At 45.0% G+C, this 288,358-nt stretch overlaps 3 protein-coding genes across 3 annotated transcripts; 2 read left to right on the plus strand and 1 right to left on the minus strand.

Moving 5' to 3' along the window:
• The first annotated feature begins 2,398 nt into the window (after positions 1 to 2,398).
• Positions 2,399 to 14,807, plus strand: UNC119B (unc-119 lipid binding chaperone B). Its single transcript, XM_044275441.1, has 5 exons — positions 2,399 to 2,653; positions 2,731 to 2,841; positions 4,792 to 4,900; positions 10,111 to 10,283; positions 11,293 to 14,807. The coding sequence occupies exons 1-5, from the start codon at positions 2,446 to 2,448 to the stop codon at positions 11,403 to 11,405; spliced, it is 714 nt and encodes a 237-aa protein (XP_044131376.1). The 5' UTR covers positions 2,399 to 2,445; the 3' UTR covers positions 11,406 to 14,807.
• Positions 14,808 to 47,222: 32,415 nt separating this feature from the next.
• On the plus strand, positions 47,223 to 74,995 carry ACADS (acyl-CoA dehydrogenase short chain). The gene is made up of 10 exons (XM_044275442.1): positions 47,223 to 47,365; positions 47,437 to 47,585; positions 50,389 to 50,538; positions 52,695 to 52,806; positions 54,940 to 55,091; positions 64,189 to 64,359; positions 64,435 to 64,572; positions 64,661 to 64,756; positions 64,833 to 64,889; positions 74,590 to 74,995. The coding sequence occupies exons 1-10, from the start codon at positions 47,314 to 47,316 to the stop codon at positions 74,740 to 74,742; spliced, it is 1,230 nt and encodes a 409-aa protein (XP_044131377.1). The 5' UTR covers positions 47,223 to 47,313; the 3' UTR covers positions 74,743 to 74,995.
• Positions 74,996 to 77,698: 2,703 nt separating this feature from the next.
• SPPL3 (signal peptide peptidase like 3) lies at positions 77,699 to 187,951 on the minus strand. Its single transcript, XM_044275443.1, has 11 exons — positions 187,688 to 187,951; positions 94,312 to 94,389; positions 94,044 to 94,132; positions 90,569 to 90,688; positions 90,372 to 90,447; positions 88,100 to 88,212; positions 87,788 to 87,894; positions 82,746 to 82,909; positions 82,445 to 82,644; positions 80,473 to 80,582; positions 77,699 to 78,855 (listed from the first exon to the last, which is right to left on the minus strand). Exons 1-11 carry the CDS (start codon positions 187,708 to 187,710, stop codon positions 78,784 to 78,786), a joined length of 1,152 nt encoding a protein of 383 aa, XP_044131378.1. The 5' UTR covers positions 187,711 to 187,951; the 3' UTR covers positions 77,699 to 78,783.
• Between the last annotated feature and the right edge of the window lie 100,407 nt (positions 187,952 to 288,358).

Below are 288,358 nucleotides of genomic sequence, written 5' to 3' on the forward strand. Positions count from 1 at the left end.
CCAGGCCGTGTTACCACGGACCGCTCACGGCCGTGTGCATTCGGCCTTATGTTGAACCATTCACGTCAACGGGGCTGAAAAAAAAATGGAAATGACTCCGTGTGCATTCCATATTCGCATGGCCGTTCCTCAAAAAGATGGATAAGGATAGGACTGTTCTATCAGGGGCCGGACCTTCCGTTCCGCAAAATGCGGAATGCACACGGCCGGTATCCATGTTTTGTAGATCAGCAATTTGATCCCTTAGAAGGGGGAATAAGCCCTTACAGGGGCTTATTGCCTGGGGGAAAAAAAGATTGGGCATGTTACCTGCACACATGTAGCTAGTAATAGAAACTAGCCAACCCCTTTAAGGCTACATGCACACGACCACATGTGTTTTGCATCACTGATATATAGTATATAAAAATGGCACATTCACTTACCTCAGGGTGACAATCAACCGTTGTTCAGAAGATATGCAGCGCCTCATACTGGTGTCCAGGAAATTAAGGTCAGGATGTAGAGAGACCAGCAGATGATCGAATGCTTCCATGGACAGCCGGCAATAGCTTTTGAACTTTATAGGGTCACGTCGCAGATCGTTGTATAACTTGTGAAATTGTCCTTTTTGAAGGCGCTGAGCAACAATGGGATGGACCCACTGCCGTCTCCTCTTCCTCCCCGGTTCTTCATCCAGCATAGATGACTGCCGTCTGAATCGCCGAAAGAGAATCCAGTAAAATAGTACGTTATCCATGTCTTCTGCCATGATGATCGCTGAGAAATCGGTAGAAAACTATGCCAGCCAAGCAGAGGTTTCTTACACATCTCTGAACAACACCAAAAGCACAATAAAATGGTGCCTGTACTAGCACATGTCCTCTGTTCTTATACACCTATTTTATTTATTTTTTTGGTACCCTAGCAACATCTTTTCCGCCTTCTTTTTCTGATTTTTGCGGAAACACGCAAAAGATGCGGATGCACTTTTGAAAAAAAAAAAAAAAAACGGAACACGGATCTGCAAAAAAAGGGAATGTAAATCTGGAAAGAAAATATACTGACGTGTGAATGGAACCTTAGATGCCGTGATCAAGTGAGATCACGGCATCAAAAGGGTCAAAAACTCTGTGGCCAATGAGGATGCCAGTAATTGATTTCAATGCTCTCACTCTTATTTTGGCCACCAGGTGGTGGTAAAACTGTAAAAAATATTAAAGTTTTAAATCACCCCCCTTTCCGTATAATAAAAAAATAAATACCAAAAAATATAAACCTCATGGGTATCACCGCGACTGAAAACGCCCGTACTATTAAAATATAAAAATATTTTTCCAATATGGCGAATGGTGTAACGGAAAAAAGGATCAAAATGGGCAATTTGCCATATTTTCATTGCTTCTCTTACCCCCGTAAAACGGTGGAGGAATTGCGTTTTTTTTCCAATTCCACCCCATTTGGTATTTTTTTTACTGCTTCCCCCTGCATTGTATGCCATAATTAATGGTTGCATTAGAAAATACAACTTGTCCTGCAAAGAAATAAGCCTTCACTTCCTCAGCACTCCCTCAGTGCGCCTGCGCCGATGATGTCACCTCTAAACCCGAAAGAGAAGACGTCATCGGCGCAGGCGCACTGAGGGAGTGCTGAGGAAGCGAGTGCCCTTCTCTCAGAGAGCCTGCGCCGAATGAGGTGCAGGCGCAGAATTTGAATTGCAGACAGGGTCAGCCGGAGGAGGAGAGCGCTCGCTGGCCCTGTCAATCAGCAGGAGGAGGGGGCGTTTTTTTTAAAGGAGGATGCAGAGGCTACCAGCAAGTAACCGCCGTACTTGCTGGTAGAGAAGTCATTTTCATATTTTAAAAGATCGATTTTTAGTGAAACGAAGCCACAGAACAAGGTAAGAGCCTTATATAGGGAATAGTTGTCCAATAAGGATTTTAATATGCCCGAAAATGAAAAATGAGTTTTGGGGGGTGACGGAAGCCCTTTATTTGTGCCCAAGAGGCAATAAATAAGACGTAATATGCGCCAATTTTATAACCCCGCCCACTTTAACATATATAACTCATTTCTGGCGTGACGCATTCTTTATGGTGAAATTCTGGAGAAAACAGTCGATTACCATTCTTATTGGTTCATTTTATGCCATAATTCTGGCACAACATACTTAGTAAATGTCCTCCCAAAGTTTTTCAATTTTATTTTTTTTCATATAGAGAATTTTGGAAATTCAAGGGACAGCCCAGATGCTCCAGAGCAGGACTGGTGGGGTGAGAGAAGCCCACGCTCTGCCCGCCTTTGTGTACGTGCAGACTCTGCTTCCCATTGGTGTGGGCATATTTTGGACGTACGCCCCTTCATTTGTGCCGCCTTACGCTCTCTTCTGTTGCCTAGTAACGGTGGTACCCGCCTCCTCTCCATAGTTACGGCGCTAGCGGAGGTGGCAGCCGCCATCTTGTAGAAATGAGCGGGTCGAACCGTGAGGCGGCTAAGGAAGAACGCAAGAAAGCGGGGGGTGGGGTGATTAACCGTCTGAAAGCTCGGAGGGTGCAGGGCAGGGAGGGAGGCGGCTCCGATCACAGAGCAGTGATTCCGGTCACCGAGCACGAGCTGCTGGGCCTGAAGGAGCTGAGACCGGAGCACGTCCTAGGCCTGAGCAGAGTCACGGAGAGTAAGTCTCGCGGTGGGGCCCTGCGGGCGCGCTGCTCGGGGGACCCTCCACTCACTTGTCTTTTGTCTTCTCACCAGATTACCTGTGTAAACCTGAGGAGAATATCTACGGTATTGACTTCACTCGCTTTAAGATCCGGGATCTAGAGACTGGCACCGTGCTCTTTGAGATCTCCAAGCCTTGCTCAGGTAACCACCAGCAAGGTGGCATATCATAGAGGACTGTTCACACAATGCATTCATGATAACTGAGGTGCCAACCTATAACGCAGCACAAAGATTATAATGCTGCCATTTAGTGCATGGATTATACTGTCCTGATGCCTCCGTGCAGTACTGCCATGACTTGCATACCTATCCAAGTACCAGCGCAAAATAATACAGCTTAAAGAGGATCTTTCATGGTTTTGTATTAATTATGGTAAATACCACCCTGCCTGATTTTTTTTTTTTTTTTTTTTTAATATCGCTCCTACACCCCACTGTGCCCCCGTGCAGTTTTCCCGCTGGGTATGTTAATACTGAGCATCGGTACAGGGAGGAGGAGACGCCAGGGTTTCTCAATGGGCGTCTCCGTCTCCCTGGCTGTGCCGCGATCCAATCACAGCGGAGAGCGTCACCGCCTCAGGGAAGGAACTGCGCATGCATAAGCTTGCGCACCGCGAGATTACGGCGATCTGACTTTGTGAGCATGGCGGAGATTCCTGGATACAGGCGGTGCTGGGCTCCTTCACAGGGGGCATGGCTGGGGTGCAGAACGGTTAGTGCAGCCCCTTGGGCTCCTTACCAGGCTGATTTACATATATATAAACCACTCAGAGATATGGGACAGGTATATTGCGGACATGCTAGCGGCGAGCTAGCCGTGCATGTCCGCAGCTCTATAGAGTAAAAAGAGGTGACCGGATTCCCTTTAAGGCAATCACATAAAAAAGCAATAGTGGTGGGAGTTGGGCAACGGTTTTTATCAGCATGAAACCCGGCATTTATGCGAGAAAGCGGCCTGATCACCGCCGTACCTCATTGCTGTCAGTGGGGATCCGGTGGTTAAATGGAGGATCCAGCAGGCTGCTCTGTGCTGGAACAGTCTCTCGGATCTCTTAGCGGAGATGTAAACGATGCCTTGTGGCTCATGCAGACGACTGATTCCTGTTTTGCAGTCTGCAGATTGCGGATCCTCAAAACATGGATACTGGCCTATCCTTATCCGCCAAACGGAGCCACGGAACCGACAAACAGATGCAATCAGCACACGGTTGTTCTGTCTGCATCTTTTGAGGCCCCATTGAAGTGAATGGGTCCACATCTGACCCGCAAAAAATGCGAATCGGATGCGGACCAAAACCACGGTTGTGTGCATGAGGCCTTACAGGTATACACCTAGTAAAAATTAAACAAGCAAATGGGGGAGGGAAGAGCTGAATAGATTGCACTTGGTTCTGTGGAGTCACATTGTGTATTACTCAATTCTCAACCCAGTTTGCTGCTCTGAAAAGGATCATGTCAATATTTGCGACTCAACAAAGCCCCATTTCATACTAGTGCGGCCTAGCGTCAGAATTACTTTCTGAATAAGGTTATTTCATACTAGTGCGGCCTAGCGTCAGAATTACTTTCTGAATAAGGTTATTTCATACTAGTGCGGCCTAGCGTCAGAATTACTTTCTGAATAAGGTTATTTCATACTAGTGCGGCCTGGCGTCAGAATTACTTTCTGAATAAGGTTATTTTATACTAGTGCGGCCTGGCGTCAGAATTACTTTCTGAATAAGGTTATTTTATACTAGTGCGGCCTGGCGTCAGAATTACTTTCTGAATAAGGTTATTTTATACTAGTGCGGCCTGGCGTCAGAATTACTTTCTGAATAAGGTTATTTTATACTAGTGCGGCCTGGCGTCAGAATTACTTTCTGAATAAGGTTATTTCATACTAGTGCGGCCTGGCGTCAGAATTACTTTCTGAATAAGGTTATTTTATACTAGTGCGGCCTGGCGTCAGAATTACTTTCTGAATAAGGTTATTTTATACTAGTGCGGCCTGACGTCAGAATTACTTTCTGAATAAGGTTATTTTATACTAGTGCGGCCTGGCGTCAGAATTACTTTTCTAAAAAAAAAAAAATTGCATTTTTTATATAGAACAAGAAGATGAAGATGAAGAATCGGGACAGGTGGATAGTAGTGCCGGACGTTTTGTACGATATCAATTCACACCAGCATTCCTTAGACTTCGAAAAGTTGGTGCTACGTGAGTATTAGAGAAATTCGGATTAAAGCTCTATGCAAGCGGATTTATCTAACGTTTCTCCATTTTTCCTAAGTGGATCATGCATGTTATATAGATATCAGTGTATATAATATGTATGGGGTTATCTTGACATCTGCTTTCTGGGAAATGAGGATGGCATGTGAGGTGGCCATACACCTTAAAAGCCTTTTACACAGTCCGACAGTTGAACATTCGTTAGCGGTGATTTTGTGGTGTAAATGCACTGCCGAAACGCTCGTTCATCGGGTAATTATATATTTTCTGCAGCACAAAAGATCATCGTTTCCCGGGGCAGATTGTGCCGTGTAAACGGTCTGCCGCCCGAAAACGAGTCTTTATGGGGAAGAGCAATGGCATGAGCGATCTCTCCTCTGGTCTCCTCCGCTAGCAATTAGCAAATTGTCGGGAAGACACGCTTTCTTCCCAATAATCTGCTAGATCCTCAACAGAATGAGCTGCTGTCAGACACCCTTATCTACCTTGAGAAGAAAAGGGATCAGGCATGCTTGAATCTTTTGCTAGATATCTGCCTTCAGCAAAGAGTCAAGAAAGCCTTACACGTGTTAGATGTCTGGCTGGATTTGGCAGACCATTATCTAAGGCCACCCCTAGGCCTCTTTTACACGAGCGAGTTTGCCATCCGGGTACCATGCGTGTAGTGAACACATAGCATCCGGACTGAATCCTGACCCATTTACAGTACAGACCAAAAGTTTGGACACACCTTCTCATTCAAAGAGTTTTCTTCATTTTCATGACTATGAAAATTGTAGATTCACACGGAAAGCATCAAAACTATGAATTAACACATGTGGCATTATATACATAACAAAAAAGTGTAAAACAACTGAAAATATGTCATATTCTAGGTTCTTCAAAGTAGCCACCTTTTGCTTTGATTACTGCTTTGCACACTCTTGGCATTCTCTTGATGAGCTTGAAGAGGTAGTCACCTGAAATGGTTTTCACTTCACAGGTGTGCCCTGTCAGGTTTAATAAGTGGGATTTCTTGCCTTATAAATGGGGTTGGGACCATCAGTTGCGTTGTGGAGAAGTCAGGTGGATACACAGCTGATAGTCCTACTGAATAGACTCTTAGAATTTGTATTATGGCAAGAAAAAAGCAGCTAAGTAAAGAAAAACGAGTGGCCATCATTACTTTAAGAAATGAAGGTCAGTCAGTCCGAAAAATTGGGAAAACTTTCAAAGTGTCCCCAAGTGCAGTCACAAAAACCATCAAGCGCTACAAAGAAACTGGCTCACGTGCAGGACCGCCCCAGGAAAGGAAGACCAAGAGTCACCTCTGCTGCGGAGGATAAGTTCATCCGAGTCACCAGCCTCAGAAATTGCAGGTTAACAGCAGCTCAGATTAGAGACCAGGTCAATGCCACACAGAGTTCTAGCAGCAGACACATCTCTAGAACAACTGTTAAGAGGAGACTGTGTGAATCAGGCCTTCATGGTAGAATATCTGCTAGGAAACCACTGCTAAGGACAGGCAACAAGCAGAAGAGACTTGTTTGGGCTAAAGAACACAAGGTATGGACATTAGACCAGTGGAAATCTGTGCTTTGGTCTGATGAGTCCAAATTTGAGATCTTTGGTTCCAACCACCGTGTCTTTGTGCGACGCAGAAAAGGTGAACGGATGGACTCTACATGCCTGGTTCCCACCGTGAAGCATGGAGGAGGTGTGATGGTGTGGGGGTGCTTTGCTGGTGACACTGTTGGGGGTTTATTCAAAATTGAAGGCATACTGAACCAGCATGGCTACCACAGCATCTTTCAGCGGCATGCTATTCCATCCGGTTTGTGTTTAGTTGGACCATCATTTATTTTTCAACAGGACGATGACCCCAAACACACCTCCAGGCTGTGTAAGGGCTATTTGACCATGAAGGAGAGTGATGGGGTGCTGCGCCAGATGACCTGGCCTCCACAGTTACCAGACCTGAACCCAATCAAGATGGTTTGGGGTGAGCTGGACCGCAGAGTGAAGGCAAAAGGGCCAACAAGTGCTAAGCATCTCTGGGAACTCCTTCAAGACTGTTGGAAGACCATTTCAGGTGACTACCTCTTGAAGATCATCAAGAGAATGCCAAGAGTGTGCAAAGCAGTAATCAAAGCAAAAGGTGGCTACTTTGAAGAACCTAGAATATGACATATTTTCAGTTGTTTCACACTTTTTTGTTATGTATATAATTCCACATGTGTTAATTCATAGTTTTGATGCCTTCAGTGTGAATCTACAATTTTCATAGTCATGAAAATAAAGAAAACTCTTTGAATGAGAAGGTGTGTCCAAACTTTTGGTCTGTACTGTATTTCAATGGGTCTGTGCACATGAGTTTTTCACGTATCCTCTCTGCGTTCAGGAAAATCTCAGCATGTTCTATATTGTGCGTTTTTCACGCAGCCCTGGCTCCATAGAAGTGAATGGGACTTGTGTGAAAAACGGATAGCATTCAGATGCAATGTGGTTTTCACTGATGGTGGCCGGGAGATGTAGATTGTTATTCTTCAGGTTTTTCTAAACGCACATGAAAAACACAATCCGGACAGAAAAAATGCACGCACTGAACGCAATCGCTGAAAAAAAACTGATTGAACTTGCATGTAAAGCCATCAGTTTTTCCTGAACAGATTTCCATATTGCTTGTGTGAAAGAAGCCTTAGACTGCAATATGCCCGTTGTTGGTTCTGCCAGGACTTGCATACGACACTGCGCTGTGTCTGGCAGTGAACATGCATGGGTGGCATAAGTGTAAGTAGGGGCTACAAGCGTTGTTTGACGCGTGTCTGTGCGTGTAGAATTCACTGTGCCAGGCATGCCGTGGTTAAAAAGGGTATCCCTGTAATATAAAAATAACCCCGATTCACTGTCCAATAGTACTGAATCCCGCAGGCCCCCATGAAGGAGCGGAGTGGCAGGTTGAGCATGTGCACTTTTGCACCATTCATCTCTGAGACTTCTGCAGAGTACAGCACTCGGTTATTTCCGGAAGGTCCCATAGTGACGAAGGGAGAAGCAGAACGCATGCTCAAACTGCCGGCATGTTTATTTTCCCCATTCTGTGGGTAGGGGATAACTTCAAGTTACTGGAATACCCCTTTAATTGCTAATACAATTACAGTATCCAGCCACTAAGACCTTACAGAAAGGGCATTGCTCTAGATCTGTGATCTCCATGTCTGCATTATCTGCGTTATGATTGAGTATTCACTGATCCTAACTCGACATGTAATGAATGTAATCATCTCCTAATCAGTGACCTATTTTATCTCATTTGTGATTTCGGAGACTCTGGCTGTTGCTCCCTCACGTTTGTAATGCAGTCCACTTACATTTATTACAGTATTATGTCATGTTTAGCAGGGCTGTGGAGTCGGTAGCTAAATGGTCCGACTCCTTTGTATTTAATACGCGAATGTCATTACCACAGAACTACTGGCCAGGAAGCTGCTGTCTTCTCCTTTGTGTGCGGATCTTCTGCTGACGATAGGGCAGTGGGGGGATCCGGGAAGGGGCATTTATTGTAAAACCTGATTTCCCTAGTAGAATCCCATAGTCATGTTTAAAGTTTAAGATAACCATCTTTAGCTGAATGACGGCAGTTTTTCAAATGGTTTCCAGCTTCAGTCTTGAGCTATTGACTATCCATTCCCTTCACTTATACAAGTGTCTAGTCCTGCAGAACAGAACACATATTTACTTAATCAGTTATCAGTGAGAGGCTAGGTTAACCATGGGCGTTGTGTTCCCTGTAACAGCGGAAAGTATAAGTATTTCCGCTCCTTAACTGTGCGTTTCGTGCCATATAGTGAAGCATATGAAAAGCATGCTTCTTCACGGTCACTTAACGTGTTAGTTTTGCGGTAACAGTGCGTCTTATGGGGGCGAATGCTACGACCGTCCGGTGAATAGGCTAAGAGGGAGGAGGGGCCGGGGGCCGGCATCTGTTTCTGTAATGGCAGTGGGGCCCGGTGCAGTCACTGTATTCTACTACACCGGGCCCCGCTCACTGTAGTATACAGTAATTATATCTAACTTGTGGGTATTGTTAAAGTATTCCAATCATCTTAAAAAGTTCTTGGCAGTCAGGAGGCCGGGCTGGCGCTCGTAGCGTAGCTCACTACGTCACGCGCCTGCTCCACCTACTTTATGAATGAAGCAGGCATCGGGGCCCCGCTGCCATTACAGAAACAGATGCCGGCCCCCATTCACTACACAGGGACACTGTTATGGGGGGGATCTGTGGATGACACATTAGATAAGATGCTATATATGGGTCATCCACAGATGCCCCCGCAATGATCCCCCATAACAGTGCCACCCACAGACCACCATTAGTTCAAAACCCACCAAAAGCACACCTTTTGGGTCAATTTTTTTTAATTTTCCTCCTCAAAAACCTAGGTGCGTCTTATAGGGCGAAAAATACGGTAATAATTATATCTTTTTGTGAATTGGGACATTTAAACTTGCTTTTTTTTTTACATAATGATCTGATGCTCAACAGCCGCTGTTGCACTTCTGAACTGTATTACCATCCTGAGGACCATGCTGCCGCTTCATACTGTGGAGAGGGCGGCAGTGTTTTGTGCTGCACTGTGGTATTTGATTCTGCTGGCTACACTGTCCCTGTCTACTCATGTTGCCCCGTCTTCAATCAGTTTAGTCCCACCTACAACATGGGGCCACTTTTATTTTTTAGTTTTTTTTCCAGGTCCACTTTAAGTTCCCAATCCGCCCCTGGGTATAGAGCTGGGATGAGCAACCTCTGGCACTCACCTCTATGGGAGTTACAAGAATAGCTAAGCAAGTGTGCATGCTGGGAGCTGTAGTCTCACAGCAGCTGGAGTGCGAAAGGTTACTGATCCCTGCTATAGTGACTGGCACTAGGTCAGAATTTACTCCTAAATAGTGTCCTGACTTTCCAGTGGCAGATTTTGGGCAATTAGTAAAGAGGTTTCTGGGGTTAGAATCAAGTGTCTGGTTTTTGCCTGAAACAGCGCCTCTCTTAGGCTGCGTCTGGTATTAATGCTCATCCACATTGAAGTAAATGAGCAGAGCTGTATTACCAGACCCTCGCCATGGACGAGATTGGTAATAAATCCCTTGCAGTGGTGGTTCCTGTGCTGTACTTGTACCGTCCACTACTGTTACTCAGTGTCTCATTTTCTTTTTAGTGTGGAGTTCACCGTAGGGGACAAACCCGTGAAGAGTTTCCGAATGATTGAGAGGCATTATTTCCGCAATCGCATACTGAAAAGCTTTGATTTTGACTTTGGCTTTTGCATTCCAAACAGCAGTAACACATGTGAGCACATGTATGAATTTCCACAAATTTCAGAAGACCTTAGTAAGTATATATATTTTTTTTAATTTTTTTTGTTAAATACTTTTTAATATAGAAATCGGAGATCCCGTTGTAAGAGCTGTATACCACATGGCTTGCCCCCCTTGCCTCTATGGAAGCGTCGGCCCTGCCTGTTGACTTGATTGGGCAAGTCCATTATGAAATCGCAACAATACAGATGGCCTGCGTTTGGTTGTGTTTTTCACACAGACCCATAAAAAAAAAAAAAGATAATTTCTATGGGATCTTTCTTTGTGGAAAACACAAAAGAGAAAACATGCTGCATGTTTCTTTTGCGCATATCAATCGTGCATGAGAAAAAAACTGCCTGTGTGCATAAACACATTGATTTTATGGAGTACGTTTTTGCTGTAGGTGGTCTGCTTTAAATACTGAATGCACCCATGCATGAAGCTTGCTTGTGTGCACGAGCCCTAAGGCCTCCTACCTTTTGATTTCAGGGTTTTTAAAATGCTTGTGGGTTTTGAATATTTTCAGTGCCATTTATTTTGTAACATTTAAAGGGAACCTGTCACATCGTATGCTGCCCTCGCAGTCTAGCACAGGGATCAGCAACTTCTGGCACAAGCTACAATTCCCAGAATCCTTTCACTTCAGTGGGAGTCACAAGAACAGCCAAGTACGTGTGCATGCTGGGAGTTGTAGTTTCACAGCAGCTGGAGTGCCGAAGGCTGCTGATCCCTGGTCTAGCGACAGACCAGCTGATTTCAGTGGTCTGTCACTGCTGTGATGGTAGTCGCCACTTAGAGCACTGACCTGCTCCATCCTGCGGCCCAAGCCAGCGCTGCTGGAGACGAGTCCAGCGCTGATCTGCCCGCAGACGATGAGTGACAAGTTTCTTTCCTTTGCACGACAGGAAAGAAAGCTGTCGGTTTATTTATTACAGAAGAAAAATTGTTCATACAGCAAAGTTGTGAGAAAAGTATGGTCTGGTATAACCATATAGCTGTAGAAAGTCAGTGACGCCATTTTGTTTTCTTTCCCCCCACAGTTCGCTTGATGATTGATAACCCATATGAGACGAGATCCGATAGCTTCTACTTTGTGGATAACAAGCTGATCATGCACAATAAAGCAGATTACGCCTACAATGGTGGCCAGTAAGGATCTGCTTCCGTTGACTGACCTATCTCGGGATCTAACATTCCTTTACAAGCGCAGAGGATCTGGGGATGTGTGCGGTCAATCCTGTGCGTGATGCATCACGGAGCATCGTCTGTTTGTTTCTCTTTTTTCCCCCTTTTTATAAAGTGCTGTAATACAAAACTGAAGACTCTGTACAAAAGATATTTATTTATTTTTGTAATATCCTCCTTTTATTGGCAGTTAAGCAGCTTTCTGAGCTGTGAGGAAAACCATGAGAGAACAATCGCTGTTACGTGTTATAAGAAATGATCAGATAAAATGTCTAACTTGATTCTTGGTTTGTGCAATATCACATGCCCCTTACCCCTCTCTTCAGAAGTAATACCTGTTCATGAAATGCACAGAGAAGTTTAGTTTGGGGAGCTTTTGCAAGTGACGTAAGTGTATAAAAACAGCCCTATGATCTAAATGTGGATCATTAAAGGGATTGTCCAGCTTTTACGAAGTGATGCCCATCCTCAGGATAAGCCATCACTTACTGCCAACACTCCGCTGATCAGCTGTTTGGTTGTAGCTTCAGTGCCAGAACTACTGTGTAAAGGGCAAAGCCTGTGCTCCCATTGACTGACTGGAGTTACTAGCTCCCTCACAGTTCAGACGCCTGAGCTACACCCAAACAGCGGATCTATGGGGTGTCGGACCTGCCGATCAGCTACTGCTGGCCTATCCTGAGGACATGCCATCACTTACTAAAAGCTGGACAACCCCTTTAAAGTGCTATTTCCATAATGAATCTCACTTTCTCATATCAGTAGAAGTTTGACTGCCTTTTTTATGTTTGTATTTTTCAATGACGCCAGAAGCAATAATTCTCCAAATACCAGGTATTGTGCCTGCCATCAGGTCAGAGAGTAGAGGCCAAAACAGAGAAATGTCTTCCATATGCACAGAACAAGAAGGACAGGCTTATAGCGGGCAGGTGGTGATTCTGGGTCCATATTAGTCCGTGTCAATGCGGTTAGGAACATTAGTAAGCGCCTTTTAAAGAGTCACTTTAATTCTGATAAAGTGATGTAAACGGGTAACATATTGTCAGTGTTTTTTTTTTGTTTTTTTTTTAAACAAATGGCAGGTTCCCTCATTGGGATGTGTTGAAATGGCAGGGGGTAAGGGTCCCACTATACAGCTTTTGGAACTAGTGCTTTGAGGACTACATGATTGCCTGGAATTCAACTGAAAAGAACATAATGTAGAGCAATAGCTCAGTCTATCAGTTGCTCTTATCCAATCAACATTGCTTGAAAAACCTCTGACAACGGCACTGACAGCAGAACATATTATTATTTTTTATTTTTAGCTGAGCTGTCCTTTTCAGCTCAATGCTTGTTCTGGGAGCTGTATAAGAAGCTCTTAGCAATCAATTGTTTAACTCATTATGAAAATGTATTGATTTGTCATAAATTATTACTAGACTCCTTTAAAGGGGTTATCCAGGAAAATATATTGATGACCTTTCCACAGGATAGGTCATCAATATCACCCAACCAATGTGATGTTAATGACCTGTAAGCTGTTTTGGGAAGCTGCAGCGGCTTCCCAGGCGCTTAAACAAGCACAGCGCTGTACATTGTATAGTGGCAGTGCTTGGTATTACAGCTCATCCCTGTTGACTTGAATGGGGCTGAGCTGCAACTAGGTCATAGTAACCGATGTTCTGTGAAATCACATGGCCTAAGAAGATGCCTTGTTGGTCACAGAGCTGATCGGCGGGGGCCTGGTTGTAGGATTAGATCTGATATTTGAGGATCGGTCATCAATATGAACTTCCAGACAACCCCTTTAACCTATTTTGTAGCAGCAGGCGGATTATCTGAGCTTGCTCTTTTGCACATGCAGATCCATAGGATGTTTTGCAGGGTGATATGACTGTAGTTGTCACAAACCAAATGGTTGTGGAAAAGGCTTTTGCTCTGTGCCACGGCTTTTAGAAATTCAAATTACAATTGTGTTAGGCTGCTTTCAGACAAGTGTGTTCATTCTTGGAAAACGCGCTCCGTGTGTGAACGGCCTGAATGCTGCTCCTGTGAAGTGAACGTGCAACATTATAATGATTAAAGATGACCTTTTACCAGTTTTTACTTTATAAAAGCGATACCTTACACTGTAGCCCATGTTCCCTAGATGTCAGATTGCTAAATTATTTCAGGATGTGCTCTCCCGTTGTGCCGCTGTGCCCCTCGTTCTGTTTAGGCGCCCTGCATGCTAATTAATAGCATCGGTACAGCCAGCGGAGCTCGTCACAGCCAGGGAGAAGGTGAGCTGTTTTTTCTCCTTGGCTGTGACGCGCTCCGCTGTGTTTGGACAACTCCACAGACAGATAGAAGAGATGCCCACTGAGAAAAGCTGATGTCTTCTCCTCCCTTTTGCAATGCTAATAATTAGCATACAGGGCGCCTAAACAGAACGAGGGGCAGAGCAGTGCAACGGAGGGGCATATCATGAAAAAAAATGAGTGATATGACATCTACTGAACATGGGCTACAGTGTGGGGTTATTGGTAAGGATATAGAAAGTATAGTGGCTCTACCAATTGGCCTGACAATGGTTCGGTGCACTCCCCCCACGACACACCCACCGTCGTTAAAATTGTAAAAAAAATAGAAAGATGGGGGGGGGGGCACTCTTCTATCTGGCATTATACGGACACACTAAATGGTTTAAAATTGTTGAGATTTATTGATCAAATTTATGTACAATAGAAGCATACCAATGTGGTCATCCGAACCCCACAGAGGCCTTCTCAACAAGCGATATAGTCACTTGACACATGCTAAAAATGCATACTTATTGCACTTACATAAACATTAAAAGATAAAAAAGAAAAGTGGAAATGGAATAAAACAATGCAGTGTGTGTGTATGTGTATATATAAGTTCCTGGGATTCAAGTTATTGCGACTCGTTACGTTTTGTATATGTAGCAATTATTTAGCAATGTTTTCCTCTGCAATGGTTATACAAGCAAAACAGCGCCGACTTGATGAAATGGCTACTCGTAGAGGCGGTAAGACTGGAATTAACATCATAAATCATTATAAAGTTGTGAGTTCACTTCACAGGAGCAGCTTGCACACAGCGTGCTTCCTGGAATGAACACACTTGTCTGAAAGTAGCCTTAAAGGCTCATCTAAGTGATGATAGTCGATGCGGGGGGGGGGGGGGGGGGGGATGCTGCTGCTGATCCTGGAATCTCCTGGATTATATTCACATGCTAGTTTAATCAAAAACTTGCTTTTATTTATGACTTTGGAATAGATTCATTTCTTAAAGACATTGTAACCTGATAATTCTGTATTTTTCATTGTCATTTGTTTTATGTAATGAAATACAAATAGGATACATAAAGTATGTACTTTTATTACATGGCCTTTCCAGTCACCCTTTTTCCACATTCTGACTACACCCTGTCATACTCCAGTATGGCTCAGCAACCATTGTCACTCCAGCTGTTGTGAAACTACAACTCCCAGCGTGCACACTTGTTCGGCTGTTCTTATAACTCCCATAAAAGTGAATATAGCATTTTGGGAGATGTAGTTTCGGAACAGCCGGAGAGCCAGAGGATTCCTGTACTACGGCTTTGTGGATGTGATAATCCTCTCACTATATGGTCGCTCTATGCCCTGGCCCCTAGCCTGTGGGTGGATTGAGATTGTACTAGTGTGAATACAGGCATTCTCCTTTCTACTGAGCACCATCAGAGGGTTGTATCTGAAGTATGTACTACCACAGGGAATAATCCTTTATAGTCTCTACAAATCTATTGACACTCAGCAGAAACAACCACAGAATACCAGGTTGTTTATATTGTTTGTAGCTGTGGAAGTGGCCAAAATTATCTACTGGAAGCAAATAATCATTGGAGGTTACTGTGCCTTTAAGGTGAAGCAGTAGTAAGTATATTTAACCATTTCAAGGAGAGTTATGGTAACCTCTACTCTGTACTGTTACTACCAGGGGTAATCGTTCCCACTGTGTGACCAGATTTACAAGAACCTGTATTTTTCTGTAAGAAGTAATAAAGTACTTTTGAGAAGAAAAAAGTGTCTTGTGTTTTATTAGGGTAGAAGTTAGAATGGAGTGGGTAAAATGAGGTGTGACGTCACAGGTTCCATGGTGAGAGGTATAATAGATGCAGTGTGTGTATGTGTATGTGTATATGTATATGTGTATATATATATATATATATATATATATATATATATATATATATATATATATATATATATATAAAGAAAAAATGGCGGCACTGGCTATAATCGGGAAAAATGGGTGCACGTTCCTGGGGAATCTACTTCCTACCCCACCAATGTATCCAGAAAATGGACGGCACTCCAGTAGACTGAAATAGTGGTTCCTTTATGCAACGTTTCGGCTCTGGAAGGAGCCTTGAAAAAAGGAACGAATAAAGGAATCACTATTTCAGTCTACTGGAGTGAAGTCCATTTTCTGGAGATAGATAGATAGATATATATATATATATCTATATATCTAATTTTTATATTTTTCATTCTCTGTGTGTGTGTATAAAAGGCCATATTCTTATAGTCACCATTTTGTATGTATTTTGACCCCTTAAAGGGGTTGTCCAGGTTCAGAGCTGAACCCGGACATACCGTTATTTTCACCCCGGCAGCCCCCCTGAGCCTAGCATCGGAGCATCTCATGCTCCGATGCGCTCCAGTGCCCTGCGCTAGATCGCGCAGGGCACGGGCTCTTTTGTTTTTAATAACACACTGCCGGGCGGTAACTTCCGCCCAGCAGTGTGTTCGGTGACGTCACCGGCTCTGAGGGGCGGGCTTTAGCTCTGCCCTAGCCGTTTTACTGGCTAGGGCAGCGCTAAATCCCACCCATCAGTGCCGGTGACGTCACCGGGGTTCCTGTCAGCCCCATGGAGAGCCCGGTACGTCACCGGAACTCTGAAAAATGCCTTTGCCCTGCGCGATTTAGCGCAGGGCAAAGGAGAGCATCGGAGCATGAACTGCTCCGATGCTCATGTCAGGGGGGCTGCTGGGGTGAAAATGGAGGGCTGTCCAGGTTCAGCTCTGAACCTGGACAACCCCTTTTAAGGACCAGTTTCACCTTAAGGACCAGGCCATTTTTTGCAAATCTGACCAGTGTCACTTTAAGTGCTAATGACTTTAAAACGCTTTTACTTATCCAGGCCATTCTGAGACTGTTTGTTCGTCACATGTTGTACTTCATGACACTGGTAAAATGAAGTAAAACAAATATAATCATTTTTATTTATAAAAAAAAAACCAAATTTACCCCAAAAAGTTTAAATTTCTCTACTTCTATAATACATAGTAATACCTGCAAAAATAGTTATTACTTTACATTAGCCAAATGTCTACTTCATGTTTGGATCATTTTGGGAATGATATTTTATTTTTGGGGGATGTTACAAGGCTTAGAAGTATAGAAGCAAATCTTGAAACTTTTCAGAAATTTTCAAAAACCCAGAAACCACCCAAAAATGACCCCATTCTATAAACTACAACCCCTTAAGGTATTCAAAACTGATTTTACAAACTTTATTAACCCTTTAGGTGTTCCACAAGAATTAATGGAAAATAGAGATACAATTTCAAAATTTCACTTTTTTGGCAGATTTTCCATTTTAATATTTTTTTTTTACTTTCACAAAGCAAGGGTTAACAGCCAAACAAAACTCAATATTTATGGCCCTGATTCTGTCGTTTACAGAAACGCCCCATATGTGGTCGTAAACTGCTGTACGGGCACACGGTCGGGCGCAGAAGGAAAGAAATGTCATACGGTTTTTGGAAGGCAGATTTTGCTGGATTTTTTTTTTTTTTGACACCATGTCCCATTTGAAGCCCCCCCCCCCCCCCCCGATGCACCCCTAGAGTAGAAACTCCAAGAAAATGGCCCCATTTTAGAAACTACAGGATAGGGTGGCAGTATTGTTGGTACTAGTTTATGGTACATATGATTTTTGGTTGCTCTATATTACACTTTTTGTGAGGCAAGATAACAAGAAATGACCGTTTTTATTTTTTGTTATTTACAACATTCATCAGACAGGTTAGATCGTGTGATATTTTTATAGACCAGGTTGTCACGGATGCGGCGATACCTAATATGTATACTTATTTTTTTTTATTTATGTAAGTTTTATACAATGATTTCTTTTTTGAAGAAAAAAAAAATAATGTTTTAGTGTTTCCATAGTCTGAGAGCCCAAATTTTTTCTGTTTTTGGGTGATTTACCTTGGGTAGGGCATGATTTTTGCGGAATGAGATGACTGTTTTATTGGCACTATTTTGGGGTGCGTGTGACTTTTTGATCACTTGCTATTACACTTTTTGTGATGTAAGGTGACAAAAAATAGTTTATTTAGCACAGTTTTTATTTAATTTTTTTTACGGTGTTCATCTGCGGGGTTAGGTCATGTGATATTTTTATAGAGCCGGTCGATACGGATGCGGCGATACCTAATATGTATACCCCCCCCCCCCCCCTTATTTTTTTTTCACTTTATTTGGGGAAAACTACGTTTTTGTTTATTTTCACTTGAAACTTTAAATTTTTTGGGGGGAAAACTTAATTTTTTCAACTTTTTTTTTTTCACTTTATTTTTGTCCCACTTTTGGGGGTCTAATCCTTTACAATGCATTCCAATACTTCTGTATTGGAATGCATTGGCTGTATGAGTAATACTGTGTGTATTACTCATACAGCTTCCGGGGCCTGTGAGATCCAGGGGGCCCGATGGCACGCCGCCCGCACAATAAAAAGCCACAAACAGCAGGTCTGAATTGACCTGCGGTTTGCGGAGATCGCCGACACGATCATGGCATTTAGCCGTGGTGCCTGCTAAATGATTTGAGCAGGCACCGTGTTCCGATCACTGGGCGGCGTACCGTAGAGCTGACTTCCCTTAGTCTCTGCACATCACCTGTATTCTCGATAATGTATAACTTTGTTTCGTGTAGTATTGATATAAATTAATCAGCGTGATATTTAGCACAATCCCCGCTGTTGGCGGATGTATAGTTGTTAAAAGTGCTACATCAATATTGTTAATAATTAGCAAAGATGCATATTGCTGAATAAAAGACCTAAATATTGATTTCAGAGGTAACTCTCTGATTGGAATAATTTCATCCCATAGTCAATACCAGGCTTGATCATTTATATTGCTACTCCATTATCCAAGATTTGTCATAGTTGGGTGCAGAGCAAGGGTTCGTATCGTTTATGAACGTTATTGAGTTTTTATATCTAAAATTGTGATCAAAACGGATTGTATTATATTCTTATATCTGAGAGGTACTGCGTATACGCTGATATTTGTGTTGGTGCCATCTTGTGGTGGATTTGGGGTACTACATTTTACTAACCATCATTGGTTTTATATTCATTGTTATTGATTGTATATAAATTGTATAATAAATCATTTATATTTTTGCATAAGATGCTTGTACCTTGTTTTACTGATTGCACAATATAATTAAATAACCGATAGAACTCTTTTTGAGGTGTCATATACACTACGTGCCGAATTATTAGGCAAATGAGTATTTTGACCACATCATCCTCTTTATGCATGTTGATTTACTCCAAGCTGTATAGGCTCGAAAGCCTACTACCAATTAAGCATATTAGGTGATGTGCATCTCTGTAATGAGAAGGGGTGTGGTCTAATGACATCAACACCCTATATCAGGTGTGCATAATTATTAGGCAACTTCCTTTCCTTTGGAAAAATGGGTCAAAAGAAGGACTTGACAGGCTCAGAAAAGTCAAAAATAGTGAGATATCTTGCAGAGGGATGCAGCACTCTTAAAATTGCAAAGCTTCTGAAGCGTGATCATCGAACAATCAAGCGTTTCATTCAAAATAGTCAACAGGGTCGCAAGAAGCGTGTGGAAAAACCAAGGCGCAAAATAACTGCCCATGAACTGAGAAAAGTCAAGCGTGCAGCTGCCAAGATGCCACTTGCCACCAGTTTGGCCATATTTCAGAGCTGCAACATCACTGGAGTGCCCAAAAGCATAAGGTGTGCAATACTCAGAGACATGGCCAAGGTAAGAAAGGCTGAAAGACGACCACCACTGAACAAGACACACAAGCTGAAACGTCAAGACTGGGCCAAGAAATATCTCAAGACTGATTTTTCTAAGGTTTTATGGACTGATGAAATGAGAGTGAGTCTTGATGGGCCAGATGGCTGGATTGGTAAAGGGCAGAGAGCTCCAGTCCGACTCAGACGCCAGCAAGGTGGAGGTGGAGTACTGGTTTGGGCTGGTATCATCAAAGATGAGCTTGTGGGGCCTTTTTGGGTTGAGGATGGAGTCAAGCTCAACTCCCAGTCCTACTGCCAGTTTCTGGAAGACACCTTCTTCAAGCAGTGGTACAGGAAGAAGTCTGCAAGGTAAGAAAAACATGATTTTCATGCAGGACAATGCTGCATCACACGCGTCCAAGTACTCCACAACGTGGCTGGCAAGAAAGGGTATAAAAGAAGAAAATCTAATGACATGGCCTCCTTGTTCACCTGATCTGAACCCCATTGAGAACCTGTGGTCCATCATCAAATGTGAGATTTACAAGGAGGGAAAACAGTCCACCTCTCTGAACAGTGTCTGGGAGGCTGTGGTTGCTGCTGCACGCAATGTTGATGGTGAACAGATCAAAACACTGACAGAATCCATGGATGGCAGGCTTTTGAGTGTCCTTGCAAAGAAAGGTGGCTATATTGGTCACTGATTTGTTTTTGTTTTGTTTTTGAATGTCAGAAATGTATATTTGTGAATGTTGAGATGTTATATTGGTTTCACTGGTAAAAATAAATAATTGAAATGGGTATATATTTGTTTTTTGTTAAGTTGCCTAATAATTATGCACAGTAATAGTCACCTGCACACACAGATATCCCCCTAAAATAGCTAAAACTACAAACAAACTAAAAACTACTTCCAAAAATATTCAACTTTGATATTAATGAGTTTTTTGGGTTCATTGAGAACATGGTTGTTGTTCAATAATAAAATTAATCCTCAAAAATACAACTTGCCTAATAATTCTGCACTCCCTGTATGTCCACCTCGAGGATCAAAATCATTTGAAATTTTTCTTTGAACCTTTCTGTTATATCAGTGATAGGCAAACTGCGGCTCTCCAGCTGTTGCAAAACTACAACTCCCACCATGCCCTGCTGTAGGCTGAAAGCTGTAGGCAGTCTTTGCATGCTGGGAGTTGTAGTTCTGCAACAGCTGGAGAGCCGCAGTTTGCCTATCACTGTGTTATATAAAGCCTTTTGCTTTATATCCCCGACATACCTCACATATTACTGCACTGCTGTATATACTATATATCTGTACACACTGCATCTATTCTACCATGTACCTTACATATGGGTCCACTGCTGAATATACTATATAGCTTAGAACACTGCATCTACAATTAGGGGTGGGCGATATGGCCTAAAATCTATATTGCAATATAATTTGAAGCATGTGTGATATGCAATATATATTGTGATAATTATTTTCTTTTGTATGTATACAAAAAATACAAATTACAGAACTTTTCTAGACATTTTTTTTATGTCTATTGTGTAACAAATCTTTTTCCAAACAATGTAAAGATGAACACTAAGTGTTAGTAAAACACAAATTTCATACTTGTCCCCCAGAGCCAGTGCCATCAGCCCCATGGCATTTGCCATCATCATACATCTCACTCAGAGCCAGTGCCATCAGCCCCATGGCATTTTCCATCATCAGACATGTCTCCCAGAGCCAGTGCCATCAGATCAGCCCCATGGCCATCCTTTGCAAATATGGCCATGGGGCCATATCCTCCAGCCCCGCCCAGAAGAATCGCTGTTATTATACTTACCTTTCCTGCAGGGTGCTCGTCAGCAGCTGGCTGATGGAGTCCGCAGGTGTCGCGTCTTCTTCCCAGCATGAATTGGGCGGGACCTGACGTCACACACGCACGCCAGGCCCTGGTCAGTACAGAGCATTGCAGAGTCGGGAGGCCACAGAGCGGTGAGTGACCGTGGTCATATCGTGGTCTGGCGAAATAGAGAAAATCTGTATCGTTGCACAAATTCATATCGTGCATATCACCCACCTACCGTAAGTACAATGCTGTATAATATAAATATATATATATATATATATACACACCGTATTTTTTGCCCAATAAGACGCACTCCCCCCCCCCCCCCCCAAATAGGGAAAAATATGTCCGGCGCTTTGCTTGTTACGATACCTTGCTGCAGTGCTGGAATGGAAGGGCCGGCTGCACTGCGGGTGCTGGGAGGAAACGTTGGGCGCGCTGCAATTGTGTCTAGGCAGGGACCAGCCGCCGCTGGAGATGGCGTGATGCAGGGGCTGGTCGGCTCTGCGGGTTGTCTGTGCTGGGGTTGTTGCGATACCAAAATTTTGATTCAATTTCGATACCATAAAAAAATATTGCGATACCACGCAAAAAAAATAAAACCCCCAAAAAGCCGTGTGCATTCTGCATTTTAAAAAGGCGAATCGTGCAGTTTTATTTTTTCTGTTTTTATATTTTAATAGTTTGGACGTGGCGATATGTTTATTTGTTTATATATTTTATATGTAAAATTGGGAAAGGGGGTGATTTATACTTAATATTTTGGTGTTTTTTTTTACTTTTTATTTAATAACTATTAGCTTCCTTAGGGGCTAGAACCTGGGGTCTTTTAATCCCTTGTCCTATTCACCCTAATAGAGCTCTATTAGGGTGAATAGGACTTCCCACTCTCCCTGCTGCCCTGTGCATAGTACACACAGCAGCAGGGAGATTACCATGGCAGCCAGGGCTTTAGTAGCGTCCTGGCTGCCATGCTAACCGATCGCAGCCCCGGGATTACACTGCTGGGGCTCCGATCAGAAGCTGCCACTGCCACCAATTATTTTAATACTGGGGAAGGGGGGGATGCACTGCGCCACCAATGAGTTTAATACTGGGAGGGGGGGGGGGGCACTGCGCTACCAGGCGGGTGTCAGCAGCAGATCAGCGGCAGTTAACCTCTCAGGTGCCGGCTATGTAATTCTGCTGCCTGCACCTGCCTCCTCTATTAAAGGTTAAAGAGGACCTTTCATGGGTCCAAACATTGTAAACTATCAAGATATGTAGCGCAGCGCCCAGGGATCTCACTGAACTTACTATTATTCCTGGGCGCCGCTCTGTTCGCCCGCTGTGGCCCCCGGTATATTCTCCAGCTATATTCTCCTGCCCTTTTTCCTCAATGGGTGTTCCTTTGGGAGAAGGTGATTTTTTTTCTCCTTGGCTGTGACGCTCTGCGCTTTGATTGGACAGCGCTACAGCCAGGGAGAAGGAACGCCCATTGAGAAAAAGGGCAGTCTCCTCCCCATTGCTTCGATGCTAGCAATTAGCATACAGAGCTGGAGAATATACCGGGGGCCACAGAGGGCGAACAAAGCGGCGCCCAGGAATAATAGTAAGTGCAGTGAGATCCCTGGGCGCTGCGCTACATATCCTGATAGTTAGTTTACAATGTTTGGACCCATGAAAGATCCTCTACTATCATTGGTAGTGCAGTGCCCCCGCCCTCCTCCTCTCGTCTCTCTTCTTATTGGCAGGAGCAGCGGCTCAGGGGGGAGGGATGGAGTGACTCCTTCTCATCTGTGCTGCTGAGAGAACATAAGCACGCTGACAGCAGCGCGCTCATCTTCTGTGATGCTAGGCTGCGCAGTAGGGCAGCCTAGTATCGATAAATGTCAAATCCTGGTATTGTATCGATACCGGGACAAAAGTATCGATTGGGTATCAATATTTCAATACCCGCAACAACCCTAGTCTATGGTAAGGGCCGGCCGGCCGGCTGCAGCAAGTGCTGGGTGGTAGGGACAGGCCGGCCTGAATGCGATGCGCTGTTATGGAGGAGGACAATTGAATGGGAACGCAGGAGCAGGCAGACTTCCCTGTCACACATGCCTGCTCTGCCTTTCTGTCTTCACACGTGACTGCTCCTGGCTACGTGCACTGTGAAAGCTGTGCCCTGCCCTCCCTAAGGTACCCCTAATGACCCTAATTCTAATAAAATGACCCCACTCTTAATAAAGTGAATAGAGAAGAGCGAATTTCATATTTTGAAATTCGTTCACACTTCGTTTGGTGGTAAAAGCAGAACTGCATTATGGATTCCGTTTCCACGGACAATAACACAATTCTATGATAGAAATGCATAAAAGAATGCCTTTAGAGTCATTATGTTATTCATTCTGTCATAATGGAAACGGGACGGATCCGTTATGCAGCCCATAGACTTCTAAATTATTATTTTTTACTATTTTCACCCTCTAAAACCTAGGTGAGTCATGGGCAGGTGCGTCTTATAGGGTGAAAAATACGGCATATGCACACTGCATCTATTATACCTTGTACCTCACATATCAGTACACTGCTGTATATACTACATACCTGTGTCCACCATATCTATTATACCTCGTACCTAACATAGCTGTACACTGCTGTATATACTACATACCTGTGTCCACCATATCTATTATACCTTGTACCTCACATATCAGTACACTGCTGTATATACTACATACCTGTGTCCACCATATCTATTATACCTCGTACCTAACATAGCTGTACACACTGCATCTATTATACCTCGTACCTCACATATCAGTACACTGCTGTATATACTACATACCTGTGTCCACCATATCTATTATACCTTGTACCTCACATATCAGTACACTGCTGTATATACTACATACCTGTGTCCACCATATCTATTATACCTCGTACCTAACATAGCTGTACACACTGCATCTATTATACCTCGTACCTCACATATCAGTACACTGCTGTATATACTACATACCTGTGTCCACCGTATATATTATACCTCGTACCTCATATCTGTACACTGCTGTATATGTATTATATACCTGTGTCCACCTTATCTATTATACCTCGCACTTCACATATCAGTACACTGCTGTATATACTATATATCTGTACACACTGCATCTATTATACCTCAGACCTTACATATCAGTACACTGCTGTATATACTACATACCTGTGTCCACCATATCTATTATACCTTGTACCTCACATATCAGTACACTGCTGTATATACTACATACCTGTGTCCACCATATCTATTATACCTCGTACCTAACATAGCTGTACACACTGCATCTATTATACCTCATACCTCACATATCAGTACACTGCTGTATATACTACATACCTGTGTCCACCGTATCTATTATACCTCGTACCTCATATCTGTACACTGCTGTATATGTATTATATACCTGTGTCCACCTTATCTATTATACCTCGCACTTCACATATCAGTACACTGCTGTATATACTATATATCTGTACACACTGCATCTATTATACCTCAGACCTTACATATCAGTACACTGCTGTATATACTACATACCTGTGTCCACCATATCTATTATACCTTGTACCTCACATATCAGTACACTGCTGTATATACTACATACCTGTGTCCACCGTATCTATTATACCTCGTACCTAACATAGCTGTACACACTGCATCTATTATACCTCGTACCTCACATATCAGTACACTGCTGTATATACTACATACCTGTGTCCACCGTATCTATTATACCTCGTACCTCATATCTGTACACTGCTGTATATGTATTATATACCTGTGTCCACCTTATCTATTATACCTCGTACCTCACATATCAGTACACTGCTGTATATGTATTATATACCTGTGTCCACCTTATCTATTATACCTCGTACCTCACATATCAGTACACTGATGTATATGTATTATATACCTGTGTCCACCATATCTATTATACCTTGTACCTCACATATCAGTACACTGCTGTATATACTATATATCTGTACACACTGCATCTATTATACCTCAGACCTTACATATCAGTACACTGCTGTATATACTACATACCTGTGTCCACCATATCTTTTATACCTCGTACCTAACATAGCTGTACACACTACATCTATTATACCTCGTACCTCACATATCAGTACACTGCTGTATATACTACATACCTGTGTCCATCGTATCTATTATACCTCGTACCTCATATCTGTACACTGCTGTATATACTATATATACTGCATCTATTATACCTTGTACCTCACATATCAGTACACTGCTGTATATACTACATACCTATGTCCACCGTATCTATTATACCTCGTACCTCATATCTGTACACTGCTGTATATACTATATATCTATATATGCACCTCATATATTCTACCTCGTACCTCACATATCAGTACACTGCTGTATATACTACATACCTGTGTCCACCATATCTATTATACCTCGTACCTAACATAGCTGTACACACTGCATCTATTATACCTCGTACCTCACATATCAGTACACTGCTGTATATACTACATACCTGTGTCCACCGTATCTATTATACCTCGTACCTCATATCTGTACACTGCTGTATATGTATTATATACCTGTGTCCACCTTATCTATTATACCTCGTACCTCACATATCAGTACACTGATGTATATGTATTATATACCTGTGTCCACCATATCTATTATACCTTGTACCTCACATATCAGTACACTGCTGTATATACTACATACCTGTGTCCATCGTATCCATTATACCTCGTACCTCATATCTGTACACTGCTGTATATACTATATATACTGCATCTATTATACCTCGTACCTCACATATCAGTACACTGCTGTATATACTACATACCTATGTCCACCGTATCTATACCTCGTACCTCATATCTGTACACTGCTGTATATACTATATATCTATATATGCACACTGCATCTATTCTACCTCATACTTCACATATCAGTACACTGCTGTATATACTACATACCTTTGTCCACCGTATCTATTATACTTCGTACCTCACATATCAGTACACTGCTGTATATACTACATACCTGTGTCCACCTTATCTATTATACCTCGTACTTCACATATCAGTACACTGCTGTATATACTATATAGCTGTACACACTGCATCTATTATACCTCGTACCTTACATATCAGTACACTGCTGTATATACTACATACCTGTGTCTACCATATCTATTATACCTTGTACCTCACATAGCTGTACACACTGCATCTATTATACCTCGTACCTCACATATCAGTATACTGCTGTATATACTACATACCTGTGTCCACCTTATCTATTATACCTCGTACCTCACATATCTGTACACTGCTGTATATACTACATATCTATATATGCACACTGCATCTATTATACCTCATACCTCACATATCAGTACACTGCTGTATATACTATATAGCTGTACACACTGCATCTATTATACCTTGTACCTTACATATCAGTACACTGCTGTATACTCCTGTATATACTACATACCTGTGTCCATCTTATCTATTATACCTCGTACCTCACATATCTGTACACTGCTGTATATACTACATATCTATATATGCACACTGCATCTATTATACCTCATACCTCACATATCAGTACACTGCTGTATATACTATATAGCTGTACACACTGCATCTATTATACCTTGTACCTTACATATCAGTACACTTCTGTATATACTACATACCTTCTATTATACTTCGTACCTCACATATCAGTACACTGCTGTATATACACTACATATCTGTATCCACCATATCTATTATACCTTGTACTTCACATATCAGTATACTGCTGTATATACTACATATCTGTGTCCACCATATCTATTATACCTTGTACTTCACATATCAGTACACTGCGGTTTATACTACATACCTGTGTCCACCATATCTATTATACCTTGTACTTCACATTTTCCTTACGTCCTAACCAGCAGCACATGTGGGGTTTATCCGCCCCAGTGAAACTGGTAGGACAGACGGAATATTTAATGAAGTAAAGTAATCAAATAAATCCACGCCCCCATTACCTCACTATAAGAGGCCAAACCCTCATACATCAGTGTGTTTTTTTCTGTCCTTGGGACTGCAGGACAGACGGGGCAGCCATTTGGCTGCCATGCTCTTAGATTTCATGCTAACCTTGTGTTTCTCTTTCAGGGTTGCAGCTTATCTGATGGAAGCTGGTACTGCCGGCATTGTGGAGGCACGGAGCTCCTGTATTCAGCTTCCTGTTTGGCTTACACACATTGTGTTCCAGCGCCCTCTGGTGGTTTGTTGCTGAACAACAATGATTAAAGTTTGTTCAAACCTGGCGTCTAACGTCATTTTGGGCGCCAAATTTGAATATATAAAGCCTCCAGTCCTTCCAGGCTGTGCTGTTGCAGCCTTGGGTTGGTTACTGAGGCAGACTACTTTAGTCACCAGCTTTCCTGTGTGTGGTAGGTTTGCTGCTTCCTTGGTTAGCTAATGAATAGACATTGTTCATTCATTTTTAACTCTTTCTCTGCAGATAATGTCCTCTGCCGGTGATGGGGATCGGACTGGGCGCAAGTCATCATCCAAGCGCAAGCATTTGGCGTGTAGGGATTGTGACACCCCTCTAGCGGACTCCTATGAATTTAATAGGTGTCCCTCTTGCCGTCCTCCTCCTCTGCCTCCTGATACGGAGCCTACCATATGGGACGTAGTAGTCTGGGTAAAGGACTTTGTGGAGTCCTCAATGAACACCCTAAGGGATTCCGTTTCATCCAGAAGACCCAGTGTCCGATCTCCTCTGAGACCCACTCCTATGCAGGAGGAAGCCTACCATACCGTGGACGAAGTCCATTCCTCTGAGTCTAGCGGGGAGGAAGAAGAGGCTGGAAGGTACGCCTTTCCTGTAGAGAAGACCCAGAGGTTACTTAGATCCATCCGGTCGGGGGACCAGGATGTTGATCCCGGGGAAGCTTCAGAGTCCACCTCTAGGGGGCCAAGGGCCTTCAAAGTGGACGAGACTCTGTCTCGATTAATGAAGCTAGAATGGAAACATCCTGAGAAGGCATCGGTCATCTCAAAGCGCTTCAAGTCCATGTTCCCGATTGTGACTTCCCAATTTGACCAGTGGGGCACTGTGCCCAAAGTTGATTTGGCAATTGCAAAATTGTCTAAGAGGACTCTTGTCCCGGCTGATGACGGCTCCAACTTACAGGACCCGATGGACAGGCGGGTAGAATGCACCTTGAGAAGGTCTTACTCCACTGCTGCTGCTGCTGCATCTGTGGCCATATCCTCTACGGAGGTAGCTGTCTTCCTCCAAAGACGCCTCCGACAGGTGCAGTCGGATATCGACTCTGGCATATCCCGTGATGACATCCTGGCGCAGTTTAAGTCCATTCTACTTGCCGTGGAATTTCTGTGTGACTCTGGCCCACAACAGTTAAAATTAGCCTCTAAAGCTATGGCCCTCTCTTCAGCGGGTAGGAGGCCACTATGGCTAAAACCTTGGGTGGCAGATAATGCCTCCAAGTATAATTTATGCAGCCTCCCTTACGAGCCAGGAAGGATTTTTGGGACTGAACTGGACCGCATTATGGAGGGTCTTGCCGATAAAAAGGGCAAATGCCTTCCTCAAACCCCTAAGGGTAGGGGTAGGCAGGGTAGAGGGTCCAGATCCTTTCAGGGCCAATCCAGGCCTCAGCGAGGCCGTGGGTCCAGGAGGGGAGGATCATATCGTTCCGGTGGGAACAAAAACAATAAAGCCGACCAGTGACGGCCCTCCCCTTCCGTCAGATCCAGTCATAAATTTGACTCCTATTCTTTCAGACCTCCCAGTCGGAGGCCGTTTAACTTTTTTTCTAAATACCTGGACAGAGTTTGTTCCAGATCCCTGGGTCCTGAATATAATAAGGACAGGGTACAGGATAGAATTTTTATTTGTTCCCCCAGAAAAATTTTTTTGACAAGATTACTTCCACGCGAGAAGCAAACGGTGTTGGAGGAGTCTATACTGGAATACAGGCGGAAAGGGGCCTTGGAGGAGGTTCCTCCAGAAGAGATTGGATCCGGCGTCTATTCGCCAGTTTTCCTTGTTCCCAAAGCCACAGGAGGTTGGCGCATGATCATAGATCTCCGCTACTTCAACCGATTCATAAAGAAAAGGCGGTTCCGGATGGAAACCATCAAATCGGTAATCAGCATCCTGAGCCCAGGGGACCTGATGGTCACATTGGATCTAAGGGATGCCTATCTCCACATCCCTGTGTGCCAGGCCCACAGGAAGTATCTACGAGTGGCAGTGAGTCTCAGAGGGACGGTGAAACATTTTCAGTTTGCCGCGCTTCCCTTCGGCATCACAACCGCGCCCTACATCTTCACCAAAGTGGTGATAGCTGTAGTAGCTCCCCTCAGATTGAGAGGCCTGGAGATCATTCCATATCTGGACGATTGGCTTCTAAAAGCCCACTCGGTAGAGACGCTTCATCTTCATCTTCTGCAGGCTCAGTCCTTCCTCCAGCGCTTGGGCTGGATTATCAATTGGCAGAAGTCAGAGATTTCTCCCTCCACTACCAGGAGGTTTCTGGGGTTCATAATAGATTCTGCCAACATGACGCTCTACCTTTCTCCGGAAAGGAAGTTACGCATTTCCAAGACTGCAGATCAACTCATGGTTCCCCGCCGGGTAACTATCAGAGTATTGATGAGGATGTTAGGCCTAATGTCAGCAGCCGTGGATGCGGTTCCTTGGGCCTTGTGGCATATTCGCCCTCTTCAAGCGGAAGTTCTGAGTCTATGGGATCGAACTCCCAGAGGGCTAGAGACAAAGTGCTCCCTGTCATCTCAAGCTCGCCGCTCACTGAAGTGGTGGAAACAGGTCAAAGATGAGAGGTCCTTGATCCAACCTTGTTGGATCCTGTTGACGACAGATGCATCCCTTCTAGGCTGGGGTGCCCATCTAGAGGAACTTCAAGTTCAAAAATCCTGGAGCCCTCAAGAGCGTTTGATGTCATCCAATCTGAGAGAACTCAGAGCAATCCGGATGGCTCTCTTTCATTTTTTCCCCCTTATCAGAAACAAGGCTGTAAGGGTTCGCTCAGACAATTCTACTGCGGTATCTTACATCAACAAACAGGGAGGCACCAGGTCTCAGAGTCTACTCTCAGAAGTAGGTCTAATTCTGTCTTGGGCAGAGCAGAATCTTTCCCACCTTTCAGCAGTCCACATTCGGGGGTCCCTGAATGTGGTTGCGGACCAGCTCAGCAGAGGAGTCCCAGCTCTGGGAGAAATGTCTCTGAATCAGGAGATCTTTCATCAGATCACTCTCAGGTGGGGTCGCCCGGACATAGATCTCATGGCGACAAGATTCAATGCCAAAGTGGAAACGTTCTGTTCCCTGTATCGGGAGGACAATCCCTTGGCAGTAGATGCTCTGTCAATTCCATGGGAGTTCAGGCTGGCCTACATCTTTCCTCCCATCGCCATGATACCCAGGGTATTGATGAAGATTCGGCAGGACCAAGCCTCAGTAATAGCCGTGATTCCATTCTGGCCCAGGAGGTCTTGGTTTACCCTGCTCATGCAGATGAGCCGAGGGCAATATTGGAAGCTTCCCCCAATGCAGAACCTGGTGTCCCGGGGCACTCAGCTCTGCCTGGATCCATCCAGACTCAATCTGACAGCCTGAGATTGATGAGTCCCTTCTAGAGCCTGAAGGGCTATCAGCAGCGGTCTTAAGAACGATGTCTCATTCCAGAGCTCCTGCGACTGTCAAGGCCTACGCCAGGGTAAAGCGCATTTTTCTTCTATGGTGTGCATCTCATCAAGTACCATCTCAGGATCCTCCAGTATCAGCTATTCTACAGTTCATGCAGGATGGACTAGATAAGGGCCTCAGCCCTTCTACACTCAAGGTACAGATCTCTGCTCTGTCAGCCGCCTTTGGCAGATCTTTACATCAAGACCCTCTGATTAAGAGGTTCCTTAAAGGAGCCGTACGTCTTAAGCCTAGCATTTCAAGACCTATACCGCAGTGGGATCTCTCAGTGGTGCTTAAAGGGTTGAGTGGTCCTCCCTTTGAACCCTTGGAAGAAGTGGACTTTAAGTTTTTATCCTGGAAGGTAACCTTTTTGTTGGCCTTAACTTCGGCCAAACGCATTTCAGAGCTTCAGGCTTTTTCGGCGTATGAGCCATACACTTTATTTTTACCGGACAGAGTCCTTTTACGTTTTTTACCCACCTTTTTGCCTAAGGTGCCCTCTGTGCACAACATTAATCAAGTTGTGTCTTTGCCTGTGTTATGTTCCGCTTCTTCCTCTGCAGAAGAAACTTCCCTCCATACTCTGGATGTGGCCAGATGTTTGAGAATCTACATTGAGAGATCCCGGGAGTTCAGAAGGTCAGAGAATCTTCTTATCCTGTTCTTTGGCAGGAATAAAGGGAAGAAGGCCTCTAAGCCTACTCTAAGTAGATGGATCAGAGAGGCCATCAGAGAATCTTTCGCTTCCCAGAATAGACCTCCTCCTGCCTTTGTTACTGCTCACTCCACCCGAGCAGTCTCTACTAGTTGGGCCGAAAGGTCTCTTATTCCACTGGAACAGATCTGTTCCGCGGCCTCCTGGAGCTCACATTCTACCTTTGTGAGCCATTATAGACTCAACCTCAGGGGATCAGAAGACACTGCCTTTGGGCGGTCTGTTTTGAATTCCATTCAGCATTGAAGTCCCTACCCTTTAGGCTAACTTCTTGCTAAGTCCCCACATGTGCTGCTGGTTAGGACGTAAGGGAAGCGTTAATTTCTTAACGCTAATTTGTTTTCCCTTAGTCCTAACAGCAGCACACAAATATCCCTCCCTTTGTTTTTTGAGAGTTTCTTGTTATGACACACTGATGTATGGGGGGTTTGGCCTCTTATAGTGAGGTAATGGGGGCGTGGATTTATTTGATTACTTTACTTCATTAAATATTCCGTCTGTCCTACCAGTTTCACTGGGGCGGATAAACCCCACATGTGCTGCTGTTAGGACTAAGGGAAAACAAATTATTGTTAAGAAATTAACGCATCAGTACACTGCTGTATATACTACATACCTGTGTCCACCTTATCTATTATACCTTGTACCTCACATATCAGTACACTGCTGTATATACTACATACCTGTGTCCACCATATTTATTATACCTTGTACCTCACATATCAGTACACTGCTGTATATACTACATACCTATTATACCTCGTACCTCATATATCAGTACACTGCTGTATATACTACATACCTGTGTCCACCATATCTATTATACCTCGTACCTCATATATCAGTATACTGCTGTATACACTACATACCTGTGTCCACCACATCTATTATACCTTGTACCTTACATATCAGTACACTGCTGTATATACTACATGCCTGTGTCCACCATATCTATTATACCTCGTACCTAACATAGCTGTACACTGCTGTATATACTACATACCTGTGTCCACCTTATCTATTATACCTTGTACCTCACATATCAGTACACTGCTGTATATACTACATACCTGTGTCCACCATATCTATTATACCTCGTACCTCATATATCAGTACACTGCTGTATATACTACATACCTGTGTCCACCATATCTATTATACCTCGTACCTCATATATCAGTATACTGCTGTATACACTACATACCTGTGTCCACCATATCTATTATACCTTGTACCTTACATATCAGTACACTGCTGTATATACTACATACCTGTGTCCACCATATCTATATATGATATATCTGTACACAGTGCATTATAACTCATACCTTACATATATAGTATATAGCGCAGTGTACTGATATCTGTACACACTGCATCTATTCTACCTTGTACCTCACATTTCAGAACTCTCTATTAAACTGCATATCTCGCATATGGGTCCACTGCATCTATTATACCGTAGGGCACATGGAGAGAAAAGAATAGGATTTCCTTGCCCCCACTCCATTCTAGCCTGTTTTACCAACTCCGCCTTTTACCCATTCTCTAGTCTGAACAGTATCATTAGGGTAAAGGCTAAATCCCATGAACGGGAAGGACCTTCTGACGTCACTGTGGCACGTGACACAGTGAAATCACGTGCCCGCCGAGCGGACGCATCCTCATTCAGAGAGATGGCGTCTTAAGTGAGCGGAGAGCAGCGCTCCTCATTGGAGGTATTTAACATGTATAATATTGGGTTTTTGTAATGTAACAACTGAAGGGGTGAACATGGAAGGAAAAGTGTGGAGGGTTAGTAGACATTGCGGCATAATTTGTGTGTGGGGGGGTGGGTGGCTAGACATGGCGGCAAAATGTGGTGGTGTGGTGGGGGGGTGAGCGATGAGTTTGGGGGTGAAGCGTGGGTTGTGGGGGGGGGGGTGAAGCGTGGGTTGTGGGGGGGGGGGGGTGAAGCGTGGGTTGTGGGGGGGGGGGGGGTGAAGCGTGGGTTGTGGGGGGGGGGGGTGAAGCGTGGGTTGTGGGGGGGGGGTGAAGCGTGGGTTGGGTGGGGGGGGTGAAGAGTGGGTTGGGGGGGGGTGAAGCGTGGGTTGTGGGGGGGGTGAAGCGTGGGTTGTGGGGGGGGGTGAAGCGTGGGTTGTGGGGGGGGGGTGAAGCGTGGGTTGTGGGGGGGGGGTGAAGCGTGGGTTGTGGGGGGGGGTGAAGCGTGGGTTGTGGGGGGGGGTGAAGCGTGGGTTGTGGGGGGGGGGTGAAGCGTGGGTTGTGGGGGGTGGGGGGTGAAGCGTGGGTTGTGGGGGGGGGGTGAAGCGTGGGTTGTGGGGGGGGGTGAAGCGTGGGTTGGGGGGGGGGGTGAAGCGTGGGTTGTGGGGGGGGGGGTGAAGCGTGGGTTGTGGGTTGGGGGGGTGAAGCGTGGGTTGTGGGGGGGGTGAAGCGTGGGTTGTGGGGGGGGGGGGGGTGAAGCGTGGGTTGTGGGGGGGGGGGGGGGTGAAGCGTGGGTTGTGGGGGGGTGAAGCGTGGGTTGTGGGGGGGGGGGGTGAAGCGTGGGTTGTGGGGGGGGGGTGAAGCGTGGGTTGTGGGGGGGGGGTGAAGCGTGGGTTGTGGGGGGGGGGTGAAGCGTGGGTTGTGGGGGGGGGGGGTGAAGCGTGGGTTGTGGGGGGGGGGGTGAAGCGTGGGTTGTGGGGGGGGGGTGAAGCGTGGGTTGTGGGGGGGGGTGAAGCGTGGGTTGTGGGGGGGGGTGAAGCGTGGGTTGTGGGGGGGGGGTGAAGCGTGGGTTGTGGGGGGGGGTGAAGCGTGGGTTGTGGGTTGGGGGGGTGAAGCGTGGGTTGTGGGGGGGGGTGAAGCGTGGGTTGTGGGGGGGTGAAGCGTGGGTTGTGGGGGGGGGGGTGAAGCGTGGGTTGTGGGGGGGGGTGAAGCGTGGGTTGTGGGGGGTGAAGCGTGGGTTGTGTGGGGGGGGGTGAAGCGTGGGTTGTGTGGGGGGGGGTGAAGCGTGGGTTGTGTGGGGGGGGGTGAAGCGTGGGTTGTGGGGGGGGTGTGAACCATGGGGTGGGTGTTGGGGGGGGGGGGGTGAACCGTGGGGTGGGGGGGTGAACTGTGGGGGGGTGGTGAACCGTGGGGGGGTGGTGAACCGTGGGGTGTGTGTGTGGGGGGGTGGTGAACCGTGGGGTGTGTGTGTGTGGAGGGGGGGTGAACCGTGGGGGGGTGAACCGTGGGGGGGTGAACCGTGGGGTGTGGGGGGGGAACTGTGGGGGGGTGGTGAACTGTGGGGGGGGTGGTGAACCGTGGGGTGTGTGTGGGGGGTTGGTGAACCGTGGGGGGGGTGAACCGTGGGGTGTGTGTGTGGGGGGGGGGTGAACCGTGGGGTGTGGGGGGGGGGTGAACCGTGGGGTGTGGGGGGGGGGGGGGTGAACCGTGGGGTGTGTGTGTGTGTGGGGGGGGGGGACCATGGGGTGTGTGTGTGGGGGGGGGGGACCATGGGGTGTGTGTGTGGGGGGGGGGGACCATGGGGTGTGTGTGTGTGTGGGGGGGGGGACCATGGGGTGTGTGTGTGTGGGGGGGACCATGGGGTGTGTGTGTGTGGGGGGGACCATGGGGTGTGTGTGTGTGGGGGGGGGACCATGGGGTGTGTGTGTGTGTGTGTGTGGGGGGGGGGACCATGGGGTGTGTGTGTGTGTGTGTGTGTGTGTGTGTGGGGGGACCATGGGGTGTGTGTGTGTGGGGACCATGGGGTGTGTGTGTGTGGGGACCATGGGGTGTGTGTGTGTGTGTGTGTGTGTGGACCATGGTGTGTGTGTGTGTGTGTGTGGTGGGTGGACCATGGGGTGTGTGTGTGGGGACCATGGGGTGGGTGTGTGTGTGTGTGTGTGTGGGGACCATGGGGTGGGTGTGTGTGTGTGTGGGGACCATGGGTGTGTGTGTGTGTGTGGGGACCGTGGGGTGTGTGTGTGTGTGTGTGTGTGTGTGTGGGGACCATGGGGTGTGTGTGTGTGTGTGTGGGGGACCATGGGGTGGGTGTGTGTGTGTGTGGGGACCATGGGGTGGGTGTGTGTGTGTGTGTGTGGGGACCATGGGGTGGGTGGTGTGTGTGTGTGTGTGTGTGTGTGTGTGTGTGTGGGGACCATGGGGTGGGTGTGTGTGTGTGTGTGTGGGGACCATGGGGTGGGTGTGTGTGTGTGTGTGTGTGGACCATGGGGTGGGTGTGTGTGTGTGTGTGTGTGTGGGGACCATGGGGTGGGTGTGTGTGTGTGTGTGTGTGGGGACCATGGGGTGTGTGTGTGTGTGTGGGTGTGTGTGGGGACCATGGGGGTGTGTGTGTGTGTGTGGGGACCATGGGGTGTGTGTGTGTGTGGGGACCATGGGGTGTGTGTGGGGACCATGGGGTGTGTGTGGGTGTGTGGGGACCAATGGGGTGTGTGTGGGGACCATGGGGTGTGTGTGTGTGTGTGTGGGGACCATGGGGTGTGTGTGTGTGTGTGTGGGGACCATGGGGGGTGTGTGTGTGTGTGTGGGGACCATGGGGGGTGTGTGTGTGTGTGTGGGGACCATGGGGTGTGTGTGTGTGTGTGGGGACCATGGGGGTGTGTGTGTGTGTGTGTGTGTGTGTGTGGGGACCATGGGGTGTGTGTGTGTGTGTGGGGACCATGGGGTGTGTGTGTGTGTGTGTGTGTGTGTGTGTGGGGACCATGGGGTGTGTGTGTGTGTGTGGGGTCCATGGGGTGTGTGTGGGGACCATGGGGTGTGTGTGTGTGGGGACCATGGGGTGTGTGTGTGTGTGTGTGTGGGGACCATGGGGTGTGTGTGTGTGTGTGGGGACCATGGGGTGTGTGTGTGTGGGGACCATGGGGTGTGTGTGTGGGGACCATGGGGTGTGTGTGTGGGGACCATTGGGTGTGTGTGTGGGGACCATGGGGTGTGTGTGTGTGTGTGTGTGTGTGTGTGGACCATGGGGTGTGTGTGTGTGTGTGTGTGTGGACCATGGGGTGTGTGTGTGTGTGTGTGTGTGTGGACCATGGGGTGTGTGTGTGTGTGTGTGTGTGTGGGGACCATGGGGTGTGTGTGTGTGTGGGGACCATGGGGTGTGTGTGTGGGGGGGGGGGGGGACCATGGGGTGTGTGTGTGTGGGGGGGGGGACCATGGGGTGTGTGTGGGGGGGGACCATGGTGTGTGTGGGGGGGGGACCATGGTGTGTGTGGGGGGGGGGGGACCATGGTGTGTGTGTGTGGGGGGGGGGGGACCATGGTGTGTGTGTGTGGGGGGGGGGGACCATGGTGTGTGTGTGGGGGGGGACCATGGGGTGTGTGTGGGGGGGGGGGACCATGGGGTGTGTGTGGGGTGTGTGTGTGGGGGGGGGACCATGGGGTGTGGGGGGGGGACCGTGGGGGGGGGGACCATGGGGTGTGTGTGTGTGGGGGGGACCATGGGGTGTGGGTTGTGGGTGGGGGACCATGGGGTGTGTGTGTGGGTTGTGGGTGGGGGACCATGGGGTGTGTGTGTGGGTTGTGGGTGGGGGGACCATGGGTTGTGGGTGGGGGACCATGGGTTGTGTGTGTGTGGGTAGGGGGTGGGGGACCATGGGTCGTGTGTGTGGGTGGGGGACCATGGGTCGTGTGTGTGGGTGGGGGACCATGGGTTGTTGTGGTGGGGGGAGGGGTGAACCATGGGTTGTTGTGGGGGAGGAGAGGGGTGAACCATGGGTTGTTGTGGTGGGGGAGGAGAGGGGTGAACCATGGGTTGTTGTGGTGGGGGGGAGGGGTGAACCATGGGTCGTGTGGGGGAGGAGAGGGGTGAACCATGGGTTGTGTGGAATGGGGGGTGAACCATGGGTTTTGTGTGTGTGGGTAGGGGGTGTGGGACCATGGGTCGTGTGTGTGGGTGGGGGACCATGGGTTGTTGTGGTGGGGGGAGGGGTGAACCATGGGTTGTTGTGGGGGAGGAGAGGGGTGAACCATGGATTGTTGTGGTGGGGGAGGAGAGGGGTGAACCATGGGTTGTTGTGGTGGGGGGGAGGGGTGAACCATGGGTCGTGTGGGGGAGGAGAGGGGTGAACCATGGGTCGTGTGGGGGAGGAGAGGGGTGAACCATGGGTCGTGTGGGGGAGGAGAGGGGTGAACCATGGGTTGTGTGGGGTGGGGGGTGAACCATGGGTTTGTGTGGGGGGGGGAGGGGTGAACCGTGGGTTGTGGTGGGGGGGGGGTGAACCGTGGGTTGTGGTGGGGGGGGGGGGTGAACCATGGGTTGTGGTGGGGGGGGTGAACCATGGGGGTTGTGGTGGGGGGGGGTGAACCATGGGGGTTGTTGTGGGGGGGGGTGAACCATGGGGGTTGTTGTGGGGGGGGGTGAACCATGGGGTTGTTGTGGGGGGGTGAACCATGGGGGTTGTTGGTTTGGGGGGGGGTGAACCATGGGGGTTGTTGTGGGGGGGGGGTGAACCATGGGGGTTGTTGTGGGGGGGGGTGAACCATGGGGGTTGTTGTGGGGGGGGGGGGTGAACCATGGGGGTTGTTGTGGGGGGGGGGGTGTGAACCATGGGGGTTGTTGTGGGGGGGGGGGTGAACCATGGGGGTTGTTGTGGGGGGGGTGAACCATGGGGGTTGTTGTGGGGGGGGGTGAACCATGGGGGTTGTTGTGGGGGGGGTGAACCATGGGGGTTGTTGTGGGGGGGGGTGAACCATGGGGGTTGTTGTGGGGGGGGTGAACCATGGGGGTTGTTGTGGGGGGGGGTGAACCATGGGGGTTGTTGTGGGGGGGGTGAACCATGGGGGTTGTTGTGGGGGGGGGGGAGGGGTGAACCATGGGTTGTTGTGTGGGGGGGGGGCGAACATGCTCTGTGTGGGGGGGGCAAAAAATGAAATGGTGCCACCCCTTCCCACTCGCTGAAAGGGGGGGTGGGGGCGGGAGTCTTGTGGCTGCCCCGGTGTCCCATACAGTAGAACGGCTCCTTGCGGCTGCCCCCATACAGTAGAACGGCTCCCTCCTTGTGGCCCCAAATGTAATTTTTCTAAATGGGTATTTATTGCAATGAACTTCTTTAAGGGGTTTTCCCATCTCAGATAATGGGGGCATATCGCTAGGCTATGCCCACATTATCTAATAGGTGCGGGTTCCACCGCTGGGACCTGCACCTATATCGAGAACGGCGCCTTCCGTTCATTGAGAATAGCTGAGAGCTGGCTTGGCTATTTTCATCGGCCCCATACAAATGAAATGGAGCATTGGCCGTTCATGCGTTCCATTCACATCTGCGCTGAGCAGCGCTTGGTGGTGGACGGACCCCTGGAAATCCACAGCGCTCCCCTCTTTGTTCTCCAGAGTTGGGACCCGCACCTATCAGACAATGGGGGCATATCCTAGCGATATGCTCCCATTGTCTGTGATGGGAAAACCCCTTTAATGTCGTTATCGTGTGATTTTTGATATTGCCCAAACCTAGACCACCATGGTGACTTCTCTCTGCAGAGTTTGTCAAACAGACATCTTAGTTTCCTACTTTTCCATCATCCTCCCACCTTCTCAACACCCCGTCCTGCCACCTCTAATATTTTCTGCTGTGCCCCCCAATACTATACTGCAGAAACAGTTCCCCTGAAAATACTGGTACCACACAGAGTGCGCAAGTACAAAAAATACCCCCTTAACTTTAAGATCAGACCCCCCCCATATATCAGACCTCAGATGAGACCCCCTTTAGGCCTGCATGTCAGAAAACCCTCCATGTATTAGACCTCAGACCAGACCTCTCAGCCCCAATCTCAAGACCCCCTTATATCAGACAACCCCCATTAGACTTCCATATCAACCTCATTACACCTCTGGGCCCCCATTAGACCTACAGACCCCCATATCAGATTTTAGACTAGACTGCCAGACCTCAGACCACACTCTGGTTATCTCCCCCCCCCCCCCCAAACCAGACCTCAAGAGACCCATATCAGACCACTGTAAGACTTCTAGGACCCCCCCATATTGGACCTCCAGAGGATAGATCATCAGTTTAAACAAAGTACAGAACCCCTTTAAATACTGACCAACGATTCTGCCCTTTGATCAGTGCTCGTTTGCATTGGCCTTTTACACAGGTGGATGCAAACGATCACTGTCTACTGAGCGATCCTGCCCCCTGCATACTTCTCTATACTGTTGGCAGCGTGCTGTCCTGGTTACACGGTACAACCTACTGCCGACACTATAGAGAAGTCTGCAGGGTCCGGATGTTACAGCGCACGCTCAGTGCCTACAGCACATGCACAGCCAGCAACTGTTCGTCAATTGATTGAAGGGCCTCTGACACGGCCCGATTAGCGGTGACCAGCATTCATATAAACACTTGTTGCCCAATAATCCCTCCTTTTAATTCAGCCCTGAGGGTACATTGACACCAACAGATTATCTGACTGATTTTATAACCAATTATTGTTCAAATGGCCGTTATCACTCATCTTATGTTACACAGGAATTATTGGTCTAATTGGACAGAAATTGGTGACATAATCTGATGGTGTCAGTGCACTTTTCTGACCACTCCTTATATACTGGTCCACAATGATGGTCTTCAGTCTGAGACAGGGCAGAATGCAGTTTCTGGTAATGGACTCTGGTGACTTGATGGCCTTGGATCTTTTACTCAAAACCACTTGTTTTATTTTTAACAGGCAACAGGCGGAGCTCTGAAGCAGATGTCACCATGACGCGAGGGACGGATGAGGAGCCTGTCTGCGCAGAGGGTTACCAAATGTTATTACATGTTAGATATATTTTATGTAATTAAATTATTTATAAAAAAAAAAATGGTGTATTTTTATTGATTAAAAAAGTAAATGTATTTTTAAAAAAAATAGCACATAGGGACTTTTAGATTTAGTTTACAATAACCAGAGGTCGCAATAACACCTGTACAAGCGTCGCTTGTTCAGGCCATTTTACTACCTGGAAAAAGTCTAAGACGTACCAATACACCTTAGACTTTTCCCTGCTTTTCATCAGCATGGGGCGCTATGAACGGCACAGACAGCGCAGCGATACTGCCTGCAGTAACCAATAGCAAAGCTCAAGACAGCAAAAAGCTTTGCTATTGGTTAGTATGGGCAGGCGCAGGAGCGATACAGGTCCTGCATCAGGGGAAGCCGGCGGACGCTGGAAGGAGGAGGGGCCGGCTCCCGGGGGATGTTTGAATATGAAGTGCCGGGCGCGCTGCACAAGGACCCTGGCGGCTGTGGAGCTAAAGACTGGGCCCGGACATGAAGGACACAGAACAAGGTGACAGCAGTGTGTAATGTAACGATGTGTGTGATGTATGTAGTGCAGTGTGTGATCATCACATACACATCACATCACACGCTGTACTACATGCATCGCACGCTGGTATGTAGTAAATGCAGACGGGCTATTATAGCTGAGTGGTAAAGTACAGGGAAGATCCGCCATATTGGACTGGACTTTATAACTTTGCTATAATAGCTTGATGTTATTTAGACCAGGGATGAGCGAATTTCATGTTATGAAATTAATTTGCGCTTCGTTTGGTGGTAAAAGCAGAATTGCCTTATGGATTCTGTTACCACGGACCATAACGCAATTCTATGACTGAATGTCTCTAGAGGCCTTCCGTTATTCATTCTGTCAGAATAGAAGTCTAAGGGCTGCATAACGGATCCGTTCCGTTATGCAGGGGAGTCCGCTCCTGCATAACTGAGACAGGACGGATCCGTTATGCAGCCCATAGACTTCTATTCTTACAGAATGAATAACGGAATGCCTCTAAAACAATTGCGTCATGGTCCGTGGTAACAGAATCCATAAGGTAATTCTGCTTTTACCACCAAACAAATTTCAAAATATGAAATTCGCTCAGCTCTAGTCCCCTGCATAAATCCCCAGCTCTTAGGCCCCGTTCACATCACCACTATTTATTTCTATTGTTCTGCTCATCTAATGGAGCAGAACAACGAAAATAATGGAAGCGCTGGATCGGGCATGTAAGGGGTTTTGTCGTATGATTAGGACTTTGCAGGATGGGAAAGTGGAGTATAGTTTTTTCCATCCTGCAAAGTCCAACAAAAAACATGTAGGCTAAATTTTTTTACAAAAAGAAATGGTGACAGATGCCACAGTATGGAGTCTGTGCGGCGTCTGGTAATGTATATACAGCTTTTGTGTGTACGTTAAATATATGGTGAAAATTTTATGTGAACCAGGGCTAACTGACAGGGAAGAAGCTGAACAGACCGCACTTACTATGATGGATCCGTCTTTTTACCAGACCAAAAAAGTGCTGCATACAAGGCTTTTTTGTCTAGTCTTTAGTAGGAATCGACCGATTATTGGTTTTACCGATATTATCGGCCAATATTCAGGATTTTGACTGTTATATCGGCATCTATTTTGCCGATATTCCGATAACGTATGGGGAACACAGATCGCGCTGCTCTCCGTGTTCCCTCAGCAGCACAGGGGAGAAGGAAGCAGTGTCTCCTCCCCCTGTGCTGCTGCTGCCAATGGGAGGACGGGACAAGAGAAGGGGAGGAGCTATGGCCACTGCGCCACCAATGAAGATAAATCTCTCATTTATTCATATACAGGAGGCGGGAGCTTCAGGATCACATAGCCGGCTCCCGACCTCTATGAGCGGTAGCTGCGATCTGCGGTAGTTAACCCCTCAGGTGCCGCGGATTGCAGCTACAGCTCATAGAGGTCGGGAGCCGGCTATGTGATACTGCAGCTCCCGCCTCCTGTATATGAATAAATGAGAGATTTATCTTCATTGGCGGCGCAGTGCGCCCCCCCCCCCCCACCCGAGCCCCCCAGTATTATTCATAGGTGGTCATGGCCACAGGGTCCCCTCCGATCCTCCGATCGGTTACCATGGCAGCCAGGACGCTACTGAAGCCATGGCTGCCATGGTAAGCTCCATGCTGCTGTGCACAGGGACAGTGTGAGCTCCTATTCACCCTGATAGAGATCCATCAGGGTGAATAGGACAAGGGTTCTAGTCCCTAAGGGGCTAATAGTTAGTAAAAAAACGAAACAAAAAAAAAAATTATAATATTAAGTATGAATGAAAAAAATTAAATACACGTTAACAATAAACATTCATTTTCAGCAGATTTGTGTAGGAATTTTTTTTCTCAAAAATGAAAATTCACAGAATATCGGTATAAATTATTGGCTATTGGCCTGAAAGTTCACAAATTGTCGGTATCGGCCCTAAAAAATCAATATCGGTCGATCCCTAGTCTTTAGACAGAATCTGCAACAGAGGCTCCAAACGCAGATGTGAGTGAGTGTAGGCCATATCAATGGTATTCAATGGAAATTTAGTATGACAACTAGGTAAATTGTAATGAACTGCCTAAACTAACATACTGCGGGTTGTAGCACCTAACCTGGAGTAGGTGACGGCTGAGCAGGCAGAATAGAGTCTATAAAACACGTCTCAAAGGGTCGGGCAGGAGCTGGGACTGACTACAGGCCAAGGTAGCATAGGTGCAGACGGGTCAGGAGCAGTGACTGACTACAGGCTAAGGTAGCATAGGTGCAGCGGGTCAGGAGCAGTGACTGACTACAGGCCAAGGTAGCATAGGTGCAGCGGGTCAGGAGCAGTGACTGACTACAGGCCAAGGTAGCATAGGTGCAGGCGGGTCAGGAGCAGTGACTGACTACAGGCCAAGGTAGCATAGGTGCAGCGGGTCAGGAGCAGTGACTGACTACAGGCCAAGGTAGCATAGGTGCAGGCGGGTCAGGAGCAGTGACTGACTACAGGCCAAGGTAGCATAGGTGCAGGCGGGTCAGGAGCAGTGTCTGACTACAGGCCAAGGTAGCAAAGGTGCAGCGGGTCAGGAGCAGTGACTGACTACAGGCCAAGGTAGCATAGGAGCAGCAGGTCAGGAGCAGTGACTGACTACAGGCCAAGGTAGCATAGGTGCAGGCGGGTCAGGAGCTGGGACTGACTACAGGCCAAGGTAGTCAGTCAGCTAGTCAGGGCCGGTAGCAAAGGTGCAGGCGGCTCAGGAGCGGGATATCAGAACAGGGATTATAGGTCACAGAACAGAAACACAAGCCGGGGTCAGATACACAGATAAATAGAATTTCTCCCTCTTATTAGAACTTTCCTTATAAACATCAGGAAGGGAGCACACGCCACCCCACGGGCAGACACTGTGCATGTGTGTCCCAGCATGGAGGAGCAGTGAACAGACAGCATGTATGGAAGTTAACAGGGATACTATGTCTGCTGGGAGCAGTAGTACGCTGGCATTACATAAATATATCTGTCTTAGGGTACTTTCACACTTGCGGCAGGACGGATCCAACAGGCTGTTCACCATGTCGGATCCGTCCTGCGGCTATTTCGCCGTGCCCGCGGACCGCCGCTCCGTCCCCATTGACTACAATGGGGATGGGGGCGGAGCTCCGGCGCAGCACGGCGCTGCACGGAGAAAGGCCGCCGGACTAAAATTACTGCATGTCAGGCTTTTTAGTCCGGCGGCTTTCTCCGTGCACCGCCGTGCTGCGCCGGAGCTCCGCCCCCGTCTTCATTGTAGTCAATGGGGACGGAGCGGCGGTCCGCGGGCACGGCGAAATAGCCGCAGGACGGATCCGACATGGTGAACAGCCTGTCGGATCCGTCCTGCCGCAAGTGTGAAACTAGCCTAAGATAAATCCATTTTTAGGATACACATTCTGCCTAATTTGTTTGCATTGGACGCCTAGAAATAGTAAATTTAAAAGGTGTTTTCCCGTTTATACAAGTGTGCGGCGTACTATGGAGTCACTCTACCATAGGCTTCTTTGGGAGAGCAATCTATCCCATAGAAGTCTATTGGAGAGCGGCTGCAGTACACAGCATCGTAGATGGCGTCTAGTCTAAGGATACTACAAGGTTGACCACATTTCAACGGTATGTCCTGCAGAAGCTCGGTTTGGTTTTTAAATATTTGTTAGAAGAAACAAACGCCGAGTTCATAAAGTGTATCATAGATGGATGGATGTGCTGCTAAGGCTACTTTCACACTAGCGTTTTTCTTTTCCGGCGCTGAGTTCCGTCCTAGGGGCTCAAATCCGGAAAAGAACTGATCAGTTTTAACCCCATACATTCTGAATAGAGAGCAATCCGTTCAGGACGTCTTCAGTTCAGTCTGTTTGACTGATCAGGCTTTTCAGAAAACCGTAGCGTGTTGTATTTTTTCCTCCGGCCAAAAATCCTGAACACTTTAACTGAACGCCGGATCCGGTCTTTTTCCCATTGAATTGCATTAACACCGGATCCGTGTGTTCAGTCAAACCGGATCCGGCTTTTGCATGTTAAACCGAAAAAAAAAAGAGGTAAGTCCATAAATGGCGGATCTGTTTAAAATCCTGATCAGGATTCAAATGTAATCCGTTTTCACACGTTTTTCCGGATCCGGCAGGCAGTTCCGGTGTCGGAATTGAACGCCGGATTTAAACAGCGCTAGTGTGAAAATAGCCTAATGTGTCAGAGGAATCCCGGCCTAACCTCCCATAAAACAATGAAACGGGAAAAGGTCCTTCTGGAGTCCAGGATATAGTCACTTCTATGTAATCTGGCTGTATCCCATCACTCAGAGGGACCTCTCCTACACGTCACCTTCTCAGTATGTAATAGATAGAAAAGGTCCTTCTGGAGTCCAGGAAATAGTCATTTCTATAGGAGCCGGCTAAATCCCATCACTCAGAGGGACCTCTCCTACATGACACTTCTCAGTATATAATAGATGGAGATGGTCCTTCTGGAGTCTGGGAAATAGTCATTTCTATAGGAGCTGGCTAAATCCCATGACTCAGAGGGACCTCTCCTACATGACATCTTCTCAAGATGTAATAGATAGAGAAGGTCCTCCTGGAGTCTGGGAAATAGTCATTTCTATATGAGCCAGCTAAATCCCATGACTCAGAGGGACCTCTCCTACATGACATCTTCTCAAGATGTAATAGATAGAGAAGGTCCTCCTGGAGTCTGGGAAATAGTCATTTCTATATGAGCTAGCTAAATCCCATCACTCAGAGGGACCTCTCCTACATGACACTTCTCAGTATATAATAGATGGAGATGGTCCTTCTGGAGTCTGGGAAATAGTCATTTCTATAGGAGCTGGCTAAATCCCATGACTCAGAGGGACCTCTCCTACATGACACCTTCTCAGTATGTAATAGATAAAAAAAAGGTCCTTCTGGAGTCTGGGAAATAGTCATTTCTATATGAGCCGGCTAAATCCCATGACTCAGAGGGACCTCTCCTACATGACATCTTCTCAAGATGTAATAGATAGAGAAGGTCCTCCTGGAGTCTGGGAAATAGTCATTTCTATATGAGCCAGCTCAATCCCATCACTCAGAGGGACCTCTCCTACATGTCACCTTCTCAGTATGTAATAGATAGAGAAGGTCCTTCTGGAGTCTGGGAAATAGTCATTTCTATATGAGCTGGCTAAATCCCATGACTCAGAGGGACCTCTCCTACATGACACTTCTCAGTATATAATAGATGGAGATGGTCCTTCTGGAGTCTGGGAAATAGTCATTTCTATAGGAGCTGGCTAAATCCCATGACTCAGAGGGACCTCTCCTACATGTCACCTTCTCAGTATGTAATAGATAGAAAAGGTCCTTCTGGAGTCTGGGAAATAGTCATTTCTACAGGAGCTGGCTAAATCCCATGACTCAGAGGGACCTCTCCTACATGACACCTTCTCAGTATGTAATAGATAGAAAAGGTCCTCCTGGAGTCTGGGAAATAGGAAATAACTATAAAGACTTTATTATCCACCGTTCACCTGTGTTACTTTAGTCAATGCTACAAAGTGAAAAAAAATAAAAAATAATAATAATGTCACCGAAGCTTTACTAGAATGGTTCTTGTGGAGAGAATGGGATTTAGCTAATTCACTGTGAAGCTAAATACTATGATAGATCAGGTCCAGGACAATAGGAGAATAAATGGTCCCTGAAGAATATAGGAAATAGACGGCTGCTATAGAGCTGGCCATTAGTGAGGACCAGGTCCTTCTGAGTCATGGGAAATAGCCAATTCACTGTGACATGGCTAAATACTGTATCTATGCAGGACCTCACCACCAGGGGGCAAAAAGGTCCTTACCAGTTATGGGAAATAGACAGCTGCTGCAGAGCCGGCTAAATCCCATGACTGGGGAGGACCTCACCACTAGGGGGCCAAAAGGTCCTTACCAGTCATGGGAAATAGACAGCTGCTGCAGAGCCGGCTAAATCCCATGACTGGGGAGGACCAGGTCCCTCCCAGTCATGGGATTGTAAATGGAGGACGTGTGAGGCAAAACCTGACCAATCACTAGCCTCGAAGTCCAGTCACCTGACCGTGTGTTTACATCTGTTACGTGACTCCTTTTACGCTACGTCAAGTGATAGGTGGTGCCTCACGAGGACGTCAGGGAGGGGCGGGGCCTGGTTACGGCTGCAGTGGCCCTACTCCAGGGTGGTGAGGGGACAGCAGAGCAGACATGTTACGGGGTATTACGGCCCTGAGCAGGGCATGGCGACCGCTGCGCTCAGGTGAGCTGGTTGGTGACCTTGAGGTGACGTTTGCCCGACAGCTGACTGAGTTCTCTGTGTTGTCTCCACAGCTCCCCGGTGCTTGCACACGGTGTATCAGAGCGTGGACTTACCGGACGTTCATCGCATGCTGCGGGACACATGCAGGGAGTTTGCCGAAAAAGAGCTCCAGCCCATAGCAGGCCAGCTGGACCGAGAGCACCGCTACCCGAGCGAGCAGGTGTGACAGCCGAGCCCGCTCCTGCACTTTCACCTACTGCCTGCTGTGCCCTCTGCTCATACTGAGCACACCAGTGTCTCTGCCCCCTGCCCAGTTCTGTACAATGGGTGCAGTTATTTACAGATCCACGATGACAAGGCTGAAGTTGGTTTCTTATTCACATCATTTGTGTGTATATATTATATATCATTTTTATTTATTTATTTTTAAAGAATTTTGAGAACACCTTATCAACAGTAACAGAAGAAGTTGCAGTGAGCGGTCCTTAAAGGGAACCTGTCACCAAAAAAACGGATACTAAACTGTTAATAGTACCTTACAGTGCTGCAGAGTAGTTTCCTAATGCACTCTTGGATTGTTTTAGCCGCATCTAGCCTCCTGGAGAAATCGTTGTTTTATTCAGCCGCTGCCCCCTGCTTCAAGTCAGGTTTGAAGTCAAGGGGGCAGCCGCCTAGGCGTCTTGAATGCTGCTCACCCCGCCTCCCGCCGCCTTTATTAACATGCCGGATCTCATTGCCGGGACCGTGCTCCCAGCCCGCATGCGCAGTAAAGGACTGCTGTAGCGCGATCCCGGCTCGTACACTCAGTCGGCTTCAGTTTCTACTGCGCATGCGCCCGCCAGCCTTACATACTAGCGCAGTTACAGAAGATGCCGGGCGCATGCGCAGTAGCGAAACTGAAGCCGGCTGAGTGTACGAGCCGGAGCCGGGATCGCGCTACAGCAGCCCTTTATTGCGCATGCGGGCTGGGAGCACGGTCCCGGCACTGAGATCCGGCATGTCAATAAAGGCGGCGGGAGGCGGGGAGAGCAGCTTTCGAGACGCCTAGGCGGCTGCCCCCTTGACTTCAAACCTGACTTGAAGCAGGGGGCAGCGGCTGAATAAAACAACGATTTCTCCAGGAGGCTAGATGCGGCTAAACGATCAAAGAGTGCATTAGGAAACTACTCTGCAGCACTATAAGGTACTATTAACAGTTTAGTATCCGTTTTTTGGGTGACAGGTTCCCTTTAACATAAATCAGTTGAAATCGGCATTAAAATACAAAGATGGGCACACAAAAAAAGAGTAATTTTAAAGGGTTCTGCACTTTGTTTAAACTGATCTATCCTCACTGCAACTTCTTCTGTTACTGTTGATAAGGTGTCCTCAAAATTCTTTAAAAAATAAATAAAAATACAAGTGATGTGATCATGTGAATAAGAAACTGACAAATAAGAAATCAACTTCAGCCTCGTTCCATGATGGCAGAATAACAATATAGGCTGTTGCAACAAAGTGTCAGTACTTAAAGTAGTTTTCTGGGGGGTAACATAATTATAACCCTAACCTCAGGATAGGTCATCAATATCTGATCGGTGAATCATCAGTTTGAAGAGGCCTAGGCCCTCCAGTGAGCACTGTGGCCTGGTCCTAGGCTTGTGATGTCACATTCATTGGTCACATAGCCTAGGAGCAGCTCAGTCCCATTCAAGTGAATGGGTCTGAGTTGCAATACCAGGCACAGCCTCTACGCAGTAGATGGTGCTGTGCTTAGTAAGCTGTGTGAAGCCTCTTCAAACAGATGATCGGTGGTGATGCTGAGGGTACTGGCCTTTACCGACCAGATATTTATGATGCAAATGAAAGTATCGACCGGCACTCAAATATAGGAAAAAGCAGGATTTATTAATACTAAAAATAGTTGATAAAAAGACCTAGTGAGGGTCAGTCGAAAATGTCCAATAAGAACTATAAATCTCACAGAATGATAGAGGTGAAGGGATAATATAATAGAAAATGTATTATATAGTAATAAAAATAGTATTATATAATAAAAATAATAAAAAATATAATAAAAATAAGATGAGGGTAAGGTGACGCTATGTGGGTGTTCTCGGCTCTGTAGCAACCGTGAGGATATGCTATGGGACCCCCCTTGCCATTCACGAGACGCCCCCCCCCCCCCCCAAAAAAAAAACGCAACTAAGAAAATGCAACACCAAGGCTCTCTGAATTAAAGTGATATCATAGGCTCACCTCAACACCCACACCATATCATGTAACTCATCCCAACATTCTCCCAAAACAAAAAAAAATAGACGCACTTTGAACAAAATCCACCCCGGACCTTGGAAACTGTCGGGTGCCACTATAAAACATCCTGGGAGACCTGGACAGATTACCACTGATGAAGTCAGCTCTAGACTTTGAAACGCGTTTGGGAAATCTGCATACAATTAACCAACATTGCCTTGGAAGCGCTTCCAACCAAGAAGGATCTCCCAGGAGCACCCACTTGACTGCGAACGCTAGAAGCCCGCGCAATACAGGCGCACATCCAGCGCCATATATGTGGGACGCCGTCCAAAGAAAGGCCCGCCCAACTCAGGAGAACACACGGGAACATCCACTCGATGGCATTGTGTTCATAAGTGATCCCTGTCGGTCACTGATAACTCCTCCCTCCTGTACCGATAGCTGTTCACAGGAGGTGGAAAAAGCAGAGATATAAATTACAGGTTTTACTGAATCTTTTCTCACAAAACTATACATCAATCTTATCATCTTCTCCTGCTCTGTAACATGGTGCCTGCAGATTGCACTGCATTTTGTGGTGACAGATCATCTTTAATGTGTGTGGACAGATTTAGTCATGACAATTAGGCCATCATGGATTTTACTGCTCAGCTTTTCCAGACACTGATGCATGTATTTCTGCATAATTAGGTAATTGTGGTTTGTCATCTAAAACTAGAAACAGCAAGGACTTGCACTTACTGATGATTTGTTTCATTTTTGGTTCATACAACTCCTCTCTCTAGGTCCGGAAGATGGGACAAATGGGATTACTGTCAGTGGAAGTCCCAGAAGACCTAGGTGGAGCAGGACTTGACTGCTTGGCTTACGCTATTGCATTAGAAGAAATCAGCCGTGGTTGTGCATCCACTGGAGTCATCATGAGTGTGAACAATGTGAGAAAAGAGAGCTTTTAAATTTTTTTGAATAAGCGTCGATTCTCATCCAAAATATTAAAATGTGGAAGCGGATTTATATATTTTTATATGGGGTATTCCAGTGTGGATATTTATGAGCGTTCTTACTTCTCATAGGAGTGAATGGAGAGTCGCACAGGCACAGCCACCTCTCCATTCTGTGACCTGCACCAATCTGACATTTATGGCATACCTTGTAAATGTTAGTTGGGAATACCCTTTTAGCCCCTTCCCGAACAGGGCCGAATGTGCACAGTGCTGGTCGGGTCTTTACAGATGGTCCCTAGTGCGGAATGGGCGCGCAATAGCTGCTAGTTTTTTTCTGTTTCACACAGCAGAGACCCGGGGCTAATGTCTGTGATCTGCAGCAACGTATTTGTAATTTTACTATAGAAATTATCCCTCTTTGACAGCAGTAATGAAGACACACAAAATAAAAGTAAGAGCTTTGCTAATACATTTTCAGAATGGTCTTGTATTTCAAAGTTCTTGAATTTGGAGTAAATGTTAGTTAACCACTTGCCTACCGCCGCACGACTTTCTACGTTGCGGCGTTAGGCTTTTATCTGTAACCCGACGTATAAAAGTGCCTTGTTACATCGCGATCTGCCGGCGGCCCGTGCCACCACAGATCGCTGTGACCGCGCTGTCATTAGACAGCTGTGGTCGCAGGGAGAAGTCCGGAAGCCAGCTGGAGCGGTCTGGTTGGAATACACGCTTGTAGCACTCTGCTACAAGCATGTATTACATTGAAGAAGCTGAATGAAATGGCTGGGAATTAACCTCTTTCTGCCTTGACTGTGGCAGAAAGGGGTTAATTCATTTTTTTTTTTTTTTTGAGATATAGCAATAGTAATTAAACTACGCACACACCCATACAAACATCCCGCTCATTTTTTGTTCATAAAAAATAATTAATATTTATATATACTATTAGTTTTAGCATTAGTATGGCTGGAATCTGTATGTGTTAAATTTACAAACTTACCTATATTTTTAAGTTAAACAAATGTGTATATTTGTTTTAGCTATATTTTGTATAGTAGTTTTTTTTTTCTGTGTAAAATATACAAACGCATTCAAAAATGCCCCCCCCAACAAAAATAATATAAAATAACATAAAATAAAGTCACTTTGAATGGGTTTGTAACGTTTTGGCGCTGTATAACAGTTTTTTGGCAATACGGTGCCATAGAACCAGGCCGCCAAAATGCGCTCCAGTCTTTTGAAGTCTTGGGGTGGGCCCAACTAGTAGATACATTACATAAATAGTGTCCATTTTCAGGGTACAAGCGTACGGGGATGGTTTTAGAAATGTTTTGTCTTTAAAGGGTATGTCCGGGTTCATAGCTGAACCCGGACATACCCTTATTTTCACCCAGACAGCCTCCCTGAGGCTAGCATCGCGCTAAATCGTGCAGGGCACGGGCTCTTTTGTTTTCAATAACACACTGCCGGGCAGAAACTTCCGCCCAGCAGTGTGTTCGTGACGTCACCGGCTCTGAGGGGCGGGCTTTAGCTCTGCCCTAGCCGTTACTGGCTAGGGCAGAGCTAAATCCCGCCCATCAGTGCCGGTGACGTCACCGGGGTTCCTAGCAGCCCCATGGAAAGCCCTGATACGTCACCGGATCTCCAGAAAATGCCATTGCCCTGCGCAATTTAGCGCAGGGCAAAGGAGAGCATCGGAGCATGAACTGCTCCGATGCTCATGTCGGGGGCTGCCGGGGTGAAAATGGAGGGATGAACCCGGACAACCCCTTTAAACCTTTTGTAATAGAAAACAATTTGAAAGAATATTTTTATTTTCATAATTTTCAGTTTTTCCTTAAATATTATTATTTTTTTAATATTATATCCATCATCTAATGGCACAAAAGAAAGGTCTAAGGCGTCCCGTGAAAAATAATATCAAATACATGTAGGCTGTCTCAGAAATTAATCAGTTATTTGCAGTTAGATAGGCCCATTGCTTCAACTTAAAAACTGGCCTGGTAAGGAAGGGGGATAAACACTCTGGTAATTAAGTGGTTAATGGGCATAATTTATCTGGCCTCTGGAAAAATGGCTGCTGCATGGTGATCTAATCAGACTACTTATTCTTAATCTTGTCATTTACATACCTGCGTTTTTTGTAGTCCCTTTATTTAGGGCCGGTCCTCAAAAATGCCTCTGAAGAACAGAAAAAGAAGTGGATTACTCCATTTTGTAGTGGGGACAAGATCGGCTGCTTTGCACTTAGTGAACCAGGTTTGTGAGTTGCATATGTAATAAGACCTGTGAAGGGGAGCATACTTACCTGCTTCCTGCCACTTGGTTCCAGCTGTCTTCTCTGCACTTCCAGTTCCTGTATGTAAACTTTTTGCAGGGTGGGGTCACATGTATTATTGTAGAAAATGACTAGCCACAGCAGTGACATGTCCCAAAGCTGTACGACATTGTTGGACCATGTTCCACTTGGGGATATGTCACTGATGAGGCCAGTCAGTCTGTATTTCCCAGCCTGAACATTGCCCCTGTGAAGTAAAGTGATGATGTTTATGATGTTGTGAATTCCAGTCTCACTACCGATCTACTGAATTGTAGTCACCTCATTATGTGATAACAGTTCAGAAGATTGGTGGTGAGACTGGTATTTCACTTATGTTTCACACTAGCGTTAAAATCATCCAGCATGCTGTTACGGCAGAGGTACAGTGGTCCAGAGTTCATTGTATTCTGCATAGCCAGATACTGCCTTTCCCTTGACTATAAAGGGTTTTAGCCGGACAAAAAGAAATGGTGCTTTGACTAATGCCGGATCCCCCCCCCAGGTCCCATTATAGTCATTGGGCTCAGCGGGGAAAGACATCTGGCATCCTATGGATGTGAAGGATACCAGCTTTTTCTGTGTACACCCAGGCTACCGTGAAAGCTAGGGACCTTCACTGTTACAGCTGGAGTACAGTACAAAGTCATTTAAGCCTGCATTAAGGAAACATTACAGTTCATGGCGTTTTTAGAAATTTTGGTATAAATTAAAGCCTTTAGATGCTGTGATCAAGTGTGAATGCACCATCTAAAGGTTAAGAAAAGCTTCTTACTGGCATTCTCTGTGGCCCTTTCCATAGAATAAGAAAATAAATACATAAATAACAAAAAATATAAACATCATCGGCATCACCTCATCCTCAAACGCCTGTGCTTTTTCAAAATATTAAAATATGTTTCTAATAAGGCAAATGGCGTAATGGGAAAAAGGGGTCAAAATGGTTGATTCGCCATTTTTTTCATTGCTTCTCTTACCCAACAAAATGTAATAAAATGTGATCAAAAGGTCACACACACTCTACTCCAATGGTAGCAATAAAAACTACAGATCGTCCTGCCAAAAATGAGCCCCCACACAGCTCAGTAGTTATAATGAAAGTGATGTAAAAAAAAAAGTTTTTTTTACACTATTTAGACATAAAAAAATCTATACATATGTGGTATCGTTGTAATCGTACTGACCCAGATAATGAAGGGCACAGGTCAGTTTTGCCATAAGGGGAATGCCGTAGAAGCAAAACCTCGTAAAACGGTGGAGGAATTGTGTTTTTTCTTTACAATTCCACCCAATTTGGAATATTTTTCCCGCTTACAACTATATTTTATGCCATATTAAATGGTGGCATTATAAAGTACAACTTGTCCTGCAAAAAATAAGCCCTCATATGGATATGTAAACGGAAAGATAAAATGGTTATGGCTCAAGAAAGATAGGGAAGGAAAATGAAAACGCAAAAGCAAAAAAACCCTCCGGTACCCTAAGGCTTGAAGTGACCCTCATGTTGCAGGCGGGTCCAAATTGAAAGAAGGCGGGGCAATACCATAGCGCAAAATACCCTCCTAGCAGAAACATACACCACAGTGCAGCACAATATATTGATTTAAAAGTTGTCCCTCTGTGGTGGCCATCAATAGATGTCATTTTCTGTCCTCCTCCTCCCTTTGTTGCTAATTAAGATATGGAGTAGGGGGCTTAAGATGTGAGATGTAGGCCAAAGCAGTTGATATTAGGAGGGGATGTGTGATTGCTGGCCGGGTATATGAGTACCTCATTCTCAGCATTAAACACTGCTGAGAGCTCAATACGGTATGTACCAGGCCAGCGGCATAGATGAGGGCTTGGTTGGCGATGGCGATGGCCCACCAGGAAATTTCGCTGTAAGATCTATGACCAGTCCAACCTGATTTACATGCATAATGACGCCATACTGCTACCAAGGACACCATATACAAGCATAAACAATTTAAGCACTAGATATAGAAATGAATGCATGCTCCCACATTTCTCAGTGACTGCTAAACTGACAGTCTTTGTGCTTTGGAGCTAGAATGCTAATCTCTGTTCATTGGTAGGTAATGGCAGTGATGCCGGGGCAGCAAGTACCGTAGCCAGGCTGGATGGGGACGAGTGGGTTCTGAATGGAACGAAATCCTGGATTACAAACGCATGGGATGCCTCTGCAGTTGTCGTCTTTGCTACAACAGATAAGTCCATGAAACACAAGGTGAGTGACCCAATCATGTAAAAACTGCTTTCGCCCGCTCCTGTTGCTGGCAATATTATTCCTTTTGATTTATTAATTACAAGGCTTTCTTGAGATTTCTGACCAAATTTGCGGAAATATACTGCATACAGTTATTATAGTGTAATATAAAACATTAGAAGACTCACATCCTGCCCTCAGTAGGTTTATTAGTATATCACAATATACAGAAATAAAGATTGTCACAATGCATTTCTGAAACTGGATATTTAGTTAATAAAACTCATATGAACGTGGGAATGCAAAAAATCTCTTGATACTAAAAGTTGTAGGAGTTAGGGTACTTTCACACTTGCGGCAGGATGGATCCGACAGGCTGTTCACCATGTCTGATCCGTCCTGCGGCTATTTCGCCGGACCGCCGCTCCGTCCCCATTGACTATAATGGGGACGGGGGCGGAGCTCTGGCGCAGCGCGGCGAAAGCCGCCGGACTAAAAAGTCGGACATGCAGTACTTTTTAGTCCGGTGGCTTTCGCTGTGCTGCGCCGGAGCTCCGTCCCATCCCCATTATAGTAAATGGGGATGAAGTGGCGGCACGGCGAAATAGCCGCAGGACGGATCCGACATGGTGACCAGCCTGTCGGATCCGTCCTGCCGCAAGTGTGAAAGTACCCTTAATTAGCTTTCGTGAATTAGGCTTGTGACAGTGCTTCCTGGATGTGGACATATAATTTTAAAGGAGATGGGATAGGAACATGTGACTTGTAATATAATTCCTCAGGCAAGAAATATATGCACTTTTTGACCTGTGGTCAATTAAAGAGGACCTTTCACTAGAATAAAACTTCTAAACTAACTATACAGACATGTAGAGCGACGCCCAGAGACCCCCTGCACTTACTGTTATACCTGGGTGCTGCTCCGTTCTCCCGTTATAGCCTCCGGTATCTTCATAGTTAAGCTCCACCCAGGGGAACCTGCCGGCGTCTCATTCTCCCATGCTGTAGCGCTGGCCAATCGCAGCGCTCAGCTCATAGCCTGAGAGGCTTTTTTAAAGCTATGAGCTGAGCGCTGCGAAGGAGACACCGGCAGGTTCCCCTGGGTGGAGCCTAACTATGAAGATACCGGGAGAACGGAGCGGCGCCCAGGTATAACAGTAAGTGCAGGGGGATCCCTGGGCACCGCTCTACATGTCTGTATAGTTAGCTTAGAAGTTTTATTCTAGTGAAAGGTCCCCTTTAACCACTTCAACCCCCCTAGCTGAAACACCCTTAATGACCAGGCCACTTTTTACACTTCTGCACTACACTATTTCACCGTTTATCGCTCGGTCATACAACTTACCACCCAAATGAATTTTACCTCCTTTTCTTCTCACTAATAGAGCTTTCATTTGGTGGTATTTCATTGCTGCTGACATTTTTACTTTTTTTGTTATTCGAAATTTAACAATTTTTTTGCAAAAAAATTTCATTTTTCACTTTCAGTTGTAAAATTTTGCAAAAAAAAAAAAACGACATCCATATATAAATTTTTCGCTAAATTTATTGTTCTACATGTCTTTGATAAAAAAAAAATGTTTGGGTAAAAAAAAATGGTTTGGGTAAAAGTTATAGTGTTTACAAACTATGGTACAAAAATGTGAATTTCCGCTTTTTGAAGCAGCTCTGACTTTCTGAGCACCTGTCATGTTTCCTGAGGTTCTACAATGCCCAGAAAGTAGGCACCCTAAGGTATTCACTGATTGGCATAGTGAGTTCATAGAACTTTTTATTTTTTGTCACAAGTTAGCGGAAAATGATGATTTTTTTTCTTTTTTTCTTTTTTCTTACAAAGTCTCATATTCCACTAACTTGTGACAAAAAAATAAAAACTTCCATGAACTCACTATGCCCATCACGAAATACCTTGGGGTGTCGTCTTTCCAAAATGGGGTCACTTGTGGGGTAGTTATACTGCCCTGGCGTTTTAGGGGCCCAAATGCGTGCAAAGTAGTTTGAAATCAAAATCTGTAAAAAATGACCGGTGAAATCCGAAAGGTGCTCTTTGGAATGTGTGCCCCTTTGCCCACCTAGGCTGCAAAAAAGTGTCACATGTGGTATCGCCGTACTCGGGAGAAGTTGGGCAATGTGTTTTGGGGTGTCATTTTACATATACCCATGCTGGGTGAGAGAAATATCTTGGCAAAAGACAACTTTTCCCCTTTTTTTTTTATACAAAGTTGGCATTTGACCCAGATATTTATCTCACCCAGCATGGGTATATGTAAAATGACACCCCAAAGCACATTCCCCAACTTCTCCTGAGTACGGCGATACCACACGTGTGACACTTTTTTGCAGCCTAGATGCGCAAAGGGGCCCAAATTCCTTTTAGGAGGGCATTTTTAGACATTTGGATCCCAGACTTCTTCTCACGCTTTTGGGCCCCTAAAATGCCAGGGCAGTATAAATACCCCACATGTGACCCCATTTTGGAAAGAAGACACCCCAAGGTATTCAATGAGGGGCATGGCGAGTTCCTCGAATTTTTTTTTTTTTTGCATAAGTTAGCGGATATTGATTTTTTTTTTTTTGTTTTGTTTTTTTCTCACAAAGTCTCACTTTCCGCTAACTTAGGACAAAAATTTCAATCTTTCATGGACTCAATATGCCCCTCACGGAATACCTTGGGGTGTCTTCTTTCCGAAATGGGGTCACATGTGGGGTATTTATACTGCCCTGGCTTTTTAGGGGCCCTAAAGCGTGAGAAGAAGTCTGGAATATAAATGTCTAAAAATGTTTACGCATTTGGATTCCGTGAGGGGTATGGTGCGTCCATGTGAGATTTTATTTTTTGACACAAGTTAGTGGAATATGAGACTTAGTAAGAAAAAACAAAAACAAACAAAAAATTTCCGCTAACTTGTGCCCAAAAAAATGTCTGAATGGAGCCTTACCAGGGGAGGGGGGGGGGGGGGGGTGATCAATGACAGGGGGGTGATCAATGACAGGGGGGTGATCACCCATATAGACTCCCTGATCACCCCCCTGTCATTGATCACCCCCCCTGTAAGGCTCCATTCAGACATCCGCATGATTTTTACGGATCCATGTATACATGGATCGGATCCACAAAACACATGCGGACGTCTGAATGGAGCCTTACAGGGGGGTTATCAATGACAGGGGGTGATCAGGGTGATCACCCCCCTGTCAATGATCACCCCCCCTGTAAGGCCCCATTCAGACATCCGCATGATTTTTTACGGATCCATGGATACATGGATCGGATCCACAAAACACATGCAGACGTCTGAATGGAGCCTTACAGGGGGGGTTATCAATGACAGGGGGTGATCAGGGATTGTATATGGGTGATCACCCGCCTGTCATTGATCACCCCCTGTAAGGCTCCATTCAGATGTCCGCATGTGTTTTGCGGATCCGATCCATGTATCCGTAAAAATCATGCGGACGTCTGAATGGAGCCTTACAGGGGGGTGATCAATGACAGGGGGGTGATCAATGACAGGGGGGTGATCAATGACAGGGGGGTGATCAATGACAGGGGGTGATCAGGGAGTGTATATGGGTGATCACCCGCCTGTCATTGATCACCCCCCTGTAAGGCTCTATTCAGACGTCCGCATGATTTTTACGGATCCATGGATCGGATCCACAAAACACATGCGGACATCTGAATGGAGCCTTACAGGGGGGTTATCAATGACAGGGGGGTGATCAGGGAGTTTATATGGGTGATCACCCCCTGTAAGGCTCCATTCAGACGTCCGCATGTGTTTTGCGGATCCGATCCATGTATCCATGGATCCGTAAAAATCATGCGGACGTCTGAATGGAGCCTTACAGGGGGTGATCAATGACAGGGGGTGATCAGGGAGTGTATATGGGTGATCACCCGCCTGTCATTGATCACCCCCCTGTAAGGCTACATTCAGATTCAGACGTCCGTATGCTTTTTGCGGATCCGATCCATGTATCCGTGGATCCGTAAAAATCATACGGACGTCTGAACGGAGCCTGACAGGGCGGTGATCAATGACAGGGGGGTGATCAGGGAGTTTATATGGGGTGATCATGAGTGATCAGGGGGTTTATAAGGGGTTAATAAGTGACGGGGGGGGGGGGGGGTGTAGTGTAGTGTAGTGTGGTGTTTGGTGCGACTGTACTGACCTACCTGAGTCCTCTGGTGGTCGATCCTAACAAAAGGGACCACCAGAGGACCAGGTAGGAGGTATATTAGACGCTGTTATGAAAACAGCGTCTAATATACCTGTTAGGGGTTAAAAAATTCGGATCTCCAGCCTGCCAGCGAGCGATCGCCGCTGGCAGGCTGGAGATCCACTCGCTTACCTTCCGTTCCTGTGAGCGCGCGCGCCTGTGTGCGCGCGTTGACAGGAAATCCCGGCCCTCGCGAGATGACGCGTATATGCGTCGTCGTGCGCAGGGCTGCCTCCTCCGGACCGCACATCTGCGTTAGGCGGTCCGGAGGTGGTTAAACATGGTGCCTACTCAGAAGTTGAGTGGGTTGCCATAGCCGCCGGTTGCCTGCTGTTTTACAGGCAATATCCATGATCGGTGATAATGCCAATCATGGACATTTAACCCCTCATATGATGTGGTTACTTGTGACCACAACATCTGGTCGGTTAAACCCTGGAAGTGCTGCACTCCTGGGGCCCAAATGTTTGCTTGCTATGGCAGCCCGGGGCCCTCTGAAAGATCTAAGGCCTGCCACAGTGATGTTCCTTTGCAGGGTTCTATAGAAAGATAGTTAATCTCCTATAGATTGCAATGTTAAATCATTGCAGTCTATGGGAGAAGCAATCAGATAATCGCATTTTCAAGTTACCTCAGGGAACATAATATAATTGTAATAAGAAGTAAAAAAAAGTTTATAAAATTTTATAAAAAATCTGATCATCCCTCTTTCCCCATATTAAAAATAAAACTGAATAACTATAAACAATATCAAAACAATAATCAAAAATCATTGTATTTATCCTGTACAGTGAACGCTCCCAGAAAAAATTAGCCCTAACACAGCTCCATAGACATAACTATAAAACAGTTATGTGGGTAGCCCCCTGTGAGAGATCAGGGGCTGCCAGGCAGCAGGGGGCAGACCCCCCCCTCCTCCCTCCCCAGTTTTAATTTCATTGGTGGCCAGTGTGCGCCCCCCCCCCCTATTGTATTAATTTCATTGGTGGCCAGTGTGCAGCCCCCCCTCCCTTCCTCTATTGTATTAATTTCATTGGTGGCCAGTGTGCGGCACCCCCTCCCTCCCTCTATTGTATTAATTTCATTGGTGGCCAGTGTGCGGCACCCCCTCCCTCCCTCTATTGTATTAATTTCATTGGTGGCCAGTGTGCGGCCCCCCCCCTCCCTCTATTGTATTAATTTCATTGGTGGCCAGTGTGCGGCCCCCCCCCCCCCCCCCATCATGGGTGGCAGCGGAGAGTTCCGATCGGAGTCCCAGTTTATTCACTGGGGCTCTGATCGGTAACCATGGCAACCGGGACGCTACTGCAATCCTGGTTGCCATGGTTACTTAGCATTATTAGGAGCATCATACTTACCTGCTGTGCTGTCTGTGACCGGCCGGGCGCTCCTCCTACTGGTAAGTGACAGATCATTAAGCAATGCGCCGCACAGACCTGTCACTTACCAGTAGGAGGAGCGCCCGGCCGGTGACAGACAGCGCAGCAGGTAAGTATGATGCTTCGAATATTGCTACGTAACCATGGCAACCAGGACTGCAGTAGCGTCCTGGTTGCCATGGTTACCGATCGGAGCCCCAGCGATTAAACTGGGACTCCGATCGGAACTGCCACCAATGATCGGGGGGGAGGGGAGGCCGCACACTGGCCACCAATGAAATTAATACAATAGAGGGAGGAAGGGGGGGCGCACACTGGCCAACAATGAAATTAATATAATAAAGGGAGGGGGGGGGGCCGCACACTGGCCACCAATGAAATTAATACAATAAAGGGAGGGAGGGGGGCCGCACACTGGCCACCAATGAAATTAATACAATAAAGGGAGGGAGGGGGGCCGCACACTGGCCACCAATGAAATTAATACAATAGAGGGAGGGAGGGGGGGCCGCACACTGGCCACCAATGAAATTAATACAATAGAGGGAGGGGAGGGGCCGCACACTGGCCACCAATGAAATTAATACAATAGAGGGAGGGGGGGGGCCGCACACTGGCCACCAATGAAATTAATACAATAGAGGGAGGGGGGGGCCCGCACACTGGCCACCAATGAAATTAATACAATAGAGGGAGGGGGGGGGGCCGCACACTGGCCACCAATAAAATTAATACAGTAGAGGGAGGGAGGGGGGGGCCCGCACTGGCCACCAATGAAATTAAAACTGGGGAGGGAAGGGGGTCTGCCCCCTGCTGCCTGGCAGCCCCTGATCTTCTACAGGGGGCTATGATACGCACAATTAACCCCTCAGGTGCGGCACGTCATGTACACAGTTCGTAGTATATTCTAACTTGAAGCGTCCCCATAACTATGGAAGCGCCTCTGTGTTAGAATATACTGTCGGATCTGAGTTTCACGATCTAACTCAAATCCGATGGTATATTCTAACATAAGGGAGTTCCCATGGTGATGGGGATGCTTCAAGTTAAAATATACCATCGGACTGGAGAAAACTCCAATCCGATGGTATAATAGGGACTCCTGACTTTACATTGAAAGTCAATGGGGGACGGATCCATTTGCAATTGCACCATATTATCAAACGGATCCGTCCCCATTGACTTGCATTGTAAGTCAGGACGGATCTGTTTGGCTACGCACGGCCAGGCGGACACCAAAACGACTTTTTCCTTCATGTCCGTGGATCCTCCAAAAATCAAGGAAGACCCACGGAAGAAAAAACTGACACGGATCACGGAACTACGGAACCTGTTTTTGCAGACCGCAAAAAAAAAAACGGCCGTGTTAATGAGGCCTTAACCTTATAATGTGTTACTCAGCATTCCCAGGGCCCTGAATGACAAGCCTGTCTAGCTATGCTACAGAATGGAGGATTTGTCAACTTGGCTGATTTGTCAGTTGCAACTTTGCATGGATACTTGGTCATGCTTTCCAGGATCCTGTAAGGTAAATCCATCCAGGTATTCTATAATATGAGAGTTGGGGGATTGCCAGTGAATGAGTAGTTTGATCTGGCATTCTGTAGCCTGAGAAAGCTGGGTAACGATGTCTGTGAGGTGGTTCTAAGGATGCTATATTGGTTATTGAAAATATACACCGTGTGGCCCTGATACATTGTGCGAATCTGTCATATGGTACCGTATCTGTTGTCACTAATACAGCTCTACAGTCTTGTCGCCAGCAGTCAGTCTATAAGTGGAGATCTACCACTACATGCCTAGGCGATTTCATGTATTAGAGGTCACACTTAGTACATATATTCTGTATACACTATATCCATAAAATATAATATCAGGACAACTGTGAGTATATACTGTATGTATTTTAGTCTCCAGCATACCGTCGCATACCTACCAAGCTTCCAAAGTTACTAAAGGCAAATCTGCACAATTATGCAGTGAAAGACAGAATTATCAGTGCATAACTAGGCAGCTATTCAGCTGTCTATAAAAGTTGGGTGACTATCCCTATAGAGCTGCGATGGAGGCCTCAATCGGCTGTGTAGATACTGCTGTCCTATGTGCTTATCTATAGTATTAGGACACTGGTATGTGTGCTGCCTCTGTCCCTGTATAACCAGTCAGTAAGTGAAGTGCAGTCGCCTGTAGCCACTGTGGGACAGATTTATCATTAGCTCAAGTCAAAATAATGAAGTTAAAAAGTTGCAAAATTGTGCGACTTTTATTGGCTCTGCGCTATGCTTGCCAGTTTTCTGAAAGTGGGCGTGTTTTCTTATGTAAATGAATCTCTAGACAGATTTACTATTGCAACAATTTAAAAAATGCGCAAAAAATTGCGCAATTTCACTCCAGTGAGGACCATTCTTATCTTATGCGACTTCTTAATAGAACATGCGACTTTTGTAAATCCGCTTACTAAAGGATAAACTGCTACCGTCAAACCACATTTATCACAGTATTAAAGGACCATTAATAAATCTGACTTAGCCAAAAGTGACTTTGGACATATGTAAAAGTGGAGTAAGATGTAAGTGTAATGATAAATCTGGCCCTGTGTATGTACTGCTGCTGGTACGATGGGGAAAATTCATTATGAGGAAATGTTTTTAATCAGTTTTGCAAGTGCCTGCATTGCTGCAATTTAGGCTAGATTTGGCAAATGTTGCACAATATATGATAAATCTAGTGCTTTTTCAAGTCTAACACTTCTGTCTTGAGATGTTTCTTCACTTTCAATGCCATCCTTTACTGTAAGAGTAATACCATTTTTAAATAAAAGAAATCCTCAGCTGATAAATCTGGCTTAAATCAACTGGACAGGCTACCCACTCCCACTTCTGCACCCACTTTTCAAAACTGGAGTGAATTAGGTGTTTTCCATCTTTTATTCCAAAGAGTACATAAAGCACATAAAACTCAAATGTCTTCCAGGCTCAAGTGCACTACCATGGGGGGGGAGGAGGCATGACGAGGCATGACTGCCTCCTATGGGAAGTATACAGTGCTGTACTATTTTATTTTAATTGTTTTGCAGTTGTGATATCAGGACAGTACAAGAACAAGAAAAATGAGGAGATAATGTTGGGTTTTGTTAGTTCATATTTTTTTTTTTTTTTTGGGGGGGGGGGGGGGATTCTGTATTTAGTGGTCCTTTTAAAAAGGGTGGATTTGTGGCATACCCACAGGAAATGCCATAAATATGATAAATAAGTTACCCCATCCAACCTGGTGAGGCAGCCATTACATCTAGGCAGAGGGTGGTGAAGGGGGCTGCACATGTGCATGACTCTCTTCAGCCACTTCCATGAGTTACTGAAGCATCTGAGCACCCTCTCTTCATGTAGGTGTTCTTTAGATGCAGGTCTCAGAAGTGGGATCCACATAGATCAGACATTTGTCATATCCTTGGCCATGCCATACACTTGTGATGCTATTCATTATTTGTACTTTTATTTTTTATTTTATTTTTACAGGGCATTAGTGCTTTTTTGGTTGAGATGCCGACCCCAGGCCTTTCACTTGGAAAGAAAGAAGATAAGTTAGGAATCCGTGCCTCTTCCACTGCCAACCTGATTTTTGAAGACTGCCGCATACCAAGTGAGAACCTTCTAGGACAGTCTGGAATGGGCTTCAAAATTGCTATGGTAAATAGTTTTCTGCATTCTTTAGGTATCAGCTTCTATGTATTATAATTGTTTTAACTTATTCACTTCTTTTAGCAAACTTTAGATTCCGGGAGGATTGGCATTGCATCTCAGGCTCTTGGCATTGCTCAGGCCGCTCTGGACTGTGCTGTAGACTATGCAGAGAAGAGGATCGCATTTGGAGCACCAATCACCAAATTGCAAGCCATCCAGGTACAGAACCTAAATAGCTACTTATCACCTTTATTAGCTGCTGTCCATTTGTTCTTTGTTTTCATCCGTTTCCATCTCGGCCTCACAGTTTAAGCTGGCAGACATGGCCCTAGCATTGGAGAGTGCAAGGCTCCTCACCTGGAGAGCAGCAATGCTGAAGGATAACAAGAAGCCTTTTACCAAGGTTAGAGGTCATCCATCTTGATTTATAACACATTGCTTTTTCATGCCTTGTAACAATATTTATTTTCTTTTATTAGGAAGCTGCAATGGCAAAACTAGCGGCATCTGAAGCCGCTACAATGATATCACACCAGGTATGATTAGAAACTTGCTACAAATAACATACATGGGGCTTATGCCTTTTTTATTATTCAAATGTTTTATTGGGGTTTTGGTATAATTTTTTTGTCAACAAATAATACAATCTCGGTAAAGACATAATAAAGGAGAAAACCTATATCTTCCTATGTCCATAAATGCCAAACCATGCAACAAACATTGATCAGGGCGAGTAGTCATACATATTTCATAACAACTGTTTGAGTAACAAGAAGGAAAAAAGAAAGGAAAGGGAAAGGGTGGTAGAAGGCAGAATGTGTTTAACTCCCAGCTGTAGGTTACGGAGCGTCTTCGAGGAACGAAACGTGTCCCATGGACTCCAGGTTCTCAGAAATCGCGAAGAGCCTGAGGGGGGTAGAATAATTAGATCCTCCATCCGCTGATATGGGGCGACATCCTCGAACAATTTGTCTAGTGAGGCTGGGGAGGGGGATTTCCAGTGTCATGGGATGACTGCTTTTGCTGCCTGAACTATATACTTAAAGGGAACCTGTCACTGGGATTTTGTGTATAGAGCTGAGGACATGGGTTGCTAGATGGCCGCTAGCACATCCGCAATACCCTGGGTATTGCAGATGTGCTAGCGGCCATCTAGCAACCCATGTCCTCAGCTCTATACACAAAATCCTGGTGACAGGTTCCCTTTAAGAAGTGAGTTCTTACAGGCAGGGATGTTAAGTTCAAGAACAAACAATAGTAGAGAGTCAGGGGCGTTAAGAATAGGAATGCCCGTCACTTCTCGGATTGTCTTGCGTGCAAAGTCCAAAAAGGGGAGTAGGACAGCACAGTGCCACCAGATGTTAATCGACTTGTTCGCGCAGCCGGCATCTCTTCTGTCTTCTTCTTTGAGGAATAGGACCATTTGATGACGTCACTGCGCTCATCACATGGTCCATCACCATGGTAAAAGATCATGTGATGAGCGCAGTGATGTCATCAAATGGTCCTATTCCTCAAAGAAGAAGACAGAAGAGATGGCGGATGCGCGAACAAGTGGATTAAAGTGAGTTAAATTAAATTTAATTTTTTTAACCCCTCCAGCCCTATTGTACTATATATTCTGTATTCAGAATGCTATTATTTTCCCTTAAAAATATGTTATAAGGGAAAATAATGCAATCTACACAACACCGAACCCAAACCTGAACTTCTGAGAAGAAGTTCAGGTCTGGGTACCACATTCAGTTTTTTATCCCGCGCAATAAAAACTGAACAACGGAACGCAATCGCAGTTAAAACTGACTGCAATTGGGTACCTACTCGCAACGTAGGTTTGCCGCAACGCATCCGGACCTTATCTGGACACGATCGTGTGAAAGAGGCCTAAAAGCACAGAGAGCTATGGGGACTGGGTATTGCGGATGTGCTAGCGGCCATCTAGCAACTCATGTCCTCTATACACAAAATCCCGGTGACAGGTTCCCTTTAAGACGTGTGTTCTTACAGGCAGGGATGTTAAGGTCAAGAACAAACAATGGTAGAGATTCAGGGGAGTTCAGAATAGGAATGCCCGTTACTTCTCGGATTGTCTTGCGTACAGAGTTCCAAAAGGGGAGTAGGACAGCACAGTGCCGCCAGATGTTAATCATCGTACCTTCTTCTGTGTGACATCTCCAACAGCGGTTCAGCACTGTGGGGTAGTGTATACCATCGGGACACAATCTTATAACTCGTTTCCTGGGCTTTAGTGGAGATCAGCTCTTTATGAGAAGGGGTGAGGTGAATACCCAGGTCACATTCCCCGGCCTGACAGAAGGGGGGGGGGGGGGGGGGGGGGGTGAAGAGCATTGATGTAAGAGTAACTTGTATATGACTGATATATTTCTAAGTATCGCTGATGGAGTCATGCATAACTGTTCGAATGCCGACAGGTTTCAGGTCAGTGTGTGGGTCGTGCGTATAGAAGAGTAAAAATGCTGGAGTTGTAGGTATTCGAAAGAGTGTTGTGCCGATGGGTTGGGAGTCTCTAACAGTAGAGACCAAGGTTTCAGGGAAGGTCATGAAAGGACATGACAGAACCTGAGTGGGTGTATTTTTGTGCCCTGGGGGAAAACGTGGATGATCAGTAACCGGGACGAGGGGGCCTTTAGGATCAGTGAGGGAGGTGTGACGGCTAATGGACACTAGTATCGCAAAAGTGTGGTAGGTCGTGAAGGACAACTTGGGAGAGGTAGAGTATGGAGCACCCACCAACCAGGGGAGTACTGTCAGAGAACAAGAGGAAGAATTCCATGCTATGTGTACCCAGGATTTGGAGGTATCAGTGAGCATCATGTCTAAAAGCCTAGCGTAGGCGGTAGAATGATAGTATAGGCGACCAAACCCTCCCATCTCCTTAGGATAGTCATTATTTCCCACATGAGTCGTGGTTTACCGGGAGACCATACAAATTTTGTGAAGCAGCGGCATATCTGGGACCAGAATGATGATGGTATGCGGAGTGGGATGATCTGCAGAAGGTTGAGTAATTTCAGTAGCAGATTCATCTTCAAAATGCTGATTCTGCCAAACCAAGAGAAGTCTCGTTGATGCCAGGACTCTATGTCTTTCTGGAATTGTTGAAGGAGAGGGGTGAAGTTGAGACTAAAGAGTTGTGACAGGTCAGCGGTAATTTTGATGCCTAAGTATGTTATCCCATCTGGTGGCCAGGCAAAGAGAAAAGAGGCTTTAAGAGAGGAGACCAGGGATCCAGGTAAGGAAACATTTAAGGCTTGAGACTTGGTCATGTTGGTCCATTCACCAAAATGGAAGATCTCACAGAGCAAAGATGGGAGAGAAATGCATGGGTTAGTTATATAAAGCAAGAGATCATCCGTGAAAGACGCAGATTTGTATTCATGGTCTCCAATTTTTACTCCTAAAATGTCCGGGTGTACGGCGGATAGAGGACATAAGATGTTCCATAACCAGAAAATAAAGCAGAGGAGACAATGTGCAGCCCTGTTGTGTACCATTATGAATAGGGAAGGAGGGGGAGAGAGTGCCGCTGACTTTGACCCGTCCTGAGGGTTGCTGATATAAACTAAGAATCTTTGATAGAAATCCTGAACCTACGCCTATTTGGGAGAGAGCGGTGTGGAGAGATGACCAGGAAATACAGTCAAAGGCCTTTTCAGCGTCTATGAGGGGGACCATGAGGGGGATATTGTTTGTTTTTGCAGGGTGGATAATATCTAATGTCTTCAGTGTTTTGTCACGAGCCTCCTGTCCCGGCACAAACCCCACCTGATCAGGGTGGATGATCGAGGGAAGAAAGGCGTTCAGTCTGTTAGCCAGTAATTTGGCATATATTTTAAGGTGTACATTTAGGAGGGAGCTAGGACGATAGGTGGCATATGTGGGTCCTTACCAGGCTTAGAAATAACTGCCATATGAGCCTCTGTGGCCTGTACCGGGAAGGGAAGCTCAGGAGATCCAGACCAAGAAGGGGGAAAGAGACATTGAGAAAGTTTTATAGAACCTAGCTGTGAAACCGTCAGGACCCGGGCTTTTGCCCACGGGTAGAGACTTAAGAACCAACTGGAGTTTAGCCTCCGTAAATGGATATTCTAAACTAGCAGACTCCAGATAATCTAAAGGACTGAGGGAAGAGTTCAGGTCTATGTTCTGGCAGAGCGGGGTAGGTTGTAGAGTTCAGAATGGAAGGAGTGAAAGGAGGAGGCAGTATCTGCAGAAGTATGGACCATACGACCCGCAGGGTTCTTGATGGCAGGAATGTGAGCGGTAGCTAATTTCCCCCTTGCCAGAAAACGCCAACTCTTGTTTCCGTATTTGTAGAATTTACTGTGGCAGGGTTGTTTTGTGTCTAAGCGAGCATTCTGGAGCTCGCAGAGTCGACAAAGAGAGTGTGCACTTGTGGGCAAGCTCGAGGGAGGCAACTTTCTGTAGTGCAAGGTTGAGAGTATGTGCTTTCTCCTTCTTGAAACTGGAGCCATGTTTAATGAGAACCCCACGTAGGACACACTTTAGGGCTTCCCATTGTGTTGGTAGAGAGGTGGGGTCCGTGTGGTGGTCAGTGAGGATATTTTCTACAGTGCTGGTAAGGTCAGCAGCGCATACAGAGTCAAGAAGGAGAGACTCATTCAAATGCCATGTCCACTCCCGTTTGGTAAGGAAAGGGAGGTTTAGAGAGCAGTAAACCGGGGCATGGGCTGACCACAAGATATTGCCCATGTGTGTGGAGTCAAGCCACGAGAGAGACACTATTCGGCTATAAGAAGAGTGTGGGGCGCGCTTCCCTTTCCTACTGGCTGAGTAGGAAAGGGAAGCACGCCCAGTAGAGATGTCAAGCGTAGGGTCTAGGATGAGCTTCAGATCACCACAGAGGACAACTGTACCACGGACTAGAGCAGGGCCGTATTGATAAGGCCTAAGAGAAAGGGAACCTGGTTTTGGTTGGGGGCATAAGCATTTAGAAAGGTGAATTCTTGTCCGCCTATCAATAGCGAGAAAATCAAATACCTGGCTTCAGCATCGACAGTGCAGCCCAGCACTTGATGGGGCAAAGATTTGTGGATTGCTATGACAACCCCCTTTGTCTTATTTGCTCGGTTGGTTGCAAAGTGCCAGGTTGTGTAGTGTCGATGCCAAATACAAGGGGCAATACCCTCTTTGAAATGTTTCCTTAAAGGGAACCTGTCACCAGTTTTATGGTGTCCTAACTAAGGGCAACATAAATAAGTGACTGATTCGCTTATCAAAATGCTGGGTCACTTTCTTTAATTGACCCAGTCAATCTGCCAACATCTTGTATTGAAAAGCTCCAGCTGATAATGATGAGTCATGAATATTCATGAGCTCCTGACTCTCCCCGCCCACCAGCTGCTGAGTGACAGTTTGTTGCCATAGGAATCAGCAGCAGGTGGGCAGGGGAGTGGCTATAGCTCCGAATTAAATATACGCTGGACTCGATGACCTCACACCGGACTCGAAACAGCATGTGGCATCTTTGTGTGTATATTATGAGGTAACCATCTGTCACACCAGTAAGTGAATACATCTAAGGCACTTTTTAGTAGTTAATGATTGTATATAGTTAGTTAGATTATAATCAAATATCCACATGACAGGTTTCCTTTAAAACAGACAACATTTACCTTCTGGCGATGAAAGTGGTGAAGTACTTGTGCCTATTCGCGTTGAAGGATGCTATCTTGAGCGACGTCATGACTGTGGGGGAGGGAAGAACAAGAGGAGCAAGGGGAGGGGGCAGGAAGGTAAGGGTGACAAATAAGGTTACCAAGTAGAAAAGGAAAAGAGAAAAAGAAAGAAAGAGATAACTAGTGCAGGGATCAGCAACCGTCGGCACTCCAGCTGCTTGGGAAACTACAACTCCCAGCATGCAACATGCTTGGCTGTTCTTATAAGTCACATAGAAGTGAATGGAGCATTCTGGAAGTTGTAGTTTCAGAACAGCTGGAGTGCCGGAGGTTGCTGATCCCTAATCTAGTGTGACCAAAAGGTCTAGGGAGACAATCGCCGGAAACCAAGCAGTCCCAGAGGAGTGTCTCAGACTATTGGGGGAAAGTAACAATGAGAAAGGAGCAGACATGCCATATTCCCTTTCCAAGTAAACTGTCAAAAAGATACCACCTACTCCTGAAGGGGAGCAAATGAAACAGAAAAATGAAAAAGGTAAAGACGAGATGAGCCGTTATGGCAGCAGGTCAATAGTCACATCAGGAACAGCAAAGAGTCCTTCAGGTGACGGAGCTAGGGGGAGATCCACGTCGGGGACCAGCAGATCATCAGTGTCGCTGTCCGCGAGGAGCAAACGTGGTCCAGAAGTCTCGGTACTGGCTGCCTGAGAGGGAGATGGTTGTCCTAGCGATGCAGGAGCAGATGGATGGATGGATGGATGGATGGATGGAGGGCCGAGGGCCAAGAACCCAGGTCGACCAGCAGCAGATCTAGTTGTTGAAGGAAGTGCGGAAGGTCCATGGGGTTACGGAGAGCAACAACACGTCCCTTGGGGCGCACAAACAAGGCAAATGGGTAGCCCCAGCGATAAGGGATTCCACAGTCCCTGAGTAGGTCTAGTAGAGGACATAGGATGGCCCGCTGTGACAAGAAGGGTATTGCAGCAGCAGTGATGTGGGTCCCTTCTTGAGACAAAGTGGATGATTGTTGAGCTTTGTTCAGGATCTTCTCTTTGATTGCGTAGAACTGGATTCTGCAAATGACATCTCTAGGTCTAGACTCTAGCGCCATCTGGATTAGGAGGCCTGAGGGCACGATGGGCTCTGTCAATATCTATGGGAGTGCCTGGAGGGTGACCCAAGTTGTTCCCACAATTGTGGGTAGTAAGTCAGACATGGCTACTGACTCTGGGAGATCTCTGATCCGTATATTGTTGCGGCGACGGAGGTTCTCTATATCATCCAAGTGCTGTTGTAGGACATAGAGTTGGGCGTCATGTGTTTGGCTCTTATCTTGTAGAGCTTTGATAGCCGATGACATTGCAGTATGGTCTTGTGTGACAGAGTTCACTCTTGTGTTAATTGCTGCCAGCTCAGAACGGATCTGGGAAAATTCCTGTTTGCATTCTTATAAGATGTTAGTAGCAAAAATGGACAGGTCCACCGCAGATAAAGGTATGTAAATCTGCCATGGTCGACTTGTCAAATAAATCTGTGGAGGATGAAAGTCTCAGAGAGGAGTGCAATGGAGACCCCTGGGGAGGTATGGCTGCGAGATCTGTTATGTTCCTGGGTCCAGGGGGTGCAATTTCAGGTGCCTGTGGATGGGGGCCATCCCATGAAGATCCAGTGGACCAGTGCAGGGATGCTGCTGGGGAGTGGGAAAAGGGGGTCTTGTGCAGCAGGGATAGAGGGTATCTGGTGAGCAGACTAATTGGGGGACAGTTGCTGGTGGTCCAGAGGTTGTTTCTGAAAAGGGGGGGGCGCGCGCGCCAGAGCCTAGCAGTGGCTGGTCACAGGAGGGTCCAGGGTTGGCATCTGGGACATTTAGCATGGTAGGTGGGGGCCCTCAGGGCCAGAAAGGGTGGGCTGAGGGACTCAGGGTAAAGTCCAAATGACTGACTGGGACAGTAGCTACTGCTGGTGGCTCTGGCGGGTGTAAGGAGGTGAGGCCAGAGTGTGCACACGGGGATTGCAATGGCGGTGGAGAGTCAGAGCATTGGAGCTGCTCATGGTGCTCGGCCAGGGAGTGCAAGGAGGGCACTGAGACCGAGCGGCGCCCTTGGAGCTATAGGAAAGGGCTCCTAGGTGTAAATTCAACAGGCCGCGAGGTATAAACGCTGACACCATCTTGGGAGTGCATGGTGCAGTCATGCAGGGCTGGACCTGGGGAGACTGATTGCTGTGCAAAGAAGTGAGGGAGATCTCCTTGATAGGATGCCAGGGGAGACTATGGTCGGGCTCTACCCATTTTTGATTGTTTTGCCCATCAGGAGTGGTTGGTAAGAGGTATAATTTGCAAGGGATGCAGCAGAGCTCATCCTATCTCCTTCATAGTTGGCCATACCCCCTTATGCCTTTTTATACCACATTCATTAGCTAGGTTAGAAGGATACGTTTAAGTATTATTTATTTAAAAAATAAAAATTACCGTATTTATCGGCGTATAACACGCACCTTCATTTTAAGAGGGAAATTTCAGGAAAAAAAGGGTAGCTCTGAACTTTTTTTTATTAATATTAATACCACTTATAAGGTAAATAATGTAAAAGGATGACACTTATGGGGCTCTGTGGATGACACTTATGTCATCCACAGATCCCCATAAGTGTCATCTACAGATCCCCCATCAGATGGATGAGTGTGGAGAGAGGAGGCGGGAACACTCATGGCGGGGCCCGGTGCAGTGACTCTACTCTAATACACCGGGCCCCGCAACTGTTAAACATTCAATCTGACTCTATATCTAATTGTACGGTACTTACTGTAGTACCGGAGGTATAACATTAAGACGGCGCAGACCGGCATCTCCCTCGGTCATACGCCGCCTGTCTCAGCTCCCTCCTGATGCGCCGCCTGCCCCAGCTCCCTCCTCATGCGCCGCCTGCCCCAGCTCCCTCCTCATGCGCCGCCTGCCCCAGCTCCCTCCTCATGCGCCGCCTGCCCCAGCTCCCTCCTCATGCGCCGCCTGCCTGCTTATCTCACTTTATGAATGAACAGGCAAGCGGCGCATGACAGAGTGAGCTGGGGCGGGCGCCGCATGACAGAGGGAGCTGGGGCAGGCGCTGCGCCGTCTTAATGTTATACATTCGGTATGTAAAAACATGGCTTCTTAACATTATATCGGCGTATAACACGCATACATCATTTGCCCCCTATTTTCAGGGGGAAAAAGTGCGTGTTATACGCCGATAAATACGGTACCTTATTTGGGTAAGTTCACACATAGCAGAAATGCTGCAGATTCTCGGTCTGTATTTGCAGGTGAAAAGTGCACATATTACAGTATCATCCACTCTGGAAGCAGAAAATGACATGCAGTGCAGGATCCATTCTATTACTTTGTTTCATCCTTTGAAATGCATACAGTGAAATCTGTAATGTGTATTTTTTTTCGGTCACATGTGGACATACATAAACTAACATAGGCTACTCTTCTGTTTAAACATTTTATTTTTTTTCTCTCTACTGCAACCAGCATCAGGGGAGCAGCCATTGACAATTACTCCATTTTCCCCGCTCTGCACCTGTATAGGATGCTGGAACTAGGAGTTCCACATCTAACCATACGTGATGATAAATATACAGTGAGTGAGCATTGGAGACACGCTTCATTCTGCTGGAGCTGACTGCTAATTACTTGGGTCTATAGTGTTCTAATGATAAGTGATATAAAATAGCTTCAAGGGATTGCCTAGCTGTCATGTGTTCTCAGAAGTCACCACTGACAATATGCCAATCCTGACTCCCCATGAATTACTGTATACACTTTAGGGCTAATTCTCACGACCACAATCGATCCAGGAAACATGGCCCTTGTGTCGGCTGCATCATAGTGTTTTATCTGATCACGGGTCTACATCATCATGCGAGTACAGTACAATAGACCTGTGATCACATAGGAACTAACTGCATCATTAAACATTATTATGCAGCTGACACACAGTCATAGGAATCAGCACTTACTATACCAAGCATATGAATGCCCTAAAGATGAAAAGCAAAGTAATTAAAATCAGAATTTATTTTTTTGCCATTTATCTTATAAATGATATTGTTACCGGTATGTATCTGCTTTGGTTTTTTATGCATTCCACTGAACCTGGACATAAGCTCCCCCTTCATACATTTAGCCTATCTGAGTGGAGTATTGGAGAACTTCTAGCTGTTTGTTTACTGCCGGTGACGTATCCAGCTTTTTTCAGTATGCTAGGCAGAGGCTTCCACCTAGCAGTGATCACTGTAATGGCACTATTGGGCATTCTTTAGTACTGCCCTAGCCTGTAAAACAGCCTAGGGGCAGCTCTAAAGACTGCCTATTTGTGCCAGTGCCATCACTAGGCTCACTGCTAGGCAGAAGCCTCCACTTAGCATACCCACGTGAAGCCCAGTACGTCACTGTCAAGGAAAAAGCCCTTGCTCTACTCCATTCTGACATGGGAAATGAGTGAAGGGGAGCTCTGAACCCGGACAACCCCTTAAATTGGTGGAGTTACCACTGTCAACTGATCTTGTATATGGTGATTTCTTTTCCCAGGCGATTCAGATTCTTGGTGGCATGGGGTATGTGACGGAGATGCCAGCTGAACGTCATTACAGAGATGCACGCATCACTGAAATCTATGAAGGCACCAGTGAGATCCAAAGACTAGTAATAGCCAACCAGCTGCTCAAAGAGTATCAGCATTAAATCAGTGAAGGACAAATATAAACTAATCCAAAAGCCTTAAATCGGGGATGACAGCCACTACTTTTCATGAAGTTACACCGAAGCCATCCAGGCACTGTAATTTTTATTATTTTTTTTCCTTCAATGAATTAAAAATTGTACACCACAATGCACCAGGGCTAGTACTGAGACTAGAATTTCATGTCATTCTAATCACTGTTCATTGGAAAATCTGTTCATTTAGCTATTTATAATAAAAGTTCCATTGACTTTTGACAGTTGTTACTTTCCTGTGTTTGCATTCTGCAGAAAAATACCTTCGATATGCAAATAAGGCCTAGTGCCCAAGCCTGTGGCTCCTCCACTCTGCTGCTGCTATCACAGAGTACCCTCAGCCTGCACATTACAATGCATACTGTCCTCTTCCAGTGGGGCACTAGATGCCGTTATGCTGATGTCTACAGTACATATTGTATGGTGGGTTTCTGAGTGGTGGCTCCTCCACTAAGATGATTGAAGTTATTCTCAAGAGCACTATAAAAGTGCATTACTGGAAAAAGATCACAATGATTTAGAGAGGTCAGGCTATTTTCTATAGCCATGACAGATCAAAAAGTAAATGGGGGGATGGATCCGTTTTCTATTGTGTCAGAGAAAACTGATCCGTCCCCATTGACTTACATTGTGTGTCAGGACGGATCCCCATCTTGCTCCATGCCACATCAAGGACAGAAGGAGGAGCCCTGTTCTAATAATGAGCTGTAGCCTGTACTAGGCTCATTAGTACTATATTCCAGTTCAGGCCAGCGGGTGGCAACACTGAACTGGGATAATTTAGCAAATTCCATTCTGTACAAGTTGCAATCTGATGATGTATACAAATAATTTTATTGTTCATGAAGAGAAGCTGTTCTTTTCATACAGAAAGCATAATTATTACTAAAAAGGTCTTATTCACACAGTCTGTGTTAGGTCAGTGATTATGAACCAAAACCAGGAGTGGAAACGACACGGGTATAATGAGAAGGTATAATAGAAAGATTTGCACCTGTTCTGTGTTTTAAGACCCTGGTTTTGCTCACAATTAGAGATGAGCGAATAGACTAAGGATGAAGTCGATTCTCATAAAACTTTTGTAAGAATACTGTATTGAGCAAGTGCTCCATGCAGTATTAGAATGTATTTGTACTTTGTAAAGTCTGACGAGGCTTCTGGTAATAACTTAAAGGGACACCGACAGGCCCAATTAGCATATTGAGTTATATATATCACAGTACAGGTCATATAAAAAGTGTATTAGAATAATGTAAGTATCCCCCCTGCCCACCCTATAAATACGGAAATATAAAGTTTTATAACCTGCTTGTCCGGTCTCCAATCTGCCCAAGGGGCGGCGTTTCATCTGAAAATGCGCCCAGCCAGCCGCTCCCAACTGCCGTTCTGAAGCCCCGCCCAGCTCATCAACATTCACTTCGCTGGGCGGTGGCTACAACTCTCCAGGTCACGATCTTTTACCAAACGCTGGTTTGGTGCCCAGGTACCAAAGTTTGGTAAAAGGTTTTTTACAGTAGAAAATTATTTTTGACGTTATTACCTGAAGTCTTATGAGACTTTACAAAGTAATAACTTTAGCTCATCAGAGCCAATACATTCTAATACTGTATGGAGCTCCGGCTCCGTACAGTATTCTAACGAAGTTTTATGTGAATCGACTTTGGATGTTTCATCCGAAGTCGATTCGCTCATCCCTACTCACAATCATTGATACAAAACACTGACAAGTCAATAAGGTCTTGAATTTAAAGGGGTTGGTCACTTTCTGCCTACTGCTAACCAATGTGTTTATGAGGATTTTATAGCACTTAGTAATATAGTTTTTGTTAATATACTGCACCAATTTCTATATTTCATGCCCCCTTGTTATGCCAAGTCTGTTGTGCTGTCCACACAAATTCCATGTGATGCCTGCTCCATTCAAAAACACTGCACTTCACTGTTAAGAGAATGCAAGTGTGGTGTATTAGAATGGAGTAGGTGATCTGTCTGTCACAGGACCCTTCATCAGCAGCCATCTTATGGACAGGACCTGTATGCGGACAGCACAGAAGATCTGCCCAAATAGGGGGCATGGCTCAAAAATGGCAAACAGCACAGAAGAACAGCTAAGGCTATATTAGTAAGTGCCATGTGGTCATATTACATACACATTGGTCACAAGTAGCCAGAAAGTGGCCAACCTTTTTAAGAAGTCATATCTTTATTACTTAGCATATAGCGTGGTCTAGGGTTTCACCACTGTTCCCTAGCAGATCACATTTATTTTTTGCCAGTCACATAAAGAGAACTTGGCAAAAGGTCTGTAAGCTGTCAAGGTGCTCTGTACACTAGGACCAGTAAGAACAAGTCCCTTCTCTACCATCACACAGACTTTCTGGTCTACCCTGCTCATCTGGTCTCACCCTAACAACTTATCCACATGATAGGAAGTAAGTGATCATAATAATCAGGTGCTGGAATCCCCGGAGTGAAAGGAGCTGTGGTCATACATGCATGTTACTACTCCATTTAACTTGATGGGACTGCGGAAGAGAAGCAGAGTACAGTGCTCACCTATAACTAGCAGTCCTATAGAGAGTCAAGTGGAGGAGCAGCAGCCTGCATGTGTGACCTCAGCTCCATTCACTCCAAGGCAGGGATGCTCAACCTGCGGCCCTCCAGCTGTTGTAAAACTACAACTCCCATCATGCTCTGATGTAGGATGGGAGTTGTAGTTTTACAACAGCTCGAGGGCCACAGGTTGGGCATCCCTGCTTTAAGGGATTCCAGGACCTTATTCTTGTGATCGCTGGGGGACTGCAAAATTCATACGTCATGTGCATAAGGCCTTACCAACAATAACAATTTAAATGGAGTTTAAAATCACCAGCATACTGCATAGTTGTTAGTGTTAAGAAACAGTAGTAGACATAGACCACCATATTTGAAGGAGTTTTTTTTCTTTAGTTTTTTTTCATGAGTGAGGGTAGTCACATGGAAAGATCAGAAATACAGCAGACAAATGAAAATACTAAAATACAAAAACAATAGAAAAAAAGAAAATAGGTATTTACAGGAAGGTAACATTATTATGGAGGGAGCGATGAGCGCAGCAAGTTTGACATGCAAGAGTCCAAGGGAACCGTTAAAAAGGCTGCGCACAAATGAAGACAAAAGTTTGGGAACATTTCATCTGTCCTAGGTCACTACATTGATCAGAACCAAATACAGTCACTAAACAGCCCATGAGCACATCAGAACGAGCACACAATACACTGGTTTGAACCGAGGCTTCACTTTGCTGGGATGGATTAGTCATATAAAGCCAAAGATGAAAGTGCAGGACATGCGACAGAACACAGCAGGTCTGACGTGACCTGGCATTATTCTGTGAATATTTAAACTATCCATAGAAAATATATCTCAGACTTGCCCTCTGCAACATGAATTGGGAGAAGGGTGAAATGGAATTAAATACGACAGACTATGTATATACTTTGAGTAACTCACACACTGGCTGAGATCTAAAAAGTCACTTCACACCACAGAGAAAAAAAGAAAAAAAAAAGAAAAGAAAAAAATACAGGAAGGAGAGCTGGTAAGAGGGCTGCACTGCTCCTCATGGGGTCTGGTCCCACAGGTTTCAAAGAGCCCAAATAGTCTGTAGCTCAGAGGCCTTTAAAGTCACATGCTACATAGAGCCACAATTAGGCCAGACCTTGAAGGAATCCGAGATTTACAATCCATATCAGGCTCACTGGATCCCAGTTCTTTATATACACATTTTGTCTAAACTCTGATGTTGATGTTCCAACAGGAATATGGTTCGCTGCTGAGGGCATGTTTCAAAGAGAACGACCCTGCATAGAAGTCTCTAGAAAGTTTTTTTTCCCCATCGTTATACACAAAAATTCCCTTGAGGTCCATCAGTTGTAGCTGTGTCCATTTATACCGAGTTCATCCAGAGGACAGAGAAGCCAAATCAAAAAATATTTCTGCCGCTTTTGGCTTAGTTTCCTGTTCCCATCATACCTCAAGGAAGCGGGAGCTAGTGGCCTTAGCATGGAACGGTTCTGACCACATTCTGCGCAGGTCACCCTGAAAGAAAGACAAAACAATTCAGAAGTTGCTTTAAGTATGTGCAGATTGTTCACATTCTGTGTAAAGCTTAACTATTCTCCGGTCATAAAACAGTAATGCTGGGTTCACATCACGTTTTTCCAGTCCATTTAATGTATACAAAAAAACATGTTAGGCCTCATGCACACGACCTTTGTTTGTTTTGCAGTCCGCAAAACACGTATGGCATTCCATTTTTTTTAATTTTTTTGCAGAACGTATACAGGACTATTCATTTCAATGGGTTCCCCCGAAAAAAAATAAAGTTACTCTGTGTGCGGAGTGCGCATGTCCGGATTTCCGTTCCGAAAAAAAAAAAAAAAAATAGAACATGTCCTATTATTGTCCGCATTACGGATAAGGATAGTGCTGTTCTATTAGGGGCCAGCTGTTCCGTTCACCAAAATACATGCGATCACACTGCAACATGTGGTTTTGGCTCACAATCACTGAAGGAAATCACTAATGTGTGTGTGAGGCTTAAAGAGGACCTCTCACCACTCCTGACATGTCCGTTTTAATAGCTTCGTGCATTCCCCATGTAATAACAATTCTGAAGCCTTTATTCTTATGTCTGTATGTTGTGCCATTCCGTTATTATGTCTACTAGAAGTTATGAATTCATTGCTAGCAGTCTGCAGTAAGGGTACAGAGGGGTGGTAACCAGTTGGGAAGGGGGGGGGGGGGGGGGGGGGGGGGAGTGATCTGCACAGACTCACTCTATCCCAGTGATGGCTAACCTTGGCACTCCAGCTGTGGTAAAACGACAACTCCCAAGATGGCCCCCCCCCTTGCTTGGCTGCTCCCAGAACTCTATAGAAATAAATGGAGCATGCTGGGAGTTGTAGTTTCACCACAGCTGGAGTGCCAAGGTTAGCCATCACTGCTCTATCCAATCAGTGCTGCCATTTTTACACTGTGCAGGTACACCCCCCTGATTGGATAGAGCAGTGATGGCTAACCTTGGCACTCCAGCTGTGGTGAAACTACAACTCCCAGCATGCTCCATTTATTTCTATAGAGTTCTGGGAGCAGCCAAGCAAGGGGGGCCATCTTGGGAGTTGTAGTTTTACCACAGCTGGAGTGCCAAGGTTAGCCATCACTGGGATAGAGTGAGTCTGTGCAGATCTCTTCCTCCCCCCCCCCCCCCCCAACTGGTTATCACCCCTCTGTACCCTTACTGCAGACTGCTAGCAATTTATACATAACTTCTACTAGAAATAATAAAGGAATAGCACAACATAGAGCCATAAGGATAGATGCTCCAGAATTGTTAGTATGTAGGGAATTCATGAAGCTATTAAAACAGGCATGTCAGGAGCGGTGAGAGGTCCCCTTTAAGATGTGTCTTGCTACCATCACCCCTCTCTATCATATGGGCACCAGCTGAGTGCCATATTGGCCAATGTGGAGCTTGCTCATTTGTCTTGACGACTTTTGGTCTTTTATCATAATTTAGTAAACTCTTTACATACCTAAGTCGTGCAAGTTTATTTTTCCTGAATCTCAGTCCTCACAATAATAGAAAAACTATAAAAGGATGCGTTTGTGGTAGAGTGAGGTAATATGGGTGCTAAAATACAGTATAAAACCTACCTTTAAATAGGCCATAGTTAGGAGCGGTAATAAAGTAAAGGGCACCAAATACAGCAAAGCAGGTTGTGCAGCCCTATGAATGCGTGAAGCCACTGTCGCAGTTAACAACCCTGTAATGTAATATTACAAATATTAATATAGACATTTTTGTTTTTTCAGGCTAGGCTTTACAGGAAGAGATTTAAATGATTACTACTACAAAAAAATACTAGAACAGCTGTGACTACTACATAGAAAAATAATCTCTCCCATCACAAGTTATCTATGCAGTTCATGTCATGAACAGGACAATCTCTGTGGGAAAAGTTCAGATACAGCACAAAGAATGAGAAAAATCTATATTGAGTGTATCCCTATAGTATGTTGGCAACCGCCATAGCATCTAGCATACACACTAATTGCGGGCAGAAAAAACCTTTGCCGTTGAATGGATATACCGTATTTATCGGCGTATAACACGCACGGGCGTATAACACGCACCTTCATTTTAGAGGGAAATTTCAGGAAAAAAAATTAAATTTCAAATAAAGCCTCTGATCTGCCCCCTCTGGTAACGCAAACCCCCCCCCCCCCCCCCTCCCTCCCCAGTATTAATCATTGGTGGCAGTGGCCACAGGGTCCCCCTCCTCCCCCCCATCATTGGTGGCAGTGTCAGTTCCTATCGGAGCCCCAGCAGTGTAATGCTGGGGCTCCGATCGCTTACCATGGCAGCCAGGAGTCACGCTACTGAAGCCCTGGCTGCCATGGTATGTTAGTGAGCAGAGAGCAGCGCATTATACTCACGTGCGCTGTGGCCGGCGGTCGCTCCTTCTCATAGGTCTGTGCGGCGCATTGCTAATGCTGTAAGCATTAGCAATCCGCCGCACAGACAGAAGAAGGAGCGACCGGCGGCCACAGCGCACGTGAGTATAATGCGCTGCTCTCTGCTCACTAACATACCATGGCAGCCAGGACTTCAGTAGCGTGACTCCTGGCTGCCATGGTAAGCGATCGGAGCCCCAGCATTACACTGCTGGGACTCCGATCGGAACTGTGGGATATGGCCGGCACATTCATTGGTGGCGCAGTGGCCACAGTCCCTCCCCTCCTCCTCCTACTCTGTCCTCGTTGGTCTTCAGCGGCAGCCGCTCACAGTGGGGAGGGAGGGACTCCCTCCTCCCTCCGCTGTGCCGGCCGGCTCAGTCCTGCCTCTCTGGCCTCCGGAGGACACGTTTCAGCCCTAATCGGCGTATAACACGCATACATCATTTGCCCCCTATTTTCAGGGGGAAAAAGTGCGTGTTATACGCCGATAAATACGGTAAGTAAAGCGCTTAAGGGCCCTTCACACAGGCCCAGAATCACACAGTATCGCTAACAAGTGTTTATACTGACACTTGTTAGCGATGATCTAGCAGTCTAAATGTACCACCAATTCTGTTAATCCAATAGTTTGTGCGCACGCAAAAATAATCATTTACCGGAAGCAGATTGTGCCGTGTAAACACGATCTCCTGCCGGAAAACAATGAGTCCTTATGGGGAAGAGCGATCGCTCCTCACCAAATTCTAGAGGAGAGCCTCCGCCAGCGATCGGCAGATTGCCGGGAAGGAACACTTCCTTCCCAACAATCTGCTGTAATATCGTCCCGTGTGAAGGGACCTTTAGTAACATACTGTCTGTAGTAATTGCGCTTTGTGCTTTTATCTCTCCCTTCTCCAGGCAGGAAGTACTGTAGCTTCTGACACTTCTAACGTGACTCAGAGGGGAGAACTTGGACGACAGCTAGTGGGAAATCAGAAGCTTCAGTACTTTTGCAGACAATATATTAGTAAGAGCTTTACTTATATCTGTTCAACAGTGAAGAGAAGTTTAAGAAAATGAATGAAAACAATCTTAATAAAATTAAAGCAGCATTAATTTGGGGGGCAAGAAGAGGTATCTTGAAAGACCACCTGACATATGCATAACAGATCAGATGCCGATTACTTACCCACAAAGTACCCAATGAGTGTGCAATGAAAGTAGGAGACCTTCTGCATACGTCCAGAAATGTTGGCAGCTCCCTGTGCACCACAAGAATCAGCAGTCGCCTGTTTCTTGTAGTTGTCATAACGTAGAACGAAGCACAGAAGCAGTCCTGGCATTACAATGTCCCCTATCCCAAGCATGGAAAAGTGACTTCCTGTAGAACTGTGTACAAATACAGAAACACTCAGACAGGAACATTTTCATTCAGTATAGCGCAGCTAGATCTAGAAAGAGTAAAGCATTTCTCAGGAAGACAACTTTACCTGGGAAATACTAGTTTTCCTGGCAGAGATAACCGAGGTACATCCCTCCCAACATTAGGGCCAAGATGAAGCTTCCTTGATAAGACATCCAGAGGATTGTCAGCAGGTTGTGTTGCCACCTTGACCATCACGTTGCTGTTAAATATGTATGCAGAAAAGAAGACCTGCAGAGAGATCAGAGAAGTAGGATGAGCTCATTTGTACCAGTCATTGATTTATTCTTCATTCCTCCAATTTTTTCACTCATAAAACTCCTTTAACCTCCTAACAGTCATGTTAAAATTAGAAAAACCCTCCCAAAAATTTCACTTTTTTACTGTACATTTTTAATGTGTGTCTGCAGTAAATCTTGTTGGCGCACAACTCAGGAGACACTATTGCATTTTTAACCCCTTAGTGACCATTCATTTTAGCCTTAAGGACAAACTTGCATAACTTAAAAAATTTTCATTTTTAATCTTTTTTTATTTTGCGGGATTATTTGTAGCTTTTTTAGGAACCATTTTAATACATACCCATATAGTGTATTAAATGACCTATTTTATTTTTAGGGGGGGAAGAAAAAAATCTGCAATTTTTACATTATGTTGTCGAATTTATTTACAGTGTTCACTATATGGTAAAAAGAATGTAAATTTTATTATGTAGGTCCGTACAATGATTATAATACCACATTTCTATATATTTCTCTCTCTTCCTGCTCTGTCAGCTATGCAACTGCTCCCTTATTTTCCTTCACACTGACAGGGAGGGGGCAGTTGCTTTAACTGCTCACATCTCTGGTTTGGTACCAGAGTTGCTTTAACTGTTTGGTATCTCTGGTTTGGCTTTGTATTGTTTGAAAGCTGGCATTCCAAATTTTCAGACAATTCCAGAATAACTGCAATATGTTCGGTACAAGGGAAGATTTCACTGTTAGAAATCAGGATGCAGTGAATACAGCTGAAAGTGAAAGTAAAAGTAAAAGCAGGTTTTACCCACGATTATTCCAGACTCGATTTCTAACAGTGATTTCTCTTCTGTTACTTGGAATTTACACAATCCCTGTGTAACCTACCCTCATTCACACGTCAGTGTTTTGGTCAGCGATTCCCAACAGTGATTTTAAACCAAAACCAGGTGCGGCACTAAACACAGAACAGGTGCAGATCTTTCCCTTATCTCTGTGGAGGCTACAATCCTGGTTTTGGCTCCTAATCACTGATGGAAAACACTGACGTGCGAGTGATGCTAAACTTAAAGAGGACCTTTCACCAGGATACATGTATAGAAACAGTTATATTACCTTACAGTGCGGGCCCCCCTCCCCCCCAGTGATGTCTTCCCGGTTTTTGTTTGTTTTTTCAAAGGACACCCCCCCCCCCCTTTCTTCCGCTGTGGTCCCCGTTTGTTTTGGCGCCTCATATGCTAATTTAGGCAATTCGGTTCAACTAGGCAGGGACTTGAATTTGTCCTGGGCGCGGTTATCTTCTCCCTGGCTATGAGCGCATCCAATCACAGCGCCCCGCTCTTAGCCAGGGAGAAGGAGCTCAAGTTATTGCAAGATTCGCGAGAACTTGAGCTGTTACACATCCCGAGCCGTGTGCCATCTTGGAGTCCCTTAGGGGGTGGTGGGAGGTAAATTTCCTTACAGTGTGGCCCCAGTGATGTCTTTCCACTTGAAAAAAAAAAAATATAAAAAAAAACCCAAACAAAACGGAAAGACATCACTGGGGGCCGCACTGTAAGGTAATATAACTATTTCAATACATGTATCCTGGTGGAAGGTCCTCTTTAAGGAGTTGTCCCACTTTAGCAAATGGCATTTATCATGTAGACATTGCCTACTTTGCTGGTTTCTTTTCCCACCACATTATACACTGCTCGCTTACAGGGATTATGACCACCCTGCAATCCAGCAGTGTCCGTGCATGCATACTATAGGAAAAGGTGCCACATATAGGCTGGCGCTTTTTTCAATAGTGTACAAGCACGGCCACCGCTGCTTGATGCCAGGGTGGTTGTGACCCTTGGAGCAAGAAGTAGCTGACATAGACCATCTGCAAAGTTGCATCATTGTTTTCTAAGCACTGGAGACATGCAATGGTTGCCAAGTTGGACAACAGTGTCAACTCTGGAACTTTGCACTATTAACCCTTAGGATACCAGAGTTTTTTTAGTTTTCATTTTTCTACCCTATCTTCCTTGAGCCACAACTTTATTTTTCCATTCACATAGGGCTTATTTTTTGCGTGTACTTTCTAATGCCACCATTATGGCATACAATGTAGAGGGAAGCGGTAAAAAAAATCCAAATAGGGTGGAATAGGGGAACGACGCAATTGCTCCAGCGTTTAACAGGTTTTGTTCCCACAGCGTTCGGTATACGCCAAAACTGACCCATGCCCTTCATTCTCTGGGTCAGTACGATTATAACGATACCCCATATGTACAGTACAGACCAAAAGTTGGGACACACCTTCTCATTCAAAGAGTTTTCTTTATTTTCATGACTATGAAAATTGTAGATTCACACTGAAGGCATCAAAACTATGAATTAACACATGTGGAATTATATACATAACAAAAAAGTGTGAGACAACTGAAAATGTCATATTCTAGGTTCTTCAAAGTAGCCACCTTTTGCTTTGATTACTGCTTTGCACACTCTTGATGAGCTTGAAGAGGTAGTCACCTGAAATGGTTTTCACTTCACAGGTGTGCCCCGTCAGGTTTGATAAGTGGGATTTCTTGCCTTATAAATGGGGTTGGGACCATCAGTTGCGTTGTGGAGAAGTCAGGTGGATACACAGCTGATAGTCCTACTGAATAGACTGTTAGAATTTGTATTGTGGCAAGAAAAAAGCAGCTAAGTAAAGAAAAACGAGTGGCCATCATTACTTTAGGAATTAAGGTCAGTCAGTCCGAAAAATTGGGAAAACTTTGAAAGTGTCCCCAAGTGCAGTCACAAAAACCATCAAGCGCTACAAAGAAACTGGCTCACATGCGGACCGCCCCAGGAAAGGAAGACCAAGAGTCCCCTCTGCTGCGGAGGATAAGTTCATCCGAGTCACCAGCCTCAGAAATAGCAGGTTAACAGCAGCTCAGATTAGAGACCAGGTCAATTCCACACAGAGTTCTAGCAGCAGACATCTCTAGAACAACTGTTAAGAGGAGACTGTGTGAATCAGGCCTTCATGGTAGAATATCTGCTAGGAAACCACTGCTAAGGACAGGCAACAAGCAGAAGAGACTTGTTTGGGCTAAAGAACACAAGGAATGGAGATTAAACCAGTGGAAATCTGTGCTTTGGTCTGACGAGTCAAGATCTTTGGTTACAACCACTGTGTCTTTGTGCGACGCAGAAAAGGTGAACGGATGGACTCTACATGCCTGGTTCCCACCGTGAAGCATGGAGGAGGAGGTGTGATGGTCTGGGGGTTCTTTGCTGGTGACACTGTTGGGGATTTATTCAAAAATGAAGGCATACTGAACCAGCATGGCTACCACAGCATCTTGCAGCGGCATGCTATTCCATCCAGTTTGCATTTAGTTGGACCATCATTTATTTTTCAACAGGACAATGACCCCAAATACACCTCCAGGCTGTGTAAGGGCCATTTGACCATGAAGGAGAGTGATGGGGTGCTGCGCCAGATGACCTGGCCTCCACAGTCACCGGACCTGAACCCAATCGAGATGGTTTGGCGTGAGCTGGACCGCAGAGTGAAGGCAAAAGGGCCAACAAGTGCTAAGCATCTCTGGGAACTCCTTCAAGACTGTTGGAAGACCATTTCAGGTGACTACCTCTTGAAGCTCATCAAGAGAATGCCAAGAGTGTGCAAAGCAGTAATCAAAGCAAAAGGTGGCTACTTTGAAGAACCTAGAATATGACATTTTCAGTGGTTTCACACTTTTTTTTATTATGTATATAATTCCACATGTGTTAATTCATAGTTTCGATGCCTTTAGTGTGAATCTACAATTTTCATAGTCATGAAAATAAAGAAAACTCTTTGAATGAGAAAGTGTGTCCAAACTTTTGGTCTGTACTGTATATGACCCTCAACTTTTTTATAGTTATATCTAGGGATGAGTGAATAGACTTCGGATGAAATATCCGAAGTCGATTTACATAAAACTTTGTTTCAATACTGTACAGAGCAAGCTATTCATACAGTATTAGAGTGCATTGGATCCGATGAGCTGAAGTGATCACTTCTCGAAGTCTCGCGAGACTTCGCATAATAACTTCAGAAATATATTTATACTGTAAAAAACCATTTTGCGAACTCTGGTTCGGTTCCAAGTGATACCAATCGGCATTATTGGCAGTCACGGTAATTAGCCGCGGGTCTCTGCTATTTGAAACAGCGGAGACCCACCAGCCATGATGCCCGTTGCACGCGTGAGCGGGCGCCATGTTTGTCCATTGCTCTAGCACCGTACATGTACGGCGCAGGTAGCGAAAGCGTTCAAGGGGTTTTCCGGGGATTTTAGCATTGATGACCTATCCTCCGGAAAGGTCAACAATACTAACATCTAGTAATACCCCTTTAAATCTGCCATCCAAAGATTCAACATGGACAAAGAAAACTATCATTTAATAATAAAGCACCGGATCAACTTTGATGGAACCTATTAAAAAATATGCTTGCATATTGCATAAATCACAATTCCTTAAAATAGCGCAATCAGCGATATCATGTATAAAAAGAGCCTGGGTTTCAGAGAATTTCACACGTTTATAGTTCACTGTGACTATGAATTAGACAGCATCTTCACTGCAAACCAGAATTCAGTCTCGCTCACTATGCATTCCTATGAGATGCACATTGTGAAAGCCTATGAGATTCTCAGACACTGATATCCAGTATACACTGTAGACAACTGTATGATTCAGAGGGTCAAAGTGTGGCCACGTGGTATAACCAAAAGGAACGGAGGAGCTGAAAAAAAGCCACCAGTAAGAAAAGTAATTGCCAATCTATTCATCAGACAAAACAATTTTCCTGGAACGATTCTTAATAAATTAGACTCATGATCTAGTAAAACCTGCTTACCCAAAACACATCATATATGAGCAGCCCTGAAAGGAGGAGACAGGAAACCTTCAGGCTGGGCAGGCGGACAAAGGCAATCATTGCTACACATAGTCCCATTGCAAGGGCTGGAAAGAGAAACAAAGTAGTGGATTGTTCAAAACCATTTCTTCATAAAAAGGGAATTCATGTAATGTGTTACGACAGATTTAATGTGCCCAGACCACATAATACTGTACAGTAGTAAAAAAGTAATGAGCCAAAGTGTATATGGTTCTTCTAGGTTTTGTGCCTCCCTCTGGTCTGTGATACCCTTTAAGAAGATAAACTCACCATCCATGAGCAGCCAGTGGCCTGTCAGGACCCAAATAAGAACTAGCATTACAGAGAGCGAGAATGATAGCAGCTCTGCCAATGTGAAACGACCGCAGCATCCAAAGGAAATCCTGAGAGACAAATGGAAACGTTGGTAAATCAATGCCAGGCACTTTCTCACTTCTAAATGATGATCCTGGGTATGCAGAATGAATGTGCATTCACTTGTTCACAGGACAGGCCGTGAACAAGGCCTGAATATTTTTATGTGAAGAGAATCTCCTTCAGTTCTAGAGTCAGTCTACTAAATCTCATTCTGTAAGACGTTTGCATTCCATGGTTTCTTCTACATATCATATTAAAGACTGCTATTACGAGAGCCACCATTTTACCAGGGTGCCACAATTTCTTTTTTTCAAGCATTTTAGTACTTTAAGGCCTCTTTCACATGAGCGATACGGATTAGGTCCGGATGCGTTCAGTTAAAAATGCGTGATTTCGCAAGCAAGTTCATTCAGTTTGGACTGCGATTGCGTTCAGTTTTGTGTGTAAAATAAATAAATAAATGTACACAGACCCATTGAAATGAACGAGTCCGGATTCAGTGCGGGCACAATGCATTCGCATCACGCATTGCACCCACATGGAATACTCGCTCGTGTGAAAGGGGCCTAAAGGGGTATTCCCATCACAGAAAATGGGGGCATATCGCTAGGATATGCCCCCATTGTCTGATGGGTGCAGGTTCTAGCGGTGGGACCCCGCACCTACAAGAAGAACGTAACAGGGAGAGCTTTGGCTTGAGGACCCACGGATTTCCCAGGGTTCGTCCACCACCAAGCGCTGCTCCCATAGAAGTGAATAGGAGAGCACCGCGCACGTGCGGCCCCTGCTCCCATTATTTTCTTTGGGGCAGACGGAAATAGTCAAGCCAGCACTCTGCTATTTCCGGCGGCCCCATAGAAATGAATGGAGGGCGGCTGCGCATGCGCAGTGCGCACTCCGTTCATTTTCCCGCTTTGTTCTCATTGGTGGGACCCGCACCCATCAGACAATGGGGGCATAACCTAGCAATATGCCCCCTTTGTCTGAGATGGCATCTTAGTACTTTTGCACAATAATGTTTTTTTTTTGTGTGGAACAAAATCATTTTTATCACACTACTTTCATAACTTTTGTTTTTCCCAGACTGGTTTTAGTTTTTACTGGTACTATTTTGGGGTGCCTATAAATGTATTCATTGTCAATTTGGGGGGAGGAATGCAAGATTTTAAAAACATGTTAAAAGGGGTTTGCCGGGTTCAGAGCTGAACCCGGACATATCGCCATTTTCACCCAGGTAGCCCCTTCCCTGATATGAGCTTCGGAGTATTTCATGCTCTCCCTTTCTCTGCACTGGATCGCACAGGGAAAGTGATGTTTGTTTATATGTTTTACACTGTTAGGCGGAGGCATCCGCCTAGCAGTGTTGCCGGCAATGTCAACGACACTGATGTGTGAGCTTTAGTGCTGGCTTAGCCATTTTACAGGCTAGGGCAGCGCTAAAGTCTGCCCATTCGTGCTGGTGATGTCACAGGGCTCACTGCTAGGCGGAACCCTCCGCCTAGCAGGTCTTTGCCCCTTGCAATTCAACACAGGTGAAAGGAGAGCATCAAAGCATAAAATGCTCCAATGCTTATATCATGGAGGCTGCCTGGGAGAAAAATGGGATATGTCCGGGTTCAGAGCTGACCCCCTTTAACTTTATCCTATAGGTCATTACGATTGTTGGTACAAGTGATTTGTTCAAAAATCAGCCTCCTTGAGCAGTGAGGGGCTGGTCCGTCTTGATTCACAGGGCCAGCTATCAAAGACAGGGGTTAAACACCTGAGATCAGGTTTTTCTGATCCCAGCTGTCATAGTGGAAGGCTGGCTGGCTACCAATCTCGAGCTCCTGCAGGGATCACATGTGCTATGAAGTGCATGTATGGCATGGTACCTAAACACAAGGCATTCCATGACAAACAATGGTGTTCTTTTTTAACCCTTGGTACATAAGACGCTCCTCACTGACATGATCAGTAAGTCAATTTGACTAATGTGTCTACTAGAAGACTGGTAAATAACTCTTTCCTTTACTTGGAATTATTTTATATTCACCTTCCCTGATACACAGCAGTACGTGTTGTGCACAGGAGGTGTGTGTGGTTTTGTTGTTTACGCTTTATAAATGGCAATTTTAAAAATTTGTCTGCATTTGGGAACAAATGAGTTTATTTAATTCTACCGAATTCATGAAAGCATACTCACTTATTCTGAGAGCAGGGCCGGGTTAAATACTGGCACATAGGCAGCAAGAGAAATGCAAATGCTATTGTTGCAAGAACTGCAAGAGAAATTGAACATTTGTTTGCTTTGTCACCTTTGGAAAATTCTTAAATCAGCACACGAAAAGTGATATATAAAACTATAGTGGCTACCCCCTCTAAAACACAAAAAATACTTACCTGCAGTGCAAATGGTGAACACCACCTGGACAGAGTCAAAGAAGAAGAACATGACCAGAAGAGACACTGAGGCTCCAATTGGAAGGAACAAAGCCTGAGTAGAGTCAATAGTCTGGATACCTGTGGAAGACCAAGCTTGTTACACACCTAAAACGATTCAGTGAATCACGACTGCTGGGACCAACACTGATCAGGAGCACGGGGAATCACAAGCCCCTAGTCTAAACGCTGCAGTGCTCATACAGGCACACTACTGCTCCATTCAACTTCTATGGGACTCACAGAGATAACAGATAGTTGTTCCCCGCTATCCCCGTCAGTCCTATTGACTTTGAATGGAGCACAAGTGTTCCTGCATGACCAGAACATTTAAACAGGGATCATTGGTAGGGTTCAGTGAATACACTTTGGATGAAACATCCGAAGTCGATTCGCATAAAGCTTTGTTCTAATACTGTACAGAGCAGGAGCTCGATACAATATTAGAATGTATTGGCTCTGATGAGCCAAATTTATTGCTTAGAGAAGTCTCGTGAGACTTCGCGCAATAACTTCATAAATGAATGTGTACTGTAAAAAAAAAAAAAAACATTTCCCGAACTCTGGTTCCATTCCAATTGGTAACTTGGAACTGAACCAGAGTTTGGGCAAAAATTTTTTTTACAGTTGTAAATTTATGAAGTTATTACCCGAAGTTCCGCGAGACTTCGCAAAGTAATAACTTCGGCTCATCTGAACCAATACATTCTAATACTGTACGGAGCTCCTGCTCCATACAGTATTAGAACAAAGTTTTATGCAAATCGACTTGGGATGTCTCATCCGAAGTCTAGTCACTCATCCCTAACCACGGGACACCAGTTCTTGTGAATTTGAGGTCTCAGCAGTTGGGATCCCCAGTGATCATACCCATCTGGTGATTAGAAGATAACATTTTGTCATGGACCAACCCCTCTAAGGTCACACAGTAGCAATAGGGCAGTGATGGCTAACTTCCAGCACTCTAGCGGTGGTTAAACTAGGACTCCCAGCATGCTCCATTCATTTCTGTGGAGTTCTGAGAACAGCCGAGCAAGTGTACATCTTGGGAGTTATAGTTTTACCACAACTGGAGTGCCGGAGGTTAGCAATAGGGCACGAATGTGCCTAGAACCTGGGGTAAAATGCAGGTGATTCAACAGGATTTTTGATGGCGAGTTCATACATCTTTCAAAGTGGTTTTGTCAAATTAAATCTTTGGCATTGCGTTACAACAGAAATGATCAAATAAGGTATGACATTATTTTACATGGAGCACAAAAAGTGTTACCGCCTCACTCTCTCACACTTTTACTCAGTGTGAAAACTGACACATTTCATCCTGAGGCCTCATCCACATGCCAGTGTCCATATTTTACTCCGCAAAAAAATTATAATCCACAATATATGGATATGTGCATTCATATTTTTCTCATTCCTTTTAACAGAGGGGACTTTTTCACAATATAGGCCAGAATAGGACATGTTCTATATATTATATCTATATAATTTGCGGAATAGCTATACGGAGCCACAAAAAAATATCAAATGTGTGCATGGCCCTATAAAAAAATGAATGTGTCAGTGTGCTAAATATTTTTATCACTCCTTTCAACAGAGGGCTTTTCTCGCAATACAGACCAGAACTGGACATTTAGGACTATATATTATATCAAAAAAAAATAAAAAAAATACTGATGGCACATGGATGACAATTAACGGTCATGTGCATGAGGCCTAAGGCTGGACTACCACATTCATTTTTTCTAATGCAGTTTTTGTAGTCAAAACCAGGACTGGATTAATAAAGGAGGCTATGTAGGATCTGTCCTTTAGGCCTTATGTACACGGCCATTCCGTGCATTGGGGACCGCAACTTGCAGTCCCCAATGCACGGGCAACATCCGTGCGGCAGCCGGGACTGATCGAGACCCATTCAACTTGAATGGGTCCGTGATCCTTCCACGCCGCAAAAAAAAAATAGAAATAGAATGCACCGCACCACATCTCCCGGATTTCTCTTGAATGGGTCCGCATCCATGATGCGGGGTGCACATGGCCGGTGCCAGTGTATTGCGGACCGCTGTATGCGAGCCGCAGTACAGCCACGGCCGGGAAAGGCCATGTGTATGAAGCCTTATACTTACTCTTTCTTTATGATCCACACCTGGTTTTGGCTTTGAAAACCATCAAAAAACCTGAATTTGTAATTTCTTTTTCACAGAAAGCATGACCTTTTCTTCCTAGGATTTCCTGATACTTCACATCCATATTGCCCTCCATATGCTGCTGGTTTCTAGTACCAGAGCATCACATAGCCAACTCTATGCTTCACTATAGGCAGGGTGTTGAAAAGTTCCAGTTTTATTTCCTCACACAAAAACAGTGGCTTATTTATATGATTTGAGCATACTGGAGCAGACTTGTATGCCTGTGGGTAAGCAGAGGTGTACGTCTTGGAGTTCAGGCATTGAGATCTTCAGCATTTAATGCACACTTTACTGTGCAAACGGAAGCCTCAATGCCTGCTGCCACCAAACCTTAATATAGGGCGTTTGAAGTCAACTAAGTGTTTTTGACCGCCTGCGTAGCAGCCATTGATAGCGTCCTCTTTCTGCCAAATCTAGGCAGTGTAGCCAACTTTGTACTTGTGAACTATGCTATCAATGTATCTCTTGGAACAATCAGCGTGCTTGCCATCTTTTTGTATCCTTTTCCTATTTATGCAAGGCACCGATTTCTTCTTTCTGGACACATTTCTAACATGCAGACAAAAGTCTTACTCAACAAACCACTAGGCAGTCTAGGTATATGAGGTGTTTTATCTCAAGCATACCTGATGCTACTAATTTGATTACTTGTATCGGGGTGCTTGAGACCACGCCTGATTTGCAAGTGCGTGCTCTTTTGAGAGATTCTATTCAGAGGGTTGAATTCTTCCGAGACTGTATTAGTGTGACATTTTATGTTGAATTTGGAGAAACCACTTGCTATAGTAGTTGTGTTGAACTTTTTCAATTGTTCTTATTTGCAGTAAAACATAACAGCTGAACGTTTGTAAATTTGGCTAATAAACCTAATTTGCAATGGGGGGGGCAATTGAACCATTTTTATTGCAACTGTAAACCAGAGCTGCAGCCCATTTATTCTCAGTATCAGAGGGTACTAAGTGGTGGCACATCCTAAAGATAGAAATAACCCTTTTGCCATGCTCACAGTCAGTATTTGCTCAAGATTTTGCAACAGTATTTTCAGCCAAAACCAGCAGTGGAGTCTACAGAGGAAAACTGACCAAACACTGACCACGTGAAAGGGGCCTTTCACAGAAAAGTTATATCCTTAGAGTTAGAGAACTTGTGAACGATAGTTCTCCTCCAGCCTCGTAGGACACTGGCAAATAAAAGCGGTAGAACCATATAGCATCACACAGGGAACACAAGCCGAAGTCATGTCTTACTATTATTGCTGCTGTTCCCACTAAACGCTCCTGGAGAGCTACTGCCATCCTTCTCTTTATCTTGATTTTCAAAGTCCATGTTAAGAGACCTAAAAAGGAAGAAAAGCATTTGTGAAGAGAAGTTTTCACATTTTCAATCTACCCTACAAGGTCTTTTCATACAAGTCTTACATTTTATGGTCCCCTCGCACAAAAGGAACAGTTTCATACTATCGGTGACAGAGCTAAAAATGTCAGATTTATCTTGTAAAAACCCGTAAAAACAAACCTGAAGCTGCCATAGACTATGAGAAGGATTGAAATAAGGAACGTGGAGACTTGACTGGAATCCACCAAGGAGTAAGCCCTGTAGAAAGAAGAAAAAGCGTGGTTCAGTGCCAAATAATGACTAACAATTAGTAGATTAAATGAAAGTGAATACTGATCTTAAGGGGACAGAAAAGGACATGAATGCTCCATGGGTAAAACACTAGCTGGTATTGGCTATATACTATGTCTGGACACATCAAATTGCCATGTTTATCTTTATGTGCTATATGAAAAAATTATAAATAAAGAATTTACAAAAAAATAAATATATAATACAAGTACGATAATCTGGTTGCTGCCAGCAACACTTCCAATCTTGGTCTACACTTCTTCATGCAGGAGTCTTAAAATTTCTGATGAGTTATAAATGTTTGTCCCCTCCATTAACCACCTCCCGACCGCTGTACGCAGATATGCGTCCGGGAGGTGGTTGCTTTACTCCTCCTGGACGCATATACGCGTCATCTCGCGAGACGCGAGATTTCCTGTGAACGCGCGCACACAGGCGCGCGCGCTCACAGGAACGGAAGGTAAGCGAGTGGATCTCCAGCCTGCCAGCGGCGATCGCTCGCTGGCAGGCTGGAGATCCGAATTTTTTAACCCCTAACAGGTATATTAGACGCTGTTTTCATAACAGCGTCTAATATACCTCCTACCTGGTCCTCTGGTGGTCCCTTTTGTTAGGATCGACCACCAGAGGACTCAGGTAGGACAGTACAGTCCCACCAAACACCACACTACACTACACTACACTACACCCCCCCCCACCCCCCCCGTCACTTATTAACCCCTTATAAACCCCTGATCACCCATGATCACCCCATATAAACTCCCTGATCACCCCCCTGTCATTGATCACCCCCCTGTCAGGCTCCGTTCAGACGTCCGTATGATTTTTACGGATCCACGGATACATGGATCGGATCCGCAAAAAGCATACGGACGTCTGAATGGAGCCTTACAGGGGGGTGATCAATGACAGGCGGGTGATCACCCATATACACTCCCTGATCACCCCCTGTCATTGATCACCCCCCTGTAAGGCTCCATTCAGACGTCCGCATGATTTTTACGGATCCGATCCATGTATCCATGGATCCGTAAAAATCATGCGGACGTCTGAATGGAGCCTTACAGGGGGGGTGATCAGTGACAGGGGGGTGATCACCCTGATTACCCTGATCACCCCCCGTCATTGATAACCCCCCTGTAAGGCTCCATTCAGACGTCCGCATGATTTTTACGGATCCGATCCATGTATCCATGGATCCGTAAAAATCATGCGGACGTCTGAATGGAGCCTTACAGGGGGGGTGATCAGTGACAGGGGGGTGATCACCCTGATTACCCTGATCACCCCCTGTCATTGATAACCCCCCTGTAAGGCTCCATTCAGACGTCCGCATGATTTTTACGGATCCGATCCATGTATCCATGGATCCGTAAAAATCATGCGGACGTCTGAATGGAGCCTTACAGGGGGGGTGATCAGTGACAGGGGGGTGATCACCCTGATTACCCTGATCACCCCCTGTCATTGATAACCCCCCTGTAAGGCTCCATTCAGACGTCCGCATGATTTTTACGGATCCGATCCATGTATCCATGGATCCGTAAAAATCATGCGGACGTCTGAATGGAGCCTTACAGGGGGGGTGATCAGTGACAGGGGGGTGATCACCCTGATTACCCTGATCACCCCCTGTCATTGATAACCCCCCTGTAAGGCTCCATTCAGACGTCCGCATGATTTTTACGGATCCGATCCATGTATCCATGGATCCGTAAAAATCATGCGGACGTCTGAATGGAGCCTTACAGGGGGGGTGATCAGTGACAGGGGGGTGATCACCCTGATTACCCTGATCACCCCCTGTCATTGATAACCCCCCTGTAAGGCTCCATTCAGACGTCCGCATGCGTTCTGTGGATCCGATCCATGTATCCATGGATCCGTAAAAAATCATGCGGATGTCTGAATGGAGCCTTACAGGGGGGGTGATCAATGACAGGGGGGTAATCAGGGAGTCTATATGGGTGATCACCCCCCTGTCATTGATCACCCCCCTGTCATTGATCACCCCCCTGTCATTGATCACCCCCCCCCCCCCCCCCCCTGGTAAGGCTCCATTCAGACATTTTTTTTGGCACAAGTTAGTGGAAATTTTTTGTTTGTTTTTGTTTTTTCTTACAAAGTCTCATATTCCACTAACTTGTGTCAAAAAATAAAATCTCACATGAACTCACCATACCCCTCACGGAATCCAAATGCGTAAACATTTTTAGACATTTATATTCCAGACTTCTTCTCACGCTTTAGGGCCCCTAAAAAGCCAGGGCAGTATAACTACGCCACAAGTGACCCCATTTCGGAAAGAAGACACCCCAAGGTATTCCGTGAGGGGCATATTGAGTCCATGAAAGATTTAAATTTTTGTCCTAAGTTAGCGGAAAGTGAGACTTTGTGAGAAAAAAACAAAAAAAAAAATCAATATCCGCTAACTTATGCAAAAAAAAAAAAAGATTCTATGAACTCGCCATGCCCCTCATTGAATACCTTGGGGTGTCTTCTTTCCAAAGTGGGGTCACATGTGGGGTATTTATACTGCCCTGGCTTTTTAGGGGCCCGAAAGTGTGAGAAGAAGTCTAGGATCCAAATGTCTAAAAATGCCCTCCTAAAAGGAATTTGGGCACCTTTTGCGCATCTAGGCTGCAAAAAAGTGTCACACATCTGGTATCGCCGTACTCAGGAGAAGTTGGGCAATGTGTTTTGGGGTGTCATTTTACATATACCCATGCTGGGTGAGAAAAATATCTTGGTCAAATGCCAACTTTGTATAAAAAAATGGGAAAAGTTGTCTTTTGCCAAGATATTTCTCTCACCCAGCATGGGTATATGTAAAATGACACCCCAAATCACATTCCCCAACTTCTCCTGAGTACGGCGATACCAGATGTGTCACACTTTTTTGATGCCAAGGTGGGCAAAGGGGCACATATTCCAAAGTGCACCTTTCGGATTTTGCAAGGCATTTTTTACACATTTTGATTGCAAAGTTCTTCTCACACATATGGGCCCCTAAATTGCCAGGGCAGTATAACTACGCCACAAGTGACCCCATTTTGGAAAGAAGACACCCCAAGGTATTCCGTGAGGGGCATGGCGAGTTCCTAGAATTTTTTATTTTTTGTCGCAAGTTAGTGGAATATGAGACTTTGTAAGGAAAAAAGAGAAAAAAAAAAAATCATAATTTTCCGCTAACTTGTGACAAAAAATAAAAATTTCTAGGAACTCGCCATGCCCCTCACGGAATACATTGGGGTGTCTTCTTTCCAAAATGGGGTCACTTGTGGCGTAGTTATACTGCCCTGGCAATTTAGGGGCCCAAATGTGTGAGAAGTACCTTGCAATCAAAATGTGTAAAAAATGGCCTGCAAAATCCCAAAGGTGCACTTTGGAATATGTGCCCCTTTGCCCACCTTGGCAGCAAAAAAGTGTGACACATCTGGTATCGCCGTACTCAGGAGAAGTTGGGGAATGTGTTTTGGGGTGTCATTTTACATATACCCATGCTGGATGAGAGAAATATCTTGGCAAAAGACAACTTTTCCCATTTTTTTATACAAAGTTGTCTTTTGCCAAGATATTTCTCTCACCCAGCATGGGTATATGTAAAATGACACCCCAAAACACATTCCCCAACTTCTCCTGAGTACGGCGATACCACATGTGTCACACTTTTTTGCTGCCAAGGTGGGCAAAGGGGCACATATTCCAAAGTGCACCTTTTGGATTTCACCGGTCATTTTTTACACATTTTGATTGCAAAGTTCTTCTCACACATTTGGGCCCCTAAATTGCCAGGGCAGTATAACTACCCCACAAGTGACCCCATTTTGGAAAGAAGACACCCCAAGGTATTCTGTGAGGGGCACTGCGAGTTCCTAGAATTTTTTATTTTTTGTCGCAAGTTAGTGGAATATGAGACTTTGTAAGAAAAAATAAAAAAAATAAAATCATCATCATTTTCCGCTAACTTGTGACAAAAAATAAAAAGTTCTATGAACTCACTATGCCCATCAGCGAATACCTTAGGGTGTCTACTTTCCGAAATGGGGTCATTTGTGGGGTTTTTCTACTGTTTGGGCATTGTAGAACCTCAGGAAACATGACAGGTGCTCAGAAAGTCAGAGCTGTTTCAAAAAGCGGAAATTCACATTTTTGTACCATAGTTTGTAAATGCTATAACTTTTACCCAAACCATTTTTTTTTTTGCCCAAACATTTTTTTTTTTTTTAAAGACATGTAGAACAATAAATTTGGCGAAAAATTTATATATGGATGTCGTTTTTTTTGCAAAATTTTACAGCTGAAAGTGAAAAATGTCATTTTTTTGCAAAAAAATCGTTACATTTTGATTAATAACAAAAAAAGTTAAAATGCCAGCAGCAATGAAATACCACCAAATGAAAGCTCTATTAGTGAGAAGAAAAGGAGGTAAAATTCATTTGGGTGGTAAGTTGCATGACCGAGCGATAAACGGTGAAAGTAGTGTAGTGCCGAAGTGTAAAAAGTGCTCTGGTCATGAAGGGGGTTTCACCTAGCGGGGCTGAAGTGGTTAAACCATGTCATTTTGTAAGAAATCCTTTCCAATTGTCCTGCACGTGTATTCTGACCAGCTGTCACCTGGGTTGGATTCTCCAGAGGCACACGGATGGCCACTGATCTAAAAAAGCAATGAATGTACGGCCAAGGCTGTTATCAGGAAGACTGCCCACCTTCATGTTCCCCCAACTAGGAGGAAAGACATCCACTATGCACAAATGTATGTATAATAATCTAATAGTATACACAATGCATAATGAGGCGTTCTAGAACTACCGCAGTGTGCAATGTTGCTGCAATGCTGTGCGTCAATGGATGGGGATAGCGATTTCAATTGTGAGCAGGGCAGGGTTTAGTAAGGGGCACTTGCCATACTCTGCCCACACACTGGGCACTTGCCATTACATTTGATGTGCAAATGACAGTTTTATCTGCAACTAAACCGCAAAAAAAAAAAAAAAAAAAAAGTATGCTTGCACAACTAGTTAAAGAGGTATTCTGGTTGTAGCAAGGTATCCCCTATTCACAGGACATAGGGGATAACTACAGTTTCCCAAATATTAGGAACATGATTAAGTCCTTTTACATAATTGTGTGGAGCTGAACACACAAATGACATTGAACATTTAAGATTGGTTCTTGTTTGGTAGTTATAGAGGGGGGGGGGGGGGGGAATATATAAGTATTTGAAATTTTCAGAGCCTGTTGAAAGAGCAAAAGACGCATGAAAAGCCTTCAAAATTGTCGTTAACTGGTTTGTTAGGAAATGTTAGAGTTGAGACTTTCCGTCACTGTAGAGGAACCTCTAATGGCATACAATAAAACGTCCCTGAACCTGCACTCTATTCCCATTCACATGTTTTCCCCATTAATTGCGGTGCACTCAGTGACGAACATGGGGGGCGCTTTCATTATGATAGCGCAGCCATTCAGCAGCACTACAATCGGAAATGTTGGCGCATTACTGCTGGATGATCATAATGGTTTTGAATAACATAATTGAAGATGGAACTTTGACCTTTCTTTCTGAATACAAAATATGTTCTTCATATAGCATACAACTAGATTCGCTGTTGATATTGTATTATAAATGATAGTAATCGTAACAATGAAGGTGTTGAAGGTCATCTAGTGATAATTGGTGTTTAACACTGGTCTTTATATATCACTTTTTTATTAACTTTTTATTTATTCACTGCATGTCACTTGGTCACAGAGCACTAGTCACTTCAGCACTGTTTTCTCACTTTCTTCTTTTTTTCATCCTTTATTTATTGCACTGTTTGCACTTTACCAATTTTATTTTTATTAATATAATCATGCTAATGGATTAAAATTTGATTATGAATATTTATGTACCCTAGGGTGATACTATATGTATATTTTATCATAATTGTTCATTGGATGAAGATTTGGTTATGAATTATTTTTCATGTATTATAGGGTCATACCATAGGGTTGGTTCATCATAATCACCTATCACAATTATGGATCTCAATATCTATGCATTTTTGCATAGTACCGTATTGTTTTAGGTTGTGTGTTTTTATTTATTTTTATTCATTTATATATTTAGTATAAATCTGATGCACTGTGATTTAATATTGAATATTTATTATTTATATCTATCATGTTGTAGACATAAAACTGCTTTTAAATGGATGAATTGATTGTTGCTTTATGTATCCAGATGCAATAATATTGCTACTGTGCCCCCTTTTCCTGTATCTAGATTAGTGATTATTTTATTTTAACATCGATACTTGACTGCATCCGTGTATTACGCAGAGCGAGATAAACATTTCCATATACTGGGTGCGCTATGTTGTGCTAAGAACGAAGCGAGGGTGTGGTCACATGACTACCATCATGTGACCCTTTACGTGCGTATTTTCGCGAGACCTGCGCGTCATTCGTGATGTCACATTTGGCATACTCTCGCGGGACTACGCCCAGGACAAGTTGAATACAGTGGCGTATATCCATTGGTTCCTGCACAGGTGTCTCCCCTCGTTTTAATTAATGCTTGAGGTATATATTATGGTGGGGTGAGATGGTCAGACAGGACCCTTGAGAAAGCGGTAGCGAAACGTGCGTCGGGGTGTGCTCCCTGCTGTCCAGAGATCGGATCCCTTTATAGGCTGCTTACCAAGGTATTCTTTCATTTTAATATCATATCCTTTGATTATTCATTCATGCAATCTTCCACAGTTTGGGCCCATGGATTAACCCTATAGTGGTATTTAACATTAGGATATTTGGGTGATTAGTTTGAATTTACCTTGTAATATTACAGCAATTCGTGCCCCGTCACTGACCATTGGAGTGTCACAGCGCCTACTTGCATTGCTGCTCTTATTTCAGCTAATGTATTAATTGTTTGTAATTTATTATTGTCTAATAAAGCCATTATATGTACTGTGTGTCCCCTTTGTGCGTTTTTGGTATTCTGATCATAATACAGGTGAAACTGGAAAAATTTGAATATCGTGCAAAAGTCCATTTATTTCAGTAATGCAAATTAAAAGGAATTGCATTAATGCAGCTTAAAATTTAAATCGCATAAGATTGGTCAATCAGGTCTCCTTTACAAAACATGTGTAGAACAATGCTATTAGATCATTCGAGGTACTACCGCTGGGATACCCACCAATGAAAAGAAAAAAGACCCCTGAATGGAACAGAGCGGCAGGTTGAGCCCATACTCCACTCATCTTACATAGTTACATAGTTAGTATGGTTGAAAAACAAAAGTCCATCAACTGTAACCAATTGGCGGGTTCTCTATGGGCTTTCCAGAGATGGTCTAGTACAATGCTCTGCCATTTCCAGAAATCCCATAGATATGTACAGAGTGCTAGTGCAAATTCCTACACAAATCTGCTGAAAATTAATGTTTATTGTTAATGTGTATTATTTTATTTTTTTGTAAATCTTTTTTTCATTTATACTTAAAGGGGTTGTCCGGGATCAAATATATATTTTTTTTTAAACTGCTTACTCACTGTTAGTAGCCAAATCTATCTTCCTAAGATGTTTTTAGGTAGCTTTTGCACTGCTGCATGGCTCCTACAGTCCCCAGCAGACTGTGTACATATCTGTTTATGTATGCCATCACTTCCTGCTGCAGTGCATTGTGGCTCCCAGTGCAGATCAGCAGCTCCTGGTTTCTACAGTGTAAGATCACCTTCCTGCACCCGCCCCCCTCATACATATTCAGCCTCCTCCATAGATCCGCCCACCTTTTACATAAACTCCTCCTTGCTCTGTCTCTTGCACATGTCATGTGCTCAGTGTTTGCAGACAGTGAACTAACACACAGGGAGCAGCTCCATCTTTCCACAATGGTAGATCATTTTTATGCTTGTGCTAGTTACTCATGGTATACAACCTTAGGCCTCATGCACACGACCGTTGTGTGCATCCGTGGCCGTTGTGCCGTTTTCTGTTTTTTTTCGCGGACCCATTGACTTTCAATGGGTCCGTGGAAAAATCGGAAAATGCACCGTTTTGCAGCCGAGGCCGTGATCCGTGTATCCTGTCAGTCAAAAAAATATGACCTGTCCTATTTTTTTGATGGACAACGGTTCACGGACCCATTCAAGTCAATGGGTCCGTGAAAGAACACGGATGCACACAAGATTGGCATCCGTGTCCGTGATCCGTGGCCGTAGGTTGCTTTCATACAGACGGATCCGAAGATCCGTCTGCATAAAAGCTTTTTCTGATCTAAAGTTTTCACTTCGTGAAAACTCATTTCCGACAGTATATTCTAACACAGAAGCGTTCCCATGGTGATGGGGACGCTTCTAGTTAGAATACACTGCAAACTTTGTACAAGACTGCCCCCTGCTGCCTGGCAGCACCCGATCTCTTACAGGGGGATATGATAGCACAATTAACCCCTTCAGGTGCGGCACCTAAAGGGGTTAATTGTACTATCATATTCCCCTGTAAGAGATCAGGGCTGCCAGGCAGCAGGGGGCAGACCCCCCCCCCCCTCCCCAGTTTGAATATCGTTGGTGGCACAGTGTGCCCCCACCATCGCCCCCCCCCCTCCCTCCCTCTATTGTATTAAATCGTTGGTGGCACAGTGTGCCAACCACCATCGGCCCCCCTCCCTCCCTCTATTGTATTAAATCGTTGGTGGCACAGTGTGCCAACCACCATCAGCCTCCCTCTATTGTATTAAATCGTTGGTGGCACAGTGTGCCAACCACCATCGGCCCCCCTCCCTCCCTCTATTGTATTAAATCGTTGGTGGCACAGTGTGCCAACCACCATCGGCCCCCCCCCTCCCTCTATAGCAGTAACATTGGTGGCAGTGTGCGGTCTCAACAGTAGAAGATTCATACTTACCTGCTTGCTGCTGCAATGTCTGTGAACGGCCGGGAGCTCCTCCTACTGGTAAGTGACAGTTCTTTAGCAATGCGCCGCACAGACCTTTCACTTACCAGTAGGAGGAGCTCCCGGCCGGACACAGACATCGCAGCAGCAAGCAGGTAAGTATGAATCTTCTACTGTTGAGACCGCACACTGCCACCAATGTTACTGCTATAGAGGGAGGGGGCGATGGTGGTTGGCACACTGTGCCACCAACGATTTAATACAATAGAGGGAGGGAGGGGGGCCGATGGTGGTTGGCACACTGTGCCACCAACGATTTAATACAATAGAGGGAGGGAGGGGGGCCGATGGTGGTTGGCACACTGTGCCACCAACGATTTAATACAATAGAGGGAGGGAGGGGGGCCGATGGTGGTTGGCACACTGTGCCACCAACGATTTAATACAATAGAGGAAGGAAGGGGGGGCGATGGTGGGGGCACACTGTGCCACCAACGATATTCAAACTGGGGAGGGGGGGGGCTGCCCCCTGCCGCCTGGCAGCCCTGATCTCTTACAGGGGAATATGATAGTACAATTAACCCCTTTAGGTGCCGCACCTAAAGGGGTTAATTGTGCGATCATATCCCCCAGTAAGAGATCGGGTGCTGCCAGGCAGCAGGGGGCAGTCTTGTACAAAGTTTGTAGTGTATTCTAACCTGAAGCGTCCCCATCACCATGGGAACGCCTCTGTGTTAGAATATACTGTCGGATCTGAGGTTCACGAAGTAGCTCATATCCGACAGTATATTCTAACATAGAGGCGTTCCCATGGTGATGGGGACGCTTCAAGTTAAAATATACCATCGGATTGGAGAAAACTCCAATCCGATGGTATAAAAGAACTCCAGACTTTACATTGAAAGTCAATGGGGACGGATCCGTTTGAAATGGCACCATATTGTGTCAACATCAAACGGATCCGTCCCCATTGACTTGCATTGTAATTCAGGACGGATCCGTTTGGCTCCGCACGGCCAGGCGGACACCAAAACGACTTTTTTTTCATGTCCGTGGATCCTCCAAAAATCAAGGAAGACCCACGGACGAAAAAACGGTCACGGATCACGGAGCCACGGACCCCGTTTTTGCGGGCCGTGAAAAAAAAACTGTCGTGTGCATGAGGCCTTAGGGATAGCAGACTGCAACAAACTATAAAGGCCACGCTCCCACATCTATCCATAAACATCGCTGACAGCGTCACACTATAAGGGCCACGCTCCCGCATCTATCCATAAACATCGCTGACAGCGTCACACTATAAGGGCCACGCTCACACATCTATCCATAAACATCGCTGACAGCGTCCCACTATAAAAGCCACGCTCCCGCATCTATCCATAAACATCGCTGACAGCGTCACACTATAAGGGCCACGCTCACACATCTATCCATAAACATCGCTGACAGCGTCCCACTATAAAAGCCACGCTCCCACATCTATCCATAAACATCGCTGACAGCGTCCCACTATAAAAGCCACGCTCCCGCATCTATCCATAAACATCACTGACAGCGTCACACTATAAGGGCCACGCTCACACATCTATCCATAAACATCGCTGACAGCGTCCCACTATAAGGGCCACGCTCACATATAGATCCCTAAACATGACAGAGCTTTACACCATTATAGCAGCTTTGAAACAAAAAAATATTGTTTTAGTGTGTCCATAGTCTGAGAGCCACGTTTTTTTTTTTTTTTTTTGACCGATTGTCTTAGTTAGGCTCCTTTCACACCTGCGTTCAGGTGTCCGCTCGTGAGCTCCGTTTGAAGGGGCTCACAAGCGGCCCTGAACGCAGCCGTCTGGCCCTAATGCATTCTCAGTGGAGGCGGATCCACTGGGAATGCATCCGTCTGCCAGCGCTCAGCCTCCGCTCCGCTCAGTGAGCGGACACCTGAACGCTGCAAGCAGCCTGGCCGTGCGGAGGCGAGTGGATCCGTTCCGACTTACAATGTAAGTCAATGGGGACGGATCCGCTTGAAGATGACACCATATGGCTCAACCTTCAGGCGGATCCGTCCCCCATTGACTTTCAATGTAAAGTCTGAACGGATCCGCTCAGGCTACTTTCACACTTAGAAATTTTTCTAAGTTATAATGCAGACGGATCCGTTCTGAACGGAGCCACCGTCTGCATTAATATGAGTGGATCCGTTCAGAACGGATGCAAACGTCTGCATTATAGCAGCGGATCAGTCTGATGAAACATCAGACGGACCCGATCCGAACGCTAGTGTGAAAGTAGCCTTAGGGATTCATTTTTTGCGGGTTGAGGTGACGGTTTGATTAGTACTATTTTGGGGGACATGCGCCTTTTTAAACGCTTGTTGTTGCACTTTATGTGATGTTAGGTAAAAAAAAAAAGGCTTTTTTTTTAAACAGTTTTTATGATATTTTTTTAAGGTGCTTTTTGGACATGGTGTGTAATGTGATATATTTATGGAGCCGGTTGTTACGGACAAGGCAATACCAAATATGTGTAGTTTTTTTTTATTAATTTAATTTATTTTATGTAATAAATGAACGGATAAAAGACAATTTTTATTTTATTTCTAATTCAAATTTTGTAAAGGGGTGCGCCCCCCCTCAATATAATAAACATTGGTGGCGCAGTGCGCCCCCCTCAATATAATAAGCATTGGTGGCGCAGTGAGCCCCCCTCAATATAATAAACATTGGTGGCGCAGTGCGCCCCCCTCAATATAATAAGCATTGGTGGCACAGTGCGTCCCCCCTCAATATAATGAACATTGGTGGCGCAGTGAGCCCCCCCTCAATATAATGAACATTGGTGGCACAGTGAGCCCCCCCTCAATATAATGAACATTGGTGGCACAGTGAGCCCCCCTCAATATAATGAACATTGGTGGCACAGTGCGCCCCCCCCCCCTCAATATAATGAACATTGGTGGCACAGTGAGCCCCCCCCTCAATATAATGAACATTGGTGGCGCAGTGCGTCCCCCCTCAGTATAATGAACATTGGTGGCACAGTGCGTCCCCCCTCAGTATAATGAACATTGGTGGCACAGTGGGCAGTGCCAATGAGGGTTAAAAAAAAAAAAAAAAATTAACTCACCTCCTCCAATAGATCGTCTCCTGTACTTTCTTCGGGACCTGGCAAAGGACCTGTGGTGACATCACTGTGCTCATCACATGATACATCACCATGGTAATGGACCATGCGATGAGCTCAGTGACGTCACCACAGGTCCTGAAGAATGAACAGGAGACCGGCAGCTACGCGATCAACTGGAGGAGGGGAGTTAATTTTTTTTAACCCTCATTGGCACTTCCCACTGAGCCACCAATGTTTCTTATACTGGGGTGTTGGGGGGGCACACTGTGCCACCAATGTTTCTTATACTGGGGTGTTGGGGGGGGGGGGGGGCACACTGTGCCACCAATGTTTCTTATACTGGGGTGTTGGGGGGGCACACTGTGCCACCAATGTTTCTTATACTGGGGTGTTGGGGGGGGCACACTGTTTCTTATACAAATACAAGAGGCGGGTGCCGGAATCAAATAGCCGACACCCGACCTCTGTGACAGGGAGCTGCGATCAGCGACAGTTAACCCCTCAGGTACCACACCTGAAGGGTTAACTCAACTGCAGCTGATCGCAGCTTCCTGTCACCCGCCTCCTGTATTTGTATTACAGGTCAGTTTTCTTCATTGGTGGCGCATTTTGGTCGCCATCTGGAGCCCTGACTAAGGCTAATCAGACATCAGGGTCTGATTAGCCTTAGGTCCATAGCAACCAGGACGCCTTTGTTAGGCGTCCAGTTGCCATGGCAACGATCGGCCGCTGCAATCGCAGCAGCAGGGGCGCAATGGTAGAGAGAGGGAGCTCCCTCCTTCTCAACCACATGGATCTGGATGCCGCGCACCTGTTACAGAGTGTTAGCTGTTACAGTTACAGCTAACGCTCTCTGCTGATGGCAGCGGCTCCGTTCCTGAGCCGCTGCCATCAATATCTGCACCACAAGGAGCGGTCGAATGGGGGGGGGGGGGGGGGAGCATTTGTTATATATGGGACAATGGGGGCAGAAAGGAGTGGAGCATTTTAGGGGAGGCACTTTATTTCACTTTGACGTCACCGGACTGGAGGGGCGGAGCTTAGCGCAATCTTGGCCAGGAGAGTTACTGCCCCTCCTAGACTTTTGAATAATTAATTAGGCTGTCAGTGACGTCACCGGGCTCCCAGAGCAGCGGAAGAGGAAGCTTTCCTCCCCTGCAAGGGACCCGGTACGTCACTGACTGAAAGAAATCCGTTACTTCCTGCCATAAAGGTTTTGGGTAAAAAGGGTACTTAGAAACATGCTGAAAAGGTAGGACATGGGTGTATGTAAAGTGTGTGTATGTGCAATGCTATTAAACAATGGTCCCTAATCCCGGACAACCCCTTTAATATTTTGGTGTTTTATTTTTAATTTTTTTTTTTTTATTATTATTTTTTTTTTAACTACCGTAACTTTTAGCCCCTCTTAGGGATTAGAACCCTTGTCCCATTCACCCTGATAGATCTCTATCAGGGTGAATAGGAGCTCTCACTGTCCCTGCTGCTCTGTGCTTTGTGCACACAGCAGCATGGAGCTGACTATGGCAGCCAGGGCTTTAATAGCGTCCTGGCTGCCATGGTAACCGATCGGAGCCCCAGGATTACACTGCTGGGGCTCCGATCGGAGAAGGAGGGGAGAGGGGACCCTGTGGCCACTGCCACCAATGATTAATACTGGGTGGGGGGGTGCACTGCCCCGCCAATGTTTTTAATGTTGGGGTGGGGGGGCGCACTGCGCCACCAATGATTAATACTGGGGGGCTTGGGGGGGGGGGGGGGCACACTGCGCCACCAATGATTAATACTGGGGGGGCACACTGCGCCACCAATCAAGAGAAATCGCTCATTCATTCAAATTGAACAGGAGGCAGGAGCTGGCTGGAGAATCACATAGCCGGCTCCCGACCTCTATGAGCGGTAGCTGCGATCCACGGCACCTGAGGGGTTAACTACCGCAGATCGCAGCTTCAGCTCATAGGAGGTCGGGAGCCGGTTATGCGATTCTGCAGCCAGCTCCCGCCTCCTGTTCAATTTGAATGAATGAGAGATTTCTCTTCATTTGTGGCGCAGTGGCCACAGCCCCTCCCCTTCTCATGTCCCCTGTCCTCCCATTGGCGGCAGCGGCTGAGCAGCGCGATCTGTGTTCCCAATAAGTTATCGGAATATCGGCAAAATAAATGCAGATACCGATAACCGTCAAAATCCTCAATATCAGCCGATAATATCGGTAAAACCGATAATCGGTTGATCCCTAGTCCCAGCAGTAGGATCCCCACTGATCTAATAAGTTATGCATTATGCTATGGCTAGGGGATAATTTGCTACAACTGGAATACCTTTTGTAGGCTACTTTCACACTAGCGTTAAGGTTTTCCGGTATTGAGTTCCATCCTAGGGGCTTAATACCAGAAGAAAAAAAAACTGATCAGTTTTAGGCCTCATGCACATGACCGTTGTGTGCATCCGCAGCCGTTGTTCCGTTTTTTTCTGCGGACCCGTTGACTTTCAATGGGTCCATGGAAAAATCGGAAAATTCTCCGTTTGGCATCCGTGTCATCAGTGATCAGTGTTTCCAGTCCGTGAAAAAAATATGACCTGTCCCATTTTTTTCACGGACAACGGTTCACGGACCCATTCAAGTCAATGGGTCCGTGAAAAATCACGGCGGCACACAAGATTGTCATCCGCGTCCGTGTCCGTTTTTTCCTATCATTTCAAAGGCAAACTTGACTTAGATTTTTATTTTTTATTTTTTCCATGTCCGTGGATCCTCCAAAAATCAAGGAAGACCTACGGAAGAAAAAACGGACACGGATCGGAAACAGTTTTTGCAGACCGCAAAAAAAAAACATCCGTGTGCATGAGGCCTTATCCTAATGCATTCTGAATGGAGAGCAATCTGTTCAGTATGCATCAGGATGTCTTCAGTTCAGTCACTCTTAATGTATTTGGCCAGAGAAAATACCGCAGCATGCTGCGGTATTTTCCTCGTACAAAATTCCGCAACACTTGCCGGAATGCCGGATCCAGCATAACTTTATATTGAAATGCATTAATGCCGGATCTGGCACCAAGTGTACCCGGAAAAACAGATCCTTTAAAAATGTGAAAAATAAATAAATAAATACTGGATCCGTTTTTTCCGGATGACACCAGAGAGACTGATCCGGTATTGCAATGCATTTGTGAGACGGATCCGCATCCGGATCAGTCTACAAATGCTATCCGTTTGCATACGGATTTCCGGATCCGGCAGGCAGTTCCGGCGACGGAACTGCCTGCCGGAATCCAACAACGCAAGTGTGAAAGTACCCTTAAGAGGTTGTGCAGCCAGTACATATGGATATCCTAGCCTCAGGATAGGTCAACAATATCTGATCGGTGGGGGTCCGACTCTTGGCACCCCCGCTGATCAGCTCTTTGAAGAAGAGGCGGCACTCGTGCAATATGTACTGCACAACCGCTTTAAACCCTCTACCCAGCACAGGTATGACTTTTTAAGCAGAATAGAGCTCACAGCTTTCTTCTAGGGCAAGCAAGCACAAGCCCTTCTAAGAAATGCTGAAACTCGTAAAACCAGATCTCTCAAAATGAAGGCTCTGCATCTCTATTATTCAAATCACTCTCAATTACATTACACAATGCTACCCCAAAGAAGTTGCAAAAATAATTACAATAAATAGGTCTGACCGATTGTGTATCCTGATTTTTCGGCAACTAAACCTGAAGAACGAGCGGAGGATACTTTAAGGAAATATGTCACCAAATATTTTTTCTGCTAGTTAAAACCAGATAGTAACATCTCCTATTCTTCAAAAATTATTTTTATTTTCTGAGTGCAGATCTTTTTATTCTATTTTCTGAACATGATTATGGGGGCGGCCATCTTGCCTGAGCTCTTCTTAACAGCATTTAGAAAGAATTTATGAAATAGCTTTACTGCAGCCCCATGGTCCATAGACAATGGTCAGGAGGTGACCTCAGTGACTTCTATGGGGGAGTTTTCTATTGGGAAAGGTGGATCCTGTCTTATCTGTACACAGAGGTGGTATCATTACAGGCAGGATTAGGATGACAGTTAAGAAGGTGACTACAGTAAAGTGATCTGTACAGACCAAGAAGTGGCGCAGGATTTTAGGTTTTTTGTTGAAATATAGATAGATATTGACATGGGAAATTAAACATACTACATTCTTTAAACAATAGGTCATTTTCTGATATTTCCTTTCTTATTTGCTTCTCTAGATGCAATAATCAGAGAGGCATGGGACCCATTCTACCTCCTGCCTCTATGCTGTCATTACGTGCAGACTAGACCTCGTTGAATACACCTTCTGTTGCCCACAGCGAGGCATGTGTGGCCCTCCAGATATTACATGCTACGTGTAGAGAGGTAGGATGACGCTAGACTACAGCATCCACCCACATACACTCTATGCAGACTACGTCTGCCGCTCAGAGACAAAAGCACCACCCAACCCCATCTCTGAACTCACAATGCAGGCCAAAGGGATTTTAATAACTGGTTTACAGTCCTGGTCTATTTGTGTCTGTTATACAGGCAGGGGTTTCCACCACAGAGGGGCTGTAGAAATGCCAGGCCAAAACACAGAGCGCTCTGTCAGGGGCGGACAATGAGCACATTCTCCTCTCTTCCCCATTACAGCCAGTGCTCCCACTGCAGCCACCTTCAACAGACACACCGAGATCACTGAGAGCTTGTCACCCAGGGGCACACAATGAGCACCACACACACTCACAGCTGCCCAATAGCACCCGCTTGTCCAAGGCAATGGCATGCAAAAAGACTGCTGCACACAATGCCAGGATGAGATGGCACGGCGACAGGTGTGAACTCCGGCTCCGCACAAATGCTCTCACATAAAGCTAACGTTAGTGTACTTCTAGCAGGAGAGATGGCCCATCCAATACTTCTTCTCAGCAGGACATCTATTCATCATATAATATGGACAACCACCTTTTCCATGTCCAACATCCTGCAAAGATACTAACCCAGAAGCAATGAAAAGTGACCATTCCCAAATTTCGTGTCTCTCACTTGACACTGGGCTATTTGGACAGTTTCAGTTGTTCTAGTCACACAAATGAGAAAATGCCAGGCCTGTTCCTACACAGGGGCCTTGTATGCAAAGCATTACTGTAGAGCTTCTATAGGCCCCCATACACATTAGTGTTAGGCCGGGTTCACACATAAGCGTACCCGATAAGCGCGTGCTTATCGGGCGTTTACATACGTGCCAAGGAAACAAGCAAACACCCATTGTCTAGGTCTATGTGCGGGAACGCGCGACAATGCGCCCCTAAGAAGCTCCTGTACTTCTTGAGGCATCGGGCGTTTTACAGCGCGATTGTACGCGCTGTAAAACGCTCAGGTGAGAACCATGCCGATAGGGAAGCATTGGTTTTTGCTTGCTGGGTGCTTTACAGCACGTAGGAACGTGTGTATAGGGAGCTCCTAACAGATTAAATGAATATTTTCGCGCAATCCTTTTGTTCTTCCAGATGATATTGGAGGCTGCCCTCTCCCAATGAATACATATACATATTCAGCCATAATGAATGCATGTGTGTATGGGGATTCAAGAGGGATAGCAGAAAGACTGTCCAGCAGACAGCTACTGAATATGTAAGGGGACCTTATAGGGATAGGTCATCAATATCAGACCAGCGGGGGGGACCCGACTCCCGCCGATCAGCTGTTAGAGGAATCCAGGTGCTCAATGAGCGCTGCAGCCTCGGTCCCATGAGGGAATGAATGGGGCCAAGCTGCAATACAATGTAGGACGCTGTGCTTGGCAAGTTGCTGGGAGGCTGTGGCGCTCACCAGAGCTCCAGTGAGCGTCATGGCTCCCTGAAACAGCTGATCAGTGGGGCTGCCAGGACTCGGACCCCCAACTATGTGATAATGAGGACTTATCCTGAGAAGAAGGGTCCATTCACGCGTCTTTTTTTTTGCGGATCCAAGGATATGTGGATCCACAAAACACGGACATCGGCGATGTGCGTTCAGTATTTTGCGGACCGCACATTGCCGACACTTAATAGAAAATGCCTATTCTTGTCCGCAATAGCGAACAAGAATAGGACCTGTTCTATTTTTTTCGGGAACTGAATTGCGGACCCGGAAGTGCGGATCCGCAATTCCGGATCCGGGCAGCATAGAAATAAACGGGTCCGCAATTCCGTCCCCCAAAATGCAGAACAAAATTGCGGACGTGTGAATGGACCCTGAGACCAATATCTCGAGCAGGGGTACACAAGTACTTTTTTTTTGTAAAGGTTCACATACCTTGGGCTGCAGGTGGGTAGAGGGTAACACCAGTGGCTCATGGTACGTTTAAATATATATATTGCACACCTCTAATTCTGCCCAATCACCTTTGTGCCCACCACACGGTAATGGTGCCTCCTTGATGCAACCTCACAATCATGATGCCTGTTAGTGCCTCTCAGACAGTAATGATGCCCATAGGTGCCCCCTCACAGTAGGGTGATCCATTGGGAACCCTTACACAGTGGACGCTGCTTTTGTACGATGTCCCCTTAAAGAGAATCTGTCACCACGATCTTGGACTATTATCTGTTGTAATAAATAAGTGGAGCCCAGATCACTTTGTTTTTCCACTACCCCCCATTCCCCTGATGTTAGCATTCAAAGCTGCACCGAAATACATTGTGAGGACTTACAGTAGTCCTTTCCATTAGGGCTCATGCACACGAACGTGTACCACCCTTTCCGTGCACTGGGGACCGCAAATTGCAGTCCCCAACGCATGAGCACAGTCAGTGTGGCTAGCGCAGATGGATGCAGACCCATTCAACTTGACATGATCCGTCCACATCGCAAAAAAAAAACAAAAAAAAACAAGTTTTTTTTTTTTTTTTTGCGGTGTGGAGGCACCGGCCGAAATGCCACGGAAGCACTCTGTAGTGCTTCTGTGGACTTCCGCTCTGTGCCTCTGCACCGTATCTTCCAGATTGCAAACCCATTCAAGTGAGTACATTGCACGATACGGTGCGCACACGGCCGATGCCTGTATATTGTGGACTAGCCGTTTGCTGGCTGTACAAGCCCTTATGTTGGAAAGGCATAGCAGATCGGACTAATTTCAGAGCAGCTTTGAACGCACACATGAGGGGCATGGGAAGTGGGGGGCACAGCCCCCAACCCATCTGGTGACAGACATGTCTATGTCTAGTGGCTGCTCACATCTATCTTTCATGTATTCCCCCATTAGATGGGAGTACTAGAAGTGTAACCAGACATTTCTGATATATACTGTAGGTTCAACATGTCACAAATCTAGTATTTTAGTTAGAAATACCTCTTTAAGGCTACTTTCACACTGGCGCTTTTTGCGGATCTGTCATGGATCTGAAAAAACGCTTCCGTTACAATAATACCACCGCATGCATCCGTCATGAACGGATCCGATTGTATTGTGTCTTCTAAAGCCAGGACAGATCTGTCATTAACTCCATTGAAAGTCAATGGGGGACGGATCAGTTTTCTATTGTGTCAGAGAAAATGGATCCGTCTCTATTGACTTACAATGTGTGTCAGGACAGATCCGTGCTTGCAGCGTTATTCTGTCCACGATGGGGACGCATCCAAACGTCTGCGCGTCGTCTCCTCATACAGCCGATTGAAGAGCGTGTCGGACTCCCACCAATCTGATATTAATGACCTATCCTGAGAATAGGTAAATCAATATTAAAAGCCTGTACAACCCTGATGTCACCCTGCTTCATCATTACAGTCAACTGCATCTGTGTCCTGAGGGTGCCGATACAGCTGAAGTCATGCAAGGGCCCGGACCACCAGAGGAGGATCCTGATCTACAGTATTCTGCAAACACCACAAGCCATGTATTATTCTGATTTATAGCAACCACAACGTGTATGTTAAACCACAGTAACAGAGAAATATGGCTTTATCTAATTAATAAAAAGGCTATGTAGTGTTTTATTCATTAGAAATACCAATTCAAAAGTATTTTCAGCATCATTTGCTGTAGCTTCTATAAAAGTCCTAATAATCCAGTCACCTGTAAGGGTAAGCCTGAGGCACATTAAGACAAAGATGTGGAACGGTTGGAGACATCAGAGGAAAGAAAAATTCTTCCTGAAACCAAACCCAATGGGGAGATTTTTTTTTTTTACACCAGTTTTGATAAAAGAAAAAAAAAAAAACTGGCTTAGTTGTCCATAGCAACCAATGAGATTCCACCTTTTATTTTTCAGATCCCCATTGGAAAATGAAAGGTGGGACCTGATTGGTTGCTATGAGCAACCAAGCCAGTTTTGGGGTCTTCAGGCCAATTTTGATAAATCTCGTCCAATGTCATTAAACTGATCCAGCCAACTTTCCAGACAGGTCTTAGTAAATATCTGCAGTCCCTGAGAAACAATACTGGGCATCTTTTCTCTGTTATTCCTCCTGGAAATGCTTGAATAAACTGACAACTCAGCATTACCATAGCCCTTGTGTGTGGGGGCATGCTCTGTGTCCAAACTGTGCAGGGACACGCCCAAGTGACAAGGAGAACAATAACACTCAGTGGTCAGAAACAGATCTCTATGAAAAGTGCTGTATCCTGTGAGAAACATCCCAGGAGCGCTGACAGGACCTCTTCCTATAACAATACTGTGAGGACAGACCCTACTCTCCTATACTGAAGATGGCACCACCTCTGTTCTTGGAACCAATGGCTCAGGTTTCAGTCCATTGTACTGGCCATGTGTATACTGCAATGTGATCCTGCAGTGCTAGCTCCATATTGAAGAGCGGCAGAGCACAGGCAATATGGGTGGCAGCTGGATCCTGCTTCCAGGCAGAAACTGCTAATTAAGTAATGAAGAAGTCATTAGCCTAAACTTGGAATACTACATTGCTGCTTTAGATCATTTCCAGTGCGTATCCATGATGCTCCTTTCAGATTTCCCCCCGTACGCTCTTCCCTAGTCCCTGCACTTGACACGCCTGGATTAGGCTGCTCATCATCCCACTGCCGGCTCCCAAAAAAAACACGTTGTCTGCAGAAGATCTCTAAAATGGCAGGATCCTGCTTGCCAGATTCAGGGATCAAGCCAAGGCTAAGGGCACATTTCTGCTTAGATTCTGGTATTCTGTCCCAACACAGGAAGAGAATAATGGAACCGCCCGATCTCTTTCACCATAATGGAGTCTGGCGTGAATCCCACAAAATACAGCTGCAGGTGTAGACCTAGCTTAAAGAATGACCGTCAAGCGTAACCATATGCAACAAGGAGGAACTTTTATTCAGACCAGCAACCAAGCTCCAACCCCCCGTACGGTCAATTCAGACGGCCGTAGTGCTTTGCGGATCCGCAAAACACTGATAACTGCTATGTGCGGGCCGCAATTTGCGGACCGCTTATGGCCGCAACCATAATAGAAAATGCCTATGACATATGCTGTCCACATCTTTTGAGAGCCCATAGAAATAAATGGATTCGCAGACCTTCCGCAAAATTGTGGAACGGGTGCAGATCCGTTCATACAGCCATGTGAATGAGTCCTTACCCAAAGGTTTATAAAAATCTGTCATTAGAATTTTATGTAAAATGTCCAAATGCCAGCACCTTTTTTTTTAATGCTGGATTCATACAAGACATTATGGCGAAGTCAGGGATTCACAGTATAAACAGGTGGGCACTTGCAGCATGCCCGGTGGGATCCCTGGTTACAAACAGCTATGCAGTTCCCTTTAAATGCAAGTAATTTGACAATTGCTTCATACTTTTATAATGGCAAATAGAGATGAGCTAATTTCGCTCATTTGGTGGTAAAAGGTGAATTGCGTTATGGATTCCTTTATTACGGGCCATAATGCAATTTATGACGGCATGCATAACAGAATGCCTTTAGAGGACCTCCCTGCATAACGACTAATAGACTTCTATTATGACAGAATAAATAACGGAATGCCTCTAAACGCATTCAGTTCTGCATTCCATTATAGAATTGCGTCATGGTCTGTGGTAACGGAATCCATAGCGCAATTCTGCTTTTACCACCAAACGAAGTGTGAACGAATTTCAAAATATGAAATTCGCTCATCTCTAATGGCAAACTATTGTTACAAGTTAACGTCCAACCTGCCGATACAGAGAAATGAAGACCGCTTTTATAGGTTGACCTCTAAAGGCCTGAGAGCGTTAGCATTAGGATTGTCAGGAAGGAAGGATTTGTTCCCTGCAATCGCCTGCTCGTCAGTGAAGGTGGCCGTTGCTATAACATGCAACGATCTGGAGGAGCAATCGCTCGTCCCAATACAGAATCATGATTTGTGGGGCAGCAGCAGTGATTAGACAGCACGATCTGCCGCCGGCAAACGATTTTTTAGTCTACATAAAAAAACTTGAATGCCCAATGAGCAAGCGTTTGCTTGTTCATGAGCACTTCGCGGTCAGATCGCTAACCAGCGTTCCTGCGAAAGCTTGCTAGCGATGATCTGCCCGGCCCTCTACAGGCCCTACCTAAGGCTGGGTTTCACACACGGCTTTCTTGTTAAAAATTGCATGTAAAGATTCTATAAAATCCCTGCAGTTTTATAAAGTGGTGTTTTTGTGGCTTGCTTTTTATTGTCTACATACCTTTTTTGCAGCATTTTTAAAAGTCCCATTAAAATCTGCTTGTAGGCTACATGAGAACAGTCATGCCCAGAGCATGCCGACATTAAAGAAAACCGAACAAAAAAAATAAATGAATCTAAATGCTGGGAAAGAAGTCATTAGGGAAAACTTATTTTGAGCCCATATATGCAGTTATATTAAAGTATACCTTTATTAAAATGTTTCCTAAGGGCTCTTTCAGTGTTTGTTTCCTGATGCGGACCGCAAGTATTTCCTATTCTTGTCCGCAATTGCAGTATTGATATTCCATGCACAAAGGTCACCCCGCAGCAGTACACAGGACATCACCACTGAGGCCAGGAAAACAAATAGGGACAGGGAGAAGTGGAGTGTGTATGACGACCCCTTTAAGATAGCTATGGGTACTTTCACACTTGCGGCAGAGAAATCCAGAAGGCAGTTCCGTTGCCGAAACTGCCTGCCGGGTCAGTCAAAACGTATGCCAACTGATGGCATTTGTAAGACTGATCAGGATCCTGATCAGTCTTACAAATGCATTGAAATGCCGGATCAGTCTTTCCGATGTCATCCTTCCTTCCATCTGTCTCAGACATCCTACGAACATATATTTAGGAGGTTAGCAAGAAGACAGACAGGGATTGCTACTGGAAACAGTCAACAAGCTTGACCTATCCATACTAGTTTAGCAGAGCTCCTCAATGCAATTTGACTTCATTCCTTTACGGTAATGTAATCCACCCCATCCGACTATAACCCTAGCTCCATACATGATAAGTCTCACATGGTTGCTCATGATTGCTTCTGTGTGTAAACGGTGAAGAGATGTCCAAAGGTGAAGATTTCACTCAGTATCATCACAGCATTTCTACCGGGTTTTATGGGTTAAGTCATTTCTTTGGTGCAAATAACCTGTGAAACATGAACTGCTGGAAGTTATAGGGAGCACAGGACACAGATAAAGACAGAGCAATTCTCACAGGCAAACTCCACTGGGTTCTCACGGCTTCAGACCTAAACCCTTGGTGAAACCATACTGTGCAGAGGAGCTTCTCAGAGCTTTCTGGGCTTCATCCGCACCGCTTGGAGTTTCCAGCAAAGTACAGATCCACAGAAAGTATGAGACAAAGGAAAAGAAACTTGCCATCATGAGACATTTGATAAATGTGGCATAAAGTACTCCAACACAGACTCAAGCAAAACAGACTTTAAATATTACCCTCATGATAAATTTCCCACCCCCAAAGACTTCTGCAAGGTTTTCACGTAGCGTGTTGCCTGGTTCTTCTTGAATGTACTCTCTGACCCAACATAAGTTATGTATTAGATTACAGCACATAGTTTGAGACTACTGGATGTGATCCAAACTAAGAGTGGTGACCCGCAGCCTACAAGATTGCAAATCCGCACCAGAAATCCAAGGGTCAGCTAAGGACTTCTGCCGGAAAGATCTACTGTCTGGCCAAAGCCTTCGAATGCAGACATCTAACAGTGCGGACACATCTTTGCTGCCTCTTAAATAAAAGCACAAGATCAGTGATCTGTTATCACTGGAATAGAGAGATAAGAAAAGTAAATCTGTTATCTAGACTGAAACCGTTTTAAAAAAGGAGTTTTCGAATGCCTCGTTTAGACTGCCCAATTGTCGGGCGGATTAACCGGGAATGATCGCGCTGCCCATCTAAAGATGCCACAGATCACCTGATGACCAAGCGAAATGAACACCTAAGACGGGCAGCAGATCGCGGTGTATAAATGGTGATCTGCTGCCCAGAAACAATGCAGCTGTATGACGACGAGCGATGGCAGTAGCGATCGCTCGTTCACATACCGTGGAGGTGATCGCTGCATGTAAACACAGCATGCCACATCCACTAACAAGCAGGTAATTGTCAGGAAGGAAAGCAGACAATCGCCTCCTCATTGCACAGTGTGAATGCCCCTTTAAGTAATATTATGGCCACACTGTTAGAACGCAGTTAAAATATTTCACATCCACTGGGCTGCAGCAGTGACTTCCCATATACACTGCGGTCAATGGACGGCACAACACTGCTACGGCCTGCAGTATTGGGACTGAGCGGTGGTGCTGGATCAGAGGGGCTGGGAAGGACATTTTTCAATTATTGTAATCCACATCCCTGCATAAGCCTGTGACTTTGTTTGGACACCGAGTGATTTATGACTAATGAGCTCCAAGTGTGCAAATGTTAAAAAACAAACATACACAGGAAGACACGTGAACTTGGCAGAAGTCCACCAGCATGATACGATGCCTCCCACACTATGCGCCAGTTTGTCTGTGCACACATTCCAATATACTAATGCAAAAAGACATTCACACGAAGAGGACAATGGGCTCGTGAGCAAGAATTGCTGCCAAACAACCATAGCAGAATATGCTGTGCACTAGCCACGGCTGCAGCTTCAGGGCTGATTCACACAACCACGCGCAGTCCAGGAAACGCTGTGTGTATTGGATGCATTTTCCGGACCAACCGGTTTCCCCTGATCAGAACTGCATCACAGTGATTTACGATAGTTCCTGTCTGGTTGTGGGGCTATTGTATCGTACTCGCATCATGTCAGTACAGTACATTAGACGCAATCCTCTATTATCGCTTATTTGTCACACTTGAATGGCTCAGCTCAAATTAAAGTTTATTAATAGAAAACTGGTCTCGTCCACATTTCCATGTCAGTTTCACGTCTACGAAAAAACGCTCATGTTTCATCCGTGAAGAACCGATTGTCCATTTTTACCCTCCGTGCGTCATCTGTAATTCACAGATACTGCTCAGCTGAAAATTAATTTCCAAAGCATCTCATCTTCAGTGGAAAAATACACGACACGGATGCCATCCGGGTTGTGTTAGTCATTTTAATGGACCCACAAACTTTAATGGCCGTATTTGGTCTGCATCACGGACCAAAGTAGTGCATGTCCCCATTTTTTTTTTTTTATATTGACCCACAGGTCAGTAAAAAGATACTGACGTGTGAACAGACACATTCAAATTAATACATACGTGTGATGTCTGTGGAATATGCAGTCAGTGAAAAACGGAAATGTGGACTAGGCCTTAGGCTACTTTCACACTCTCGTTTGGTGCGGATCCGTCATAGATGGATCCGTTCAGATAATACAACCGCCTGCATTCGTTCAGAACGGATCTGTTTGTATTATCTTTAACATAGCCAAGACTGATCCGTCGCACACCATTGAAAGTCAATGGAGGATGATGGATCAGTTTTCCATTGTGCCAGATTGTGTCATAGAAAACGGATCCGTTACTATTGACTATCCGTTACTATTGATTGTGTCTCAGAACTGATCCGTTTGGCTCTGTTTCGTCAGATGGACACCAAAACGCTGCAAGCAGAAGCAATGGAGAAAGGACGGAGACAAACTGATGCATTCTGAGCAGATCCTTTTCCATTCAAAATGCATTAGGGCAAAACTGATCCGTTTTGGGCCGCTTGTGAGAGCCCTGAACGGATCTCAGAAACAGAAAGCCAAAACGCCAGTGTGAAAGTAGCCTTAGGCCCCTTTCACACGGGCGAGATTTCCGCGCGGGTGCGATGCGTGAGTTGAACGCATTGCACCCGCACTGAATCCTGACCCATTCATTTCTATGGGGCTGTTCACATGAGCGGTGATTTTCACGCATCACTTATGCGTTGCGTGAAAATCGCAGCATGTTCTATATTCAGCGTTTTTCACGTAACGCAGGCCCCATAGAAATGAATGGGGTTGCGTGAAAATCGCAAGCATCCGCAAGCAAGTGCGGATGCGGTGCGATTTCCACACATGGGTTCTAGGTGACAGTCTATTCACTGTATTATTTTCCCTTATAACATGGTTATAAGGGAAAATAATAGCATTCTGACTACAGAATGCTTAGTATAATAGTGCTGGGAGGGTTAAAAAAAATAAAAAAAGTTAACTCACCTTATCCCCATGATCGCCTAGTTCCCGGTCGGTCTGTTCTTTAGCTGTGGCTAAAGGACCTGTGGTGATGTCAGATCACATGCTCCATCACCATGGTGATGGACCATGTGATTGGAGCATGTGATCTGACATCACCAAAGGTCATTCAGTCCACAGCTAAAGAACAGACCGGGATCTACACGATCATGGGGATAAGGTGAGTTAACTTTTTTATTATTTTTAACCCTTCCAGCACTATTATACTAAGCATTCTGTATTCAGAATGCTATTATTTTCCCTTATAACCATGTTATAAGGGAAAATAATACAATCTTCAGAACATCAATCCCAAGCCCGAACTTCTGTGAAGAAGTTCGGGTTTGGGTACCAAACATGCGCGATTTTTCTCACGCGAGTGCAAAACGCATTACAATGTTTTGCACTCGCGCGGAAAAATCGCGGGTGTTTCCGCAACGCACCCGCACATTTTTCCGCAACGCCCGTGTGAAACCAGCCTTACTTAAAGGGACTCCATGTGACCATATACAGCTCTTACATTGTCCTATAGTACACCTATACATGAATGCAATGGTACCTTTGTTATTTTCTTTAGACTAAATAAACAGGAAAAACTAAGTTTAACTCATATGCAAATGACCACTCGCAAGTGCCCAGGGGCAGGGTTCAGTGTGTAGGAGCCCAGGCTGCTCTGCCTTCTTTACACTTTACTCCTCCCCAGCCTCTTCCTTTGCCCGTGTGTCATCCCTAGGTCCTGCCGAGATCGTGCGCACTGCTTCGCCAGGCTGGCGCACTAGTTGAATCGATGCCGTGCCCACAATCGGCATTGCAGTGTGCATGCCCCGGCCCGGCAAAGCAGTGCACAACATCTCGGCCGGACATAGGGATGACACAAGGAAATAAGAGGGCGGGCATATATGTGAAGGAGAGTCTGAAGGGCACACTGAGGGCTCTGAAACTACCAGCTCCTACATGAGGGCCAGGGAACTAATTATTTTATTACACTACTTAATGCCTTCTGTTTTTCTTTTGGGCGTATCTAGAGTGATGGACGTTGGACATTGTAGATTACAATTAATTTAAGGGCGATATAAGATACAGTAGCTGGCTATGGTTAATTGTTGTTCTTTGCTTGCTGCATTTATATGCTGCAAAATGCCATCAACTAGGGCTGGGCGATTAATCAAAGGGAGAAAAAAAAAAAAAAAGGAAAAAGGAAACCGACCATCAGCCCAATCAACCAGTGGCACTTTGCCTATGCCGGCTCTGGCGGGGACTTTAAAGGGAACCTGTCACCAGGATTTTGTGTATTTGTGTATAGAGCTGAGGACATGGGTTGCTAGATGGCCGCTAGCACATCTGCAATACCCAGTCCTCATAGCTCTGTGTGCTTTGTGTAAAAAATAAAATAAAAATTTGATCTATATGCAAATTAATCTGAGATGTGTCCTGTACGTGAGATGAGTCAGGGACAGGACTCATCTCAGGTTAATTTGCATATGTATTAAATCTTTTTTTTTTTTTTTTTTTGCACAATAAAAGCATACAGAGCTATGGGGACTGGATATTGCGGATGTTCTAGGGGCGATCTAGCAGCCCATGTCCTCAGCTCTATACACAAAATCCTGGTGACAGGTTCCCTTTAAACATGACCATAGTCGCCGGATGCTTGCTGTTTTATACAGCAGACACCCGCAGCTAAAGCATGTCACAGGCAGACATGCAGATCGCAGACTTTTAGCCCTACAGATGCTGTGCTCAAACATGACCACGGCATCTGAATGCTCTAAAACAAGGAAACACCCCCTTTAACTCAAGAAGGTGATCCTATCAGTGAATGACAGCCAACTTCAAAGCCCAGAATCAGCAGAGAATTAAATTAATGAAAACAAGCCTATGTTGAATTTTTTCAGAAAAATCTATAAATCAATCTGCTAATCCCACCTACTCTATAATATGCTGTCTGTAGCTCAGATGCTATATTCAATGTGACAGGTTCCCTTTAACCAAATTCAATTGACAAGTGTATTGTAAGGGGTACTGATTGGTTCTGTCCCTTTACCGTAATTCTGTTCCCTTTTATTATCATTAAATTATTATATTATTTGTTAAATGTAGGACCCATCCCCCATTGTGCTGATAAGAACATATTTCTGAGTGGTCTCAGAGACATGCGTTATGTACACTGGAGGAGTAGCCGATTGGAATAACTGGGTCATTCCATGTCAAGTGGACCAACCTAGAAATCAGACCCTCTCTAAATTGAACATTTTGCACAGATGTTCCCTAGGGTCCTAAATGAAATCTTACTAAATTTTTCATCTGGACCTCTGTTGGTTCCAGAGTTTCAGGCAGCTGATGATGGACCAGCTGTAATGCACGGCTTACTGCATAACCCAAAGTGGCAACTTTGTCAAGGCACAGTATCTTAAGTAGTTAAGCTAGGAGGCTCAATTTTTAGGCTAAGCCACCTTGCAAAGTTTGGTGCCTTAAGAAGGCTTGACTTAATTTTGACATGCCATTAAAATCGGCCAACAAAAAATTTGACGAATGACCGTTAAGGGCCTACTTTGACTGCCCACTTATCCTGACATGAATGTACGATCAGGCTGTAATTTTGCCAGGACTTACGGCCCATGCGACATATCTTAAGGTCACATACACAAGCTTTCTAACAAACTTGAAGACAAGATATGATTAGACAAAAATGACATTTCATATTTTTGCTACTTTTGGGGTGGAAATAATGTGTAATTTTTATTAATCTCATCTAAAAGATAATGCTTTTTGCCACAAAAATCACCCCGTTTTATCCTTGACCCGGCCTTATGTTGGCCAGAACTAAGCTCACAAGAATGTACCTATTTTGCATGCGTGCATGAACTTTACTACAAGGAGAATTTTTGGTGGCCTTCTGTCTGAGCCAGAAACAAGATTATGTAGTGCTGCTGAGCTGATTATCCTAATATAACTTTAAGCTATATTTCCATACACATTCCAATTAAATTGTGGGTTGCCATTTTAAATTGGATTTAACTAAATTTTAATTTTATTGGTTCCCCCCTATGGTCTATATTTCTTCAATGTACCTACAAGCTACAGATTTTAAAAAGAGGACCTTTCATGGGTCCAAACATTATAAACTAAGTATCAGGATATGTAGGGCATAGGGCAGGGATCTAACTGCAGTTACTATTTTTTTCTGAGCGCCGCTCCATTCACCCGCTGTGGCCCCCGTTGTATTCTCCTGCCTGGTATGCCAATTTTAGCATTAGGAGCAATGAGGAGGAGACTGAGTCTTTCTCCGTGGGCGTCTCCTTCTCCCCTGGCTGTGAGCTGTCCAATCACAGCAGAGAGCGTCACAGCCAGGGAGAAAGAGGAAGAAAAAGGGAAAAAAAAAAAAGAAAAAAAAAAAAAAAAAAACACACACACACACACACACACACACACACACACACACACACACACACACACACCTTCTCCGTGGCTGTGACTCTCTCCGCTGCGATTGGACAGCGCTACAGCCAGATAGGAGAGACGCCCACGAAAGAAAAAAAACACACCTCAGTCTCCACCTCATTGCTCCGATGCTAAAATTAGCATACCAGGTGGGAGAATACATCGGGGGCCACAGCGGGCGAACGGAGCAGCGCCCAGGAAAAATCGTAACTGCAGTTAGATCCCTGCACTATGCCCTACGTATCCTGATACTTGGTTTATAATGTCTGGACCCATGAAAGGTCCTCTTTAAGCTGTCTCCTGATGCAATTTAATATGCATTGAACCACAGACACCATTTGGTAATTTCCAATTCTGGTGATATTTTAAGAGAAAACAGGTTCCATACCACTTTTGCAGCATTCATCCAGCAAATATATGCTGCTTTCCTTCTATACCCCCTGCTTCTGGCTAGAAATGCAAATTCGCAATGCTGTCAAAATAAACTTCTTCCTCATAGAAGTTAGACAGCATTTTGCAAGACTGCTGTGCTTGCCTTCACCCAACAAGTATAGCAGTAGATACCCGAGTTAAAGACATTTCTGCATAGCCAGTATGTATGTGTACACATTGGCCTGATTTCACATTCGTTAACAGCTAGTCCCCAAAATGCCTGGGTGTAAAAGCCCCAAAAAGGTGACACATTTGATTGTCAGTTGAGCAGCATAAGACTACAGGAACATATTCAGACATGTCGTGCTATTGTCTCCCCCCAAAGCTACAATGTTTGCCTTGTCAGGCAAGCCCTGTCCTGTTCTGCTGATGGCTTACACAGCTAGATATGCCATTTCCCTCTATGTTCTACTGCAATTCTACTGATATTCTCTATTTAGCATTGTTTTCGTAAAGGGTAACTGTCTTTATTTTATTTTATTTGATAGTTTATTAGAGCTAGGCATGTATACCTCAGTTAGTCTGTCAATGATTGTCAAAAGTAATTACCTTATAATAACAGCTTTAATTAATGTCCTCTGTCCCTTTCCACTGCTCCCTTAAAAGGCAGTTGCTATGGCATGTCTGTCTTCCCTTTACTGCAAACAGAAGACGGAGGGGTGGTCCTTCATCCTAAATGCCTGCATTAGGCTTCAGTGAGGAGGCATGTCTCAGTAATCCAATCTGATTGGCTGGCAGGGAGCTGCTGGCTACAGCAAGTTTATATGGGAAGTGAGGGAAAGCAGTTTTGGCCTCAGAGAACTGGCAGAGGAGCCATCTTGAGAAGGTTCTCATATTGCAAATGTTAAAGCCGTAACCAAGGAAAAAATTCAAGGAAAAACTGTGGTATGTGAAGAAACTAAAGATTGCTCTATGCATAATGCTACAGCAGCAGTAAAAATATGCCAAATTGTTTTTGTTTTTTTTATTATTATTATGAAAACATGACAGTTGCCCTTTAAATAACTTATAAACCCTTATGAGTCTTTCTAAATTTAATTCACTTTATTACAGATAGCTATGGATGCTCATTTATTACACTATGGAGCATAGCAGTGAATTATGTCCTTGCAGTATTGGGCTGTTTGATGGCTCCGAGTGACATAAGCAGTCTGGATTTTATACTGGCAAAAGTAGCTCTAAACTGATTTTTCTTTGAAAGATAGACGTTTTTTTTTTTAAAAAGCGCTCTGGACTGCATAGTTTCTGTGTAGAATCAAATATATGTGCCTTCCATGAAGCATTTATTTTTACCAAATCTGACTTTCTTCAGAAAAAAAAATGCTGCAATCCATTTGAAAAGCAGAAATCACAGTAATGCCAAAGGTTTGTGCGCAATCTATCCACCTGAAAACTATTACAAAACGAGTTTAAGCCAGGCCAAAAACTTTGCCCGCGTTGTAAGCAGGAGGTTAATGAAAAGTTACAGGAATTGGAGGCTTCTCAGTCTGATTCAGGTACTGACTAACCTATAAGTATTGCTGAAAACCTTAACACAAGTTTTGGACCACTTGGCATATCCCCATTAAAGATTGAGAAAGCCAGTGGGCGAAATTCATTGTGCTATGCAAAGCGTAAATAACTGACATTTTGCTAAACGAACTGAAGCAAAAAGCTGAATGTTTCCAGCAATGGTTAAAAAAAAAAAAAAAAAAAAAAAAAAATTTCTGACCCTAGTCCCAAATAGTTGGAGTATTGAGAAAGCTTCTAAAGAATTTAATGTCTCAACTAGAATGGTTAAGAAGCTGAAGCAGGAATATGGTTTCCTTGCTGATCCTAAACCCAAGCAAAGGAAAAATGCTGTCTGAGCACAAAGCCGAACGTACTGGATTTTTATGAAAATGATGAATTTTCGAGAGTATGTCCTGGCAGAAAGGATGTTGTGTCTAAGGATAAATTGTAAATAGCAATTGAAGCAGAAAAGGTTGATCTTGTGCATCTTGAAGGAATTGTACACCATCTATTGGGACAAGCATGGGTCTGAAATTGGGTTCTCAAAATTCTGCGAGTTTCGGACAAAATGGTGTGTTACTGTTGGCTCATAGAAACTTAGAATGTGTCGGCAGATAAGAACCATTTGGCCCATCTAGTCTGCCCAATATACTGAATACTATGAATAGCCCCTGACCCTATCTTATATGAAGGATGGCCTTATGCCTATCCCATGCATGCTTAAACTCCTCCACTGTATTTGCAGCTACCACTTCTGCAGGAAGGCTATTCCATGCATCCACTACTCTCTCAGTAAAGTAATACTTCCTGATAGGAACTCATCCAGTCTGCACAATCCATCAAAATGTTAAAATGTAATTGTCCTGATGGACTTTGCTGAAGACTACTCCTTTGTGGTCCAGAATGCAGGCAGGGGTTTCACTGGGAAAATAGCCCGACAACACTTCAGCCTTTCGTTGTTCACTGTTGCAACCCTGACTTCCGATGCTTCAGCATTTGCTTGTGTCATGACACTATAGCTGTCCATATATTTTTGCAAACGCCGATTGGGCTTCTGAAGGACACACTAGCCATTTTAAAGCATATTAACTATTTTAGTGATGGATCTGATCAGTACAAAAACTTCAAAAAAAATGTATTAATCTATGCAGTCATAATAATGACTTTTGCATCACCGCTGAGTGGAACTTTTTTTGGCACAAGCCCCTGGAAAATCACCTTGTGATGGAATTGGAGGAACTGCAAAACGTTTGGCTGCCAGGGAAAGTTTACAGCGTCCAGTCAAGAACCAAATTTTGACACTAAAAAAATCTGTTTGACTTCTGCAGCAAAAATGTTCCCGGTATTAAACTTTTCTTTGTCCCAAAGGAAGATGTTGATGCAAACAGACCTATTCAAGAAGAAAGGTTTAGCAAAAGCCATACTGTTGCTGAGAGCACCATCAGTTCCAACCCATTAATACAACTAATATTTGTGTTAGCAAAATTTTAAATTATGCAACCTCATTTATTCCAAGTGTTCTGGAACCCGAATGTCAATCTGTCCTCAAAGTATCCCGTCTTCAACCTGGTCAGTACGTAGCTTGCACCTATGATAACTCCTGGTGGATTGGCAATATATATGAAGTTTCAATTGAGGAGCATGATGGTTTCATGAATTTCTTGCATCCCCATGGTCCTGGAAGGTCATTTTACTGGCCTTCCCACAGACACTTGCTGGGTCCCAGAAGAGCGTGTCATTGCTTCCCTTGATGCACCCACAACATCATCTGGCAGGCAATAATGTCTTCTCACAAGATTTTTTGGGTGAACATTGACAGGAAATTCAAAACTTTGTGCAATTTGAGAAAGATTGGTAGAGAAGTCTTCTGAAATCTGTATTTTTAGAAAATTTTGTATGCATGTTGTGTTTTCACTTTGTTTTTCTTCAATGAAACTTGGAAACCTATGGCTGGTATATTCTCTGGTTGTTGGAAATTGCTTCTCTGGCAATGGCAATAATTCTGTGGAACTGGCAGTAGCTGAGTCGTCCAATGCAAGATTGATGATAAAATGTGCCAATTTAAAATGGCAATCCACAATTAGAATGTGTGTTTTTTTTGGAAGGACAAAATTTTTCTTTGCAGGAAGAACCACAAGGAGAGGAGGTAGTCGACATGGAAGATAGAGATAGAAACAGACCACTGAGAACGCCGAGATACAACATGTCCAAAGCACAGAAGAAAAAAAATAGACTAATATAGTGGTAAATATTTTTTCACATATATTGGATGAATTTCAACTTAAAGGGAACCTGTCACCTGGATTTTGGGTATAGAGCTGAGGACATGGGTTGCTAGATGGCCGCTAGCACATCTGCAATACCCAGTCCCCATAGCTCTGTGTGATTTTATTGTGGAAAAAAAAAAACGATTTTATACATATGCAAATTAACCTGAGATGAGTCAGAGCTTGAAAATATGACTCTTCTCTGGTCACACAAGTAAGATATGACTCTTTTATGTTAATTTGCATATGTATCAAATCGTTTTTTTTAAACAATAAAAGCACACAGAGCTATGGGGACTGGGTATTGCGGATGTGCTAGCGGCCATCTAGCAACCCATGACCTCAGCTCTATACCCAAAATCCAGGTGACAGGTTCCCTTTAAGGCCTTGAATAGAGGCTTGTTCTTTTGCCCACAGACAGGGATGGAATTGTTTCAGTTGGACTTGAACCGCCTCTTCAGGAATCTTAAACTGAGGGTGCGGTTCGACTCCAACTCCTCTGAAGGTGGTGGAGGATAGGCTCCCCTAACCCAGGGGGCCTGTCTAACACATTTGAAAAGCGATTTTACTCAGATTGTGAATTCACATGCATTGGAAGTATTTATGGATTCTGTTAAAAGGGATATATCGATACTGCGGCTATCTAGCCATAATGTAACATTGAAGAGACCTAACATTACAACTAGGAAAATGAGGGCTTTAGAGGGTTTATCCAATAACCCTGATCTCACCATAAAACCCGCCGATAAGGGCGGTGGGATTGTGGCGATTGATACCTCTAAGTGTATTCAAGAAATCTATAGACAGCTGAATGAGGGTGCAAAATATGAGTTACTTGACAAGAACCCAAGATTTGATATAGTGAAGAAAATCAAAAGGCTATTGACTGAGGCAGAAGATTATTATTGATAAACAACTAAAAGAATATTTGATAGTAATGTCCCCGGTTACTCCACTAATATATGTATTGCCCAAGATCCACAAAAGATTGGATCACCCTCCTGGGCACCCAATTATATCAGGCAGGAATTCTATTCTGTCGAACATTGCCATTTTTTGGGATAAGTTCTTGAGAAAACATGCTATAGTGGCAAGTTCTTATATTAGAGACACTGGTGACTTTCTGATCAAATTAAAATCTATACAGCTACCACAGGGGGCGATATTGGCATCCTTTGACATTGTGTGTCATTATATACTTCTATTGGCCATGAAAGAGGTTTACAAGCTGTAGAAAATTCCATGTATTACAATGAGACCACATGGTTTATATTGGATCTCCTGGAAGAGACGTTGAGATAGAATTTCTCTTGGAATGAAAAGTAATTACATTTGCAGTGGGTGGGCGCAGCAATGGGGTCGAATGTCGAGCCCACTTAGGCAAATATTTATGTACGGTCTCTAGAGGAACAGTGCATCTATGTGTCTCCCCACTTCAGGTTTATTCTGTCGTGGTGGAGGTACATAGATGACATTTTCCTAATATGGACTGGAACGATGGAGGCACTAGTGGAGTTTCATCACAATCTAAATTCAATTGATGAACACATTGTCAAAGTAAACTTAGAGTCTACTGAAAGGGTACAGTTTTTAGATATACAGGTATATATTAAGGAGGGGATGGTACATACTGATTTGAACATTAAACAAACAGATAAGAATACATTGTTAAATTTTTCGATTTGCCACCCAAGGAGGATGGTTAACTTGTTGCCGTATAGTCAGATGTTGAGAGTGAGGAGGATTGTGGATGTGGAAGTACATGCGGATCAAGCGTTAAAGGGGTTATCCCATCTTAGATAATGGGGGCATATCGCTAGGATATGCCCCCATTGTCTGATAGGTGCGGGTCCCACCTCTGGAACCTGCACCTACAACGAGAACAGAGCCGGGGAGAGTTGTGGCTGGAGGACCCCGGGTTTCCCAGGGTCCGTCCACCACCAGGCACAGCTCCCCGCCTCTCCCATTGAAGTGAATGGGAGAGCACCACGCATGCGCGCCAACGCTCCCATTCATTTCTATGGGGCGGCTCCATAGAAATGAACGGAGGGCGGCTGCGCATGCGCAGTGCGCCCTCCTCCACTTTCTCTGCTCTGTTCTCCTTGTAGGTGCGGGTCCCAGCAGTGGGACCCGCACCTATCAGACAATGGGGGCATATCGATATGCCCCCATTGTCTAAGATGGCATAACCCCTTTAATAGGGATTAAGAGTTTCTTCTTGGAAAGGATACCCTAAGAATCTTGTACAAAGACAAAAAAGTAGAGCTAAACAAAAGGTCCAGAGATGATATAAGGACACCAGGAGTTAGACCAAAATGTGATAGAATACAGTTTGTAACAACATAATGAATTGAGTCCTTCTATTGAAAGATTGTGAGACGATATTGGGGGTGTACTGAAGAACAGCTATCCTCAAATAGCTGGCTTCAGGGATCCACCAATGATGTCATATATAAGATCCAGGAGCATTAAGGATAGCATTGTTAAAGCAGAAGTACCCGGACCTAGGGTTTTGAGACAAACATTTATCAGGCCCAAAAGTAGCGGGTGTTTTCCTTGTCTAGGATGTGTGAATTGCAAATTGATGCATTGAGGCTCGACTTTCATAGATTCCAAGACGGAAAAAAGGTTTGAGATTAATTATCATCTTACGTGTGATTCCTCTCGGGTGATTTATGCGTTATGGTGTCCCTGCAAATTATTGTAAGTGGGAGAAACTACCTGCGATATGAAAACCAGGTTAAATAATCATAGGCAAACCATTAGAAACAAGAGAAAGGATCGACCAGTATCCAAACATTTTGTAGATAAGAAACAAAGAACATAAAATGAGATTTTAATGATATTGGATCAGGCATTGATGCCCAGAAGAGGGGGTGATAGATCATCTATTTTGAAGAAAAATTAGTTGAGATGGATTTTCTGTCTAAATACATTAAAACCAAAAGGTTTCAATGTAGACTTTAGCGTTACATATGGTATAATAAATTGAGATACCCCTTGATATAGACCCTGTCATTATTCCAGTTCCGTTATTGTAAAAAATGAATTGGTAATATATTTTTATTTAATTTGGATTTTTTTCTATTTCTTACAGTACTGAGGATACGCATCAGTAGAGAGATTACATAGATCATATAGCCAATAATTATGAACACCTTGCTTATCTATTCATGTCTTCTGTAGAAGACGGCGAATACATTTGTATGTGCAAGGGGTTATGTCCAAATCTGATAGATATATATATATATATATATATATCTATCTAATGGAATATAATGTGGGCAATATGTATAGATAATGATTATGTGCTATGGCTCTTTAAGAGTGTCTTTAGTACGATAGACCCGTGAGGGGTTAATGTTACTGAACTGCGTAAGTTAGGCTACTTTCACACTTGCAGCAGAGTGATCCGGCAAGCAGTTCAGTCACCGGAACTGCCTGATGGATCAGGCAATCTGCATGCAAACGGACAGCATTTGTAGACTGATACAGATGCGGATCAGTCTCACAAATGCATTGCAAGAATGGATCAGTCTCTCCGTTTGTCATACGGACAAACGCAACAGTTTCAATTTTTTCTCACATTTTTACCAGTCTGCAACGGATCCGGCATTGCGGTTTTTTTAATGCCGGATCCGGCACGAATACATTTCAATGTAAATTAATTAATGATCAGGAATTTTGGACGGCGATAATACCACAGCATAGGGATCGACCGATATTGATTTTTTAGGGCCGATACCGATACCGATAATTTGTGAACTTTCAGGCCGATAGCCGATAATTTATACCGATATTCTGGGAATTTTCATTTTTGAAAAAAAAATTAAAATTCCCACAAATCTGCTGAAAATTAATGTTTATTGTTAATGTGTATTTTTTTTTTGTAAATCTTTCTTTCTCATTAATATTTTGGTGTTTTTATTATTTTTTTTGTAACTTTTTTTTTTAAACTAACTTTTAGCCCCCTTAGGGACTAGAACCCTTGTCCTATTCACCCTGATAGAGATCTATCAGGGTGAATAGGAGCTCACACTGTCCCTGCTGCTGTGTGCTCTGTGCACACAGCAGCATGGAGCTTATCATGGCAGCCAGGGCTTCAATAGCGTCCTGGCTGCCATGGTAACCGATCGGAGCCCCAGCATTACACTGCTGGGGCTCCGATCGGAGGAGCAAGGGAGAGGGGATCCTGTGGAGGGGCGCACTGCGACTGGGGTGGGGGGCCCTATGCGCCACCACTGCTTAATACTGGGGGGGAGGGGGGCGCACTGCGCCACCAATGCTTAATACTGGTCGGGGGGGGGGGGGGAGGGGGCGCACTGCGCCACCAATGTCTGATACTGGGGGGCGCACTGCGCCACCAATGAAGCTTAATTTCATATACAGGAGGCGGGAGCTGGCTGCAGGATCACATAGCCGGCTCCCGACCTCTATGAGCTGTAGCTGCGATCCGCGGCACCTGAGGAGTTAACTACCGCAGATCGCAGCTACAGCTCATAGAGGCCGGGAGCCGGCTATGTGATCCTGCAGCTCCCGCCTCCTGTATATGAATGAATGATAGATTAATCTTCATTGGTGGAGCAGTGGCCATAGCTCCTCCCCCTCCTCCTGTCCCCTGTCCTCTCATTGGCGGCAGCAGCAGCACAGGGGGAGGAGACACTGCTTCCTTCTCCCCTGTGCTGCTAAGGGGAACACGGAGAGCGCTGTCAGCAGCGCGATCTGTGTTCCCCATACACTATCGGAATATCGGCAAAATAGATGCCGATAGTGTTCAAAATCATGAATATCGGCCGATAATATCGGTAAATCCGATAATCGGTCGATCCCTACCACAGCATGCTGCAGTATTTCCTCCGCCCGAAACGCCATTCCGTGACGGAACTGACGACATCCTCATGCATCCTGAACAGATTTCTCTCCATTCAGAATGCATGGGGATAAAACGGACTAGTTATTTTACGGTATTGAGCACCTGTGACGGAACTAAACACCGTTAAAAGAGAACCGCTAGTGAAAGTACCCTAAAATAGTTATATATAGTTATCCTGGAATGGCAGGAATGTGTTTGTCTCTTTGGGATTATGGCTAATGATTGTTAGAATATTATCTAAACATAAGCAAACTTATATTATAGATAAGAGTTTGCCCATAGACAAGATGGGGCGCGGCATTGCTGAGTGTGTGGGGTGTTGGCGCATGCGCTCTGTGACGAGTGGTGCGCTGGTGTCAGCTTGCGGTGCGGCTTGCGCTGCATAGACCCACTGTTAAGTAGGATAGCGTGAGAGACAGTGAGAAGCAGGTGAGGTATGGACACATGGGCAGTACAGGGGAGCAGCACGCCGAGGTCCGCGAGCAGCGTGGTACAGATTGTGGGGCGCGGTTATCTTCTCCCTGGCTGCAAGCGCATCCAATCAGAGCACCTGCTCTTAGCCAGGGAGAAGGAGCTCAAGTTCTTACAAGAATAGCAGCTCCTTCTCCCTGGCTAAGAGCGGGGCGCTCTGATTGGATGCACTCGCAGCCAGGGAGAAGATAACCGCTCCCAGGAGAAATACGCCTAGTATAAACAGTCATCTCATTAACATATGAGGCGCCAAAATATACGGGGACCACAGCAGACAAAAAGGGGGTTCTTTAGAAGAAAAAAAAAAAGTGTAAAGACATCAGTCTGGGCCGCACTATAAAAGGTAGGATAATAATTAGATTAAGGATATCCAAGTGAAAAGCCCTCTTTAAGGGCTCATGCACACAAACGTTTTTTGCATTCAGTACACTGGCCTGTGAGGAATATGGATTAATATTTACTGTCAGCCATGTCCTCACACCCCCATCTGCTGACAGATAGCTCCACAGGAGGGCCCTGGTTCAAAGCCCCAGCCCTGATTGTAATTTGATGCACCTCTTGGCATGTTCAGTGTACATGCAAAATAAGGTTCCACCTCCCCCCAGCCATCTGAGTGTCAGTTGGCCAGGAAGAAAAGCCCCCAGGGGGGCCAAGCTTCAAGGAGAAGGTCACACCTCAGTGCACCAGTTTGGAGCCACCTGAATCTGGCAGGAAAACCCTCAGCATGGGGCATCAGCCCTTGCCCAGGATCAATGAGACCTCCCAAACATGTTGGCACCTGGCCATCGCAGGTGCAAACCGGATACATATTTGTGTCCCGGTGGCCACGAGGTACGTTCCCATGGTCTTTGTTTACTGGGACGAGGTCAGGGTAGGGAGCTATTCATATCTCCCCATAGAAACCACATAACAGTACCAGGTTTGGGCTCTACTTGTAGCCGGAACCCAGGCAGGTCCATTGGTCCCAGAACCATCTCCCTGTGACCCTCTGGTCTGGATCTATGAAACCTAAAGGGTTTTGTGGGTCATTTGCTGCCAGCCCAGAAGAGGGGGAGTGGACCCCTCCCTGAGGCCGGGAGGTGAGGGGCTGGCTATAGGTCAAAAGTCTGGTGCCAGCAAGCAGGCGGGTCTTTCTCTGAAGAGGGGTCACATCCTACACGTGTTTAGAGGGACCCAGGAAATAGCTGAGCTCACGGCCCTTCATGTGGACTCCAGCAAAGAACATCTCAAAGGCACTTTCATCATATTCTGTAACTGACTTTTACACTGCTTAACCCTGTTGTAACCATATAACCTGTATCTGTAACCTCAGACCACTGTATATATTGTCTGTGTATATTGTGTTATATCTAGTGTGCTCTTTAATTTAATCTTGTGCTATCTTGTATCTCTATCACGAATCCCCACGTCCGTGTTTTGGCCTAGTTATAAGCTACCGCGGGTTGGTTTCTGACCCTATATAATCCCGTTAGCGGACCGGGCTTATATGAAACGAGAACTGGTGGCAGTTACCCGAGCTGAGGGTGTGCTGTTTTCACTGCGGCAGTGAAAAGGCTCTCTCAGCTTGTGGCCTCTCTGTGCCCGCGTGGACAGGAGGTGTGTGTGTAAACTATACCAGCCTGCCCTTACGTGCTCCTCTGGAGGGCGTAACTTCACGTTTTTGGTGGCCATTCTTTGAGTTCAGTACGCGTTACTTATACTGAACCATTAATTTCAATAAGTCAGCAAAAAACCCTGAAGTGTCTCCGTGTGCATTGCGTTTCCGTTTTAAGATAGAACATGTCCTCTTATTGCCCGCAAGTGACGTTCCATGGCTCCATTCAAGTCAATGGGTGCGCAAAAAAATAAAAGAAAAAGGAACACATCCAGAATGTATGTCTTCCGTATCCGTTCAATTTTTTGCAGAACCATCTATTGAAATTGTTATGTCCAGCCCAATTTTTACTATGTAATTACTGTATACTGTATATGCCATACAGAAAAACAGAACTGAACCGGAAACCCTACTGAAAAAAAACTGAAAAACGAATCCGTTAAAAACGTCCCGCAAAACACAGAAAATGCCAAACGTGCAAGAGTCCTAAGGCCGATATTTGGATCTTAGGAGTACTAGGCCTCAGGCCGAATTCTAGTCCATTTTGCAGGAAGTCTAGTATTTTATTACCTGGCGGAGAAGAAGTGTTCGGATGATCTTATCCCAGCCAACTGCAAAAATATTTTCCAGACTTTAAGATGCATGGCTGATGTGATTCTCTCCCTGCTTGCCTTAGGGTCCATTCACATGTCCGTATGTGTTTTGCAGATACGCAAAACACAGACACCAGCAATGTGCCTTCCGCATTTTGCAGACCGCACATCGCCAGCACTCTCATAGAAAATGCCTTTTCTTGTCCGCAATCGCGGACAAGAACAGGACATGTTCTAATTTTTTGCGGAAAGAAAGTGCGGATCCGGGTGTGCGGATCCGCAGATGCGGACAGCACATTCCGGGCTCATTGAAAATAAACGGGTCCGCACCTGTTCTGCAAAATTGCGCAACAGACGCGGACCCATTTTGCAGATGTTCGAATATAGTAAGGATTACTCTGTCTGAAAGACCCCGTCTTCTGAGCGATCTACTCTCAGGATCCAGACTGCCAAAAAATGTACATCTGGGGGTTTAGGTGGATTATTAGGCCCTGAGAGAGCAAGTTCTCCCGGAAGGGTATTCTCCAAGGCTCTTTAAGTGCCAACTGTCTCAGGATTAAGAACCAGCTTCTCTTTGGCTAGAGGGGAGCCTCTAAGATTACTGTTCTTGTTTTCTTCTGTAATTTCTGTAGTTAGCGAGGAATCAACAGAAAGGTAAGGGATGATATTGGTTCCCTTCATGCGTAGAAAGGCGATCATTTCCACCACTAGCTTGGTGACTGTTCTTGGGGCTGATAAGATACTAAAGGCAAGAGCTACATACTGAAAATGAGGTCATCCAGGAGCACCTCCCAGTGCACCCTGGTTCCGCCTCCTTCAGCCCGCCGTAGAATCATCCGTGTCATCTAAACTGAGGGATGCAGACCCATTCAACTTGAATTGATCTGCGATCTGCCTGCAGCACAAAAAAAATGTATATAAATAAAGCATGTTCTATTTTTTTTGCAGTGAGGAGGCACAGACCGAAATGCCACATAAGTTCTCCATAGTGCTTCTGTGGTCTTCCACTCGTTGCCATTGCTCCATATCTTCTGGATTGCAGACCCATTCAAGTGACTGGGTCTGCATCTGTGATATGGAGAATGTGCAGCCGGTGCCCGTATATTGCGGACCGCAACACATGGACGGCCAGCACATGTTTGTGTGCATGAGCCCTGATAGTAAGATTATCTGTTTACAAGACAAGATTTTAAGTGACCTTTTCTTGTACTACTGAAACTTGCCATGTCTGATTGGAATGAAATTCCACTGCTTAAGCCTTTTACCCAAATGAAATTGCACAACACAATAAAGTACACTATTTCAGTAACAGTAAGAACATGACTTATAAAAGGCAACATTTTACTGGCATTGTCTCTACAACAGATTCCAATTTCCTCCAGATTTTGGACTTTAACCATCCTGAATACTCTCAAGATTACAAAAAAAAATAAAAAACAGAAAGCGGCTAAAACGAAGACGTGTCCATCGCATTTGCTGCACTTTGCACCATGAGCCTGTCGCCACAAAATTCACCGTTACAGGCATCTGTCAGCAGTTTTGTACCTATGAAACTAGCTTACCTGTTACATGAGCACTTGGGAGCTGAAGACATCTGTGTTGGTGAGAACAATTAAAGTTTTTATATTCAAATGAGCCTCTAGGAGCAATGGGGGTGTTGTCATTACACCTAGAGGCTCAGCTCTCTCTGTGACTGCTGCACCCTCTCAGATTTAATTGACAGGACCAGGCAGTTAAAACATCATCATACCTGGCCCTGTCAAAGTGCAGAGGTAGCAGCAGTTGCAGAGAAAGCAGAGCCTATAGGAGAAATGGCAACGCCCCTAGAGGATCATTTGCATATATTAAAACATAATTTTTCTCAGCAATGTCTTCAGCTGACAAGTGCACATGAAACGGGTCAGCCAGTTTCAGAGGTACAAATCTGCTGACAGATGCTCTCTTCTATGCCGGTCTTATCACATTTGCCACTGGAAAATGTACTTAATTTATGATGAGGTGCAAGTCAGGTGCTTAGACTGAAATCTACGGCCGTGCAATCCGCAGCAATTAACACCTCAGGTGCGGCACGTGAGGGGCTAATTGCTGCGGATTGCAGCACCCCGTCATAGAGGTCGGGTGCCAGGTGTATGAAACTACCGTTGGCACCTGCATCCTACATTTGTATTAGCAGGTTAGTTGTTATCTTCATTGGTGGCGCGCAGTGGCCACAGACTCTCCCCGCCTCCTCCCCTCTCTCTTCTGATTGGTGGCAACAGCGGGACAGTGGGGAGGGAGAGGAGAGACTGCCTCCTTCTCCACTGTGCTGCTGAGAGCGGCGTGTGCCATGTTCTCTAACTGATAGTGCAGCCTAGTATCGGTAAGTAATGTCACAGGTAAAATAGCTACAAACCACATTACAGTAAAATAAGACAAATGCAATCTGGTCCCCTGATGACCCCGAGTACAGTAAGGGTGAAACGCGTCGGGTCAATGGAGTAATCAACTTGGATGGCATCAGAATATCTATGAAATAAAGGGATATTGATACCACCAACTCTGGGTGATGTCAAACATTCTGTTTAACTAGAATATGGGATTGTGTGCCGACTAATAGTATGTATCTACAAGTATAAGTAGGAGACAGACTAATCATATCATGATCTGTCTCTAAAGTTTCATTACTTTTGATGGTATATTTGTTTTTTTGTACCTTTAGTCGTTAGCTATTACAATAACTATTAACTAATAGGTTAGAATACAATAGCTACAAGGGACATCCCGACTCAGGCCATCCAGGGGCATTCAGGAGGTTCCTGATACGGGATCGCACCTATCAGTGCGGCGCACAAATAGCAAGAGGGTCAGCGATAGGGAGAGAGCCCACAGCTATATAATAGGCCCAATCTCTGCCATTCCTAGCCCCATAGCTAAGTATCAACCTAATGATATCTTCCATCTTGTCTTCTTATTTTACTGTTATGTGGTTTGTGTTGGAGGGTTTGTAGCCATTTTAGATAGATATTAAAAGTTTTATGGGTTTTTACCTGTGACATTGTTAATTGGAATACACATAAGACCTACAGACGGGTTATTGTCTGAACTGTGAAACTAGTATCGGTAAGTAGCAAATCCCAGTATCGAATTGATCTGGGTCTAAAAGTATTGATGAGCTATCGATGCAACCCTACACAGGACTAAGCCCGACTAATCCTGTGTTTTCTGCAGGATTTCTACAAGACCATGTCAGGACCACGTAGATACAGTGCCTTGCAAAAGTATTCATAACACCCCCCTCCCCCCCCTTTGACTTTTTGAGCTTGCTACATCTTACCACTGGGATTTTAGCCCATTCCTCCTCACAAAACTGCTCCAGCTCCTTCAAGTTGGATGGTTTGCGCTAATGAACAGCAATCTAAGTCTGACCACAGATTTTCTATTGGATTGAGATCTGGGCTTTGACTAGGCCATTCCAACACATTTACATGTTTCCCCTTAAACCACTTAAGTGTTGCTTTAGCAGTGTGTTTGGGGTCATTGTCCTGCTGGAAGGCGAACCTCCGTCCTGGCCTCAAATCACACACAGAGTGGTACAGGTTTTGCTCAAGAATTTCCCTGTATTTAGCACCATCCATCTCTCCCACAACTCTGACCAGTTTCCCAGTCCTGGCTGCTGAAAAACATCCCCACAGCATGATGCTGCCACCACCATGTCTCACTGTGGGGATGGGGTTCTTTGGGTGAGGTGTTGGGTTTGTACCAGACATAGCGTTTTCTTTGATGGTCGAAAAGTAGGGATGTCCCGATGCCATATTTTTAAGACCGAGCACGAGTACAGATACTTTTATTTAAGTACTCACTGATACCAACTATAACAGTTTTATGTAGTTTTGCAACAGCTGGAGGCACACTGGTTGGGAAACACTGGCATTTAAAAAGGAGGGGAATAGGCATATAACAGTGTTTCCCAACAAGCGTGCCTCCAGCTGCTGCAAAACAAACTCCCAGCATGCCCGGACAGCCTTTGGCTGTGCGGGCATGCTGGGAGGTGTAGTTTTGCAACAGCTGGAGGCACACTGGTTGGGGATCACTATTATTATGCCCATTTCCCTACCTCACACCCTTTTTTTTTATTATTCACTTTTTGTCCGCTTTAAAATGAAATGGAGAAATGAACTGAATTTCTCCTCCATTTCATGCACCACCATACCCACCTGGCCTGCTGCAATCCTTCCCATGCAGATGCGCCAGAGTACTGGAGGAAGTGGCTTTAACTTCCTCCCAGTGCTAGGCAACCGCATGGGACTAGAAACACTGCCGTACAGAGGTCCCGCCCCCATGCCGATCAGCTGGGACACGCTGCCGTCCCCACGCCGATCAGCTGGGAGCACCGCCGCCCGGAAGAGAAGATAAGGCACGAGTATAAGTACTCATGCAAATGTCCGGTATCAGCCCCTATACAGATACTGGTATCGGGACATCCCTATCGAAAAGTTCAATTTTAGTCTCATCAGACCAGAGCACCTTCCTCCATACTTTTCGGGAGTCTCCCACATGACTTTTCTCAAACTCACAACGTGCCTTTCTGTTTTTAGCTGAAAGCAATGGCTTTTTTTCTGGTCACTCTGCCATAAAGTCCAGCTCTATGGAGTGTACGGCTCATTGTCATCTTATGTACAGATACTCCAGTCTCTGCTGTGGAACTCTGCAGCTCCTCCAGGGTTACCTTAGGTCTCTGTGCTAAATCTCTGATTAATGCCCTCCTTTCCCGGTCCGTGAGTTTTGGTGGGCGGCCGTCTCTTGGCAGATTTGCTGTTGTGCCATGTACATTCCATTTAGTTATGATAGAGCTTTTTATAGGCTTCCTAACAAAGGGGTTGAATACATACTCACATGCCAATTTCCTGTTTTCCATTTCTAAACAATAGTTTTATTTATATAATTTTTCCTATTTCACTTCACCAACTTAGACTATTGTGTTCTGGTCCATCACATAAAATTCAGATTAACAAAAAACATTGAACTTAAAGAGGACCTTTCATCAGTCCAAACACTGTGAACCAAGTATCATGATCTGTACAGCGGCGCCCAGGGATCTCACTGCACTTACTATTATTCCTGGGCGCTGCTCCATTCTCCTGCTATGCCCTCCAGTATCTTCGGTCACTTGGTTATAGTAGGCGGAGACTTAGGGGGCTTTGTTATAGTAGGAGGAGACTGCCCTTGTTCTCCTGGGCGTCTTCTTCTCCCAGGCTGTGAGCTCTGCGCTGGAGAAGGAGATGGCCCAGTAGAACAAGGGCAGTCTCCGCCTACTATAACCAAGTGACCAAAGATATCGGCGGGCATAGCGGGAGAACGGAGCTGCGCCCAGGGATAATAGTAAGTGCAGTGAGATCCCTGGGCGCAGCTGTACAGATCATGATACTTCGTTCACAATGTTTGGACCGATGAAAGGTCCTCTTTAAGGCTGTAATGTAACAAAACCTGAAAAGGGGGTGAATACTTTTGCAAGGCACTGTATACTCAAGCTGCTCAATAGTGAGGGCCGTCATTTCATTTTTTGGTTTAGTGTTCTCGTTTAAGCAGTCCTCATTGTACTCTGGGTTAGGTAAGACTGCAGTGACCAGTTTGGTTGCTATGGTGACTACATCTCCCTTTTCTTTGGTACCAGTTTTTATAATGAGAGTTTTTAATTTGACATTCTGCAGTAAAACCTCCTCAAAAGTCAATTATCACCTCCAGTACAGAAGGTCTGTAGAAGACTAATGGAAAATGCTCTGACTATGGCCGATGTATTGCTATGACATGGCAGACCCCTAGTCCTTGTCTGCCGCACAGCTCTCTGATCAAATCATTGCTGCCAGATGAGAAGAGGCATGAAGCCCCGTTAAAGTGGCGATTCATTTTCATATTGAATTATGAACACACACTATATATAAATGTAATAAATGGCAGCACCAACCTCAGTTTGAAAATCGGGTGCAAGCTCCAGTGGGAATAGCGTCCCAGGATAATACGAATGAAAAATAGAGCAGCACTCCGGTAAAGTGAAAAAAAGAAAACTGTTTATTCACCCAGTGGTGACGCGACGTTTCGGCTCCAACATGAAGCCTTTCTCAAGGCTTGAGAAAGGCTTCATGTTGGAGCCGAAACGTTGCGCTATTTTTCATTCGTAATTCGAGATCACAGACATCTGACATCAGTTTTGTGGTCCCCAAACTGCCTTTCCCATTCCACACAACTCGCACTATACGGACAGGAATAGGACATGTTCTATATATTATGCGGAACAGGGTTACAGATGCAGACAGCATATGGTGTGATCTGCATCTTCTGTAACATTAACATTTTTTCCCCACAATGGATTTTGTGCACGTAAAAAGTATTACAAAAACATGACGTGTCGTGAACCCAGCCTAAGCTGTGGCGACAGGTAAATTATCTCGTACACAGCCCTTTTCTGCAGAAATGACTTCTACTGTCACCCCACGGGAATGATGAGGCCGATGATTGGCTGCAGTAAGGGCTCTTTCACACTTGCGTTCTTTTGTTCCGGCATAGAGTTCCGTCGTCGGGGCTCTATGCCGGAAGAATCCTGATCAGTTTTATCCTAAAGCATTCTGAATGGAGAGAAATCCGTTCAGGATGCATCAGGATGTCTTCAGTTCCAGACCGGAACGTTTCTTGGCCGGAGAAAATACAGCAGCATGCTGTGCTTTTTGCTCTGGCCAAAAATCCTGAACACTTGCCGCAAGGCCGGATCCGGAATTAATGCCCATTGAAAGGCATTGATCCGGATCCGGCCTTAAGCTAAACGTCGTTTCGGCGCATTACCGGATCCGACGTTTAGCTTTTTCTGAATGGTTACCATGGCTGCCGGGACGCTAAAGTCCTGGCAGCCATGGTAAAGTGTAGTGGGGAGCGGGGGAGCAGTATACTTACCGTCCGTGCGGCTCCCGGGGCGCTCCAGAGTGACGTCAGGGCGCCCCACGCGCATGGATGACGTGATCGCATGGACACGTCCTCCATGCGCATGGGGCGCTCTGACATCATTCTGGAGCGCCCCGGGAGCCGCACGGACGGCAAGTATACTGCTCCCCCGCTCCCGACTACTACTATGGCAACCAGGACTTTAATAGCGTCCTGGCTGCCATAGTAACACAAAGCATTTTGAAGACTGATCCGTCTTCAAATGCTTTCAGTACACTTGCGTTTTTCCGAATCCGGTGTGTAATTCCGGCAAATGGAGTACACGACTGATCCAGACAACGCAACTGTGAAAGAGGCCTTACTATGTTAGGTAGATGGGGGGGGAGATTACAGCAACTAATACACCCACTCTCTATTACAGAATGGACACCATCAAATTTATAGACCTGAAGAGTTGGATCATATTAAGATGGCCACATTTAAAACCACATGGACGTACTGGGATAAGAGTCGGAACTTTCAAACTTGATCCCCTAATCACAATCCCCTTGGACAACACCCTCTCATACTTTCTGACACAGCCGGTACTGTATAACTCAAGCTAATTAGGAGTAAGCTCAGATAACCTACTTTCTTCCCATCCCCCCTTAATCTTTGGTTTTGTTCACTAATTGCTAGCTCATCCTGTTCTAACCACACACATTTTCAGGGACACTATTTTGGAGTACATAGTAGGCTACTTTAACACTAGCGTTTCGGCTTTCCGTTTGCGAGATCCGTTCAGGGCTCTCACAAGCGGTCTAAAACGGATCAGTTTAGCCCCAATGCATTCTGAATGACTAAGGATCCGCTCAGAATCCATCAGTTTGCCTCCGATCAGTCACCATTCTGCTCTGGAGGCGGACACCAAAACGCTGCCTGCAGCGTTTTTCCCTCCCTCCTGACACACAATGTAAGTGAATGAGGAAGGATCCGTTTTCTCTGACACAATAGAAAACAAATCTGTCCCCCATTGACTTTCAATGTTGTTTATGACGGATCAGTCATGGCTCTAGAAGACATAATACAACCGGATCCGTTCATGACGGATGCATGCCGTTGTATTATTGTAACAGAAGAGTTTTTGCAGATCCATGACACTAGTGTGAAAGTAGCCTAACTGATTAGCTTTTAATCATTTTTTGGGGCGTGCAGTAATGGGAAAACAAAGACAAAAACAAAATATACCACTATTGTTTTTTGAACTTTAAATTTACGATGTTCAATGCCCAACATTTTTATTATTTTTTTATTATACAAGTACAGTTTATTAACCTTTTTACCCTCACTAGCAGACATGGCTTTTTATAATGCAGCGGCATACAGTACCTTCTATACCACTGTATTAAAGCCACTGCAACAGGGACAGGCAGTCCATTAGGCTGTGTATGTGACCCTAATGCCCATCCCTTCATGGCAGGCCTACTGCCATGGCAACACATCGGCACCCACCAGGGGCCGATGGTGGTAGGTGCATAGATCCATGGTCACCATCTAGGGAGTTAAGCAGCCGGCATTGGCTTTACCTGCAATGCCAGCCTTTACAGTACTGTAAAATGTACGGCGCATGCCTTAAACCAGGGATGCCCAACATGCGGCCCCCCAGCTGTTACAAAACTACAACTCCCAGTATGCCTGCACATCCTACAGCTATTAGGGCATGCTGGGAATTGTAGTTTCTCAACAGCTTGAGGGGCACAGGTTGAGCATTCCTGGCTTAAACCACCTGGGCAAGATACAGAAATATACATTGGATGGTGCCTAAGGGGTTAATGAGGTCTTTGAACTTTTACACTAGCAAGTTTTCCCGTACTGGTGCAATGCGCGAATTCCACGCAATGCACCCGTACTGAATCCTGACCCATTCATTTCTATTGGTCTGTGTACATGAGCATGGATTTTCACACATCATTTCTGCGTTACGTGAAAAATCGCAGCATGTTCTATAGTCTGTGTTTTTCATGCGGCCCTGGCCCCATAGAAGTGAATGGGGACTCCGTGAAAAAAAGCACTGCATCCGGATGCGAAGCGTTTTAAGCTTCTGGTTTCTAGATGTTGTTTGTAATTCTTCTGTTTTTTTTTTCCACCTGCATGAAAAACACATCAAAACAGACTGCACCCTTGTTTTCCTGAACATATCCGGACACAATCTATAATTCTTGTGAAAGAGGCCTTAAAGTGAGGAATTCGCAGAGGAGAGAGACCAGAGTTTCTGCTTTCTTTCCCCCAGCTGCAGGCATTACAGTAAAGCATACACCTCTGGCATGCAGCAATATCAATGTGCTTGGGTTTTTCAAGGTGCCTTGAGAAGAAATCAATCACAGCTAAAATGAGGAAGGTGGCGACTATGGCTACTTTCACATCTGCATTTTCAATTCCGCTATTGAGATCATTATAGGATCTCAATAGCGGAAGAAAACCCTTCAGTTTTGTCCCCATTCATTGTCAATGGGGACAAAACTGAACGAAATGGAATGCACCAAAATGCATTCCGTTCGGTTGTGTCCCCATTGTGGACAGAATAACACCGCAAGCAGCGTTTTTCTGTCCACGATGTGCTGAGGAGCAAGACGGATGCGTCCTGACACACAATGTAAGTTAACGGGGGACGGATCAGTTTTCTCTGACAATAGAAAACGGATCCGTCCCCCCATTGCCTTTCAATGGTGTTCATGACAGATCCGTCCTAGCTATAGAGGACATAAAACAACCGGATCCGTAAAAAACGCTAATGTGAAAGTAGCCTAACATGTCTGTTTCTTTTAATTACACTCCTGCAATTCCATCCAAGTCCAAGGTCTCATCTTGGGTGGAGAAGTCCTTAGCTGATCCTACTGAAGAAGTACCAAAAGAGATTACTCTGTAGTAATGTTGAGCGAACTTGTGTTTCAAGTTCGGCATACAAGGTTCGGGTTCGTTAAGAACTCAGTTATGGATTCCGCTAACATGGACCATAAGTTATGAACACCTGGCAGCACCCTGAGGCTACATTCACATGACCGTATTTCTGCTCCGGATTTTTTTTCTTGCGGCTCACAAGCCGACCCAGTAATTTCTATAGGGCTGCAAAATACTGCAGACGGCAAACAGATGTCATCTGTCATCAACACTGAAAGACACATTAGGCCTCATGCATTTTTTGCAGATTGTGCACGGACCCGTTAATTTCTTAAGCGTCCGCAGAAGAAAAAAAAAAAAAAAAACAGGCAGCACACGGATATCATCTGTGTGCTGTCCGCATCCGTGTGGCCATCGCAAATTATAGAACATGTCCTATTTTTGCAGACAAAAATAAGCGTTTCTTTAATACAGCGTGTGGAGAGTGCAGGAGGCATACGGCCACAGTATCCGTATTTTGCAGATCTGCAATTTGTGGACTGCAAAACAGATACGACTTTACTGACTCCTAAGGTTCACACAATGTTTAGGCACATCGGGTGGCTGGCTCAAAGTCTGGTCCTTTCTAACACATAGCACTTAAAGGGGTTGTCCAGGTTCAGAGCTGAACCTGGACATCCCTCCATTTTCACCCCGGCAGCCCCCCTGACATGAGCATCTGAGCAGTTCATGCTCCGATGCTCTCCTTTGCCCTGCGCTAAATCGCGCAGGGCAAAGGCATTTTTCTGAGTTCCGGTGACGTACCGGGGCTCTCTATGGGGCTGACAGGCAGCCCGGTGACGTCACCGGCACTGATGGGCGGGATTTGGCTCTGCCCTAGCCAGTAAAATGGCTAGGGCAGAGCTAAAGCCCGCCCCTCAGAGCCGGTGACGTCACCGAACACACCGCTGGGCGGAAGTTACCGCCCGGCAGTGTGTTATTGAAAACACAAGAGCCTGTGCCCTGCGCGATCTAGTGCAGGGCACAGGAGCGCATCGGAGCATGAGATGCTCCGATGCTAGGCTCAGGAGGGCTGCCGGGGTGAAAATAAGGGTATGTCCGGGTTCAGCTCTGAACCCGGACAACCCCTTTAACTAACTATATATCAGTATTGGTTAGGTACCATGTACAAGTTATTGGAGACTTGGGGGGTCCTCGGTTCGAATCCGACCAGAGACCACAGCTGCATGGAGTTTGTACGTTCCCCTCATGTTTGCATGGGTTTCCTCAGGGTAGTCCGGTTTCGTCCCACACTCCAAAGACATACTGATAGGGACCTTAGATTGTGAGCTCAGTTGGGGAAAGCTTGATGCTAATGTCTATAAAGCACTGCAGACTATGTCAGCACTATAAAAGTGCTTAAAATAAACTACTGGAGCAGACAGTATATACATGTCAACAGGGGGAATTTGAGACCTTTGCAAGTCTCAAAAACTTGAAGCACAGGTACTGCTCTCATTCATATCAAAAAAGAAGTGTGGACAAAGCAATATCCCCACTGCAAACAGAGCATAAGGGCTCATGCCCACAACCTTTGTTGGCAGGGGCGGTGCTAACAGAGGGTCCGCAATATACAGGCATCAGTCTTTGTGCACCACATCATGGATGCGGACCCATCGGCTGAATGGGTCTGCATCCGGCTGCGCCAGCCACACAGGCAGTGCACGTGCATTGAATGCACAGAGCAGGCGGACACGTTCGTGTGCATGAGCCCTAAGGCTGCTGGTCTCAACCATCAGAATGCATCTTCAGTCTCACATAAAGAAAGAACATTTTTAGAAGGGGTGTCCATTGTCCAACATAAAAAAATTCCTTTATTCCAACACAGGCAAGTAGCTTCCACCCTCTGTATGCAGTAAATTGAAGTGGTAGTTCAATTCAGCAAGTCAGACGTAGCTTGTGTCAGATAGAACACCACAAAAGCGGAGCTGACGGGTGGCGGATATAGAATGAGGCCTGCGGGCGGAAAATGCTCCAAAATTCATTTTCTTACAAATCTGGGGCCATATGTAGGCACTGGCTTAGACTGCAGGTTTAATTAACACCCTAAGGGTCGTTCACTTTTTTGTGTGAAGTGGTATGCGAAACACAATCCCTTTACATGTACGTCATCGGGCGTGAAGGGGTTAAAGTGTTTGCTGCTATACATAATCTTATTGCCAAGACGTCTGCTGACGTCACACAGTATAGTACATTGGTTCATTGGGACAATTGCCAGAAGTGCAGAACTTCAATAGGATCAGGCAATAGTCATTGGGTGGGCAGCCTCCATCAGCAAGCATTACTGGTGAATTTCTGTATTGTAATGTCAACTAGCAAAGCCGGTTTCTTCTTTACCATTCGTCCCCACACTTACACTAAATCCCAGTATTAATCTAAAAACTGCTGAAGAGAGCAGCTGCCACTCTGGATGACTTAGCACAGTCACTCATTCATTGCAATGGGTGTTTGCCTTAACATGCAACCGTTTTTGAGTGGTTTGAGAAATTATTCTTCTGGCTTGGATAGACATCAAGGTCCCCAACAATCATGCCTTGGGGGGGGGGGGGGGGAAACTGCCTAGATTCTGCTGCTGACAAAGAAGAAATCACAAGAATACCATCAATCAACCTAGGCTAGACCGCACCGCACAGTCACATTGTGACATCACAGCTAATTGTCAATGAGCCTGGGGCGGGGGATCACACAACATGACTGTTGTAATCGGTCCTATACTGTTGGATTTTTTGCTTCAGATTGCACATGTGGATTTTTAGTTTCAGATCGCACATGACAATGGATCTTGCATGCAAGTGACTTACCTGTGATTTACCAAACACACAATATTATCTAGAGCAGATACATAACATCTGTGCGTCACAAAGGCAGCCATACTTTTCATGATAGATGGTGTAATGTTTTATTTCTCCTGTGGAGGCACTGCAGGGAAACTAAACACTTACTCAGGGTTAGGCCTCAAGGACACCTAAGTTGTTTTGGTCCACAGCTGATCCGCATTTTTTGAGGCTCAGGTGCGGACCCATTCACTTCAATGGGACCGCTGTCCGCATCAGTACCTCCATTTCACAGCCCCGTAAAAATAAAATAAAATAGAACATGTCCTGTTCTTTTCCGTATCAAAAGACTAGGATAGGACTGGTCTATTGAGGGCCAGATCTTCTGTTTCGCATTTTGCAGAACGCACAAGGCCAGTATACGTGTTTTGCAGGTCCGAGATTTGCGAATCACAAAACACCGTTTACCACCGCAAACATATGACCATTTTTATGTGGCATCTCAGCAGCATTGAACTTGGAAATAACAATGACCAGGTCAAAGCTGGCAAACTGGACAATGATCCTGTTGAATGAGTACATCAGGCCATGCGTGGTTAGCAGAACAATTATATTGCAACTGAACACTAATCTGAACACAATGGACTCATGTATGAATAATGCTGCTTGGATGAGCTTTGGAACAAAAACTAACTTCTGAAGAAGGCACAGGCTGTACACCACATCCAAACGCATGTCCACTTCTAGAAACACAGAACTTTGTCTTCAGCCTTGTGCTGTGCCAGTTACAAACACCAAGCCACAAAAGGCAAACTGAAAAAGCTCTACAGTTTTTACAACCCTCTTAGGGTTCTTTCACACTTGCGTTCTTTTCTTCCGGCATAGAGTTCCGTCGTCGGAGAGAAATCCGTTCATGATGCATCAGGATGTCTTCAGTTCCGGACCGGAAAAATTTTGGGCCGGAGAAAATACCGCAGCATGCTGCGCTTTTTGCTCCGGCCAAAAATCCTGAACACTTGCCGCAAGGCCGGATCCGGAATGAATGCCCATTGAAAGGCATTGATCCCTATCCGGCCTTAAGCTAAACGTTGTTTCGGCGCATTGCCGGATCAGACGTTTAGCTTTTTCTGAATAGTTACCATGGCTGCCGGGACGCTAAAGTCCTGGCAGCCATGGTAAAGTGTAGTGGGGAGCAGTATACTTACCGTCCGTGGGGCTCCCGAGTGACGTCAGGGCGCCCCACGCGCATGGATGACGTGATCGCATGGCACTTCATCCATGCGCATGGGGCGCTCCGACGTCATTCTTGAGTGCCTCGGGAGCCGCACGGACTGTAAGTATACTGCTCCCCCGCTCCCCACTACTACTATGGCAACCAGGACTTTAATAGCGTCCTGGCTGCCATAGTAACACTGAACGCATTTTGAAGACGGATCCATCTTCAAATGCTTTAAGTTCACTTGCGGCGTTACGGATACGGCCTGTAATTCTGGCAAGTGGAGTACACGCCGAATCCGGACAACGCAAGTGTGAAAGAGGCCTTATTGAGCTGGGAGATTATTATTATTTATTTATTTTTTGGGCAAAAAGACTATTTTCAGCTTAAGAGGATGTTTACAGACCCCCTCAGTGTGGTTGGACCCACAGTGGTAATCATACTTACCTGATCCCCCAGCTCCATCGTATTTGGTATTCGTCTACCCATATTAAGATTCATTTTGATAAGAGTCACATGACCACAGCAAGGATGTGTCACCCACATCAAAACAGATGCTGATGAGGGAGACCCAGGAGGATAAGGATAAAGCCAGAACTCAGCGGTGGTAATCAGGCAAGGATCATCTGTAACATAGCCAAGATGGGTCCGTTTTCTATTGTGCCAGAGAAAACGGATACGTCCCCATTGACTTACATTGTGTGCCAGTTTTGTCAGGCAGCGGTTTTATGTCCGCCTCCGGAGCGGAATGGTGACTGATCGGAGGCAAACTGATGCATTCTGAGCAGATCCTTTTCCATTCAGAATGCATTAGGGCAAAACTGATTCGTTTTGGACCGCTTGTGAGAGCCCTGAACGGATCTTACAAACGGAAAGCCAAAATGCCAGTGTGAAAGTAACCCAAGCAAGATTATTGATTTTAGTCTTGTCATCTTGATTTTCTTTTTCTGGTGACAACTATTTTTTTGTTGCTGTAGCCACATAAGGACTTGTTTTCGGCAGGACGCATTTTTTATTATATTTATAGCGACAATTTTGGTTTAAAATATAACATGAGCTGAACCCGGACATGACCTCTTCTTCACTCATTCAGCATGAATTAGTGGAGCATCGGAGTATTTCGTGCTCCAATGCTCCCCCTTGCCCAAGAAGGTCACAGTAGTGGGTGACATGCACCATGACGTGCCTGGATTTGGAACCTCATTGCTGAAGCCAATCACTGTCTCCAAATGTAGACCACAGAGGACAGTGATTGGCTGCAGCAGTCACGTGTGGTATCCAGCCACATCACCACTGCTATTTTAAAACAGACAGGAGGAGAGAAATGTGCTGGAATAAGAAACTAGTATAGGATACTGTAGTAGCAAGTATGTTTTTTATTTATTTTTTAAGACCTTGCAAGGGGTTGCCCAAATTTTTAATCTTAACAACCCCTTTAAGGCCCAGTGAGACATATGCAGAGCTGATGCACGGATGCAAACATAACCTTTGTGTATCCGTACTACAAAGCTGTAGGCACTCTGTTCTGTATGGCTCCGTAATGCAGCAATTCTTTCTGGGGAGGACAGACCTATAGTACGTGACAGAATTTGGCATCATTTTTTTTTCCTCTAACCATTTTGCATTTTTATAAGGAATCCAGCAGAGAAAAAAAAAAAAAAAAAAAAAAAAAAAAAAACACACACTATGCGAGTCCATAAGTCCATTGTGTGCATTAAAGGGATTCTGTCATCAGATTTTATCCCTATAACCTAAAGATATCCTCATGTCTGGACTATTAAGAAGAATCCTAAGCTGGCCTTATTAAACCTCACTGAGGCTCTATTTGTCCAAAAAACTGGTTTTTATAACCTGCCAATCACTTACTTAAGGTGCCCAAGGGGAGGTCCGTTAATACAGGGTGCCCGTCCGCACCCCTCGCTGCCCGGTGCCCAGTGCCGCCTTCATCGCCGCCTTCTACAGCTCAGCGCCGCCTCTGCAATCCTCCCGTCCCTTTGCCAGATCGCGCGCCTGCGCACTAGGATCGGCCTGATGTGCCCGTGCGGACTCCTGGCAGTGGCTTCACTGAGCGAAGTGCGCATGCGCCGGCGTGATGCGCACTTCACTCAACCTTAATATGATCTGCAGATTGTCTGAGCTCAGTGCGCAGGCGCGGGATCTGAGAGGGACGGGGAGGATTGCGGAGGCGGTGCTGAGCTGTAGAAGGCGGCGCTGGGCACCGGACGGTGAGGGGTGCGGACAGGCACCCTGTATTAACGGACCTCCCCTTGGGCACCTTAAGTAACTGATTGGCAGGTTATAAAAACCAGTTTTTTGGACAAATAGAGCCTCAGTGACTTTTAATAAGGACAGCTTAGGATTCTTCTTCTTAGTCCGGACATGAGGATATCTTTAGGTTATAGGGGTAAAATCTGATGACAGAATCCCTTTAAGTTTAACAAGAGGAAAGTCATCTGCTCATTCTCAAGGCCATCAGGATAAGTTCTCTCAATCTCACGTGTGTATAAATGAACACCCCAAAATACTGGAAAAATGTCCAAGCATATCTGACTAGATTTACTAGTTTGTATTTTCTAGTGCAGGAACCTGCGGCCCTCCAGCTGTTGCCAAACTACAACTCCCAGCATGTTTGGACAGCCTACAGCTATTAGGGCATGCTGGGAGTTGTAGTTTTGCAACAGCTGGAGGGCCGCAGGTTGAGCATGCCTGCTCTAGATAAGACATATAGAGAGACAAAAGAGTTTCAGAAAGTCAAAGCCAAGCACATGAAGAACTTGGTACAAAGTTCATTAGACAATTATTTGCTTTCATACATTCTATAAAAATTACCACGCCCGTGAAAATTATCTACCTTTCCTACACAAAGTTGAGTAACAACCACTTGACTTTTTTACTTTATCAACAAATAAGGCCAGAAAATAGCTTGGTCCATCTACACCTAAACCATCATCAAAGCAAGGCAATGCATCATCCATTAATGACATGCATCCTCAGGGTGGTCAACACAGAAGCTCCCGACATTTCTAACACACCCGTAGCAATTTATTGCATGTTTTACACTTGCTGACATTTGAGTCATAGCTTCTGTTCATAATTACCGTTGAGCAAATTGAAGTATCCGAAGTGGACTTCAATAAGAATTTCAGGGAAAATTTCATTTGCCGCAAATCCCAATTTCCTAATGCTTCGCGGTAATGAATCAATTTCCCTTAAAAAATAAAAAACCCACATACCTCATCCATTTGAGCATGGCCATCTTGATTGAAAATCCCACATGCGGTGACATATATGACACACCTCGCGAGATTTTGCCCAGGATCTTCAATCAAGATGGCCATGGTGGCCTCTTTGTGTTTAAACGGATAAGGTGAGTATTTTTTTTTTAACACCTGAAAGCCCTCATTTTTCATCTCAGATGCCACGATCAGTAATGAACACTGTTCAATGACAGGGGGGGAACAATTGCCGTTTCCCCATCAGTGCGCCTTCTACTTACAAAGAAACGCGCGTTGTGACAAATTTATTTGTGAAAATTCGGCAAAGCAGACAAATCAAAGTTCTCATAACTTCTCTATTCATAATAGAAGACACATTGCATAACAGTCTTCACTGTTTTTCAATGGAGGCCCCAAGCATTACTTTAAAGCCCATCTTTTTGACAGCAATAATGGGGCTGTATGCACTCAGTCTTGCTATCCATAATGACAGTCTATATAAAACATCTATACATCAACTGGTTACAGCGGTTTAGAAAGGACTATTCTGGTATAGAATGCACCTGAAGGGTTGTCAGTGACTTTCCACGAAGACTGATGCCCGATTATGCTGCAATTTGGCAGGTGCCTCAATACTCACGCAGAGTAAAACACTGCCACTGTCATATGCAGTATTAGTAGTCTTTAAATGCTAGTTAATAAGAAACTTTAGTCAGAAAGGTGTATTATTTTAAACTCAATATTCATATATATTTTTTTTTAGAATTTATGGTTGTTTTTCATTTCGGCAGCACTAGGCCAATAAAAATATTGTCCTTCTGTAGCTGTCAGCACAGAGATGAAACTCTTATAGAAATATGGAAGCCATTGTTCGTTGACTGCTGCTGCGAGAGAAAGAGGTTATCTGCTAGAATAATGGTAGATTACTAGAATTAGGATAAAAGTGTAACAGCTCTATTGTTCTCTTGATAGGCACAGATAAAGAGCATTATAAACACAGGAGCAGTTTTCAGAGATTTAAAGGGAACCTGTCACCAGGATTTTGTGTATAGAGCTGAGGATATGGGTTGCTAGATGGCCGCTAGCACGTCCGCAATATCCAGTCCCCATAGCTCTGTGTGCTTTCATTGTGTAAAAAAAACGATTTGATACATATGCAAATAAACCTGAGATGAGTCCTGTATGTGAGATGAGTCAGAGACAGGACTCATCTCAGGTTAATTTGCATATGTATCAAATCGTTTTTTTTTTACACAATAAAAGCACACAGAGCTATGGGGACTGGGTATTGTGGATGTGCTAGTGGCCATCTAGCAACCCATGTCCTCAGCTCTATACACACAATTCAGGGGACAGGTTCCCTTTAAATACTGGTGACCTGTCCTCTAGATAGGTCATCAGTATCTGAGTAATTGGAGGAGGTCCAACAACCGCCAGTCAGCTGTTTGAGAAGGCAGCGGCACTTGCAGTAGCGGCCACGGCCTTCTTACAGCTTTTCTTAAGTGGCGTGATGTCACGTTCACTAGTCACATGACCTATACGCAAGCTCAGCTCCATTGAATTGAATGAGGCTGAGCATGATACCAAGCACAGCCACTATAAAATACAACGCTGTGCTTGTTAAGCAGGAAGAAGACCCCAGCACTCACAGAAACGCCGATCCCTTTGGAAACAGCTGTCCGACCCATCCAGAGGACAGTTATAAAGTCTTGGAAAACCCTTTTAGACAGCTAAAACAGGAAGTAGAATACATGGAGTATCATTAAAAACAGATATACAGAGAACTATCCATAAAAAATTTTAAGGGGGGGGGGGGGGGGAGAGAAAGAATTTTCACCATCCGAGTGTTTAGATGCGATAAGAAATCTTTGATGGTAGTGTTCCTTTTAGGGTACTTTCACACTAGTGCTCGGCTTAGAATCCCGAGTCAGAAGCTGCCTGCTGCATCCGGAAACCTGTATCCAGCATGCTGCGGTATTTCCTCCGGCCCATCACCGCAAAAGGGACTGAACTGAAGACCTCCTGATGCATACTGAACAGATTATTAGCATATGGAGGTAACATACTTGTATTGATAATAGGTAATGTGAATAACTAAAAGTGGAAAATATCAACATGACAGGCTCCCTCTCAACCATACACTCATCTAAGGCTACTTTCACACTTGCGTTCGGTGCGGATCCGTCTGGTATCGGCGCAGACGGATCCGCACCTATAATGCAAACGCTTAGATCCGTTCAGAACGGATCAGTTTGCATTACCATGAACAAAACAAAAAAAAATAATGATCATGATAATGCAAACGGATCCGTTTTGACTTTACATTGAAAGTCAATGGGGGACGGATCAGGTGTCCGCCTGCTGAGCGGAGCGGAGGACAGACGGAGCCATACTGATACATTCTGAGCGGATCCGCATCCACTCAGAATGCATTAGGGCTGGACGGATCCGTTCGGGGCCGCTTGTGAGAGCCTTCAAACGGAACTCACAAGCGGAGCCCCGAACGCAAGTGTGAAAGTAGCCTAAGCCAAAGCCACCAAAAAACGTCAGCCTGAACAAACCATCTCTTGGCTAAACTGGTGGTCAAGCTCATGTTTGACTATTTTCATGGAAATACACCATTTTACTTTTCTTGTATGGATCTGAAGTTATAAACTGGGCTCTGATGCGAGAAAAGCCAGTCAAACCACCAACTACTTAATTTGGCATATGTGGGAAATAAAAGGACTGAGTAGGGTTTCCAAATGAGGATCTTTTGATCCCACTGGAGACAGGCTGATGCCAGACATCTCTCGGTTCAAATAAACACTTGCAATCGGCCTAGCGTTTACATGGGGCTGGCAGACATGGTCGTCAGGTGAACAAGTGTTTGGCTGAAACTCTGAAGGCTTTTCCACTTACTCCTTGCTGACTCCACACAGCTTTCTCCGATAATTTACATTTGATAACGTGAAATCTCCAGTACTTCACAGACTTAAATTGGATGTAGAAAATTCAGGATTACACTTACAGGTAGTTTTTCCATTAGCCCATGACAGCACCCTTGGAGAGACCGCCTCCATCCAGGACAGGAACTTTCTTGGAGAGCTCTTAAGGAGGGGCTCTGCCCCTATACCACCAGTTAATAAATATATATAATTAACTGGTGGTATAGAGGCAGAACCCCTCCTTAAGAGCTCTCCACGAAAGTTCCCGTTTCCTGTCCTGGATGGAGGCGGTCTCTCAAGGGTGCTGTCATGGGCGCATGGAAAAACAAATTACCGGTAAGTGTAATCCTGAATTTCCCTTACGCCCATGACGGCAACCATGAGAGAAGACTAGAATAGTAACTAGCTTTGGGGGGGGGGGGGGGGGGGGGGACTACTACTGCCTGCAGGACCTTCCTGCCGAAAGAAACTGCTAAATCTAACCTGTAGTGACGGGGGGAAAAAAAGTACATGGAGACTTCCAGGTAGCAACTCTACAAATTTGTTCTAGAGATGCATCAGCCCTCTGCCCAAGAAGTAGAAACTGATCTGGTTGAGCTAGCACCAAATCCCAGAAGGGGAGTTTCGCCTGCTGAGGAATAGGCTAAAGCAATAGCCCCCGCTATCCATCTGGATAGTGTTCTAGAAGAAACTTTATTACCTTTGTTTCTTCCAAACTGTACAAAAAGTTTAGAGGATTTCTTCTATTGACCAGTGGCTTTCAGATATTTAGACAGGCATCTTTTAACGTCTAGACCATTGATGGAGAACCTTTTAGAGACGGAGTTCCCAAAACCCACATATTTATCACAAAGTGCCAACACGGCAATTTACCCTGAATACTACAGTCCAATATAGTAAATCTTCCATGTACTTTATCACTTAACTATAATAGCCTGCCTACATTCAGTGTGCTGCCTGTGCAGTTCATAGTGCGCACCGTGCTGCTGAATGGCAGGAAAAGTCTAAGGTATGTTGGTACACCATAGACTATTTCCAGGTTGCGGGTGCCCACAGAGAGGGCTCTGAGTGCCGCCTCTAGCACCTGTGCCATAGGTTCGCCATCACTGGTCTAGACAATGGAGCCTACTCTCTTTCTTGTTCTTTGGGGATTGACACAAGGATGGGAGAACAATGTCTTGGGTCCTATGAAACAGGGAGACCACTTTAGGTAGAAAAGAAGGATCTGGTTTAATGAGCACTCTGTCCTCCAGGATGTTACAATAAGCAGGAGGCGCCAAAAAAGCAGAAATCTCACCCACACACATGGCAGAGGTGAGGGCCACCAGAAAAGCAGTATTGAAAGACAAAAGTTTTAATAGATAAATCCTGCAGAGGTTCGAAAGAAGGCTCCATCATTCTAGACAAAACTAGATTAAGATCCCACGGGGGAACAGAAGATCTGATCAAAGGCTTAATCCCGCTAACCGCTTTAAAAGAACCTCCTAATCCACGGATGATTGGCAATAGGGAAATCAAAGAAAGCATTAAAAGGGCAGAAACTTGAACTTTAAAGAGGACTTTTTCACTGCTCCTGACATGTCCGTTTTAATAGCTTCATGCATTCCCCACGTACTAACTAGAAGTTATGAATAATTGCTAGCATTCTGCAGTAAAGGTACAGAAGGGAGGGATATTCACCATAGTATCAAAACACCAGATTCATACAGAGGGGAGGTAACCTGCACAGTCTGAATATGACAGCACTAATTGGATAGAGTCAGTCTGTGCAGGTACACCCTAGCACCCACCCACCCCAACCCCTAACTGGTTAACACCCCTCTGTACCCTTACTGAAGGCTAATAGCAATTCAATCATAACTTCTAGTAGAAATAATAAAGGAATGACATCATACAGACATAAGAATAGATGCTCAAGAATTGTTGCTACATAGGGAATACATGAAGCTACTAAAACAGACATGTCATGAATGGTTAAAGGTCCTCTTTAAGGGTGCCAAGTCTAAGGTTCTTATCAAGACCATTTTGTAAAAAAATCCCAAATTTTGGACATAGGAGGAAAATTCAAGGGATCTACCGGGACTTTAGAAAAATTTAGGAAGGTCTTCCATACTCAGAGATAAATAGTAGAGGTTAATTCTTTCCTACATGATAAAAGGGTAGATATAACCTCCTTAGATAAACCTATACGCTCTAGGATTTCCCCTTAAAATACCAGGATGTAAGATGAAGGTTTATCACTTCCGGATTGAAGACCGGACCCTGAAACAACAGATCCTGCCTGTACTGAAGAATCCAGGGATCAGCAAGAGATAGCTTTCTCAACCAAGTGAACCACATTCTCCTTGGCCAGAAAGGGGCTATTAGAATGAGCTTCCTCTGTTCCTGCCTCAGCTTCTACCCTAAGAAGTAGTCTTACAGGAGGAAAGGCATGCAGAAGCTGATCTGGCCAGGGAATGGAGAAGGAGTCTATCCCTGATGGAAAATCTTTCAGATTTAGAGAAAAGATTGGTTGCATTTTTGTTCTGTCTACTTGAGGTTGGCCCCATAGCTAGACTATCTGACTTGAAGAATTCTTGGTTTAAACACCATTCTCCCTGATCCAAATTGTTTTTGCTTAGATTATCCACCACCTTGCTTTCTGTTCCCTTTAAGTGTACTGTCTAGATGAAAAGAACATAAGGAATGATTAGACCAAAAATGTCTGCGGCTAAAGACATAAGATTTTCTGACCTTGACTGCTTAGGTAGGATACCACCGTGGTGGTGTCTGAGAAGATTTTTTACTCCCTTCTTATTTTGGGTAGGAATTCTCTTAAAGGACAATAGAACCGCTCTCCACTCCTTCATATTATGGGAATCCTGACTCTCTGTTGAACTCCACACCCCCTGCCAAACCTCCCACTGACAATAGGCCCCCCACCCGGTCGGACTGGCATCCGCGGTGATTGTTATTTGCTCCTGGAGATCCCAAGGGAGGCCCCAAGTCAGATTTGAAGGTTCCAGCCACCAGGTTAAGAATTGTATCACCTGAGGGGTAAGAGGAAGTGGGGCATCCAACGGAGACAATTATCCCTGCCACTCTTTTAGAATCTGCCATTGAAGCAACCTGGAGTGAAACAGAGCCCAACTAACAGCAGGTATCGTGGAGGTCATTCTGCCTAATACTGCCATCCCTTGCCTGATTGTATTAATATGTAGAGAAAATCTAAATCGCACATCCTCATTCCTATACTTCTGATATGACAACTGTTTGCAATTTGCAGCATTTCTTTTGATAGAACATTGCTATACATGCCTGATTGAGTTTGATTTTTTCAGGCTACCAGGGACTACACATCTTCTCTGATTTAGGATATCTTGCGCTGAGGGAGGATGCAATGTAGCTTCACAGAATCCAGAATCAGTCCTAGAAACACACATTTGTGGGAAGGGGTCATGTTTGACTTTTCCCAGTTTATCTGCCACCCTAGGTTTGCTAGAATTTCTATTACTTCTAGAAGACAGGAGGTCTTTGGATTCTGCCACCAATAGAAGATCGTCCAAATAAGGAATAACCAAAATGTCTCTTTCCCTTATGTGGGTCATAACCTCTGCCATCAGTTTCGTAAAGAGCCTGGGGGCCTGAGATATTCCAAACAGAAGTGCTCTGTATTGTAAATGATGAACTTAGCCTACCATAGACACAGCCACTCTTCTTTTTTTTATCTAAATAAATTGGGATGTGATAATAGGCATCCTTTATGTCTATGGCAGCCATGACAGTGTCTTTGAAGAGATGTTTTATTGCAGACTGTACGGATTCCATTCAGAATTTTTTGTATTTTAGGTACCGATTTAAGTCTCAGGTTTATAATCATTCTAAATGATCGTCTGGCTTGGGTATGAAAAACAAGGGACGAATAAAAAAACCCTCCCCTTCTCCGAGCCTGGAACAGGAACAAGAACCTTTTTCTTTAAAGGGAAAAAACTTCTTGTCTTCGTGCTAAATCTCTTACAGAATTTGGAACCAGATTTGTAATTTATCATCTTTCCGGTGGGGGAGAGAAACTAGACGAAACCCGTCATTTATAATACCAATAATCCAAGGGCTTGCCGAGATTTTTTTCCCCAAACCTGAGAGAAAGTCTCCCCCCCACGGGACAGTAACTGTCATTGTTAACCAGCCTTGGGCCCTGAAGTGGACTGGGTATTCAAGAGGAATCCCTTATCCTTCCTACCACTTTTCTTTCCAATTATTCTGCCATTTTTTCTGTGAAAAAACTGTTGTCTTTTAGGGTGTCTAGAACCAGGAAAGCCTTTTTTGTTATCAGAGGCCTTTTCTAAAAGGTCCCTAAAAAGGAAATCTCCCTGGCACAGAATAGAGCAAAGCTTATTTTTTTTTAACCCATGTCACCAGCCCACCCCGAAAGCCAAATGGCCCTCCTAGCAGAATTTGAACTGCTGATCTGGCATTTAATCTTAATGCATCCAATATGAAGTTCAACGCTTTAAAAATAGTAGGAAACACCCGTAGCAACTAGTCTGTTGACGTTTTATTCTGGATATTCTAACTCTTGTAGTCATAACTTTAAATACCTGGCAGTAGAGGTAGTGGCAATATTTGGTTTAAATGCCTGCGTAGAGGCCTCCCATACTTTCTTTAAGGTATACTTCTGCCCGTCTATCCATCGGATCTTTCAAGGCACCGAGGTCCTCAGAAGGCAAAGCAGAAATATTGGCGATTGGGGTGTCCAATTTAGGAGGCCTATCCCAGCAGAAGGACTCGCCCTCATCAAAAGTACATTTCTAGTGATTAAAAAAAAACACTTCTTGTCAGGTATTTTCCAGTATTTCTAAATTAAATATTTTATATTTTCGTTTAACGGAAAGACTCTTGAACTTTTGTTCCCCAGGTCAGCGAACATATCTTGAATAGATTTTGGTTCCCTAGATTAATCTACCTTCATAGCGGCTCTAATAGCCTTGAGCAGACAATCCATAACCTCAGGGGAAAATAAAGGTCTACCTGTGGTTTCTTCATCCGAGGAAGAGTTAGAATCTTCTAGGATTTCTCCTTGCTCATTCTTGTCTGAAGACGCTGAATTCGATACTATATTAGAGTGACCCTGCTTGCCCGAGGCTGAGGAAGGGAGGCACTTTTAAAAAAATTTCATTGAATCAGAAACTTCAAATTTGACAAGATCTTTGATACTCTAAAGTAGTGACGGGATTCCTCCTCTACCACCTTGTTTACACAATGCTAACATAACTAAGACCAGGAAGGAGCAAGTTTTTTCTTGCATACAGCACACTCTTCCTTTAGATTTAGAGGTAGCTTTCCTAGGGCCCTCTTTGATATTCTAAATTAAAATAAGAGAATAAGCCCCTATTAGACACAGGAGGAGGAAAAAAAAGGTGGGGATTGACCCCCTTACTCCACCAGGAATACCGGTCTGGCGTCATGGCTCTCCTGGACATCAGCGCAATGACTACTCTCTTCCTCCATGGTACCAGACAGGGACAGAGAGTTTTCCATAAGTGCATCCACAGATGCTGGCAGGCTGGCTGGGATCCTTCTGACTGCGTGCTAAAGGGTTTAAATACCCTGCCGGCGTTCCCATGCAGCCCTTGCAGCAGGGGATGTCCCTCCTCTTACTTCCGGAACGCTCCACATGCGTTCCAAATATCGGAAGTTGTGCCCCCTGACTAAGTTTCTCCAGGCTGGGAGGAAGGCAGAGAAAAGGCCCCGGACCTCCTGAACACCGTCTGGAGGATCCAGCGTGCCAGCATCACATCCTGGTTATACTGGGACTGCCAAGGAACCGGCCCGACAGAACACATCCAGGACCCAGACTTAGTAGGCAGCTCCTAGTGGAGTCTTATGCCGCACCAGGTGACCCCTATAAATGTTGCACCCCAGGGGCTTCTGCAGCCTGATCCTAGCTCTCCACATAGACATCCTATGCATAGGACAATAAACAGGAACTGGTGGTATAGGGGCAGAGCCCCTCCTTAAGAGCTCTCCACAGAAGTTCCTGTTTCTTGTCCTGGATGGAAGCGGTCTCTCAAAGGTGCTGTCCTGGGCGTAAGGGAAAAAAAAGCGTTACCACTGTATTATGGGAATAGGCATGACAGCGAGCCATGTTACCAATGAGGACTAGCAGGTCTGCAGATCTGGGCCATAACACAGGCTGTAACTCCAAGCCAGTGCGATATAAGTAAAGTATGTACAAAGAAGCTCAGATGTTTACAAAGACTATGGGGCAGATTTATCACAGACTTGCAGTGTATGCTGGCCTATTATAACCAGGCGCGATGTCAGGGCTTATGAGGCGCGTGCCTTATCATAAATTAGGCCCAGCTTCTGGCGGTCTATGAACCTATATCGATATCTAGATGCCAGAAAAATGGTATAAAAGATGAGAAATGTGGAGGGGTCCCCCACCATCCTTTCAAGAAAGTTGCAAAGGTGGTTGAGAAACACCAAAAACTTTTGCAGAAGAGGTGCTGGGAAAGCTGCAAACATGCAGTTTGTGGCTTTTTCACACCAGGAAACAGGTATATTTATAATAAATTAGGCCCTATAGTTTTATCTCCTGTTGAAATCAGTACATAGATAGTCATCAGACCCAAATACAGCTCAGTATCTAATTTCTGCATCTCAAGAACACACACACGACTACTATGAGGGGGCGGAGCCTGGCTGCAGATCTGGCCGGACGCATGTAGGAGAGCTCTCCTTCATACCACCTTGCTAACTGGTAAATTTAGCGGTCCAAACCACCCCAGAATGCGGAAAGCTGGCAGATATATGCCCGGAGAGAAACCAGAAGCCTGCAAACCGGAGCGCAGAACCTCCAACATGGAGAAATACCTCAACAAAAAACCGTCAGCTCCTGCACCGGCCGGTCCTAAGATGGCGCCGCCGGAAGCAGATGAATGGAGCAGGGAATCGGAGGGAGAGGAGGATACAAGCCTCGAGACAAGCCCTGAACCTCTAAGCACCGCTCCGGTGTCCAGAAGATTTATACAACAGGCATTGACAGCGGCCCTTACCCCAATCGTACAGGACCTGCAAGAAATAAAGGCAGATCTAAAACACATCGGCGGGAGGGTGGAAACGCTGGAACATGACCAGACGGTCATCACGAATTACATCAGAGCGGCCGGCGATAATACCATGGCTCTGGCAGCCTCGCTAGATACCGCATACTCCCTCATTGAAGATCAAGAGAACAGGAATCGGAGGAAAAACCTCCGGATCCGCGGCTTACCTGAAAGCATCCCTCATGAAAGCCTACCAGAAGCTGCCGGCGCCATTTTCTCCTCACTCCTGGGAAGTTCCAGTGCGGCCGATATTCAAATAGAACGCATCCACAGGGCGCTCAGGCCGAAACCGAAAGAGAAGGAGAACCCCAGAGACGTGGTGTGCGGTCTCCTGAGGTATGTGGATACCGCTGCCTTAATGCAAGCTGCCAGAAACCAGAAAGAAATCCTGCATGATGGTGCTAAGATTTCCATCTATCAAGATCTGGCATCCTCCACACTGAATAAACGGAGGGCGCTGCGGCCCCTCACTGACCACCTGCGCCACCACAAAGTGCCATATAAATGGCTATTCCCCTTTGGCCTCACCTTCACCATAGATGGGAAGCGCTGCACCATTCGCCTGCCACAAGATCTCCAGGCAGCCTGGGAGCTGCTGCAAACAGATCCACTAGATGTGCCATCATGGCTGCCGTCTGCAGAGATTGGGACACAGCTGCCAGAACTTCCAGAGGCTTCAGGATGGCTTCCAGCCCCACAGAAGAAGAGGAACCAGCACAGGTCTAGAGACACTTGAAGTCCTAGAGACTATATTGAAGTCCTCGCTGACTCTTTACTGCGTCTCTACGCAATCTCCAGAGAGGGGAAGGTTTCCACTTGTTTTTTGCTCGCCATAATTCCGCAAGTATACCTGTATACCACTTGAATTGTATTGCTCCTGTTCTTGTTAGTGCCGGCAGGGTAGATATTCTGCCTTGTCAATGTTACTTTTGTGCAGAACTGTTTGGACCAAATGTACACGGTGCTATTTCGCACCAGTTCAGCGGGTGACGCAATTTGGATACCATCATGAGTAAATGGTTCCACTTTGTACCCCCCCCCACCTACCAGGGTTATCTTGGCACAAACCTGGTACATGTGCCTAATTGCATGGCTGCTCACGCCCGCTTCACTGCAGCTAAGTGACCTGCTGCGGTGTTGCTGGCATGGGAGCCATTACACAGTACTATTTGTCATGTTGACAGAGTATTTAGTTGTGAAGTTTTCTGTTCACCCCCTAGATACGGTCAAATGTGCATGTCTGGAATTCTCCGGTTCCAAAGTTGCCCTATTCTTGCAATGATGTCGTCCATTAAATGTACAACGTACAATGTTAGGGGCTTTAACACCCCACAAAAGCGCTCTCAGGTCATCCGTCTGCTAAAAAAGAATAACACAGATATCTGCTTCTTTCAGGAGCTGCATTTTAAAGAGTCTCATATACCCAAAATTCAAAACCCATACTTCCAGCACTGGTATTTTAGTGCTTTTGAAAAGGCAAAGAGAGGGGTGGGTATTGCTATTTCTAAGAGAGTACCATTTACATTGATATCTAAGCTGACGGACCCTGAGGGCCGCTTCATATTCGTGAAGGGCCTCATTGGCACACAAAAGGTTACGCTTGCCAGTTTATACAGCCCTAACCGTGGTCAGAAACGTTGGATCAAGATCACTCTGAGTAAACTGGAGCTATTCGCTGAGGGGATTAGGTTGATTGGGGGAGACCTCAATGTTACGTTGAATCCCATCATTGATGCCTCTGATGGTTCCTCCCAGTTAACCCAGTCAGCTTTAGGATGTATAAACAGATACATTTCAGATATGAACCTGCTAGATGTCTGGCGACTGGCCCACCCAGATACTAGGGATTTTACTTTTTTCTCTGCACCGCATAAATCGCATAAGCGGTTAGATTACATATTATTGTCCAGCAACGCTGTAGATATGGTGGACTCGGCAGACATAGGTGTTGTAACCGTCTCTGACCACGCCCCAGTCTCCGCTGCCCTTAGATTCTCCAGCTTACCAGCCTCAGGTGGTAAGCTGGAGTGGCGTCTAAACGAGACGTTATTGGATAGACAAGCAGATACCTTGATCCTAGGGCAAAAATTAAGGGACTTCTTTGTAGCAAATGCAACACCCGGCATGCCCCAGACGACACTTTGGGAGACACATAAGGTGGTTATCCGGGGAGAATTAATAGCCTTAGGCAGTAGAGTCAAGAAAGAGAAGCAAAAGATCATTCATGATCTCTTGGTTCAGATAGCAGACAAAGAAGCGGTCCATAAACGGTCTAAAGCAATAAAAGTTCAGACCGAACTGAACAAGCTGCGATCGCAGCTAAAAGACCATTTAAACATCCAAAACGCTAAAGCCTACCAATACGCCCAATATAAACATTATTCCCATGGGGACAAGGGATCTAAGTTAACATCTTCCCTCACGAAACAAAAGAGAGATTCCATGTTCATTCCCAACATCAAATCCAGAAATGGTAGTATGCTGCATAAAACAGCTGATATTGCAGAGGAATTCCAGGAATTCTACAAACAACTTTATGGCCTATCGGACCCAGACCACCCAGACCCTTCATTACAAGAAGCAACAGACTTGTTTCTGAGAGGCCTTAGTTTACCCCAGATATCCCCACAAGAAGGTGATACCTTATTAGAGCCGGTCACTGAACTCGAAGTAAAAACCCTGCTAACCTCTATGCCCATGGGCAAATGCCCCGGCCCGGATGGATTCCCGGTGGGCTATTATAAAAAATTCCCAGATATATTGATCCCACATCTAGTAACGTGGTGCAATGCACTCCTGAACGGGGAAACCCTACATAAGCAATCTCTGGAGGCCACAGTCACCATACTCCCAAAGCCTGGGAAGGATCCCCTTCTCTGCGGTAGCTATAGGCCAATCTCACTACTTAACGTAGATACAAAAATTTGGGCCAAACTACTAGCAACACGGCTGAGTCGCCTGCTCCCCAAACTCATTCACCCCGACCAATCTGGCTTTGTTCCTGGGAGGGAAGGGAACCACAATTCCTGTAGACTGATCACTGCAATACAGTGGGCCAAGAAGAAAAATCTCCCTTTAGCGCTTCTTAGTGTTGATGCGGAGAAGGCCTTCGACCGGGTGAGCTGGGATTTCATGAGAAGGACAATGTCGAGGTTTGGAATCCCGACAAGATTTCAGGAGGCTGTCATGTCCCTATATAAAGGCCCGAGCGCAAAAATCAGGGTCAACGGTACATTGTCTCCGTCCTTCCCCATCTGTAATGGGACGCGTCAGGGCTGCCCCCTATCTCCCGCCTTGTATATACTGGTCATGGAGACTCTCCTTCAGGCTATTAGGGAGCATGTGGATATTCGGGGGGTGAAAACAGGAGATAACGGTGCAGAATATATTAATGTGGCTTATGCCGACGATTTACTGATCATGGTCTCCAACCCGGTCGAGGCCTTCCCGCATCTTCTGAAGCTATTTGAGGAGTATGGTAGGCTATCGAACTACAAAATGAATTATTCCAAGTCAGAAGCTTTAAATATTACTGCCCCGGCGAGCTCTATAGCCATTTTAAAAACCACTACGCCCTTCAAATGGCAACCCACATGTGTTTCCTATCTGGGGGTTAAGATCTCCGCGTCCACGGACGATCTATTTCGGCTCAATTATACTCCCCTATTAACAGAGGTCCAAAAACTGCTTCAATCACTACGCCTCCCCTATTCCTCTTGGATGGGAAGGAAAAATATCTTAAAAGCGTTTGTCCTTCCAAAAATTATGTATATACTACAGATGTTGCCAATATTCCTACCTAACTCGTACTTTACAAAGCTCCGTAGGCTATTTGCGACTTACTTGTGGGGCGGGAAGAAGGCTAGGGCTCCTCACCAGAGGCTTGTACTGGGGCGTGGTCATGGAGGTATAGCACTGCCAGATGTCCAAACATACTACAGGGCCATACACCTGAAGAGGTGGTTGCAGCTCCACTCCCCTGCCTATCACACATTGGGCACGGAATTGGAGCTAGTGCAGCTTACCCAACAGCAAAAAGCAGCTTTATGGGGTCAATCCAATGCATCACTGCACTCCTACGTGCTCCTAAAGGGCACCAGTTTGGTCATTAAACAGCTCAATAAGTCTCACGGGCTCCTACAGAACCCTCCCGGTGCGATGCCAGCAGACCTCATACCACACACTATCCAATCTTCAGGTACTCAGGTCTCACAGATCTGGCACAGATTCAGAAGTTTTTCCGCAGCCGATTTTATAGGGAAGGTACGCGGCACCCTACCGGAACAACACCCACTCAGTCTGATTTGGAAGGCAGCTAACTTCCTAGACCTCATATCTATAACAGCTGCTGGGAAACAGCTACTCACCCAGAAACCATGTGTACTGACCTCGACATGGTTCGAGAAGTTAGCGAGCCCCCCCTCCCCTCAACGCAAATTGATATCTAACATATATACGGCCTTGAATACGCCTCAGCGCCACAATATGTTCACACCTGGGCCAACGACCTTCAGACCACTTTCTCAGAGACGGATATTCTCCGCATGCACGCTCACTCGCATGGCTTCTCCCGCTGTGTGAAGATCCAGGAACATTCATATAAGGTTCTCACGCAGTGGTACCTTACCCCCAAACAACTATTTCTTAGTGGCTTGAGTGACCACGACAGGTGCTGGAGATGTGGAGAGGAGGGTGGCACTCTTCTTCACATTTTCTGGTCCTGTCCTAAAATAAGAGGATACTGGGATAACGTCTCCCGGATCATCAACGAAATTCTAAACATTAAACTGACATTATCCCCTCAACTGGTCCTTTTATGGCTCCCAACAAAGGACCTTTTGCCATCAAAGAACAAGCTTCCTACACACCTGATTCAAGCTGCACGCTTACTCATCCCCCAAAAGTGGCTGAGTGAAGACCCCCCTACAGTCTCTCAATGGTTAAACAAACTAGATCATATACACCGTATGGAAGAACTGGCAGGGTGGGAACTTAGGACACACGAGAAACATAAGAAGTTATGGGCCCCATGGGTTGAGTATAGGCGAGTGAATGGTACTTCAGCATCTTAGGGTTTTTTAGCAGATAACAACCTTATGATAGCCTCATAGTCGTGACAGACACATTAGCAGGAACGGAAGAAGCCAACCATCTTCCTCTCTTTGGATCCATCAAATGCACCTCAACTGCCTGGACCGTATCTGTCCAGTTCTAGGGACATTTTGTATCCCCCCCCCCTTATTAGTTTATGTTGACCTTACCTACCTCAGGTTATACTTTGATTGTCAATTGCCAATATTTCCTGACCTTGACATGGAAAATGCACCTTTTATATGTCTTTGCATATGTCAATTGCGGATACGATTGTTCGCAACGATCTTGACATATACATCACTGTATGCTGTGCTTCTCTTGATGCTTTTCATATGTCTTAAGCATAATGTCTATGCATTTGTCATTTGCGGATATGATCATTTGCAAGAATCTGGATGTATACATCATTGTATGTTGTGCTTTTCTTGATGCTTTTCAATAAAAAGACAATTGACAAAGAACACACACACTAGGTCCGATTCCAGGGAAAGCCAATGAACCTGTCGGTACAGGACAGGGGTGTGGGAGGAAACCATGGGAAAACATAGAATGAGAGCAACTACCAATGCCAAAGTGAAGCCAGACATTTGTATCCTGACAAGGGATGGGCAATCAAATTAATACAATTAATTTGCTCTATTACTGACAGTTTAATTTTTTTGAAAATCGTCAAATCTTCCAGAGCGCTGTGTCCACGCAGGCTGTGTAGTCTCTTCAGCCACTGCTGCCCGTGTCATCAATCCTGGTGCAGACAGCAGTGATCGATGCCACCCAGCACAGGCTGCTCTGGTATAGTCCTGGGAATCACAGCGGGAGTGACACACTGAACAATTCAATTGTATGTGATTTGCATCATAGCATCATTACCGCCTGCGCTGACATCTTACTACACCAGTGGATGGTGCCTGCAAGAGGTGAGAGAAATACAGTGCACCCCTCTATATACAAAACACCCCACCCCCACATACAGTGCACCCCTCTATATACAGAACACCCCACACAGAAAGTGCACCTCTCAATATACAGGACACCCCACCCCCCCAGTGCACCTCTCTATATACAAGACAACCCCCTCCAACACAGACAGGTGCACCCCTCTATATACAGGACAACCTCAAAGGTACCACAGGACACCCACCCCCACAGTGCACCTCTCTATATACAAGACAACCCCCCTCCAACACAGACAGTGCACCCCTCTATATACAGGACAACCTCCAGCCCACCAAGTGAACCTCTATATACAGGACACACACGCCCAACACACACACAGTGCACCCTTCTATTGACAGAAAAATAAAGTTATTCCGAGAAAGAAAAAAAAAAAATAAATAAATAAAAAAAAAAAAAAAAAAAAAAAAACTCTTAAATAGATAATTGTCCTTAAAATAAAAATAATTGTAAGAGATTATTTTTTTGGGTGCAAAATTGGCTAGTCTTGCCGACAACTAGGAATGTTGTGGTGATCAGAGTTTACAATCAGCGATTGTCATAACAGGACTGGTCTGACAACTCTTTTCAAAACGTCAGATTAAATTGACATAACAACCCATTTATAAAAGCCTCACCTCCAGTAGTCAACCAACAGCTAGGCTGCATTCACATCAGCGCTTGTATTTCAGTCTTTCTGCTCCATCACTTCAGGTCATCCTGCAACCTGACATTTTGCCAGCCATGATGGCGCAGCATTATGCTGTCCCCTATTTTTGACGGAGTATGTGGTGGAGGTTTCGTCAGCAAAAGTAAGGGTAGGATCGGGAGGTAGCCATGAACATTACACCAATGATGGGGGGGGGGGGGGGACACATAATAGTCTAATGTGCAATAGCTTTTGCACACACAAGTGTTACACAAGCGCATGCCGTCTGCGTTTAAATCGGACAGCACCCGCAGTGAAAACTATCATTCTCCCACGCCATCCTGTTAGCGAATTTTAAAAGCCACTGCAGCTAAACCTAGGAGCAAGTGGCATTTCGAAACCACTCGTGCCACTTCCCCAAAAAGGGGGCATGGAGAGGATGGGGAGAGGCCATCAGGCCCAAGCAAATTTATCCTCGTTTTACACAAGTTTTAAGGCATAAAAGATGAGTGAAATCTATGGCAGCTCAGCCTAGATGCACAGACTGCCAGAGGATGCGCCCAATATACGCGCAGTAAGAAATTTGGAGCATCCTCCACAGAGCAGGGGATAGCTATACTGGTGTAAAATGCTGGTCTATGATAAATGTGAATGGAGGGAGAGATTATATATATATATAGGCATTTTTTTCCCTCATGCAACATTGCTCTGAAAGAAAAACAATGCAGCATGTTCTGTGGCGTTTTTCACGCAAAACGGACCCCACAGAAATGAATAGGTCTGCAAAAAACAATGCAACCAGAAACAGGGCATGTATGTCACTGCGTCCTTTATGCAGCCCATCAAGTCAGTAGGTCAGTGAAGGAAATGAGGCAACTGAAGGATGGTCCAGGTCTCAGTGATGGTTGCTAGGAGATGCTGTGCATTATTTTTCACTATGACATTTGCACAGAAAAAAATTCAACTTCTTAAAAGGGTTGTGTCACAAGCAAATAGTATTTATCACGTAGATAAAATTAATACAAACCACTTACTAATGTATTGTGATTGCCCATATTGCTTCCTCTACTGGCTTCATTTATTTTTCCATCACATTATACACTGGATTCCAGTGGTTATGGCCACCGCTGCAGCGGGAGCTGCTGTGCATGCACGCTTCCACAATCCTGGCCACCAGAGAGGATGGTGCTTTTTCCTTTAGTGCACAAGCACAGCCACCACTGCTGGATTATAGGGTGGTCGTAACCAAGGAAATGAACAGTGTATAATGTGATTGAAAAATGAATCCAGCCAGCAAAGCAAAGGAGGCAAGATGGATAATAATACATTAAGTATTACAGTAAGTGGCTTCTATTAACTTTTGGCCGCGTTCAGAAGAGCGTATTTGCAATGCGTGTATAGTTCGGATTTAATGTACCAGAACTCGCTGTTAATGTTAATGAATGGCGCTATTCACATGGGCGATTAATTTCAGTCAGTATTTGAAATCCGCAGCATGTCCGAGTTTTGAGCAGATTTGTTTCCAAATATGCACATTACAGTCTGTGAGGTGCGTAAATAATGAAGGAAAAAATACGCATGTAAACCCTGATGACAATGCTGATGGTATATCATCAGGGTCCTGAGCCAGAATACTGACGGATTTCAATACGCTCATCTGAAAGCGGCCTCTCTACATGATAAATGTCACTCAGGGTACTTTCACACTTACGGCAGAGGATTCCGGCAGGTAATCCAGACGCAAACGGATGCTTTTGTGAGATGGATCCGCATCCGGGTCTGTCTAACAAATGCACCGCAATACCGGATCAGTCTTTCCAGTTGTCATCTGGAAAAACAGATATGGTATTAATTTTTGTTCCCATTTTTAAAGGTCTGCGTATGCAGATCAGCACCTTAGAAGTGAATGGGGCTGAGCGCGATATCAAGCACAGCTACTATACAATGAGCGGCCCTTCTCAAAACGGCTGATTGCTGGGGGTCCCGGTTGTCGGACCCCCACCGATCAGATACTGATGGCCTATCCAGAGGATCAAGTCATCAGTATTAAAGTCCTGGAAAATCCTTTTAAAGAGTTATTCCAATCTAGGTTTTCATAGCCGGATGGGAACACCCTGAGTAAGCCCCAGCCGCGGGTAGGCGGAGGTACGGAAATGGCCAGAGGTTCCATTCTGCTTTCTGCCAATGAATGGGAGCTACACAAACAGCATAACACAGCGAGTACGCCGTTCCCATAATTCCCAAGTTACCGGGAAAAATGCAGCTTGCTGTGTTACACCGACTGCGTAGCTCCCATTCACTGCTATGGGAGCCACGTAAACAGCAGGATACAGCCGATTCAGATGTTTCTCTAACTCCAGCCACCGCTTATTATTCCCATCTCGGCTATGAAAAGCCAAGTCCCATTCTAGCTTAGATGCAGTACGAAGTATAGCCGATAGTCAATTGATGGCGCTGTGCTTGGTAGGCTCGGCCTCTGCAAATTGTTTATCGGCGGGGGTGCTGGGAGTTGGACCCCCACCAATCACAGCTAAAACACTGCAACATAGCTGTACTCTGCTATCTCCAGAATTCCCATAGAAATGAATGGAGTGGACGGGCACATGTCCGACCGACCACTCCGGTCATTTTGAGGGAGCTTCAAGGGGTCTGCAGGTCAATTTCTACAACAGGTCAATTTCCACTCAGAACAAAAAAGCAAAGTGTGCATTATATTTGTGTAATCTCATACAATCCGCTGGTACTGTATTATGCTGCATTTAATCCGCAACGTGTGCAGGTAGCCATATACATACTATGGAAAGGGGAGAGAAAGGATGAAGACGTTTCCAGATAAGGCGGCAGTATATCTCCCCAGAAAACAAAAGAATCAGGCATGTTGAAATCCAGCAGCTTGGTCCCTTTCCCCAGATCTGCCACAAAGGGACACCTCCATTAGGCTACTTTCACACTAGCGTTTCGGCTTTCAGTTTGTGCGATCCATTCAGGGCTTTTAGAAGCGGTCCAAAACGGATCAGTTTTGCCCTAATGCATTCTGAATGGATAAGGATCCGCTCAGAATGCATCAGTTCAGTCTCCATTCCGCTTTGGAGATGGACACAAACGCTGCCTGCAGCGTTTTGCTGTCCGCTTGATGAAACTGAGCCAAACTGATCTATCCTGGCACACAATGTAAGTCAATGGGGACGGATCCGTTTTCACTGACACAATAGAAAACGGATCCGTCTCCCATTGACTTATAATAGCGTTCATGACGGATTGGCCATGTTAAAGATAATACATTCATGACAGATGCATGCGGTTGTATTATTGTAACGGATCTGTTATTGCAGATCCATGACGGATTCGCCCAAAACGCGAGTGTGAAAGTAGCCTTACCCGATCGATCATCTGTTTCTGCCAACAAAAGCAGTTTTGTCCAACATTTATCTAATATGAATTTTTGTGCAGATTTACGCGAGTTTCTGTGGCATATCTGCACCCAAATCCACAATTGTTATTTGCAGTTTATGGTGCGGATTAGACGCGGTTTTGCAGCAGATATCCTTCCACTGAAATCCGCAGCTACAACCGCAAACATAATTGACACGCTGCAGATTTGGAAATCCGTAATGCCGGTAAATTTCCACACGGAAACAATCCGTAACATGTACATGAGACTTGTGTAATCTCATACACTTTGCTGGTACTGTAATATGGTGCAGTTTTTCCGCACAGATTCCCTGAGGTGTGCAGGTGGCCCAAAAGGGTTTTTGGGAATTCTGTTTTTAGTTATGCCCCACAGCGTGTATAAGAGCGCCATACTCACCTGCTCCCCTCCGCTACAGTTCTGCATCCTGGCTCCCACTTGGCCATGTTTCAGCTGCCAGCTAATTTACTTCTGGCCAGGCTATTATACCTCCTGACGAAGCCTACGTGGCGAAACACGTGTCGAGGTTGAAACAGTGGGGGAGTCGTGTTACCATTCTACAGCAGCAACATGGGTAGGTAACTTGGTAGCTGGATCAGGGTGGGACGAGAGGTTTGCAGTTCATTGTTATATGCCATCTTTATTAGTAGTACTGCACCGTCCATTGACACCTCACAGCATCCCCGGACAGAGGTTGTGAGCAATAGTCAGTAGTTGTTTTATACTAGGGGATCAGCATTTGCACCCGCAACTACACTTTTGCTCACGGCCTCTGGTATATTGTTGTTCTCTGCTGGGTATGGTCACATTATCCCCCATTGTGATTCTCCACATTGTATAGCCCCTTGTGGCTCAGTCTCCATGTCCTGTCCCAATTGAGCAATACCTGTAATGATCATGTGATTTATATTGAATAAAATGAGATTTTTTACCTTGAAAAAATCCTTGCTCTTTTTTTTTTGTACAGGCTATGGACATGGACATAAGCGCCGCAAAAAAAAAGGAAGGTACTCCGTGTGCATTCTGCAAAAAATAGAACATGTACTATTATTGCCCACTGTACGGACAAGGATAGTACTGTTCTATTAGGGGCCAGCGGAATGCACAGGGACGTCATCTGTAATTTTTGTGGATCTGTTCTTTGCGGACCGCAAAATACATACGGTCGTGTGCAAGAGGCCTTAGTTGTGTGTTACAGTCACTGTACTTCGTAAGGAAAATAGTTATTTTAAAAGTACACATCACTAAAATTTAAACAAAAAATAAATAAAAAATTTAATATAAATAATTTCCATGAAAAGCTGTTAAGCGACCGTCCTGCTTCCCCACACTAAAGCTGGCTATACACATTACGTTGGCCAAACCCACAGAATGCCTCAAGATCAGCAGACCACCTGACGTGTAGGGGACCCCTGACTCTTCCCCAATGACAGATGTGGGAAAAGAGAAGGGGCCGGAGATGCTGAATTTCAATATGCCCGTTTCTTCTGTACTTGGGGAGATAAGCAGCACACAAGGTGTCTGGCAGTTGTTTTCTCCCCTCTCCAATCACAACACATGTATGCTCGGCCAGGCATGCAGCTAAATGCACACGATCAGGATTGCGTGTAGATTTTCTGCGCAGAAAATCCGCACCGTAGGTCATGCACATTGTATTCTATGAGAATTTGAAAGTCTCATGCACAAGATCAGGATTTTGACCTGCGGTGCGGAATTTAAAAATCAATTTTCTTTTTCCTGACCGGATTTCGTCTATTCACTTCAATGGGGAAAGTAAAATCCGCACCAATTGATGTGGATTGTCCGCAAGGATTTCCCCGCGAACACCTGCAGGTTTCAGTGCAGATTCTTCGCATTTACCCTTACAGTGAGATCTGCAGATAACTGATGGCTGAATAGCTCACTTCCTTCCATATACGCATCATCGTTGCCTCACTGGACTTTATTATTAATATACCACTATAGAAATCGTCTCCTCCTGCTAAGCCTGTCAGCCTTGTGGTATACACAGCAGAGCCGCACCTCAGAAGAAGAGCTCGCAGCCAGTTGGGTGATCACGTAATCATGGCCGAGATCACTGAATGGGTGGCAAGATGGAAGGTTAAAGGCGTTATCCCATGAATGTAAAAAATGAAATTCCGATATCATCTAGTACAGGACAGTACCTTTCTAACAAAGCTAGAACCAGCCCTGAACCTCACATGGATCCAGAGATCTTCACATTCATTGCTAGATTTCAGAATGAACAAACTGAGTTTAACCCTATGGATCATACTTGCCGGGGAGCAGGCAAGTATGATCCATACAAGGGACCCGTGGTTTGGGGGGACTCCGCTTACAGGAGTTGCAGAGTGAAATTGAGCATGTGCTTCCATATAAGTAAGCTGGACAGAGAAATCAGAAAAAGGATAAACTGTAGGTGGCACTATATGGCTAGATTTCAGCAAATAACTCCAGGAGGGACATTTATTAAGCCCTTTACCCCACTATTAATGCATTAAAAAATTCACAGGTTATGGCACACGCCATATGTGCACCATAATTTTAAGCTTTTTAGGCTTCTCACCACTAGTCTGAAGTGGCAAGGAAAATGGGTGGGGCTTAGCAGAAAGGGGAACTTCTCGTCGCCCACCGCATTTACAACAACATTCGCCAGAAAGTGGCGGAAGTTATAGTTGAAGTCTGTGCCAGCCTGAGGAGCAGCATCTGCTTCTTAATAAATTAGGTGCATCTCACACCATTTGTCAAAACTGGTGGATGGGTACAACAGTCTTGACAAATGTCCCTCAGTGGCTATAGTACATTTTAATTACATGCAATTACAAAAGTATTCAGATCCAGGTGCTGGTTTGAAAACTGTAGAATATTTTTCATAGGACAACCCCTTTAGGTATTGCTGAAACGCTCTTCCACAGATTAGTTGAAAGAGGGAATTTAAAAGGGGTTGTCCCACAAAAAATAAATATTCTAGTTTTCAAACCAGGATCTGAATACTTTTGTAATTGCATAGCCACTGAGTTATTCAATAAAATGTATCTGTATAGCGCCACCTGCAGTTTTTTTTCTTATTTCTTTGTCCTGCTCACTGAGAAGGTCACACATGCTTAGATTCATCCTTCCACTTACCCCTGAGCTGTGATAGGGAGAGCTGAGACACACCCCCTGAGCTGTCAGCTTGATATAAATCTAGCAGGCAAATGAATGGGGAGATCTCTGGATCCATGTGAGGTACAGGGCTGGTTCTAGCTTTGTTAGAAAGAGGTTGTCATGTCCTATATATGTGATTTGAATTTTTTACATTAGGGTACTTTCACACTAGCGGCAAGGAACTCCGGCAGGCTGTACTGGCGGGTGAATCAGTCCTGCCGCTAGTTCACGTGTGCCCCCGGAATGCCGCTCCGTCCCCATTGACTATAATAGAGGGTTTCAAGTCACAAGCTATTGAGTTGAAAAGAAGCCTCAGAGAGAGAGGTTACCCCAATGATATGTTGGATAAGGCTATGGATAAGGTAGCTCGTGTTACCCAACAGGACCTCCTAAAGAAAAATAGGAAAGGAAGAGAAAGATAACAAGAGATTTACCTTCTCTTTCAAATATAGCCCAATGGCAGATGCCATTAACCCCTTAGTGACCACCCATACGTGTTTTTACGGCGGTCACTAAGGGGCCTTAGGCTGGGCTGCCGCGTTTTTACGGCGGCCCGGTCTAAGCGCTGCACGGCTTCCCCGTGCAGCGGGGAGCACGGACCCGGCTCTCACATGAGAGCCGGGGCCCTGCTCTAACAGCCCGGACCGGCAGGAGTGCCGATCCGGGCTGTTTAACCCTTTACATGCCGGGCGCAATGGCGCCCGCTGCATGTAAAGTGGTGACAGAGGGAGCGGACTCCCTCTGTCTCCCATCAGCACCCCGAAAATAAGATCGCGGGGTGCTGATGTGTTCGGAAGCTTACCTCACTTCCGATCAGGGCCCCGAGCCTGTGTTCAGTTCTCTCCAGCAGGCTGTGCCTCTCTGGCGCAGCCTGCTGGTCAAGGTTTGAATAGCATTGCTATTCAAATGTAATGCCTTATAGAGATAATGCATTACATTTTTAAAGCAATCAAAATACTGAATATTATAGTCCCCTTGTGGGACTTTTAAGTAGTAAAAAAATAAAATAAAATACACATTTATTAAATAAAAAAATTCCATAAAATAAAAAAATATGCTTTTTTTTTCATTGAAAATACGCTTTTCAATGAAAAAAATTGCAAAAAGAAAATATCCCCCATATGTTTGGTATTGCCGCGTCCGTAACGACCCGGACTACATAAATATTACATAAATTATCCCCTATGGTGAACGCCGTAAAAAATAAAAATTAAAAAAAGACAGAATTTCTCATTTATTCTTAGTTTCCACCGAAAAAAACGTAATAACAAGCGATCAAAAAGCGCCATTTACTCCAAAATGATACCAATGAAAAATACAAGTTGTCCCTCAAAAATCAAGCCCTCACACAACTCCATAGAAAAAGAAAAAAAAAAGTTATGGGTCTTGTGAAGTGGCAATGCAAAATCATCTTTTTGGTTAATAAAAGGGGTTTTATTGGAAAAAAAAGTAGTAAAACGTAAAAAAATTATAAGTATTTAGTATCACTGTAATCGTACTGACCCAGAGAATAAAGATATTATGTTATTTGTACCGAAAAATGAACGCCGTAAAATTTATAATGTAAAAACGCAGTGGCAGTATTGCTATTTTCCCCATCTCCCTCCCAGAAAGAGTTAATAAAAGTTAATCAGAAAGTTATGTGTACCCCAAAATGGTGCCATTAAAAACTACAACTTGTCCCGTAAAAAACAAGCCCTCATAAAGCTATATAGACGAAAAAATAAAAAAGTTATAGCTCTTGGAACGAGACCATGAAAAAAGGAAGAAAAACGCTTGGTCATAAAGGCCCAAACAGGCTTGGTCACTAAGGGGTTAAAAAGGCTATATTCACGAACTGGGACATTTTGGGAAAAAAATAATAATAATAAAAACCAGCCTAATAGAATACACCAAGACTAGACCGATCATAGCTTTTAGGAGAAGTCACATGATTAGGGATCGATTAGTGAGGAGCTGGTTTAGGGTCCATTCACATTTCCGCAAAATGGGTCCGCATCTGTTCCACAATTTTGCAGAACGGGTGCAGACCTATTCATTTTCAATAGGGCCGGAATGTGCAGTCCGTACCTGCATTTGCAGATCCGCACCACCGCAAAAAAATATTGCGGACAAGATTAGACATTTTCTATTATAGCGCAGGCGATGTGCAGTCCGCAAATTGCGGAATGCACATTGTCGGTGTCTGTGTTTTGCAGATCCGCAAAACACTTACGGACGTACGAATGGACCCTTGCAGAAGAAAAACCTACCACTTGGTTGAGAGAAATGCGCCCAGTAGGAAATTATAAATGTGGCAATTGTGCTTTTTGTAATTACAACCCCCAGTAGAAAGCCTTGCAATTTGGAAATATTCATCACAAAGTAACACATCTCATCACTTGTAAGAGCACTTATGTAGTGTATTTGGTAATATGTCAATGTGGCAAGACAATAAGACATTTATACGAAAGATTCAGGGAACATGTTAACTATCAGTTCAGGAAAGGGATGCCCCCGTTCTGTGTATGAAGTACATGGAGGCAACCCAAGATGTCTGAGATTTGCGGGGACAGAAACAGCTCCCCACCCTCCCGCAAGGAGGAGATAGACACTGTAGGCTTTTGAGGAATGAAGCCAGGTGGATAATACGTTCAAGAGCAATGGGGACGCTGGGCCTTAACAATAAGAACGATATTAGTGTGTTTTTATGATTGACGTGTGCTAATATATAATTAACCAACAGTGTTTGCGACTTGTATTATCACCATGAATAAAGGGTTAAGGGAACCTGCCATCAACTTTATGCTGACCTCACTGAGGGCAGCATAAAGTAGTGACAGAAATGCTGGTGTCAGCGGTGTGTCACTCAGGAGCTAATAGTAAGTGGTTGCAGAGAACCAGCATCATAATCACTGGAGACCAGGCCGTGAAAAGAGTCAAATCTACCCGAGAAGAGTCCTGGTTATTCCTAATCTGCAGTCTCGCCCATCTGCTGATTGGCAGTTCTCTTCTAGAAAGGAAAGGGAGAAAACTTGGTAGAAGACAATCATCAGTAGATGGGTGAGAGCAGGAGATTATGAATAACCAGGACTCTTCTCAGGTGGCCGGGACTCTTCTCCAGGCCCAGTCTGCAACGATTGTGATGTTGGTTCTCGGCAACCACTTACTTTTAACTTATAAATGACAGACCGCAAAATCAACTCACCTGTCACTACTTTATTCTGCAGTTAGTATGGGCAGCATAAAGTTCATGGCAGGTTCCCTTTAAGGCCCCATGCACACGGCCGTGTTTCACAGCCGTGTGCGGGCCGTGGAACCGCGGCCTGGATACCTCCTGAGAGCAGGAGCGCACGGCGTCACTGGTTGCTATGACGCCGTGCGCTCCCTGCTGCTGCCGCAATACAGTAATACACTGGTATGATCTATACCAGTGTACTACTGTACTGTGCCGGCAGCAGGGAGTGCACGGCGTCATAGCAACCAGTGACGCCGTGCGCTCCTGCTCTCAGGAGGGATCCAGGCCGCGGTTCCACGGCCCGCACACGGCTGTGAAACACGGCCGTGTGCATGGGGCCTAACACTGAGGACGTATATAAAAGGTAGACACATTCACACCATTATGTCAGTGGCCAGAGGAAGTGCAGGTTGCGCAAAACGGCCATCGCAGCAATATAATGTGTGCGAGATTGCTGTCCGCCCCATAACCTTCTGTTTTTACTGCAAGTTGACTAAATAAAGGTGAAGACGATTTTAGACCAAATTGGTGAGTGCCGCCTATTTTTCTTGCACTATAATTATAAATAATCAAGGTTGGCCACTAACCCTATTCTTTTCGTGACAATTTGCCGCTGCCTACTTTGCAATGCTACCCAGCTAGTTATTCAACCAACTGTCAAAGCATAATTAGAAGTCACTGGAGCCAATTAAAAGCAAGCATTCATTACGTGCTGCATCATACTAGTATACATGGGGGTGACAAAGCAAAAAAAAAATAATAATAATAATAATAATATATATATATATATATATATATATATATATATATATATATATATATATATATATATATATATATATATATAAATTAACTGTCCACAATCCATCACGCCCGGCTGCTTCTAGGTGCCCGTATCTTGTGGAACCGCCGCTTGCAGTCAGCAATATGGGCATGGACCCTAACTGATGGAAATAACTGGTGTGAACTCAGCCTTATAAAAGTTGCAATGTAGTACAGCAACTGTAAAGCCATAATGCCTTAAGCTTCATTCACACATACGTGGATTTTCACGGACCACAGTCCGTGAAAACCTGGTCTGCCGTCCTGCTGAGTGCATGGCGTCATTAGGTGCTATGACGTCAAAGGACCTTTTGCAGGTCCTGAAAGAAGACTATGCCCGCTGCCCGAAAAAGTGGATGAGGCGAGTTAATTTTTTTAACCCCTCAAATCGACATTTTAGTAAGCATTCTGTATTAAGGAAAATAATAGTGAATTTACTTTAAAGGGGCCTGGGGTTGCTCATCCCTATCATCTTCTAGCAACCATGCGTGTAAAAAAAATAATAAAAAAAAATATCACACCGCATCAGCACTTGCTTGCGGATGCAATGAGATTTTCACGCAGACCCATTCACTTCTATGGAGTCTGCGTTCCGTGAAAATCACCGCTCATATGCACAGCCGGTACAATGCGTTCACCTCATGAATTGCACCGGTGCGGAAAACTCACCTGTGTGACAGGGGCCCAAGAATCGGCCAGATTATCAGGAACGACTGTTCCTGCAAGAGGTCGTTCCCAACAATCTGGACATGTAAATATGCCGCCATTCAACCGGTTGATCATATCGTTCATCCTGGCACCACAGATCAAGGCTTCTGGGCAGCAGATCGTGTCGTCTAGACAGTGATCAGCTGCCCAGAAACCATGATTTCGTATGGGAAAGAGGGATACCTATAGTGATCCCTCACAATCATACTGTGAAGTAGGGCTGTCGAATATAATCGATGCAGCGATGCATCGCGATTCGACCCCCGGCGATTCTGCATCGATGCGGTTGCTTTAAATAATCGATGCATGTTGATGACGTCAGCGTCACGTCCGCCGTGCAGCCGAGTCGGAAAAAAGTTTTTGGGCGCCTTCTTTCCCGCCTCCCGCTGACGTGTCAGAGGGGGTGGCCACAACATTGAGTGAGCCTCAGAGCCAGGTCTGACTGAGTGAGGAGGAGCCGGAGGCGTGGTTTCCGGCTTTCCGCGCATCTCCGGCTCCCAGTCAGACACTCAGAAGCAGGCGGCAGTGCGGACGTGCGGTGGCTGGCGGCGAGGTGAGTTTTGTCACCTATGAGTATGTAATATGATCTACCTCCAAAGCGCCTGCCACCTACACAGCATATACACCTACCGCCTGCCACCTACACAGCTCATATTGCCGCTTCTCATACCTTTGCCGCCCGCGCCATGTTTCTTCTTTATTTTTTTCGGTTGTGTCTCTCTTATTCTTCCCCTCCGTCTACAGTGGACGGAACTTTAGGTTCCGGGTCTATGAAAGGCGGTCAAACAGCGGCCCCTAGTGGCCAGTCTGGGAATGTCTACATTTATCTCACACTTCAGGAGATTGCTCCCAGCAGGAGGTGATCCGATTCCACACTGACAACTCTCAGCTAAGGGCAGGGATCTGAAACTGCTGGAGTGTCAGATTTACTGACAGTTACTGATCCTGCACCATCAGAGCCCCTTCACAGTTCACACGTGTATCAGACTCAGTCCCTAAGAGGATGGTTATTGTGGATACAATGTAGCATACACACGATCTATCAACCTGAAACCTCCAGGACTAACATACTGATGGTCTCTCAGGTTCTTTCACACTTGCGTTTTTCTTTTCCGGCATAGAGTTCCGTCCTAGGAGCTCAATACCGGAAAAGAACTGACCAGTTTTATCCTAATGCATTCTGAATGGAGAGCAATCCGTTCAGGAGGCATCAGTTCAGTCCCTCTTACGTTTTTTGACCGGAGAGAATACCGCAGCGAATACGGCAGCATGCTACAGTTTTCTCTCCTGCCAAAAATCCTGAACACTTACCGGATCCAGCTTTAAACTTATATTGAAATGTATTAGTGCCAGATCCGGCATTAAAATTGCTGCATTGACGGATCCGTTCTTCCGATCTGCGCAGACCTTTAAATCTGTGAAAAAAATAAACACCGGATCCGTTTTTCCAGATGACACCGGAGAGACAGATCCGGTATTTCAATGCATTTGTCAGACGGATCCGCCTGACAAATGCATCCGTTTGCGTCCAGATTGCCGGAATCCTCTGACGCAAGTGTGAAAGTAGCATTAAGCACAGCCTCGAGCACCAATGTAAACTCTCTACCGCCGCCTACCATGTGCCATGTGGTAATAATCTTGATGCATCGTGATGCATCGCCGAATCGAATCGTGGACTTGATAATCGTAATCGCATCGAATCGTGAGACGAGTGAAGATGCGCAGCCCTACTGTGAAGGAGATCGCGGCATGTAACCGTGCAGCCTCCTTCACCGAGTGAGCAGCCGACCGTCAGGAAGGAAGCATTCGGCGGCTCAGTCAGCCCGTGTAAGTCCAGCTTAAGTCCCTATACAACAACCTTGCTTGGCCTGGGGCCACACTGTGAGAACACCTGTTTAAGGGGCACAATAAAAGTTTTACAAAATATACAATACAAACCACAGCAAATCCCAGTCACACAGCCAATGAACAAACAAATCTACTGCTGGGGCAAAGCTTCATGTTTTCTTCTATGGAAGTCCTTATTGAAAGGCTCCCTACAAAAATTGCCCCTTAGGGTACTTTTACACTTGTGTTAAACTTTTCCAGTATTGAGTTCCATCCTAGGGGCTCAATACCGGGAAAAAGAAATTAAATGATCAGTTTTCTCCTAATGCATTCTGAATGGAGAGCATTCCGTTCAGTATGCATCAGGATGTCTTCAGTTCAGTCACTGTACGGTTTTTGGACAGAGAAAATACCGCAGGATGCGGTTACCGGATGACAACTGAAGAGACGGATCAGGTATTGCAATGCATTTGTGAGAAGGATCCACATCCAGATCAGTGTACAAATGGTATCTGTTTGCATACAGATTGCTGGAATCCAACAACGCAAGTGTGAAAGTACCCTTACAAAAATGGGTGACAGAATTGTCATGGCGCCAAGCAGTACAGTGCACCATAAGACATGTTTCCAAGACCATGTGCCGATGTGGGTATACAGCAACACTGCCTGACTACACCATAACGCACTTGCTGCAGATTTAGGCCAAGTTTACACTACGTTATTTCCATCAGTGATTGTGAGCCAAAACCAGGTGCGGGTCAAAGAGTCAGAACAGGAGGAAATCTTTATATTATACCTGATCTCTGTGTAGGCTAATTGTGGTCTGCAATGCATGGCACAGGCCGTGTGAATCCTGTATAGCGGCACAATCCCATTCACTTGAATGGGTCCACAATATACAGAAAAAGATGACAGGATATGTCCTATCTTCTGAGGTGCTGAGGCATGGACGCGCTTCCAATCCGTGCCTCCACTCCACACTGCATCTGGAGGATTGCGGACCAGTTTAAGTAAATGGGTCTGAATCCGGGATTCACATGGCCGGTGCCCGTATCTTGTGGAACCGCCGCTTGCAGTCAGCAATCTGGGCATGGACCCCAACTGATGGAAATAATTGAAGTGTGAACTCAGCCTTACAGAAGTTGCAATGTAGTGCAGCAACTGTAAGGCCATAATGCCTTAGGCTTCAGTCACACATATGTGGATTTTCACGGACCGCGGTCCGTGAAAACCTGGTCTGCCGTCCTGCTGAGTGCATGGCTTCATTAGTTGCTATGACGCAGTGAGCTTTGTCGCTGTACAGTAATACACTCGTACAGATCAAAAAATAAATATATATGTTTTGTAGGTAGTGGTTAACACGTAGGGCAACAGCGCCGTAAAGCTACGTTGCGCTGATCAGGTGGGCTCAGGAGCTGTGCCTGCGCGATCAGCTGCAGGGGTCCAGCAGTCCAATATATATAATTTTATTTAATGATCTCCTCAGGGACATATTTGGCTTCTAGCTGTCCGGCAGTCACCAATAACTTTGACCACGGCATGTGCGGTATCCTTACCGGTCCTTCCTTAGGCATAGTGGCTGCCATCCCTGTGAGATCCAGGGAGCAGGCTGTAAGTGTATTACACTCCGTATACACTTACAGCCAATGCATCACTTGTGGTGAAGTAACTTGTCCTCCTGTGCGATTAGGACAGGTTTTGTGTGTACTAATAGGACGGCGGCCATTTTATTTCTCCTAGACAAAACAAGCTATTCTAAGTAATGAAAGGTATTTGTGAATTTATTTATTATAAAATAATATTTAAAGGGATTCTGTCACCTCCCCTAAGCCAAAAAACGATTTTAAAGCAGCCATGAAGCACAGTTTACCTGGATTAGGCTGTGCTCTTTTATCTTGTAATCCGTCCAGCAGTTTCTGCAAAAAACGACTTTGATTGATATGTAAATGTGTCCTGAAGGTGCCCAGAGGGGCGTTTTGTTCTTCTTAGAGAGCCCAGTACCGCCCCTCTTACAGTACCCAGCCCGCCTTCCTTGCACTGTCTAACCGCCCCCAGCCTGCCACAGCCTCTCCTCCCTCTCCTCCCCCTCCCTCACGCCGAACGAACTCTCGCACAGGCGCAGTACCCACTGAGGGCTGCGCCTGTGCGATCAGCAGGAGACTGAGGGCAGCAGCTTCATCTTCGTCACTGGGCATGCGCCGAGCCCAGTGACGTCCGATGCTCGCTCTTCCCTGCTGACTGAGGGAAGAGCGAGCATCGGACGTCACTGGGCTCGGCGCATGCCCAGTGACGAGGATGAAGCTCCTGCCCTCAGTCTCCTGCTGATCGCACAGGCGCAGCCCTCAGTGGGTACTGCGCCTGTGCGAGAGTTTGTTCGGCGTGAGGGAGGGGGAGGAGAGGGAGGAGAGGCTGTGGTAGGCTGGAGGCAGCGGTTAGACAGTACAAGGAAGGCGGGCTGGGCACTGAAAGAGGGGCGGTACTGGGCTCTCTAAGAAGAAAAAAACGCCCCTCTGGGCACCTTCAGGACACATTTACATATCAATCAAAGTCGTTTTTTGCAGTAACTGCTGGACGGATTTCAAGATCAAAGAGCACAGCCTAATCCAGGTAAGCTGTGCTGCATGGCTGCTTTAAAATCGTTTTTTGGCTTAGGGGAGGTGACAGAATCCCTTTAAGTATTTTCATTTTATTTATTCCTGGAGACCCCCTTTAAGGTCGGTTCGGTACTGAAGGGGTTAAAAAGGGAGTGATCCATAAATACAAAGCTCTGAATGAATGACATGGAATGCAATCACACTGATAAGGCCTTGCCTATTGGCTCTCAAAAACAGAAAGTAAAAGCCTCGCTGCGCCACTTGCTCAAGTATACTCCTTGGGAGTAAGGCTACTTTCACACTTGCGTTCGGGGCTCCGCTTGCGAGTTCCGTTTGAAGGGCCCAATGCATTCTGAGTGGATGTTGATCCGCTCAGAATGCCTTAGTCTGGCACTGTTTGACCTCCGTTCCGCTCAGCAGGCGGACACCCGAACGCAGCTTGCAGCGTTCGGGTGTCCGCCTGGCCGCGCGGAGCCAAACGGATCCGCCCAGACTTACAATGTAAGTCAATAGGGACGGATCCGTTTGAAGATGACACAATATGGTGCAATTTCAAATGGATCCGTCCCCCATTGACTTTCAATGCAAAGTCTGGACAGATCCGTCTGACTAACTTTCAGAATTTTTTCTGAAAGATAATGCAGACGGATCAGTTCTGAACGGATCCCATCGTTTGCATTATAGGAGCAGATCCGTCTGTGCAGACACCAGACGGATCCGCTTCGAACGCAAGTGTGAAAGTAGCCTTAGTCACGTGTCCAGGAGGACGTACGCGCCGTGACAAGATGGTCAGTGGTTCATTTGTGAAGGATTAGCGTTTGGTCCGTATGTCATCAGTATTCCAAGGACACCGTCAGGCAGAAAATTAATTTCCAGAGCATCTCCCACCAATGGTCATGGACTATAATCTAAATGAAGGACCCCTCATCACGGACACAAATAGGGCACGCTTCTGTGGCATCACCACGGTCCATGAAAAACCGCTGATGTGCAGGAAAACTGGCTTAGGCTACTTTCACACTCGCGTTTGGTGCGGATCCGTCACGGATCTGCACAAACGCTTCCATTCAGAACGGATCCGTCTGTATTATCTGTAACATGGCTGAAACAGATCAGTCTTGAACACCAGTGAAAGTCTATGGAGGACGGATACGTTTTCTATTGTGCCAGTGAAAACAGATCCGTCCCCGTTGACTTACATTGTGTTTCAGGACGGATCCATTTGGCTCAGTTTCGTCAAACGGACACCAAAACGCTGCAGGCAGCCTCCAGAGCGGAATGGAGACTGATCGGAGGCAAACTGATGCATTCCGAGCGGATCCTTTTCCATTCAGAATGCATTAGGGCAAAACTGATCCGTTTTGGACGGCTTGTGAGAGCCCATAACTGATCTCACAAACGGAAACCAAAACGCCAGTGTGAAAGTAGCCTTAGTTGCCCATAGCAACCAGATTCCACCTTTTATTTTGCAAAGGGGCTCTAAATAAATTAAATATGGAATTTGAGTGGTTGCTATGGGAAACTAAGCCAGTTCTACTTTACACCAGTGGGGAACACGGACAGAACACGTATGTGATACGCGGTGTGATAAAGAGGCCTGCACCCCAAACCTCCGCATCACAAAGTTTGTCATTTTAAAACATGTTTTTTCTTACAAGAAAAATAACAAAGGGACCAGACAGACAATTATGTGCATTGTACCCAATGACAACTATTTGGTGGCAGAGGAGGCCCAATCCCTGACACCCACCAGGGCTCCCCTGGGATACAGCCATGTGTGCCATACACCCCCCTGCCTTTCCTGGCACCCCGCGCTGTGTTTACACACAGAGCAGCCCTCATTGTACACATCGCATACAAAGACAGCAGGTACGATCAATAGCACAATGCGCCATCCGCCCGCCGCGACCACCACCGGGGCCCACAACGACCTCTGTGCACTCCCACAATGAACCTGCCCGGTACACAGCCCCTGCTCATAACAAAAACACCTTCAGCCGAAGCCGATCCGCCCACCGCCAGCATCAGAACAAAAAGTCACATCCCCCACCACACCGGCCTCTCTCACCACGAATAGGTCTGCTCGGCCATGGCGGCGTCTCCTCAGGGGGGTCGGGGCTCCGGCCCAGTGTTTGTCAGCGACGGCTCTGCGGTTGTGCACCCAACATGTCGGCCCGAGCTCAGTTGTCAAGGGGACGTTTATCCCAGCGGGGCAGGCCCATGGCAGACGAGAAGACACATGCAGCGGGCACCGGACTAACACTGGCGGAGAGGCTGCGGCTGCGCGCTCGAGAGTTGCGAGCACAAAGCGCGTCCACAATACACTCTGCAGGGTACGCGCAAGCGCGGTGAGCAGGTTCGGTCACGTGTTCTTTGTGGGCGTAGTTATTTACTATATCCCTATGACGTCACGCCTGTATGTGCGCACCGGGTGTTACCGCCCGGGTGACCCCACAGAGCAGGGCTTGTGCGGAGCTACATGAGAGCCATGAAAAGGGAACCAGGAATCCCCGTGCTTGTTTGCTTCCATATGGTTCATTTCACACACAACCTAATAGTTCTGTTGAAAGCCTAAATGGCACAGTCTTTGATAAATTTGGTGCAATTTTAAACATCGCGCTGTGGCCCCATTCACATAGTTGAATATTAGCGAGCCCTCCGAAAAGTAGACCACGGCAGAATATGTTCACACCGCGGATTTTGATTGTGTCCACTTGTGGATTCCATGACAGAAACCGCTTGGATTCCTGCCGTGATTTTCCTTTTGAATAGGACTAAGCCGTGAACAGGCTCCCGCTGCGCCTTTCCAAGGTGTCTGTGCACCGCATAGAAAGAATCCTCAGCCTCCCATCGAAAACAGTGAAAGGTGGTTTTAAGACAGATATGTAACGGCTTTCGAGCTGTCTTACATTTAGAACTTTTTCTACACAGAAAATGGGAAAAGAGATGGGCCTGCCGGTCCGCCCATGCTACTCCCACTTTTTTAGACCTTGCGTGAGCGGGGAAAAGTTGCATATTGCAGCGCAAATAACCGGTGGGCCGCAATCTGCTCCTGAAATACGCCTAATATAATACGCTCATTTAAGAAGTTTGTGCGGAAAGACACTAGTGGCACGTCAGGAGGTAATCCGTCTTTCAGAGCAGGTCGTTTGAGGGTGTGAACACTGCCAAATAAGCACCAAATACGCCCCCTTTTCATTCAACTAAACAGAGAGAGTGCAGTGTTCCAGCAAAATTGACCCTATTAAAACATAACCTTTTCTTATATATAATTAATACAATGAAACCACCTCCGTGGTTCACCAGTGAGAATCTGAGACAAATGATAACAATACAAATAGACATCTATATAGGGTATCCAACCATTGATATAGTCATAAAGGTAGGTGTGCCCAGGGCAGTACTGGGGAGTATCGGAAAATCTATCCTGTCCCTATACGCGCCCTGTATAACGCCTCAGCCCAGGGACGTCCCCTGATGGTGGGGACTCCCTGTCCTCGAACCTGGACTGGCTGCCCTAAGTACACCCTCCTCTTAATAACCGATATCCAAGTACCCTATAGAAAAGACAGACAGAATCTGTGTCACAGGTATACGATATCACCTGTGTTGACAACAGCCCATGTAGATGAAAAACAACAATAATACAAACGGTGCGAAGGTGTATGTCTCACCTATACAGAAGCCCCTAATAGGGCGCCAAGATATCAATAGGCTCCCTCGCCTTACTAAAACATAACCCTGACGCGTTTCCCCTATCCATAGGTTCATCAGGGGGTATACAATCAGTCATGGGTAAACCGTCATAACACAATCAAAAATATATATTCATGATACACATGGAGGATCCATAGCCAGGTAGCGAGGATATTGGTGTGAGCATAGGACCAAGGGGACCAACAGATACATCCCACTTAGCACAACAAAAGGTCAGATATACCAGGAGCCCATTCAGATAAGGTCCAACAAGCTGTCCAAAGAATGCCTCGCGTTCTAGTGCCGTCCTACTCCTCCAGATGGTCACTGGACTGGTGAACCACGGAGGTGGTTTCATTGTATTAATTATATATAAGTGAAGGTTATGTTTTAATAGGGTCAATTTAGCTGGAACACTGTAGATTTTATGATCCCAATATAAATATTTATAACTCAGCTGGACTTGTAAACAGAGAGCGTGCCATTAAAATGCTTCAAAAGAGGGACCTGCTATATCTGGAGAACAGATGCGTAAAACACGTGCACTAGGGCATGTATCACCCATGGAAATCATTGGGAAGCTGGTAGGATTTTGACCACAAATTAGGCCCCATAAAATGCCTGTTTCTCACGTTTGAATTATCGCTTTTTGCCTAATAAACATAGTCTTGGATAATAAGGCCTATTGCACATGACCATATGGCTTTTTCTGTATTTTGCAGTCCGTTTTTCATGGATCCATTTTTTGTTTCAGTAGTGTTTCCGTTCCGTTTTGCCGTTAGGTTTTTCCGTTTGTTATGCGTTTTTTGCGGAACGGAAATGGAAGCATACAATGTTTAAACAGTAAGTACATAAAAAAATTGGTCTGGGCATAACATTTCCAATAGATGGTTCCGCAAAAACAGAACGGATACGGATGCATTGAGTTTTTTTTGCGGACCCATTTACTTGAATGGAGCCACAGATCGTTATTTGCAATTAATAATAGGACAAGTTCTATCTCACAGCTGAACAGAAATACGGAAACAGAATGCATACGGAGTACATTCCGTTTTATTGGCGGAACCCTTGAAATTAATGGTTCCGCATACGGACCGCAAACAGAATCCGCAATAACGGATCGGAAACAGAAAAAAAAAGTTTGCGTGCAAGAGGCCTGTAGCTGGCCAGCTAAGACCTGTCCTAGTTGTTAGTATAGCTTATATGTTTATACAGCTAGACCCAGGGCCAGGCCGACACAGAGGCTGGGGAGGCTCCAGCCTCAGGGCGCAGGCCAGCTCCCCAGACTCTGAGCGGCAGGCAGGCCACTGACCACGTCGCTGCTGCTGCCGCGCCGGCCGCGCTGGAGGACGGAGGGAGTAGTGAGCACTTGGCACTGACTTACGTGCTCCCTCCCCGCTCCGCCTCCTGGCTCAGCCGCTCCGCTGCTCTGGTCTCTGCTCAGTCGCTTGCCTGACTGACTGCGTACAGCGCGCACTTTGACCTGACGCGCTGTACTCAGTCAGATCACATGTGCGCCCTCTGGAGACCAGGAGCAGCGCGGGCAGCAGCACAGTGTGTCACGACCCAGCCCAGGCCCCAGCAGGGATAGAGCATGAGAGTCTGCCCTGAAGTGAAGTAAGATATGAGGTCTGATGGGGTTCTGGATGGGGTAAAATTACAAGTAACACCCTCGGGGGGGGGGGGGGGGGGGGGGGGTTGGGGTGGATGATGATTAATAACAAACATACATATCTAAATGGCGGGGGGGGGGCTTGACTTGAGTCATCTACTGATCGGTGATCATCAAAGCATTAGAGCTGCAGGAATAAGTAACATCTAAATGTCTGGTGGGATAGATGGGGGGGGGGTGAGGGCTGATGGGGGGAGGGGGTTAGATGATCTAACACAGCCCCCCTTCCCCCATCAGCCCTTGTCCTACCACCCCATCTACCTGTACCCCTGCAAAACTTGCTAGTTTTTAGTCTGTTTTATTGACAGGATTATGTTTATTTATATTAAGATTATGTGGTTATTGTCTTATATGACTTGTTTTTGCACTTTATTTCTATCTTTATATGAATCTAATGAGGTTGTGCATTTGTTTACAGCTATAGTTAATTGGTACATTAAACTGTGCATATTTATGTGTGATTACAACAGTAAGTATTTAGTAAAGACTCCACAAGTTGGGGTGGGGGGGGGGGGGGGCGCACTTGGGCAGCTCAGCCTCTTTTGGTGGTGGACCTTGTCTCAGCCCTGGCTAGACCTGCCAATAACCTTAATACAGTTCCTATGTTTGTGTGTTAAAGACAAAGGCAGAGTTAATTACAGTGACTTCATGTTTGGATGTCATATAACTGTTATATATATTGTGTTCACAGTAGCAGAAACTTTGAGATTCATTATATAATGTAAGGTAAGCTCAATGACACAGCATAAACAACAGAAAGCATAGAGTTAAACTGTTGTTGCTGGCAGGAGTCTTGACCAATCACAGCCAGCCTCACATACAGCAAGAGTTTTGACCAATCACAGCCAGCCTCACACACAGCTTGTGTGGGAATTTCCCCTAGCAAGAGCTGCTAGAATTATTACACTAGAGAGAGGAGCTAAACAAAAATTCACTCCACTAAGAGCTGTGTTTTATGGAAGCAGAGAGGCCAAACTAGGTATTTAAAACAGTTATATAATGTTCCTACTGTTAATATAGTGATTAGAACTGTATACTGAACCGGTTATATGTGTGTTTACTTACAGTTCCACCAATTGAAAACTACAAATTCAATTGCAAACTACAAAGTTCACAATCCAAATTCTAATTCCATATTGCAATCCAAATTGCATACAACCATACCAGATCATACTCAACCAATCTGCAAATAGTAACTGCATACGGCAAATTGCTACCAAATTCAGCAAGTGAACTATTAGTTAGACCTCAGATATACCTCTCCGAGAGATCATAAAGTGCTTAAAGGGGTTATCCCATCTTAGAAAATGGGGGCATATCGCTAGGATATGCCCCCATTGTCTAATAGGTGCGGGTTTTACCTCTGGGACCCGCACCTACAAGGAGAACAGAGCGGAGAAAGTTGAGGAGGGCGCACTGTGCATGTGCAGCCGCCCTCCATTCATTTCTATGGAGCCGCTGAAAACAGCCTAGCGCTCAATGGGAGCGGTGGCCATGTTTGCGCGGTGCGCTCCCATTCACTTTAATGGGAGAGGCAGGGATCTGCGCCTTGTGGTGGACAGACCCCAGGAAACCCGGGGTCCTCCAGCCACAACTCTCCCCGGCTCCATTCTCCTTGTAGGTGCGGGTCCCATCCTAGTGTTATCATTGTCCCGCCCGGGTTATCATTGTCTAAGATGGGATAACCCGTTTTAAATAACTTAAAGAGAGAGTACAGATACTAAAGAGAGATATATATCCACCATTTTATGTTGAATGACAAAATTGAACAGTTGAACCGCCATCTTATGCATACCGCCATTTTGTAATATCTTTTCAACCTGTGTTATGTACATGGACTATCTGCTGCGGAGGCGGCAATGGTATATATGAAGAAAAGTTGAAGTTAATAAAGAAGTTAATTCAAGCATTTGGTGTGCTCTTTAAACCTACTGTTTCCATAGAACGGCGCTAGAGGAATTACAGAGTAATAGACAGTCTGGTTAGACTAAAAGTCAGAGATATAAAAATTCTTCTAATGCCACAGCGCAAAAGGCACTTCATAGTGCTGCGCCTGCCACAATGCCTAAATCTGACACACATACCACTATCCCTCCCATTTTTTAAAAGTGCAGAGAATAGCATAAAATCACATAGTCACAAGTCACACTTTTTTACTCAAAAATTACCAAAATTTTCAACTTTTATCAAACAGAAATCTGAGGCAGAGGGAATGATAAATTCTCCCCAATTGTTCTAATTTTTGGGTTCAGTGGCGTTTTTAACAAAAGCTAAAAGCTATAGGGGTAGTTTATTATATCATTTACACCACAATTTTGGCAGCAAAAAATTAGCAAACTTCAGTGCATGCCATTTTAAAACAAACATTTGTAATTATTCTTGGTTTTATGCCGCTCCTCGCTATTTTGAAAAGTAAGAAAGTGGGTGTGGTTAGCTATGTTAATGAGGTTACAAAAGATTTATGGCGGCTGCACACGGTGCGGAATACGCGTATTTCACGCAGCTTAATACAGTACAAGTGATGTGTATGAGATCAGAAAAATACACCTGTACTTGTGAATGTACACGTTGCTGTGTGGATTTCCAGATGCCGCAATTTACGCCAGCTAGGATCTGGCATGGATTTCTGTTTTATCTCCTGGCTTTAACTGACGTAAATAATCTTAATCTGTTAGGTTGTGAAACCGACCTAAAAGTGCTTCAAACTGCAGGGACTTTTTACATGCATATTAATCCCAAAAAGGTGTTTTCTAGTTTACACCAACATCCCTTAACCCCTTAAGGACCCATGACATACATGCAGAAGCTGTGCCCACCCGATCAGTGGCAGGGGTCCGGCAGTCACTGATTGCCGGATCCCTGCTGCATGAGCCAGCATCGGTGAAATCACAGATGGCGGCGCATTAACCCTTGATGTGCTGCAGTCAGCGCTGACCGCGTCACGTGCGATGTCGGGCGGGGATCGGAGCTGACGGGGACCCGATAGCAGGGAAGGCAGCGCTATGCCTTCCTTAGGCATCAGAGCTGCCTTCCTGTGAACAGCTTGTGAGATCCAGCCCCCTGGATCTCACAGGCAGGAAGCTGTATTTGCATGGTAACCATTGAGAAAAAGCAAAACGTCGCATCCGGCAATGCGCCGAAACGACATTTAGCTTAAGGCCGGATCCGGATCAATGCCTTTCAATGGGCATTCATTCCAGATCCGGCCTTGCGGCAAGTGTTCCGGATTTTTGGCCGGAACTGCTGCGCTATTTGCTGCGGCCAAAAAACGTTCCGTTCCGGAACGGAAGACATCCTGATGCATCCTGAAGGACGGACTGTCCATTCAGAATGCATTAGGAAAATCCTGATCAGTATTCTTCCGGCATAGAGCCCCAACGACGGAACTCTATGCCGGAAGACAATAACGCAGGTGTGAAAGAGCCCTTAGGCTACCTTCACACTAGCATTCGGGGCTCCGCTTGTGAGTTCCGTTTGAAGGCTCTCACAAGCGGCCCCGAACGCATCCGTACTGCCCTAATGCATTCTGAGTGGATGCGGATCCGCTCAGAATGCATCAGTCTGGCACCGTTTGTCCTCCGCTCAGCAGGCGGACACCCCAACACTGCTTGCAGCGTTCGGATGTCCGCCTGGTTGTGCAGAGGCAAACGGACCCGTCCAGACTTACAATGTAAGTCAATGGGGACGGATCCGTTTGAAGTTGACACAATATGGCTCAATTTTCAAACAGATCCGTCCCCCATTGACTTTCAATGTAAAGTCTGGACAGATCCGTCTGAGCAACTTTCACACTTAGAATTTTTTCTAAACTATAATGCAGACGGATCCATTCTGAACGGATCCCATCGTCTGCATTATAGGAGCGGACCTGTCTGTACAGACACCAGACGGATCCGCTCTGAATGCAAGTGTGAAAGTAGCCATATTAGGTATCGCCGCCTCTGTATTGACCAGCTCTATAAACATATCACATGACCTAACCCCTCAGATGAACACCGACAAAAAAAAAAAATTGTGCTAAATAAAAATTTTTTTGTCACCTTACATCACTAAAAGTGCAACACCAAGCGATCAAAAAGGCGCATGCCCCCCAAAATAGTGCCAATCTAACCGTCACCTCATCGCGGAAAAAATTAGCCCCTACCTAAAACAATTGCCCAAAACAAAAAAAAACTATAGCTCTCAGACTAAAACATGATTTTTTTGTTTCAATAATGCTTTTTTATGTTAAATGTAACAAAAAATTAAAAAGTTGACATATTAGGTATCGCCGCATCCGTAAGAACCTGCTCTATAAAAATACCACATGACCTAACCCCTAATTTCAGAATTTCTATTTTTTGTTACCTTGCCTCACAAAAAGTGTAATATATAGCAACCAAAAATCATATGTACCCTAAAATAGTACCAACAAAACTGCCACCTTATCCCGTAGTTTCTTAAATGGGGTCACTTTTTTGGAGTTTCGACTCTAGGGGTGCAACAGGGGGGCTTCAAATAGGACATGGTGTCAAAAACAAGTCCAGCAAAATCTGCCTTCCAAAAACCATATGGCGTTCCTTTCCTTCTGCGCCCTGCCGTGTGCCCGTACAGCAGTTTATGAACACATATGGCATGTTTTTTGTAAACTACATAATCAGGGCAATAAATATTGAGTTTTGTTTAGCTGTTAACCCTTGCTTTGTTACTGGAAAAAATGGATTAAAATTTATAATTTGCCAAAAATTAGAAATTCTGAAATTTCATCTCCATTTTTCATTAACTGCTGTGGAACACCTAAAGGGTTAACAAAGTTTGTAAAATGAGTTTTGAATACCTCGAGGGGTGTAGTTTCTTAACCGCTTGCCGCCACGCTAACGCCGAAAGGCGTCATCGCGGCGGCTCTCCCAGGTCACACTAACGCCAATAGGCGTCATCTCGCGAGACGCGAGATTTCCTGTGAACGCGCGCACACAGGCGCGCGCGCTCACAGGAACGGAAGGTAAGCGAGTGGATCTCCAGCATGCCAGCGGCGATCGTTCGCTGGCAGGCTGGAGATCCGAATTTTTTAACCCCTAACAGGTATATTAGACGCTGTTTTCATAACAGCGTCTAATATACCTCCTACCTGGTCCTCTGGTGGTCCCTTTTGTTAGGATCGACCACCAGAGGACTCAGGTAGGTCAGTACAGTCGCACCAAACACCACACTACACTACACCCCCCCCCCCCCCGTCACTTATTAACCCCTTATAAACCCCTGATCACCCATGATCACCCCATATAAACTCCCTGATCACCCCCCTGTCATTGATCACCGCCCTGTCATTGATCACCCCCCTGTCATTGATCACCCCCCTGTCAGGCTCCGTTCAGACGTCCGTATGATTTTTACGGATCCACGGATACATGGATCGGATCCGCAAAAAGCATACGGACGTCTGAATGGAGCCTTACAGGGGGGTGATCAATGACAGGCGGGTGATCACCCATATACACTCCCTGATCACCCCCTGTCATTGATCACCCCCCTGTCATTGATCACCCCCCTGTAAGGCTCCATTCAGACGTCCGCATGATTTTTACGGATCCATGGATACATGGATCGGATCCGCAAAACACATGCGGACGTCTGAATGGAGCCTTACAGGGGGTGATCAATGACAGGCGGGTGATCACCCATATACACTCCCTGATCACCCCCCTGTCATTGATAACCCCCCTGTAAGGCTCCATTCAGACGTCCGCATGCGTTTTGTGGATCCGATCCATGTATCCATGTATCCGTAAAAAATCATGCGGATGTCTGAATGGAGCCTTACAGGGGGGGTGATCAGTGACAGGGGGGTGATCACCCTGATTACCCTGATCACCCCCTGTCATTGATAACCCCTCTGTAAGGCTCCATTCAGACGTCCGCATGCGTTTTGTGGATCAGATACATGTATCCATGGATCCGTAAAAAATCATGCGGATGTCTGAATGGAGCCTTACAGGGGGGGGGGGGGTGATCAGTGACAGGGGGGTGATCACCCTGATTACCCTGATCACCCCCTGTCATTGATAACCCCCCTGTAAGGCTCCATTCAGACGTCCGCATGCGTTCTGTGGATCCGATACATGTATCCATGGATCCGTAAAAAATCATGCGGATGTCTGAATGGAGCCTTACAGGGGGGGTGATCAGTGACAGGGGGGTGATCACCCTGATTACCCTGATCACCCCCTGTCATTGATAACCCCCCTGTAAGGCTCCATTCAGACGTCCGCATGCGTTCTGTGGATCCGATCCATGTATCCATGGATCCGTAAAAAATCATGCGGATGTCTGAATGGAGCCTTACAGGGGGGGTGATCAATGACAGGGGGGTGATCAGGGAGTCTATAAAGGGGCACATATTCCAAAGTGCACCTTTCGGATTTCACCGGTCATTTTTTTACAGATTTTGATTGCAAAGTACTTCTCACACATTTGGGCCCCTAAATTGCCAGGGCAGTATAACTACGCCACAAGTGACCCCATTTTGGAAAGAAGACACCCCAAGGTATTCCGTGAGGGGCATGGCGAGTTCCTAGAATTTTTTATTTTTTGTCGCAAGTTAGTGGAATATGAGACTTTGTAAGGAAAAAAGAGAAAAAAAAAAATCATCATTTTCCGCTAACTTGTGACAAAAAATAAAAAATTCTAGGAACTCGCCATGCCCCTCACGGAATACCTTGGGGTGTCTTCTTTCCAAAATGGGGTCACTTGTGGCGTAGTTATACTGCCCTGGCAATTTAGGGACCCAAATGTGTGAGAAGTACCTTGCAATCAAAATGTGTAAAAAATGGCCTGCAAAATCTGAAAGGTGCACTTTGGAATATGTGCCCCTTTGCCCACCTTGGCAGCAAAAAAGTGTGACACATCTGGTATCGCCGTACTCAGGAGAAGTTGGGGAATGTGTTTTGGGGTGTCATTTTACATATACCCATGCTGGGTGAGAGAAATATCTTGGCAAAAGACAACTTTTCCCATTTTTTTATACAAAGTTGGCATTTGACCAAGATATTTCTCTCACCCAGCATGGGTATATGTAAAATGACACCCCAAAACACATTCCCCAACTTCTCCTGAGTACGGCGATACCAGATGTGTCACACTTTTTTGCAGCCAAGGTGGGCAAAGGGGCACATATTCCAAAGTGCACCTTTTGGATTTCACCGGTCATTTTTTACACATTTTGATTGCAAAGTTCTTCTCACACATTTGGGCCCCTAAATTGCCAGGGCAGTATAACTACCCCACAAGTGACCCCATTTTGGAAAGAAGACCCCCCAAGGTATTCCGTGAGGGGCATGGCAAGTTTTTAGAATTTTTTATTTTTTGTCGCAAGTTAGTGGAATATGAGACTTTGTAAGAAAAAATAAAAAAAATAAAATCATCATCATTTTCCGCTAACTTGTGACAAAAAATAAAAAGTTCTATGAACTCACTATGCCCATCAGCGAATACCTTAGGGTGTCTACTTTCCGAAATGGGGTCATTTGTGGGGGTTTTCTACTGTTTGGGCATTGTAGAACCTCAGGAATCATGACAGGTGCTCAGAAAGTCAGAGCTGTTTCAAAAAGCGGAAATTCACATTTTTGTACCATAGTTTGTAAATGCTATAACTTTTACCCAAACCATTTTTTTTTTTGCCCAAACATTTTTTTTTTATCAAAGACATGTAGAACAATAAATTTGGCGAAAAATGTATATATGGATGTCGTTTTTTTTGCAAAATTTTACAGCTGAAAGTGAAAAATGTCATTTTTTTGCAAAAAAATCGTTAAATTTCGATTAATAACAAAAAAAGTAAAAATGTCAGCGGCAATGAAATACCACCAAATGAAAGCTCTATTAGTGAGAAGAAAAGGAGGTAAAATTCATTTGGGTGGTAAGTTGCATGACCGAGCAATAAACCGCTAAAGTTGTGGAGTGCCGATTTGTAAAAAAGGGCCTGGTCACTAGGGGGGTATAAACCTGTGGTCCTTAAGTGGTTAAATGCAGTCACTTTTTTGAAGTTTCTACTCTAGGGGTGCCATCAGGGGGGCTTCAAATGTGACATGGTGTCAAGAAACCAGTCCAGCAAAATCTGCCTTCCAAAAACCATATGGCGTTCCTTTCCTTCTGCGCCCTGCCGTGTGCCCGTACAGCAGTTTACGACGACATATGGAGTGTTTCTGTAAACTACAGAATCAGGGCAATAAATATTGAGATTTTTTTAGGCTGTTACCCCTTGCTTTGTTAGCGGAAAAAAATATTAAAATGGAAAATCTGCCCAAAAAGTGAAATTCTGAAATTTTCCATTAATTCTTGTGGAACGCCTAAAGGGTTAACGACGTTAGTAAAAATCAGTTTTGAATACCTTGAGGGGTGTAGTTTCTAAAATGGGGTCATTTTTTGTTGGGTTTTATTATGTAAGCCTCACAAAGTGACTTCAGACCTGAACTGGTCCTTAAAAAGTGTGTTTTGGAAATGTTCTGAAAAATTTCAAGATTTGCTTCTAAACTTCTAAGCCTTCTAACATCCCCAAAAAATAAAATGTAATTTACAAAATGATCCAAACATGAAGTAGACATATTGGAAATGGAAAGTAATAACTATTTCTGGGGGTATGACTATCTATTCTAAAAGTAGAGAAATGAAAATTTGTAAATTTGCAAAGTTTTCCAAATTTTTTTTAATTCAATTTTACCACTGTCATGAAGTACAATATGTGACGAGAAAACAATCTCAGAATGGCCTGGATAAGTAAAAGCGTTTTAAAGTTATCACCACCTAAAGTGAGAGTGACACATGTCAGATTTGCAAAAAATGGCCAGGTCCTTAAGTGAAACATGGCAGGGCCCTTAAGTGGTTAAAATAATAATTTAAAATAGCTGTATCTATTTTACCCTTATCCTCTGGGCTGTGGTCACATGACTATGTCCATGTTGTTATGTGATGTCCATGGACGTGTCAAAGCAGCAACAGGGGCAATGATAGGGGAGTGTCTATGTAACTAGCTGGGTGGGAGGAGCTATAGACTAGCTGGGTGTTGTTAGGGGCAGTGATGACTTTGCCGTTCCTCTGTTATTCCTAATAGAAGTTCATTAAATGTCAGCAGTTTGCAATGAAGGTCCATCTGGGTGTTACCAGTTGGGGGGTGTCCCTGAATAGTCTGACACTGTCCAATCAGTGCCGCCAGTGTCAGACTGTGTAGGGACACCTCCCAACTGGTAACACCCATCTGAACCTTCATTGCAGACTGCTAGAAATTCATTCATAACTTCTAGTAGAAAGAATAAAGGAATGGCACAACATAGAGCCATAAGAATAGATGCTCCAGAATTGTTAGTACAGTAGTAAGTAGTTACTAAAACAGGTATGTCAGTCATGTCATGGGCAACAAAGACATTCTTACTCTTAGGGCTCATGCACACGAACTGCTCCGATGCTCAAGTCAGGGGGGCTGCCTGGGTAAAAATGGAGGTATGTCCGGGTTCAGCTCAAATAGCAATCATTTGCGACTTTACACATGTCACTTTTAAACAGTGGCAAGAAAAGTGGGCTGGGCTTATAGGCAGGGGGTGGGGCCATCTGAGGCCCGCTGGATTTGCTATTACTGTATTTACGCCCAAAACAGACATAAATAATAGTTCACACTTATGCCAGCTTATAGATGGCAAAGATTTGAAAGTCTGGTGCATTCATAAATTTGGCATATTCTGCATGGACTGGCCTTATACTAGGACTGGTGCCTGTAACAGCAGTCATCGTATATCTCCCACACTGTGTTTGTGACTTTTTAAAACGCTGTTTGTGACAAATTTAGTTGCAAGTGTCCTTTTTAATGCCATCCCTCGACACTTTCCAAAAAAGGGTGTGGTGAGGAAGGAGCCAACACATATATCTTCATTTGCACCAATTTTCTGGCACAAATGAAGACAAGTCTACAGCAGCGCCGAGCTGCCGTGGTTTTCATTCTGGCGCACAGACTGCCAGAGGATGAGCCTACTTTATGGCATGGAGTGTCATATAAAATAAGCGCATCCTCTGGCAGCGCAGGGGATAACTTAGACTGGTACGAAACACCAGTCTGTGATAAATCTTCCCCTATGTACTTTGGGCAATAATCGTGTTGCTTGACTCTCTAAAAAGTCACATATTTGACCTTTTCGCATTTCGCTGCATTTCTCGCTGGTCACACCAGGTAATATAAGTGAATGAAATAGTTCAGAGGATAAATCTAACAAACTTTCAGCACTTTTTAAAAGCAGAATGTTATTTTATATGTTTCCTTATTCCAATGGCTTTATTGCTCTCCTCCATCTTGATACCCTTAGGCTACATTCACGCAAACTTATTTTGTTTCTGTGTCCGTTCCGGTTTTTTTGCCGATAGGATGCAGACCCATTCATTTCAATTGGTCCGCAAAAAATGCGGCTTTTCACATCCGTATGTCTGTTCTGTAGCCCCTCAAAAATAAATATGTCCTATCCTTGTCCGTTTTGTTACAATGGATTGGACGTCATCCGTTTTTTTTGCGGACCGCAAAACACATGCGGTCGTGTGAATCTAGCCTTAGGGTACATGCATATGGTAGTTTAGTTTATGCAGATTTTTCAGCACTTTTTTTTGTAGCACGTCCTCTTCAAAATCCCTATGTGTTACTTGCAGCTTTGGATTCAGCATCTTTTTCTGCACAAAAATCATCATGGAAAATCTGTGCGTAATACGCACTGTGTGTATGTGGCCTAAGTGTATAAATTACCGTCCTAAGCGTGAAGGCTTCCACTAAGGCCCCTTTCACACAAGCGAGTTTTCTGCACGGGTGCAATGCGTGACGTGAACGCATTGCACCTGCACTGAATCCTGACTCATTCATTTTAATGGATCTATGTACATGAGCGGTGATTTTCACGCATCACTTCTGCGTTGCGTGAAAATCGCAGCATGTTCTATATTCTGCGTTTTTTTCACGCAGCCCTGGCCCCATAGAAGTGAATGGGGCTGCATGAAAAGCGCATTGCATCCACAAGCAAGTTTTTCACTGATGGTTGCTAAGAGATGTTGTTTGTAAACCTTCAGGTTTTTTATCACATGTGTGAAAAACGCATCAAAACGCATTGCACCTGCGCGGAAAAAACTAAACAACTGAACGCAATCGCAGACAAAACTGACTGAACTTGCTTGCAAAATGGTGCGAACCGTACCTAATCCTTCACGCTCGTGTGAAAGAGGCCTAAGGCTCCATTCACACGTCCGCAAAATGGGTCCGCATCCTTTCCGCAATTTTGCGGAAAGGGTGCGGACCCATTCATTCTCTATGAGGACGGAATGTGCTGTCCGCATCCACATTTGCGGATCAGCACTTCCGCATCCGTGCTTCAGTTTCCGCAAAAAAATAGAACATGTCCTATTCTTGTCCGCAATTGCGGACAAGAACAGGCATATTCTATTATGTCGGCAATGTGCGGTCCGCAAAATGCGGAACGCACATTGCCGCTTTCCGTGTTTTGCGGATCCGTGTCTCCGTGTATCCGCAAAACACATTGCGGACGTGTGAATGGAGCCTAATACAGACAGAATGACACTAGATCAGGGATGCCAAACCTGCGGCCCTCCAGCTGTTGCAAAAATACACGTCCCAGCATGCCCAGACAGCCTACAGCTATCAGCCTAGAGCAGGGCATGATGGAAGTTGTAGTTTTGCAATAGCTGGCGGGCCGCAGGTTGGGCATCCCTGGACTAGATGATAGTCAGTCATTTGGGAGGAAGATTTACTTGAAATGATGGCAATCACCCAGCCTTTAATATCTAGTATTGGGGACCGTTTTCATATTATCTATGGAAGGCTCATGCACGCAACCGTAGCCTGTTTTGCGGTCCGCAAATTGCAGATCTGTAAAATACGGATACCGGCCATGTGTATTCTGCATTTTGCGGAATTGACCGTCTGGCCCATAATAGAAAAGTCCTATCCTTGTCTGTAATGTGGACAAGAATAGGACATGTTCTTTATTTTTGCATATGCCACGGAATGGACCTATAGATGCGGAGAGCACACGGAGTGCTGTCCGCATCTTTTGCGGCCCCATTGAAGTGAATGGGTCCTCATCCAACCCTTGAAGAATTCAAGATATGTCGTCTTACGTGAATATATCAACCTACCTGAGGATAAGCCATCAATCAACTGTATGAATCCCAGAAAACCCTTGACCCTTCATGAAGCAAAGTGTCTTAAAATATTTTTCTAGGTCTGCTGAGACACTTGACTGGTAATTGAACAGGTGTAGCTTGCGGATCTCGATCTGAAGCAATCAGACGTAAGTCAAACAGCAGACTTGTAAAGACAGATACCATCACCCATTGTAATTTATAGGTCATCGTTATTAAATACCCATGATTAAAATACATAAAAAACACTGCATTGGGAGGAATGGTATGTAACGCTCTAAAAGTAAGACAATGCAAACTTACACAATCTTCAAGAGTATTTGTAAGCATGATCAACTTTATTAAACCAGACATACAGCCTGGTAAGGGTTGATTATGGTGATAAAAAATGCATACTGATACTGAATGATAAGTATTAAGGCATTTGCCTGGATTTGTGGGAGGGGCTGAGGTCCGCCTCCAGCCTATTTAGGGCACCCCCCTTACCTGGCTCCTGCACCGTCTGAGGTCTGAGCTTTGTGAGAGGAAGTCGCTTGTTGGAGTTCTGAGGAATTTACCTACGAGCCGCTGATTTTCTGAGAGCTTTTTCGTCGCTGTCTGGTTCTGGTTTTGGAGCATTGCTGTTCTTTCCCAGCTTCACTCGGTTTCACTGTGGGTCGCGTTTGCCCGTCAAACTGTGAGTTATTTTGTACGGGTCAGCAGGGCCTCACGGTTGCCCCAGTACCGGTTCAGCTCTTTTCATCATGGCGCACCAATGTCACGGTTTCAATACAAGTCACTAAGCATTCATTTCTGTCACACCTGTGCATGCATTCTCATTCACAATCTGCACCACCTTCCGGTCATACACTCTGACGGCATGCGGCCTGGTCCCCCCCTTTTCTGTTGGTTTCACACACGCTGCACCCAGGTCACGGCTTCTCGCAGCAGTCACCGCCAGCTCATTTCTCAGGCATTCTCACGTCTCCCCAGCAGATTCCGGTCAGCCCCTGTCGGTCCCAGCCCCATTCCCCGGTTGGATCACCCCCCAACATCCATCATTCAGGCCCCCCCCCTTCCTCCCCCGTTCATGTCAACTTCACTGGGCTTGTGCTCCCCGCCGCCTCCTGCCTGTTGCCGCTCCTCTTTCTGCGCGGCCGATGGCGCCCGGCCGCGTCCTGGGGCCTGGTCTGCGCATGCGCGGCCAGGGTTCTGCGCATGCGCGGCGATTTCGTCGGCGCATGCGCGGTGTCCCGGCGGCCGTGGGCGGACTCCGGGCGCATGGGTTCACCGGCAAAGGGGTGGTCACCTGCTCCCGGTGTCGCTCCCCGCGGCCACCATCTTCAGGCTGTTCCATGGCACGTACACCACACCCGCCCACGCTCATACCCCCCCCCCCCCCCGGTCATTCACGGGCGCAGTCACAGGGGCCGGCGGCGGCTTCATTTCACCTCCACAGGGCTCACCGCGGCCCTGTCATCCCCTCCCCGCTACCTCCTGCCTGGTCACCACTCCTCCTGCCGCACGGCCGGTGGCGCCCGGCCGCGTCCTTGTGCCTGGTCTGCTCATGCGCGGCCGGGATTCGGCGCATGCGCGGCGATTCCGTCGCCGCGTGCGCAGTGTCCCGGCGGCCGTGCGAGCCGCATCTGGTGCGGGGGGCCCGCCGTCGGGCGGCGGGGGAGCCTCCCAGCACGCCCATCAATCACACTCCCCAGCAGCCCCATTTTTCTCTATCGTGGGTTACTACATATCATATCATGAAGCAGTAATAATTTGTGTGTATTCATAATCATACTCCTTTATCTGCGTTCCATTATGGATTTTATTATGTCCCATGGATTTCAATGGATTTAGAGCTAAATAATTTTTTTTTTATCAGTTTGAATCAAGCAGTGTGATGCAATATTCATTTCCCATTTGATAATCAAGATTAATCATGATTGATCAAAAAAAAAAAAAAAATCACATCGCTGCTTCATACTCAAATGGATAGGTGGAATGGCAGGGGCACGGTCCCAATGCGCCATCAAATTGCAGGCACGCGCTTTCACCTGGGCATGGCCACACGGCACGCACCGGTCCCCTTTCACACCAGGCGCAAGCTGTCATTTCATGGATAACCGCCATGGTCCTCCCGGTCATGCACATGTACCACATGCTTTACACTTTTTGCTCACACTTTGTCATGTCTACCCCCCCCCCTTTTGTTTTAGGCGGTTAACCTATACTGTTTACGCTACCGTGTAGCCGGAGAATTTTTCTTGGTACCAGGTACGTTCACCTGCTCATTTACCAAAATCTTCCTCACATTTCGGACGGTCCCGTTAGGGTCAGCGTGCTGGCTTTAGGGGCACCATCATCCCACTAGGTACCCCCCTTCTTTGGCTTCGCCAGCAGTTAGTGGTCCCGCGAGGCCGACACCCCGCCTCAAACGTACGGAGGCACCTGCCCAACGCGCCATCTCGTTAGTAAGCCGCCTCGCATGTTGCATAGAGAGGGCCTCACCTGTCACTCCCTTCCCCTAGTCCTGTCTTAGTCACCGAGAGGCCAACGATCCTGCCGCTACCACGAGTGGCCTCATTATCCCCTCGCGCCAAATCATAGGTAGAGCCTCTCAAAGCCGCTTGGCAACTAGCAGGGCCTCATCTGTCACCATGCAAATGTAATTTTTTCGCCGTTCGGCCTAGCTAGCCAGCACGTTCCTGCGTGGCCTCAAATTAATCAACTTTTTATTGTAGTATGTCGCTGGATGGGTTAGAAAACTTCTCCCTACCTGGCACCCCGGCTAGATCTGTCACTGCTACTCCGGGAGACGATCTAGCCAGTCCTGCGTCCATCCGGTCCTGAACGGTTCCACGCATCACGGCGGAGTTAAGGAAACGTCACGTTCCCTTCCCCGCCACGGCAAGAAAAGCGGAGCTGTTCCGGCTGCTACGCGCATCAACCAATCCTGGGGATGCTGGGGAAGGACCCAGCCAGTCCGGCACCGGGGACATCCACGCCATGCTGGCCTCTCTGATGACATCTATGTCAACAGTCAACGCCAGGCTGGAAAGGCTAGAAGCGGTCACCACGACCCTCTCCTTGGCGGGTCTACCACCGGCAGCATCACCAGCACCGGCCGGTTTGCCGGTGATCACTCCATCCACTAGCGTGGAGGACCAGGAAGTCAACCCGGCGCATATGATTCCTGAGCACTTGAAACGGGATATCCTGGAAGGTAAGGATGTAAACCTGGCCTCCCTTCTGATTGCCTCCCAGGACGTGGTCGAAAACACGACGTACGCCTATGACGAGGTGTCAGTTGTAGTCAAGTCCAGGGATGCCCGGCTCAATAGGAAATTGACTATTCCCGAATTCGTTTTGGCCTTCGGAATCTACAGAGAGGTCATCTGTGCGGTCCACCCCAACAGAAGGGAGGAATTCGACCTCTACTTACACAAAATGGTGGACTTGGGCAACAAATACGGAGGATCAGCGTTTTATGACTATCACAGGTCTTTTTCGGCGAAGGTGGCAGGGGCTTTCTCCCAGTACGGAGTCCGCTCCAACTGGGCAAGGATTGACACGGTCATATTTTGTCGCCACTTCGCAGGCCTTAGGACCCCAGCCTGTGCGCACTGCTCCTCCACGGCCCACACCACCAATTTCTGCCCGAACACGTCGGTCAGACAGGGCCCCTCCCAGGCAGCTGGGCCCTCCGGGGTCCCGGAGAGACTGGCCCGGGACAAACTGGGTCGGCCAATCAAATTTCTAGGCAAATCCATGATTTGCAATAATTTCAATGAGGGGTCCTGTAATTATAACGGATGTAAATTGTTACATATATGCACCAAATGCTTCCGGGCGCATGCCAAATCCATGTGTCCGAATAAAATTTTCACAAAACCGTATCTAACAACCATCAACATGCCAGTTTTTACCGCGCTCATGTCGCAGCACCCCTCCAGGCATCTCTCAGATTTTCTCATCTCAGGGTTGACAGAAGGATTTCACACGGGCATCCTGTACATGCCAACAGGCACCCTGGAGTGTCCCAATCTTTTATCCGCTCTGCACAACCCCACCGCCATTGACGCCCTCATAGCCCAAGAGGTAACAGAGGGTTTTGTGCTAGGTCCTTTCAAGACTCCCCCATTTGCCACATGGCGCACCAACCCCATTGGCATCGTCACTGGGAAATCTTCCCAGAAACAGAGGCTCATCATCGACCTATCGGCGCCTCACGGGACAGGCAACCCCAGTCTCAACTCCCTCATTCCCTCGGAGGAATTCTCGCTACAGTACACCACCATTGAGCACGCCATCACGGCCATCGGGCAAGCAGGGGTGGGGGCGTGGTCAGCAAAACCGACATCGCCAACGCCTTCAAAATACTGCCGATTCACCCTACCCTGTGGCACCTGCACGGCATCAAGTGGTCAGGGAATTACTATTTTTTCTCCCGATTGACCTTCGGGTCCAAAAGCAGCCCGGCCATCTTCGACGTGTTTGCGGATGCATTATGCTGGTTGCTATTGAATATAGCGAGATGCCCGCTGGTTTTACATTACCTTGATGACTTCCTATTGGTGGAAGAAAACACTTCCCCTCCTTCCAGCCTCAGAGCCACCATCAAGCTGTTCAAGGAACTGGGGGTCCCCCTCTCCACCAAGAAGACAGAGGGGCCGGACACGATCATTACCTTCCTGGGTATCCAGTTGGATTCAGCTTCGATGCAAGCCAGTTTACCGTCCGGGAAGATCCAGGACATTCTCACCCACATAGACGGCTATCTTCAACTCGGCACCTGCAACCGCAGAGAACTAGAGTCCCTGCTGGACTCCCTGAACTTTGCCATGCACATCATACCCCAGGGTCGCTTGTTTATTTCACGGCTTCTGCACCTCTTCCCCTTGTTCCGACACGACTCGCACAGATTGTCCCTGGATGCCCACGCTGCGGCGGATCTGGGTATGTGCAGGAGATTTCTGTCCACCTGGAATGGCAGGAGCTTGTTTCTCCCTCAGCTGTCGGGCTCTTCCCCCTCTATCTGGTCAGATGCGGCATTTACCACAGGCTTTGCGGCCATATTCGGGGACGACTGGCTGTGGGGCGGCTGGCCTCCTGAGGTCCAGGGTCTGGAAGGATTCTCCACTACCTCAGCACTTTTTGAGATCTATCCCATCGTAGCGGCTGCCGTGGCGTGGGGTCATTTATGGGCAAATCTGGCGGTCCGCTGCTACTCGGACAACCAAGCAACCTGCCAGATCATAAACAAAGGTCGTTCTAAATCCCTCACAATCATGAGGTTTATGCGAAGACTTACTTGTCTGGCCGCCTGCAATAATTTTTTCTTGCATTGTTTCCATGTCCCGGGGGTGTGCAATTCGGCTGCTGACAATTTGTCTCGCTTCAAATTCCAGGCATTTCATCAGGATCTCCCATCAGCATCACCCACTGCCTCCAGCACCCCGTCATTTCAGCAACTCATTCTGGACTAGAGGCCATCATGCGGCATAGCCAGTCTTTGGCCCACTTTTCACTATCAGTCAATACACATAGGACATACAACAGAGCGTTCACGCTTTTCAACAGATTCCTGGTAGAACACAACATCACGCACCCTTTCATCATGTCGTCTGTTTTGGGATTTGCTTCTTTTTGCCACCTCAAACTCAAAATGTCATACAACACCATCAAACTATATCTCACTGGCATTCAACATCACATGTTAATCTTGCACCCTAACTACACCAGCCTCATGGCCTCCCACCAAATCAAAACAATACTCAGAGGCATTCAGAAGACGGAACCCGCACGTCCAGCCCAAAGGCTGCCCATCGACAGTCATGTCTTCAAAGCGTTATCCGACCTGCTGGACGCCACGCCTTTTGATTCAAATACCAACGCTGTCATCAAAACTGCAATTTACTTAGCCTTCTACGGGTTCCTGAGGCCCGGGGAATTCACTACCACCTCCACGTCCCAAACCTCACCTTGTCTCCTTGTCTCCCACTTATCCAAACACCTGGATCACTACATCCTGACCTTACCTCAGTCCAAGAGTAGTCAGCATTTACCCGTCAACATCTCATATTACCCCACGCACAACAAATGGTGTCCGGTGAGGGTGCTGGACACCTACAGTCAGCTTCACAGGTTCCTACCCTCTCAACCGCTACTCCAACTTCATGGATCGGTGCTCACCACGACCACCTTCATGATCCATGTCAGGTCTTTTCTCACCCAACTGGGCCTAAACGCTGCCAGCTACTCGGGGCACTCCTTTCGCATTGGAGCGGCATCCACGGCCTCCAGTGCCAACATTCCTACCCATGTTATCAAGAAATTGGGACGCTGGAAGTCGTCCGCGTATGCACGGTACATTCCCAATCCAGCGCATGAGTTAAGAGTGGCTTTCCAAAGCTTGTCGGGTTGAGCTGTTTACATGTTTTATTGGTTACAAATAAACTGGTTATTTCCATTTTTGCCCTCTTCTTTCTTATGCCTACCTCATCCTCGGTTTCGGCACACCACAACCGACTGCATTTCTTTCCCTGCATTCCAGGGCTCTTCTCTGTACTACCGTAAGCACCTAACACAAATCTGATCAAAGCAATAGACTGTCTAGCCTAAGTTAACACGGGCTATTATTGACTTAGGGGGTCATTTATCATTCTGAAATACTCCTATATTAGGTGTATTTCAGGCGCAGATTGCGGAGCAACCCCTACTTGCGCCGCAATCTGTGACTTCGCCCTGCTCACACCTGGTCTAAATAACTGGGTGTGGCGTGGGAGGAGAAGGTCATTCACAATTTTCTACGCCTGTTTCAGATGTAGAAAAATGTCTAAATGCAAGACAGCTCGGAATCTGTCTTACATTTGGAAATAGAGCTGCATGCGCCCAAATTACAGAGAGGCCTGCGCCTCTTCAGATCCACCGCCGGCTTTAGGCTTTATTAAGACCAGCGTTTTAATAAACGTGCCTCTTAGTTTATACCACAAAACGCAACAAAACCACTAGACTGCATAGGGACGAGCAATGGCATAACAATCACACCTCCCCATACTGTGGAGGAGATCGCTGCATGTAATAGCAGTGCTCTCCTCCGCTAACTAGCAGGTGATTGTTGGGAGGGAACGCTTTCATTCCGACAAGCTTTTGCTTAATTGGCCTGTGTAATACAGGCTTTAAGGTTACAAAATCCTAGAAGCTGTGAGCTTCATTTCAAAGATCACTTGCTAGGCAACTCATACTGTAATTGCAGGATTATGTTGACCTAAGATTTCTTAGATGTCCCAAGGTGTATCCTCAGGCCAGCACTGTAACTTATGTTTATGTCATTAATTTAACCACCTCAGCTCCCCTAGCTTAAACACCCTCAATGACCAGACCACTTTTTACAATTCTGCACTACACTACTTTCACCGTTTATTGCTCGGTCATGCAACTTACCACCCAAATGAATTTTACCTCCTTTTCTTCTCACTAATAGAGCTTTCATTTGGTGGTATTTCTTTGCTGCTGACATTTTTACTTTTTTTTTTTATTAATCAAAATTTACCGAAATTTTTGCAAAAAAAATGTTTGGGTCAAAAAAAAATGGTTTGGGTAAAAGTAATAGCGTTTACAAACTATGGTACAAAAATGTGAATTTCCGCTTTTTGAAGCAGCTCTGACTTTCTGAGCACCTGTCATGTTTCCTGAGGTTCTACAATGCCCAGACAATAAAAAAAAAAACACAAATAACCCCATTTTGGAAAGTAAACACCCTAAGGTATTCGCTAATGGGCATAGTGAGTTCAAAGAACTTTTTATTTTTTGTCACAAGTTCGCGGAAAATTATGATTTTTTTTTTTTTCTTACAAAGTCTCATATTCCACTAACTTGTGACAAAAAAATAAAAACTTCTATGAACTCACTATGCCCATCACGAAATACCTTGGGGTGTCTTCTTTCCAAAATGGGGTTACTTGTGTGGTAGTTATACTGCCCTGGCATTTTAGGGGCCCTAATGTGTGAGAAGTAGTTTGAAATCAAAATGTGTAAAAAATGCCCTGTGAAATCCTAAAGGTGCTCTTTGGAATGTGGGCCCCTTTGCCCACCTAGGCTGCAAAAAAGTGTCACACATGTGGTATCGCCGTACTAAGGAGAAGTTGGGCAATGTGTTTTGGGGTGTCATTTTACATATACCCATGCTGGGTGAGAGAAATATCCCGGTCAAATGCCGCCAATTTGTATAAAAAAATAAATGGGAAAAGTTGTCTGGATACAGGAGGTTCTTGATGATCTCTTCCTGAAATTTGAGGAAGGATCTTGTTCTCCCAGCCTTACTGTAGAGAACAAAACTATTATATACAGCCAATTGAATCAAATATACAGACACCTTCTTATACCAGCGTCTGGTTCTGCGGGAAAGTAAATAGGGAGCCGACATCTGGTCATTAAAGTCCACCCCTCCCATGAGCGAATTATAGTCGTGGACACAGAGGGGCTTTTTAATGACACTGGTTGCTCGTTCAATTTGGATTGTCGTGCCTGCGTGAATGGAGGAGAGCATGTAAACGTCACGCTTGTCTCTCCATTTTACTGCGAGCAGTTCTTGGTTACACAAGGCAGCCCTCTCCCCCCTTGCAAGACAGGTGGTAACGAGCCGTTGGGGGAAGCCCCGGCGACTAGGTCGTGCGGTGCCACAGCAGCCAATCTGTTCTAGGAACAAATGCCTGAAGAGGGGCATACTTGTGTAGAAATTGTCCACATAAAGATGGTACCCCTTGCCAAATAAGGGTGACACCAAGTCCCAGACTGTCTTCCCTCTGCTCCCCAGGTAGTCAGGGCAACCGACCGGCTCCAGGGTCTGATCTTTACCCTCATAGATCCGAAATTGTGGGTATAGCCTGTGGCCCTTTCACAGAGCTTATTTGACCCCATACCGGGCGCGCTTGCTTGGGATGTATTGTTTGAAGCCAAGGCGCCCGGTAAAATGTATTAGGGACTCGTCTACGCAGATGTTTTGCTCTGGGGTATACAAATCTGCAGATTTCTGGTTGAAGTGGTCTATGAGGGGCCGAATTTTGTGGAGCCGGTCAAAAGCTGGGTGTTGTCGCTAAAGTGCAGGAAACGCAGGATGGTCTCAAATCGTGTCCTGGACATGGCAGCAGAGAACATGGGCATGTGATGAATTGGGTTCGTGGACCAATATGACCGCAATTCATGCTTTTTTGTTAGGCCCATTTTGAGGAGAAGGCCCAGAAAAGTTTTAATTTCGGAAACTTGGACAGGTTTCCACCGGAAAGACTGAGCATAAAAGCTTCCCGGGTTGGCGGCTATAAATTGAGTGGCATACCGATTTGTTTCTGCCACAACAAAGTCCAACAGCTCCGCAGTCAAGAACAGCAAAAAAAAAAACTGTGCTGAACCGATCTGAGCTGTCTCAACCCGAACTCCAGAATGGGTGGTGAAAGGGGGAACTACTGGTGCGGCTGAAGTTGGGGGCTGCCAATCAGGGTTTGCCAGCACCTCAGGGACTCTAGGGGCTCTACGGGCCTGTCTGTGCAGTGGCTGCGACGGGGGAACTACTGCACGTGCCACCGTACCAGCTTCAACTGCCCTTCTGGTGCTCGCCACTTCACCATGTTGTACGGCAGTGCTGGTACTAGGTCCAGGATGGGCTGCGCTGGTGGTGTATGCCTCACCACGTAATCCGACAGCGCCAGCCCCACTCTGCTGCCCTTGAAGCGGATCCTGCGCAACCTGTGGTCTAGCAACACTGGGCCGGGTATGCCTGGTGGTATCAGGGACCTCAACCTCCTCGACCGAACTTTGGGTCAGACTGCCACTGCTTTCTACAGGTTCATATTCTGACCCGCTGGATTCGTCAGATGAGGGTTCCCATTCCTCATCCGACTGGGTCAGAAGCATGTAGGACTCTTAAGAAGAATACCCCTTATTTGCCATTTGGACTACTAAATTTAGGGGGTATTCCCTGAGACTACCCAAGAAAAAAAGCAAGCCTGTCTTACAAATGGGAGGCTAGCGAAGTACTAATTTTTTTGTCACTGTGGCGGGGCGGGCGTGGGTGAACCCACGTATGCGCGACCGATCAGGCCTGATCGGGCAAACACTGCGTTTTGGGTGGAGGGCGAGTTAAGGTGACACGAATACTATTATAGATCTGACTTTGATCAGTTCTGATCACTTACAGATACTATAACAGTACAAATGCTGATTAGCGATACGATAATCAGCGAATCAGTGACTGCAGTGCGGTGGGCTGGGCGCTAAACGATTGCTAACTACCTAACCAAGGGGCCTAAACTATCCTAAAACTATCAGTCAATACCAGTGGGAAAAAAAAGTGACAGTTTACACTGATCACTTTTTTCCCTTTCACTAGGTGATTGACAGGGGCGATCAAGGGGTTAATTGGGGTGATGGGGGGTGATCTGGGGCTAAGTGTAGTGTTTTGTGTGTACTCACTGTGATGTCTGCTCCTCTGCTGGAACCAACCGACGAAAAGGACCAGCAGAGGAGCAGGGAAGCCATTTAACACCTTATATTTATAAATATAAGGTGTTATATGGCTTCTGATTCGATTTTTTGAAATTCATCAGCCTGCCAGCCACGATCATTGGCTGGCAGGCTGATGACGAAATTGTGATTTAACTTTTGCCGGCCCCGCGATGCGCATGCGGCTCGCGAGATGACGCGCCATGCGTCCAGGAGGAATTACAGGGCCGCCGCAAAGACGCATCCCTGCGTGCGGCGGTCCTGAGGAGGTTAAGGGGATATTCTCAATATCACATTGGTGGCTCAGTGTTTTCTATACCTGATCTTGTGATTTTTGAAAAAAAAAACACTTATTTATTATAAAAAATTACCATTACTCAACCACACAAACTGTTGACATGCTTCGGTTTTCAAAATTTGTGTATTCAGTGGCGATCAAAATCAGAGAACAACATACAATTTCCGAAATGTCAAGGTCATAGTGTAGTCCTATGTGAATATATCCTAGCATGAGTAAAATAGCAGTATTTTAATATTATTTCATAAATTGTATTTATTCTAAAGCACAGAATAAAAATTTAAATGAGATCATTGAAGAAGAACACTGAAAAAAATTAGAGAACACTTTCAGATACCTGCAAGTTATTGGTGTTAATCTGGCAACTGGTGCTAATTTCTGACAAACCATATTTAACTGGCAGCCTAAGGCCTCATGCACACAACAGTATTTATTTGCTGTCCGCAAAAAGGGGTTCCGATGTTCCGTGATCCGTGTCCGTTTTTGTTTCCGTGTATCTTCCTTTATTTTTGGAGGCTCTCCAGACATGAAGGAAAGTAGAAAAAAAATCTAAGTCAAGTTTGCCATGCAAATGATAGGAAAAAAACGGACGCGGACGCGCATGACAATCATGTGTGCCTCCGTGTTTTTTCATGGACCCATTGACTTGAATGGGTCCGCGATCCGTTGTTCATGAAAAAAATAGGACAGGTCATATTTTTTTCACGGACTGGAAACATGGATCACGGACATGGATGACAAACGGTGCATTAGCCGAGTTTTCGACGGACCCATTGAAAGTCAATGGGTCCGCAGAAAATCACGGAAAACGGAACAATGGACACGGGACACAACAACGGTCGTGTGCATGAGGCCTAACTTTCTAGTTTTCACTGACCAAAATGGTGTGCTGTTTCGAAGTGACTGACACCCTCCAGCAGAAGGCTGTCCAGATGAAGGCCAAAGGGTTGACCCTATCAACTATAGCATAAGAAGTTGGTCGTTCCAAATCTGTGATTTCTAGAATATTGCATCTTTACAAAAACTCATTCAAGTCCCCCAAGAAGGCTGGTCACCCTCGAAAGACAAATGCAAGAGAGGACAGGATAATGCGGAGAATCTCCATGGGCAATCGTTTCAACACTGCAGATGGAATTGCTCGCCAGTTCAGCACTGAACAGGGTAAGGATCTGTCTCGTCATACAGTGTCTCAACGTTTTACAGCATTTGGACTGAAAGCCCACTCTGCAGTGACCAAACCCCTCAGTAGCAGAAAGAATCAAAAGGCTAGACTCCTTTGCTGAGGAGCATGTGTGGACAGAGGAGAAGTGGTCCAGAGTTCATTTTAGTGATAAAAGCAAGTTTAATTTATTTGGGTCTGATGGGAAACATTATGTTCGTCGACAAACTGGGGAAAGACTAAACCCAAAGTGTGTAAACAAGTCAGTGAATAGTCTTCTTTCTGTTCTCTCTTACCTTATGTGACCTACCTTTCCTCCTGTGTGTTAGTCTTGTTATCCACCCTTTATTTGTATAGTCATTATTATGATTCTTTCCCTTTTTTGTCAGATTAAGTTCTGATGTTTTGTACCGCTCATAGAGTGGTTGTATTTCTTTGTCATACTAGTCCTTTAATATGACGGCTGTCATACCTTACATTTAGGGTTGAGCGAACCCGAACTGTAAAGTTTGGGATTCGTACCGAACTTTAGGATTTTTGGATCCCGGACCTGAACCCGAACATTTCAGTTAAAGTTCGGGTTCGGTGGTCGGTGATTTCTTAGTGCTTTTTGAAAGGCTGCAGAGCAGCCAATCAACAAGCGTTTAGCTGTGTGCCCTTAGAAGCCATTACAGCCATGCCTACTAATGGCATGGCTGTAAGTGGCCAGTGCAGCATGTGACCCAGCCTCTATATAAGCTGGAGTCACGTAGCACTGCACATCACTGCTGGTACTTGATGCTGCTTGTGATTTCAGGGAGAGAATAGGACAGAATCTGTGATCAGAACTCAAATCTAACTCAGCAATCTACATACATTTAGTTGTGTGGGTGCAGGGCACAATATTTTTACCCTGCCCTGAGCCCAGTGACAGAAAAAAATAACTTTTATCCGTCTGTTAGTTAGGTGGGCAGCGGCGGCCATTTTATGCAAGCTCAGTGCACCAGCATTCAAATCGAAGCTTAAAATACTGCACTAATAATCTGGGTTTAAAAAATCACCCTTTTTTGGTAATATACAACATCTGGTGCATTTGCAGGATTAGTTAGTGTGCAATTTAAGCCTAGAAATATAGCCATAATTTTTGGGGTTTTTAAAAACAGAAAAACCCTTGCAGCATCAGCACGTGTGAAATTCAAGGGTTATATACAGCTTTCATATTCAGTTAGTAAAAAAACAGTTTTTTGGCAATATCCAACATCTGGATTATCAGTGTGCAATTTAAGCTAGAAATACAGCCATAATTTACTGGGTTTTTAACCCCTTAAGGACCTAGGGCGTACCGGTATGCCCTGTTTCCCGAGTCCTTAGGACGTACCGGTACGCCCTGAGTCCTTAAAGGGAACCTGTCACCCAAAAATCGCATATTAAGCTGTTTACAGTACCTTATAGTGCTGTATAGTCGTTTCCTGATGCACTTTTTGTTAGTTTTGCAGCATGTATGCTCAGTCAGAAATCGATGTTATATTCAGCTGCTGCCCCGTGCTTCAAGTCAGGCTTGAAGTCACGGGGGCAGCGGCCTCGGCGTCTTACATGGCCCTCTCCCCGCCCCCTGCCTCTGTGACTGACAGCCGAAATCCGATTCCGGGACCGCGCTCAACGGCCGCATGCGCAGTAAAGGGCGGCAGGAGCGCGGTCCCGGCTGCCGCGCGTACTACGCGCCGTCTTACTTTCGCCGCACTGCGCATGCGCCCGACATCCTGTATCAAACGCGCCCGCGCCCAGATGCCGGGCGCGGGCGCGTTTGATACAGGATGTCGGGCGCATGCGCAGTGCGGCGAAAGTAAGACGGCGCGTAGTACGCGCGGCAGCCGGGACCGCGCTCCTGCCGCCCTTTACTGCGCATGCGGCCGTTGAGCGCGGTCCCGGAATCGGATTTCGGCTGTCAGTCACAGAGGCAGGGGGCGGGGAGAGGGCCATGTAAGACGCCGAGGCCGCTGCCCCCGTGACTTCAAGCCTGACTTGAAGCACGGGGCAGCAGCTGAATATAACATCGATTTCTGACTGAGCATACATGCTGCAAAACTAACAAAAAGTGCATCAGGAAACGACTATACAGCACTATAAGGTACTGTAAACAGCTTAATAGGCGATTTTTGTGTGACAGGTTCCCTTTAAGTTTAAATTTTCATTGCGGCGTGGCAGGGGTTAATTGTGACAGGATGCCCGCTGAAATCATTCAGCGGGCATCCTGTCACAAGGCCAGGGGGGCTCAATTCAGACCTGCGGTTTGTGCCTTTTACCTTATCCGGCGGGCGGCGGTGGTGCCATCGGGTCCCCATGCGGCTGTGGGGGGGACCCGACGGCATGGAAGGCAGAGCGATGTCTAAGGAAGTCATTGCGCTGCCTTCCGGTGAAGAGCCTGTGAGATCCAGCCCCCTGGATCTCACAGGCCCCGGAAGCTGTATGAGTAATACTCACTGTATTACTCATACAGCCAATGCATTCCAATATAGAAGTATTGGAATGCATTGTAAAGTATTAGACCCCCAAAAGTTCAAGTCCCAAAGTGGGACAAAAAATAAAGTGAAAAAAAAGTTGAAAAAGTAAAGTTTTCCCCCCAAAATATTAAAAGTTTCAAGTAAAGATAAACAAAAACGTCATTTTCCCCAAATAAAGTTAAAAAAAATTAGGGGGGGTATACATATTTGGTATCTCCGCGTTCGTATCGACCGGCTCTATAAAAATATCACATGACCTGACCCCTCAGATGAACACCGTGAAAAATAAATAAAAACTGTACTAAATAAACAATTTTTTTGTCACCTTACATCACAAAAAGTGTAATAGCAAGCGATCAAAAAGTCATATGCACCCCAAAATAGTTCCAATCAAACCGTCATCTCATCCCGCAAAAAAGAGACCCTACCTAAGATAATCGCCCAAAAACTGAAAAAACTATGGCTCTCAGAATATGGAGACACTAAAACATGATTTTTTTTTGCTTCAAAAAATAAATCATTGTGTAAAACTTACATAAATAAAAAAAAGTATACATATTAGGTATCGCCGCATCCATGACAACCTGGTCTATAAAAATATCACATGATCTAACCTGTCAGATGAATGTTGTAAATAACAAAAAATAAAAACGGTGCCAAAACAGCTATTTCTTGTTACCTTGCCTCACAAAAAGTGTAATATAGAGCAACCAAAAATCATATGTACCCTAAACTAGTACCAACAATACTGCCACCCTATTCGGTAGTTGATAAAATGGGGCCACTTTTTTGGAGTTTCTACTCTAGGGGTGCATCAGGGGGGCTTCAGATGGGACATGGTGTAAAAAAAACAGTCCAGCAAAATCTGCCTTCCAAAAACCGTATGGCATTCCTTTCCTTCTGCGCCTTGCCGTGTGCCCGCACAGCGGTTTACGACCACATATGGGGTGTTTCTGTAGACTACAGAATCAGCCCCCAAATAAAGTTAAAAAAATTGGTAAAAAATAGGGCCCCCTCCCCCATTTTTTACTAATTTTTTTAAATACATATTTGGTATCGCCGCGTTCGTATCGACCGGCTCTATAAACATATCACGTGACCTGACCCCTCAGATGAACATCGTAAAAAAATAAATAAAAAATTGTGCTAAATAAACCATTTTTTGTTAACTTACATCACAAAAAGTACAACAGCAAGCGATCAAAAATGCGTTTGCCCACCAAAATAGAACCAATCTAACCATCACCTCATCCCGCAAAAAATGAGCCCCTACCTGAGACAATCTCCCAAAAAATAAAAAAAACTATGGCTCAATTTGGGCAATAATCTTTAATTGCAGCCTAGTCTGGATCAGGGCGTGTGAGATACACCCTTTACATACTGTGGTTATATTCTTCTATTAATAAAACACCCATTTTGGGCAAAAATACAAAAATTTTCCGCCCTTGTAGCATCAGCACGTGTGAAATTCAATGGTTATACACTACTGGCATATTCAGTTATTAAACAAACACCCAGTTTGGGCAAATTGCGGCCTAGTTTGGTTCTGTACGTGTGAGATACACCCTTTACATACTGTGGTTCTATTCAGTTATTTGAAATACAGCCATTTTGGGCCATAATCTTTAATTGCGGCCTAGTCTGGATAAGGGCGTGTGAGATGCACCCTTTACATACTGTGGTTATATTCTTCTATTAATAAAACACCCTTTTAAGGCAAAAATACACAATTTTTCTGCCCTTGCAGCTTCAGCACGTGTGAAATTCAAGGGTTATATACTGCTGTCATATTCAGTTATTAAACAAACACCAGTTTTGGGCAAAAAAGTTTATTTTGCAGCCTTTGCTGCATATGTCATTGTGAGAGACACCATTTACATACTGTGGTTCTATTCAGTTATTTGAAATATAGCCATTTTGGGCAAACAAATTTAATTGCGGCCTAGTCTGGATCAGTCGGTGTGAGATACACCATTTAGATACTGTGGTTCTATTGAGTGGTTTTATTCTTCTATTACACAATTATAAAAAAAATAATTCTGCCCTTGCAGCATCAGCACGTGTGAAATTCATGGGTTATATACTGCTGTCATATTCAGTTATTTGAAAAACAGCCATTTTTGGCCCAAAACTTTAATTGCGGCCTAATCTGGATCAGGGTGTGTGAGATACACCCTTTAGATACTGTGGTTCTATTGAGTTATTTGAAAAAACACAAATTTTGGCTACAAATCTTTAATTCCAGCCTAGTCCGGATCATGGCGTGTGAGATAAACCCTTTAGATACTGTGGTTCTATTCAGTTATTTGAAAAACAGCTATTTTGGTCAACAAACTTTAATTGTGGCCTAGTCTGGATCTGTACGTGTGAGATACACCCTTTACATACTGTGGTTCTATTCAGTTATTAAACAAGCACCCATTTTGGACAAAAAACTTTAATTGCGGACTAGTCTGCATCTGTACGTGTGAGATCCAACCTTTATATACTGTCGTTCTATTCTGCTATTAATTAAACACCCATTTAGGGCAAGATCCTAAATTTGAGAAATATGAGGAGAACGTCAAATAAGGGTCGTGGCCCAGGTCATGGTGCTACTGGTGGAGCTCCTGTTGCAGGGAGAGGATTTGGTCGATCTGTGCCTGCTACACGCACAAGTTAAACCCCTTCCTCAGGTGCGAGTAGGCGACAGAACCTGCAGCGGTATGTGGTCGGGCCTAATGCGGCTCTACGAATGGTGAGGCCTGAATAAGTTCAGGCGGTAGTAGATTGGGTTGCTGACAGTGCCCTTCAGTTCTTTAACATTGTCTCCCACCCAGTCTCCTGCTGAAAGATCAGAGTTGGCACCTGCAGCCGATGTCCATCAGTCTTTTACCTCACCCCCTTACAAATCAGCCAAGCAGTCTGAGCCCCAAGTCATGCAGCAGTCTCTTCTGCTTTTTGATGACTCTGTTAGCAGGGTTTCCCAGGGCCATCCACCTATCCCTGCCCCAGAAGTGAAAGAGATTGAGTGCACCGATGCCCAACCACTTATGTTTCAAGATGAGTACATGGGAGGATCATCGCAGCACGTCTCGGATGATGACGAAACACAGGTGCCAACTGCTGGGGCTTTCGAAAGTGTGCAGACCGACAAGGAGGGCAGGGGAGAAGACTGGGTGGAAGATGATGTGGAGGACGATGAGGTCCTCGACCTCACATGGAATCAAGGTCATGCGAGTGACCTATGTAGTTCAGAGGAAGAGACGGTGGTCGCACAGAGCCACCAGCACAGCAGAAAAGGGAGCAGGGTGCAAAAGCGGAGTGGCCGTCCCCTAGACAGTACGCCTGCTACTGCCCACCGCAGCAAGGGACCGAGCACACCAAAACCAGCTCCAAGGAGTTCCCTGGCATGACGTTCTTCAGACAATGGGTCTCAGCTCACACCTGTGCAATTGGATACTGGATTTTCTTACAAAAAGACCACAAATCGTACACATGGGCAAGCACCAATACCATTATAAAATTTGCAGATGACACGACCGTGATAATGTCCAACAATGATGAGTTGAGAACCTAGAGAGATGGAGTAAGAACAACAACCTCATACTCAATACCAAGAAAACAAAAGTGCTAATTCTGGATTTTAGGAAGAAGAAACAAAATGGACAACATCTCATTAGCATTAATGGTGGAAACGTGGAGATAGTTCAAAGTTTCAGATTCTTGGGAGTTCATATTAGTCAGGACCTGTCATGGATAAAAAACACAACAGAAATTACCAAAAAAGGCCTTCAGAGGCTTTATTTTCTGAGGAGTCTGAAGAAAGCACAACTCCCAAAACAGCTGCTAGTCAATTTTTACAGGTGCACCATAGAATCTGTTATCACATACTGCATTACAGTGTGGTAGTCCGGCTGCTCTTCTGAGGACAAGAAGACCCTCAAGCGCATCATCAGAATGGCTGGCAGAATTACTGGTACTCAGTTACCATCAATGGGTGACATCTTCACTGCTCGCTGCAGCAACAGGGCAAAAATTATCTGCGGGCATCCAACTCACCCCGGCCACAGCCTTTTCATTCCCCTACCCTCTGGTAGGCGTCTTAGAGCCCTACATGCCCGCACCACTAGGCTGAAGAACAGCTTTTAGAAACTACCACAGACTGAAAGTGACTGCTGCATTCATGAACCCATGATGATCTCTTGTCTGCAGGGGTGTCTGAATCAGTGTGTAGATATACTCATAAAAAGTGTATGTTAAAGGGGCGTTCACTGTGAAAGTCACATTTAAAGGGGCGGCCACTGTGAAAGTCGCGGTTAAAGGGGCAGCCACTGTGAAAGTCACTGTTAAAGGGGCGGTCACTGTCAAAGTCACTTTTAAAGGGGCGGGCACTAAGGAGGTCTCTGTTAAAGGGGCAGGCATTGTGGAAGTCACTGTTAAAGGGGCGGTCACTGTGAAGGTCATTGTTAAAGGGGCAGGCACTGTGGAGAACAATGTTATGGGGGAAACTGGCAATATCTTTTTACGACACATGGAAACATAAAATGAAATATACCCATGCAAAGCCAGGTCCTTCTGCTAGTATTTTATATATATACAGTACAGACCAAAAGTTTGGACACCTTCTCATTCAAAGAGTTTTCTTTATTTTCATGACTATGAAAATTGTAGATTCACACTGAAGGCATCAAAACTATGAATTAACACATGTGGAATTATATACATAACAAAAAAGCGTGAAACAACTGAAAATATGTCATATTCTAGGTTCTTAAAAGTAGCCACCTTTTGCTTTGATTACTGCTTTGCACACTCTTGGCATTCTCTTGATGAGCTTCAAGAGGTGGTCACCTGAAATGGTCTTCCAACAGTCTTGAAGGAGTTCCCAGAGATGCTTAGCACTTGTTGGCCCTTTTGCCTTCACTCTGCGGTCCAGCTCACCCCAGGGTTCAGGTCCGATGACTGTGGAGGCCAGGTCATCTGGCGCAGTACCCCATCACTCTCCTTCATGGTCAAATAGCCCTTACACAGCCTGGAGGTGTGTTTGAGGTCATTGTCCTGTTGAAAAATAAATGATGGTCCAACTAAACGCAAACCGGATGGAATAGCATGCTGCTGCAAGATGCTGTGGTAGCCATGCTGGTTCAGTATGCCTTCAATTTTGAATAAATCCCCAACAGTGTCACAAGCAAAGCACCCCCACACCATCACACCTCCTCCTCCATGCTTCACGGTGGGAACCAGGCATGTAGAGTCCATCCGTTCACCTTTTCTGCGTCGCACAAAGACACGGTGGTTGGAACCAAAGATCTCAAATTTGCACTCATCAGACCAAAGCACAGATTTCCACTGGTCTAATGTCCATTCCTTGTGTTCTTTAGCCCAAACAAGTCTCTTCTGCTTGTTGCCTGTCCTTAGCAGTGGTTTCCGAGCAGATATTCTACCATGAAGGCCTGATTCACACAGTCTCCTCTTAACAGTTGTTCTAGAGATGTGTCTGCTGCTAGAACTCTGTGTGGCATTGACCTGGTCTCTAATCTGAGCTACTGTTAACCTGTGATTTCTGAGGCTGGTGACTCGGATGAACTTATCCTCCGCAGCAGAGGTGACTCTTGGTCTTCCTTTCCTGGGGCGGTCCGCATGTGAGCCAGTTTCTTTGTAGCGCTTGATGGTTTTTGTGACTGCACTTAGGGACACTTTCAAAGTTTTCCCAATTTTTCAGACTGACTGACCTTCATTTCTTAAAGTAATTATGTACTATGTTACTCGTTTTTCTTTACTTAGCTGCTTTTTTCTTGCCACAATATAAATTCTAACAGTCTATTCAGTAGGACTATCAGCTGTGTATCCACCTGACTTCTCCACAACGCAACTGATGGTCCCAACCCCATTTATAAGGCAAGAAATCCCACTTATTAAACCTGACAGGGCACACCTGTGAAGTGAAAACCATTTCAGGTGACTACCTCTTGAAGATCATCAAGAGAATGCCAAGAGTGTGCAAAGCAGTAATCAAAGCAAAAGGTGGCTACTTTTAAGAACCTAGAATATTACATATTTTCTGTTTCACACTTTTTTGTTATGTATATAATTCCACATGTGTTAATTCATAGTTTTGATGCCTTCAGTGTGAATCTACAATTTTCATAGTCATGAAAATAAAGAAAACGCTTTGAATGAGACGGTGTGTCCAAACTTTTGGTCTGTACTGTATATAAAAAGGAGTTTCTATCTGTCTGGACGTCTGTCCTGTCTGTTCCTTATGCGCGACCAAACGACTTAACCGATCTTCACCAAATTTGGCACACAGGTTCATCAGGTGTCCGGGAAGGTTTTAGACCAGATCTCAGCTCTCTAGCACGTACCGTTCCTGAGATATTCCCAAAAAATAACCTGCATTAGCCAATACAAGCCTGCAAGTCTTTCACTCATATCCCAACTGCCATACACACGGTCACATGTCCCTTATCAGCCAATAGAAGCTCGCAGGCCCTTAGTCTCCACATGCACACAGTTTTACTCCAGGTTTCCATAACAACCCAGCCATTTTTCTTCACTGCTGTAGGTCAGCTTTAGGGGCAGGCACTGTGGAGGTCCCTGTTAAAGGGGCGGGCATTGTGAAGGTCACTGTTAAAGGGGCGGGTGCTATGGAGGTCACTGTTAAAGGGGCGGGCGCTGCGGAGGTCACTGTTAAAGAGGTGGGCACTGTGGAGGTCACATTTTAAGGTGGCGGAGCACTGTGGGGGGTCAGTGTTAATGGGTGATGGCACTGTGGAGTTTACTGTTAAAGGGGTGGGGTGCTGTAGAGGTCACTGTTATGGGGTATACTGTCGATAATTTTTAACAACACACAGAAACATTAAATTAAATAGATGAAATATACCGTTCGAAGCCGGGTCCATCTGCTAGTCTCTTATATATATAAAAATTTGTTTCTGTCTTAACGTCTTTCTGTCTGTTCTCCATGCGCGATCAAATGACTGGACCGATCTTCACCAAATTTTGCACACACGTACATCAGGTGTCTGGGAAGGTTTTAGATCTCAGCTCTCTAGGACGTACAGTTCCTGAGATATTACCAAATAATTACCTGCACTAGCCAATAGAAGCCCCCAACTGCCATGCACACGGTCACATGTCCCTTATCAGCCAATAAAAGCTCGCAGGTCCTACTCCAGGTTTCCAAAACAACTGATAACAGGTTTTAGCAGTTCACAGGTCCTTAAATATTCAGTCATATGACGTGTCAGGATTAGATACACAGCTCAGCACGCAGTATCACACAGGATAGGATATAAGAGACACAGCTCAGCAGACAGTATCACACAGGGTAGGATTAGATACACAGCTCAGCAGACTATCACATGATAGGATTAGATACACAGCTCAGCAGACAGTATCACACAGGATAGCATTAGATACACAGCTCAGCAGACAGTATCACACAGGGTAGGATTAGATACACAGCTCAGCAGACAGTATCACACAGGGTAGGATTAGATATACAGCTCAGCAGACAGTATCACACAGGGTAGGATTAGATACACAGCTCAGCAGACAGTATCACACAGGGTAGGATTAGATATACAGCTCAGCAGACAGTATCACACAGGATAGCATTAGATATACAGCTCAGCAGACAGTATCACACAGGATAGGATTAGATACACAGCTCAGCAGACATTGAGGCAGAGTGCCGTAGAGGTCACTGTTATGGGGGAAACTGTCGATATCTTTTAACGACACACAGAAACATTAAATTAAATTGATGAAATATACCCGTGCAAAGCCAGGTCCTTCTGCTAGTATATATAAATATACTGTATATATGCGATCCCAGCTCTCTGTTTATGTTGCTTTTGGACACATCCTCCAGCAGTTCTTCATTTGTGCAGATTATTCTCTCTTCCCTGCTGTTCAATGACTTGCTCCTCCTTCCCCATCTTGAATACAGGGCACACATGCCTAGGCTATGTTTACATCCACATTAGCGGCTCCATTAGAGTCCTCCATCTCAGACTCCGTAAAAAAAACATTGGATAAAAGTGCAGCATGCTGCGCTATTTAGTCTGGTAAAATGCTGGATTCCCTAAAGCAGGGATGCCCAACCTGCGGCCCTCCAGCTGTTGCAAAACTACAACTCCCAGCATGCCCAGACAGCCTACACCTATCAGCTTACAGCAGGGTATGATGGAGGGCTGCAGGTTTAGCATCCCTGCCCTAAAGGAAACCCCAACTTATCCCTTTATAATCATTGCGGTCCATCTAGTCGCCATTAGTTTCTGTTGAGTGCAGGATCGGCAACAATGGAGACAACAATAATGTTGTGAAAGGCCGCTAAAGTTTTTTTTACACGGCCTGATAATTAGGCCGATTATCATAAACAAATGTTCTTACGAATACTTGTTCCCGATAACTGTCCTGTGTAAATGACCCACTGATCACCTGCTCGTTCATGAGGTGAAAGCATTGTTGAAATGGACACCAAAATCATCATTTCTGGGCAGAAGATTGTCCTTCATAAACAGAGATCTTCTGTCTAGAAGCAATGATTCTGTATGGGGATGAGAAACTGCAGCAGTAATTGCTTGTTCCTATACAGAGAAGATGATTGCTGCATGTAGCTCCCACCTCTGCTCAACATTAGGCAATTACCGGGTACAAACAGTTAATTCACAGTAATTGCCTGGTCAGTTAGGGAAGACCTATGTGTCTCTGATTTGTGAAGTGCTGCGCGCTGTGTCACAGCTGCAGTCCAGCATGCGCCAAAGAATTAGAAGGTATTAAGACTAATCATTGTAGGATAACCTCTGTAAGCTTTGACTAACTTACAGTATGTATTAACTATGGACATGTATGAATACCTAACATTTATCACAATAGAACGGTAGGATATACAATATAAATTTGGATATAGTTTCCCTAGTTCTCTTAGGACTCATGCACACGACCGTATGTGTTTTGCGGGCCGCAAATTGCGGATCCGCAAAAAAAAAAAAAAAAACCGGATGATGTTCTGTATGGCATCCGTTTTTTTTGCGGATCCATTGTAATAATGCCTATCCTTGTCCACAAACTAGAAAAAAAAACATGCACTATTTTTTTTGCAGGAGCAACGGAACGGACATGATGCGGACAGCACTTGGTGTGCTGTCCGTGTTTTTTGCGGACCCATTGAAATGAATGGATCCGCATCCTATCCGCAAAATGGAACGGACACGAAAACAAAATACGGTCGTGTGCATGAGGCCTTAAGGTTGGGTGTACCTTGATGCAGTGCAGCAGCAGTGATAGGATTGTGATGTCTATTTTAAAGGTAGATTACCTTTTCTAAACACACCTTCTTTACCAACATGAGTCAACGTAGATAATCTGCCCCAACTCAAGCTGCAATGCCAGATTCTGACTGTAAGCACTTACAAGTTAGTCCAAGGTTCATGCTGTATAGTAGTTTCCTGGCTGTACATAGCATAATGTATACTGTTCTGCAGATTGCCATGGGCAGAGAAAGAGGGGTACAGTTTTAACTTCTTGACAACCAAGCCAATTTTTTATCCCCACCTTCCAAGAGCCATAGCTTTTTATTTTTCTGTTGACATACTGTAGACTTAGGAGTTTTTTTTTTTGTGTAATAAGTTGCATTTTTAAAGGGGTTTTCTGAAATGTTGATATAAATGGCCTATCCTCAAAGTAGGTAATCATTATCTGATCTGTGGGGACTGACACCCGGTACCCACACCGATCAGCTGTTTGAAGTGCGCTATGGTGCTTCGGTCAGTGATGCAGGCTCCTTTCTAGGCCATTGACATCACAAAGCTAACTCATTTTAACCACAAAGACCAGTAACATTTTTTCACCCCTGTGTTCCAGCAGTCATTACTTTAGATTTTTTCTTCAGTTTAGCTATATGAGACTTTGAATTTTGCAGGATGAGTGCCCCCCACCCTTTTCGGGGTACATCTAATATCGTAAAAGTATTAAAGGGCATCTGTAAGCAGATTTGTACAGATGAAACGAGCTGACCTGTTACATGTGCACTTGGCAGCTGAAGACATCTGCGTTGGTCCCATGTTCATATGTGCCCGCATTTCTGAGAAACATTATGTTTTAATATATGCAAATGAGCCTCTATGTCACGACTTTCCCGCAACAGGTGGCAGCAGATCGGTGAGACTGGCAACACGTGGTTTGATCTGACATGTTTTGCGTTTGGATCAAACCTTCTGTTTATTGTTGCTTCTCCCACAATGCTGTGCGGTTTATAGCTTCTGTTTGGACCTTTGGATAGATTGTGGTTGTATTTCGGCTGAGTTCCTGGTGCTTCCATTGTGCCTTTGAAGTTAAGTCTTTCCTTTTCCTTTTGTATTTTGTTTGGGTTCTGTGTTTTGCATTTCCCTATTGTTTGTATTAGGCCTGAAGTAGACCCCTGTTCGTCCTTCCTTTTGGAGAAACAGGTAGTCTAGTCCCTGCCATTAGTACCAGGGTCCTATAGGGCTAGATAGGACTAGGGCTAGATATTTCTGCGTATAAACTCACCTACCTTTGGGGTCTGTACATACTGGTAGTCAGTCAGGATTTTGGTTAGGGTTTTCACTAGGAGGTGTTCATATTCCTTCCCTAGTTCTCAGGCCTGATTCCCTGTTCCCCCCTATGCTCTGTGTTGTGTGTGCCTCCCACACCGAAGCGTGACACTCAAGGAGCAATGGGGGTGTTGCTGTTACACCTAGAGGCTCTGTTCTCTCTGCCATTGCTGCATCCTCTGCACTTTGATTGACAGGGCCAGTCAATGAAAACATCATAATCACTGGCCTTATCAATTAAAGTGGAGAGGGCACTGCAGTTGCAGAGAGAGCAGAGCCTCTAGGTATAACCACAATGCTACCGTTGCTCCTAAAGGCTCATTTCCATATATTAAAGCATCATTTTTCTCAGCAATGCATGCATATGAACTTGGGTCCAACCCAGATACTTTCAGATGCCAAACACATATGCAACAGGTCAGCCAGTTTTATAGGATTAAATCAGCTGAAAAAAATGGTGTTTAATCCCTCAACGACTCAGGACGAGAACGCTTGTCCTAAATTGCCGGCACTTCGCGCTAGAGGATGAGTGTTCTCGTCCTGCAGTCATTCCTCCCCCCCCCCCCCCTCGCTTGCGGTCCCGCGATCAGCGGCAGAGATCCGGCTGTTACTGACAGCCGGATCCCTGCTGCATCCACCAGCATTGGCGATAACGCAGATGCCGGTGAATTAACCCCTCATATGCCGCGATCAGCGCTGTCCGTGGCATATGGGAGGTTTGCGCTCCCTCACCTCATCCATAGGGTCCCCGCGCTGCTGTGGCCAGGACTCTGTGGTTGCCATGGCAGCCCCAAGCCATTCCAAGGCTTGGGGCCTGGCATGTACGGAAGCCTAAGGCCTCTTTCACACAAGCGTGTCCGGATAAGGTCTGGATGCGTTGCGGCAAACCCGCGCGAGTAGGTACGCAATTGCAGTCAGTTTTGACTGCGATTGCGTTCCACTGTTCAGTTTTTATCGTGCGGGTGCAATGCGTTTTGCACGCGCGTGATAAAAAACTGAATGTGGTACCCAGACCCGAACTTCCTCACAGAAGTTCAGGTTTGGGTTCAAGGTTGTGTAGATTGTATTATTTTCCCTTATAACATGGTTATAAGGGAAAATAATAGCATTCTGAATACAGAATGCATAGTACAATAGGGCTGGAGGGGTTAAAAAATAAATAATTTAACTCACCTTAATCCACTTGTTCGCGCAGCCGGCATCTCTTCTGTCTTGTTCTGTGAGGAATAGGACATTTGATGACGTGGATTAAGGTGAGTTAAATTATTATTATTATTTTTTTAACCCCTCCAGCCCTATTGTCCTATGCATTCTGTATTCAGAATGCTATTATTTTCCCTTATAACCATGTTATAAGGGAAAATAATAAAGATCGGGTCCCCATCCCGATCGTCTCCTAGCAACCGTGCGTGAAAATCGCACAGCATCCGCACTTGCTTGCGGATGCTTGTGATTTTCACGCAGCCCCATTCACTTTTATGGGGGCCTGCGTTGCGTGAAAAACGCACAAAATAGAGCTTGCTGCGATTTTCACTCAACGCACAAGTGATGCGTGAAAATCACCGCTCATGTGCACAGCCCCATAGAAATGAATGGGTCCGGATTCAGTGCGGGTACAATGCTTTTCAACTCACGCATTGCACCCGAGCAGAAAACTCACCCGTGTGAAAGGGACCTAAGAGGCCCAGCCCCCAGGCTGGTTCTACCTAGGCAACTGTTAGCGTCTTACAGTGTTAGACACTAACAGTTCAATACAGCACAATACAGATGTATCGTGCTGCATTGAAACAGGGATCAGACCCTGTAATGTTGAAGTCCCAGAGTGGGACAAATAATAAAGTAAAAAAAATAAAGCGTCCTTTTCCAAAAATAGTGTAATAGCAAGCGATCAAAAATGCACCCCAAAATAGTGCCAATCAAACCGTCATCTCATCCCGCAAAAAATGAGACCCTACCTAAGATAATCGCCCAAAAACTGAAAAAACTATGGCTCTCAGAATATGGAGACACTAAAACATGATTTTTTGGTTTCAAAAATGATATTATTGTGTAAAACTTACATAAATAAAAAAAAAAAAATGAAAACACTAAAACACGTATCACGACCGGCGTGCCGATCACATACGCAACGCAACGGGAGGGAAAAGGAAGGCCCTGTCCAAGGGAGAGGGAAAGATGGTGACCCTTAACTCACCTTGAGGCTGGCACCTGACTGCTCTGACGTCCCTAGACGGGTTTGTCACCCGTACGCCGATCACGTGCCTAAACCCTGGCTTTCCCTAAGATGAGCCCTACATAGTGAATAGGGCGGTGGGAACACTAGTCCGCACCACTAACACTAAAGGGAAACACTAGGGAGAGGACAGACAATACTGACAAAACATATAGTCCCAGGTGGGTGACAACAAACAACCAACATGGATCCGGAGGGTAATGCTCTGGTACAACAACCAGGGATAACAGCAACTCAGCTCCAGTGGTCAGTATAGAAGTCCAGGCAGGAAGCTCTATAACTTGCAACCAGAGAAGTGTGAGAGGAGAATATAAGGAGGTTGGGAGTGCCGGACAAGAAACAGCTGAGGAGAAGAAGCTACGGATCCCTGAGTGAGACAGAAAGGATTGCAAGGCAAACACAGAAAGCTACCATTAAGTAACAGCGCTATCTTTAGCCATAGAGCGCGCAGCCACCCGCTGCGACTTCCTGACCCCGGGTATAACGGAGTCAGACGTGTCTCTTGACACCCTCGTGACAACATGATTTTTTTTGTATCAAAGTATACATATTAGGTATCGCCACGTCCATATCAACCGGCTCTATAAAAATATCACATGACCTAACCCTTCAGATGAACACCATAAAAAATAAAAACTGTGCTAAATAAACAATTTTTTGTCACCTTACATCACAAAAAGTGTAAAAGCAAGCGATCAAAAAGTAACATGCACCTCAAAATAGTGCCAATCAAACTGTCATCTCATCCCGCAAAAAATGAGACCCTACCTAAGACAATCGCCCAAAAACTGAAAAAAAACTATGGCTCTCAGACTATGGGGACACTAAAACATGATTTTTTTTGTTTCAAAAATGAAATCATTGTGTAAAACTTACATAAATAAAAAAAAGTATACATATTCGGTTTCGCCGTGTCCGTGACAACCTGCTCTATAAAAATACCACATGATCTAACCTGTCAGATGAATGTTGTAAATAACAAAAAAAAGGTGCAAAAACTGTGATTTCTTGTTACCTTGCCTCACAAAAAGTGTAATATAGAGCAACCAAAAATCATATGTACCCTAAACTAGTACCAACAAAACTTCCACCCTATCCCGTAATTTCTAAAATGGGGTCACTTTTTGGGAGTTTCTACTCTAGGGGTGCATCAGGGGGGCTTCAAATGGGACATGGTATAAAAAAAAAACAGTCCAGCAAAATCTGCCTTCCAAAAACCGTATGGCATTCCTTTCCTTCTGCGCCCTGCCATGTGCCCGTACAGCAGTTTACGACCACATATGGGGTGTTTCTGTAAACTACAGAATCAGGGCCATAAATATTGAGTTTTGTTTGGCTGTTAACCCTTGCTTTATTACTGGAAAAAATGGATTAAAATGGAAGATTTGCCCAAAAATTTACATTCTAAAAATCTCTACATTGTGTCTCTACATTCCAAGACTCAGTACTTTTTTATTTTTCTGACAGAATAAGGCTACGTTCATACTCACGTTTTGTCTTTTTGTTTGTGAGATAGGTCATGGGCTCTGACAAGCGGTCCAAAACTAATCAGTTTTTGCCTAATGCAGTCTAAATGGAAAAGGATCCGCTCAGAATCCATCAGTTTGCCTTCGATCAGTCTCCATTACGCTCTGGAAACCGAGCCAAACGGATCCGTCCTGGCACACAATGTAAGTCAATGGGGACGGATCAGTTTTCACTGTCACAATCTGGCAAATAAAAAACGGTCTTGGCTATGCTACAGATAATATAAACGGATCCGTTCATGATGGATGCATGCGGTTCTATTATTGTATTGGATCAGTTTTTTGCAGATCTATGATGGATACGCCCAAAAGGCGAGTGTGAAAGTAGCCTAACTGTGTGAGGGTATGTTTTTTGCGAGGTGATTTGTAGTCTTCATTGATACCATTTTTTATTGCTTATTATTCTGTTTTGGTAGGTGAGATGAATAGAAAACATCAATTCTACTATATTACATTTTACTGTGTTTTCAGTGACCCATAAATAATGTACTAAGTTTATAGCATGGGCCATTATGGATCCACCTCTCCCAACAAAAGGTGCAGCCAAGTTTTCATAGTTAACAAGGGCGTGTGGTTTCTGGGTGTGACTTAACAAAACAATTTTTTCCTGTAATTTTTTTAATAAAATGCAGCCAGAATGGAGAAGCAAATAAACACAGCCAGGAAAAGACAGTACACCTATTTTAATGATGCCCACATGCCATGCAACCCTAAGCAGGAGCCTAGGTCTTGAAAATGATTATTTACAGTGACAGTCAATGAATGAAAAAAAATAATCATTCATTCACAATGTCATTTTATTTCCTAGATATATAAAAAGAAAGAAATATATTATTCCTTTCCACTTAAAGCCAGCTCTAGCTCAGTTGGTGCCAAGAAAGATCAGAAGTAGCCCCCTTACCTCTGCAACCATGCAGTCTAAACATAGTTCATTGAAAGCAGTATCGTCCTTTCCTGCCTAAACAAACTGTGTGTGTGTGTGTATGTATATTCTGCAAGTGAAACTCTCGTTCATCGGGTAAAAGGATCATTGGTGCAGACACCCAAATCCCCGTATGCCATCAGCAGATCTTGCTGTCTTAACACCATTCTGCTGCCAGCAAACAATGATTCTGTATGGGAACGAGCGATGGCATTAGCGATTGCTCCTTCCCATACTGTGCAATGCACCGTTCTCCTTCACTGATGAGCAAGCGATTGTTAGGAAGGAACGCTTCCCTCCCAACATACATCTGCTCAACTAAGGCTACTTTGACACTAACGTTTTTGCCTGATCCAGCAGGGTTCAACAAAAACGCTCCCGTTACTGATAATACAACCGCCTGCATCCGTTATGAACGGATCCGGTTGTATTATCTTTAACATAGCCAAGACGGATCCGTCATGAACTCCATTGAAAGTCAACGGGGGACGTATCCGTTTTCTATTGTGTGAGATTGTGTCAGAGAAAACGGATCCGTCCCCATTGACTTGCATTGTGGGTCATGACGGTATTCGTTTTGCTCCTCATCCCAGGATGGAAAGCAAACCGCAGCATGCTGCTCTCTGGCAAGAGAATGGAGCGGAATGCATTTTGGAGCATTACGTTCTGTTCAGTTACGTTTTGCCCCCATTGACAATAAATGGGGACAAAACGGAAGCGTTTTTTTTTTCCGGTATTGAGACCCTATGACCCATCTCAATACCGGAAAATATTAACACTAGTGTGAAAGTAGCCTGAGCAGTTTAAAGCGGCCCTAAAAGGATTGTCTCCTCTCTCCGTTACTAAGGCTCCAGCGCTCTGCTGTTTTAGTAGTTGTCATTGAGGTGCATGACAGCTACAGAAACAGAGTAGCACAACAAGTTATGCTGTTTTTGAGTTAGGCAAACAGCATAGATTGCTGTGCTATGCTGTTTCAGTAGCTGTCATGCGCGGCAATGAGAGCTACTGAAAAAGCAGAACACCAGAGCGCTTGCTGTTTCCTGGCCGGGAGGTGGTCGGGACTGTGTCTCATCTCGCCTTCCAGGATGGAATGCAGTATAAATTGCACTTAGGTACCTAGACATTAACCATTTCCGCTGGGACCTCTTTCCTGCCAGTCATCGTAACCCAACATCTTCATTCACGGAATAAGCCATCTTTGCCTTTCTTGATCTTCCTTCTTTCTCGTGTCTGGATTGAAGCTCTTTGCTGTCTTATCTCTGCCGTCTTATCGTTGCCAAGTGTAAGGTATTAGTCTATTCCAATGTCATCTTTTTTCAAGTTTTACTGGTCAGATTTTGGAATGGCTTTGCTCTCACAGTCAATTATGTCAATCCATGTAGCAACTCCTTGGTCTTGGGGCACAGTCAATGTGGAATGGCATCCTGTCGACAGAGGCATGACTTTTGCTAGATACTTTTCCTTGTCTCCTTGATGGAAGTAAGGATCATCGACAAGGTTACTTCCTCCATAGACAGATATGCAGGTCTTCACCAAGGCAGGTCAGAATCCCTGAGTAGGAGGTAATATCACTACCTAATCACTACCTAAATCCTAACTGCGGGGAACACCATCTACTATTGCTGTCATTCAAACCATCTCTTAGGAACCCCACCATTCCTAGGCTTGACGTGGCAAATATCTTAACCACTTCACATCTGGGCCATTCGCCCCCTTCCTGACCAGGCCTAATTTAGCAAATCTGACATATCTCACTTTATGTGGTAATAACTTTGGAACGCTTTCACTTATCCAAGCCATTCAGAGATTGTTTTTTCGTGACACATTGTACTTCATGCTAGTCATAAATTTAAGTCAATATATTTCACCTTTATTTTTGAAAAAATCCCAAATTTACCCAAAATTTAGAAAAATCGCAATTTTAAAAATTTTAATTTCTCTGCTTTTAAAACAGAAAGTAATACCTCATAAAATATTTATTACTTAATGTAACGGATCTCCCAGCACCCCGACCGGGTGCCTCCGTTGATGGATACTCCCAGTGCTTCCCGAGGACTCCAAGCACTCCGCTCTACACCAAAACCACAACAGGAGCCAGGAACAGCTCTTACAAGAGCTAGTAGTTATAGCCAGGGGAGTATAGAAAATCTTCAGCGTATAGCAATCCCCACACACATGAGACGAGGCTCTATGTTAAATGTAAAACAGGAACTCTTTAATGGGTTATTTTTCAGCCTTTTATGCAGGTCTCCTAGCAAGGGACACTCCCCCTGGGTCCCTTGTAGAAGACTGTGACAGTTTATATTTTAGCCAATCACATGCATTTGCAGTATTGAAACCTTCCCAGCAATTGTACACAAAACCCCCTTCCCTCTGTCTGTAATGCAATCAACAAAATACAATGGGCATTGTCTTTGACGCAATTAACTAACACACTGGCATTGTCTGAGATGCAATTAACTAACACACTGGCATTGTCAGAGACGCAATCAACAAAATACAATTACCAATAACACAAAGGCTACAACCCACATAGAATCCTCCCCTCTGCCTGTGATATAATCATGGTACACCATGGTTAACATAATCATCAGAGGCAGGAGAATACACAATGTCCTCTGTCCTTGGTTGTAATTCAGGACAGAGGGCAATCGCCAATACACACAGAGAGATAATGGAACAGACCTCACTACTCAACGTATACAATGTCCCACCCTTTACAATACACATAGACATTTTAAATCCCAACATAGCACGAATTAGTTGTAAAAGTCTCTTGGGCCTGGCTGTACTCATGGCTTTTCTGTCCAAAACAGTTCCACAGATTTAAGCTGTGCGGCCGGTCTGTCTTCTCCTTCAAAGTTAGTATGGGCTATAATCCTGCGGCAAGAGGCTGGAAACCAGGCCCCTCCGAAACCCAGTGGCGAGGTTGGTTTCGCCACACTTAACATCCCCCATATGTCTACTTTATGTCTACTTTATGTTGGCATCATTTTGGACATGTAATTTTATTTTTTAGGACATTAGAAGGCTTAGAAGTTCAGAAGCAATTCTTAAAATGTTTAAGAAAATTGCCAAAACCCACTTTTTAAGTACCAGTTCAGGTCTGAAGTCACTTTGTGGGGTCTACATAGTTGAAACCCCCATAAATGTCCCTATTGTAGAAACTACACCCCTCAAGTTACTTAAAACCTATTTTACAAACTTTGTTAACCCTTTAGGTGTTCCACAAGAATTAAAGGAAAATGGAGATCAAATTTAAAAATTTTACTTTTTTAGCAGATTTTCCATTTTAATTAAATTTTTTCTTTAACACATCGATGGTTAACAGCCAAACAAAACCCAATATTTATTACCCAGATTTTGCGGTTTACAGAAACCCCCCTCATGTGGTCATAAACTGCTGTATGGGCACACAGCAGGGCGAAGAAGAAAAGGAGTGCCACATGGTTTTTAGATGCCATGTCCCATTTGAAGCCCCCCTGATGCACCCTTACAGTAGAAACTCCCAAGAGGTGACCCAATATTGGAAACTAGAGGATAAGGTGCCAGTTTTATTGGTACTATTTTTGGGTACATATGATTTTTTGATCATTCATTATAACACTTTATGGGGCAAGGTGACCAAAAAATTGGTTGTTTTAGCACAGTTTCTACTGAGGGGTTACATTTTTATAGAGCAGATCGTTATGGACGTGGTGATACCTAATATGTATACTTTTTAAATTTAAGTTTTACACAATAATAGCATTTTTTAAACAAAAAAATTATGTTTTAATGTGTCCATGTTCTGAGAGCTATAGTTTTTTAAATTTTTTAGCAATTTTCTTATGTAGGGGCTCATTTATTCCGGGATGAGGTGATAGTTTTATTGGTACTAATTTGGGGGACATGCGTCTTTTTGATCACTTGGTGTTGCACTTTTTGTGATGTAAGGTGACAAAAAAAGGCTTTTTTTGACTTTTTTTTTTTTTTTTTTTACGGTGTTCACCCGAGGGGTTAGGTTATGTGATATTTTTATAGAGCAGATCGTTATGGACGTGGCGATACCTAATATGTATACTTTTTTTATTTATTTAAGTTTTACACAATAATAGCATTTTTTAAACCAAAATAATTATGTTTTAGTGTCTCCATGTTCTGAGAGCTATAGTTTTTTTTTTTTTTTTTTTTAAGATTTTCTTATGTAGGGGCTCATTTTTTGCGGGATGAGGTGATGGATTTATTGGTATCATTTTGTGGGACATACGCCTTTTTGATCACTTGGTGTTGGCTTTTTTTGACACATTTTTATTTTATTTTTATGGTGTTTATCGAACTGGGTCGATCATGTGATATATTTATAGAGCCGTCACGGACGCGGCGATACCAAATATGTCTATTTTATTTTTTCTATTTTTAAATTTTTTTTATTCCTTACTTTTTTTTTTATATGTGAAACATTTATTTTATTTAATTTTTTTAACACTTTATTTTTATTTTTTTATTTTAGACTTTGCGTCCCCCATACGGTCATACAAGACCTCTGGGGGACATTAAACTTCACTTTTTTTTTTTCCACTGTTAATTTCTCCTGTAACTGGGGCTGACATAGTAGCCCCAGTTACAGGAGAAATACACCCCCCAGAGAGGCTGTATAGCACAATACAGCGCTGTACAGCCTCAGTGCAGGGCTGATTGAGGTCTCTGAAAGACTTTACAGCTCCTGCACTCTCCCGGCCCCGGCGATCACATGACCGCCGGGCCTGAACAGGAAGCGCATAGTGCTTCCTACTCTGTATACACAGCGCTCTGTGAGTGCTGTGTATACAGCGATCTAGAAGGCAGGGACACCTGGGCACTGTCCCTGTCTTCTCTAAGGGTTGCCCTGCACTGACAGCAGGCAACCCAATCTGCAGCTTCACGATTAGCATGCAGCTGCAGTTTCTGAATGGACGTTCAGGAACATCCATTCAGAAATATAGAACCACCTCCCCGGACGTTTTTAGTCTATGGGCGGACGGGAGGTGGTTAAGAAAGTGTGGGGACCTGACCCTAGGGATCCATATGCTTTTCCCCATTAACACACAAAACGAGTTACTACTCCCACCCCCAACCAGGCACAGTCCAAGGTACATTATGATGACTAAAACCAGGAGACCTATCACCAGCTGGATAAGGAGGTTAAAGAATGAAGTGACTTTCGGGCTATAGCCAAATAGACTCTCCCACCAGGACACTATTGAGTGTTTGTTCATAGCATTCACAATCCCCGTGATTTTGGTTGTGTCATGTTCCAGCTGGATGTTAGCCCGATTCTCAGCCTCTTGAAGATTTCTCACTGTCCCTTTTTCTTCACTCAAATCTAGCAAGAGGCCTTTGAGTTTGTTGCCAAAACCAAGGGGAATCCTCTGAAGTCTCACAGGAGTGTCAGGTCAGATATCGAGTCTCTTCTGAGGAGTGATTGGTGTTCTTCCCTGTTGTTCCATGATGTTGATACCTAGGATGGGTCTAAGGATACAATATGCTCCTGGAAGGAGTTTTCATCTTTTGGTACAGTTAGTATCGTAGATTGTATATGACATATTTTGCCCTTGGTACCAACACCTATATCCTTGTCCTATATATTTCAGGCAGGAGGGGGCTATTGGGTTAGCCTTCATCTCACAGGACCCATCAGTGTCCCAACACTGATGTCTAAGCACCCAAATATAACTGCCTTGCCGGAGCATGGCATCCTCTTTTTTCCAACATCCATTTGTATCAAACAGATAAGGATGGTTGCCCTCATAGATTAGGACATCCGAGGGGAGCTGTGGATGAAGTACTGTCCAGTTATTCATTACAATCCCTAGATTAATGGCACTGTATCCATATCTAAGGTTACCCGATACAAGTGCCAAGGACGAAGCAGTATGGGTGAGATTTTGACATCCATGCCACTGAATCATCCACTAGTTAGTATGGTTGGCTGCATAAGGAGAGATCAGGGGACGTACCCTTTGTCAGAGATTTAATTGATAGTGACCACTGTACAAAGAGGACACAATATATTTCAGGTTATCCGAGAGTTCACTTTGTACTTGCGTAAATTCCAGGGCAAACTGAGCTCTATCTTGCTCCTCCATAAGACCCACAACTAACCATCTAAACTTCTCTTGTAGAGCCGAAGATAGAGAGGTAGTAGCATCTATGTGCGAATGTTATAAACCCTCTAAAATGTGGTTTACATCAAGCTGGGTTTTTTAATCCTTCTCTGGCATGTCACACAATATCCCCAAGTTTATTTCTCAGGACTTAGAGATTCATAGTGTTCAGGGCTCCCATTCCCAATGCACCTCTGCCCAGTCCCATAGCAATCAGATATTTTCTCCCGCTGAATTTACTATGTCTGGAATTATCTTTTCTTATCTCTTGCCTGGCCTCTACCCAACTCCTCACATCTGTGATTCCAGTGGTCTACTCTAAAATCGTTCACGGAAATCCTCTATGTATATCGGATGAATTTAGTTCCCATGATCATTTCCCACAAAGATGACAGTTAAAAAGTTATAGGAACTGCCAATTGATGGATAGCGGCATTGCAAGAGTTCAAGTGCGGTTTGAAAGGCTGGAGACCTTCGGTTTCATAAGGAACCTTTACCACCGTCACACATACTTGGCCTCTGCCTCTGGTACCACTGATCGCTGTCTCCAGCCTGTAACACTAGGTTCCCAATGTGTTTGGATTTGGAACGATATACCCACTATGTAAACATCTAGCACCCTTCATCAACTGCCTCACAAAAAGGCACATCAAAATTAATGATATCTTATATCTTTCCCTTCTCTTTCAAAAATTCTGAAAAAAAACATCACTTGACTAGACCTGTGCTGCTAACTACCGACCTGTTTCTAACCTCCCCTTCATCTCTAAACTCCTGAGACGTCTCGTCTACTCTCACTTAATAAGCTATCTTTCTGAAAACTCTCTTCTTTAAACCCCTTACAATCTATCTTTTGCCCTCTCCACTCTACAGAAACTCTCCTTACTAAGGTGTCTAATGATCTCCTGACAGCAAAAAAGAATGGTGACAATTATCTACTGATTCTACTGGATCTCTCTGCAGTGTTTGATACACTAAACCACAAACTCCTCCTCACCATGCTCCACTCAATTGGCCTTAAGGACACTGCTCTCTCCTGGTTCTATTCCTATCTCTCTGGCTGCTCCTTTAGTGTATCATTCGCTGGCTCTACTTCTTCTCCTCTTTCTTTTGATGTTGGGGTTCCACAGGGTTTGGTCCTAGGTCCTCCACTGTTCTCTCTCTGCACAGCCTCCATCAGACAGACTATCAGTAGATTTGGCTTTCAGTACCATCTCTATGCTGACGATACCCAACTATACGCTTCATCCCCTGACATCACCCCTGCTTTACTCCAAAACACCAGTGATTGTCTGGCAGCTGTCTCTAACATCCTTTCCTCTCTGTATCTAAAACTGAACCTCTAAAAAAACGAACTTCTTGTCTTTCCCCTATGTACTAACCCACCTAAACTTGATATTTCAATTTTGGTCTGTAGTTCTATTATAACTCATGGGCAGCAGGCCTGCTGTCTTGGGGTCATGTTTGACTCGGATCTTTCCTTTGTTCCCCATATCCAATCACCTGAACGCTCTTCTCATCTGCACCTCAAGATCATCTCCAGAATCCAATCTTTTCTTACGGTGAAAATGGCCAAAAATGTTGTTGTTGCCTTGATTGATTCTCGTCTTGACTACTGTAATTCATTACTAATTGGTCTACCTCTCACTAAACTCTCCCCCCTTCAGTCTGTCCTAAATGCTGCAGCCAGGCTCACCTATCTTTCCACCCGCTATACTGATGCTACTAGCCTGTGCCAGTCACTTCACTGGTTGCCCATCCACCACAGCATACAGTTCAAACTTCTCACCCTCACCCACAAAGCTCTCCACAGTGCTGCACCTCCATATATCTCCTCCTTCATTTCCATCTATCACCCGACTCGTGCTCTCTGTTCTGCCAGTGATCTAAGATTAACATCCTCCATAATTTTTGCCTCTTACTCCCATCTCCAAGACTTTTCTCGGGCTGCACCTACTCTCTGGAATGCTCTGCCCCTGAATATCAGGTCAATTCTCAACTTCCCTATCTTCAAACGTGCCTTAAAAACACATCTTTTCAGGCAGGCTTCCTAAACTGACTCTTCCCCGAGTAACCCCCCCCCCCCCCATCTTTTTAGTCATGAACTCAATCTTCTGACAGTCCAGCACCCTAAGCAATAGCACACACAGATCAACCTACACCACTCATTTCAGTAGAGAGATGTCTGGACTACTTACAGTTGCAAGAAAAAGTATGTGAACCCTTTGGAATGCTATGGATTTCTGCACAAATTGGTCATAAAATGTGATCTGATCTTCATCTAAAGGTACTTTCACACTTGCGTTTTTCTTTTCCCTCATAGAGTTCCGTCACAGGGGCTCTATACCGGAAAAGAACTGATCAGGCATATCCCCATGCATTCTGAATTTAGAGTAATCCGTTCAGTTTGCATCAGGATGTCTTCAGTTCAGTCGTTTTGACTGATCAGGCAAAAGAGAAAACCGCAGCATGCTACGGTTTCCTCTCCGACGAAAAAAAACTGAAGACTTGCCTGAACGCCGGATCCGGCATTTTTCCCATAGGAATGTATTAGCGCCGGATCCGCATGCGCATGCGCAGATTGGTAAAAATGTGAAAAAATGTACAAGATGGATCCGTCGGTCCACATGACAAGCGGAGAGACGGATCCGTCCTTGCAATGCATTTGTGAGACGGATCCGCATCCGTCTCACAAATGCTTTCAGTCAGCGGCAGATTGGCGGATCCGCCGGCCAGTTCCGATGACGGAACTGCCCGCCGGATCACACTGCCGCAAGTGTGAAAGTAGCCTCAGTTACAACAATAGACAATCACAGTCTGCTTAAACTAATAACACACAAATAATTAAATGCTACCATGTTTTTATTGAACACACCATGTAAACATTCACAGTGCAGGTGGAAAAAGCATGTGAACCCTTGGATTTAATAACTGGCAGCAATAACATCAACCAAACGTTTCCTGTAGTTGCAGATCAGACGTGCACAACGATCAGGAGTAATTCTTGACCATTCCTCTTTACAGAACTGTTTCAGTTCAGCAATATTCTTGCGATGTCTAGTGTGAATCGCTTTATTGAGGTCATGCCACAGCATCTCAATCGGGTTGAGGTCAGGACTCTGACTGGGCCACTCCAGAAGGAGTATTTTCTTCTGTTTAAGCCATTCTGTTGTTGATTTACTTCTATGCTTTGGGTCGTTATCCTGTTGCAACACCCATCTTCTGTTGAGCTTCAGCTGGTGGACAGATGGCCTTAAGTTCTCCTGCAAAATGTCTTGATAAACTTGGGAATTCATTTTTCCTTCAATGATAGCAATCCGTCCAGGCCCTGATGCAGCAAAGCAGCCCCAAACCATGTTGCCTCCACCACTATACTTCACAGTTGGAATGAGGTTGTGATGTTCGTGTGCTGTGCCTCTTTTTCTCCACACATAGTGTTGTGTGTTTCTTCCAAACAACTCAACTTTGGTTTTATCTGTCCACGGAATATTTTGCCAGTACTGCTGTGGAACATCCAGGTGCTCTTGTGCAAACTGTAAACATGCAGCAATGTTTTTTTGGACAGCAGTGGCTTCCTTTGTGGTATCCTCTCATGAAATCCATTCTTGTTTAGTATTTTACGTATCGTAGATTCACTAACAGGGATGTTGGCATATGCCAGAGACTTTTGTAAGTCTTTAGCTGACACTCTAGGATTCTTCTTCACCTCATTGAGCAGTCTGCACTGTGCTATTGCAGTCATCTTTACAGGACGGCCACTCCTAGGGAGAGTAGCAGCAGTGCTGAACTTTCTCCATTTATAGACAATTTGTCTTACCGTGTACTGATGAACAGCAAGGCTTTTGGAGATACTTTTATAACCCTTTCCAGCTTTATGCAAGTCAACAATTCTTAATCGTAGGTCTTCTGAGAGCTCTTTTGTGCGATGCATCATTCACATCAGGCAATGCTTCTTGTGAAAAGCAAACCCAGAACTGGTGTGTGTGTTTTTATAGGGCAGGGCAGCTGTAACCAACACCTCCAATCTTATCTCATTGATTGGACTCCAGTTGGCTGACACCACACTCCAATTATCTCTTGGAGATGTCATTAGTCTAGGGGTTCACATACTTTTTCCACCTGCACTGTGAATGTTTACATGGTGTGTTCAATAAAAACATGGTAACATTTAATTCTTTGTGTGTTATTAGTTTACGCAGACTGTGATTGTCTATTGTTGTGACTTAGATGAACATCAGATCATATTTTATCCATATAATTCCAAAGGGTTCACATACTTTTTTTTTGCAAGTGTATATATATAACATCAACTACCTTTTGTGTCACCCCACTTCCTCATAGATTATAAGCTCTTGCGAGCAGGGCCCTCACTCCCAGTGTTTCAGTTGTAGATTAGCTAGTTACATTGTGATGTCTTTTGTTTTGTACATGAACCCTCTGAATTGTAAAGCACTGCGGAATATGGTGGCGCTATATGAATAAAGATTATTATTATTAATGTCCATGCCTCTGGGGGTCTTTCCAATCGGAAGACACATATCTATCCCAGTGTTCCTTGGTCATAGGGCTACCATACATCCATACATCAACTGTAAGGGTATCCACCCCATTACATACTAAGTCCTATCTCCAGTGATTAGTATTAAACATCACAATCTGTATATCTGGTTCCCAGTGGGCATAGGTGACAAAATAGTTACCCATCACATTTGTCTCTCATAATTGTGATCATGGATGGATGGAAACCCCTCTATTAGAGGATACCTTGGCATTGGTCCTTACCTTTAAAAATATCACTCTATATAAGCCTTCCAGTTTCACTGGACCACTCTGATCATTCCATAATGCTTGCCCAGAGTTACTGCAGTTTAACTTTAACATCAATACAATGGTCCATAAGAAGTCCGTGGACATATTTTGATTCTCTGGTGATAATCATCTGGGAATCCCTTAATATACAGTAGGCTTTTAGGTTGCCCTTTACAGGTATGGGTCTATCAAAATACGTCCTTACTTTCCTCATGAAGGTAGCCTTGCGGATATACCAGCCACTATACTCTGCGCCAGTGACATCTTCAAGACTCAGAACTCCTTTTGCACACAGCACCGTAGTGGTTTTGACTGCCACCACCTGCTTATAGGGGTGTAAGTGAGGATTCTTGGACACCATCTTAAAGACTTCATAGGTGTTGGGTCTGAGTCTTGAAAATGTCTGTATTCTTTGAGGCAGATTGCATGTACGTTATGTTGTATGGCAGACACATTCTCCCCTGGGGTATAGTGTTGCATTATACCATCAGCAAAACCCTCTCTTTGGAACCCATACAGGTACCACTAACTGGGTGCAAAGGTAAAGATATTGCATGGTTCCAGGATTTTATCTTCCAAGCATTCTACAATTAGGAGACCCGGTCCACTAAGTGATGTACTATCCGCACCATAAGTAGGTTTCAGACCTTCCCCTGAAGAAGCTGAGCCTGCCATTATCATGCTTACCACTAGTGTCACAAACTGGAGACGTACTCTGTTCAGGTGATCCCTATATTTTTGCCTATTTGGTTCTGTGGTGGCTCTCCATCCTGTAATCTGTAAGGTATTAACATGCCTTCCTATCTACTGATGTGTTTGTGTACTGGCTGTCTTAGGGGTCCAACTTCGACCCACAATTCCCCCTTTCACCCAACTCTATCTGTGTAGACTTTACTAAGTTGGGGAGGCTCGGGTGGCATTTTCGTGGTCTATGTGGATTTAAAACACTCCCTGTCGTCTACAGGACCTTTTCTTTGTTGTCATCAGCCTCTGTACCTTTAGCATTGTGTCACCCATTACCTCAAGGACATAGTTACATAGTTGATACGGTTGAAAAAAGACATCAAGTTCAACCAAGGGATAGGTGGGGACGCGAATCCCAGAAAGAAGTGAGACTCAGATTTCTACACGTTTTCATAAGCATTAATGTAGTTTACTTTTAAGAATTAAACTAAACCCTTTTTAAAACTGTCCACTGTTCCTACTGTGACCATGTCCTGAGGAAGCCTATTCCACAGATTCACAGTTCTTACAGTAAAGAAGCTTTGATGCTTCTGGAGACAGTTTTTCACCGTATTTTTTGTATAACCCATTTATATATTTGTATAGGTTAATCATGTCCCCCCTTAGACGTCTCTTCTCAAGCCTAAATAAATTCAATTCTTTTAATCTTTCTTCATAAATAAGACCCTCCATTCCCCTTTGTCACAGATGGTGTTGCAGAAAGCTGAAACTTATAAATAAACATCCGACTGGCTTGATCCCAAACTAAGGAGCATATGGGTGAGCCCTATAAAACGCCTAGAGCTCTCCCTGACTGCTATGCCCATGCAAAGGTCTTTATGGTAGACGATTGCATGTCCACGTACCTAATACTATGTGACACCTGAAAACCCTATAATAATGAGGGGACACGACCACCGGCTCCCTGCACTTAATACGGACGGAGTCAGGGTCACCTAGAATCAAGCCAGCAAGGAAACACAAATAAAGGAAACAGACTTATTTGAGGAATCAGCAGATCCAGGCTCCAGCAGTGAACAACTCATCCAGGAAGAAGTATAAACCGCAAAGTGAGGCAGTATGGGAGGGAATATAAAGGGAGACAATTAGTGTAAATAGGTGACAGCTGGGAGAAGGAAAGGAGATGACAAAGTGACAGCGTACAGCGCAGGACACAGGACGGAAGAGGCCTGCATCACATCATTGCCATGGAGGTAAGTATAAGTGTTTATTTTTTATATATGGTACAATACTGGTTACTAGCACATGATTGGGGGGCCATCTATGGGGGGGCACTTGTTACTGGCACATGATTGGGGGGCACTTGTTACTGGCCCATGATTGGGGGAAAAAGTGCATATAAAATGCTATCGACCTATAATGGTCTATAATGTTATCGACCTTCTTAATTAACAGCTTCACAAAAAGCGCCTAATCCCCAAAAACATCAATGATAAAAATCAGTGGTAAAAAAAATATAATAGATATTTCTGTATACAGTACTTTTAAGAACTATTGGCGTCATAAATGGGGAATTTGTATTATAAAAACACACTTTGGAAGTTGCTACTCACTTCACTGGGGGGCTGTCAAACAGGTTATACTCGAGACACCTGAGACAGTACCTCCCCCCGGCCAAGATCAACCTCGAAGATGCTTTAAGCGATCTTATTTTGGCCGGGGGGGGGGGTACTGTCACAGGTGTCTCGAGTATAACCTGTTTGACAGCCCCCCCCCCCCCCAGTGAAGTGAGTAGCAACTTCCAAAGCGTGTGTTCTGTAATATAGATTCTTCATTTATGATTTTGTGTGCTGACTTCGCTTAAAGTATCTTCGAGGTTGAAGTCAGCACGCAAAATCATAAATGAAGAATCTATATTACAGAACACACATTTTGGAAGTTGCTACTCACTTCACTGGGGGGGGGGGGGGGCTGTCAAACAGGTTATACTCGAGACACCTGAATACTCGAGACACCTGAGACAGTACATCCCCCCCCCCGGCCAAGATCGCTTAAAGTATCTTCGAGGTTGATCTTGGCCGGGGGGGGAGGTACTGTCTCAGGTATCTCGAGTATAACCTGTTTGACAGCCCCCCAGTGAAGTGAGTAGCAACTTCCAAAGTGTGTTTTTATAATACTAATTCCCCATTTATGATGCCAATAGTTCTTAAAAGTACTGTATAGAGAAATATCTATTATATTTTTTTTACCACTGATTCTTATCATTGATGTTTTTGGGGATTAGGCGCTTTTTGTGAAGCTGTTAATTAAGAAGGTCGATAACATTATAGAGCAAAATTTTATATGCACTTGGGGGGCATCTATGGGGGCACTTCCTGGCACATTATTGGGGGGCATCTATGGGGGCACATGATACTGGCACATTATTGGGGGCACATCTTACTGGCACATTATTGGGGGGCACTGTGGGGGCATCTATGGGGGCACTTCTTACTGGCACATTATTGGGGACACTTTTTACTGGCACATTATTGGGTGGCACTATAGGGGCACTTCTTACTGGCACATTATTGGGGGCATCTACCAAGGACACAAAAAATGAGTATTTTATATGGGGGTCTCTGTATAGGGGCATTTTATACTGGGACACATTATGGTGCGTACTATGGAGAAGGGGGAGAGGAGTATTATGGGGTCATCTACGTTGGCACTAAGAAGGGGTATTTTATACTTGCAAATTATGGTGGAAACTGAGGGCATCTACTGGAGCACTATATATGGTGCATTTTATACTGGTACATTAAGGGGTGCACTAGAAGGAATAGGGGAGAGGAGCACTATGGGGACATTTATGAGAAATGGCTGAAAAATGGTGGTCTGCTCTGAAGGTCTGAAAGGAAAAGATGAGGAAGAAGGGAAGGAACATCTACATCGAAGGAGACATCACTGAAAGTAAGAGGTATGGGGTGCTGTATTACCCTGTATGTTCTGTAGTGATGGGAGGGTGGATATAGAATTTGGCCCACACTGTAGCAGTCTGGCCCTAGACTTCAGGTCACACTGTGTGTGTTCTGAAATCTGGGGCCTCACACCCATCTACTACATTATCAGTACACAGAGAGTTATCACTGTGTTATCTGTGGTGTTACATAGGACTGCAGGTGATATCTACCATATTATCTGTAAAAAGGAGCATGGCCACAGGTTGGAGGGGAGCGCAATACTTGGCTTGCCCCGGGTGTTGGCAACCCAGGCTACTCCACTGCCTTGAGGTACACCACTTATTACCCGGGACCATTCTGAATAGGAATCATTGACCACAACTCTCTGGACACGGTCCTTCGGACAGTTTTCAATCCAATTACAAACTATACTTTCCAAGCCTATAGACCTTACTTTACCTATTAAACGTCTATGAGGGACAATATCAAAAGCCTTTGCAAAAATCCAGACACACTACATCCACAGCCGCCCCTCTGTACAGGCTACTACTCACCTCCTCATAAAAACAAATCAGGTTAGTCTGACAACTTCTGTCTTTGGTAAACCCATGTTGATTATCACTTATAATATTATTTACAGTCACATACTCCTGTATATAGTCCCTTAAGAGTCCTTCAAACATTTTTCCCACAACAGAAGTTAAACTAACTGGTCTATAATTACCTGTGGAGGACCTAGATCCTTTTTTAAATATGGGCACCACATTTGCCTTGTGTCAATCACTGGGCACTGTACCAGTACCTGGAGAATCTTTAAAGGGAGTCTGTCACCACAATTTGCCCTTATAGACCACTTACATAGCACTATAGCATAACTATAGATCAGTCAAATGGTCCCTTTGTCTTTTTGTTTGGATGTTCACCAGGGGCAAAAACTGAGTTTTATTCATATGTAAATGAGGGCTCGCAAGTGCCCAGGGGCGGCGTTCGGGCTGTAAGTGCACAGACCGCTCTTCATTCTTCTCACATAACCCCTCCCCAGCCTGTTGCTTGGCCCGCCCTGTAAGCCTCTTACGTCATCCAGTGTACTGGCCGATATCCCGCCGGCGCATGCGCAATGTGATGACCATTGTGGGAAGCAGCATAATTCCATGCAGTGCGGATGCGCGGGCGGGATATCGGCCAGTACACTGGATGACGTAAGAGGCTTAAAGGGCGGGCCAAGCAACAGGCTGGGGAGGGGTTATGTAAGAAGAAGGAAGAGCGGCCTGGACACTTACAGCCCGAACGCCACCCCCGGGCACTTGCGAGCCCTCATTTACATATGAATAAAACTCAGTTTTTGCCCATTTGACTGATCTATAGTTATGCTACAGTGCTATGTAAGTGGTCTATAAGGGCAAATTGTGGTGACAGACTCCCTTTAAAAATGATAAACAGGGACACAGCAATGACTGAACTGAGCTCTTTAAGCACTCTTGGGTGTAATCCATCTGGACCCGGAGCCTTGTTCACATTTACCTTATTTAACTTATCATCGACCATATCTACAGTTAGCCAATTGAGTATATTACTGGATGTACTAATGGCCCCAGCACCACAGATATGCGCTCCTTTCTCTTCTTTTGTATATATAACCTAAAAAGTCTCACACACATATAGTTAATCAATGTTTATTAGTTAAAAGACAACAATTAAATAATACAAATACAGCGGTTTCAATTAGTGGTAAAAGATGCAGGAGGATAAAGTGACAATTACACAGAGCCACCAGCAGTCCAAAGCTGGAAATACAGATGGTACAAAACGGGGCTGAGTGAAACAGTTATCTGTCTATACTGATGTGATCAATGGTAACAAATACCTATAAATAACCACACAGGAGACAAGCAAACTATATACACCACCACATGTCACAAAAATAATATGCAGGAGTTGCAATAATGTTGCAAGGAGGTCCGCAGGGCGAAACGCGCGTCGGGCTAGGAGCCATCACCTCTTCTCCTCCTGGTTAGTACAGGCTGCTCCACTGTCTGTTGGTTGTCATGTATTGCTCATTGCAGGCGGGTCAGCAATTGGTCACAGCTTTGTGATCATACTTCACCTGCTTTGTGTCAATTCTGTGTCTTTGCTCTGCCTGACAGAGTTTGCTTCTTATAGTTTAGGGGGGGATATAATTATTTTGTGGTCACTATTACCTAGTGTTTCTCGAACAGTAACATTTCCAACAAATCTCTGCATCATAAGAAATGACCAGATCCAACAGAGAATTCCCCCTAGTAGGAGCTTCTACAAACTGGCCCATAAAGTGGTCCTGCAGAAAGTTGAGGATTTTTCTCCCCTTTGCGGTTGAGGCAGAATCATAACCCCTGTCCATGTCTGGGAAGTTAAAATCTCCTATTATCACCACTGTACCAGCCTGTGCCGCCCGCTCTATTTGGTTATACAGTTGCGTTTCTATCTCCACTGTGATGTTAGGGGGTCTATAGATTACACCAAGTATTATTTTTTTCAGTGTTTATATCCCTTTGAACTTCAACCCATAAGGTTTCCACATCCTCACCCACAATTGCCTCTTTCATACTTGTCTTCAGATCACTCCTCACATACAGGGACACGCCACCACCTTTTCTATTAAACCTGTCTTTCATGAATAGTGTAAAAACTCTCAATATTTACAGCCCAGTTATGCGAAGAGTCCAACCATGTCTCAGCCACACCAACTACATCTATGTGTTCTTCTAGTACAATAGCCTCCAGCTCCCCCATTTTTCTAGATAGACTTCTGGCATTGTGAAAATACATTTTAAATTACTATTACCTGTAAAGTGAATATCTGGGATTTTTGGGTTACATTGGTTGATGTTTATTTGTAACAGGTTCTTGTTACCAGAAGTTCTATTTTTCATCGGTGTATCGTTCTGCCTAGTCTTCTCCCTACCTTCCTCACTAACCCCAGATCACACTAAATCCCCACTGTCCCCTCCTATATCCCACTCTCTATCTACACTATCTAACCCATTTTAGTAGGACCCCACATCTTCCCCCCAGATCCTAGTTTAAAAGCTCCTCCAGCCATCTAACCATTTTCCCCCCAGGGCATATGCACCCTCCCCATTAAGGTGCAGCCCATCCCTACTGTAGAGCCTGTATCCGACAGAGAAGTCAGCCCAGTTCTCCATGAACCCAAACCCTTCCTTCCTGCACCAGCTTCTGAGCCACTGATTTAACTCCCTAAGCTCCCGTTGTCTCTCTGGTGACGCTGGTGGCACTGGTAGTATTTCTGAAAACACTACCTTGGAGGTCCTGGACTTGAGCTTCTCTCCTAGTTCCCTAAAATCATTTTTAAGGACCCTCCATCTCCCAATGACTTTGTCATTGGTGCCATTGTGTATCCTGACCGCCGGGTCTTCCCCAGCCCCAACCAGCAATCTGTCAATCTGACCTGCAACTGTTCGGCATTCACGGTCTCTGTGACAGATGACCCTGTCTGTCCTCCTAATAATAGAGTCCCCTACCACAAGCATCTGTCTAACCTTTGCAGCACTTCTTTTCCCATCCTTCCTGCAGCGTTCATCTTCCTGGTTGCTAGGAGAAACACCCTGCTGCAGTGTTGCTGGCCCTGGGCTTTCATCCCTAATATCAGCCAAACAGGTATATTTACTAGGGCATTCCAGCTCAGGACTAGCCTCCCTGGCACTTTTCCCTCTACCCCTTCTTCTTACATTAACCCAACTGCTGACCTGGTAGTCCTGACCTTCCCCTCTTCCTCCCACCTCCATTTCACTGACCCCAGTCTGTGCCTGCACAGTGAGGTTTAAGCCTCTTTCCAGTTTTGCAATGCCCCTAAGTATTTCAAGCTGCTTATTTAGATCCAAGATCTGGGCTTCAACATGATTGCCTCTAGTGCAAATGTATTCACCCTCGGATGGCTCTTCAAGGCATGCATACATTGCACAGGACACACACTTAGTAGCATTGTCCATGGGGCACATGTTTAAATGGGGATGAGCAGTAAAGAAGGAAAAGAGTAAATATGAGTTAGAATTAGACTCTGTCTGCTGTAGTTGGAGGACTAGCTTGAATCAAGCCAACAACACACAAGAAAAATCTATCAAACCTTAGTAAACTCCACTTATTCACAAACCCACTGTCACAACCAGACAGCTGAGAAGCTCTGACAGAGGCCTTTCAGAACCTCCTCCTTGAGTTTTCTTTGTTGTGGTATTCAGTTCCTCATCTCGTTAGCCTCTCTCAGCTGTCATGTAGTTGGACTGATTGCTTCCCTTTAAATTCCTCCCCATAATGCTTTACTGGGCGGCTTATACTTCTTCCTGGAGTGTGTGTGCATGCTGATCCTGTTTCCCAGTCTGCTACAAAGTTAAGTGCTGTACATTTATCTGTTATTTTCTGTTTGCTGGATCCCAGGTGACCCTGACTCCCTCCGTGTCTGGTGTAGGGAGCCGGTGGTCGTGTCCCCTCACTATTGTAGGGTGTTCAGGGGTTATATAGTCGAGGTACGTGGATATGCAACCATCCACCTTTGGGATCTTTGCATAGGCTGAGCAGCCAGGGAAAGTGCTAGGTCTTGTGCAGGGGTCCCCCTTTTGGTTCCTTAGCTTTGGATCCAGTGAGTCATATATGCATGTTGCTTTGTCTTGTTTCCTGTACACCGTCCGTGACACCCACTTAGTACAGCAAGCCCAGGTAGAGCGAGGACACGATAGGGTCCTTTCCAGTTTGTGTCCCATGTTCCAGCTCTGTGGAAGGCTTTCACCATTACCTTGTCTCCTACAGAGGGCATAGGTGTCTCCTCCTGTAGGTATGGTTTGTGCAACAATATAGATGCATGAGGCAGTAACTCCTTCAGCTTCTTTTGAACCTGTTGGAGGAACATATCATGGGAAATGGCGTTCTTCATGGGCTAAGATACTTGAGGTTCATTGAGTAAGCATAGTGGCATTTTAAGTCCTGTCATTAGATCAGATGGTACAACAAGAGAATTTAGACTACAACCTTCAGAATCACAGGTGCATATCCATGAAGCAAACATGATTATAAAAAATAAAATGGCTGCACACCATTATACATACAAACAAGCTAAGAAATGGGGGCCATTCTAAATAAAAGTGGTACAATACCGACTATAAATGAGTTAATGGAAGCTCTTAGCACACATATTTGATCAAACGTGTGTGTCGGGCCCATCTACCAGGTGGCTTCCGCAGATGGGTCCCTAACACTAAATATACTGCCTCTCTTTGGACTAAATTCTCTTGTAGTATATATATTGAGGGTAGTGCCTCTTTAGACTTAACACGCCCATCTACCTGGGACTTCTGAGCAGAGTACGTATGTAGCTGGTTCCTACACGTTTGATTAAATATGTGCGCTAAGAGCTTCCATTAACTCATTTATAGTCGGTATTGTACCACTTTTATTTAGAATGACCCCCATTTCTTAGCTCTATTGTTTGTATGTATAATTGTGTGCAGCCATTTTATTTTTTATAATCATGTTTGCTTCATGGCTATGCACCTGTGATTCTGAAGGTTCTAGTCTAAATTCTCTTGTAGTATATATTGAGGGTAGCACCTCTTTTAGACTGAACACGCCAATCTACCTGGGACTTCTGAGCAGAGTACGTATGTAGCTGGTTCCTACACGTTTGATCAAATATGTGCGCTAAGAGCTTCCATTAACTCTTTTATAGTCGGTATTGTACCACTTTTATTTAAAATGACCCCCCTTTCTTAGCTCTATTGTTTGTATGTATAATGGTGTGCAGCCATTTTATTAGTTCAGATGGTGTGATATCAGTACTGGTTGACTCGGTAGCTCTGATACCCCTCAGCAAAGCTGGAAGGGCAGTTACCCACAAGGAACCGCTCTCGAGCAGTGCCTTAGAGAGCCGGGTTTTGAGTGTCTGGTTCATCTGCTCCACTATGCCCGCAGACTGAAGATGGTAAGGTATATGAAACCTCTGCTTTATGTCCAGGAGTCCGCAAAGTGCTTTAATTATCTTACCCGTGAAATGGGTCCCTCTGTCTGATTCTATCATTGAAGATATACCCTCAATATCTTCACTTAAATCCCCTTGTAGCTGAAGAAACAGGTCAATATTCAAGAGACAATTTCCCCAGTGACTGGACGACACACAGTTTGGGAGTCAACTGACTTTACTAGGCATGTGCACCTGCTTTCAAACCTCCAACAGCCTCATTTACATACAATACATAGATTACTATGGTACAAGGAGAGGTGGGGTCAGACAATAGCAAGGGCTGATGGGAGGTTGAGGGGGGAGGGGAAGAGGTACAGACAAGAAAGACATTCTATAAGTGGCGATGTTTGCCACAATGCTCCCCCAGAACCAAGCCGGCATACACAGTCTGATCCCAACGGATCGGCTTGGGGATGTCCGGAGGAGCGCTCACAGATCACTTTTCAAGTTCAGTTTGTCTGGATAACCCGTCGGCGTTGCCATTTTGCTTCCCAGGGCGGTAGTGGATGGTAAAGTCAAAAGGCTGCAGCGCCAAACTCCAGCGCAGCAGCCTGGCATTGTCTCCTGACACCCTGTTCAGCCACACCAGCGGGTTGTGATCTGTGAATAAGGAAAAGGGTTGTCCATACAAATAGGGCTGCAGCTTTTTAAGGGCCCACACCACGGCCAGGCATTCTTTTTCTATGGCGGCGTAGCTTACTTCCCGGGGTAAAAGTTTTCTGCTTAAGTAAGCCACTGGATGCTCGCCGCCATCTTCTCCGACTTGGCTCAGTACTGCCCCCAATCCAAACATAGAAGCGTCTGTGTGGACAAGAAAGCGTTTAGTTGGATCAGGGGCGGCAAGTACAGGTGCATTCACAAGAGCCGTTTTTAGTTGCTGGAATGCCTGCTCACACTCTGGGGTCCAGACTACTATCTTAGGAAGATTCTTGCGGGTCAAATCGGTGAGGGGTTTGGCCAGGGTACTGTAGTTGCGTACAAATTTACGGTAGTATCCTGCGGTACCTAGGAATGCCAGTACTTGAGTTTTGGTCCGAGGGGTTGGCCATTTGGCTACAGCCTCTACCTTAGCCGGTTCAGGTTTTTGTTGGCCACTCCCTACCCGGTGTCCTAGGTATTGGACTTCTGCCATCCCTATATGGCACTTACTGGGTTTCAGAGTTAATCCTGCCTCCCTAATACGGTCTAGTACGGCTCCTATGTGGGTCAGGTGTTCAGTCCAGGACTTGCTGAAGATCGCTATATCATCTAGATAGGCGCAAGCGTACTCCTGGAACCCATCCAATAGCCGATCCACCATCCTCTGAAAAGTAGCCGGAGCGTTTTTCATCCCGAATGGCATGACCTTAAACTGGTACAGGCCAAACGGGGTGACAAACGCCGACTTAGGGATGGCGTCTTCGGCTAGGGGAATCTGCCAATACCCCTTACAAAGATCTATTGTGGTGAGGTATTGGCCCCTGGCCATTTTGTCCAGGAGCTCGTCTATCCGGGGCATAGGGTAGGCATCGGATATGGTCTTATCATTAAGCCTCCGGTAGTCTACGCAGAAGCGGGTAGTCCCATCCCGCTTCGGCACCAGAACTACTGGGGAGGCCCAAGGGCTTTCAGAGTGCTCTATAACTCCTAGTTTTAGCATTTCTTCAATTTCCTTGCGCATATTATCCTTTACAGATTCAGGTATGCGGTAAGGAGGTTGGCGGAGAGGGGTCTGCCCTGGTGTTTCTACTCTGTGGGTGGCTAACGGGGTGTACCCGGGGATATTAGAAAAAGTGGTTCCTTTTTCCCTTATTAGACTATGAACCTGCGCCCTTTCCTGGGGACTCAGCCGTTCACCTAACTGAACCTCTTCCAGGTCCTCTTTCTGGCCCTCTTTCTCTAGGAGGTCTGGGAGAGGTAAATTGTCAAAGTCCTCTGCGGCAGAGGCGCAAATAGCAGTCACCTCTTCTATGCGCTCGTAGTAGGGCTTCAGCATGTTCACATGGAGCATGCGTCTGCCCCCTGCTCCAGCGCACGGGCCGATCACATAGGTGGTATCACAGATTTGCTCCACCACCTTGTATGGGCCCTGCCAGGAGGCCTGCAGCTTGTCATTAGGGACTGGCCGTAGGATTAACACCTTCTGCCCGACCTGAAAGCTGCGGTCCCTGGCCCCCTTATCATACCATCTGCGCTGTCGTTGTTGGGCCGCTTGGAGGTTAGTACGTACCGCCTGGGTCAGAGCCTCCAAGCATTCCCTAAACTCCAGCACGTATGGAACAATAGGGGTACCATTCGTAGTTACCCCTCCCTCCCAGTGTTCTCTGATGAGGTCTAAGGGACCCCTCACTCTCCTCCCGAACAATAATTCAAAAGGGGAGAATCCCGTGGATTCTTGGGGTACTTCCCTATAGGCAAAGAGCAAGTGGGGCAAAAACCGTTCCCAGTCTTTTTGAGTGTCTATGAACGTGCGGATCATCTGTTTAAGTGTTCCGTTAAACCGTTCACAGAGCCCGTTGGACTGGGGGTGGTAGGCGGAGTTTAAGATCGGTTTCACCCCACACACTTTCCATAGTTGGTGGGTGACCTCTGCAGTGAACTGGGTGCCCCTATCCGATATAATCTCCCGGGGAAATCCCATACGGGAGAATATTTGCATAAGGGCATCGGCTATAGTCTCTGCATGTACATTGGTCAACGCCACTGCCTCTGGGTATCTAGTGGCGTAGTCCACCACGGTCAAGATGTATTTCTTACCGGAGGGACTGGGTTTCGCTAGGGGTCCTATTATGTCTACGGCTACTCGACTGAAGGGTTCTTCAATTATGGGCAGGGATCTGAGTTTGGCTTTATAGCGATCCCCTCTCTTCCCTACCCTCTGGCAGGTATCGCACGTTTGACAGTATTGTCTAATATCCTTTGAGATACCTGGCCAGAAGAAGTTCTGTGTCAGCCGATGTTTCGTTCGGCTGATTCCTAAATGTCCTGATAATGGTATATCGTGCGCGATGCGCAGCAACTCTTGTCTATACTTTCGGGGTACCACTAACTGCTTAGTGGGCACGGGTATGGACCCTGCTACTACCTTCTCTGCATAGCGGTATATGAGACCTTTATCCCAAGCATATCTCTCTCCCTCCAACCCTCCTTGGTCCTTGTTAATCCTATCTTTATATACCTGCAGGGAGGGATCTAGGGCCACCTCACTGCCAAATTCCAGGGGGGCATCCCAGGGGAGAATAGGAGGGGTGTGTGGCATATTGTTTACCTGAGCCTTAGAGTGATCGGATGGAGCCGTGGTGCGTGCTTGCTGCCGGGTAACAACCGGGTAGGCCTCTTGGATAGTTGGTTGAGGGACAAAAGCAGAGGTGAGCTCCCCCAAGTCGTTGCCCAAAATAACATCAGCGGGCAAATCCTGCATAATTCCCACCTCCACGTTTCCATGCCCTGCCCCCCAATTCAAATGCACCTTGGCAGTGGGAACTTTGTAAATTGCTCCCCCTGCCACCCGTACAGCTACACAGTCTCCGGTGAGGGTGTGCTTAGGCACCAAATGATTTCGGACCAGGGTTAACGTGGCCCCAGAGTCACGTAATCCTTGTATACTCTTCCCCTCCATGTGTACCACCTGGCAGTGCCCCTGACGGTTGTCTGAGGCGGCTTGTATGGGGTTTACCTCGTGTAGGATCCCCAGAGGCTCTTCTATTGAGGTGATTGTGGATGTTGGGAGCACAGATTCTCTTTGGCAGCAGTGTACTGCAGCCCGATTGGGGGGAGAAGGACCCTGGTAGTTCCAGTTCTGGCGAGGTCGGTTACGTGGGCAGTCTCTCTGGATGTGCCCCTGTTGGTTGCAGGTGTGGCAGCGGATCGGTGGTCGGGTATTGTACCTAGGAGGGTACTGGTTGTGGCTCGCGGCTGGTCGTGGGTGAGCCAAGGTAGTCACTGCTGGCAGAGGGGTGGTAGATCCATACGTGGTCCGGTGTGGTGTGCGTTGGTCTCGTCTGGTGTCTTGGAACTCGTCAGCTAGCTTGGCTGCCTCTGGTAGGGTACGGGGTTTGCGATCTCGTACCCAATTTTGCAGTTCTGTGGTTAGTCCATTAAAAAACTGCTCCATTACTATTAACTGGAACATCTCTTCCATAGTGGTGACCCGTGTCGCTTCCATCCACCCCTTGGCGGCTCGTTGTAGTTGGTGTGCCCATTCAGTGTGTGAGTCTTTTGTTTGTTTCTTGATGTCCCGGAATTTGAGTCGGTATGCCTCAGAGGTAATGGCATACCGTGCTAGGATGGCTTGTTTGACTTTGTGATAATTCCTGATGTCTTCGTCTGGGACGGTTCGGTATGCCTCTGCGGCGCGGCCTGACAATCTACCTGCCAGCAGGGGTACTTGGTCGGCTGGGCTGATGTCGTGTAGCTGGCACAACCTTTCGAAATCCTGTAGGTATTCGTCAATATCACTTTCTCCTTCTGTGTAATTTTTAAAAGCTTGGTAGGGAATCTTAGCTTTTCCCTGGGTAGTGCTGGTGGGCGCTGGGGCTCTTTCCCCAACTCGCTGAATAGCGTTTTGCTTAGCTACAATGTACTCGTGTACATCTGCTATCAGTCTTTCTAGTGTCTCCACGGAGGGGGTGTTTGGGTAAAAAGCTAACCTGCTATTGAGCTCTCTTGCAAATTCCGTTGGCTCTGTCTCCTGTGGAGTTGCCGCAGTGGTCGCTCTGTCCCCCTCCATGAGTTCGGCCACAAGAGTAGCTTTGGTTTTGTTGCTGGCTTTTCTTCCCCTTGCTTCCAATAATTCCTTTAACGTAGTTCGTTTCAATGTTGCATAATTCGTCTCCATTCACTGTTCGTTCGAATGACTGCACATATTCTTGAACTCCGGTATATCCGAATGGCTGTTTCAACGAACTGCTGCTTTGCTGTGCGGTTTGAATCCCGCCGCTTGCCACCAATTGTTGCGGAGCTTGAAGATATACCCTCAATATCTTCACTTAAATCCCCTTGTAGCTGAAGAAACAGGTCAATATTCAAGAGACAATTTCCCCAGTGACTGGACGACACACAGTTTGGGAGTCAACTGACTTTACTAGGCATGTGCACCTGCTTTCAAACCTCCAACAGCCTCATTTACATACAATACATAGATTACTATGGTACAAGGAGAGGTGGGGTCAGACAATAGCAAGGGCTGATGGGAGGTTGAGGGGGGAGGGGAAGAGGTACAGACAAGAAAGACATTCTATAAGTGGCGATGTTTGCCACAGGATCTTTTGCTTGTTTCTCCTCAATTGACACAGGGTCATCTTTGAAAGTGGGCTTCCTCACTGCAATTTGAAAAGAAGGAATATGTTCAGTGCCTGGTTCATGAAAGCCCCCAGATTGCACCGCTAATTTAGCCAACTTGTGAGCTTTGTTGTTACCCAAGATCAAGGACTCTTCCCCTTTCTGGTGTGCTAAGATTGTGAAGATGACTGCCTCTGCAGGTTGTGCCATGCCTATTTCACAACTCTTTCAGGACCAACATGTGGACCAGAGGTTTATTCTGGCTGTCCACAAACCCTTGTCTTTTCCATGTGTCTAGGTGCAGGGTGAGGGATTGAACTACATATAAACTGTTGCTATATATAGTTTGCTTCCCTGGGAGTTGAAGGAGGGCCTCCTTGACAGCCTCCATTCAGCCAGGCAGAATAAAGAGCTATCAACAAAGATGACCCTATCATCTGGATGCCTGCCTGTCGTGAATATCTGTGGTGGAGTGATCTGCATTGGTTGTCCCAGTCATGTTCGGATCGAACATGACTCGGACAGAACATACTTAGCTTTGTGGCTTGCTTTCAGAATCCGACCACTGAGTTCCATGATCCACCTCCCGAACCTCTGTTGAGAGACTTCCAGAAGTGTCTTTCGGAGCAAAAGGACCAAAGGAGAATGTGGAGTTTACAAAATGAGGGGACTGAAGCCTACAATATGCTTGTTGGTTTTGACAGCATAATGTATGGCAGCCAGTTGTTTGGCACATTCGTTGAACCCTCATTTGACCAGCGAAAGGAGCCTGGAGAAGTATCCCAGCAGTCTATTCTTGTATCCTATCTGTTATAGAAAGACTGCCAAGATAGACTATGTTCCAGCATATGCCTGAGTAGCCATTTCCCCTTCTGGGTGGCGGGTGGCCAATACAGGGACAGAGGAGAGGTCTCTTTTCAGAGTACAAAAGGCCTCCTCCTGTGCTTCTGACCAGCCTTTGAATGAGGGTTCTTCTCCTCTGAGGAGTTCATAGAGAGGTTTCACTTTAGCAGCAATAAATCTCTATCAACTCACTCATGATGTTGGCTACTCCTCGCAAGTCCTGTAGAGTGCCAGGCCCCGAGGTAACTTGACCATGGATTCCACTCAGGCAGCTATGATACCTTTGGCTCTATAAGTCTGGACCCCAAGAAAAGTCTGCCTTGGCCAAATTTGCTTTCTGGGGACTCAACTTGAATCCAGCCTTGGCCAGGAGTCCCAACAGTTCCCTTAACAGAACCAAGTGTTCTTCCATGGTTTCTGTGTGCAGGAGCAAGTCTTCTACGTATTGTAGGAGACATTCCAGCATAAAAAAAAACACACTCATTAGGGACGCCAATGCCTGGTGAAAATAAGTAGGGCTGCTGTAGTACCCCTAGAAGAAGTACACAAAACATGTACTGTTTGTTCCCCACTGCAAAGGCAAATTTGTACCTACAGTGTTCTGGGCGTTTGATGGAAAAGAGCCCGTTGGCAACATCACTGGGTCAGAATACATGACTTTCACTGCTTATCTTTTCCATAGTGTTGGAGGTCTGCACAACTACGGGGGTAGACATTGGGGTGTACTTATTAACCCCTTAAGGACACATGACGTACCGGTACGGCATGTTTCCCGAGTCCTTAAGTCCCACATATCAGCTGGGATATCAACATAGAGCGACTGAGCTAACGGCTATTGAGCCGCACTTTTATCATTTTTTGCATCCCCTGATGAATCTGACAATACCACTTGACAGAGGAAACGCGTCGGGAATAATATGGAATATCTGGCTATGTAGGCACTGGGAGACATTAATATAGGGTGAGAATAACAGGGTCAGCCACCGATAAGTGGGGTCGCTCCCTAGGGGGTGATTCTCCCGCATATAGGCGGGAGACCTCTCCACTTTCAGGCAGGGTTCAAATAGTCTGTTAGGTATACATCTCCCCTGTTTTTGCCCTATTTTTATAAAGAGAGCTAGTAACGAAATAACCCATGTTTGGACCATATTGACAGCGGATAAAGCTACACCTGCGGATCCAATAGGACTACCTCTCAGCAAATACGTCCACCTGTCTGGGCACCAAAACCTCCACAATACCGTGAATATATTATACATCAAACCGTGAGTGGTGACTAAAATACAAGGTTTAAACTGTATTTTCATCTGTTTATTCAGTGCCCTGTACTTTTGTATATTTGTATATTTGTGCATATGCCAGATTAATCGTATGCAGTCATCTACAATTATTTTGTGGGAATTATTTTAACAAATGATTAATATAAAAGTTAAGTTTTAGTAGGATAACTAATCAGTGATATACACATGACGTACCGGTACGTCATGTGTTGTTCCGATCACCGCCCAAATCATTGAGCAGGCACCTCGGCTAAATGGCCGGGGGGGTCCCGTGATCTCCCCGTGTTGCCGATCGCCGCAAACCGCAGGTCAATTCAGACCTGCGGTTTGCAGCTTTCTATAGTGCGGCGGCGGTGCCATCGGGTACCCATGGGGCTGTGGGGGGGGGGACCCGATGGCATGGAAGGCAGTGCAATGCCTTCCGGTGAAGAGCCTGTGAGATCCAGCCCCCTGGATCTCACAGGCCCCGGAAGCTGTTTGAGTAATACACAGCATTACTCATACAGCCAATGCATTCCAATACAGAAGTATTGGAATGCATTGTAAAGGAATATACCCCCAAAGTGGGACAAAAAATAAAGTGAAAAAAAGTTTAAAAAATAAAGTTTTCCCCCCAAAAAATTTAAAGTTTCAAGTAAAAATAAACAAAAACTTTATTTCCCCCCCAAAAAGTAAAAAAAATTGGTAAAAAATAGGGGGGGAAAAAGTATACATATTAGGTATCGTCGCGTCCGTATTGACCGGCTCTATAAACATATCACATGACCTAACCCCTCATATGAACACCGTAAAAAAAAAAAACTGTGCTAAATAAACCATTTTTTGTCACCACAAAAAGTACAACACCAAGCGATCAGAAAGGCGTTTGCCCACCCAAATAGTACCAATCTAACCGTCACCTCATCCCGCAAAAAATGAGCCCCTACCTGAGACAATCACCCAAAAAATAAAAAAAACTATGGCTCAGAATATGGAGACACTAAAACATTTTTTTTTGTTTGAAAAAGCTGTTATTGTGTAAAACTTAGGGCTCTTTCACACTTGCGTTCTTTTCTTCCGGCATAGAGTTCCGTCGTCGGGGCTCTATGCCGGAAGAATCCTGATCAGTTTTATCCTAATGCATTCTGAATGGAGTGAAATCCGTTCAGGATGCATCAGGATGTCTTCAGTTCCGGAACGGAAAGTTTTTTGGCCGGAGAAAATACCACAGCATGCTGCGCTTTTTGCTCCGGCCAAAAATTCTGAAGACTTGCAGCAAGGCCGGATCCGGAATTAATGCCCATTGAAAGGCATTGATCCGGATCCGGCCTTAAGCTAAACGTCGTTTCGGCGCATTGCCGGATGCAACGTTTAGCTTTTTCTCAATGGTTACCATGGCTGCCGGGACGCTAAAGTCCTGGCAGCCATGGTAAAGTGTAGCGGGGAGCAGCATACTTACCATCCGCGCGGCTCCCGGGGCGCTCCAGAGTGACGTCAGGGCGCCCCAAGCGCATGGATCACGTGATTCAGTACACTTGCGTTTTTCCGGATCCGGCGTGTAATTCCGGCAAGTAGAGTACACGCCGGATCCAGACAACGCAAGTGTGAAAGAGGCCTAACCTTACATAAATAAAAAAAGTAAACATATTTGGTATCGCCGCGTTCGTATCGACTGGCTCTATAAAAATATCACATGACCTAACCTCTCAGATGAACACCGTAAAAAATAAAAACTGTGCTAAATAAACAATTTTTTGTCACCTTACATCACAAAAAGTGAAATAGCAAGCGATCAAAAAGTCATATGCACCCCAAAAAAGTGCCAATCAAACCGTCATCTCATCCCGCAAAAAATTAGACCTTACCTAAGATAATCGCCCAAAAACTGAAAAAAAAACTATGGCTCTCAGAATATGGAGACACTAAAACATGATTTATTTTTTTTGTTTCAAAAATTATATTATTGTGTAAAACTTACATAAGTAAAAAAAAAAGTATACATATTAGGTATCGCTGCGTCCGTATCGACCGGCTCTATAAAAATATTACATGACATAACCCCTCAGATGAACACTGTAAAAAATAAAAACTGTGCTAAATAAACCATTTTTTGTCACCTTACATCACAAAAAGTGTAATAGCAAGCGATCAAAAGGTCACACGCACCCCAAAATAGCGCCAATAAAACCGTCATCTCATCCCGCAAATTTCATACCCTACCCAAGGTAATCGCCAAAAAACTGAAAAAATTATGGCTCTCAGACTATGGAAACACTAAAACATGATTTTTTTTTGCTTTCAAAAATGAAATCATTGTGTAAAACTTACATAAATAAAAAAAAGTATACATATTATGTATCGCCGCGTCCGTATCGACCAGCTCTATAAAAATATTACATGACATAACCCCTCAGAGGAACACCGTAAAAAAATTAAAATAAAAACATTGCTAAATAATCAATTTTTTTGTCACCTTACATCACAAAAAGTGTAATAGCAAGCGATCAAAAAGTCACACGCACCCCAAAATAGTGCCAATAAAACCGTCATCTCATCCCGCAAAAATCATACCCTACTCAAGGTAATCGCCAAAAAACTTACATGATCTAACCTGTCAGACGAATGTTGTAAATAACAAAAAATAAAAACGGTGCCAAAACAGCTATTTCTTGTTATCTTGCCTCACAAAAAGTGTAATATAGAGCAACCAAAAATCATATGTACCAACAATACTGCCACCCTATCCCGTAGTTTCTAAAATGGGGTCACTTTTATGGAGTTTCTGCTCTAGGGGTGCATCAGGGGGCTTCAAATGGGACATGGTGTAAAAAAAAAAAACAGTTCAGCAAAATCTGCCTTCCAAAAACCGTATGGCATTCCTTTCCTGCCGTGTGCCCGTACAGCTGTTTACGACCACATATGGGGTGTTTCTGTAAACTACAGAATCAGGGCCATAAATATTGAGTTTTGTTTGGCTGTTAACCCTTGCTTTGTAACCGGAAAAAAAAATATTAAAATGGAAAATTTGCCCAAAAATTGAAATTCTGAAATCTCATCTCTATTTTCCATTAATTCTTGTGGAACACCTAAGGCCCCTTTCACACGGGTGAGTATTCCGCGCGGGTGCGATGCGTGAGTTGAACGCATTGCACCCGCACTGAATCCGGACCCATTCATTTCTATGGGGCTGTTCACATGAGCAGTGATTTTCACGCATCACTTATGCGTTGCGTGAAAATCGCAGCATGTTCTATATTCTGCGTTTTTCACGTAACGCAGGCCTCATAGAAATGAATGGGGTTGCGTGAAAATCGCAAGCATCCGCAAGCAAGTGGTGAATTTGGTATTTTTTTATAAATATTTTTTTTTTTATTATTTCATTTTACCAGTCTCATGAAGTACAATATGTGACGAAAAAACAATCTCAGAATGGCCTGGATAAGTCAAAGCGTTTTAAAGTTATCAGCACTTAAAATGACACTGGTCAGATTTGTAAAAAATGGCCTGGTCCTTAAGGTGAAATAGGGCTGAGTCCTTAAGGGGTTAAGGACAAATGTAACACCCCAGAGTTGTGTTACTAAACTCTTCTACCCTGCTACAATCTATTAAGGGCATTAACTGTGTTATCTGATGTAATTTTACATTATATCTTCACAGATGTGCATAAAATCTTGTTAAATCTAATAATTGCTGTAATTTCCATGTTCACCAGCAGGTGGCAGCAATGTGTTATTAAGGAGTTAGGTTCAGTTTAGTATTTCTAAGCTGGAATAGTTCATTCTTGCTTAGCTCCCCCTCTGTGAGCAGAGTGGGCTGTGCCCACATCCTGCAGCATGGGGAGAGAAGGAAGTTAGTGGTAGTGTAGCCCACCTCCTGCTAGGGGTAGGGTGTGCATGTTAGGAGCTCCCTGAGATAGAGAGGGAGGCAAGGATCTTGTCTCGGCTGAGACATTGATCATCATCCCCAGCCTGAGCCCTGCAGCCTCAGCTGGATGAAGCAAGCAGACAAACTCCAGTTCCAGGAAGAAAGCATACCCTGAGAAGATAACTGTGAGTAAAGTCCAGAGACCCAAGAGAAGTCATATTTCTCCTCAGCTAGTCAGTCCCCAAACAGCAGAAGATAGAAAGCGCAGACGCCAAATTCCTGCCACAGTATAGAGCTACAAAGCAGACGTCCTTTCCTGCAAGCTCCAGTTAATTATTATTATTTTTTATATAATCTTTATTATTATTATTTTTTCCTTCATACAAAAAAGGTTATAACAATCATTTAATTATATAACATTGTGTTACCCTTCTCCCCTCCTCCCAAAGAAAAACAAAAAACCAAAAAAACATAAATAGATAATAAAATATTCCTCCTTATATCTCCTGCCCCTCTCCCTCACCCACCTCCCACGGCCCAACCCACACCACCATAATTTCCGAGGGAAACTATATTAACCATTTCTGCCATGTTCTAACAAATCTATGTTTTTTCTTGATATTTACCAGATGGAATTCCTCTCTAACGAGTGTAATTCTAGCAGCCTTCTCCCATTCCCTAACCGTGGGTACCGCACTACCTCCCCAGTGTCCAATATTACATTTCCGGGCCTGAAAAAGGAGTTTGGAAGCAATTTCCCGATTTTGTGGGGTATCCATTTTATCCATCACCCCCAGTATACATGTCTCAAATTGGCTGGGGACTTTAAACCGATGGTATTGCTCTATTCTATTATCAACCTTTCCCCAAAACTCTTGGATCTTTATACATGTCCAGAGTATGTGGTCAATATAACAAAATAATAGCAAAGACAGGTGCACTCTGCGGTCTTACTAAACCCTCAAACTGATTTTAAAATTGAGAGATTAGCCAACATGTCCTACGGTGTAGGACATGTCTGAGCCCGAGCACCGCGCCAAGGTTTCTCAAGTAGCTCGGGACCTAACACTCACCTACCTGTGCCATGTGGGCAATACCAGGAGCCAGTGGGCAAATTACAGGAGCATGTGGCCGACTCACAAACAACTCACCAGTTACCTCCAGCATGTAACCATGCCAACAATGGGAGGAGGGAGGAGTCTGCGAGTCCCACTCCAGACTGGCTGATATGGCCCAGGCCTCACAGGTGCACCTAAATGAAGCCTGTAGATGGAAAGGAAGGCACTTTTAAATTGGAGTTTATACATCTCCAGGCATCTCTATATATACAAACTGAAAAGAATGGCGTGGTATTAAACAAGCAGGAAGTGCTCAAACCCACATTCAGTTGGGCATATATATACAGGGGAGCAAATCCTGCACTTGTGGCTCGTTGCTAATGATGATCCCCAGAAAAAATGCATACAGTGGAGGATGCCCGCAGCGAACCACAAGTACCACAATAGACATCCTACACAAGATAGCAATTATGTGGATGTGATAATCAATATAACAAAATAATAGCAATGGTAGGTGCACTCTGCGGTCTTACTAAACCCTCAAACTGATTTTAAAATTGAGAGATTAGCCAACATGTCCTACGGTGTAGAACATGTCTAAGCCGGGGCACCACGTCAAGGTTTCTCAGGTAGCTTGGGACCTAACACTCACCTACCTGTGCCATGTGGGCAATACCAGGAGCCAGTGGGCAAATTACAGGAGCAGGAGGCCGACTCACAAACAACTCACCAGTTACCTCCAGCATGTAACCATGCTAGCAATGGGAGGAGGGAGGAGTCTGCGAGTCCCACTCAAGTAGCTCGGTTACATGCTGGAGGTAACTGGTGAGTTGTTTGTGAGTCTGCCTCATGCTCCTGTAATTTGCCCACTAGATCCTGGTATTGCCCACATGGCACAGGTAGGTGAGTGTTAGGTCCCGAGCTACTTGAGAAACCTTGGCGCGGTGCTCGGGCTCAGACATGTCCTACACTGTAGGACATGTTGGCTAATCTCTCAATTTTAAAATCAGTTTGACGGTTTAGTAAGACCGCAGAGTGCACCTGGCTTTGCTATCATTTTGTTATATTGTTATATTGATTATCACATCCACATAATTGCTACCTTTTGTAGGATGTCTATTGTGGTACTTGTGGTTTGCTGCGGGCATCCTCCACTGTATGCATTTTTGCTGGTGATCGTCATTAGCAACGGGCCACAAGTGCAGGATTTGTTCCCCTGTATATATATACACAACTGCATGTTGGTTTGAGTACTTCCTGCTTGTTTAATACGCCATTCTTTCCAGAGTATGTGGACATCATCCACCCCTTCCTCCCCACATTTTAAACAACTAAACACTTTAGTTTTATAGCACTTCATTAATATCTTAGGGGAGTAATACAAGCGGTATAATATATTGAATTGGGTAATCCTATGGGAAAAGTTCTTTGACACCCTATTTTTTTCTTTTATGGCCACTTCTCAAAACTCTTCTTGCTGGGGGTTTATAGCGTCTTTCCATTTATGCCTTAAACTATTCACTGCTTTCCCTTGGTCTTTTGATATAGCAAACCTTTATACATTTTTTTAATTAATTTCCCCCTGGGTGTCATCTTGAAAATATTCATTAACGGCTGCGGTAGGGTATCAATTTGTGTACCTTTTCCTAGCGAGGTTCACAGTGCTTGTTTTAGTTGCAGATAAAAATGCCTCAGCTCTATGTTGCCCATACCATACTCCTTTTTAAGATCTTCATATAGCATTATATCCCCCTGTCTCCATACCTGACCCAATTTATAGACTCCATGTTTCCACCAAATTTTCTTCTCAATAGCCTTTAATTCTGTAAGGTGGGTATTATCCCACAATAAGGTGTCAGCATGGGGTCCAAACTGGGACCACAGCCCTCTTACTTCCTTCCAAACCCTATCCATCAGTTCAAATATTGGAATCTTACTACCTCCCTGTTGTGGCAAAACTCCCGCTTCTATTAATTCAAAGATATTACAATTTTCTAACCAATAATTTATCCCTGTGATCATAGATTTATATATATACACATTATCATATTTTTTAGATGTCCAGCCACAAAATTAAGTTCCAAATCTGGGACGGATAAACCGCCCTCCCTCTCTTGGATATACAGTATATGTGCTTTTATCCTTGTTTTTTTCCCTCTCCATATAAAATCCATTAGGAGGCTAGCTATTATTTTAAATGTTTTTTTTTGGGATTATTACCAGAGAATTCCACAATATATAATTCAGGGAAGGTAGTAAGCACATTTTAACCAAATAAATCCATCCTGCCATCGAGACGTATAATCTTTTCCATACATCTATTTTCTTCCTAATTTGTTGTATTTTAGGGGCCACATTCAACTGAATATAATCCCTAAAATTTGTAGTTATTTGAAGGCCCAAATACTTAACGGGTCCATTGATCTTCTTAATTTCCAGTGCTCCTGGTTTAAAATTATTCAGAGGATCGATCGGGATACAGGCTGATTTAGACCAGTTTATATTAAGCCCAGCATATTTACCATATTGGTCGAATACCTGGAAAATCTTCACAAGTGATCTATGAGAGCCTACAAACAACATAATATCATCTGCATATATAACGCCATTTTTTCCTCCCGTTCACCAAACCTGAAACCCGCAATTTTTTTTCTTGCCTAATAATATCAGCTAACGGTTCTATTGCTAAAGCAAAAAGCAGCAGGGGAAAGGGGACACCCCTGTCTAACCCCCCTGCAGATCTTTATATTGTCAGAGTATTTCCCATTTAATATCACTTTTGCTGAGATTTCTCTGTATAGCAATCTTACCCATGATATAAAATTGTCGCCAAATCCCATCTTCTTCAGTGTTGTAATCAAAAAGGGCCATTCTATAGTAACAAACGCCTTTGAGGCGTCTATGGTAACAATCAATCGTTCACCACAATTTGTGGGTTCAAGCTGGGTGTTCACAAAAGTAGCGCATGATATTATCAGTTGTAGTTTTGCCTGCCATAAATCCCGTCTGATCCTCATGAACTAGCCCCGGGACCAGACTTCTGAGTCTAGTTGCCAAGATCTTAGCCAATATTTTATTATCAGTGTTTATTAATGAGATGGGGCGATATGAATCTGGAAAAATTTGATCTTTTTCGGGTTTTAGAATCCATGTAATTAAAGCTTCTCTTAATGATTCTGGCAATATTCCTGCTGTCCTCGCCTCATCCCACATTATTAATAATTTCGGGATTAATATTTGTCTATATTGGGCATAGACTTCAAACGGGATACCGTCTATTCCTGGGGCTTTATTCTTTGTGATCCTGGATAGTACTTTATCCACTTCCAAGGCATGTAGAGGGGCTTCCGGGGTTTCGCATTGTTCTGTTATTAACCTAGAGATAGTAATTCCCTCCAGAAACTGTTGTATTTGGGCCAGATTGTTATTTATCTTACTACTGTATATATCTTCAAAGTATTCTTTGAGCAATTCTAATTTGGCCGCAAGTTCAATAATTTTATGTCCTGATTTATCTACTAAGCAATGAATATAGTTTTTTTTTTTTATCTGGGTCACCACCAAAGCTGCCAGCTTTTTACCTGGGATATCATCCATTATTAAAAGTGGTTTATCCCCTAGCTTAAGCACAAGATCATGAATTTTTAATAAGACATCTGTTTTAAAGGGTGGCTATATACAAACATTTGCTAATACCCAAGGTCTTCCTTCCAATAAACAATCACTCAACACATATCGGCCTTCCTCATCTATCGCTGTTTTCCCTATTTTAATATCTATATCACAATGTATTAATACACTCACCCCTCTAGCATATGATGAGTGAAAAGAGTGTTGTATCCACGGCCTAGACAGCCCATTTATCATTTCACCTAACAAGTGAGTTTCTTGTAAACAGACTATAGCTGGTAGGGATCTATGTATTGCATCAAAAACCGGCACTGTCTTTACACCCCTACTCAAGCCACTGATATTCCAGGAAATAATTCTCATAAAGGCCTATTTATATAGGCCTATTTATATTCCAGTCCAGGTTCTCAACCTTGCATTTCCCCCTCCCGGCCCACACCCAGCCCACACCCAGCCCAAGTGCTCCTCAGATCTTTCTTTTAATCCACTCCTCTTCCGCCTCTGCCGAGTCAAAAAAACAGGTTTTGTTCTCCCATTCAATTCGTGATTTAGCAGGGAACATCATTAAATACTACACATTTTTCATACGTAGCATTTTTTTTACATCAATAAACGGGCTTCTCTTCTTTACCGTTTCCCTTGCATAATCGGGAAAAAAGCATTACCGCTGTGCTGGCATACTCCAAACCTCCCTTCCCTCTAGACCTCCTTGTCCCTAACTGATATTAGATTAATTACTATTTGTCTAGGTTTTGTTCCAGGAGGGGGTGGTTTTGCCGGCACTCTGTAGGCTTGTTCAACAACATTTTTATGTTCTGAAATATCCTGGCCCAGTTGTTCCATCAGCCAGGTTTGTATAAAGCCACAGAGGTCTCATTCTTCCACCCGTCCATCCCTAAACATCTCAAATTCACCCTTCTAGACCTGTTTTCTAATCTAATAATTTATTTTTGAATTCTCTATTCTCATCCTTTAGTATATTTTTTTCTTTACCCGTTATCTGTAGAAGGTCCTCCGAGTCCGATATTCTTTTTTATGCTTCTGTCAGCCTGTCTTTAAATTTTTGTAGGTCTACTCTAAGGAGGCCAACTGTCTCCTTGATATTTCCAGTCTGGAGAGAGAGGTCTTTTATTGCCAAGCTACAGTTCTTTATTTCTTGAAATATATCTTGCAGGCTGGGCACCTGCTCCCCTATATTGGGGTTATTTCCCTCTAACTCTTTTTGCTGTTTACTACCTCTCTCTCCAATCTGGGAATCCTCATCTGATATTTTCAATAGACTGTTCTCAACTGATACAAAGGATTCCCCCTCCTGATCTTGAAGAATATCATCCCTTTTCTTCTGTCCTCGCATATTAGTTATAAATAGTTGCTTGGACTTTTCAGCTTTTTTAAACATTGGGGAAATTGAAGTGTTCAATTCAGGCTGGCCCCTCCCCCTTTTCCCTGCTCCTTGTCTGGCCATTTCTATCTTCCGTAATGGACTAATCTAAAGGAAACAACAGGCAAAAATCCTATCTAACATCAAGAACAGTTACCTTATCACATTTAAATCAATATTATACCAACCCGTGTCTCTTTAACTCCATGCATTATATTCCTTATCAACCGGGTTTGTGACAAGCCGCCCAACAACCTATACAAAACTCCATGCGTTATACTCCTTATCAACCAGGTTTGTGACAAGCCGCCCAACAACCTATACAACTACCTTAAAAGATATAAAAACTAAGTTAATAGCGAACAATGCTCTTTTCAGCTATTGGGCAGCCAACCGCAAAAGAGGTCAAACAGACTACAATACAACCACGGGAGATAATGTTTATATATACATATATAACTCTTTTAGCAACCCCATTCCCAGTACTTTTAATATATTAGACGTGATTACACACGTCTTCCATCTAGTAAAAGCACCAGTAAGTATGTTAAGCAGAATTAGACAGACTCCCAATTAATATGGTTAGGACCGTCGGGTCAATAGTCCAAGTAAGTTCAGTTATTCCAGTTAAGTTCTCGAATCGTTTAAAATACTTAAGACAATTGGAGGGTTAGATGCCCCAGTTGTCACTGCAGCAGCAAAACACCTTTCATTGCAGGAAAAACAGATAGTTGAATTAGTCAGTTAGTATTGTTATCACCCTTGTGCAATTTCAAGCCTTTTCATGTCTTATGGGAGATAGCGGACTTGTATCATTATTTAGCAAGCAAACAGTCAAACTAGTAATGCAGTAATATTTGTTCTTCCATCCGACCTATCATTAACCGCACGAGTCAATACCAGTCTTGCTGTGCTAGTTTTCCACATAACTATATGGCTCCCAGCACGCCATTGCAATCTCCCATTCAGGCCACCAAGAAGAAGCAAAGGAGTTCTTACGTTTATACAGCCGCCAGCTGATCTCCAATATTTTTTTGCCCTGTAAATGCCCACTGTCTTAGAAATACAAATAGAAACCATCCGGTATTCACTCTTTTGAGCCGCTCCTCAGTCGTTCCGACCCCTCCACAACCCCCACACAACGCCCAACCGATTCCCACACAAGAACTTTTAGAACTAATTTAGTAGCAGCCTCAATTCCCCCTCATTTATCACCCCTGAGGTCAACTTCCCTCACCTGCAAAAGATTATCCAGGAGCCCGATTCCAATCCGGCATTAGTTTTCCTATGCATCTCACCTGTTTCCAGTTCTTATCAGGGGGGGACATAATCAGCTTTCAAACCGACACAGTGTTCTTCCTACTGTCACATATAACGCGTCTGGGCCCAGACTGTACTACAGTCCCGCTCTCCGTCCAGGGAAAGAGTTCATCTGGGTTCAGCTAGTCGGCGTTTCACCATTAGACAGGGCAGGCACGCAACAACGGCATTGGCAAGTCAAAGCAGGGCATCAGCCGAGCAGCGTCTGGAGCGGCATCTGGAGCGGCATTTCACGTGGGCTGGGGGCACAACTTCCGGAAAGTAGGTGCGCACGTCACCTGTGTGCGCTCGCACACATGATCCTGCCTCGAGGCAAGCTCCAGGTTGATAGAGCAGAAGATAAATTCCTGGCAACCATTGTCAATACCTGCTGGGACCAAAGACTAAAGCTGTATCTTGCATGGATGAAAGTTACAATCAGTAAAGACAAGTTTGAACTTTACCAAAGGTCTGGATCTCAATTTCTGCTGCAAAATTCCCTCAATTTATTGCTAGTGAGCCAGGAGCCAGCAGTCCAGCTGTACCCAGGTAGGAGACACCGTAGACACCATCATCACCACCATACAGAGACATTTCACCACTCTGGCATTCCTAACCTGGAGGGTGAGTTATAACACCTTGGAGGGCCTTGTGAATGTACCCTGCGCACGCTGCAATTGGCGTCACAAACAAAATACAGAACATTAAACAACCCATATCCTGACCCACTGCATAAGTGGCGTCAGCGCGTATCTCCATATCCTGCTCATTGCACATATAAGTCTATGAAAAGCCTAAAAAGCATTGGTGTTCTTCTTTTTCACTGGCCATAGAGAGTTATTACAACTTGAATTCCCCTCTATGACCACACCCCTTGTCTCCAATTCCTGGACTGTGTCCAGTATCGACTGGGTTGCTTTTGGCAGAAAGTGGTATTGGTGCTGAGGTGGTGGGTCTGGCCCTTGTATGTCCACCTGAACACCAACCAGTCTGCCACAGTCATTCTTAATCTGGGCCCACAAGATCAGGATGTTCGTACACAATAGGTTCAAGGTCTATGTTGTGTGAGACCTCTGGCCATTTGTGTTCGAGCACATTTACACTGGCGCTGTATGACACATATATTGGATTGTCTGGGGCCCGTCCATACAATGCAGTTTGCCAAGTCTATGATCCACCCATTTAGAGTCGTTACATTGGTTCTAATGATGTTGTCAGAGCCGGGGTAATAATACATTGGGATCCAGAGGGTCATATATTTGTCAATCTGAATAAAAACGTCCTCTATTCTGTGGACCCTCACACCCCCTCCTTTTTGGGGATAAATTCCGATCACCACACAATAAAGGGATGTTTGGGTGTAAATCGCATTTGACATTGGTAATGGAAATTTCTACACCAGTATCAAGCATGATTTTTGTGTCCTGATCTTTGATTCTGGCTTGAATCTTGGGTCTCCTTGAAGAATCCATTATGATATGAAATACTGGCACCAGATCTTTAGGGATCCCTGACCTTCAGTCGATGTCAACTAGACTCCAAGTAGGTAACTGAAGTGGCGTGCCTGGGGCGGGGGGTTTCGCTCCTCCGCTTTCGTAAGCAGAGGAGAGAAACGTGCGTCGGGGTGCGCTCTCTGCCAGACCTGGGTTTGTTCCATCTGTGCCTCCTATCAACTCTAGGTAATATGTTATAGTATATTTTTTTCTTATTCAACGTTTATTACTAATATTGTTGTCCCTCCATACTGCTTATGGGCTAGCTATAGCTGCTGTTATTTCACCTTTTTTTTCTGGCTCTTATTTTTGCAGTTGTTGTATGTTTATCTGTGGGGGTTGGAGGCTTGTACGTGTATTGGGGGTAGGGTTTATATTGCCTGCTCAGTGCAGCATACACTGTTTCCCTATTCCTCTTTTGGATTTTTGGATTCATTTACCCAGAGTCAGGTGGCTGAGCTGCTTATCGCAGCGCTTGTCTGCACTGCTGCTACTCATTTTATCATTGTCTATGGTCTGTTGTTATATTTATTATTTAATTAAATATTTGTGTTATAATTGTACATGTGTGTCTTTTGTTTCAATTGGTTGTGTTATGACTCTTTGGCACACATAATCTCATCATGTGGATGATTTAATAGGTGGTACTTGCCATGTTTAGATGCATTAGAGGTTAGTTTAATTAATAGCAAAAAATGTTATTTTTCAGTGTATGTAGTTCATCATGAATGGGGTTATACATTCATTGTTTGTTCCTGGTTGTTATGTCTTTGGACTTATTTTTAATAAAGTTAATTTATTGCAAAAATATGTTTGTTTTATTTATTTTGGTATTTTAGCTAGACACTTTTATGTAACCCCTGCAGATAAAACAGTGGGTCTATTGGATGCTGCTGCTGCCAATTACAAGCAGGGACTCACTACAGTGGTCATTACTGATGATTCTTCTGAGATGAAGTGGACTGAAAATCCCTTGAGCACTTGCTCCTCCTTGCAGCCAATACCAAGGGGGCCAGAGGGAAAGGCTAAGGAAGGAAAAGGAGCAGCAGCCAGACTAAAAGATCTCCACAGGCAGAAGTGAACTCTGCTTCTGTGCAGACAGTGCAGCACAGTCCAGAGACAGCTTCAGTGAGTCCTGTGGCAGAGAAGAGGGCTCACCTGCTGCATTAACCCTACAGCACAGACCAGAAAGCACCTGTGGTCCCTGTGTTCAAGGAGACAGCCCAGCCTGCTTTCCCAGAGGAGTGTTGCCCTGCACCCCAGGAGGATCTTACCCCCAACTCTACTGCCATCTAAGCTTCTTAATGCTGCAGCCCTTGGTTCCCTCGTGTGACGATCATAAGTGCACCAACATTTGCGTGCCGTTTTCTGCAATCGTTTATGGCCATCTAAATATTAGGAGTAGATAGCAGGGAAGAGTGTATTACTTTTATCTTCCAAAGGAGAGTGTGTGTGACTACTGTGGCAACGTAAATAGTGATGGGTGCAGTAAAGTCACGGGGAAGCATGAAAAAGGGGTGTTGTTTGCACCAGGAGTGTGTCACCAAGGGGCCCGGCCTTGGTGAAGTAAAGGCCCTAGATATAGGTGGCCACCAAGTTAGTTGGTGGACACCAAGACAGTTAGCTTAGCTGGCTCCAGCTAGTCTGGGGCGGGCTTTTACTGGGAACAGACAATGTGTTGGGTGGGTGCCTGTTCCCCATGCTCCAGTCCAGGATTTTGGAATATGCCCATGTCGAGGGATGGTATTTAATCCTGTTGCTGGACTTGGGTGCGGCTCTCAGTCTGGGGAAGGAGTCAGGTTATGTTTAGTTAGAGCCCAGCCGGGCAGGTGTTTATTTTGCATCATTCATGTTTGTTTTGCTGAGGTGCCAAATAAAGCGCTGTTTGGACCTGAAACTTGGTGTCTGGCGAAGATACTTATGTGAATGACCCCTGGAGAAGAGCTAACCCCCCACACTACCATCACTGTTTATTGTTATAGATAGCCACCCCTTTAGAAAGTATTTCCTTAGAAAGTATTTTAATCTGTGCTCTGTTCACCATTGTTCGCCCTTTCCCAAATAATTATTTTGATTAGTTAACTCCTTCCTGGGGTGAGTGTGTACTGATCTAGGCAGAGGTTTCCAAAGTCGGCCCCTGGCAGAAGAGGAAGACCCTCCTGCAATCCTACAGAGCTCCAAGCATGATTTTGGTGGAGGCACTGCGCCATAGTGAGATGAGAACCACCATACACCCTGCCACCTGGTGGCTGCCCAAAGGGGTGTTACATTTATATGTTTATTTTAGCCTTTTTTTTATTCCAAAGGGGAAGTTCTAATTTTGATTTTATTTCTAGGCCAGTACATTAGTCTGTGTATGATAACACTCCTATAAACAATACAGTCGTACAGTTAACAAATAATACCATTATATCAGTAACAAGTACCTGTATTTTCACCATACTGTTTGTAAATAAAACCCGGTAAACCAAGAACAATATTACCAATAATAACACTGGCCAAATAATATCGCCAGACCAGGAACCCAAAGTACCTCCAATGAACTGAATACCTCCATACTGACACTGGGTAAAAACCACACTACCATGACCAAAATGATCATCATACAATGACTGTATAGTGGTAAATACCAATTCTACTAGGGTGCTCTGCAGGCTATATAAGTGATTACAGTACATTCATATCCAGTGACTTACATGTAATGCATTTTCAAGTTGGAATCGTTAACTTTCCCTTTTCTTAACAATCCAACCCAGACCACCATGAAGACTTTCTGCAGCCACAACTCTGCAGCAGACAAACATCTTTGGCTCCTCATTTTTCAAGCACTATCATTAGTTAAATGTCCCTGTTTGTGCCCACATACAATAGTAAGTTAGACCAGCATCTCCACACAATCCATACATATATATATATATATAAAAAGAAGGACGTATATATGTGTGTATGTATGTTCCGCGATCACTCAAAAACACAACCATCGATTTCAACGAAACTTGGCATAACACATCCCTTGCTACCTGGAAAGAAATCTTGTGGGGGTCACAGCTCTCTAGCACGTACTGTTCCTGAGATATTCCCCAAAAATGCAAATATGGCACATCACATGACCTACATTAACCAATAGAAGCCTGCAGGTCTTTCTCTTCATATCCCAACTGCCATACACACAGTCATATGTCCCTTATCAGCCAATAGAAGCTCGCAGGCCCTTAGTATCCACATACACGCAGTTTTACATCAGGTTTTCATGAGCCATGCCCATAATCCAGTTAGGCCATGCCCCCTCCCACTCCGCAGCCAACAGGGATTGAAAAAATAAAGGTTAAAATCAACTTCTGTCAGCTTCAGGGGTGGGAGGGACAATTACTTTCTCCCTGCAGCTCACGCTCAGACAGCACTGTACTGCTGTCTGAGAGTGAGCTGTTCAAAAGGACATCCCTGTGTGAGATATTCCCAAAAAATGCATTAGCCAATAGAAGCCTGGTCCCATGACTCTTATCAGCCAATAGAAGCTCGCAGGCCCTTAGTCTCTACATACACACAGTTTTACACCAGGTTTCCATAACAACCCAGCCATTTTTCTTCACTGCTGTAGGTCAGCTTTAAAGGGGCGGGGTACTGTAGATGTCACTGTTATAATGGATACTGTTGATATCTCATAACCGCCTCCGGACCGCCTAAAGCAGGATCGCGTTCCAGAGGCGGCTCACTCAGGCACAGTCACGCATTGGCGCGTCATCTCGCGAGACAGGCGCGCGTGTTCACAGGAACTGCAGGTAAGCGAGTGGATCTACAGCCTGCCAGCGGCGATCGTTCGCTGGCAGGCTGTAGATGCGATTTTTTTAACCCCTAACAGGTATATTAGACGCTGTTTTGATAACAGCATCTAATATACCTGCTACCTGGTCCTCTGGTGGTCCCTTTTGCTTGGAGCGACCACCAGAGGACACAGGCAGTTTTGTAATAAGTAGCACCAAGCACCACACTACACTACACCCCCCCTGTCACTTATTAACCCCTTATTAACCCCTCATCACTCCATATAGACTCCCTGATCACCTCCCTATCATTGATCACCCCCCTGTCATTGATCACCCCCCTGTAAGGCTCCATTCAGACGTCCGTATGTGTTTTACGGATCCACGGATCCATGGATCAGATTCGCAAAACTCATACGGACGTCTGAATGGAGCCTTACAGGGGGGTGATCAATGACAGGGTGGTGATCACCCCATATAGACTCCCTGATCACCCCCTCTGTCATTGATCACCCCCCTGTAAGGCTCCATTCAGACGTCTGTATGTGTTTTGCGGATCCGATCCATGGATCCGTGGATCCGCAAAACACTGACACCGCGGATCCGCAAAACACATACGGACGTCTGAATGAAGCCTTACAGGGGGGTGATCAATGACAGGGTGGTGATCACCCCATATAGACTCCCTGATCACCCCCCTGTCATTGATTGTATTGGTAAATGAAAGTTTGTAAAGACCAAGGCTGGAGAGTGCTGCAGTTTTCTGTTACGATTGCATCTGGATTTGGGAAGCACAAGACTGGCTTCTGACACAGCGGGCACCACCACAGTAAGGAACAATATTCATTTTTTGTAGTGCTGCTACATTTTTCTGGGTGAGAGATATTTCTCTCACCCAGCATGGGTATATGTAAAAAGACACCCCAAAACACATTGCCCTACTTCTTCTGAGTATGACGATACCACATGTGTGATACTTTTTTGCAGCCTAGGTGGGCAAAGGGGCCCAAATTCTAAAGAGCACCTTTAGGATTTCACAGGGCATTTTTAACACATTTGGATTTCAAACTACTTCTCACGCATTAGGGCCCCTAAAATGCCAGGGCAGTATAACTACCCCACAACTGACCCCAACTTTTTTTTTTTTCTTACAAAATCATCATTTTCCACTAACTTGTGACAAAAAATAAAAAGTTCTATGAACTCACTATCCCCATCAGCGAATACCTTAGGGTGTCTACTTTCCGAAATGGGGTCATTTGTGGGGGTTTTCTACTGTCTGGGCATTGTAGAACCTCAGGAAACATGACAGGTGCTCAGAAAGTCAGAGCTGCTTCAAAAAGCGGAAATTCACATTTTTGTACCATAGTTTGTAAACGCTATAACTTTTACACAAACCATTTTTTTTTTTTGGCCCAAACATTTTTTTTTTTATCAAAGACATGTAGAACAAAAAATTTTGTGAAAAATGTATATAGAAATGTAGTTTAAAAAAAAAAAATATTACAACTGAAAGTGAAAAATGTCATTTTTTTGCAAAAAGTTTGGTAAATTTCGATTAATAACAAAAAATGTCAGCAGCAATGAAATACCTCAAAATGAAAGCTCTATTAGTGAGAAGAAAAGGAGGTAAAATTCATTTGGGTGGTAAGTTGCATGACCGAGCAATAAACGGTGAAAGTAGTGTAGTGCAGAATTGTAAAAAGTGGTCTGGTCATTAAGGGTGTTTAAGCTAGGGGAGCTGAGGTGGTTAATGACACACACAAACATTAAATGAAATAGATGAAATATACCCGTCCAAAGCCGGGTCCTTCAGCTAGTATGAAATAAAGTACAGGTGCATGCCTACCATGGCTGATATGCAAAACAAGCAAACACTATAGGGGAGATTTATCATATCCTTGTGCTTGGAAAGTGATGTTAACCCCTTCCCGACCTCTGACGTACTACTACGTCATGGGAACCACTGCGTTCCCGCAATTTGAAGTAATAGTACGTCATAGTGATCGCGCAGGTACCGGAGCCGGGCCCCTGCTGTATCCTTCGGCATCACTGTAAAAGCCAATTAACCCCTTATATGTCCACGGTCCGCGCTGACCACGACATGGAAGGGGTTTGTGTCGGGTGAGTGATTGCATCGAGTCCCCGCGGGCACAATGCCTTGCACGGCATCGGGAACTGCCTTCTACGGGTGCCGAGGAGATACAGCCTCAGGCTGGGTCTCCTAGTCAACCTGTTTGTGTACTACTCACTGTAGTACACGAACAAGCGATGCATTACAATACAAGATGTATTGTAATGTATTGCAGAGGGGATTAGACCCCCAAAAGTGAACATCATAAATAAATTAAAGAAAAATGTTAATAAAGCAATAAAATTAATAAAGTAAACAAGAAAAAAAACGCCCCTTTCCCCTTATTTTATAATAATTACCGGCTCTATAAATGTATCACACGATCCACCCTGTCCGATAAACACCATAAAAAAATAAAAATAAAAACAGTGTAAAAAAAAGCCATTTTTGTCACCTTACATCACAAAAAGTGCAACACCAAGCGATCAAAAAGGCATATGTCCCACAAAATGGTATCAATAAAACCGTAACCTCATCACGCAAAAAAAATGAACCCCTACCTAAGACAAACGCCCAAAAAATAAAAAAAAACTATAGCTCTCAGAACATGGAGACACTAAAACATATTTTTTTTGTTTCAAAACTGCTATTATTGTTCTAAAGTGAAATACATAAAAAAAATATACTTATTAGGTATCGCCACGTCCGTAACAACCAGCTCTATAAAAATATCACATGACCTAACCCCTCAGGTGAACACCATAATAAATAAATTAAAAAAGTGAAAAAAAAGCCATTTTTGTCACATTACATCACAAAAATTGCAACAGCAAGTGATCAAAAAGGAGTATGCCCCCTAAATAGTACCAATCAGACCGTCACCTCATCTCGCAAAAAATGAGACCCTACCTAAGACAATTGCCCAAAAAATAAAAAAAACTATAGCTCTCAGAACATAAAGACACTGAAATATGATTATTTTTTGCTTCAAAACTGCTATTATTGTGCTAAAGTGAAAAAAATAAAAAAAGTATACATATTAGGTATTGCCACGTCTGTAACAACCAGCTCTATAAAAATATCACATGAACTAACCACTCAGGTGAACCCAATAAAAAATAAATAAATAAAACGGTGTAAAAAGCGAGTAATCAAAAAGGCGTATGCCCCCCAAAATAGCACCAATCAGACAATCACCTCATCCCGCAAAAAATTAGACCCTACCTAAGAGAATCGGTCAAAAAATAAAAAAAGCTATGGCTCTCAGACTATGGATACACTAAAATATTATTTTGGTTTAAAAAATGCTATTATTGTGTAAACTTAAATAAATAAGAAAAAGTTGACATATTAGGTCTTGCCATGTCCACGATCTGCTCTATAAAAAAGTCACATGACCTAATCCCTCAGGTAAAAGCTGTAAAAATTAAAAATAAAAACGGTGCCAAAACATCCATTTTTTGGTTACCTTGCCTCACAAAAAACATAATATAGAGCAATTAAAAATCATATGTACCCCAAAATAGTACCAACAAAACTGGCACCTTATCCCGTAGTTTCCAAAATGTGGTAACTTTTTTGAGTTTCTACTGTAGGGGTGCATCAAGGGGGCTTCAAATGGGACATGGCATCTAAAAACCAGTTCAGCTAAATCTGCCTTCCAAAAACCATATGGCATTCCTTTCCTACTGCGCCCTGCCGTGTGGCCGTACATCAGTTTATGACCACATATGGGGTGTTTCTGTAAACCGCAGAATCAGGGTCATAAATATTAAGTTTTATTTGGCTGTTAACCCTTGCTTTGCTACTGGAAAAAAATGGATTAAAATGTAAAATCTGCCAAAAAAAGTGAAATTCTGAAATTGAATCTCCATTTTCCATAAATTCCATAAAACACCTAAAGGGTTAACAAAGTTTGTAAAATCCGTTTTGCATACCTTGAGGGGTGTAGTTTCTAAAATGGGGTCATTTTTGGGTGGTTTCTATTATGTAAGCCTCACAAAGTGACTTCAGACCTGAATTGGTCCTTAAAAAGTGGGTTTTGGAAATTTTCCAAAAAATTTCAAGATTTGCATCCAAACTTTTAAGCCTTCTAACGTCCTCAAAAAATAAAATGTAATTTTAAAAATGATCCAAACATGAATTAGACATATGGGGAATATAAAGTAATTACTATTTTTGGAGGTATTACTATCTATTATAGAAGTAGAGAAATTGAAATTTGCTAATTTTTCAAAATTTATGGTAAATTTGGTATTTTTTATAAATAAAAAAGTTTATTTTTTACTCATTTTTACTACTGTCATGAAGTACGATATGTGACGAGAAAACAATCTCAGAATGGCCTGTATAAGTAAAAGCGTTTTAAAGTTATTGCCACATAAAGTGACATGTCAGATTAACAAAAAATGGCCTGGGCAGGAACGTGAAAACAGGCCCGATGTTGAAGGGGTTAAAAAGTAGCAAAGTATGTGTTTGTAACTTTCTTTTTTTTAAATTGATGCATCTCAGATTTTATGCCGCCTTGCCACTTTCCCTAAATGATGGCCCAGACAAATTTATCTTAATTTATCTGGTGCAAATGAAGCCAGAACTCTACTGCAGCTCTGAGCTGTCATACATTTCTGTTTAGGCGCATGGCCTGCAGGATTAGGCGCATCCTCAAGCGGCACAGGTGATATCAAGACTGGCGCAGAAAGTGCAGGTCTTGATAAATTTCCCCATGTACCGGTATGTAGCAACACACTGCTCCATGCGCAAAGATGAAATCTCTGGAAACATGGGTTATTCTGAATTGCATTACTGCTATACTTACTATACATGAAAATTTAAAGCTCTTTGCAAACATTTTTTTAATCAAAATTGTGTAGGGCTCATCTACTAACGGTAAGGTGGCTTCTTCAGAGGGGAATTTACGCAATCAGATTTGCCTCTCCTGGGACTAGGTCTACAAAATTCAGGGTAATGTAGGATCTAACTATGCTACACTGTAATTAAAAGCCTTGGACAGATGGGCAGGAGTGCCCTGTCCAAAAGAAGGCAGCCACTCTCCCCAAATGTGCAGTGTAAAAATCAAAGTTAGGTCAGCACGCTATCATGACTGACATACAAAAGCCACCAAACACTATTTGCAAAGCAGCGTTTTTCTGTCTGCAATGTTGTGCGGAGCAAAATGGATCCGTCCTGACACTAAATTAAAGTCAATGGGGACGGATCCGTTTTCTCTGACACAATAGAAAACGGATCCATCCCCCATTGATTTGCAATGGTGTTCATGACAGATCCGTCATGGCTATAGAAGGCATAATACAACTGGATCCGTTCATGACGGATGTATGCGGTTATATTATGGTAACGGAATCGTTTTTGCAGATCCATGACGGATACAGAAAAAAAACCGCTAATGTGAAAGTAACCTTACACAGGTTGTATTATGTTGCATAAACATATGAAAACGAGAAACATGAAGTTTGTATTTTTGATTACAATGTTACTCTTTTTACATCTAAACTCTCTTCAACCAGAGGAGGGCAGCAGCGAGTAACTCAGGACAATTATAGCCTATACACCAAATACAAGAATAACACTACAAACACACGTAAAGTGGATGGAAAAGAATCGATTGTTTTACATGTGGATTTTGTTACCGATTTGCCATGGATTTTACCTTATACAGTGGAGGAAATAATTATTTGACCCCTCACTGATTTTGTAAGTTTGTCCAATGACAAAGAAATGAAAAGTCTCAGAACAGTATCATTTCAATGGTAGGTTTATTGTAACAGTGGCAGATAGCACATCAAAAGGAAAATCGAAAAAATAACTTTAAATAAAAGATAGCAACTGATTTGCATTTCATTGAGTGAAATAAGTATTTGAACCCCTACCAACCATTAAGAGTTCTGGCTCCCACAGAGTGGTTAGACACTTCTACTCAATTAGTCACCCTCATTAAGGACACCTGTCTTAACTAGTCACCTGTATAAAAGACACCTGTCCACAGAATCAATCAATCAAGCAGACTCCAAACTCTCCAACATGGGAAAGACCAAAGAGCTGTCCAAGGATGTCAGAGACAAAATTGTAGACCTGCACAAGGCTGGAATGGGCTACAAAACCATTAGCAAGAAGCTGGGAGAGAAGGTGACAACTGTTGGTGCGATTGTTCGAAAATGGAAGGAGCACAAAATGACCATCAATCGACCTCGCTCTGGGGCTCCACGCAAGATCTCACCTCGTGGGGTGTCAATGGTTCTGAGAAAGGTGAAAAAGCATCCTAGAACTACACGGGAGGAGTTAGTTAATGACCTCAAATTAGCAGGGACCACAGTCACCAAGAAAACCATTGGAAACACATTACACCGCAATGGATTAAAATCCTGCAGGGCTCGCAAGGTCCCCCTGCTCAGGAAGGCACTATGTGCAGGCCCGTCTGAAGTTTGCCAATGAACACCTGAATGATTCAGAGAGTGACTGGGAGAAGGTGCTGTGGTCTGATGAGACCAAAATAGAGCTCTTTGGCATTAACTCAACTCTCTGTGTTTGGAGGAAGAAAAATGCTGCCTATGACCCCCAAAACACCGTCCCCACCGTCAAGCATGGGGGTGGAAACATTTTGCTTTGGGGGTGTTTTTCTGCTAAGGGCACAGGACAACTTATTCGCATAAACGGGAAAATGGACGGAGCCATGTATCGTGAAATCCTGAGCGACAACCTCCTTCCCTCTGCCAGGAAACTGAAAATGGGTCGTGGATGGGTGTTCCAGCACGACAATGACCCAAAACATACAGCAAAGGCAACAAAGGAGTGGCTCAAGAAGAAGCACATTAAGGTCATGGAGTGGCCTAGTCAGTCTCCGGACCTTAATCCAATCGAAAACCTATGGAGGGAGCTCAAGCTCAGAGTTGCACAGAGACAGCCTCGAAACCTTAGGGATTTAGAGATGATCTGCAAAGAGGAGTGGACCAACATTCCTCCTAAAATGTGCGCAAACTTGGTCATCAATTACAAGAAACGTTTGACCTCTGTGCTTGCAAACAAGGGTTTTTCCACCAAGTATTAAGTCTTTTTTTGTTAGAGGGTTCAAATACTTATTTCACTCAATGAAATGCAAATCAGTTGCTATCTTTTATTTAAAGTTATTTTTTCGATTTTCTTTTTGATGTGCTATCTGCCACTGTTACAATAAACCTACCATTGAAATGATACTGTTCTGAGACTTTTCATTTCTTTGTCATTGGACAAACTTACAAAATCAGTGAGGGGTCAAATAATTATTTCCTCCACTGTATATTGCAAAAAGTGAAATCTGCAGAAAAAAAATCCATACATAGAAAGAACTGACATGCTGCGGATATAAAATCTGCACCACATGTCAGATCTTTCTCCTTCACATGTTGATTAGATTTGCTGCTACTGTAATATTGTCTGCATGCAAATCCAAATGGGAAATTCTCAGAGCATCCACCACTTATGAACATACTGTAATTGAAAAGTATAGCATGCAGTGCAGTTTATATTGTCATAGGGGTCACTGATTAATCTCTATTATAACACGTCACACATTATCTGTATACATAGGAATTAGTGACAACCAGAAGACTCTGGTTTCTTTCCCTGTTCAGTTATACGCTCTCTTATATGTACAGGGGTTTTCTGTGACTCTTATATACAGGTCCTTCTCAAAAAATTGCATATTGTGATAAAGTTCATTATTTTCTGTAATGTACTGATAAACATTAGACTTTCATATATTTTAGATTCATTACACACAACTGAAGTAGTTCAAGCCTTTTATTGTTTTAATATTGATGATTTTGGCATACAGCTCATGAAAACCCAAATTTCCTATCTCAAAAAATTAGCATATTTCATCCGACCAATAAAAGAAAAGTGTTTTTAATACAAAAAAAGTCAACCTTCAAATAATTATGTTCAGTTATGCACTCAATACTTGGTCGGGAATCCTTTTGCAGAAATCACTGCTTCAATGCGGCGTGGCATGGAGGAAATCAGCCTGTGGCCCTGCTGAGGTGTTATGGAGGCCCAGGATGCTTCAATAGAGGCCTTAAGCTCATCCAGAGTGTTGGGTCTTGCGTCTCTCAACTTTCTCTTCCCAATATCCCCCAGATTCTCTATGGGGTTCAGGTCAGGAGAGTTGGCAGGCCAATTGAGCACAGTAATACCATGGTCAGTAAACCATTTACCAGTGGTTTTGGCACTGTGAGCAGGTGCCAGGTCGTGCTGAAAAATGAAATCTTCATCTCCATAAAGCTTTTCAGCAGATGGAAGCATGAAGTGCTCCACAATCTCCTGATAGCGGCTGCATTGACCCTGCCCTTGATAAAACACAGTGGACCAACACCAGCAGCTGACATGGCACTCCAGACCATCACTGACTGTGGGTACTTGACACTGGACTTCAGGCATTTTGTCATTTGGCACCTTGATTTCCGAATGACATGCAGCAGTCCAGTGCTGCTTCTCTGTAGCCCAGGACAGGCGCTTCTGCCGCTGTTTCTGGGGCATGCGGCACCTGTAGCCCATTTCCTGCACACGCCTGTACACGGTGGCTCTGGATGTTTCTACTCCAGACTCAGTCCACTGCTTCCGCAGGTCCCCCAAGGTCTGGAATCGGTCCTTCTCCACAATCTTCCTCAGGGTCCGGTCACCTCTTCTCGTTGTGCAGCGTTTTCTGCCACACTTTTTCCTTCCCACAGACTTCCCACTGAGGTGCCTTGATACAGCACTCTGGGAACAGCCTATTCGTTCAGAAATTTCTTTCTGTGTCTTACCCTCTTGCTTGAGGGTGTCAATGATGGCCTTCTGGACAGCAGTCAGGTCGGCAGTCTTACCCATGATTGCGGTTTTGAGTAATGAACCAGGCTGGGAGTTTTTAAAAGCCTCAGGAATCTTTTGCAGGTGTTTAGAGTTAATTAGTTGATTCAGATGATTAGGTTAATAGCTCGTTTAGAGAACCTTTTCATGATATGCTAATTTTTTTAGATAGGAATTTTGGGTTTTCATGAGCTGTATGCCAAAATCATCAATATTAAAACAATAAAAGGCTTGAACTACTTCAGTTGGTATGTAATGAATCTAAAATATATGAAAGTCTAATGTTTATCAGTACATTACAGAAAATAATGAACTTTATCACAATATGCTAATTTTTTTAGAAGGACCTGTATGTATTGATGGCCTACATGGTGGGTGGCCAACCCGGCACCCCAATTGAGCTGACTGAGAGGACTGCAGTGTTCTGCAATGTTATACAACTTAGGCCCATTCGGCACTGAGCTGCAATACCAGGCACAGCAATAGTGCCTGGTGAACAATGAACAAGATGCAATTCTCGTTGCTGTTCTCATTCGACTGCCTTAGCCTTTTTGGCCAGCTAAAGCCTCATACAGACATCCATGGAACACGGTTTGTGAGATACCAGACTGGCATTGCAGGAGCACATGGCGTCATTGGTTGCTGTAATGCCGTGCGCTTCGTGCCACCGCTGCTGTACAGTAATACACTCGTATAGATCATACGAGTGTATTACTGTACTGTGGCGGCGGCACAAAGCTGTTGTGCGTTTTCATAAGTGTACAGTATTATCTAATGATATTATAGCCAAAATGAATGCTCATTGCCTTTAAGAGTGAAATCAGCTTGAACCAAAGTTCTGTTATATGGCTGAAGAGGCCAAAATGAGTTCATGGAAGTTCAGTTTATATAATAGTTATAGTGTATATAAAGGACAACGGTTCACGGACCCATTCAAGTCAATGGGTCCGTGAAAGAACACGGATGCACACAAGATTGGCATCCGTGTTCGTGAAAACTCAGATCCGACAGTATATTCTAACACAGAGGCGTTCCCCTTAGTGATGGGGACGCTTCTAGTTAGAATAGTTAGAACTGTGTACATGACTGCCCCCTGCTGCCTGGCAGCACCCGATCTCTTACAGGGGGCTGTGATCCGTACAATTAACCCCTTAGGTGCTGCACCTGAGGGGTTAATTGTGCATATCATAGCCCCCTATAAGAGATCAGGGGCTGCCAGGCAGCAGGGGGCAGACTCCCCCGGCCCCCCCTCCCTCCCTCTATTGTATTCTTTTCATTGGTGGCACAGTGTGCGGCCCCCCCCCCCTCCCTCTATTGCAGGGATGGCCAACCTGCAGATCTCCAGCTGTTGCAAAACTACAACTCCCAGCATGCAAAGAATTCCTACAGCTATCGGCCTACAGCAGGGCATGGTGGGAATTGTAGTTTTACAACATTTGGAGAGCCACAGGTTGGCCAGCCCTGCTCTATTGTATTATTTTCATTAGTGGCACAGTGTGCGGCCTCCCCTCTCTCCCCCCCCCCCCATTCATTGGTGGCAGCGGAGAGTTCTGACCGGAGTCCCAGTTTAATCGCTGGGGCTCCGATCGGTAACCATGGCAACCAGGACGCTACTGCAGTCCTGGTTGCCATGGTTACTTAGCAATATTAGAAGCATCATACTTACCTGCTGCGCTGTCTGTGACCGGCCGGGAGCTCCTCCTACTGGTAAGTGACAGATCATTAAGCAATGCGCCGCACAGACCTGTCACTTACCAGTAGGAGGAGCTCCCGGCCTGTCACAGAGAACGCAGCAGGTAAGTATGATGCTTCTAATATTGCTAAGTAACCATGGCAACCAGGACTGCAGTAGCGTCATGGTTGCCATGGTTACCGATCGGAGCCCCAGCGATTAAACTGGGACTCCGATCAGAACTCTCCGCTGCCACCAATGATCGGGGGGGAGAGGGGAGGCCGCACACTGGCCACCAATGATATTAATACAATAGAGGGAGGTAGGGGGGCCGGGGGGGCCGCACACTGTGCCACCAATTAAAATAATACAATAGAGGGAGGTAGGGGGGGCCAGGGGGGCCGCACACTGTGCCACCAATGAAAATAATACAATAGAGGGAGGGCCGCACACTGTGCCACCAATGAAAATAATACAATAGAGGGAGGCGGGCCGGGGGGGCCGCATTGGCCACCAATGAAATTAAAACTGGTGAGGGGGGTCTGCCCCCTGCTGCCTGGCAGCC

The sequence above is a fragment of the Bufo gargarizans genome, chromosome 1, assembly GCF_014858855.1.
Source record: "Bufo gargarizans isolate SCDJY-AF-19 chromosome 1, ASM1485885v1, whole genome shotgun sequence".
Classification (NCBI taxonomy): Eukaryota; Metazoa; Chordata; class Amphibia; order Anura; family Bufonidae; genus Bufo; species Bufo gargarizans.

Bases quoted from the DNA above. Each gene is read 5' to 3' on its own strand.
- UNC119B (XM_044275441.1), top strand. From the start codon at position 2,446: ATGAGCGGGTCGAACCGTGAGGCGGCTAAGGAAGAACGCAAGAAAGCG. The intron at 2,842-4,791 runs GTAACCACCAGC...TTTTTTATATAG, and splicing joins GATCTCCAAGCCTTGCTCAG to AACAAGAAGATGAAGATGAA. The intron at 4,901-10,110 runs GTGAGTATTAGA...TTTTCTTTTTAG, and splicing joins CTTCGAAAAGTTGGTGCTAC to TGTGGAGTTCACCGTAGGGG.
- ACADS (XM_044275442.1), top strand. From the start codon at position 47,314: ATGTTACGGGGTATTACGGCCCTGAGCAGGGCATGGCGACCGCTGCGC. The intron at 50,539-52,694 runs GTGAGAAAAGAG...CGTTTTTTGTAG, and splicing joins TCATCATGAGTGTGAACAAT to TCCCTTTATTTAGGGCCGGT. The intron at 64,890-74,589 runs GTATGATTAGAA...TTCTTTTCCCAG, and splicing joins CTACAATGATATCACACCAG to GCGATTCAGATTCTTGGTGG.
- SPPL3 (XM_044275443.1), bottom strand. From the start codon at position 187,710: ATGGCCGAGCAGACCTATTCGTG. The intron at 90,448-90,568 runs GTAAGTATTTTT...TTTCTCTTGCAG, and splicing joins GTTCACCATTTGCACTGCAG to TTCTTGCAACAATAGCATTT. The intron at 82,910-87,787 runs GTAAGCAGGTTT...ATCTCTCTGCAG, and splicing joins TCATATATGATGTGTTTTGG to GTCTTCTTTTCTGCATACAT.